The 258368-nt window shown below is 42.9% G+C and overlaps 18 protein-coding genes across 25 annotated transcripts in view; 8 read left to right on the forward strand and 10 right to left on the reverse strand.

Moving 5' to 3' along the window:
- The window catches only part of LOC308145787 (melanopsin-A-like), a gene marked incomplete at both ends in the record, with an annotated part of 23846 nt that extends 15954 nt beyond the window's left edge, over window positions 1-7892 (forward strand). Inside the window, 6 exons of the mRNA XM_080517348.1 lie at window positions 189-350; window positions 1063-1170; window positions 2074-2242; window positions 2334-2525; window positions 4765-4836; window positions 7689-7892. Coding sequence (XP_080373474.1) covers window positions 189-350; window positions 1063-1170; window positions 2074-2242; window positions 2334-2525; window positions 4765-4836; window positions 7689-7892 — 907 coding nt within the window. The remainder of the gene's footprint in view (window positions 1-188; window positions 351-1062; window positions 1171-2073; window positions 2243-2333; window positions 2526-4764; window positions 4837-7688) is intronic.
- Window positions 7893-13629: 5737 nt separating this feature from the next.
- Window positions 13630-25934, forward strand: ldb3b (LIM domain binding 3b). 2 transcript variants are annotated; one of them, XM_080517351.1, is made up of 10 exons: window positions 13631-13781; window positions 14066-14409; window positions 17399-17550; window positions 18016-18091; window positions 21459-21481; window positions 22593-22790; window positions 23451-23474; window positions 24360-24529; window positions 24664-24700; window positions 25159-25934. In XM_080517351.1, the coding sequence occupies exons 2-10, from the start codon at window positions 14314-14316 to the stop codon at window positions 25253-25255; spliced, it is 873 nt and encodes a 290-aa protein (XP_080373477.1). In that variant the 5' UTR covers window positions 13631-13781; window positions 14066-14313; the 3' UTR covers window positions 25256-25934. The 2 variants fall into 2 exon arrangements, with proteins under 2 accessions (XP_080373478.1, XP_080373477.1); XM_080517352.1 differs by lacking the exon at window positions 23451-23474 and having other exon boundaries at window positions 13630-13781.
- Window positions 25935-28948: 3014 nt separating this feature from the next.
- Window positions 28949-36530, forward strand: sncgb (synuclein, gamma b (breast cancer-specific protein 1); the record flags this gene model as incomplete). Its single annotated transcript, XM_080517055.1, has 5 exons — window positions 28949-29073; window positions 33674-33711; window positions 34482-34609; window positions 35596-35613; window positions 36450-36530. 5 exons carry the CDS (start codon window positions 28949-28951, stop codon window positions 36528-36530), a joined length of 390 nt encoding a protein of 129 aa, XP_080373181.1.
- A 3809-nt stretch (window positions 36531-40339) lies between these two features.
- On the reverse strand, window positions 40340-55303 carry glud1b (glutamate dehydrogenase 1b). The gene is made up of 13 exons (XM_080517345.1): window positions 54791-55303; window positions 51377-51457; window positions 51140-51195; window positions 50318-50381; window positions 48858-48952; window positions 47291-47470; window positions 45739-45876; window positions 45379-45516; window positions 45219-45299; window positions 44430-44553; window positions 42540-42631; window positions 42134-42196; window positions 40340-41374 (listed from the first exon to the last, which is right to left on the reverse strand). The coding sequence occupies exons 1-13, from the start codon at window positions 55188-55190 to the stop codon at window positions 41255-41257; spliced, it is 1632 nt and encodes a 543-aa protein (XP_080373471.1). The 5' UTR covers window positions 55191-55303; the 3' UTR covers window positions 40340-41254.
- On the forward strand, window positions 42652-44354 carry LOC308145792 (uncharacterized protein). The gene is made up of 2 exons (XM_080517354.1): window positions 42652-43065; window positions 43392-44354. The coding sequence occupies exons 1-2, from the start codon at window positions 43051-43053 to the stop codon at window positions 44112-44114; spliced, it is 738 nt and encodes a 245-aa protein (XP_080373480.1). The 5' UTR covers window positions 42652-43050; the 3' UTR covers window positions 44115-44354.
- Window positions 55304-67417: 12114 nt separating the features above from the next.
- Window positions 67418-101171, reverse strand: prkcea (protein kinase C, epsilon a). Its single transcript, XM_080517344.1, has 15 exons — window positions 100562-101171; window positions 83912-83975; window positions 79026-79191; window positions 78875-78909; window positions 76933-77021; window positions 76588-76717; window positions 75621-75763; window positions 75355-75457; window positions 74226-74434; window positions 72731-72904; window positions 72486-72640; window positions 72252-72390; window positions 71345-71533; window positions 70510-70656; window positions 67418-69479 (listed from the first exon to the last, which is right to left on the reverse strand). Exons 1-15 carry the CDS (start codon window positions 100904-100906, stop codon window positions 69330-69332), a joined length of 2238 nt encoding a protein of 745 aa, XP_080373470.1. The 5' UTR covers window positions 100907-101171; the 3' UTR covers window positions 67418-69329.
- A 5782-nt stretch (window positions 101172-106953) lies between these two features.
- On the reverse strand, window positions 106954-108422 carry six3b (SIX homeobox 3b; the record flags this gene model as incomplete). Its single annotated transcript, XM_080517353.1, has 3 exons — window positions 106954-107092; window positions 107600-108283; window positions 108385-108422. The coding sequence occupies 3 exons, from the start codon at window positions 108420-108422 to the stop codon at window positions 106954-106956; spliced, it is 861 nt and encodes a 286-aa protein (XP_080373479.1).
- Window positions 108423-120769: 12347 nt separating this feature from the next.
- On the reverse strand, window positions 120770-137012 carry ppm1bb (protein phosphatase, Mg2+/Mn2+ dependent, 1Bb). The gene is given in 7 exon segments (XM_080517349.1): window positions 120770-121055; window positions 121057-121157; window positions 122798-122855; window positions 123322-123433; window positions 124559-124676; window positions 126507-127349; window positions 136639-137012. Coding segments are annotated over 6 exon segments (1434 nt in total). The 5' UTR covers window positions 127338-127349; window positions 136639-137012; the 3' UTR covers window positions 120770-120841.
- A 13660-nt stretch (window positions 137013-150672) lies between these two features.
- LOC308145591 (metastasis-associated protein MTA1-like) lies at window positions 150673-153566 on the reverse strand (the record flags this gene model as incomplete). Its single annotated transcript, XM_080517056.1, has 5 exons — window positions 150673-150802; window positions 152666-152784; window positions 152874-152905; window positions 153210-153371; window positions 153476-153566. 5 exons carry the CDS (start codon window positions 153564-153566, stop codon window positions 150673-150675), a joined length of 534 nt encoding a protein of 177 aa, XP_080373182.1.
- Window positions 153567-154725: 1159 nt separating this feature from the next.
- Window positions 154726-173048, reverse strand: mta3 (metastasis associated 1 family, member 3). The gene is made up of 14 exons (XM_080517346.1): window positions 172862-173048; window positions 170229-170296; window positions 168930-169023; window positions 165597-165723; window positions 165378-165441; window positions 163835-163952; window positions 162426-162528; window positions 161082-161181; window positions 160757-160945; window positions 160074-160148; window positions 158656-158714; window positions 158384-158502; window positions 157039-157196; window positions 154726-155631 (listed from the first exon to the last, which is right to left on the reverse strand). Exons 1-14 carry the CDS (start codon window positions 172887-172889, stop codon window positions 155383-155385), a joined length of 1551 nt encoding a protein of 516 aa, XP_080373472.1. The 5' UTR covers window positions 172890-173048; the 3' UTR covers window positions 154726-155382.
- A 1652-nt stretch (window positions 173049-174700) lies between these two features.
- Window positions 174701-178453, forward strand: kcng3 (potassium voltage-gated channel, subfamily G, member 3; the record flags this gene model as incomplete). Its single annotated transcript, XM_080517350.1, has 2 exons — window positions 174701-175329; window positions 177511-178453. 2 exons carry the CDS (start codon window positions 174701-174703, stop codon window positions 178154-178156), a joined length of 1275 nt encoding a protein of 424 aa, XP_080373476.1. The 3' UTR covers window positions 178157-178453.
- A 5577-nt stretch (window positions 178454-184030) lies between these two features.
- cox7a2l (cytochrome c oxidase subunit 7A2 like) lies at window positions 184031-190275 on the forward strand. Its single transcript, XM_080517355.1, has 3 exons — window positions 184031-184175; window positions 189234-189368; window positions 189905-190275. Exons 1-3 carry the CDS (start codon window positions 184104-184106, stop codon window positions 190043-190045), a joined length of 348 nt encoding a protein of 115 aa, XP_080373481.1. The 5' UTR covers window positions 184031-184103; the 3' UTR covers window positions 190046-190275.
- Window positions 190276-199131: 8856 nt separating this feature from the next.
- On the reverse strand, window positions 199132-201575 carry pigf (phosphatidylinositol glycan anchor biosynthesis, class F). Its single transcript, XM_080516786.1, has 5 exons — window positions 201241-201575; window positions 200434-200525; window positions 200047-200163; window positions 199854-199962; window positions 199132-199566 (listed from the first exon to the last, which is right to left on the reverse strand). The coding sequence occupies exons 1-5, from the start codon at window positions 201466-201468 to the stop codon at window positions 199453-199455; spliced, it is 660 nt and encodes a 219-aa protein (XP_080372912.1). The 5' UTR covers window positions 201469-201575; the 3' UTR covers window positions 199132-199452.
- Window positions 201576-202709: 1134 nt separating this feature from the next.
- Window positions 202710-205717, forward strand: cript (cysteine-rich PDZ-binding protein). Of its 2 annotated transcripts, none has more exons than XM_080517622.1 (5): window positions 202710-202817; window positions 202958-203023; window positions 203390-203444; window positions 203872-203975; window positions 205193-205717. In XM_080517622.1, the coding sequence occupies exons 1-5, from the start codon at window positions 202802-202804 to the stop codon at window positions 205255-205257; spliced, it is 306 nt and encodes a 101-aa protein (XP_080373748.1). In that variant the 5' UTR covers window positions 202710-202801; the 3' UTR covers window positions 205258-205717. The 2 variants fall into 2 exon arrangements, with proteins under 2 accessions (XP_080373748.1, XP_080373749.1); XM_080517623.1 differs by having other exon boundaries at window positions 203911-203975.
- A 1597-nt stretch (window positions 205718-207314) lies between these two features.
- On the reverse strand, window positions 207315-210718 carry gch2 (GTP cyclohydrolase 2). Its single transcript, XM_080517845.1, has 6 exons — window positions 210409-210718; window positions 209795-209904; window positions 209542-209597; window positions 208905-208936; window positions 208693-208777; window positions 207315-207885 (listed from the first exon to the last, which is right to left on the reverse strand). The coding sequence occupies exons 1-6, from the start codon at window positions 210692-210694 to the stop codon at window positions 207756-207758; spliced, it is 699 nt and encodes a 232-aa protein (XP_080373971.1). The 5' UTR covers window positions 210695-210718; the 3' UTR covers window positions 207315-207755.
- Window positions 210719-214805: 4087 nt separating this feature from the next.
- Window positions 214806-222953, forward strand: msh2 (mutS homolog 2 (E. coli); the record flags this gene model as incomplete). Its single annotated transcript, XM_080517826.1, is given in 17 exon segments — window positions 214806-215013; window positions 215977-216125; window positions 216215-216502; window positions 216710-216856; window positions 217967-218116; window positions 218278-218411; window positions 218564-218702; window positions 218704-218764; window positions 219452-219561; window positions 219645-219768; window positions 219882-220032; window positions 220128-220225; window positions 220479-220724; window positions 221415-221619; window positions 221710-221957; window positions 222395-222570; window positions 222777-222953. Coding segments are annotated over 17 exon segments (2811 nt in total).
- Window positions 222954-223814: 861 nt separating this feature from the next.
- On the reverse strand, window positions 223815-236459 carry fbxo11b (F-box protein 11b). Of its 6 annotated transcripts, none has more exons than XM_080517186.1 (22): window positions 236156-236459; window positions 234780-234943; window positions 234447-234528; window positions 234098-234239; window positions 233869-233998; window positions 233059-233142; window positions 232785-232917; window positions 232526-232632; window positions 230801-230912; window positions 229940-230046; window positions 229303-229440; window positions 228995-229212; window positions 228725-228905; window positions 228312-228434; window positions 227792-227877; window positions 227336-227412; window positions 227109-227252; window positions 226840-226950; window positions 226661-226768; window positions 226468-226576; window positions 225402-225500; window positions 223815-225282 (listed from the first exon to the last, which is right to left on the reverse strand). In XM_080517186.1, exons 1-22 carry the CDS (start codon window positions 236241-236243, stop codon window positions 225153-225155), a joined length of 2673 nt encoding a protein of 890 aa, XP_080373312.1. In that variant the 5' UTR covers window positions 236244-236459; the 3' UTR covers window positions 223815-225152. The 6 variants fall into 6 exon arrangements, with proteins under 6 accessions (XP_080373312.1, XP_080373311.1, XP_080373310.1 ...); XM_080517185.1 differs by having other exon boundaries at window positions 234098-234242; XM_080517184.1 differs by having other exon boundaries at window positions 226468-226768; window positions 234468-234528.
- Window positions 236460-239802: 3343 nt separating this feature from the next.
- fshr (follicle stimulating hormone receptor) lies at window positions 239803-253365 on the reverse strand (the record flags this gene model as incomplete). Its single annotated transcript, XM_080517057.1, has 12 exons — window positions 239803-240339; window positions 242684-242875; window positions 242964-243145; window positions 243712-243932; window positions 244648-244833; window positions 245295-245369; window positions 245498-245566; window positions 246913-246993; window positions 247421-247492; window positions 248098-248172; window positions 248275-248349; window positions 253226-253365. 12 exons carry the CDS (start codon window positions 253363-253365, stop codon window positions 239803-239805), a joined length of 1905 nt encoding a protein of 634 aa, XP_080373183.1.
- Window positions 253366-258368: the final 5003 nt, after the last annotated feature.

The raw sequence follows: 258368 nt of genomic DNA on the forward strand, positions 1-258368 counted from the left end.
ATATTTTAAGAGACTTTCTGTGTCCCTGCTCCTCTTCCTGACCCAAAGATGGGAAACATATATACGTTGCTCTGATGTACAAGATGCATATTTTTAAGTATCATAAAGAAGCACCCAAACAGAAATTTGCTCTCGTCAAAACACATTGTAACTTGCATGCCCACTGTGTGTGTACGTTTGTGTGACAGAGCGATAACAAAGATCAACTGTCACGGAAACAGAGACTCTGCAAAGAAGTTCCATAAAATGAAGAGTGAATGGAAAATGGCCAAAATTGCACTCATCGTCATCCTGCTGTTTGTCATCTCCTGGGCGCCTTACTCATGTGCAGCCCTCACTGCATTCGCGGGGTGAGTAGAGAGTCACCGCCTGAATCAGCACCTTTTGAGTTTGACTGAAGTCGTTTTGAGTTTGGTTTTATGACTGGAGGCATCATAAAAGTCGCCTTATCACTCTTCTTTGAGGTCACAGGGGCCGTCTAAAGCAAGTCTTTGGACGTTCCTATAAAAGTAAGCTCCCATAATTGATTACTTAGAGTGAGACATTAATCTCTCGGTTTTACTACATTTTCAGGGAAACCCTCGGCAGGAATTCAAAGAGATTTATACCCGAGGAGTTGATTCATTTTAACCCAAGAAAAATCCACATCACACATTATGTCCAGTTGAGTCTAACCAAATATATACACTGTTTGCAGATACAACTTGGTTTGTTATTGTCAGGAGCTGTGATTGTTTCACAAATCAAAATGGGAAATATAGCAGTGACACCAAAAGGCTTTTTTTTTTTTTTTTTTTTTTTACAAATCAAGATGGTCATGAGGGAATATGTTTTCCATAAATTGCAAACTTTTACAAATTACATCTTTAAACAAGAACATGATTAAAACACTGAAAGTGACTGCGACATTCATCTTGGCCAAAGTTTTCAGAGTCGGGGCCAGATGAAGAATAATCGTGAACGCTAAAACAGACCCACTAATGTCCCAGTCACATAAATGTGTCTCATTTCCTCCTGCCATTCATCTTCCTGTCACTGCCTCTGTCTTGTGTCCCCCTTCAGGTACGCTGATATGTTGACGCCCTACATGAACTCGGTCCCTGCAGTCATCGCCAAAGCGTCCGCCATCCACAACCCCATCATATACGCCATAACGCATCCTAAATACAGGTAGGACGAATCAACAAAGAGGGATGGCTGCCTCAAAGTGAAGCCAGTCAGCATCAGATTTGTATTTAAAAAAGCTGAGAAGTGTGTGAAAAGTTTGTGTTTCGTCATCTTGAGGTTATATATCAAGGAAAAAAGCTTCCTAGTATTACAACATGATTAAACATATTAATTTCTGTTTATCAGATACATTTCTTTGATTCATATTTGTATTGATTATCGCTGAAAAACTGCAGACAATTGTAATTATGACATAGATAATTGCATTGTTTTGCACAAAATTCAAAAGAGGAACATTGTACATGTTTATTTTAATTTTATTTAACATTTACAAAGAAGCAGTTGAACACATTAAAATAAGACAAACCCTCAAATAATGTTTTCCGATGACTTTATCTTTTGTTGATTGGTCCTTGGGAGACTGATTAATCAGCATTTAATTCACACTAATTACATAGTCAAATTTAACAGCACACACAAAGAACAACTTAAGCCTGGAAAAATGTCCTTTATTGTTTCAGACTTAGCATAAAGCCGATCCAAAGTCACTTTGTCTCAACATTGCGCCCTTCCTGTGCGAGGGATTTCAAAATAAAACGCCGCTAACTTGCAGTAAAGTGGTTGCTTGGGGGCATTCAATTCATGTGTAAACCCGATAATGACACCTACATACTCACGTTTATTTATCCGCAAAGGGTAAATACAGTCACTGAAGTCCAAGCCTCCAGTAAATCTCACCCTGGCAGCAGAAATAAACCCTGACAGTGATTGAAGCTACGTCACCGGCAGACGGGACCAGGCCAACTCTCTTTGAGATCACGGACAGCGTGTACTTAATTTCACGCTAAGGAGCAAATGAAACGGCAACGGTTTCAATGAAAGTCTGTGTTTCTGCCGGTGTCTCAGGTCGGCCCTCAGCAGGTACATTCCCTACCTGGGCGTGTTGCTGTGCATCACTGGCCGGGACCGCTACAGCAGCAGCAGCTTCCAGTCCACTCGCCGGTCGACCCTCACCAGCCAGTCGGAGTGCAAAGGCTCCAAGCCACGACACTCCTCCCAGTCCGACAGTGAATCAGTGAGTGTACCTCATATCTAATATGGTATGTTTCGGCAAAACGGGTTTGCATCACGAGTCGCTGAATCCGTCCGCGACCTGCTGCCCGTAGGCTCGCTTCTCAGACACGGAGGAGGACTGCTCGTCTCGGACGCCCGTCTGTCGCCAGCTGTCCGCCGATGTCAGACAGGTGCGTCACGCCAGCCAGAGGTCAAAGGTGAGAGGCTTCACCTCAGGGGAGTTTGAGAAAACCGCGGCGCACAATCCCAACGACCCGGCCTTGTGTCATCTTACACAGATCACGGTGAGTTCCCCGCTCCCGCCAACATCCTGTACCGACACGCAAGATGAATAATGCCTGAAAATCATATATTTGCAACATCATTACTTTGAGCATCTCTCAGGTGTTATCAGCCAGAGATTAAAAAACAGCGGAGGCGTAAGTCCAACATCTCTCAAAGTCATTATTTCTGATGGGAGGTTTCATATCGTGTCAAAGCTGTTCTAATTCTTCTTCCAGCTACATTTGAGAAGTGAGGTCACGTTGTTTTGCCGTCCTGTCAAAGTCAGAGACTTTGGGATTCTGTTTGGCATTTCATGGCTTACAGCCCACAGAGTTCACGTTGGCTTTAAACCTCTGAAAAAAACAGCAGGATTTCTTGGTGTGTCATTTAATGAGTTCAAGTTGCTCTGGTCCTCTGTAAATACACTGGTTATTCTGAATACTATGACGTATGACTTGCCTGATGACAGTCTTACCTTCCTATTTGCATCTTTGCTTGCCTTTTTAAAAAGACTACCTTACATTACATTGAAAGAAATAGAACCACAGAAACCGCAATATTACTTTCAAGTACTGAAATCTGAGCCATAAACATTTTAAAATCATCTCAATAGTGAAAGACTATAAAACTTGCCATTAGAAACTTGGTCGTCTCAGTTATTGGTGCACGGTTTGAATTTACTTCTGTCCCAGTGATTAATCTTTTTGGCAAATGAAAGATTACCTTTGTTTTTACTTCTTTTGTTGTATTTCATTTCTTTGATAAGAAGCAAATTAATAATTAGTTTGGGTATCTTTCAGCGCAGCCATACCCAAACTCAAGAATGCCAAAGAAAGGCAGAAAGTCAATACATATTTACAATAGGTCATACATTTATTGAACACGTTCCCTGTTCCAACTTGATTGGAAATCACTTATAACAGGCCTGTCATTACTTAGTCAGGATCATATATATATACATCTCCATTCCTTTAGAAATAATGTTCTTTCACTAGCAAATCTAACAAAAGATTCAAATATATGCCCTTTAAAATTCTTAGAAGTTTATCAGCGGCTGGCTGCCAGTGCTTGAATATGAAATAAAAATCTCATCCTATTATCTCCAAACATAAACTGTACTCAATTTGTTTCATGTTTAGTTGAACACTGTACCTCCTGTGTTTTCACAGTAAAAGATCATTGTAAGGATCAATGGTATCCATTTAAATCCATATAAACTAAAGGTTTTTATTGTTAAAAGTCAGATTTTACTTCATGTGAAACCCCTCAACCATTAGACCTTTTGAATTATGCTGGTTTTGCACTCGAGTTTCTGACAAAGATAATCCTTTAATTACACTTTTTTTGCAAGATTTCTTTTTCTTATTTTCCCAACATGGTTTAATTTCTGATTGGAAATCATAAAGATTATCTTATAACTAATAAACTACTAGACTATAAGTCTATAAAAACTTACAAGATATTTCATACTGAAAGCTCCTATGTGTTTATAATTTGACATGAAAAATATTCTGAAGTATTTTTAAATCCTGTGTTGTTGAAGATTTTAGGCTGTTCAGTCCTGAATCAAGATTTGGAATTTCTCCGTTGGCCTGTAAAAAATACACAGGAGGAGTTTTTTTTTTGTTTTGTTTGTTTTGTTTCGGTCTTACAGAAAGAATTGTGTTGGTGGGCGAGAGGAAAGAGGCGTGTCATTCTAGGACATCCAGTTTGCTGGTATAAACCTCTCTGTAATCATCTTAGTTCACAGACAAACTGCGAGAAACCTACATGCGCGCGCACACACACACACACACACACACACACACACACACACACACACACACACACACACACACACAGGGCAGGTTCATTCAGGACTCCATTACACCGGGTCCAAACTCTAATCCACTAATCTGGGACTTTCAGATTAAATCCACAGCTTGGACGATGCGGCCGCGTGTTTCGACATGTTGCATTTGTTGGCAGAGGAAAACGGCTCCTGACCTCCTTCCATCTCCTTATGGATACTGAACATTTTTTGTGTGAACGTAACTCTGAGGGTAGTTTGGTTCTACGTGGCCAAGTTCCCGTAGATGTTTTCCCATCTGGTCGGGTCGTCCTGTCAAGTCAAAGTTCGAGGTCTTTCCTGTGTTGAAAAACAGCGACGCCTCGAGCAACCGAGTTTGAAGTGTTTCCGCACTGCGACTTAAAGGCCCAGCAGTAAAGACGATCCTCTGGGTCAAACTAAATGGTTGTTTTTATGTGCGCTCTGTTCAGACTCTGACGCAGCCGGAGGACATATCCATGTCGGACATCAATCTGAAGCCAACCAGCCGTCTGCCTGCAGCTGTAAGGAACCGCCCGTCAATCATCTGTGCAGTAGACGTGTCACTGTTTTTTTTTTTTTTTTATCTCATTTTCTCTATTCTCTGACCAGTTCAACGGTCTGTGCAGGAAAGAGATCAGTCAGCTTAAGTACTGGTGCCACAGAATTCCTGAATTCACAATGCTGCTGTTAATATACCGTCTTTGTTAGTACCTGTTGATATTCATCTTGTACCGCCAAACAAGTTCAGAAATCATTTCATCTTGAATCACCATTAAAATATGTTGTTATTTCAGGAAGTTTGTCCTATGAACCAATTTCTCCTGTGATTAGCTGGTATGTTGTTCTGCACCAGAATAAGACGTGTTTTGGCTTTGGGCTGTTTTCATACTCTTTTGCACCGTTTGTGTTTGTGTATTTAATGTCCGATTGGATCAGTGACTGTCAACAAATGGAAGATCTTGTCAACATGGGTGGTTTTGAGCGATAAGCCCGCATGTTGCTTTAACTGTCTCTAGCTTTATATTTAATGGCTGAAGTTTTCTCGTGAAAGAGAAGGAGACCAAATCCATCTTAATTTGATATGAAACCTCTTACTTGAGTCTGCTTAGTTTTGTTATTCCGCAACTGGTCAACATATATAAGTAATGTAAATAAGTGTTATTATACGTGTTTCCAAAGAACTTGTGTTTAAGTGTTATTCTTGATTCAGAATTGGCTGAAGGTATGGATATGAGGATGTGAGACTCTCTTATCCTCGGTTTCCACAGACAATGTAAATGCAGGACGGCTCTCCTGGTTGCCAGATCTTACTGACAGTTTCCAGCCCAAACATAAGAGAAAACACACCCAATGAAAATGTCTGTAAAAAAAAACAAAAACAAAACGTTAAAACTGCTAGGTGTAATAACAAACATAAAAACAAGCCATCATGCAACTAAACGGCTAAACACAGACCGTTTTACAATAACAATCAGCAAAAATGTAATCAAATAGCATCATGAAATGTTTATTAATCGATGGTCTCCAACTGGCTTCATCTTTCTCAGAAATTATTTTTGAGGAAGCTGATGTTGAATTTTTAATAAACTTCATGATTATACTTGCTAAATTACTCTTACACAATCACAAGCTTTCAAAACTAATAACGTAAAAATTACACACACAAAAAAACAGCTTGTATCTCCTCACCCCATAATAAGTTTAAATAAAAAATAGCATAGCTTTAATTGTAATTAGCATAAGCTATATCAGTTATTACTTAGTTTATTTATACTGCTATTCCTTTTATTATATATGTCTTTATTTCTTTGAGTTTTTATATATGTTTTAACCTCGCTAAAACATTTCTTTAGGTAGATTCTTTTTTAGTTGTTTAAGTTTTTAAAAAGATTGATTCTGACTCATAGAATTTCAGAGTAACACCTGACTGGAGCAGATTCTCTCTCATGTTAAGATAAATGGATTTATGATCGTGTTTCTAAACTGTGGAGATCTTTACTTTTCTGCCATCTCGAGGAAACTATGTTCTCTATGTGATACCGGTAATTTAAAGAAAATCATGAAAAGAGCCCAACGTTTTATCAACACGACATGAGTCAAGCAAATCCTTTGCAATGGAAGCTATTGACGTATGAAACTTTGTGAGTTCCTTTGGGGACTGTTGAAATAGAGCCAACACCCTGTATCGGCCCATCTCATATGACATTTGTGAGGTGAATTAGTTTCTCCAAATTGGCTGTTGGTCTGAGTTTAGTTGTGTGTGTATTTACTGCCCGTTCATTGCGCGCTGTGCTTTTCTCCCGGTGTCAGCTGGGATCAGCCCGGAGCTCCGTGACTCTACTCCAGATGAATCTGGAAAATAAAAGAATTGACATAGACGCAAACTAAAAGCTCCGTCGTGCTGGACTGCACAGACAATACGCGATGTTTTTGAAGAGTCACATCTGGAAAAGAAAAAAGTGTAATTATATCCTGTGGTGCTGGAGTGTGACGATCAGGCTTGAATATCTTTGGCCACATGAAAGACTTGATATCTGTCCTGCTGCGATAAAGAAAAACATTAGTTTTGAAACACGTCACCTGTCAGAAAGACAACAAATACTTTGCGTTACTTTCGCTTTAACACGGATTTCCCACCTGTGGGAATGTGATTTAAACTTGTTTCATGCATGAGAGGATCCAAAAATGCAGAGTTGAGCAAAATGGAAATGAGACACTTCCTGTATGAAAAGTAGGAAACTTAGAAAGGTTTCTGATTATCAACACACAAACATGTAACTCTGCATTAGAGCATGCGTGTTGATGCGGAATGGTGCATTGTGGCAAATTCAGTGTTGCATGATGTGTTATAATATAATTGCAACTCATGCAAGTAACTGATTACTATTGTCATGCGGTGATTTCAGTAGTTTTGTTCGTCTTGTCTCCTGTCCTGCTCACCAAGCAGACTGTCGATTACTTTTTATGTATACAACCAAGGAGCAAACTCAGACTGCGGGAGCGCGCCATCAGCCGCAGTCTATTTCCTGTGCGCTGTGAAGGTTTTGATCTCAAGAGGTCAATCACGCTACGGAGCAGCGCTCCATCAGTGCTGTGAGAGAAAAGCCATTCATCAGTCTTGACAGATCGATGCCTCTGATCAGCTTTGACTGTTTCCCGTCCTGCACTTGGAGGTGAAGTGAAGCACAGCTGCGATCGATCCAAATCAGAGCAGACACTTGTTAAAACTTGTAATTTCGTCTCTAAAATTCTTCTGAATGCATTTTTTTTTCTTTCACCGCGCGACCGAACACCAGAAAGGTTGAGTATTTTGTCACAAATCCGTCAAACCTTCCCCTCCCTCCTCTCTGTCTGTCTCTCTCTGCCCACACAGCTGGATAACGTGACGATGGAGTCGGGGCCAAGGACAGTGTGTACCGCTGCCACAACATCCGTCATCGTCACCTCCATATCCAGCCCGTCCATTCTCCACAGCCCCCCAGGTTTACATGGCAACCTGAAATTGACCAAAGCGTACAGCCCGGTAACCAAGGAGCCCCTCGACATCGCCAGGCTGGAGACGACGGCATTACCATGAACCGCTGGATGTGTGTGTGTGTCTACAAGTATGTGTGCTTCAGCAGGACTTTTTAGTTGTGAATACAATTTTATTTTTTTTTATTTTTTTTTTTGCATGTATGCAGTGTGTGAGTTTGTGTAAATGAATTGTATGCGTCTTTTCTAACATATCACGATGGCTGGAGATGGTTTACTTACCTCAAAGCTGAAAAAAACAAAATAGCCTTAAAATACAAAATCAAAGGTTGTGTTGTCGGTTTGTTAATGTTTTTTTTTTTTTATTATTAGTTCTTGTCACAAGCTTTCAGGAAAAAAAATCCAAGAAAGACAGAAGAGAAAGACACATTTTCTGATCCTTGTTTTGAGAGTAAAAATGTCTTGCTGTACATGTTGCTGTGAATAGTTGCTGTTTAAAATGTGTTTTTTCATTGTGTGGTGCAATACCATCAACTGATTCTTCAGTACAGTGAACAGAGATGGAGATATTAAAAATACTTAGATTATTTTTGCACAGTGTCTATGAGCCATATTTTTAATACAGTCTTGTATATAGAAAATACTTGCCCGAGCATTAGTTAAAAACTTCTAAATGAAAGATTTTACTTTCCTATCACTGTTTTCCCTGCTTTACGTTATGAATTTAAGAAACACAGATCAGGTGTTTGTTTGTATTAACATGTAGAAGCTGCCGCTGATGTTTTTGTTACTGACAGAGACACTTCTTTCATGTTGCTGACAGGACGACTGAGTTTTTCTAATAAACAGGAGTTTAGTGAAACATAACCTTTACAATTACATGTGACCTTTAACTATAGGATCAATGAACAAGGTGTTGAGAGACAGCAGCTCTGCAGCTTTTTTCGAACTGTAACAACCTCGTGGAAAATTGGAAGAATCGTAACTGCGTTGCCAATGTCTCTTATAGAATCTGTTCAGAAGAATCATAATTGGCACCACAGTTAGAATATTTTTTGAGATTTTGAATGTTAGTCATGGAAGAAAATCACTGATCATTACAGTTTTCTTTTCCTTTAATTGCCTGAAAGATATCTATACATATATATATATATATATATTAAACTTTTATTAACATCAGAAATGTGACACAACACCGCAGTAAATCGCATACAAAAAAAATGAAAGCTGCACCGTTTTGTGTGAAATCTAGATGTAATTTTCTGATGACTTGTTGGTTTATTTACTATTATGTGATCATACGTCTGAAGATGGTATCCTGCACATCTGTACATTACAGATCATCATCAGACTTCCCATGTTGCTGCATCTTTGACTATGAATGTAACGACTGTTTCTTTTCTTTCTCTCCTCTAAATAAAATCTGACACATGGTGTCGGTTTTGTGAAATAATGAACACTTTATATCTAAATCTTTATACGTCTAAATTGTACGTCTTAGTTGTTGAGGCAACAAAAGTTGATACATTTTCATTGTTGCTCATTTGGTTTGCAGTATTAATGAATGTAAAACATGATATGTATTAAGAATGTCATCTCCAGATTTCTGGCATTATTGCAGAGCAGATATAAATTAATATAAATATGAAAACTATAGTTTATTCTTTTTTTTTCCCTTTAATTGAGTGATGGTTTTATTGAGTCATGATTTCCTGTTGATTTTGTTTTTCTTTGTATAAAATGTTTTGTGTCGCTTTTAATTTATTTTTTTAATAAAACGTTGGTAAGTCTTGCACTTCTTGTGAACCTGCATCCATATTTTTGCAAGTGGGGAGTTACATTCCCAATAAAACATGAATTTAAAGTATGTATGTATGTATGTATGTATGCGTATCGTGACCTTCCATCAATTACAAATCTTTGGAAACAAATTCATCTATCTATCTTCTATACCATTTTATCCAGTGCAGGGTTGAGAGTCAATGGATCCAATCCAAGCCCGTTTTACCCTGGACAGATTATATAATCAAGCACACACACCAACATTGACACGTAGAGGCACTTTAGACTTTTTAATTATCTTCACGTGCAAGTTTTTGGACTGTAGAAGGGACAGTGGAGAAAAGCCAGATGCAAACTCAGCACAGAAAAGCTCTGCGCGGATTCAAAACCTCTGCATTATCCACTAGGCCCCTGTGTGGCTCCCCATAAATTCAGTGTATTCGCTACACGTTTGCAGAAGGAATTCTCTCAACCCTGCAAGACGGATTTGGGGGATAAAAGAAATGCCGAGAGCCCGGCTGCTTCGCTTGTTTTCTTAAAAGACTCTAGTGTTATTATTAAGCACAATCTCTACAGGTTCTCTGACAATGTAGATAATGCTGTTACAAGATATAATTTCCAGTCACCATCCCTTTGGATGGTGGATGAAATACTAATTTCTTTAAAATAGTTTTGAGAAAATTGGGACCGATTCTTTGGGGGAACCTTCAGTGACAGATAATGAAAATAGCACCGGTGCCAGGAAACGCAGTAACGAGAAACGACTGATCTAATCTGTGACATTTATGTAACGCAGCAAATCACGTTTTCATTTTGGCTTCAGAAGAAAAAGTTCCGCGAGATATGGAGAAATGTGGAAAGGCTGTATTTGTCCGAAAAGACACTTCAACGTTCTCGAGTTTGTTTTTGTTGAATTGATGAAAAAAATTTTGGGATCACAAATGAGTTGGTAATTGGAGGAGCTGAAATGTGAACTCCGGTCACCATCATGTCCCTCGGCTCGACCCCTGGAAGCAGGATTCTTCAAACTCCATTCCCCCGTGGTCAGATTACAGTACAAGACCAACTTCAAGAAGTCCCAATTTCATTGACACTCCAGTAAAGGAGAGGGGTGGAAAAGAAGAAGCAGTCATTCAAGAGTGGAAACTAAGACATCAAGAAAAGCAAAAGGAAGTAAAACAGAGAAGGTAAAGATCCTCCTCGGATGAAGACGAATGCGTCTGCTTGGTGTGTGAAGCAGACGAGACGTGGCTGCGGTGTTTCCTGTGTGAGCGGCGATACCGAGGGATGTCAGAACTATGACACTTACTGTTATAGTTTCTGTTATTGCTTGATTAAAAATGAACTATTTCCACTCATGAGGCTTTTCTTTACCGCTTCTATTCTTATTACTTTTAGATTTCTCAATTTCTCTGTTGAAATAACCCACAAGGATGAACAATGGACCTTAAAAAAACATTAAAAACAGAATGAGCTTCAGAAGAATATGTTCACCAAAGCATGAATTCAATTACAAACAGAAGTAAATCTTTTTGTTTTACAGTTGTCGAGTAAAACATTTACATACATTTCCTCCTCAAAGTGCATTTCAGAGCAAGTAAAACCTTCTACGAGAGCGAACGGGTCATCAGGGTTTTCCACAACCATTTGTTCTTATATTTCAATACAGGGTACTTTTACACATCTGTTAATTATAGACGGGGGAACAAAATACAATGTTATTAAAGGCTTTGGGGTGATTTACAAACACTGATGATTTTGTCAATGATAGTTCTAATTGCAGCTTGTAATTCATACATTATCTCTGTTTATTCAACATGTGAGGGATTGGTGGTCAAACCTGCTTGAAGCCTTCCTTGCAGGACTCTGGCTCCCTGCAGAGGTAAGAGTCGGTACTAACATTGCAAGAGTTAAAAAAAAAAAAATCCCTTAATAGGGAGGGAAACTGTGACATGATCCCAGTTAATGAAGCACATTTGAATTCACACCCATACGGCCGGTTTTGGGTCATCAGTCGATCTGTCTCTTCACTGTGGGACCAAAACATTGAGAAAACACACACACATGAGGAAGAACAGATAAAGACCCAGGCTCTCTTTGAACCCATGAGCTCAGTGGTGGTCATTGATATAGGCATCAATGGTTTTTCCCATCCCTCGATATATAAAGTAGCGTATCGAGCTGTGATCAATATGTATAGAGACGTGACTGATGTCCCAGTGATCGTCCGACTCGTGTGTGTTGTCAGAATTGGTGGGAAAATGAAGTGGGGCTCCGGTTTAGACAGCAGAAAAAAGTATAGTGAAGTAATATATGATCATTCTGATTATATATTTGTCAAATTAGTCTTGATCATTGCTTCAGTTTGCAGTGGAGCAGCATCAAGTGATCTTGTAGTTAAATAGCCATGAGCAGAGTGAAATGTTGGATTTGTTCTTCTTTATTATCACGTAGTTTGTCAAAAAAGCTTCAAAATTGGTTGAATAAAGTAATAAAGTAGTTACTGTTACAATACAATGATAAAATGTTAAAATGATGTGGATTGAGGTTGTTTTTTGTTTCTTTCCTCTATATTAAATGTTAATTCTTCACCACTGTGTATAATATTGCACATGATTTACTGCTCGTGAATATTTTACCATTATGTTTTTATGTCATTGTGTTCTTTGCATTTTAGTTTCAGCTCCAGTTGCGTTTGTAAAGATGTTGCAGCTTTGCTCTTGAAGTATTGTTCTTCCTTTTATTGAGAGATTAAATTGACAGAAGCACAAACTCTGGATCTCGATTTCTTTAGCCAGAATCTAAATCCATCTAAAAATACTCAGTGAGAAGTAGAATATATCCCTTGCAAAGGCCACATGATCTGATGCAGGGATTTTCAATATTGCACTATTTGGATGTATCGACCAGGGTGATATTTTGTCACTGGTTGTTAGACCAACTGATGATATAATCAATATTCACATCTATAAAACAACATAACTGGAGAGCATATTGCATAAAGAAGGACTTCAGGAGGTATTTGACTATTTTCATGATGTAGGAATCCCACTTGTTGTTGAACTTGTGGTAAATCTGAGGAGGAAAAAATGCAGAAATGGCTTCACATTTTAAGACACTTTGCTGTTTGTGAAATAGATCGATTTTTTAAATTTGCTTTCATCGTTTTCCTCCCTACTCTCTCTTATTATTGCTGTCTTCCTGGCCATGTGAGCAAAATAAAATGCTGTCAAGGTGGCCGACAAGGTGACTGATTTCCTGGAAAATAAGCCTTGGGACATTTACAGCTAAAGGTTTATCAGTGATCAGATTCTTAGCCCTGATTTGACCCTCGTCTCTTCCTTCAGGATCATCAACACAACAGGCTTTACAATAAAGTCCCACATGAGTTGCCCTCAGATTTTGTGTAGTCACCATTAAGATTTGGAGAAAATGATCACTTTTGCACAACAATTGAAAATCGACTTTGGGATAAAGAATTCACACATCTTCCCTATTTCTCTTGTTATTATCAAATGAACCCGTACTGGCGTGACAGTAAAGTTAAACACAGCTGACAAATCTATGCTGTACTGAACGTGTGCAGGTGACAAAGAATTTTCTTCCTGACAGTGATTTCCACTTTTCTACCATGAAACCGGGAAAATATTCACTGAAATATCACAGTGTGATTTTATGCAGTACTCTCTGTCGCTGTTATTAAACAAATCTACATCTTGTCTTGTTTTACCAGCTGTGGTTGGTCTGCTTATTAATTTGCTCCATGACACACACACACACACACACACACACACACACACACACACACACACACACACACACACACACACACACACACACACACACACACACACACACACACTGGAACAGAGGCCTTGTGGGTGTGTTGCTGGAGAGTTGTCTCGGGGTAATTTGTTGTTTCCTTCCTCGAGGAGATTGAAAGGCTCGGAGACCGAAACGCAAATGACATCAGAGCACATGGAGTGATTGGAGATAACGGAGTGTTAGCAGCATACAGTGACAGCACTCAGAGAGAGGGAGAAGCGGGAGAATGTGTTGCAGTAAGAGGGGTCTATATTGGCGATATGAATCGGCAGTGAAGCATTCTGGGGCTTCGTGTTACAGGCCTTATACGGGCCAGGACCTGTGTGTCTCTGCTTGTCTCTGCTATTCTTAGGCTGTCTGTCCCTCACCCTCGGCAACCCTGCAGGCAAGAAACTCTCCTCCACTTTAATATTACCTTTAGGCTTGACTTTTAAAAAACTTTTGCACTTTCCCAGAGGTTTAAAGAAAGTTTTGGGGGAATTTGTGTGTAAGAGGCAGTTTGCTGTTTTTTTCTGCAGCGGCTCAGCTTTTCTCTGCACACTCTCTCCCTCTCTCCCTCTCTCCCCCTCTCTCTCTCTCTCTCTCTCTCTCTCTTTCTGTGTGTGTGTATCTGTGTGCACTAACACATGCTGGTGTGTGTGTGTGTGTGTGTCCATTGGTGTGTCTCAGAGGTTCCACAGCACCTGACCCACCCACAAGCACCACCGCCACCCCAGGCTGTTTGTCCTGAGAGCTGGAAGCGGGGCAAGGAGAGACTGCTGTGAAGCCGGGGCTGCCAGAGGAGGACACCACCAGGGCACCGACCGGGACAAAAGGATAGCAGGGGCGCACGGAGAACAAGGGCACGCCGGACGGGAGGAGGAACCACACATCCAGCAGGAGTTGTTAGCAAGTGGAGTGTCCAGCTTCAAGCGAAGATGAGTTCCTACACGGTGACTCTGAACGGCCCGGCTCCGTGGGGCTTCAGACTACAGGGGGGGAAGGACTTCAACATGCCGCTCACCATCTCCAGGGTAAGGACGGAGACGCCCTCGCAGGAGATGCTGTGACAGAGAAACTCGCAAACACCTAGAGATGAGCTGCCCATCAAACCGTTCGCCTCGGCTGTGACATCGAACCTCACAGTTCAGGTGTTCGGCTCAGATAATGGTTAACTGGAGAAAACGCAATGTCCACTTCAGTGTAAACACTGAACTCATTGAGCCTCTTCACACCACAATGCTTCACTTTTACCAAATGTCTTCTGTCTCTGTGGATTGGCTATCATTTCACAAGATTTTCTTGTCGAAAGTATCAAATTTTACATCAGAAAGTCACAAAACACTCTCCAAAAGATGACTATTGTTTAATATGAACTCACTACTAATAGTTAACGGGTCTGTTACACTCCTGTAGGTGCTGTGAATTTCTCTCTTTTAACAATGAATTAAAACTAATAAACAAGAGGAGAAAATATTGTGCAAACCAAATTTAGCCAAGATTTGACCTTTCTCACCTGAGAAGCACCTTCTGCCTTGGTATGACATTATTAGACATGGGGCTGCATAAGCATGTGAATACCGTGTATGCATGCTGTGTGTGTGTGTGCGCGCGTGTGTGTGCCTGTATGTGTGTGTATGTGTGTGTCAGAGGTTATGTAATGCCGCTGTACATGATGATGACAGGACGGCTCCAGTGTGATCTCCAGAGAGGTTTCTAGAATAGAGCTGCAGTGGAAAGACAGGAATAGTTTTGTTGGAGGAAGCTACAGTCTCGTCAGTCCACTTTCACAGCTGTTAAGGAGTTTAGTTGTTTTTTTTGTAAAAATTGGTTTTAAAGCACATAATCTCACATAATCACCTTTATTTTTATTTTTATTTTTTTTAGGCTTGGAATACATTTTATTTTGAATATTCAACAAAAGTGAATATATAATATGATACGAATCTTGAGTTTTTAAATGTCAACATGCTAAAATAATTGGAATTCATGATTTTTTTTAAAAAATGACTTGTTTCTACTGTACAAATATCACTTCAAATAAACTGGAAGAAGGTTTCTCAAATTGCACAAAGTATTTGAAATGAAACAAAGCCCTTTTCTCCATATTGGAACACCTCAGTTTTCAGAAGGGAGGGATGGTGTTGCTGTTTCCCTATCAGGCAGATATATTTACAGTTTTTCCTTTAAATAGCACGAGAGGAGACTCGCGTAGGTAGACCGGGTTCGAAGATGGACAAGAAAGATGGCAGCTTGTGTTTCCTGCCGTAAGCTTCAGTGCTCACATACTGTATTGGCTTCCCCACTTGGAAGTGCGGGATGAGCGGATGAGCCGAGGGTTGATTCTGGAGATCAGAGATGAAGAAGGGAGCGAGGCGGAGGACACGACTCTCACCTGAGTGAGAAACGGTGTGTCTGTAATCTCTGCTCCCCCCCCTCCGGCTCCTCATCCCTCCATCCTGACTGAGGCTCAGCGGGCGATCAGGCTGCGGTATATCGATTCACAAGCTCAGACACGTGTTGGTTTATTGTCTTCTGATCCCGGTCTCAGGGACCCAGGGGGAGCTTGGGTCTGTGTCTGGAATAACACTGTGTCATTGGATTTGTGTTCATCTCGTCGACACTGACAGGATAACATAAACCACCGCGGCTTGACAGGACAGTGCTGGGTGGCATTACAGTTTGACGTAACACGGCCACGGTTTCAGTTTCGGCCTACTTTTGCCAAGAACTAAGAAAGGAAAGAGGAATGAAGGCAGAGAAATTCCCCACGTCTTGTTAGTCAACTCACAGTTTCGTTGGATAATTTTGACCTTTAAGATGTATTAGATGTTTGTTTTATTGAATAAATGCGTTTCATCCACGACACTTCAGCTTGTTCACGTGCTTGAGGCTGAGATCTAAATGAATAAAAGCAGCTCCATGGACTCTGCTTGGCTCCTCACTGGTGCACGAGCATGTTTAAAGAGAAGACGCCTCACTGAGAAGCCATTAGTCACTGTCGACGTTTGGATCCAATTTTCTTCTGTTTGTAATCTGTAACATCAGCAGTGTCTGATGCGTGAGAAAACAGGCGCGACAGTGCTATTCGTCTGCGCGTGTGCTTGATTACACTGAGGAATCCGCGTGGAAATAATTTCTCTTTGCCCGCTGTCACATTGTTTTCCGGCTTACTGTCGCTTTGCTTTACACACACAAGAAGAAAAAAGAAAAAACGACTGAAACGCAAAACCCAGAGAAAGAAATGTGCAATAAATACACTAAAGATATAGAAGGCTGACATCAGGAAGAATAGATTATTTAAGAAATGGCAAAGAAGTGCAGAAACAGTTTGAGATGATAACATTAGATACAATTATTTTGGAAAATGGATGCAGGAGGAGAAGGAAATCAGACATGAATGTCAGTAGCAGGTGTAGATCTGGGTGTATGTATGGTTGGAGCCTGGACGGGGCCTCGGTAGGGTCAATCACAGTGAAGTCGGCAGCATCAACAGCAAGTACTTATTTTTAACTCTTTAACGAGTTGACTGTAAGCCTAGACCTGATACTGTATGCCCTGGACCTCCAAGCTCAGTTCAGACTTTCTCTCTGTGCCGTTTGCGTTTTGAAGGATTGGCAAAAGATTTGAAATTTCAGGAATAGTCTCTTACACTGAAAAATACCAATTTTCTACCCTTTAATGTTCAGACCATTGTAGCTGCTGCTGCTTATGCTTATTCTCTGTAGTCATGTTAAGTGTTTGACAGGACAGATTACTTTATTATTGCTTCATAAGCTTTTCTTCTCTCTTCCTTTAATGCTTGTCTAGTGAGCTGCAACACACACACAGTAATTTGCAAATTGTAATTCTGTCCTGACCTGCACCTTAAGACGATGCCAGTCAAGAATTCATCCAGCATGTATTAATAACTCTGCTTTCACAATATACGTCTGCACATGTTTTTCCACTTCCACAAAGAAATATGTGTGTGTGTGTGTGTGTGGCCCCGAGTGTGACGTGCACCTCTGGATCCCTCCACAGATAACTCCAGGCAGCAAGGCAGCAGGCGGCAGCCTGGCCCAGGGAGACGTCATCTCAGCCATCGAGGGGGTCAGAACTGATGGGATGACACACCTGGAGGCCCAGAACAAGATCAAGTCTGCCACCATCAAACTGTCGCTCTCAATGCTGAAGTAAACAACCAACACACTGTCACCCGGTCACCCCTTTTAAGCATGGAGTCGGACAATCTCTCTCTTTCATAATCAACCAGAGGTTTCATTCAGAGTGGTTGTTTATGGGCAAATAAATTAAATTATTAAAAACGAAATTATATTAGTGGAAAAGTAGTTTAATTGTCTCCAAATAGTTCAATACTAATGTTTCTGTTGGAGTTAAATTAAGTTTCTACATACTTGTGATAGTTTTCACTCTGAGCATGGAAGTGCATCTCAAAAAAGTTGTATTAATATACACAAATGTATTTATATGCATAATATATATTAAAAAAATATTTTCTCGTTATGAGGTAGAATTGTGTAAAACCAAATCTAGTAAGAATGACCTTTTCTTTATGTGTTGAGTTCAATAGTAAAAACAGTAATAAGAAATAAAATAAAGAAATGTTTTTTTGTTTGTTTGTTTTTGATAATGTCCAGATCAAGACGCCCTGCCCCAGTCCCCACAGCAACTCCCAGAATGGATTCACCCATGCCAGTCATCCCCCACCAGAAGGTATCTCACACCTGCTGCCATCCAGTAAACAAAAAGAGGCATCAACATAGCTTTGTGTTTGTTGAATTCCACATATTTGTTTGTATCTGTGTGTGTCGTTATTCTTAATCATATACAAACTGAACAGAGTAGTTTGTGAGAGACAGCGTGCTGCTGCCATCTAGTGTTAAAAATTCACAGTGCAAGGAAGTCAGAGGTCAAACGGACTCCAAAACACCAGTCAGTGAGCTGACAGGGAAATGGAGACAAAACCAGCTGCCACTTTAAATCACACTTGTTTTCTTACACTGTCCTATTTTTAAGGAGTTCCAAAAGAAACATTTTGCAGGAGAAGGTCAGATGGAGGAAAGGCCCCGGCAAGAAAGTGTCTTCTCTCCAGGCCAACCGGGGCAGTACAACTCCCCGATCGGGCTTTACTCGCCTGAAACTCTCGGGGAAATGATGCACATGCAGGGCAGGTTAGGAGAGGGATCCACGGCTTCCAGGAGAGTGTCGTCGTTCGGGTAGGTTAGAGCACGTTTACCCACAAGGATCAATCCCGAAACAGCACCTAATCCTTGTGGAGAATTGACGTCACGTCACCCTAATTAAACTGCACACTAACGGGCCCATTGACAAGGAAATGAACTCAGAACTTTCCGTTGCAATCCCAGTGTTCATACCTCACACACGTGGCACTATTTTGGGACAGATGTCCGTGGCCTGAGTCCAGGTAAGAGAATAGCAGCAGATCAGACTCTGGGGTGATTCGGGGATCTTCGTTTCAGCGCAGATGGGAGCCTCTTCGTTTAAAGGTCGACTGGCCTCAGCAACTCATTGAAATGTCTTGAATACCAGCGAGACCCACTTCAGAAGCTGTATTATAGTCAAGATGCACAAATTATGTAAAAAAAAAATTTAATGGCTACTATGGCTTCAGCACTAATACAGCAAAAGAGCCTCTGTTTTGGGTTACAGAAAATCTTTTTTTTTTTTTGAACATGCTCAACACCATTTGTTTTCCTTTATAAGTTTGTGAGAATACTAATTTTGGAGCCACATTGTCATCGATCATGTGGCTCACGGCTGCAAATATCACTTAAAAAAAAAGTTTTGTATAAACATTTCCATTTGTCACTATCAAAGATCTGTTAAAAAAAAAATCCTTATTTTAATTTCTATACTTTTGGGTGAGACTGAATCATGTGGAGTTGATGCAAAACTACAAAGCCCATAATTAGTAGTGCTGAAATCAGAAAATACAAACTAGAAACTTCTTTTATACTAAATACCAGGGAGCCTTTTGCACTGAAGATTTGTGAAATGATTTCACTGAGACAGGCGGCCTCACCTCCCTCCTGCCTTCGCTGTGAATATTGCGCTGGAGTTTATGGAGTTTGAGCGGTGGCCTCCACTCGAGGAGACTCTCCTCAGAGGGATGGCATGAACTTGGGCAAAGTCGCAGCCCTGGAATACTTGTTGAGGTTAATTAAGGGTGTAATCGGCCCGGCCTCTGACGTATCAATTGCACATATCAGTCCCACCTAATGTGTTTCCCCTCTGGAGACGAGCTGCTGTACAGTAACAGCCAACATTAAGTCAGGTGTCAGGAAACGTGCTGCGGACTGAGAGCAGCATGATGACGGCGCGAAGTGCACGCACACACACACACTCTTATGTTCACGTGCACACGGCAGCTGTTGTACACGGTTATGGAAAGTTGTGCCCTGCCCACGCACCCTCATCCTGAATCTCCTGAATGCCAAACCTGAGTGAAGACCCTGTGGTCTGCAGAGAGACGTCCCAAGTATGAGATGCTGCTGAGTACGTTCCGCTTCACACAGTCCTGAACTCACTGCAGAGTCCCGAGCCCCCCCCCCCCCCCCCCATCTGCTCATATATCTGTGTATTTACAGATACACATGTCAGAAACACTTGAGCTGAAGACAGTCTGAGAAGAAATGGTTGTTATTCAGTCCGTTAGCTCACAGTTTTAATTCAAACTACTTTCCCATTTGAAGCCCTGAAGGTCATTTCTTTAGTTGTAATGTCAACAAATGCATCACTTTATAAAAGTGTGACGTACTAAATTCAAAATCTGGGTGGATAACGTCGAAGTGAATTCAATAATAGTAATTGAAGTCAGTTTCAATTACTATTAGTTATTCTGCAAATTAAAAGAGACGACAGAATGTTTGGTTTAGTTGCACTGAAGAATGTAATGAAGGGAGTCATGCAATTGCGGCATAATCTAATTTTTTTTATTCTACATAAATAAACTCTGAAAACTGGAGGTAATGATGAAGTTACTTCTTGTTGTGGGTGACATCAACTCAACATGTACAGCTTTACCAGAACAATATATAAATATCAGCTTCTCTGTCTTTGTTTCCGCTCGATGTGCAAAACTCTTTTGATGGTTGAAACTACACCAGATTAAATTCATTATTGTGAAAAATATTTACACTTAAATACTTATTAAAATTGAAGTAACATTGATATTCTCATACTCTGATCATTAACATTAGATAGAATTTTTTTTAATTTCAATTAAAAGTCATAAAGGTGTTCATATTTTGCTATTGTTAATAATTCTTTTTGAAAACCTTTTTTTTTTCTAGATTATATTCTTTAACTACAGAATCTCATAGTTGACATTTCTTTTCCTCTTTGCCTTCATAAGGCGTCGTTCTCCTCACATGATGCCACATGTTTAACCATGAAGCACGTTTTACAGGCACATTGGTTGCTGTATCACATAGTGCATATCAACATTTAGTTTACTAATTTACTTATAATTTAACATAGGTATTTTTTTTTCTCAGTTTTACACTTTCCCCACATATTTTCCATTTTTGCGGCTTAAAATAAGTAATAAAAAATGACTTGGAAAAACACTTCAAAACATCCCTATGGGCTAAATTTCCACTTTTTATGAAGTTCCATGTAAAGTCTCTTTTAAGATTTTGCACATGTGAAAGTAAGAAGCCCCTGCAGTCATTCAGCGTATGTTATGGCTGCAGTCCTGACGTGTGTGGATCAGGTGTTTTGTGTTGTGTTTGTCTACTTGTGTGTATTTCGGTATGTCCTGTGCTAAATGTGTCTTTGCGACACCCCCCCCACCCCCGGTTCCGTGTCATGTGACAGAGATGCCTCTGCTCTTGTCAGTCACTCCTGAGGATGCAGAGGGATCTGGGAAATATCCCACTGATGACCTGCCCTGCTATTCCGACCCGCACTCGGGATTAGAGCAGAGCACTGTACTTGTATTCTTTCCGACACCACGCACGCGGCTATTGTGACCACTGAAATACCCGCAGCGATTAATTTTCTCTCCGTCTGTCTCTGTCTTTCCCTTCTGTGTGTCTGTGCCTCTGGTGCGTTTCAGGTTATCGCAAACACAGCTGCAAAGTCAGTACTGTTGCATTACCCTGCATTACAGTTGCATGAAGCAAACTTCAGTGCAGACAGTGTTGGTTGTTTATAGAGCTGTGTGTCCATCGTTTTGTGTGTGTGTGTGTGTGTCGTGAAGTTATGGGCTCATAGTCATGTCCGCGAGTAAGTAGCTCAGCTGAGGCTTTCTCCATCTGTATGGGCGAAAGTAACTCACAGGCTGGAAAGTCAAAGTTGTGCTATTAACAGCATTCGGTCCTCAGAAGTGGAAATTAAAGGTAAAAAACTACATGAGTATGTTTTCCTTTGTCTCAGTGCATTTATGTGACCGCTAACACAGTAATTACACTATATATGACCCTATATTGTGACTTAATTACCACAGTCAAACTAAACAAACTTTCTCAATATTAGATTTTTTTTTACGACTCATAATACTAAATAGTAATTTTTCAGAAGTGAATGTTATTTCACTCATAGTGTACAAGGATATGTATCACTGTTTTCCACCTCTGCAGGTCCCCTGGACATTTCACAGTATATCACTGTGTATACTGTAAATGCATGAGCAACTGTGTTCCCAAAGTGTGTACAAATGTGTATAGCAGTGTGTATCAGTGAGTGCCACTGTAAAAAATGCGATTTTCGTCGGACTGATGTGTGAGCATGTTAAATGTGTTCTGTTTCTCTATCGTTGCAGCCTTAAGGCATGGCTAAGGGTAAATGACAATGATTTTGTTTTTTGCCGACGTGCTGTGTAGCAATAGCATATGAAATACTAATGCTGTTGGATGATCTCAGTATATTGTAATATATACATGTAATATTTAACTATGACCACTTTTTGTAACATGAATGGATTTATTGAGACACAGTAGGATCAGGTTGAAGGTCCTTAAAATAAAGTTGAAGAGGGAGAACCCTCTACGGCTTTGACACTGCTATAAAACAGCCTGTCAGTCGTTTTACTAACCAGTGACCTTGTTTCTTTTCCACACATTGGTGCGATTTCTGTTTCTTTTTCCAATTCCCCTCTCTTGCCCCACATAATTGTGCTTGAACCCTCCACCTCTGCACCTGATAAAATTCCCTCTTCGGCACAACTCACGTTTAACCCCTTCCCGGACAGTGTGGAGTACACTCCCAGCTTCAACCCCATTGCCCTGAAAGACTCAGCCCTGTCCACCCACAAGCCCATCGAGGTGCGGGGTCCAGGAGGAAAGGCCACTATCGTTCACGCTCAGTACAACACGCCAATCAGCATGTACTCACAGGACGCCATCATGGACGCCATCGCAGGCCAGTCACAGGCCAAAGGCCACGAAGGGTGAGCTCACACATCCAAACTAATCCCCTCTTTGCTGTCCTTTATGACCCTTTTCCTCTAACGCACTCCAAATTACATGTAACTGATTCAGCTGGGGCCCAAAAAAAAACAAACCAAAAGAAAACATACTGTCGCACTTATTGTCAGGATCTAAACGTATTTATCTGGAGAGATTTCAGCCTCCATACTGATTTTTAAAACATCATAGCGTCATAAATAGGGCTTTAGAAACAGCCAATATATTTGCCGAAGCAGATTCTATCAGTGAGTGAGACAACATGTTTGTTTCGATGGATTTGGACATTTTGAACTCTGTGGAGACTCTCAGTCATCCAGGTCATGGTATCTCGGCGTTCTTGTCCTTAAAGGATAACTGGACGTGCTTAAGTATATCCAACTACCTTTGGGGACAAGAACCTGGCCTCTGACTTTAAAAGCCCAAAACAATGTGGAGCTTCAAAGCGAATGTGATTCCTGCGCCGCTCAACGCAGGATGTCTGTAGAGTCGAACGCCCTGGCTTTTCCTCGTCGTCTGCGTCAACGTGACGTACTCCTCTGTGCTTTTCACCCACTTTCCTCTGCTCATTCCATCCAATCAACCACACCCGTGCTGTCCTCCACCCATCCCTCCCCATCCTCCCTTCCTGGTTGTGACCTCAGTGAGGAGGCGGGTTCTCCCTTGGCGTGAGTACAGCAGCGCTTCCTCTCCATCCCGCCTCTCCGCAGTCTCCTCTGTCTCATGACTTCGTAACGGCTTGTGCGCCGCTCCATACGTCCCGTAAACTAACACCTCGTTCAAAGTGTTCCGAACTGTTCAACAGCACCCTCCGCTGGTTCACCTCCTCGTGGTTTCATCCGTGCTTCTGAGTTGTTACGTATCAAACCAAAGCGTTTGATGAACAAACTCACTAATGATGTCATCATGGTGTCGGAAAATTGTGTCCAAATACTTACAAGTTCTTTTTCTCGCAAATGTTGTCTTGTTTGTTTTTGTTTGTTTTTTTTCCCCCATCATTTATTTTGTTGAGAATCCTCTTTTCAACAATGAACGTTGCAGCTCGGGGAACCTGATGGGATTTCAAAAGGCATGGGAATGTTCTGAGTATCCAGTGGCAGGTTCACAAACCACTGCTCGATTAGTATTGACTCACTTTCTAACATCTATGAAGGGCTGTTGGAAGAGCACCATCACCAGAGTGTGCAAACTCACTCCAGTGTTTGGTATCCTCTCCAGTAAAACCATGACACCACAGAGACACGTGGAATAAGAAGGATACAATACAAACGGTCCTCCTATGAATGTAATAAACGACCATGATGCAACAGAACTGGCGGCATATTAATAGTATTTGCTTTGTGAAGTAACGTGGGGCGTCGCCATCAATCTGAACACCTTTGATTTTAACCTTTAATTTTACAACATTCAGTGTGTCTGCTTTTGTCAAAATGTAGGTTTTGTTGCATCATGGACTTTTAATACATATTACATAGACTCTTTTTTTTTTTTTTTTTACATTTTGAGGCTTTATATGAAGTAAACCCTAAGATTTAATTGTGCTCTCCGTGCAGAAGTGTTCTGCCTGTCAAGGACCCGGTGATAGACTGCGCATCCCCAGTGTACCAGGCAGTGATCAGGCCAGGAGAGACACCACTGGACATGTCTGAATGGGCTCGCCGCGCCGCCAACCTGCAGTCCAAGAGCTTCAGGATGTTAGCCCACATCACTGGAACTGAATACAGTCAGTACAATGGCTCTTTCTTTTGCCCTTTGTCTCTCTTGCTTGGCTTGTTAGTCCCCTCAGCTAATCTTCACCTCATGCTTATCTTCACCCTGATCAGGATTTAATCCCTTCATCCTTTTCTATCCACGCAGTGCAAGACCCAGATGAGGAAGCACTGCAGAGGTCGAGGTAAGATTGGTTTAGAAGACATTTTTTATTTACCTCTGGTGTAATTTTCCAATAAATATAAAGAGGAAACAGAACATAACTGTTGCAACTCATCGTATTTGTCACACCTCTCATAGTCATATGACTGGTTATAATTTTGGAAAAAAAAAACATCTATCTATCAATTATCATCTAAAAGCAGAAGATAAGAGGTTTGAAACCAAATACCAGTCAATACACCAGCCGAAACATTATAACCAACACAGTATAACAATAAATAGGATGTGAAAATAGTAGAAAAAAATTGAAGTTACCTTGGAAATAGGTGCAGAACCACATTTTCTGACAGCTTTACAACCCTGAGATTAAAGCAAATGTAGTCAGTCTAACCATAAGAGGCTGGAAGAGACTTTCTGCACTGGTAATGAAGTTTGTGAATACCTGCTCTGACGCTCTTGTTCTGATTCCCCCACCGCCAGAGAGAAGTTTGAGTCAGAGGTCAAAGGGCCACGCTTCGCCAAGCTGAAGAACTGGCACCACGGACTGTCTGCACAGATCCTCAACGTTCAGGAATAAAGAGGAGGCAATAAAATGTAAACAGAGAGAGTTACAGAAGGAGGACATGCAAAAAGGATGACATGGACAAAAGCCCAGGAGTTAACAGGGAAAGGGGGTAAATTATGAAGAGAAAAGAAGGGACAGGAGGAGGAAGAAACTCCTCAGGAATGTGAGATAGTGTTGTAGCCTAGATTAGTAGAATGTAAGATATCAAATGTTAGCGTGAGAATGCTATGTAAGCTCAAATGTCAATATTATCTGTCTGCTGCTGAGGCCTCATCTCGCATTTGGGTTTTTCTTTCTTTCTTTCTTTCTTTCTTTCTTTCTTTCTTTCTTTCTTTCGTTCTTTCTTTCTTTCTTTCTTTCTTTCTTTCTTTCGTTCTTTCTTTCTTTCTTTCTTTCTTTCTTTCTTTCGTGTTTGTTTGCGTTCTGTCTCTCTTAAGCGAAAGGGAAATTGTACACAAAATAAGTATTCAAGTGAAAATGCAACCATGATGATGTTTGTTTTATGCCCCAGTACATAAACCGCTCACACAAATGTATCAACGACATGAGCATGTTTGTGAGGCGTGACAGAAAGAGAAATACACACACAGAGATTTATCTACATGCACAAATACAGTATGTAAAAAAAAATTATATATGCACTCAAAATTGTACTGATTTCAATGTGAATAAATGTTTTCCTAAAACTAAATGGCTGAGTGAACTGCTGTCGACTCACAGACAAACGCATTTTGAGTAGTTTGTATTGATGTTGGTAAAACACTGAGACACAAGCGTAGCGGTATCCAATTCAATGTGCATGTTGTAAATGTAGTGGTGAAGATCCAAGATTGAAACACTTCAAAATCTTGGATAAAGCGAACAATGGTAAATGGTAAATGGATTTCACTTATATAGCGCTTTATAGCTGTGTGAGCATCCCCAAATTTCCCATTCACACACATCCACACACCATTGATTACAACAATGATTACTGCATGTTCATTACTCCAGCTCCTGGACTATGGAGGGCTGACTGCGCCAAAACTAAGTAAAGAAATATGCCATTAAATAATTATCTTAATAGATGATTCATAAATAAATAAATAAATAAATAAATAAATAAATAAATAAATAAATAAATAAATAAATAAATAAATGAATAAATAAATAAATAAAATAAAAAAAACCTGCAGGCAAATAATCTTGATGTTTTGCACCTTCAACCAACTAAGCGCCCTAATCTTCAGCCCCAGGAGTTGGTTTCAATGAGAACTCTGGTAAGTTTCATGTTTGTTTGGGACATGCGAATTGTTTTTGTCTAAAATTGAATACCAAAAAAATTTTATAAAATAAAAAATCCACATTTTAAACTGTATTCGCTTCAGTCCTGCAGAGGTCGAGAGAAATGTTGAAATTCCAAAGTCATCACATGTTTCAAACGCTGGAAAATAGTGAAAACAGTCGGTGGAATTTAGTTCACAACTTTAATTTAATATTTATTTTAAGAGTTATATTTATATAGCGAATTAATGAGTTGCTGTGGTTCCGTTGGTTGAAGGATTCACAATAATTAAAAGGTTTGATAAGTCTATTACTCATTTAGCTCATTAAAAAAAGCGTGGTAGTTTATTACCTTGCTCATTTTGTTTTGATTTGAATGTGCATTTCATCTCAAAAGGAAATTAATCAGCCGTTTGTTTTAATTTATATACATAACATGTCCATTTAAAACAAGGATTTCCTTTCTTTTTACCATTTGTTACTGGTTAGAATTGACTAGAGCTTTTTTTTTTTGTTTTAGGGATTCCTTTCAGAATGGTAAAAAAGGTTTAGAAATTATGATTTCTAGATACACATCGTAATGTTCTTTTTGAGCCATGCTTTATAATTTAGATCCAGAGCCATCCAGTGATCACTTATATTTATTACCTTTTTTTTTTTTAAATTCAACATTAGGATTCAGACACAAAGTTATAGGGACAATAAAAGGAAAGTACTTGTTTGTTAACTTTAAGTGTTTCAGTGCGTGTACTCAATTACATACACCATGAGGTTTGTTGCTTTCTCAACAATCTATTTATGATCAAAAATAATTGGGTAAATGAAGGAAAATTCCCAACTGGAATTCTCAACTACTCTTTAATACATTTTCCAGTACAAATCTTGAAGACTCTCCACAAGCGACGTCAACACACAGGTTGATGGTGCCTCGAATCCTGTGGGAGGGTTCTGGACTATAGTGTGTCTCCCTGTGTTATGGAGCCTCTGTGATCCCCAGTGCCAGTGAAATCGAGGTGGTTGGATGGATGAAACCTGCATAAAAGCCACTGTTAAGAAAAGTTTCAGCGCTGCGTCATGATGTCATTTGTGCTATAAACACCAGAGGGCAGTGTGGTCACATTTCGGTCAAACAGAAGATAAGCCATCTGCATGGGTGCAAAAGCAAAAAGAAAGAAACGAAGAGACCTATATTAGCAGAGCATGGATCCATCCGTGCATCAAATATAGTCTTCCTCTTTGTTTCATGGGTCTGGTCAGACCCGGCACGATGTTTTCTTTGATTTCCATTTAATTCTCTTTGCAACAGTTCAGAAGGGGAAAAAATGCACAGTGCCAAAATAAAAAAAAATAAAAAAAATCTGATATCTGCTAATCTGTGTCATAATCTGTGTCATATATATATATACACACACACACACACACACACACACACACACACACACACACACACACACACACACACACACACACACACACACATATAGTCTCTGCTGCTGAGTTGGCACATCTGCAAAGAGAAAGAAGGGGGGGGGGGCGCAAGGAGGAAGAGGGGGTGGTTGTGACTCATCCAGGTGCAGATGACAAAGCATTTTCTATCCTCGCTCAACAATTAAAATGGCTGCAGGTGCTCTCTTTATGTCCCTCCATTTAATTATAGTCACCTCACACAGGCTCTGCACAAATGGGAATGATGGTCTGCCTTCACATCAGTGAAGCCATAGCTGCATGTGAGTAATGTACATAAATATACTCTAATCAAACGAATATCCAGGAAGTACACTTCGGGGGGGAGAATTGTTCTGAATGAGAAAATTGTGGAGGGAGAGGCTTGTTTGGCTGAAGTCGTCAGACGAGATTACAGATTTCATTACAAAAATCACACAAGGCATATGATGAGAGAAGAAATCCTCTCTCAATCTTTGCCTCCAGCGCCGAAGCGCTGTCAATTATGTAACCAATCTCACAATCTCAGCAGCTGAAAAGGAGTGTCCACAGTAACACGCCAATCAAAATATGCAAAGCCTGGGAATCAGTGAGCGCCATCGGAAGGAAGATGGATGAGAGTGGAGGGATGCTGGAGGGGCGGGGCTGCTGCATGACTTGAAAATGCTGCAGCATCCAGCCATCTCTCCTCCTCCTCCTCCTCCTTCCTCTTCCCTGCATCTCGTGCGTACCGGCTGTTTCCTCCCCCCTCTCACTCTCTCAGTCTGCGTGCTGTAGCCCTGCTGTGCGTTCCTCTCAGCCCGCTGTTGTAGCACCGAAGGGAGGAGGAGCCACCGGCCAGGACACTCACACACACACACACACACACACACACATACACACACACACACACACTTACGCACACATCCTGACGTCCCACATCGTCTCTTCTGCACACTCTCTGCAAGCACCAGCAAGGCCCGTTTGGAGCAGGGGAGCCCAGCCGTCTCATCGCCCAAGATGGATGTACTGATGAAGGGGTTCTCCATGGCCAAGGAGGGAGTGGTGGCCGCTGCAGAGAAGACCAAAGCCGGCATGGAGGAGGCAGCCGCCAAGACCAAGGAGGGGGTGATGTATGTAGGTATGTGATCACCACCTGTCTGCGGGAAGGCGAGGAGACGACTCTCTGGGGGTTTTTTTCAGGGGAGAGGCTCTCATTCTGTGGACGGGCACGTTCTAATTTCAGGTGCGTGTTTGTGCACAGTTTCAAGTGGTGTCCCATGGGTGTCTGTGGTCTTGTTGAAAAGTGAGGGGGAGAGGGAGAGGAGGAAGAGGAGGGTGGCAAGAAGATGGGATGGAAGGGGAAGATGGAGTGAGTGGTGGCAGAATACCACTGCAGGACTGGTGCAGGGCTGAGGGTGGGATAGAGAGAATCCCCCCCCCCCCTCTCACGATGGGGACGAAGATGGAGAAAACTCTCATTGGGATGCGGTGCAGTAACTGGAGCAGAAAAAAATGGCGGAAGAGGAGAGCGTAAAGGAGAGGAGGGAAGGACATACTGTAGGATTTCGCCTTGCGTTTCGGTTGCCTTCTTCATATCACGTACTGTGTTTCGTGAAGCAGTTTGCAGGCGGATGTCCGAGTATTGGTTCGACACAGCACAGTCACTGTACCTTAGGCCCCATTTCTACATATATTTGTGGACACAATGAAAGAGCAAATATATATATATACATGTATTACATACAACAAAATAAGAATTTGAAATAACCGTTTTACTTCAGCAGCTCAGCAATGTCACGATGCTGTGGCTGGGACCTGGGCGTTTATTTGAGCTCAAACAGGAACTGCGTCACATTTCAAGGTTACCCCGAATGCCAGGCTGTTCAACCACCTGAGAAGGAGTGTAGATGGGGGTGGGGGTGGGGGTGGGGGTGGGGTGCCAAAGGGCCAGGAGGGCGGGTGAGGAGTCAGTGGAGCAGAGGAATCGTCTGCAGTCCATCCCTTCAAATGCTCACCAGCAATATAATTAAAAATGAAATGATATATACATATATATTTAAAAGTGAGAAAAAGATGCAAAATTAATGTGCGTGCAGGAGAGTGGAGGATGGGGGGGCGGGGGGCAGACAGGGCAAAGATTACTTGAGCACTGCAGCAATTTGCTCTCCACCACCTCCACTCACCAACATCCACCACCCTTCAACCCCACCAGCCTTTTTACCCTCCTTCTCATTTTGATGCACGCACACACTGTACGTGTGTGTGTGTGTGTGTGTGTGTGTGTGTGTGTGTGTGTGTGTGTGTGTGTGTGTGTGTGTGTGTGTGTGTGTGTGTGTGTGTGTGTGTGTGTTTGCGTGTGTGCGGGAACATGCATGTGTGTGTGCAAGATTTTGTGGCGTTGCAGCAGCAGCAGGATTTGCCGGCCAGTGAGAGCTGCTTTGATGACTAACACCCCCTCCACCCACCACCCCACCCACCCACCCACCCTCGCCACCCCCACCCAGTGCATAAAAAAAGATGGGAGAATAGAGGGATGGCAGAGGAATAAATACACAGAGAGAGAAATGAGGTTTCACTGAGCGAAGGGAGGGGAGTTATGTCATAAAAAGGCTTTGAGCTCTGGGTCTCGTGGCTCCTGTGTGAGTGCACTGGGGAGGAGGGGGTGGGGTGGGGGGTGTACGACAGGTGACATGTCGTGATGGAGGGATGAGGAGTCAGTGGGAAAATGAAACCCAGATGGCGGTGAGAGCAAAAGCTGGTCACAGGCTCACTGCATGAGTCACAAGTGAAGCGAGAGGAGGAAGCGGGAAGTGGAGACGTAGATCACAGGAGAGAGGAGGAAAAGAGGGGGCGCGGGCGTGATCACTGGAGCGAAGAGGGTCGATCCCCCTGATGAACTGCTGTAGCCGCCTGCAGCAGGCTGCATACGTCAGCATGTGAAGGTGGCTACACAGTGTCAATGTCTGCACACCGGCTTTCCCGCACGGTCTAGACCTGGACAGACGTGTCCTGTGATTAAACCGGAAATTCCCCACGGTTCACTTTACACAAGCTTCCACAGAACAACTCCTGACTCTTGTTTAGCGCATTGGTTGAGCCAGTTCATTTTATTTATCATAGTAATATACTAACATTTTATCAGGCCTGTGCTTGTGAATGAATATTTGGAACATTAAGGTCAACAACATCTTTAAAATGTTCATTGAAATGAAGAAAAAAAAAGACTAATATGAGAATAAGTGTTGATTTTATTTGTGTCTGGCGTTTCTTGGGTGATGGGCGAATAATGGGTATTTACTTAGTGCACATATTGGCTGATCACCCAACCAGCTAGGGTTAGGGTTAGGGTTACTGTAATGTTATGGTTACGGTTATAGTTAAGGTTAGGATTAGACATGTATGCAGCTACGGATACGGATACAGTTACATTTAGAGTTAGGCAGCGAATCGCCAGATCTTTGCACCATTAAGGCAGGTCGCCCAAAAGCGCTTTACATTGGTACTGTAATGGTAGTGATTTTAAAAGAGAAGATCCATCATCACTTCTTTATTCATTCTGTTACCTTTACAACCTCTATTAAAATAAGTCCTCATTCATTCATCAGAAAGCTCATTTTACATTCTCTCAACTGGATGATATCCTCTACGCTGGAATGTAAATGCAGCACGTGTGTCTCTGCATATACTCTGCATGTATATCGCGAATGTTTCACAAAGCACATAAAGAACTGCATTAATTTTCTCCCCCCTAAACGTGGGGCATATAAAAGCTTTCATCTCATCAAGGGCTGCAAGAGTACAAATCCCCCTCTTGACAGAAATGACTAAAGCCATATTGCTGCGCTTTTAATACATGATGTCATAATAGGAAAAGCATTCAAACGCCGTAATCCATGCAATCTTCATTAATTCAGGTAAGCTTTTGATCAGGATGTGTATTTATTATTGGGATTTCATTGTATTTTTTAGCATTTGATTTCTTCCCATTCTTGTGACGTCACCCTGTGTCCTATGTCACCTTTTGTTGAGCTTCTTTTACATCCGTTCATCTCCTGTTAATGATTTACACCTTAATCGGGGTTGACTTACAAGTTTAACAGTCTCTCACAGCTACTGGCTGTGGCAGGCGGATTCTAACCAGGTGCAAATGCAAATATCCAGGGAGAGCAGTGATGTTGATGGCGGGGGAGGAGGCGGCGTCTCCTTCGATTTAATACAATATTTGTTGCAAACTTGTTCTCCTTGTGAAAGCTGTGGAACCTCCACATGTCTCTGATTTGCCCAAAAACATTACAGTGGAGCCAAATGCTTACAATCAGACCAGCGGAGGTCTGAACTACTTTGTGGAGGCAAACTGTAGGAGTTAAGGTTAAAATATAGGGTGAGGAAATTGCATTACTTCAGCAGGAAGTGTATGTTTGTGGTCTGTCTTTAATCACACTTGTAGGATCAAACTTACCTTCAGGACCCCCACCATCAGTTTGCATTTATTTAAAGTGGACGATATGGCTTTATGGCTGATTGGGTTCTGTTTAGTGTCCTTTACGTGTTTCTCATGCAGGTTAACGACCCATAGGAATAAATGTCACCATGTGGACACATCCTTGATATTGTATGAGGGAGTGTTCATAAAAATGTTTCCGCCATGATGCATAGTATTTCACAGTTACGCTTTGGTCTGGATTAATCTAACGTAATGCGTGTGCATGTGTGTGTGTGTGTGTGTGTGTGTGTGTTAGGCTGTGCTGCAGTACTGCTGGGTACTCAGGCACGTGGCTCGTGTACCACGGAGAGCGTGCAGAGTGATGAAGGGAAGCAGGAGGCTGCGAGGATGGGGGGTGGGGGTGGGGGGGGTGCAGGCTGCTGTAAATGGCAGCATCTGCATCAGTGTGACAGTGCAAACAGAGCACAGTCCCAGCCCGCGCAGACGGGCGTCTTTCTGCAGCTTTTTAACATTCTCTCCTCATTTTCTACCATTTTCAGACTGCAGGGTTTTTTTTTTTCTTTTGAAATTATTTGTTGGAGCTGATATCCCTCCCTCCCCCTTCTTTCCTCACTCCGGCAGATTATTATATAACCACCATTTAATCTGCTTGGGATCGTACTGTAATGAGTGCAGGGAGCAGGAAGGGACACGCAGAGATGCGCTGCTGCTGCTCACGGGATGTTTTCCACAGCAGAAATGCTTGAAGTCAGCAGAGCTTTTCAAAGCTCCTAAATGTCAAACGTGGAGTTTTTAAGGCGGAAAGGGAAAGATGACGCTAAATTAAACAATCCAAGCAGATTTGGAGAAAAAAAAAAAAAAAAAATACTGCGAGCACATCTGTCACAATGAAATGGCTGAGAGTAAAAGTAGGTCTTTAAAATGTAATTTTAGAAACAGCGAAGGAGGCTGCTGACTTTACTCTGAAATATGAGCAAATGGATACGAGCAACTTAGAAATGTCACGTTATTACGCAATGCAATAATTTGTATGTGGCGAAACACTTTCATTTCGTGGTTTGCAGCAATAATACAGCAAGTCTATTCACTTTGTTTTTCAGCATCAATAATTAATTCATATTTACAAGCACCATTACACTGCAGGGAACACCATTTTATTCACTGATGAATGAAAACCACTGACTGTAACCTTGCTCCTGGATTAACCACTTAATGTCCTTCTCAATTGTTTGGTGAAGCAATTTGTGAATCCCTTGAATAACATGTGGTTCTAATCAATGTCTTTGTTCTGCAGGCAGTAAGACAAAGGAGGGAGTTGTGTCTTCAGTAAATACAGGTAAGAAAAGCTGCATGTTTCTGCCATGTTTGTAACATCAGTGCTTATATTGCATGAAGCCCGGATTAGAAAAACTGATGTGTGCACATCTTCAGGCTGTTTGCTCTCTCTTCTGTGTGTAAACGTCTGCAAAACCAACATCTGATTTCATAATTCAACAGGATCAAAGCATTCATATACTTTGCTGATAGTATTTCAGTAGTTTGCGTTGAACGCTGGAGGTAAATCAATTCATAAAACTATCAAAATGACCAACCCCTGTAATGCTGGCAGTGTGTATCCTTTCTGCTGGATTATAGCCTGTAGCTATTTTTTTTTTCTCCAGCTTTCAGCGAGTCTCACGCGTCTCCTGAGGAATCCCAGCCCAGTGCATTTTGGCCAATCTCCAGAGCTGATGCTCTTCTGGAATGGATTTTTTTTTTTCCCCAATGGTTTTCTGTTGGATTCAGATCAGCGACTTTCATCACAAATTCCCCCAAGAGTTTCCGATTGTATTCCTGGTGTGCATGATTTTTCATTAGGTTGCCAAAGCAGTTTGGTTTTGAAGGTGTTCTCTGCAGAATTGGCTTCTTTCTTTCTGTGGCTCATTCAATTGGTGAATTTATGATACTGACCATGGATACGTTTGATTTACTTATTTTTTTCTGAAATAAATATGCTTTTAAAGAACATTACGGGTTTTTTTTTCAGGAATTCATTACTAATGATTGGAATATTGTATGTTGCCCTGGTATCTGTGTGTTTAATCACCAACCCTCCTCCGGTCTCAGTGGCCAACAGGACTGTGGATCAGGCCAACATCGTCGGGGACACGGCAGTCGCCGGGGCCAACGAAGTGTCGCAGGCGACCGGGGAGGGAGTCGAGAACGTCGCCGCATCCGCCGGCATCATCAACCAGGTGGGTGAAAGCCAAGACCCCGAGTCACCAGCTGTAACTGTGAGACATCAAGTCATCCTGATGATGAACAACGAATCAATAGACGGAGCTATTTCTCCTCAACCAATTTTCCAGTGAGCATTACATAATTCAGTGATTACAAAAGGTGACTTTGTGGTTCTGGACTGAATTTGGCGTGTTGTCCTCCACCCATATACATGTGAAGACCGACGAGATCATGATTATGTCATAAACTCTGACAGGAAATTGCCTAAAATTGCTGCTTACCTTTGTATAAGACAACTATACTCATTAAAACTCTGGAAACACTGGTAACCACATCTCTTTACACAAACAGACACATGCAGATGATTTTAAGTGATCGTTTACTCATCAGTAATACATTATTTGACTTGCATCCACCAAACACACCTCTGTCCTCACCACCTCTCTATTACAACACATGTCTTTAAATTCAATATATAATGGAGTCATTTCTCAATAATGCAAGATCGAGAATGAGAAAAGGATTTATAATAAAATTATGTTGGTGTCGGATCATTAATGATTAGCTTTCCTAGTGTTTACTCCTAAATTCATAGCGTTATTTAATGATCATCGATCGAGGCAATGATATTCAGGGGCCATTTTTGCTGACTTTCACTCCCAATTCCACCAAGTCAATGACTACAAGTTTAAAATTCCCAATATTCTTATGTGATTATGTGATTCATTATTAAGTCGAGACTGATTTCAATCAACCTTAAAAAAGAGTGAATACAGAATTAGTTCCAAACGATCAGCCTTCCTCCTGCTCTCATGTGCTCAAACTCTTGGTCGGATGTTCGATGATTTTCATCTGACATTTGTGTGTTTGTGCCTTACAGTGTTTGTGACTTGTGTTGTGTTACCGCGGCAACGCTGTTGCCATGTGTTTTGTCATTGTGTTGCGTTGCTCCTCTCACTTTTTGTCATGTCTTGTTGTCTTGTTTGTGCTTCCCTGATAGGAGGAGCCTGTATACGAGGTGCCTGTGGGGGGGGGCAGAGCAGTGCGGGGGTCATAGGTCATCCTTGGGGGGGGGGGGGGGGGGGGGGCAGAAAGGGGATATAGTCTGCATGATAAAACCTAGTTTGTCATGTAGACATACACAATTGAATCCAATAATTCTGTGATAAACCACATGTGTGTTATTTAGCTAGTAGAAGATGAAAAACTAAGTGAGAGTCAGTTTGGGAAAATGTGAATTTAAGTTGTCATATTCCTGCTCTTTGCATCAAAGCTTGGATCACGAATCAAAAAGACTAAATGTGTAAAAACACTTCACAACATGTCCCAGGACTGTCCACCCTTGACATTGCAAACATTTTCCTCGCTGACAACCACTTGGTGTGCGATTTAGAACAACCTCATGCTAAAACTCTCCATTTCTAACCGTGAACCTCCCTTATGTGAAATGAAGGCACTGACAAGCCCTCAGCCCTCTCCTGCATATGAGACAAAGGCTGTGAATATATTCAAGGCATGCACCAAAACAGCTTCTTGCACGGTGTAGCTGTGTGTGTACATGCAGCAGAAGTCTGGCAGGTTAAGGTTTCATAATTACACCCTATAATAATCTACTATCTGACACCCCACCCTTGGAACTTTTAAGCATGATAAGCTCTGGTGTGCATGGTTGATGGATTATTTATCTGCTTTACGTCACCACAGCTGACTCAAAATGAAAGTAAGGCAGTCAGTGCTGCTTGTGGCCCTCCTCCCTACATTCCCCTCATACTCTCATCAAAACAAAGCTAGATGTCTGCACCTGTCTTTGCCCTGTCGTTTTTTTCCCCTCATTCTGGTCTTTTCTTCTTGCAGGGAGAGTATGGAGGGATGGAGCAGGGCGGGGAGGGAGGAGAGGTGAGGAAGCAGGCCTCCGTCCAGCGAAAGACGAGTTGATGATTCATGAGCAGCAGCTCAGTTGGATCAGATGATGAATGATGCTTCAGGCTGAGCGACACCATTAATATGCATCAGTGACGTGCGATCAGGGGGGAAAAAAAAAAAAAAATTATATTATATTAATATTTCCCACTGATTTGTGTTAAAGATGCATTTTCAGTATAACTCTACACATTTTTGACATTTTATTAAGTAAAAATGGCAGAGTTTGAGTATTTGGCGATCAAATCCAGGGCAGATAACCCGGGTGAGGCAGTGGGAAGCTGTGCCTCATGTCTGACTGTGATCCAATACAAACTGGGTCACATGACGCTGCCCATCTCTGTTCCTCGGCATATCAACAATGTGAACTTTGCAGGAATATTTGTTATACAGCATGACTCTCTACAGTCTGTGTCATGTATTTAATGTATGTGCGGGATAATTTTTCTCGCTGATCGTAACAATAAAGCACAATAAAGTCAGGCCAGTGAGGCACACAGGTACCCAGCCTCACCTCAAGGTGAACTGAATTTATTTTTTTTATACTATAGGAGTTCGTAGCAAAAAATGTAGTATGTGATAACTAAACTTTTGGCCGAAAATATATTTTTTTCTTATTTTGATAGTCAACTTTTATTAAAAGTTTGATTAAAGCACCAGAATTTCAAGTTACATTTTTTTTTTTTTTACTGAAGGTCAAAATTACATAATATAATTTTAATTGTTTACAGTAAATATGAATTGCCTAGACACAAAAAGGGTGCTCTATCATTCTCTATAAAAGACCCTTTCTTTGTAGGACAACTACGTTCCTGTGTTCATGTTTGCCTTGGTGTGATTGAAAGAGGAATGCTGATGGGATATGAAGCATTACCAGTTGCATGCTGTTGGATAAATAGTGAAATCAGACGCTCTTTTCAGTTCTTACATTGTAACTCTGTGTCCAGAGGAGTCAGTTCCTCACCAGCCACGAACCTCACCGCACGTCACTGATATGCATGTTTCTCTTAGATGGAAAGTAAAATGTAAAATCACTGCTGGAGTCGGACATTCACTTAAGTGTTGAGTTGTGTTTACATTTTGCACGACTTTTGCCATTGCAATGACTTTGTCCTTCCTATTACCTAAGGATCAGTGGAAGTGTTTCTCAACACTCTCAGGTTTTCAGCTTGCAAACGATAACAATCTGAAGATATTTTTTAAAATAATTACAGTCGAGTGACAGTTTTGCTGTAATGTTGTAGAAATGTTGTCGTATTTCTATATTTACAGTAGTATATCATACTCCAGTGTTGTTTAATCATAGCTAAGAATCTTCCTCTGAACCTGATTCAGTTTTGTTTTTTTTCCTGTCTTTCAGGGGTATTAGTCCTCTTCAGGACCCTTCTGTCCTCCCCCGCCCCCACCCAAGCCTCGCTGTACCAGACTCCAGATGTTCAACATATTTTTTGTGACTTTACAGAACCAAAATCAACAACAACAGACTCTTCCGGATGCCGCACCTCAGCCCCCACCGACCCCGACCTCTGCCCCTCCACCCCAGTTACACCCCCCCCTCCCCTTCCACCCCACCCCCCCTCTCCCCTCGTCCTCTCTCTTCTAATTTTCTGCAGCCTGTAGCTTCTCCTCCACTGCCCGTCGTAGCCCCGCTGCATCTGTGTGTCAGTGTTGTCCTGATATGAACCCCAGTGTTGTTACCCGAACCGTAGGGAAAGCTCACGCACAAACACACACATTCACACAAACATAAAAAAAAAAAAAAAAGACACACACCTTCATTTGACACACGCATGAAACACTCACATACAAATGCCTGCCAGACGCACACCCTGGGCAATCGGGTGAGAAGAACGAGGAAAGTCAAATCCAGTTTCCCCACCCCCCCTCTTTGTATGACTAAGGCAGGGCGTGAGAGTGTGTGTGGGCTGCAGTCAGCGTGCCTGTGTTGTCCTTCTTAGCTTGTATATGCGTGTGCATGCGTAGCTGCTGATGTATAAAGTAAATCTCCAGAGGCTTGCGCAGCGAACTGCGTGTCGAGGACAGATATTGTTGTTACGTGTGCACTAGTTAGCTGCAGTAGACTGCATGAACAGATGTGTGGAATGACTCGTCACGTGTTGTGGACCGTAGAGTAGCAGCCGTTCTGTGTAGCTTTGTATGGCTTTGCCGTGTGTGTGTGTGTGTGTGTGTCACTTCAGCGATTAGAAACCGGGTTAGATCGGCGGGGGAGGAGGAGACGGCGCTCATTTAGCTCAGCCTCGAATGTGTACGTGTGACGCATGAGAAAGCAGGAGACGATTCAAATCACTCTTTGACGTGAAATATTTCTAACAGAACTGGATGAGAGATCACACAGCAGCGAGTGGAGAGATTAAAAAAAAATGAACTCCACGAAATCCAATTTATCCGACGTGACTCGTCCTTTGAACTTTCATCAAGAGTGGAAAAAAAAAAATCTTAAACTTAAACCAAAAGTCATGTGCTGACAAACAGGTCACATTCACCAGGAAAGAGCCCAAGTGACCAAATTTATTTTTTCAAATATGAAACATGATCCTGAGCAACAGTAGAAGAGTTACAGGAGTTTAAAGCAAAACAAAACTAACTTATGAGATGACTAAATATAAAAGGTACTCAAAGGAAACATGAACTAAAAGACTTTTCGGCGGAATCACAATCTCCTCTTGTATTAGTGTAGCTTCTTATTTGTCTTTGTGAAACTGGTCTGCATGCCATCGAGAGAGACTGTGATTCAGGACAGTGGTCAGCTCGCTGTAGTTGTCCAGGTTTCTGCAATTAAAATACCAAAACTCCAAACGCCACCTCCCTATTGCACATCTCAACCCACCAGCAAACTTCCAGTCGATTTAGGAACGTCAGCGACGAAAGTTTTAATCCTACATGTGAACATCTGTGCCAAATTTAAAGCCACTCTCTCAAGACCTCCCCTCAGACCCTGCGAGCAAAAGGTCACGGAGATGCTGAACTTTCAAACCTTTGGCCACCAAAATCTGACCAGTTCATCTTCGAGTGAGAGCGAGTGCAGCGTGTGCCAAATTTTAAGAAACTTTCTACGCCGATGATACGAATCAGATAGATGGAGGTATAGATGAGAAAACATTTTAAAAAATAATTTCTGGAATCTGTCAACCTAGTGTGTAGATTGAGGTTTGGGTGCTTTGCGTAGCTTGAAATCAGATCTGTGGTCGTTTTACCAGAACAACTTTTATTCCACACCAACTAGTCTGAAGCTCTCGCCCATCAATCAGTTGCTCCCCTCGTCCAGCCACTCGGCATCACGCCGCCTTTTTGCTGCGTCTGCGCCCATCAGAGTGTGTGTCTGTACGCACTGTATGTGGGTGTGTATACAACACAGTATCTGCGTGTGTTAACACAGAACAGGTTGAGCCAGCAACGTGTTTGTGTGTGTGTGTTTGTGTCTTGAGCAGGTTTGTGTGTTTTTACTTTGAAGCCAATGGAAACCGATGACTGCATGTTGCCTTATTAAGCAATCTCACATCCACACTCACACAAACGATACACACCACACTGCAATTGTACCTACACCTATATACACACACGCACACACACACACACACAGTGCACTCTAAACAAGTCCCATTACAAACACACACACAAATGTCACACCATGATTTAAGTTGGCATCAAAGCAGACTCGCTGATTTTATAAACAGTACCAGTGAAATTAAAAAGTTTTGTTGAAATCCAAAAATTGAGTTGAGTTTTATTTGAGAAAAAAATAAATAAAGAAATTTTATATTGCTTTCCTAAACCGGACCAACTCAAGACAAGAAACGGATTGGTAGTGTTTCTTAATGTTTTATTGGTTCCAAAAAAAATGAACTGAATAAAAATAAAGTAATTTGCTCCAAAGCAACTCTGATGCTGTGGAACTGGACGGTTACATCTGATGGGGGATTCAGCCAGGGAACGGGCGATCACAGTGACACCTCGGCCCGTCCTCACTCCTTTCGTTGGCCAGCGGAGGAGCGGTGAAGCCGCGTTCAACGTACAAGGAAGAAAGAAAAAAAACAAAACAAAGGGAAGACGAGGAAGAGGAGCGTCATCTGAATCCCGAGCAGTAAAAATAAAAACAGTCATTCGAAGGGGAGGAAAAAAAACTAAACAAAAAAACATCCATGGTGGGAATCAATAATCTTGGCAACTTCACCATTAACCTTCACAACTGAAGTGGGAGGACAAACATCTGATCATAAAACTACTATTCTCTTTTATTCACATGGAGTTTAATCTAAACCTCCTTCAGTAAATGTTAGAATCTTTCTTTAAGGGCACACCTCTTTTAGAAATAAGGCATCGGTAGTGGCGTCAACTGAAGCAACCACCACAGGAGGGTCACGCGTGTGTTCAGGGGTCACGGATGGGGGCGGCGTCAACACGGCTGCCATACAACAACCTCATAAACACCTATACTATACATATCGAGTCTTTCATAGTCTCCGAGGGGGTATCCGGGTTCTATCTAAGGCGATAATCGGAGTAGCGGGACAGTAGGTAGCGGAGCAGTGCGGATGGAAAATGGCGGCACAAAGATCACAGGATAAGTACCAGGCTAGCCATCGTGTTGCTGCGTGAGAGAAAAAGAGCCGGCGAGCAGCAGTAAACAGTGATATGTTCTGAAGGCTGTTCGAGGAAGTGGGGGGGGGGGGGGGGGGGGGGGGGGGGGGCAGGAGGGAGGCGGCTGCACAATTTGCCGTTTATGTGAAGGTGAGCCCAGCCTCATTGTAGACTTTGAAGACCTTCTCGATGGCGTTGACATAGGCGGCTGTCCGCAGGTCCAGGCCCAGGTTGTACTTGCTTGCCGTGCGCATGATTTGCTGCACAGACAAACACAAAATGGAAAAACTCATATAAAAGACACTTTTACACAGATAAAATGTGTTGGTGCGTTTCATCCCATCACGCTTTGCAGTGCAACATTTGCCCTTTGTGACATGTGCAAATCCACATCCAGGTTTACCCAGGAGCCAGAGTCCTTACACTTGGGGAAACTTTCTTGGTTGAAAATATGGTGAGGAAGAAACGAGCATGAGTCGCTTTTTTTTTTTTTTTTTTTTAAAGCAAAACTCAGACTGCAGGAAGCTACTGGAACTGTTTTTACATGGACTACAGTGGATCAAAAACCAGACCACACCATATGATCCCATAGTAACCAATGTAAATATAATCCCATTGAAATGTTAATATGGAGCAGATTTAATCAGGTTGGCATTTAATCAGATTACCTTTGGTCCACTTCACCAGCTCATGGCCGATTTTAAGTCATGACTATTTTAGGAACTTCATTACAATAATATTCTTTTTAAATCACTCATATTTTCTTTATGTCCTCCGTTGCTAATGTGGCACTGTCCATTCCTAATCCTGTCACTTTATGACTACGTTATTCCTGCGTTCCGACTAATTTCACTTCTCTATGAAAAAAATTGAAGGAAACATTCAGCGTCGTCATTCACAGGTGCTTTGTCATGGTGTGTTTTTATAGTGTTTAATTAAAATGAGGTGATCACTTCTCGTATGAATCCACCTGTTCTATAAACAGGTTGGACCGGGATAATACCAGAACGATCACTTACCCGGGCAGATCTCTCCATTGTGTAGGCCAAACCAGAGTGAACAATGTCCTTTTCAGAGGCACCCTGTGGACAAATGTCAGCAGTTGAACCGATTCTGTGACTGACGTATAAATGCTTTATAGCTCCAGAATGACGAATCAAAAATGGAAATACAAAAGAAGAAAAAGAAAGACTGAATATAAACTTTTTTTTCTATCAAGGAATGTGATGCATTTGCTGTTCAAGTTTTTAAAAAGAATAAAAATCTAAAACAAAGTGTCTCCAGCAGTCAAAAGGCTCATAAGGTGATTAGATGTTAGAGAGCAGAACTTTAATACTGTGTCCTGGAGGCTGGTTTGTTTTTTTCCCCAGGAATAAAAAAGTTTTGTTGACTTCTGATATGTGGAAGATGAACGACGTCACTCACAGCAACTCTGGCCTGGAAGTCAGCAGTCGGCACGACGGGGATGGGTCCGCCCTGCTTCCCAAACTTCCTCTCTAAACTCTCCTGGACGGACACTAGAAAGGACCAAGATGAAATGAAAATAGAAGGGGAAAAAAAAAAAGGGAAAAAAATTGAGATCTGTGTTTAATTTGAGTTTGTGGAGGAAAGTGGTTCACACTTATTTCTCCTTCACCGACACTCATGAGGGAACAGAAGTTTAAGAAAGCAAACAATTTATTCCTCATTATTTATTCTTACTCATCACCAAATAATCTAAAACTGCAGTCAAGTTTTCTATGGGAGTGTCTGAAAGCTAAGAAACTGGAAAATCCCCATTGCATTATAAACGGCATGATATGATCAAGGCACCCTGTGATTGGCGGTTTGTGAACAACGACAACAAGAATAAAACTATAAAAGGAAAGAAGATCCATGAAGACGGAGAATTCCTATCGGTTGCAGATTGGACTGGACCTGGACTCCTTGAACCACAATGGCTGAAGGAAACGTGAGAATTTCTCTGCACTTCAAAATGTTTTTGTCTGCATTTTAACTGTGCTTAATGTACATTATTAAGGAAAGTAGATTAAAAAAAAAAAAACTTATTTATGAAAAAGGATTTTGGATATATATGCTTGTTGACTGCACAGTCACACAGACTTCTATAAACACACGAAGGGAGAATGAAAAACAATATATAGTACTTAGTTAATATGTATAGTTTGTTAAACAAAACCAGATTATTGCAAGAGGAGGTGAAATATTTTAGCATATTTCAAAATGGTATAAAGGTAGCATGATGATTTATGAAAAGTATTGTTTGTTTCATTTCAGGGAATTGCTCGTGATTTCAAGTACAGCAAGGACAAAACACATGGAAGGAAAGCTGTCAAACGCGAAGAGTTGAAGGAAAATCCAGACACACTCTTTAAGGACCGAAGACAAGATGGCTCAGTATGCAACCTCGTCTTCTCGACGACTGCTATAAAGCACTGGGAAGGTGCAATACAGCGCCACTTTCTGGAAAGCAAAAGCTCTATAGCTACAGTAGTGACAGTCAAGATTCCTGACAATAAAGTCACTGTGTGCATTCATTCAAGTGGGAAGTGTGTGGTTCTAGGTAATGAGGCAGCGCTCACACATTTTGATAACAACTTTAATGCAATTCACAAGATCATGGAAAATCTGAGTGTTCCAGCCTCACAGCCCGACAGTCCTGAAGTGAAAACCAAGACTCCTGAAGTGAAAACCAAGACTCCTGGAGCGAAACCCAAGACTCCTGGAGCGAAACCCAAGACTCCTGAAGTGAAAACCAAGACTCCTGGAGCGAAAACCAAGACTCCTGAAGTGAAAACCAAGACTCCTGGAGCGAAAACCAAGACTCCTGGAGCGAAAACCAAGACTCCTGGAGCGAAAACCAAGACTCCTGGAGCGAAACCCAAGACTTCTGGAATTAACGAGAGCATGAAAAATATGAGTCTGGAACACGAGCCCGACAGTCCTGAAGTGAAAACCAAGACTCCTGAAGTGAAAACCAAGACTCCCAAAGAGGAATGAAAAATGTAATCAAGTATTCTGCTCAACTAGTCGATGTGGGAGATGGTATTTTCATCGTTTTTGGTTTTGTTCAAAGTTTTTTTGAAAGAGCTAAAAACTAACATTTTTACAAGTCGCTGCAAATTTACAAATTCTGGTTGTGTATGATCCATCATGAACATTTTCTGTCACTTTGCTTTTAATCGCGCAGTAGCATTTTAAACTGGGTTATTACCATATAAAATGTAAAGGAAATGAAATGTCAGGGTGTGCCTTGTTTTATATATAATCTGTTTGCGGGGTTGCAGAGAAACGGCAGAGCAGGCTTGTACTCACTGAGCAGGTGGTAGTTTGAGTCCCTCTCATATTTGAAGGTCAGTCTTCCGTAGCTGACATGGTTGAGGTTCTTCAGCCACTCAAAGTAAGAAACCGTCACACCGCCAGCGTTCAGGTACATGTCCTGCAAGATAGAACGGCCACAGACTGCATGTAAACGTGTTCCTCTGGGAGGAAAATTATGTTTGTGGAATATATTCTGGAGTGCAAAAATGTTTTGTTGTCAAGATTTGATATAGAAGTGATGTGTAAAACACAGACACCAGTAACTATAATGTGTGTGAAATGAGAGAAATGATTGGTTTGATTCATCCAAATGTGTGATTAAAGTTGCTAGAAACAAGGTGTGAGTTTTTTTTGGAGGATAAATTATTTTAACTTATGTCTGGCATTCCTGGTTAAAACATTTGGTCATTTTGTTCACATTATGCTCTCAGTAACAGAATCAGGGCTGAAACTTCACACACCACAGTCACAGGTGGAAATCATTTAAAGGTAGTTATTTAGGTTATTCCTAATTTTTGAAGAAACCTTATGGCACTTAAGCCATTTGCTTCATTTGTCCCACAATAAAAAAATTTTTTAAAGTGAGATTAGTCAAAATATGCGTCACTGGTGTCTGCCAGAAGATGGACTGACAACAGATATGATGGAATATTTCTTACTCATCCTTAATCAAAGATAAAAGTTTAACAAAAACATCTATAGTTTTTCTCCATTTTCTTTAAACAGCAGCAGTGACAAAGTTTAAACATAGTCACTGTGGACTACGCGTCTGTGTGAGCTTACAGGAATAACCATGACGTTGTTCTCCAGGAAGATCTTGTCAGCGTCTGGTGTGGTCGGACCGTTGGCACCCTCAGCAATGATCTGACAGAAAAAAAAAAATAATTATAATAAAATTCCAAAACAGAATGAATTAGAGTACAATTTGAGGATGAGCGTTTACCTTGGCCTTGATTCTGGGGGCATTGTGACGCGTGAGCTGCTTTTCTCCTGCAGCAGGGATGAGGATGTGGCAGTCCGCCTCCAAAATGCTTCCTTCATAAGGCCTGGCTCCAGGGAAGCCCACGATGGTGCCATGTTGCTGCAGAAATGTAAGGAAATTAAGGGAACAGTGGGCCTTTACTCATGTGGCGGTCTCATTCAGCCCTTCACTCACACCATCGGGTTCAACCTTGGCATTGGACCCACTCAAATCTCAAATGTATCGTTTTGGTCAGTTTTGCACATTCCAACGATGTGAACACAACACAAGATACTAAGAGGAAAGAAGACGGCAGCAAGAGGAAAAGAACTCTGTCGTTACCAGTTTGTAGTCCTCCAGCTGTTTGGGGTCGATGCCATCTGGGTTGTAAATGGATCCATCAATCTCACCGACTCCCACACACTTGGCTCCGAACCGGTGCAGGTACCTCATGGAATGAAGACCCACATTGCCGAAGCCCTGTTGAAGGTCACAGCAAGGTCACCACAGGCCGATAACCTGCCGTCGACCTCCAGGCCTTTCGAAGCGTCCATGGTGGGCACATGGTTGGAACTGCACTAAAGGCGGCCTGAAGTGCCTGTTCAGTATGTCACAATAGATCCTCTGGTGCCACCATGTGGGTCATTTAAGTAACAACAGCACATGTTGTTGTTACTTATTCTTATAGAAACATTTCAAAAGTCTGGTCCTTTCAATAGCTGCAGTTCAAAGCAACTAGGACAAAATGCAAAAAATCACCATCTATTCCAAAAATGCTACATTAGACCACAACATATTATAGTCAAATCAAGATACTTCTCCACAAAGATGCTAAGCTTCTCAACACAAAGCAGATCTCCGATTTGTAATCTTGCAAACAGCAATCTAAACCATCAGAGGAATAGAAAAAACTAAAGTCAACCTCCAAGAAGAATCTCTCCATTGACAGCAGTGCACTGGGATTAACTTCTATCCAGCACACGTCTCCGTCACCACACTGACTTGATATTGGACTGGAGAGCTGCGTCCTCTTCTCTAATGATTAAATCTCGAAGAAAATCTAATCCCAACACGACGTAATCTCCGACCACGCACACAGGGATTAGCTTTTTGAACATCTACGTCACGATTCTGCCGTCACCGTTTCTTCACCTCTTCAATGACGTCTTTCGACCATCGTTTCACTCGAATGGGAACACGGCAAGCCCTCCTCAAAATCCAGTTGTTATAAAGAAATCTGTCTTTCCAAATATCAGATAAGATTTTGACAGCTGTGCAAAAGAATTGACATTACTATATTATCTAAAAAAAAAAAACAAATATACTATTGCCTACAAAAACAAAAAGGTATGAGACTATGTCGCACACCTTTTTTTGTTTAGTAAAGGCAAATCTTCCAAAAAAAAACAAACAAACAGCAGTAATGTGCCAAATGGAAGTGAAACTCTTCAGAAAAATGTTTGCTTGTGCAAAAGCACTTCTTTAAGGATTTGACCTGTAAATATGCTGAGAATATAAAAGAAATCCTGACTGATGCTTGAGGTCAATCGTTACATTTTCCACAGATATTCATGTGATCCTTGACATCAACACTCACAATCACCACCTGGGCTCATAAAACTCTGCATTCAGGCCCTAAAACGGGCTCAATTGCTCAGTTTTCTTCCACCGTCGTTATTCACAAAGACGTTATAGTGTCCTGCTGTTGTCAATGCAGTGTGGAGATCAGTGTCATGGTAAACAGATGGCCTGCTCTTGATTGAGGCTCTAAAATCCCGACTTCAATCAAATGGAAACTTAAATCCTGTGGATGTCAGTGAGGAAATAATCGCAGGACCTTCCCTTGTATAAAATTAATGTGCAAGAGAATGCACGTGTGTGTGTGTGTGTGTACCTGGACGATGAAGGTCTTGTCCTGGAATCCGGGCGTGAGGCCCAGCATGCTCATGTAAGATGCCTCGTTAATGAAGTTCTCAATGCCGTGGAAGACCCCACGACCGGTGGCAGAGATGCGTCCGTGGATCCCTCCCTGGCTGATGGGCTTTCCCGTCACGCATGCGTGAGCGTTGATGTCCTGCGCACACATGCAAGCAGGATCAGACCACTTGAACCATGGACTGGGCAAAAATAAACATCAAGCCCACATCAGCCCATCAGAACACTTTGTTCTCAGAGGGCCTGCAGAGTCCTACAGTCGAATTGGAGGCAGAGCTTCCTGTTATCCGGCAGCAGCCAGTTTCAGCTCGAGAGGGCAACACAGTCTCTACTGCACATTGAGTTACTTTTTTATGTTATAAAGTTCAAAGTTGGATCTCTTGAGATATCCCTGCACCAGATTCAAGTCTGAACTGAAACAGAGGTGTTACTCAAGAGATGGATCTTTCACGTTGGTTGGGTGTGACAGGCAATGGTACGTTTTGATAAGCGTTTGTTCCAGTGTTTCACACAAAAGCCTATAAACCTACAGTGCAACAAGTCACATTTCATTTGCATCTTTGGCGTCCACTACACCCTGTGTGCCTGGATTGTTTAGCAGCAGGGCACTGAACATCAGTATGCACTACCCATAATCCTCTGCCCGTCGATAACCTGGGCAGGAATGTGTCACCTACTCCGAATTGGCAGAATCTGAAACGGCCTACACAGGAGTAGATAAGACGAGGAATTGGAAGGGAATCACATACAGTCCTATAAGGCATCATGAAGACTAAGCTTGCATGTAGTGAAACGTGACAAGCAGCTAAAAGCTCACAACATTAGCAGCAGTCAGATGTGAAATCATCAAACTAGTGAATTAAAAAAAAAAAAAAGCATGGTGTGTCTACATAAGATGTTGTAAAAGACAATAGAGTCGACAGGCCCCCTTTTTCTGTAAGCAAAGAGCCGCTGAAGCAAAAAAAGAAAGGGATGGCTGCATTAAAAATAATAGATTAGCAAAAGTAAAATGGTGGATTTACTGTCAAACCTAATATATCCAAAAAGTTACAAAATCGTGCATTACAAGATATTTGGTTGATTTAATGAATATCATACTCCGATTCAGAATTCAACCTCGTTTTCCAAGCGGAAACATTCAATAAGTCACAATAGTCTCCTTATTATGAGCATAAAAACCAAGTGAAAGTTTGTAAGTTTCAACACAGACTTGAACAAATGTGCAGTTCCCATGTAGATAAATGCACTCCACATTTGATCAAATTAGCACAGTATGAAAAAGTGTGAAGGATGATTGTTCGATAAAAAACACGCTTGCTGCTTTTCAGAGAGGAGCAATGCCTCTGTGGTCGAGTGGGAAGGGAGAGGCAGGAAACTACTGCTGGTGGTTTCCATGTGACTCACTCGTTTCTGATTTGGCCCCTTTTATTAAACAAAAAAAAAAAAAAAAAAAAAGTGCTCTGAAAACCCAAGCAAGTCAATGACTATTATTTTCGTGCGCGTATCGCCAGCGTCTGAGAACTCACAGTGTGTGCAATGGTGTTGGCGTATGTGTCGGCAATCCAGGACATTTCCCTCTCGCCTGTGCTCATGTCCGGGGCAGGGACATCGATGCCAGGTCCTGGTGAACATCAACAGGTGGGAGAGGAAAGAGAGAGAGAGAGGAAAGAGAGAGCGAGAGGGGGAGGGAAGGAAGGAAAAGTTTTAGCCAAAACTACATACTGCACTCATGAGTCAGGGAGAATATTACTAACAACACATGGCTTCAGTGTTGAGAACTTAACTCTTGACTGATCCTGAAAGTCTTAAAATGTTTTTAAAAAAACATTTTACCATCAGAAGAAATATGGACATGTTGCCTTATGTCCTTGTGTCACGTGTACCGAGGCCTTCAAGGGCCTTGAGGTCCAAAAACAGAAGCAGGCATGTGTGGAGGTGGGGGTCAGGCCCAAGAGAGACGACGACACATTTCTCAACGTACAAAATAAGCCTGTAGCGAGCGGAGCGCTTACCGGGTCACCATAACCCTGACAGTCCACTGGGACATTAATCTCTACCGTGTTTGGACTCAATACATTAGAAACACTTTCACACATCAATGTAAGCATGAACACACTGGTTATATAGGGGCGGCCAACCTGCTGAACCAGCCGCCGTATTTGTTTATGTGGGGCGAGTTCAAAGCTCCAACGAATAAAAAAAAACACATTTAAATCTCTTCACATCATATTTACAATTTAACAAAGCCACTACAACAACATGTACAGATTATTCCATTTCTCTGGAGGATAATTAGTGCACGTTCGCTTTTTCCACGCGTGACCCTGATTTTACACCATTTGATTATATCACACATGGAGAGAAGAAACCAAGTAGGTCTACTGAAATTACACGGGAAAAACATTTGGAGTCGTTTTATTTCAAGAGAATTTGAATGCTTCAGCGAGCTCCTTTTATATGCAAAACAGTTAAAAAAAAAAAGGCATTGCAATTTTACCTAAAAGATCACATCAATAAATGTTTATTTATGAAGCATCTTCATGCAGGTTGGGAGAATTCAAAGTGCTTTACAGAACTTGACAATTATTATAATTGAGAGGAAGATGGATAAAGAGATATTACAATAAAATAGCCATTAAAAAACACAAGATGAAGACTAAAAAGTCAATGTAAGAAAAGCCCTTTTCATTTGAACAGCTGCCGTAATTGTGATAAATATGTGTGGTTATTTTCCTCCCAGCCCTGCTCAACATCATTCTCTCCCCCCTTGAGCAAAAGTAGACATGCCCTGAATAAACAGCACACGGGGACAAGAAATGTTTACTTTCTTGGGTGGAAATATTCAGCTCTCGACACGACAGACACTTTAGCTCCGTTAACAACCACGAGGAAAACCAGCCGTGGCAGTTTTTGTGGGACAAACATTAATATTAAAATCGGGAAAGAAAATGCATTTCCTTTAAGAATACGTCCACAGGACACTCACCAATGAAACCCTTCTTGGCCAGCTCAATGGTGAATCTCCTGGTGATCTTCTCCAGCTCATTATCCTGCAACAAAGCATTGATTTTAGGAAGAAAGAAAAAAGAAACATCACGTTGCTTTCACTGTTTCTAGCAGAAAAAAACCCATCCACGACTCCTTTGTGGGAAGCAGATACTCGGAAAACTGCTTCAAACATTTGAAAGTACCGACATTTTGTTTTCCAGTCACCTCAGAATCACCGGCCAGTGACATTTACCAGGAAATCATTTATTTTTGCCATTTCAGCCAACAGTAGGGGATTGAAGTCTATTACTCATTAAAAAAAAACAAAAAAAAACAGACGGAACATTTTAACAAATAAGGATCTGTTTCTCACTGGTAACTTATTAGCAAGCCAGTTATTTTTTTATTACTTTTGAATACTTGTGTGTTTGTTCTGTGACGTACAGGGTGAACCCACCTTAGATACATCTTCACACACTGAATTAGACAAAGTGGCACATGCATATGAAGGACGAACGGATTAATAGCCGAACTGCACAACCAGGATAAAGCCGCACATCTCCCGTTTTCTTTTCACATATTTCCCTCTCTTTAACTGCACCCAATTCACAAATACTGGAGGAATGCAGTCATGCGCTGCCTTTTGTATCGTCATGTGACTGAGTAGTCCCATTTGCTAGAATGTGATGAGAAAAAAAACAACATAAAAACAAACGCATGATGTTGCCAACTTCATGATCTTTGTCATCTATTGCAGCACACTTTAAACAAGCGTGTATAACTTTATATTTGCAAGCGATGATGGGATAAGGAGGCTTACAGTGTAATTCTTGGTGTTGATCTTGACTCCAGCCTTGGCACCCCCAAATGGCACATCTGGAGGAGGAAATAAGATTATGGCTGATCAGTCCACACACATTATTGCACAGAAACAAGACACATTTCTAAATACCAACCATCATTGCATGACCTACAGTCTTAATCTGGCAAAAACTATATGAAATCTGCGGACGACCAGTTGGGAAGCTTTAGATAGGAATAAAACACGAATGCTTACCAACGACGGCACACTTGTAGGTCATCAGAGAGGCCAGGGCTTTCACCTCATCCACAGACACGTCCATACTGTAGCGGATACCTGAAGGGAAGCCACAAAGTGTGTTCAGGGAACAAACAAAAGGCCTGCTGTGTGATCACATGAGACACTCTTGCAAGAGGGACTCATCATGGTGGCGCCTTTCACTGCCAACTACTGTTTGTCAACCTAATCGTTTTCCAGGCTCATTTGAATCTCCAGTGGACGAGTGAAGCCATAACATGGCAAGGTTTTAAAAGCAACCTCGAGTAAACCCTCAAAGAGTTTACATTTACTGAATATTTATTCATTCAAGAGAAAATAGCCATCTTAATGCCATTATTAATGCTTCAAGTTTATTTAATTTTTTCTTCATTTTTACAGCTTATGTTGCAGGCCAGACTGAACCATCTTGCATTTGTATGATACCTCTACAAGTTTGAATTTATATTTTAAAATGCATCCAATGATATGTCTCACATGACAATGTTTCATTAGCTGGTGTGCTTGTGTAGCCTGGTAAGATATAACCGCTTACACGGCCTTTATTTTATGCACAAAGAAACGGAGCAGAAAATTGAGTTCCTGTGGAAAAACTGGAAAGATCAAAAAAACTCTATGTTATATGAACACCCAAAGCCACAAGAACAGGGCAGCGAAGGAATGGAAAAGTACAGGTGGAGACCAAACGATCGTATAGCAGCCCTCTACAGCAACTCCAGCCCTCGAGCGCCAGTCATATGTGCCTGGGATGTTTACTACTGTTCCCACAGTAACGTGTAACGTGTTACATGAGATCATACAGTGAGGCTGGAGCTGCCACCGAACTCCGCCTCAGCGGCAGAGTATGCGTGAGCGAGACCGAACAGTAATACCAAAAATAGCACGCCCGGGGGTTAGCTTGCACAGAGAAACCCAAGGGCACAAAGGAGTCTGCAGAGTGCGTTTACGGAAAGCGAAGCGCTGCATGGGCCTGTTCATGTGTGTTGGGACTGCAAGCAAACGCACAGGAAGCACAAGTAAAAGCCCTCCCACTATGAAGTCATCGCCAAGTGTCAGCTGATGATCGTCGTGCGCCCACCAACCAGCGCCCCAGCCTCCGTCTGCAGTTACAAATTACAGAATTTCCTGAGCGTCACGGGGAAGGGAAGGGAGAAAAGGGAAAATCAAACATCCCAAAACAAGGCATCAGGTTTCAGAGTGTTGCCGTGGCGTTCCCTTTTTATTCCTTGTATTCGTCCAGGGAGCCGCCGGGTTACTTCAGGCCAGCAGAGGACAATCTTGAGCGCACTGATCAAATTAATGGGGGAGGGGGAAAAAAATGGCAAAACCACTTCACCATCCCCCATCCGATCTGTCATTTATCCACCCAACCAGCAGCCCACCACAGCAACAGGAACCAAAACAGAACAGTAAACACATTCCTCTGAAATGGAGGGCAGATTTTCCAGAAGTCGGGGCAGTTTCATTTCCACATTCAGGCCTGGAGACTGAAGACGGTCAAGCTCAGCAGCCCCACAGTTGTAAAACAGCCCGTTTAATGACACTTGGCCTTACTTGAATAATACTGTGATCGGTTTATATCCAAGCTTCCACCATTCTATGATTTTTTTTTTTACTTTTTGTAAATTAATAGTTTTTAATTTTCCATCAGTACACACAGTCTGGCGTGTTATGATAATTGTGATTCATGCATAGGAGGTCAATTTATTTAAATGTAAACACAGTGACCTCAGACAAAGATTTATCCCAAATAAGAAAAGCAGATTAAACTGAAATTGTTCAGCGCTCTCTGGGCGTGTCAACACATCCGGCACTTAATAGATGCTCAGTAAGTCGGTGTGGCCCAGGCTGGCAGTCGTCACTTAAGAGGAAGAGAAATGACCACATGCGTTCAAACAAAACCGACTTTGCACTTTGTAGTTTGATCTGAACGCTCAGCAGGGGTCCATGCACTGTAACAATGATTAAACCCGCTGAACGATAACGGCCTCATTCTGCCATTATGCTGGGTTTTTCATTGAAAAGGCTCCTTTATATTAGGTTATTGGAAAACTGGAAACAAACTTTTTGTGAACGTCAGTTTGAGATACAACACGTCCCATCAAGATTGTAGGAAGAAGGTTAGGGGCAGGGTGACATCCTGAAAGATCATTCTGTGTAGTGTGAAAGAAAGGAGATGCCCTCGTCTTTCCGGGTTTGTTCCGAGATCATTTTAATGGTCGATTGTTCCAAGTGAGCAGACTCAGAAGTAGATAACTGGCTGGGAAGTGAGAGATATACACTGTTGAGTGACGTCAGGAAAAGATCTGAAATAAGACATTTAGTCTGGGGGTGCAGCGACAAAGAAAGCAGTACGAGTCGGCTTCTCAAGCAGCACGCCAATTATTACTTTTAAAGCAACTTCCCTCAACTTAGCACAGAGCCAGCATGGAACGTCTGAGGCCTTGAACAGAAACATGCCACTCCAGAAAAGGTCTCCATCCAGCAGGTGCTGTGGAGGACTTTCAACCGTGTTAACGTGAGGCCTGCGACGGCTCCACGCCGCTCAAACACGCCCTTTGACTCGCCAAACAGCACTTGTCTTTCTGCCGAGAATACCCCTTCTCCAGAGAACCCTCCCCCACCTGTCACACTGCTGACAAATGGGAGAGCCTGCAAACACAACCGCCCCCCTACCCTGCTTTCACGCCTCCTGTCTTCCTATACATCATATCCATTCACTATTTACCCAGGGTGCATCGCAGCAGCCAGGGGCCTCTGGCTCTGAACCTTGAACTTTTTCAATGAAGGACCATATTGCCATAAACCTGCCTGTTCTGCACAACGCCGACATGGGCTTTAAGGCGTGTATTTGCAATGCTTTTCGACACTTGTCCGTGTTTGCATGAACGCAATAATAAGAGAGTTGACGACAAGCTGCGAAGCACATGTTGACACACCAAGGTCTGACATGCTCAATGACAGGACACCTGCTGGTCTTTAACGTCAGGTACAATATAGAATTATTTAAAAGAGTCACACTTGGTGGAGGTGGTACGATCGGAACACCACCGAGAATAAACCATTACAGATGATATCTTGAGGATTTAAAAAGTTTAAAGGAGCAGCTTGACGGCAGTGCTTTAGGAGCTACAGGTGAGCCTCCGGAAGGTCAATTAACTTCTACACAAGTGGAACGAGAGACAACAAGCAAGCATGTCGCCGTGTTGTTAAATGAGGAGTTAAATGTGGAGTTAAGTGGAAAACAGTGTGTTGCGAGGGGCAGGCAGCTGTTGACAGCAGCGGCTGTGTTTTGACTTTTCTCCGCCACGTTAGCGTCGCAGCTAACTGAAGCTAACAGCTCGCTGTCAGAAGGACTGGCGGGTCGGGGAGGCTTCTCCTCGGTAAACGTACCTCCTTTGCACGGTGTCCGGTGCTGGCTGTGCTGGGCGCGGTATCCCTCCACCACCTCCCACTCTCCGTTATCCCTCTTGATGGGGAAAGCCACGCTCAGGACGTGGTTGCACGGCTTGATAATGCGCAGGATGCCCCGCACACGATTCCGCTTCTGCTCGGGGCTCTCCCGGGTCTTCAGGTCCTCCACCAGCTTGTCCTCCACGATCTCGACGCCGCGGTCGAAGAAGCCCTCGACCATCTTGAAGAAGTTCGGGTCGTCGGGCTTGTCAGCCGCCGCGTCGGCATAGCGACGGACCCGCATCAGGGAGGAGGACGCCGGGAGAGCGGAGTCCACGCAGCCCGAGGCCAGGGCACTGCCCGCGGAGCGGCTCAGCAACTCCCCGAAATAACGGTACATGACAGCGGATATCTAACGGGGGAACTAAAGAACTAAACGACGAGGACAATGGGGGGGTGACGACAGGAGAGGGGTTAGAATGAGCGACACAGCAGCTCCTCACCGTGTCCCGTCCTCTGGCTGAGTGGGGGATGGCACGCCGCGGCCGTCCGCTTTAAATGGAAGCGCGACCCCGCCAGGGGCTGCGCGCTCGCGTGCCACTGACTAGGCGCGTCCCCACGCCACGACTGCTCATTTCTACGAACTAAAATCATTGCATTTATTTATCGCTTAATTTTTAGTGTTCAAGATTCTTGTGCTTTCAACATAATTATGTCTAAATAGAGATTTTATTTTTTTTAAAAGGGACTGTTTAATTAAAAAAAATGTTGATCGTTGTCAGAATGTGTGTCATCTGTGTCTGATTAGATGCAGGTGATATATGTTGAGTTTCCAAACACACCTCTCAAATACCTCATAAAACAAAAAAGAAACTTGGCTCAAAGGAAAATTGGAGGGGGAACTATTAAAACTGCTAAAATAATTCAGTTCTTCTTCTTCTTCTTCTTCTTCTTCTTCTTCTTCTTCTTCTTCTTCTTCTTCTTCTTCTTCTTCTTCTTCTTCTTCTTCTGGTAACTGAAGTTTGTGTCCATAAAGTTGCATTACCGCCATCTGCTGGTTCTATCTATCAACATCGTTTCCCACTCTCTCTTGCCAGCTGCTTTTTCATCCCTGATGACTGTTTCCCCTTCAACAAGAATCTGTGAAAATAGCGTGGGTGTAGTTGCATTACTGCCGTCTGCATTCAGCGAGTCCATACCCTTCCCACCGCAAAACAAATAGAGAAAGAAAGAGAATGAATGAATTCAATTTTGATTTTTTTATTATAAATTCGACTTGGTGGAAGGTGGGCAAAAATTGCATTTTTACAAGGCTGTTCTCAATGGCTGTTCTGTGCTCTTTTATTACATTTGAATGGTCACTTGTTGAAATCAACTGAATATTAAACATATGCAAATCTGTATGGCTACTGGAAAATATAGGAAAGTGAATTGGAAAAAAAAGCTGTACTCTATATTTGTTTTTATTCACAGTGGCAGATAGCTGAAAACATTTGACTTCTTCTGCTGCCCAACAAGATAAACAGGACAAATGCAGGGATGTGGCAAGCAGGTGCAGTTGTTAACACTGCAGCCTGGCAGCAGGAAAACTACACCCTACATGAATCCAGGGTGTCGTTTTCATTTTAATCCCACTTTTGACCTCCCCAGGTTGTAAGCTGATTAGGCTGATTGAGGATCAGTTGGCCATAATGTCTTGGCATGATTGTTGTGTATGAGTCCATGCTGGGGTTTGGTGAAGTGTTTAGGATGTACTCTGTCTCCCTCTCAGTGTAATAATAATAATAATAACAATAATCATAACAATAATAATAACAACAATAATAATAATAATAATAATAATAATAATGCTTTTTTTTCATTTCTCTTTACATTTGTGAATGTCAAAGTGCTAAAAACAACAATATAAGCTAAAATCAGCAAATCAAAACATTTAAAAAACAGCAGTTTTGGCCATAACCCTGAAATAGATGGATGGAAAGAGGGATAGAGGAATGGGGAGATACTCCAATGGAAGGAGCCTCTTATCATGGTATTAATTGCAGAAAAGGTAAACAACAGATAAACTTTTATACACTTACAGTTCAACCACCTCTGACTGAATCTTTACTGTCCCCGAATAGTTTTCTTTTTCTTGTTTTGTTCAGCATCTCCTCGCCTGCACAGGTGTCCATTGTAAAGGCTGATTGGTCATATGTTGACGTCAATAATTATAGTTGTGAGGTATTTTGATTGGCCGTGGATCTTTTCTCACCTGACTAAGGAATGTTTGCGGGATGTAAAATCAACCACTCTGGGCTGTTTTATTCAGAATGTTTTAAAGCAACATATTTGCACCAAATTTATCAATAACACGAGGCCCTCAGTGTGAAGTAAGGCTTGTTCGGTGTGATCATGCTGAAGGGAGCTGGGGTCTGGAATAAATGGATGACATATTACATGCTGAAATCAGTGCAATTTTATTTACAGCCTGAATGATTCCCATATTAGTTGAGGCTTTCACAAGCACGTATTCATAGGGCGCATGCAAGTGTACCTGTACACGTAATTAGGTGTGTTTTCACATGGAAAAGGAAATTTAGGGCAGAATGACACTATTAATGTGCAGGAGATAGGTCACATTAAAAAAAAAATGCTCTTTATGTTGGGTAACAACAGGATTTTCCAGAGAGCTTCTTTTACAACAGTGCATCTGTTTCCCCTGTAAGAGCTGAAATGGTATGGTAATGATTCTTATATAACTTGCTACCTTTATTTTAAACAAACACCGCATCATGCGTGAGCAAACACTGCCGTTGCATGGCTCAGTCACAGGCTGGATCTTAGTGCTGAGCTTGTCTGAATAAGGCCCTGACCCGGGGCCTGAAAGTGTGGACTCTGCACACGAGATAAGATTAGATCCTCCTCCCTGAGATGCAGGTACAAATATCCATCCAGGCACAAATAAGCGGTTGCACAATACACAACGGAAAGGTGACAAGGTGATCAATAGTTCGATAAAGTGTTATTAGGTACAAAGAGTGTGTAAAATACAGAAGTACACACTTTGAAAGTGAGTGTTTTCCACATCCTGTAACGTCACTCTGATGTCAGTTGGACAGAATAATCAATAGTAACCACGTTACTCGTTGCGACCGGCGCACAATCAGGCCAATGTTTCCTAATGCAATAGTCGCAGAGCTTATCTCCTCATTGTCCTGTCTTTGTCCTTCGGAACCATATTGGTTTATTGACTCTTCAAACTGATATCTGAACAACAAGCAAATATAGCTTCTTGGAATTTACAGAATCAAAGAGATGGTCTATATACCGTCTATACTGTGATGGTCCTCTCGGTGCTTTTAGGAAGATAAGCAGACATAAGCAGTAAAGATAACGTGAAGCGACACATATGCATACATGGACATGGAAGGAAAAAAGCATGCCGATTAAATGGAGAGAATTTATGTTTGTATTGTTTAAACTGGAATGTAAATCAGTTAAAACAATCAGGCATGTATATATATATATATATATATATATATATGCGTGAGGTTTGTCATGTGCATTTTTAATTGTTGTACCGATATAATAGATCCTCGACCTTTTGAAGGGTGAACTCTGTACCAACAGCCTGTTACAGGCGGCTCTGCTTCCAGGCTTCCTTTTATCTTATCATGGCCCTAATAAGGCAATACTGTATATATAGATATAAAAAAAGAAACTAACAATTAATGACTACTTAAGAATAACTAATGTTTATGAGTGTCCAACGCTCCTCCCTGCTTGTGTTTATCCGGTTCACTTCAGTCATATCGCTGCCCTGCTCTTCGCCTCTGCCTCGTCTTCCTCTCTGCACTGATTTATCAGGGGCTTGTTCCAAAGGCTAAACACTGCGATGTGATTGGATGACGGCCTGACAACACCCACCCTATCCATGTGGGTGTGACAGTGGGGGAGGAGGGGGTCTGTAAGGGGAGACGCAGCCTGAGCGTTGAAGTAAACACCGGTTCATACATCAGTCGTGGTATGTTCGCGGGGAATTAATGAAAGTCTGACAAGAAGCGAAGATTATCTTCCCTGGTCGCGAGAGGAAACCTTCCGTGTCTGAGTCGACGGAGGTTTGCGCCTCCTTTAAAAAAAGAGAGCTGGCCATGGCATGTAATCCCCAGTCTACTAACTTTACCCCCCTTCCACCTATTGACCCCGCCCTCGGAGGTCAAACCTCAGACTCGCTCATACTGGAGCGATCAGGCCGGTAAAAAAGAAGCAAGGCCACACGTTTCATGAGCAACTGCCAGGGTCACCTTGAAGAACCAGTGAGGCCACAGCCAGTCGGAATACACCAGTTTACCACATTATCAAACAACAGTTTTAAGATTTAGCTGAGCTGCATTAAAAAAAAACACCACCACCACCAACAACAACAACAACAACAACAACAACAACAAAGACAAAAACACAGTTCCGTTTCATTCCTTATTCAAATTTTATTATAAATTATGAATATCTTCAGACTGGCTGTGAGTTCGCGGATGAATTGAGGGTTACTGAATGTGTAAAATGCAATGTTCTTTCAACGAAAGAGAAACAGAGTTAAAATTTAAACTCGTTCTGTTTTTGCGGTGAATGAACAGTCGAGACCAAAGGTCAGATAATGAACTCAGAGGCAGACGTTGATAACAAGTCAGAGCCCTTACAGTTTGCCTGAAAACAACCAGGCTGCTTTTATTGGGTCTTGGCTTAAAAAGGGGAATCTGTTCAATATTCAGCTCTCATTCATTAAATATGTTTAATTCCTCTGTCCTATAGAAGGAATATGAAGATCCAGAGAACATGCACGTTCCAAAATTCTAATCATAAAATACATGGAAGTAAGTGTTCAGTTAACATATGCTTAATGTATGCAACACACGTCTAACAAACTGGTGTTTCATTGCATTGGTTTTCAAGTTATTTCAGTTATGCGTCAGGATCACTTCAGACTGATGGTACAGACAAGTAATCATTTCAATCTGAGTGAATTACATATTCCATGAGTAAAAGAGAAACGTTTTAACTCTGCGCTCCAGAAAAACAAACACAGGTTTGTTTATGACCAGTTCAACTTGTCTCCCTCTCGATCTCTGCCTTCGACGCTCATGCGGCCGGAAGAATGTGTCAATAAGGACCTTGCGAGTCTTGTTTAGACCTCCTCTGAACTGCTCCTCTCGCAGCGCAACGCTTTCCCCTGCCCTGATCTCCAGTTTCAGTTGGTCTTCCAGAACTTGATATTTATCTTCCGTTTGGCCTCGGCCGTCGGCAGCTGTGTTACTAACTTTGCTGGCTTTGACATGCATGCTGGATGTTGTGTCCTCTCTATCCTTCATGAGGAAACTCGGTTTTCTCCTACAAAATTGCCACCTTCCCCTCTTAAAAAAACAAACAAACCAGCAAGCTTTTCTTTTCTGGAGTATTGATGTTCCCATGCATTTGCAGAGAGTCTCCATCTCTGCACTCCTTAGGTGGAACAATTGCAATTGAGGAATCGGTAAACTCGCTGCTGATAAGCTGCCTTATCGGCTTTTTCAGCTCTTTGGCTGGTCCTGCAGCGACGCGTCTATTAAGAAGTAGCGGCAAAATATTCCTGTACCACAAGATGTTTCAGTATGAAAACCAAATGCTGCCGCAGTCAAAGTGAAAAACCTGGTTAACTTAGCAGACCAAGCAAAACATCAGCTGAAAGAAAAAGTCACACAGCAGAATCTTAGAAAAAAAAAGTACAATGTGCAGCAGAAAATTGATATAAAGCAGAATGAGAGTGTCTGAGAAACTTGTGATTGAGAAAAAGCAGAGGAAGTGTGTTCTTGAATGGCGAGGATGAAGCTTATCGACTGTGTATGTTAAAATAAACGTCTTTTACGTAACATTATATTTGCTTTGTGTCTTCTGTCTGGGTTTTTTTTAGTCTCGATCGATGTAATTTACACTCAGGTTTGACTTATAATCCTGAAAATACAGTAACTTACAGTATATCTTTGGTTTTGTTCATTAAAAATGTTGAAATTGAATCAAAAATCCTTTTATGAAAGAAATTATGAAATATCTGTTTATTTATTGTAATTTTAGCAGCCTTTACAGCCTAAATGAGCATAATGAGCTGATACCCCACTAGTGCTTCTATGTTATCTAATGTTTATATGGATTCACCACCACCGTCCTCTTGCCATCCCTGTTTTGGCCCCAGAGCCACATATTTGATACCCTTGACTTGAAAGAATGTCTGATGTGGAACAAAACTGAATAAAACTGTCTGACACTCTGGAGTTAGGCCATGTGAAAATATCTTTTTGTGAAAAGAACATATAGAAACAGCCTGAAAACAAAAATCTGAATTGCACTTACACAAGCATTGTTGTGCAAGAGCAACTGAAAATCCTTGCTCCTTTTTTTTTTGTCTCTGTTAAAGTAAAGTGCAGTCTGGAGGGTTATTTCACTCTACTCTGCCCCGTGCGGACGCTGCAGACTGCGGGCTTTATTTCAATGATTGCAGTTAAACACTAGATGGCGTGAGTATCTTTCTAACAAGTCGCTTGACTGCAGCAGCGTCGGGATTAGAATACAAATACAACGCCCTCAAAAATTTAATAACCAACTACATAAATAAGATTCTGATATTTAACTGATGTTGGATTCTACCAAGCTATATAAATCCTTGAAATACATTCCAGACCAATTAATAGTGTAGCCAGTGTCTTATTTTAGTAACAGATAAAAGATGTTTAGGAAGGCAAATGGCATGTGAAGAATAGGAACAATTGCATGCACTTCACAGCATTGTTTGTTCGGAACACAAACCGAAGTCGGGGAGAAACTAAAAAGCCCAGATCAGAACGCCGCTCCTGCAATGATGAAGCAAATAAACCTGAATCCACCTCATAACAAGCCCCAGGAACAGAGACGGGTCTATTAGGTTGACAAAGACAATTTAGGTCCTCAGTTGTGACGTGTCTTCTTAAATCCTCCACAAATAGACCAGTTGTATATCTAAATATGTATATCTACAGCTGTATCTACATCAGTAATCTACAGAGCTTCTTATCGTCAGACACACATATTCCCACCCTAACCACCAGTGACTCCAATCAGGGATTCAATTTGAATGCAATTGTCGTTTGATTCACGCGTCACACCAGTCAAACATGCTGAAGTGAAACTCGAAATAGTGGTTTGTGCATGCGTGCGTGCATTCAGTGGCCAAGAGGTAAAAAGTTCACGAAGTTCACACGAGAAACTTCCCTGTCGATGTTACTATTCAGGAAGCTGTGGCCTCGACCTGCGTCGACTCGCATCTCCGGCAGAACGAGTGTCTATCACTCTGTCTCGTTCTTTATATACTGTATGTATATCTGTCTGTCTCTGTGTGTGTGTGTGCATTGTACAATATGTGCTCGTTTAACACTCAGATGTGGGCCCACGTGTCAGGTGGCTCGGAAGGAAACCTCACAGGAAGTCGGGTCAGACGCGGGAAGGTCATGCAGAAGTCAAACCATCTGCTGTCGTCAACAAGTGACACCTCTTCTGACAATTCCGTCAACCGTCTGTCAACCACAGAGCACAAATGAAACTCTGCTTTGTTTCACCCCGGCAGAGGCGATCGCGTCGATGGATGCTCAGCTTTACACCTGCTCGTGAAAAAACACACACCAAACTGCACTCAATGAGAACGTTTTATATTTAATTCACAGAGATACGCTGTTTTTTGTTGTTGTTGTTTTTGTTTTTGCAGGTTGCAGGTTTTTCTTCAGACTGTTTCATGTGGAGTATAGTCTGGTCTGGCCTGGTCCACAGAAAGCTGCAGGAAAGGTTCCTCCACACCACTGTGACACACACACACGCATTACACCTCTGTGAGTTACATTAGAAATAGATCAGACCTATTTGTCCCCTTTTGAAAAGCTCATTTCAAGTGTTTATTGCCTAAAAAAGTGACTTACAGTGGCTGTCATTGCCTGTCTTTACTTGAAAAGGACACGTGTGTGTACGACGTGTGGACTGCAGTGAAATGGCGCACACACACACACACACACACACACACACACACTCACACACCTGAGGATGTAGGTAATGCAGAGGATGAGGAGAGGCTGGTGGGCAGCCGGCCTGGACTTGGAGGAAATGACAGCACTGTGGCTCTCCACCCAGACGTATCCTCCACCTTTCACCAGCATCCTGTACTGCCCACTGACTGACTGAGTCTTCCAGCACACTGCGGACAGACGCAAATGGGGAATCCACTCATACATACACACACACCCAAGCTGTTTGCACAAAGTTACCCAAGCACATCTCTCATTTTTGTATCCTCTATGTGTGTGTGTGCGTGTGTGTGTGTGTGGGGGGGGATGCGTACAGTTGAAGTGACTTTTCTGCAAGCAGGTTATATCCACCGTGTGACAGAAATCGTAGACGGAACGACCCAGCAGCTCCTCTGGACTGTAGCCTAAAAGACAAGTCACTCTGCGCAAACACACAACAGCAACACCACTCTTCTTATTATCTATTGAACATTTTTTTCCAACAGAGGTTGTATTGAAGGAGCAAATGGCCACATGGGTGTCGAATGAAAAAGTGGAAGTCAAAAAGCAGCAATCATAGTTTCGAGTGCTTTTGTTCCCTCTTTGTCACATGAGATTACTCCATGTGAAATATTTGGTATCTATAGAAACTCAAGACTTAAAAACAGCGAGTTTGAATGGCGGTGGGCTGCGCAGCGAGAGCCTGATATGCACAGAGATGCACTGCATCCATCACTGGGCAAACAGACAAAAACACACTCATTTTCATAAGTATGAGACATTTATGGATTGCTGGAGGAAACTTGGAGTAAAACCCCATATTTAAGCAAAGAATATGCAAACTCTATACAAAAAGGGAGATTGAAGTTGATTTTGAATGGAAATCACTTAATAAATAACCCAAAAACTTATTATGATACTGATTTTCCACCAACTATGTTTAAAACCTTAATAAAGTCCTACAGTGCATAGAAAAGCAATTTAAAAAGTACCTGTTTGTATCGTATTGTGGGCTATCGTCATATCAATTGAAATTATATACACTGTTCATTGCGTGGTATTGTTGCCGTGGCTACAAAGACAATCAATAGCAGTCGGGAGGACACACCTCTGGTCACAGTAGGTGAACTTCATGTCCATGCTGTGCTGGCTGGTGAAGGTGTGTGTGTTGAGGAGTGTGTGTGACAGGGGCAGAGGTCGGCAGTTCAAGAGCAGACAGGAGGATGACGAGCGGAACACGGAGGACTTCACTCTGCCCTGACAGCGCAGGACCTGCAATCACAAAGCATGGATTTATTTAGACTTTGTATTGCTGTATCTGTGGACAATGTAGGAGCAACAAGCTCAATCTTTCTTCTTTCTTGTTGGTTTTTGGCTTTTTTTTTCCGATTCCAGTTTTGCTCATGAGACGTGTGCACGCCACATCCTGTCAATGGCGACTACTGTGTGCAGAAATGAAGGGCTCTTTGTGTTTCACACTAACCTTCCACGCAGCAGACTTGAGGGTGGCACTTCTCCCCCTGTGTGTCAGAGCACTTTTGATCCTCATTAAAAAGTCCCTCCTTTCGCCAGAGCAAGCTCCCTCTAAAATACAAGTGTGTTTGATGAAAGAAGGAATCACTTGCAAAGAGATCTCAATATTGTTTGTACTTGATCTGCTGATGTTACAAAAGACACATTGATCTCAATGGGACTTTTTGGTCAAATATTGACGGAAGCAAGCCAGAAAACTTCCCCATACCTTCAGTCGCTCGTAGGTTATGTTTGATTTCTTCGTGATCACAGGGATGAGCGTACTCAAAAATGTTGTGCCCCATCAACTCAGTCTGCAAACCAAAGCAATTGCTGTCGATCTTGTGCTTCTCCACGCCGACTCTCTAAAAGGATGGTATGGTGAGTGTTTCCCGTACCTGTGACAAGCCCATGTACTTGACGACGTTGTCAGAGAGGAAGATCATGTTCCCGTCAGAGGACAAGACCATCAGAAACCCCTCCAGGATGCTCAGGTACACGCTCCTCTCGTCCAACGCCCTCCAGTCCTCCGTCTCCTCAAACCATCCGGGTTGACAGTTCTCTCTCGCTCTCACCACGTGGTGGGATTTCACTCCGGGTCGGCCATTTGCACATAATCCTGAATTTTCTGAAAGAGGGAAAAAAGCACAAAAAAAAAAAAAAAAAAGTTAGTTTGAATATTTTCGAACAATGTGTCGAGTGCTTGTAACGACCTCTGACCTTTGAGGAGTGTGTGAATGCGCATGTAGCTGAGCGTGAGGCGAATGATGGAGGGCTTGTCCAGGTGGGCTCGGACGGAGGGCTGCAGCGGCAGGAGGCCCGACAACTCCTCAAACTTATCGGACTCCACTTTCCGTCTCCTCCTTGCCGCCTCTCGGCTGATCGCCCTACACGGGACGGGCGAGGAACTCATTTGTTGCAGATTTGGAGCATTCATTTAACGGGAAAATACACGTGACGTGCAACATCGTGTGTGGAGTTTGGGTGTTCTCCCTGTGCCTGTGTGGGTTTTCTCCAGATAGATTTTTTTTTTTTCCTGTAGAAAATGTTTCATTTCGGTGCATCATTTAAAGATTTACACTCCTCAAATATCCTTTAATCACACTTTGTATTTGACGAGTGCCCTGTAAAAGGCTAACCCTTGTCGTTTTAAAAAAAGAATACCTATAAGACAGTTTTTCAGATTGGAAACAATTCTCATATTTATAAATTCTGTAATTTCATTTAATCTGATAAAAGTCTAAGATATTACAATGAGATCCATGTAAGGTGCTAAAAGTAACTGCATGAAGTATTACTGCTCGAAAACGTGTCGGCATGTTATGTAGAAATGTTTCATATTGTAATAGAATATATCCTTAATCACACAGACTACTATTTTAGTCTCAGTGTGTGTTTGATTGTGCACTTTGTCTTGCTTTGCTGTTTACAGTATTCCCTGATCCTTGTATTCCACATCAATTTTTTTTTTGCAGCCTTGTCATTTGCTTCATGCTCCCTGTATCGTTCACATTCCCCCATATTGTTTTTGAAGTGTGTGTCCTGTGTATTCCTCTGTGAAGCTACCAGTCCATCCACTAATATTCCCTTTCGTCATCTCCAAGTTAAAATCAGCGACTTTGCCTCACTCCTAACTAACTAATCATACTTTATTAATAGGTTTCCAGGTGCTGCCACGCTACGGCACCCCGGGAGGAGCTGGGGGTCCACGGCCTCGCTCAGGGGCCCACAGTGATGAATGCTCAGCTGCGGGATTCAAACCTGCAAACCTCAGGTCTGACTCGTCTCAACCTGGTGGCCTGCGTTCATCACTCACACAGAAAGAAACAGCCTCACACATTCCCACCGCGAGAGTGACAGCTACAGTAAAAACAGAGTAATTTTCCATTGTTGTGAAACAAGACACTTTTTAAAATGTTACCTCCTGCATGTAAAACATTATGTTAAGATTTTCATACCATGTCATCTAATTCGCGGGAACACGATGCTCGAATAGACGAACTCAGGGTGCAATGGACAGGTCGCAGGTAAGATGTAAAACATTACAAGTGAAAATAACTCTCAAACTGAAAATAATTTCATTGAGCTTTACAGGCTCACTCCATTACAATAAAAAACATTTTTTTAATTATATTATCTGTAATATAGTTATTACATGATATCTTAAATTTATTATCTTAACTCCGCATAAAAAGAATCTGAAATTGGTCTTAAACACAATTTTAGTTTTTAATTTTTCCTTCACCTTTGATAAATATTCTCATGATTTATATTCTTCTCATAAGTTTACACTGATATAAGTCACAGTAACATTTAGTGAGAGAAGAATAAATAAATTGGAGGAACCTTGAAATCAGTCATGACTCCACCAGACTTTGGTTGTTCAGAGATTGTAGTACTTTCAAGGCTCTTTTTTTTTTTTTTTTTTTACAGCATTTCCTGTACACATTTTTACACCGAGGTGTTTTTGAGAACTTTTACCATCCCAATTGAAATGAAGGAAAACTGGTGCAGATAATCCTTCACTACATCAACAACCGAACTTCCATTCACACTTCAGTCATGCCGTTTGACACACAGAAACGGCTGAATTTATTTAACCTGATCACATTGCTCATCTCTGCATCCAGCTTTACCTTCTCTTCTCCTTGTCAGCCGTCATCGTGTCCCACGGGCGTCTCTATCTGGCGGCATGACCAATGCCGGCTGAGAAAAGACGAGACGAGGGCGGCAGGCAGGAGTTCACGGCACGGCGGGGGAACCTCCTCGCTACAATTTGCACCATCACAGGTAGTCCAATTAGCAGCACCAGACGCCAGGAGGAAATTGTCCTCGCCCCCCCCTCCCCTGCAGCTCAGATGACTTCAAGTGCCTTCGGTGTAGCGTCGTCCCTCCCACAGAGTATGCAAATCCCCTCCAGGCCTCCACAGCTGAGAGCAACGATAGGTCAGCAGGCCAGAAGCGCCACCCGCTTTCTCCCCCCTCCCTCTTTTCCTCTTCAAACTTTAGAGCATCCCACCGATTCTCTTTATGAAGAAAAAGAAAGAAAAGCAGCCCGCCACTTATGTAGACAGCTCAGTGTTTTATTGGAATCAGACCAGACGGGACTAGCCCGGCTGTTGCACTACATTTTGGCACAGAGTAAGATAGTGTGACCGGGAACAGCCCTACCCCTGGGTGCACGAAGCTTCACTACACACCGACTCTACTGCACAGAGAGCAACCCGCTCGCCTTCAGATCACTGTACAGCACACGCCATACAACAGTCCTTCTCTGTGTGTGTGTGTGTGTGTGTGTGTGTGTGTGTGTGTGTGTGTGTGTGTGTGTGTGTGTGTGTGTGTGTGTGTGTGTGTGTGTGTGTGTGTGTGTGTGTGTGTGTGTGTGTGTGTGTGCGTGCTTGTGTGTGTGTAGGAAATACAGTGAGAAGAAGGGGGAAGGAGTCAGAGGACAGAGTATGCAATGCAATCTGTATGCAATGGTTTGGTTGCATGTGCAAGTGTGTGTGTGTGTGTGTGTGTGTGTGTGTGTGTGTTTGAAATGAGAGGTAATTCAGCTGCTGGTTATCCACATTCCACCACCACCCGGCTGTAACAGACCTAATATAGTATAGTTATATTATTATACACAAATGTTTCCTCCAGATACACTTTACAATAATAATAATTATTATTATTATAATTTTTTTTTTTTTTTTTTATTTAAAGAAAAGAAAACAAGAGCAATAAGAAAGAAAAGCCATTCTTGAAAAAAAGCAAAAGTCAGAAAGTGGTTTTGGCTGTGAGACGGCTGTTGAGAGAGGGGAAAGGGGAAATGGAGCTTTGGAGGAGTGGGCAAAGGAAAGAGAAACTGATGGTCGCTATAGAAACAGACATGCTGAGAAGTCACACATGACAGGGAAGAAAAAAAAATTCACACGTTCATACACATAAAAAATGTACATTCACAACAGGAAGAAAAAGAAAAAAAACACACCCACGGGCCAAACGCATTCACACCGGTAGGACAGACGTGGACTGTGGAAAACTAACAGATGGATGAAATGGCTGGAAACCGGGCTTTTCACTGCTACACAGGCTGTCTGTAACACTCTGCTCCACATAATTAGTTCAATAGCCTGTAACTCGTAAGCTCGACATTCACTTTATACAAACAGGGCACAAGGACACAGAGTGAGAGTGTCGGACAGCGAGAGCAGTATTGCAATCATACCACCAAAAAAAAACAATTTAAAATAAGACCTGCACAAAAAAAAAAAAAAAAAAATACATAAAAACAATAAAATATATCGATAGTCAGGGTATTGCACAAAGGGAATTTGGCCCTAACTGGTCCACAATAAGGACAGTAATAATAACACAGGTAGGGTGCTTGTCCATGCGCCACGACGCTCCTTTTACTAGCAGACGATATCAACACGATACAGCCACTCAACACAGGCTATTTACAGGCCTCTGGGCCCGGCACCCAAAGTCCACGGGTGTACAGGTGCCAGGGAGAGAAGCGGGGGGGGTCAGTGTGATTGTGTGCGAGTGTGTCTGGTTGTCTGAGCATGTGCGGCGAGCGTGTTTTTCGAGAGCATGTTGGGATTGTCGTGTCCGTGTGTTTCATCTGTGCTAAAGGGTTTGTCTGTGGAAGAGTGCGTGTGTGCATATGTGTGTGGGTGTGTGTGTGTGTGTGTGGGTGTGAGAGCATGTGCAGGTGTGCATATTCATATTTATATTCATATTCAAATATTCATATTCATAATAAACCCAGGCAACAAGAACAACACAATGCAAGTAAATAATATTCCAAAAGTAACGACAATCAATAGATTCAAAGTAAAGGAGAGAGTGTGTGTGTGTGTGTGTGTGTGTGTGTGTGTGTGTGTGTCTTCTTTTCTTTTATATGGAGTTGTGTTATTTCAGCATATGTGTGATGTGTGTTGGTGCATGCGAGGTTCAGTGCTGATGGAGCCGTGTGTGTGTGTGTGTGTGTGTGTGTGTGTGTGTTAGGTTTGTGTCTCCTCGGGGGCGCAGTAGGAGAAGTCCTTGAACTCCTCCTGGTTGATCTGTCGGATGATGGCCTCGTCTGTGGGCGTCAGCACGGGGTCCTCCTTGGTGAAGTCCTGGTCAAAGTTATTCACATCTCGCTTGGTTTTCTGCATGAACGAACGAACACACACACACACACACACACACACACACACACACACACACACACACACACACACACACACACACACACACACACACACACACACACACACACACACACACACACACACACACACACACACACACACACACACACACACACACACACACACACACACACACACACACACAGACAGACACACGCACACACAGGATGTCAAGGTCGTTCTTAATCAAATTCGAAAGTGATATTACAGTGACACCTTCTGACCAACGACAACAACTGCGTGCCCCAGCTGGGATTGGCTGCAGGCCCCGCGGACCTTAAGGTGGATAAGACGAGTGCGGAAGATGGACGGGTGACAAAATAATCTGCGAAGGCAGGAGGATTTGTTGATTTTACAAATGAGTGAGAAACTCCCTGACACTTTGGGAAGGAGCAGGAACAAAACAAGCTGCTCATTTCAAGGAATCGTTCAGAAATACAACGAATTAGAAACGACTTCAAAAAGATAAAACGTGTATCCGCCATTTGCTTCGCCACCATCTCTCTCTCGAGTCGTTTATTCTCACCCGTTTCCAATGAATCTTTCCGCGTCGGTTTTCAGAGCATCATTTCAAACAGCTTTAGCCTCTAACCTAGTGATTTTTATCCTGGTATTTTGATCACGCCGTCACGCGACACCTCGGGGTGAGTTCACACTTGTCAGCTTCGGTGCGATTAAAACAAACCCGACTGCTGCGCGAAGTGTGGCGCACGTGTGGAAGTATGAACGCCGCCACTTCGACCCCGGAAGACTCCCATCGGCTTCCAAACCAACGCCGGTGGGTTTTGATATAAAAAAAAAAAAAATCCATTTTGAAAGCGGCGCACATCAAAAAAAGTCCTTTCCTTTAGATATTTTTTTGTCGGATCCACTTGAAAACCATGTGCGACACTTTGAAGTACAAGTAAAACCTCGGTGAGCTCGTTCACGCAAGATCATCACGCTGTGTGTCCCCCCCCCCCCGAGATGTGAACCGTGTGTTTCTTACGATTCGGGGTTTGAAGGGCGGCTTGACTTTTCTCTGCTCCAGCAGGACCCAGTCGATCTCCCTGAAGAAGGCGTGGGTCTTGATGGCCTCCTCGCAGCCCTGGCTCACCACGCAGCCCAGACGCTTGGCCGGATTCTTGGTCATGAACTAAACACAAAAAGCAACACGATTGATTGGAAACGACATGGCCTGGAGACGATCGCCCTTCAGGACGCTCGGACGTGGTTTTCAGCCGTTGGAAAAAGGCGAGAGGACAGAAAGAGAGCAAGGGCAGATCAGGGGAAAAAAACAACAACAACAACACACATTTCAGTGCTGATAATAGAGCTGAAATGTTAATGGCTGTGTGGATGCTACAAGCACAAAGCCGGAGTGATCGAGTGATGAAACAGGGGTCAGCTGGTGTTATTGTGCCGAGACTGAAAGCCGCCTCGCTTTTTTATTCTGCCCCGCGCTGTGAGAGCACTCCGTCATCTACGCTGGCTTTATGATAGCATTGTGATGACTCTAACCTTTTGGTCTTTTATGCATTGGAACGCCTCGGCAGTTAGTGCACTTTCAGAAAACATGAATGATACCGTTTGCAACAATGGGCGCAAGAGCACAGGACCGCGATTCCAGTTTAAAACTCGAAAGCGGCTAAATTTGCAGACAGTGCAGGTTTATCCACATGAGGGTTTTAGGTGTCACAGATGTAAACGTCATAATGAAGCATCCACAGTGCGACACTGTGACTTGGATCAAGTCCATTTGACCAATGAGAAAAGTTCAAACGGTCATAAAGAAGCTCATAAAGAGCAAAGAGCAAAAAATAGAGCAAAGCGATGCGACGTACCGCTCGGAGGATGGAGACGGCCTCTTTGCTGAGCCACACGGGGTAAAGAACGTCATCGTGGAGGATCGACTCGAACAGGTCGTCTTCGTTGTCGGCCTCGAACGGCGGCTGTCCGGCCATCATCTCGTACATCAGCACCCCCAGGGCCCACCAGTCCACCGAGGCGCCGTACTCCAGCTCCTGCAAGATCTGGACGCAACAACGGCACGCACACGTCATGAGGGCGACCAGCAGCTTAATAAAGTTTATCATTATAATAGGATATATTTAGTATTTTTTTGTATATCTTTTAAGTTGACTGAAACTACATTTGCAGCTTTCACACTGTCTGTAAAGAAAATAACTTTTTGCCATTTTGTTAACATTTTGTATGGAACATTTACAATAAATCCTTATGTTTGTTTTCATCTTGCATTTGTGCTTTTACTTTGTCTGTGAAGCACTTTATTACTGAAGTAAATGGCTGCATTAATATTGATACCTATTACATTATTATTATTATTATTATCATCAATCAGTCCCACTGTTTTATCAAAGCTTTTGAAATACTGAAGTTGTCCAAAGCGCCCCCATATATTCACTATAACATTTTAAACGTTACAATTCAATAGATTTGCTATTATTACTACCAGTATCCTTCTTTTACTTTGTGTGAAAAGTACTCAGCACTTGGTTTATGTGTTTTATGCAAGGCTGTTTAAACACAGGGTTACCATCACAACATCTATATTATTTATTCAACATTATGTAGTATCATTATATTGGTTGGAATCATTTATTGTCACTGTTCATGTCATGAAGACCTCATAGTTTAATGGGACGGTGGAACCACTGCTTCGGTATTTTAGAAGAAGTGACAGCGCCTCCGTCAGACCTGGTATGTATGAGACGGCGGAGTTGGGCTCACCTCGGGAGCGATGTAGTCGGGCGTGCCACAGAAAGTCGTGGTGGTGACTCCGTTCATGATGCCCTCTTTACACATACCGAAGTCTGCCAGCTTACAGTGTCCCTCCGCATCCAGGAGGATGTTATCCAGCTTCAGATCTCTGTGGGTGAGAGAGCAAGCAGTGGAGCAACCCCGCTTGACGATCGCGCAGTTCAAACCCCCGGGTCTTTCGGGAGCGAGAATCTGAAGAACTACCTGTAGATGACTCCGTTACGGTGCAGGAACATCAGGGCCGAAGTGACTTCAGCGGCGTAGAAACGCGAGCGAGGCTCGTCAAACTTTCTGGATCGCTGGATCTGGAACATCAGATCTCCTCCATTCACATATTCCATCACAAAGAACAAGCGGTCCTGCGGCGAGAGGAAGGAGGATTAGCCATGCGTGAGACGTGGGAAAAAAGCATTAAATGTGTTTGTTTGTTTGCTTGTGTGACTTCGTACCCGTGTCTGGAAGCAACAGTAAAGCTGGGTGAGGTAGGGGTGGCGGCGGGCGAGGGCCAGAATGCGCTTCTCGGTCATAGTGCAGTCCACATCGTCGTCCTGGAGGATCACGTCCTTCTTCAGGACTTTGACAGCGTACACCTCCTCTGTCCCTTTCAGCTCCGCCAACATTACCTGGACAAGAAACCAGAGAAGTTTACATTCATAAGTGACGACAGTTCAGATTGTCTGTTAATAGTCCCCAGAGTGTAAACAAATAATAATAAAGACACTTTAACTTTCACTTTTCAATTATAGTTGCTGCTGTTCCTAATTTGTCCATTGGGGGTCGCTTTGCTCCAATAACTAATCCAAAATGCAGGACTGGCCGGAAAAACTTTTTGGGGAGTTTTGGACAAAAAGTGTACTATACTTGAACACTTCCTGGGTGTGTTTTTATTAAGCTACAGCTTTATTTAATTCACGGCCATGTGTGGCCCGCGGGCTAAAAAAAGAGCGTTGTGTTGTGGTTGAAGGGAACACTTCACGCCGTTTACATCCTGTTTTTATGACTTAACGGTTCATTGGCATGTGTGTATTTGTGCTTTTTGTTTTCCGTGTGTACGTCAGTGGCTGATTGGCCACCCTTGAAAGAACAAAAGGAGCCGACATCGCAGCCGGTGCCCAGCTGGCCTCTTCTGAAAGGAGACTTTCTTGCTTTCGCATAGTTCTTGTGCTGGTGGTAATATCATTTGTTGTTTTGATTTTGTCGCAGACAAAAAGTCCTTGTACTTTGACCGCGCGACTACATTGGGATCATTTTGAAAAGTGATTTATTCACAAGCGATTGCAGCGTTTTAATTAAACGTCAACGATGTACGGTGAGGACGGATTTGTAAACGCATTGACGTTAAAAGCTGCAAAATGCAGCAAAGAGTGGACATTTAACTGGCTCACCTGACACCACATCAAATTGGGCTGGCATGCAGCCTCTTTATTACAATAGGCTTGACAACCCCGCCCTAAATTAATCTGTTGGTGCATGAGTGTTTCAGCCACGAATAGTTGACCTATAACACCATCCAAGCTCATCTCACTTGACTATTGCTGTTGTGAAATTGTTGTTATTGTGATAGTGTTGTGTATCTATGGACTCTGTCCTTACACCAGGTACATCAGATCATGTCGATTCTGTTTGGCAAAAAAAACTTGTACTAAAATATTGGCTGATATAAACAGAAATAATCATCATCATCATCTGATGACTGCCATAAAAACGCATTAAATGTAAATTAAAATGAAACCAATGAGTTGTGGGAAACCAATACTAACTAATACTCACAGTATATTTGATGAAGAAAATTAGCATTTAAAATAGCAGCTGACAAAATATTTTTGTATTCTACTGATAACGCAGCTGTTATGCATAATGATAGGAACCCCAGTGAGCCGTGTTTAATTATAAACATAACGAGCGGCACAGAGATAGACATCCTCCTCCTCAGCACGGCCGCACCTTGCCAAAGCTGCCTTTTCCGAGAACCTTGATGAAATTGAAGTCCTTGAGGGTCCTCCGCTGGCTCTGTCCGTTCTCCCTGCCCGCTGAGGAGGAGGACAAGGAGGAGGAGGTAGTGGAGGAGGAGGACGTAGAGGAGGAGGAGGAGTGCTGGGGACCCTGCTGGTCGAGTGACAGTGCGTCCTGCAGGCGATCCAACTCTGCCAAGTCTGTGGGTGTCGTCGGAAAAGCAGATCAGACATCAGCGAAAACAGGCTGGCTGCCTTTTCTTTTTCTTCCCCCCCCCCCCCCCCCCTCGTCGACGTGTGGCTCTTCAACCCTTCATAAGGCACTCGGTAAAACAAAATGTCAACCCCAGAGTGATTAAAGCGTATTTAAATTCCCACCAGAGCCACTTTGACATGTACATATGAAATAAAAAAAAACGATGTAAAATTATAATAACCATAATCACTTACCTTTTCCTATTTCTATTTATGAAAAGCTCTAAACATTTCTCACAGAACTCACATAAAGCAAAAAAGCCACGACAGTACAAAGTTCCATGTTTTATTTTTGGTAGATATGACTCATTAATAGCATGAGGGGTTTGCTCAACTTTACACTATAAGCTCGGGTGAGGCAGGAAGAAATGCCAAAGTCACAAAGCTTTTAATAAACACTGTCCGGGGCGTTTCAATAAACTGTTAAAAAGCGATGATCAATTCCACTGTTGAGAGCTGATATGACTCAGCTCCACTATCTCAGACCGCGGTGGCTCAATAACAGCAGTGACCGGTGCCGCGGTCACCGTCATGTGGCTCCGCAAAGCACAAAAGTGGGAAGACTTCCACCGAGAGAAAGTTAACTTTTCCTCTCTCGGCTTGCAAAGTGTGATAATAGCGTGACTAACTGTGACAAGCAAATGGTGGTGGGCGGTGGCGGACAACTCAAGTTTGGTCTCGGTTGTACAACCAACAATAACGCAGCTCACTCTTTTAAAAATGAAGAACAATATTGTTGCTGAAATCGGATTACTACCTCTTACTGCTTGAATTAACACATTAGAACCGCACGCTGCTCCGAAGCCATCTGAAAGGGCTTTGAAATGTTTGATCGCGTGTTTGTGTGCGTGTGTGTGTTGTGTTACCCTGCTGTGAGGGGGAGGTGGGGACAGCTGGCTGGCTGAAGCTGTTCTCCTCGGTCTGGGAGAGCTCAGGAGGAGACTGGGGAGGGTCCTGCCCTGGAGTCAGCTGCCGAGGGGGGGAGAGAGAGAGAGAGAGAGAGAGAGAAAGAGAGAGGGAGACACAACGTGACCGTACGTTTGAGCCGTGCTCGAAAAATCGTACTCCAGCTCGCTCGCTATACGAATGGATAGATATCCACTTCCGGGCATCATTTATAAACTTTCCTTACCTTCCTCCTGCGCTGTGCTGTGTTGGAGATCTTATCCGGCGTGACCCCCATGTCTGACAGGACCTTAGCGATACCCCGGGCGTCCACGCCACAGTTAGGAGCTACATTGGTTTCACAGCGCCTGTGCACATTCATCTTACACACTATAAAAAAAAAAAGAAAGAAAGAAAAACAAGTTGAGGTTGAGCCTTAAGACTTTAAAACTATACTGAAACACTAAATACATAACAGCAAATATCCTTCAAGAGACACGCCTCTTGAAACTCTCCAACAGTGACAATGTGAATTTTGAATGCCGGGTGTAGTGATAACTGGCAAAACAATGAACTTTTCATTCATGTTTTTATAGAGCTGTGTATAAACAGGGGCGACAAAAGCTCCGCGGAGCGCCATGAATGTAGGAAAGGTTAAATGTCCGAAGAGGGAACACCAGCCAGGAACTATATAAACAGGGTGCTCCCGCCGTGCACGGTTGCCATGGAAACACAACAATGCCCATTTTGTCACACTTGGTAGTCATAGAAACACGTCCGGTGACATCGGAGGTGGTCTGTTTCCATGGCAACTGAGCGTAGTGACACTGGGAGTGTCATGTTTCCATGACTACTCAGCACAATGCCCAGTAGTCATGGCAACATGACTCCTCCCACGACAGTATGATCAGTTGAAACATGACGCACCCAATGTTGTCGGCAAAAAGTCTGCATGAACGTAAAACAAATAAATTGCAACGACCCTAAAATAGTATTTGCTCCAGCGGGACAATATGAACAGGTGTGAAAAAAACATTACAACTCCTCTTCCATGAATGCATCGCCGCTGTTTACAACTATTCGAGCATCACGGTCAGATACTAGACCGTGATGGGACAATTATCCAACACTGACTTGTTCATTTTAATTCATGTACACATCACCTCTGTTCTATTCTTACATTGTGTGTGTTTTGATGGTACACATGAACTCACCTTTGCACTGCAGGCCCTGCCTCATGAGACCCCACAGCAGCGAACCACAATGGTCGCAGAAGGTGGGAACTTTGTAGTTGTGAATACTGAACTTGTGTGGCATATTAACACTGAACCGCTGCGAGCCCACCTACAGGGGGAGACACACACAAAACAAACAAAAGGTGTTACAAAGAGGTCACTGTCACCTCAACAAATAGTGGCTCTCAAGTGTTCGTGCACACGTGGAAGCTTATGTACAAACTGTCGGAGCGTCTCTCGTGTGTCTCTACGCTTTGAGAAAAAAAATCCTCAGATTTGTGCCAACAGGATCTCCCGGTAGGCATGTGAAGAAAATGTGTTTACCTCCTCTGGCGTGTCCTCCTGTTTCTTCATCCCGGCGCACTTTGTGATGATGAGCTCATGGCAACGCTTGTGGACGACGCACGTGCACACTGAAAGAGCACATCAGTGTCACACGTTCACACATCTGGTTAAATTTAGTTCGAAACAAAACACAATTCCTTCAGTCTGCTGCACACCGAGGGTGGAGAGACACCAGGTCTGGAATATTTTAATCAGCCAGAGACGGCCTTCATTCAAAATGAAAATCAGCTGAAGGAGAAATCAGTTTTGATTACGTCTTGTGATTAAAAACAAAAGCTGAACTGTTGAACCATGCTATTCATCAATACAGTGGTTTAGCCTCTATGTGCCAACACTGACCTTGCATCTGCCAAATGCATCTGACCCACATTAAATGTCAATATAAAACTCTAACAACAATACAACAAACAAGTTTGGACGTATGAAAGTGTTTCAATCTCAGAACTTCATACAATGGCTGACACTTTGGGTTTTAATGAAAGGAAATGAAGGTAAAACCCATTTGGGAGAGGTGATATTGAGTGACAGTTGAGCTGATTGCCGAATATTTTTTTATCTATTATGCAACAATATTGTTTTGATATCTCAAATATGTTATTCTTGTTTTATATTTGAAATAAATTTCATTGGTTTCAAAAACCAACTGTCGGTTATCGTTATTGAACAGTATTCTGCAAAACTCCAATGGCAATCAACTCCACGTGTTTAAAAAAATTTTTATTGTAGAAAATGATAATAATGTCTTCATCGAATACGTTTTTACAGTGATCAAGGAGTAGGTCTTTAAAAAAAAAAATGAAGTGCAGCCAATATTATGACTTTGTTTCTTGGAAATACTTGTATTGTATAGTGTGTTGGTTGACTTCCTCGCAAACAAACAACAACAAAAAACATGAAAAAAATCCCAAAAAACCAAGGGTGTCTTCAGTTGTGACCTCATCCAAAAAGAAAAAATGAGATAAAACAGCTAAGGAGCTTGTTGAAGGGACTTCTTCGTCAAGGTCAAGTCTTTAAAGCCAGCAGTATTATTTCTTAGGCCTTCCTGCTCAGACAGAAGGAAGCTCCTGCGTTAAAACGCCGGGAGCTGCTGGGAACATTGTGTTTGAGTAACTGGTGAGACAGTGAAACGTGATCCATTAAGTCCAGTCGCAGTAGCAGATGAATGCACGATCAGAGGCCAAATTACTTCGGCACGGGAGTTCATAACCCTCATGGACGCAGAGGATTTTTTAAAGCAACGTTTGTCTGTATTCATGTGACAGTGGCTGTACAAAGTAAAGGGAATACGCAGGGTTTACTCGCTGTGTGAGGTGGGTTCAGTCAGCTTTTGCTGGCCGACCAGTTACAGTTTCCACCTCCACACCATCACCTTTTCCACTGCTAAAGCGCAGCATGACTTCCTGGGCCGCCACTAAATGCTTTGACTAAGTGTACGTCTTGTTCTGCACGAGTGTCAGAGACTGGAAAGCAAACGGACTGTTAAATACAGAAAACGCTCCTTCGTGCCATTTCCTTTTTTTTTTTTTTTTTTATTCTTTTTTTTTTTTATTTTGTAGAGTAAATTGTGATGAAGGAATAAGGAAGAGAGCTCCTCCAAGGAACGTTACGCAACAGGTATGGCAGTTGCAATTTGCATAGCATTTTATATAGAACGTGGCCGAGGCTGCAGACATGCAGAGCCTGGTTAAGTAACACTGGAGGAGAATAGAGACAAACTTCTTTCCTGCACAGTCACATATTGTTATATCCCCCACAGATGCTGCTGTGATGCGGTAAATGTTTGACTCTGGGTGATGGCGTGCCACCAAATCACAGCTGTCACTCAGTAACAAGTAATCCCTCCTGTGTTCCCCACGTCTAAATAATAAATGCAGTGCAATGTTACTTGAGGAATTGGAATCGGTTGGAGCAAAGTACTCACCCTGACACTGGTATCCCTGCTTGCCCAGCACGCCCCTGTCGGATCGCAAACGGGAGACGGGTCAGCGTTTCATTCGGCTCGTTTCTTTTAATGGTGCGCCGCGGAGGGAGCGCCGGATCAAAACCCGCGTGTTTGTGTACGGCTTTCCTACCAGATAAAATCTCGGCAGTGCGAGCAGTAGGTCGGCTGGCGCAGGTAAGTGGCCATGAACTTGTGGCCGTTGACTTGATGGACGCGCCTCCGGACGGCGCCCTGTCGCCGGCGGGGGCCGATCCTCTCGCGGAACACACGCTCCTCATTCTCGTTGGTACCCGAGGCTGTCGAGAGAGACGGAAAAAATGACACGAACTCATGAAAGGAAACAAGAATGACTGCAATTCTTAGCTGGGGATCCACTCAGACGTCGCAGAGCTGCTGAGGTCTCCTCAAACACCCATCGATTTCACTTCCTTCGTACAAAAAAGGGGCGATTTGCATCATGTTTCTTAGGATGTTTAATCATTCAGCGGCCTCTCATCTTCCTTTACCCCCCCCCCCCCCCCCCCCCCCCCCTCCCCTCCTCCCCGCAGCTCTCTTTCTCACAAGCACCCCACACCAACCAGAGGCCTGTGCATACGTACGTGCAGCTGCTATTTATACTTCCATGTGTGGGCACTAAAAACGAAGGACAGCATATTAAAATACTCCTCCTCAGCAAGCATCATCCAAGCAGTCGTTCACTTCCTCTCAGCATCTCCCCGGAAAGATAAATGCTTTCCGAGGGCAACCTTAAGACAAGAGAACCACCTCCACGCTGCCTCCCACACACACACACACACACACACACACACACTGCTTCTCGCAGCACTCCTGTCCTAGTTTGCCTTTCTTTCACTCTCCCAGCGTCGCTCTCCAGGGTGCGTTGTAGATGTGGTTACTGCTGAGCCGCTCCAGAGTTTGATTACAGACATGCTGTCCACAGATTCTTTGTGTGTGTGTGTGTGTGTGTGTCAGAGTGTGTGCTGTTGTGTTTCCGTGTGTGTTGGTTCGAGGGGGGCCAGCTCAACACGCCATCACTGGTATCACTTTATTTTACATAATGCATCATCCATCTGTCTGGCGTGCACACACACACACACACACACACACACACACACACACACACACACACACTGCACCAACTTCTATTAATTTCATGCAGACTTTATCAGACTCTGTCATAACGCCCAACCTTTAACCCCTGACTGCACTCAAAAGGTTTTCCTCACACACCTTTGACAGAAATGACATCAACTTGCGTGTATTTCTAAACTCGGCTATAACCACCACATATCTAACGCAACCCTAAAACATTCCCTCTCTTCAGACTGGATTGACTTTACTATCGAGTGCGTTAATGTTTTACACCAATAGTGGCAGGAGTCGCCACCCAGAAGAATAAACCACATGTTGGGACACTGCATTGACTCACATTTATTTCCTGCAGACTTTCTCAAAACACAACCAGACATTCACATTAACCTAAACCCAACCCTGGAATAACCGCAAAAACCCCTTCACAACAGAGTTCTCGTGCTTTCAGGGGGACATCGCATTGGCTTTCATACATTTTCTGCATATTTTAGTACCCCTACGTTAACTTTAACTACCGACTTGAAGTATCGGGAAAAAAAAGTACTGGTTTAATTTGACTTACTCCCCTTAACAGTAATAAATAAACATCCTTGCACACACAAAGAGTTATCATGGTGGAGACAGACACACTATGAACTAAGTTTTCAATAACGCAAACAATTAGGATTAAAAAAAAATGTTTTAAATACATGTGAACCTCCACCAATGGTAAATAAAGGTTGCACACATCTAAACTCTGATTCAGTTAAAGTGAAGTCAAGTGTGATATTATGTGCGGGAGTGCAGTTTGAAATACAAACACAGCACAATCTAAAGAACCGTTCTTGGAGGTTTTCAGGCTTGTTGGTGAGATCTCAGCTGGTAAAGAAAAGAAAAATGACACATTGCGATAATCCCGCATGCCTTGCTGTCCCTGTGTAGGCACACAACATAATAATACATATTTACAAATTTTATATATATAGTAAACATGTATAACGTCAGCAGTAGCCATTAAAATGTAACACCTGCTTTCATAAAATTCCTAACAGATGTTAAAAATCTTATGGAACACATTATACAGGAAACACAACATTACAATACGCATTATAAATATAAACTACGGTAAAATCTGTAACGTCACAACTTCTCCATCAGGTGTTTGAACTGCCTTGAATAATTTCGGGCTTTTGGACTGTATATAAATGGAGCTTCAGAGTCATGTCTGACATATTTCCAGATTATTATTATTATTATTGGTTTTTTTTTTACTTATTTGGGAATCTCTCTTTGTTTTAGTTCAAAACTAAATTTTCGAGTGGGTTTCGGCTGGCATCTGACCGTTTTGTGAAATGTTGATGTGGGTTCGGGCTGGTGAGCTTCCCAACAGTTTATTGACTGATTTGGACAGTGTGAACACCATTTACACTCTTTCATTGTAAGACTCGGTTCCCACCATTGTTTATCACGTCAACACTTTTTCAAACTGAATCCATTCACACTCCTCTTCAATGGGGTTTCAAGGGGATTCACTGTGGTTTAGAACTAACTATTGTGTGGCATCGTATTTTTACGGTTATTGACTTGTGATGCGTTTATCTTTCAACAATTAGGTGCTTAAGTCTTCTTTTTTCCCATTTTAACTAAGAAGCCTTTACAATTCATCTTTGCAATACTAAAAATATACAATACTTGTATCAAATTCAGACATTTGTGTTAAAATTCTATTCTACAATCATCACAAACCTATTTAAGACACTGTCTAAATAATTGTGAGTGACTTCAATGTTCAGTCGTTATAAAGTGAATTTCTCTGCTCTAATTTAGATTCTTTTGAGAAATCAACACCTATTTTATACACATACACACTTTTCATCAGCAACAAGGCAATTTAAAATATAGTTTCTTCATGATATACGATATATAATATCTCCTGATATATCAAGTCTATTTTCATTATATACACGTGCACAAATAGTATTAACACTGAAAATATTGTGTCGGTATGGTCATGTCACAGTAAAACATTAAAGGTTCACTGAACAATGACCTCAGAAATTAAACCTGTTTAAGTTAGATTGAGGGATTAAAAAGGTTTTATTTTTAATGGTTTTATTTCATTTATTTTGTATCACTGCATGTTTTCTGTTTCAAGATTAAATTGAAATAATACTCGTGTTTTTTTTATTAAAATAACAAACAAACAAGCAAGACGTATCATTTCTCAAGTCTTGCTTCAAGTGAAGTGAAAACACTTTAATAACAGAGCGACTGACGAGGGCGGTGAATCGAGAAACACCGGCGGGAGAACGGTGCAGATGGTCAGATTAGGTCAGATTACTCTTATTCTTTCCTTCAGACAAACAGATTCGGGAGGATGGAGACGAGCGACGGGAAGCAAAAGTAAAAGAGAAACGCATTCTTCCAGCCTCAGAAGCTGCAGTGAACAGATTGCAGCAGGGGAGGGGGGGGAGAAAAAAAAAATCTGCTAAAAATACCACCTCTTCCTCTCGTTCTCACCCTCCATCTCTCCATCCCTTACTCCTCTCCAGTCCTCTCAACACACACACACACACACACACACACACACACACACACACACACACACACACACACACACACACACACACACACACGCCCCACTTGTTTTTATCAGCATACATTAACGTGACGAGTGTTCGAGCCAGCTGAACTCAGGGCGGAAGTTCAGGAGTGGGCGGAGAGTGGGTCGTTAGGTCGCCGCAGAGTGTCCAATCATTGGCGGGGAGGGCAAGGCATGGACGCCTGCGTCTCGGTGTGCATGTGCATGTGCGCGCGCGTGTTGGGTGTGCGTATGTGTGTGTGTGTGTGTGTAATCTGCGGCTCAATCTCACCTACTATTTTAAGAAACGACTCCTTCTCCCTTCACTCTCCGCCACTCTCTTTATGGGTCTTGACACTGAGAAATGCACTCTATGGTGTATTGTTGGGCTTCTCTGCTGCAACCGTACACAGGCTATCCCACCACCCTCACACACACACACACACACACGGATATATAGCCCATACATAAGCAGGCACACTCACTGGAAGGCAGTCTATTTTTAACCAGGTGTGAAGACACACAGGTGCAGATGAAAATCACTTATTCCAGGCCGTCCGCGAGTGAGTCAGTGTGTGTGTGTGCGCGTGTGCAAAGGCCAATCTACCAAGATAATTTGCATGCGTGCACGTTTCAACGACACAAGATAGGAGAATCGGGGATGGAAAAAGAGAAAGCAAGGGAGAAAAGCCATCTAATGCATGAGGACTTTCTAGGAAAACAGGAAAGCCTCTGGGTTTAGGTTTCGTCTCTCCGTCGCACTCTGCGTGCGCGAGAGGATGTTCCTCGCAAGTAATTCCCCTGTTGACGAAACAAATCTTTTATTAACACTTGTAAAACAAAAATTCTGCAAAATGTAGGCACAAAGTGTTCCATTGTGTGTGTGTGCATTCGTGTGCGTGTGGCTTCATTACAAGCAAGGCAATGGAGAAAATCTGGAAAACAGGGGATTTTTTTTCTTTTCCATTACATTATGGAGGGGAAAAAAAAAAACACATTATAAAGAAATAAAGTGGATCGTCCAAATGACAAAAAACACTAATATTCAATTTAAACCCATATTTTTAATTAGGATAGTTGCATATTTGCAGAACGCATCAAATAAGACTAAACAGCAAATGAATAACAACAACTCGGGACGTGGAAAGACTTAATTAAGTTCAGCATGATCCAACCAGATATTTCTTCTTGGGGTGAGACAAACTGTGATGGCGCCTTACTTTTCAAACACCTCGTGTGTCAAATCAATCTAAATTGAAATAGATACAATAAACTATACCCAGTTATTAGAATCATTTGTTGAACACTGTTGTCCTTTCAACACACGATAAGGCGGCGAAACACCGTGTTGGGGGTGATCTTACCCTCGGTGGAGGATCCCGACAGATCGATGACGACGTACACCTTCCCCTCCGGCTCCAAGTCAATCTGTCAGGACGGAGAGAGAGAGAGAGAGAGAGAGAGAGAGAGAGAGAGAGAGAGAGAGAGAGAGAGAGAGAGAGAGAGAGAGAGAGAGAGAGAGTAAGAGGGTAAATCGGGGAGAAATAACACAGCTGAACAGTGTATGCAGGGGTGGTGTGTGTGTGTGTGTGTGGGGGGGATCTTTTTTCCTCCAGCACAAACAAACACACCGGCACATGCAAGAGGCCATTATCGTCACAAGAATTACACTCCTCCCCAACATCTGTATCATTAACACAATTAGCACAATTACCATCTCATTACCGTGCAAACACCACTGCAGGCCCTCACGACTCGCGGCAGTACTTACTACCAAGAGTACCACTTACTACTCGTGGCGTTTCGACCAAATGTGAATCGGGCGACGAGTCCGTCTGAGCCCCCCCCCATCCCGTCGGGGGTTCCACGCGTGGCTTTTGAGAGAAACTGATATCTGCTCTAAAGAGTACGGAGTGCAACGTGCAATGACTTCTTTAAAAGTGAGCAGCCGATTAAACTCTTAATGTCTCCGTCTCCTCAGTAAAGGAGCCAGTGTGGCAGCTCCTTTATCTCTGTGCACTCTGAGAAAGAGGACTACTAAATAATGAAGCCATGTTGTAATCATCTTGTTTTTTGAAAGGTGAATTTTTTTTCTTCCTCCGTTAGATAACAGGAGCTGCGCGGTGTTCGCAGGAGCGCATCATTTTCACACGGAGACTAAGATAGGAGAATATTAACTTTCTGCATATTTCCAGACAGGAAACTCATTTCGCCTTTCGCTTTTAATGCACCTTTAATGCAAAACTCCACAACGAGCACCTTTACAAATAACCGTTTTGGCAGTTTGCCTGAAAATTCCACATTCAAGCAACTTGGTGTAAGAAAAGCTGCGTGTGTTGTGAGTTTATCTGACTTTATTTAAACTAAATAAATAAGGACAAGAACAGAGCAACACCAAAAATGTGTCAAAAAAAGGGAAAAAACTGTTCAAATTTGGTTTTTAAACGACATAGTTACGAATTAATTCAGGGTTGTTGGGAGTTTTTTTTCCAAATGCATTACGGTCAAAGAAGCCAAAAACAAGAGTTACATAAAGCTTAAGCCAGTCATTGGATAAGTGCAATGTGGTGCCGGAGATCAAACTGGAATGAAATCACAGCGAGGTTCAAGTTAATATTTGAGCTTCACCGGCGATGTGGGAGAGGTGACAGCTCTGCTTTACTATATACATTATTGATGTGTTTGTGTTCCATGCCGGCGACGTATCCTCCATCACAATCTCTACCCGGACAAATAAAATATACGAAGAACAGCCCAGAGCAGGATTCCATCGACCGGAGGGAGGGTACATTCAAGCCAGCCCTTCCAGCAAGACTGCACCTTTATCAGTTTTAAGATTTTAAGTGACAAATAAATACTCTCAAATCCCGCGTCAGAAGTGAGTCAAATCACAAAATGTTCCTGCGCTGTGAAGATTTTGCAGCCAATAAATTTGTAGCGCTGCATGTTGGAGCAGGCAACATCTCATCCAAACCTTTTTTTTTTTTTAAAGATCATCAGTAAACTCGATCTGTTGCGTGAAATGGGATTAAAAATGTATCTTTATACTAATATACTGGTTGTACTCTGAGGGATGAACAGTTGCTAGAACTTAATGTTAGCGGGAAGCAGAGACGGGGGCACTTTGACGTACAAATGGATCCATCAATAACGTGGGCATAATCTATAATTACATTACAGCTGAATATATAAACAATATGTTCACAAAATTGGAAACTACAGTGAGTTCTGCTTTGCGGTTTCGACAGAATGGAGCTAATAGGTAAAACAACAGACAAGCCGCATCAACGGAGACTTATTCAACAAATAATGACATCATCCGCCTACAATATACATGCAATTACAGAGATTAGAGGGAGTGCAACAGAGAGCGCTAGAGAGGCAGACGACACAGGAGAGAGTGCAGGAGAGAGTGAGAAAGGGAGCTTTAAATCCTTAGTTAAGCTCTGGGACAGCAGCAGATCCTCTTATGCAACAGTCAGACTCGCACACAGGCCACAACACACACACATACATACATAGACACACACACACACACACACACAGGCTTCTTTGCATCGCTGAGCATGAGACACAAAGAGCACAAGCACATACGAAGTCCATACAACACATCCACACCCACCAGCCCACCTCCCCCTTCCTCACCACATCCCCTGACAACCAGCCCCCGCGCCTGCATCCCAAGCAGAACACACGCACAGGAAATTAAAGAAACGGTATCCGACGCCGTAATGTCACATCTTATACCTGAGAATTTTTTTTTTTTTTACTTTCCTTAAAGGCACAAGGGATTAAACGACATATAAATTCCTTTAAACCCACATCGTTTCTATCTGTATAAAGTCTTTTGTATTGTTGACTTTCCAGAAATTCATTGTTATGAATGGCCGCTGAGTCTCCAACACCTCTTATGAATGAATACCCTTTTTTTGTTTTGTTTTGTTTTGTTTTCCCGAATGAAAAAGACTGGGAAAAATGCCAACTTCGCATTGTATTTAGTGCGCTCTTTCAACTGAGAGAACCTGACGCTTCCTTCTCATTTCACCACGAACGGGAGCGTTCATACAGCGACGTCCCCTCGTTGTCCCTATTATGCACAACCACCACATGGGATTTGTGACCTATAAACGCCATTGGATTCTTGATGTCTACCCTTGAAAAAAAAAAATGACGTGCTAATCCCTAAATGTAACCCCTTGCATAACAGCGCATCTCAGCAGGGATTTCAGTTAAAAAGATGGACTCGGAGTAATTTAGAATAGAGTGGAGCGAATAGCCGGCGCCATCATTGATTGAGTGCTCGGGTCCCGAGGTGGCATGCCAGTCTAAAAAAAAAAAAAAAAAAAAAAAAACAGGCAACTGTTTCCACATCAACAGTGAAAGGCCTCGAATACACACACACAATGAAAATTGTTCTTAGTAAAAGTAAAACAATGTTCAGAAATGCTCATGTAGGGGCAACAGAAACCGGCCGGTCAAATATCATGACGGTACCAGAGAAACACAAAATAATCGTTTGAGACTTCACTTTGGGCGTGAATAGAAAGAAAGTCCGGCGTAAGCAGGTCAAGTGAGGAGTGTGATGAAGGCTTGCATTAGGTAGGCGCTCGGCCCCCGGTGCTTAACCGTAACTGCTTCAGCTGTCAGGCGGCGGTAAGGGGATAAAGGAGAGGCCTGATCCACCTCGACAAGTCCGAAGACATGCTAGTTTTAGTCCCAGCTCTCCTCGCCTCACCGAGAAGGGAGGAACACGGAGCGCTCGTCACATCTCGTAGAAAAGCCGCCGTCACCTAATCACCCTGCCCTCTTTGCTATTCACTGCAGGTAAAAGCTGCTCCGTGTAACATTCTGATATCTTCAACCCACCATTAATTAGTAACGCAACAAAGTAATGAGGCACAAGTCATCTGGAAGTTCAGCTGCTACGAGCCTGAAGATGTATTATTTAAGCTTTGTATTTCAGAAGGAGAGGGATATGGTATTTTTGTTGTTTTTTTTATTAAAAAAACCCACTTGAGAATAATAGGTTATTAAAATGTGAACTTAGCCTGATTTTCCCACTTTTAAAATGAACACACATACATGACTGTATTGGTTTGAATATAAGACGGCCCTGATAAATGAAGACGAGAAAAACGCGTTGCATTTAAACAGCACTCGTTTGCATTTTCACATCGTGGTAACGGCACACAGACGCGGAAGACATTTCCCTGTTACAGTCTTACAGAGTTTCCAGGGTCTTCAGTCTGTTCCTCACACACACACACACACACACATTCTGCCTCACTGGTTCACTCCAGCTACCATCGCTCCGGTGCCACCTGCTCCATTTACAGCGTTCTGAAGCCTTTTGTACAGCTTGTTGAAAATAATGCTGTTGATATGCAGCGCTCGGTAGAACACCGGAAGCTCAATATTAGACCACAAATAGAACATAAACCCATAATATGCCGCATTTCCAGGATCTAAAATAGTGTCTATATCTACTATAATGCTTCATATTTGACAGAAATGATGTATATCTATATTTTTTCCTCCACAGAAAAGTATAAAGAACCTAATAACATGATTAATTGTTGCATAACTCGCTCTGCTTTCGCTGTAGTTATTTCTTTGGAGTTATTTCTCCAACGATCTGAAATGCCATTAATCTTTTGTTGTTCCCCGCACCGCCGACAAGTCACCGGGTCTGTCGGGACAAATCCTCCCCAGAGTCGACTGCACCTCCTCTTCCCGGGACTCCAGGCTCACCTGGCTCTACGGGAACTGGCAGGAAGCTGCGATAGCCCACCTCATAGCACCAGGTTGATCAGGGTTGAAACAAATATCAACACAGAGTGAGTCATGGTTTTTTTTCAAACCAGCTTGAGTGGCTTGAAAACAGAAACAATAATTTAAATGAATGACACAATAATTTAAGACTTGGTTTGTATCCGTTTTGAATTGTAGCTTACACACCCTGAGCATTTTTTTTTATTTTTTTATATCAATTACTTGTTTTGATGGTCGTTTCCTTAAGGTTGAGAATATTCCTGATATATACATACATTTAAAAGACTTATTTCCTGTTAAGCCACAGTCAGACAGGGCTCACCAACATGGTGTTGAATTCAGAGATTAAAGATTCTGGGCTTTCTAGTAATGAGGCCAAACTTAATCTAAATCAAGACGGAATACTGGCGGTAAATCCATCAGGTGGACAAAGGTCTGAATCGAAGTCAAACATTTACAATGAACTTACAACAATATACTTACAATAACATTGTTCTTTTGCCCAATGAATAATCAGTCAAATCGGGTTGAATTTTACTGACGTTTGGTAATTACGTGGTGATCGCTATCATTTTACTTGGTTAATTTGGGATTACAGATTCAAATAAAATGAAATATCATAATAAAGGGTTTTATGTACATCGGTGTACATGTTACATGAAGCAGAACGTGACTCTGATTTGACCCGCTGCAAGAAAAAGGTGGGGGGGAGGGGGCCGGAGGATCCAGTTCGTCTTATTAAGCTTGTTAGTCCAATTAGAACACCGACACAGCCAGGGAGAGGGTGACACACACACACACACACACACACACACACACACACACACACACACACACACACACACACACACACACACACACACACACACACACACACACACACACACACACACACACACACACACACACACACACACAGTGCATTTGCTCCTACAGTATCTCGGGATTTCAAAATGAACTTCAGAGGGAGGTTAACATTAAACACACGTACAAGTAGAACTCTCCTGGGTTTGTTCCATCTCCTCACACTTCAAGCTCAAAAATAACTTTCTAGAATAAAGCGCACGCACACCCACACCCACACACACAGACACACACACACACACACACACACACACACACACACGCGCACACACACCATATGCAGCAGTGGAGAGAAGCACTCAACCAGCAGACAGGGCACTCAAAGCTTGCATTATATCAATACTGTGGAGCTAACCCCCTCCCACTCTGCATCCATGGAGCTCACTCTCTCTCCGTCCAACCAGACGGCTCGCTCCGTCTCTCTCAGGAGCGTTTAGTCTCAGTGACAGCCTCCCACATCCATCTGTCAAATAACAAATTTCGGCTTCGAGAGAGCTCAGCCACATTCACACGATAACGTACGTGTGTGTGTGTGTGTGTGTGTGTCCCTCTCTTCTATCACACAGCAATTCGACCACACTCTCACACACAGAGAGAGAGGGGGGGGGGGGGGGGGGGCATGCTGAGTGAGACAGCGTGAGAGTCATGCATCTTTAATGTAACATCACAGACGGCTAATAACGTAAGAAGAGCTGAGCTGTGTGGTGGTGACAGAGTGAGGTGGGGGGGTGGTGGTGGTGGTGGTGGGGGTGGGGGTTCTCAGTCGGTGCTCCACTGCAACAAAGCGGTCTTTGGGCGAGCGGGCCGACAACCCTGTGGCGTAGCGAGAGGTGGAGAATGGACGCCATCCCCCCCCCCACCCCCGATCGAACCATCCAACCTGTTCGGAGATCTTAAGAGATCACACACACACACACACACACACACACACACACACACACACACGCCCACACGCACACACGCACACGACTAGTGTGTGACATCCAGATGGACTGGCAGACGGTGTGATTAGCAGCCTCTGCAGATCAGACAGTCACCGCTGTTGGATGAAAACACTTAAAGACTCTGTCCCGAGGCAACACCATTGGAGGAAAATATAAAATTCAATAATAGATTGCCTTTTTGTGTTGCCATTGCCCTTCATTAATTATTAAATGTTTTTGATCAAAAGCATCAAATGAGAGATGTTATACCTATCCTGTTATTAAATACCTGACAAAATTGCAATTACGTGTTGTTAAAACTCTTTGACCTTCTTGCCTCTACATTTATATAATGACAAACAAATCCCCCCCCCCCCCCCCCCCCCCCCCTCCCCCACTGGCGGCTCAATGAGTCTTGAATTTAAAGGTTTAAAGGCCCCGGTTCAAATCCTGGTTATGACAGGAAGAAAACTATGGCCCAAGTTACATCGACTTACTGTGGTGGTCGCAGGAAACAGACAACTTTTATCTTTTACTTTTTTAAGTTACTGAATCGAAATGACAGCAAAAATGACAATATCTAACATGGAGCCGTCCGGCTTTTCAGTCAGCCACCCTCTACATCTTTAGACAAGGTTTATGGACGGGGAGGAAACCAGAGTACAGAGACCCTAAGAAAATCCACTGATGCCCAGGGAGAACATGCAGTGTCCACACCAAGTCTGGACATGAACTGGTGAATGTCTCACTGTACCACAACCCCACTGTGCAGCCCTCCGTCATCTTTAGAGCAGCAAAATAGAAACTTTACAGGGGCCATCACAATAAGTCACTGCAATCTGCACTGCAGACTTGGCTAGTTGTCACACTGGACACACTTCCTAAAACTGGGACTCGAACCTGGATCCCCTTCACTGAAGGCCAAGACTAAACCGGTTGCACTGGATTCATCAGAACATTTAAAATCAGTTGCGGCCCCAAAGTCAGACACTCTCGTATGTATGCAAGTATGAAACGTGACCTAAGGTGAAAACTAACATCTAAATCTGTCTGGAACATGTCCTGAGAGGAAGCGCAGTGAGAGGACAAACAGAGGACGCGTCCACTGATGTCCCCAAATGCCCAAATATCCCCCCCCACCCCACCCAAACACGCACACACACACACACCAAAAGGTTGACCTGATTTGGCATCAGCTGGCCGGGCGCTACGCTTGTCTTTGTGTGCACGAGTGTGTCCATTGTCACAGTGACAACAGTTACATCTTAAATCCAGTCCGTCCCACTTAGCCAGGGGGGAGGGGGGTCGCCCGTGACGTCACCGCCGGGCAGCGAGCCGGTGAGCGAATGGAGGTCAGCAGTAAAGCACGGGACGATGCCAACGTGGCTGTGACCTCGAGGTTAATCAGAGTCTTGAACGATGAAGGTGGGAGGGCGGGGCAGAGGCTGGAGTCGATGCACTCAAAGAATAAACAAACCTAAGAGGTTGCTGAACTGTCATCGGCTCACAATAAAAACACGTATGTGCTCTACGTACGTATAAGTGGTAAAACCAACTGGTCATCCTGCAGGATGGTTGTCGGAGTTATAGCAGCACAGAAAACGTCACTAAGCAATTCTTTATGATGTAAAGTCGATCTGGGAAAGAACGTTGGTGACAGTGGGTCGATGAGCATTTTGGCATTGAGCGTTTTGCAGAATCACACATCAGAGACGAGGCCTGCAGGGTCTTTCAGAGGCGGTCTTGAGGGATCCAAGGAAAATAAGCTGGGAACTGCTGATCTGAACAAATGTTGACCAACCTATTCTCCCAGAACAGATTTCCATTATAGGACGTCTCAGTACAGATTTCATAAACATGTGTAAATCACAGTCAGACGCCATCAGGAGGCGCTTCGAACAGCAGCCACATAAACCCATTCTTTGGTTTTGTATCTCTTCAGAGAGCGCACTCCACACGGTTACATTCATTGTCAAAACCAAAAAGGTCACGGGTTCAAATCATGGCCTTCCTGTGTGGAGTTGCATGTTTCTCCAATTTTCATCCCACAGTCCAAACACATGCATGGACATTGGGCAGGATGAAGGAGTGTAGACGATGGGTGGGTCAATCAGAAGTCATTGTGCGATCAAATATGGAGCCCCTCACTGGTTTGCGCCAGAAATATTGAGTCGACTCAATTGTTCAGGGCTTTATTCATCCACAAGGCTACTGAACTGCAGCAGTAGACAGCAGTTTTAAAACAGCGCTGTGGAGAATTGAAGATCTGTTACCTTGCAAAGCTAGTTATGTTCATACTTTCATCTAAAAATGATAATAAGGTACCGTATAGATTGCTTGACAAAAGAAAAAATCGAATTGTTCCACTGAAGAAAAATGCAACCACAGAAAATTGACCATCAGAAACATAAAAGTCAAAGTGAAGAAAAAAATTTATTGAAGTTCTTTTAGTCTCGCTGTGCCGATGCCGAGTGTCACACAGTCTAATGTGGCGCCTCGGAAGCTTCTGGTAACCTCACGGCTCTCGGCCTCGTATATTTACATGGACACAGAGGTCATGTCCACGGCTCGTCTGCTGCTCTTTCATCACTCCTGCTTTTCTTCCATTTCTTTTCCACCGTCCTCAACCTGCCTTGAACCTCAAAAACAAAGTGCATACATAATGAATATACACCATAATGATAACTTTTTGAAAAGCGAATTACCTACTGCTTTATTAACCCTGCGAAGCGCATTTAGTAAAACACCTAAAAAAAAAGTATTAATTCAACCCTGAATTAATGGGAAATGTAAACGAGGATGTAAGGTTATACAAAAAAAGGATATGATTTACCCATTATGCTATATTTCTTTCTAAAGAAATGTTTTTGAAAATCCAAAATGGACTAAAATGTTACATTTGCCACCATTTAAAACATGTTTATTAGGATTTCTGTGAACAGTTATAGCATCCTGTCGACACGTCTTATACTAGAGTGTTACTTTCCTACAATATTACAGGTTATTAATCAAGAAAGTACAATGAAGAGTCTCCACCAGACACACTGGATGCATGTTTAGCAACATTTGCAATTATTAACACGTTTTCCCGTGAGTGTCAATAACTTACCACAATCAGGTTAGAGGAAATGTGATGGTTTACGGAAAATCTTCTTAAATGGATAATTTGCTTTATTTGAAATGAAACATTCACTTCAGACGGCACCATAATTATTTCCTCATAAAAAAATCCATTACTCCAATACAATCTAATCCCAAACATAAACGCAGGCCGTGAGAGATATTTGCGTACCACAACAAACTGTCCGTGTCGGTTACGCAAGCCGCGGATGAGAAATGCAAATAGAGATTTACTTTGGAGAACGGGGAAGCGATTTTTCTCGTGGATTGGGGAGCGTCTCCACCCTCCGATCGCGATATCACGGCCAACACGGGAAGTGTTTGTGGCACCAGTGGGAGCCATGCGGAACGCTCGGGATGCACAATAAATCGCTAATTTATTGTTATTACCAATATCAGCGTGCGCAAAACAACATGCCGCAGAGGACGACCCACACTGTGGCGTATTGCGTTTCCGTACACTCTGCATTCATTTTCTGCCAATTCACTCAGCAGTTAATATTTTATTAGGTTCTAATTGATTTGCAGCCTTAATTACACCACGCGTGCTGGCCAAGGGGAGGAAGTCAGAGGCACAGAAATCAAGGAAAATGTACCAAAAATATCGGTAAACGGCAATATTTAAAAAAAAAAAAAATCATATTTCACAAGATTATTGAGTCTCTATAGAACATTATCTATTGTTAATATGGTTCAGCCCTACAAAATATAAAAATAATTTCATGTAAGCCTGGTTCCTCTGTCCTGGATTAAATAACATGTTATGATCAAACTCAAATTCTCTTGTTAGGTGATTAGATAATCGTTATTCTTTGATTTCTAATTCTGAGAAATACATGTTTTTGGATAACAACCCTTGGATGTCATACTAATTACAAAGGTTAAATACCTCACTGGCTCTCATACACATATCGACGCTTGTCTGATATTGACATATCCGATTGACAGCCCATGAGTTTGTTTTCTTCAACTTGGCAATTATCAAAATATCACAAATGAACAAGGCGCATAATAAACAAAATAACTTGTCGTGTGACCGCCTCATCATAAAGCCTCCTTTACTGTTTTCACAGATCAATAATGTGGCCTGTACCTTTTCACACGAGGAGCTTATTGAAAAGCAAAAGAATCCCAAAAGTTGGAATGACTTTTTGCATTACGCAGTCACAAAATGCTCAAATAACAGAAATACCCCGACGGTGAAAGAGGAAGTGAGCCAGGCAGGTCATTAAACTTCCAACGCCTGAAATGATCATACCATTTCAACAGAATATGGATTTGTTTTCAACATAATGCGATCAGTTTTGAAAATGCAGATTTCAATTAACGTTATTGTTCCATATTTATCCGAGCGAGATCCAATAATGTAATAACCTTGTGTAACTAAATATTTGAATTTGAATCTTTCGAAATTGACCAAAATGGGTGAGGTTAAGACAAGAGAAATTAATTTGTCAAACACATCAGTTCAGGGCCCAACAAGCAGCCCAATTTAATCTTTGGTGGGCGGGACTGGTAAAAGAGTGACATAATAACCTTTAAATTTAAACTTGTTCTAGTTGTGGCGCAGAGTATACGTGATGAAAATGTCTATTTTTGCAAAATCTAAATAATTACCATCAAAAATAACTACAATCTCAACATAAAATCAATTTTACTAAGAACCTCCGGCTGAAAAAACAGTGAAACATCCCCCAAAAAAGCTTCTCCTAGAGCTGTTGCATTGTGGATGTTTATACAAACTCACCCTGACGGCACGGCTTTCAGACTAGTTGGATATGAGGTAGTTACTCATTTTTTATTTTATTTTATTTTCACACAACATATTTGGAGTCAATATCCAGCAGCGAGTGACTTGTTTTATGGGTCAAAGTGTGTGCAATGATTGACATTATGTTGTTTCAGGAGGTATGTAAGAAGTGGACACTGTTACATTGTGACTTTGACCTTCTTACCTTTAAAAAAAAAGAAAAGAAAAAAAGGCATAAATAACTTGTCTAATCCTATCCGAGGCTCGAGTTACTGAGCCCAGCAGACGGGGTTGTTCTGTTCTGTCCATCTACAAAAAATTAAAAAAAATTAAAAATCATGCTGGTGAGTAAAAGGAGATTTCCTGTTTCAGAGAAACTTGTCTGCACGTAAACACTGTTTGAAGGCCTCACATTTAAATGATAATGACTTCTTAAAGAGCCGTTCCAATTGTTTGGGGTTTTGTTTCTTTCTTACCCTCTCCACTCTTACACCCACCCCTCTGTGGGTGAGAGGCTGTCATGGTCGCCATGGGGATGGGCTCCGCAGAGCATCTCAATTACTGAGTGGGACAATTAATAAGCATCAAAGCCTGGTTAATATTTCACCGGCGGGTGCAGAGCGGGAACCTGCGCTCAGGTCCACAGGAGAGGTGGCGGAAGACAAAAGAGAACAGGAGGCAGCGGCGGTGGCCAGACAAGAGAGAGACGAGATGAAAGAGAGAGAGAGGAGGGGAGAGGGGAGGAGAGGAGAGGAGAGGCTGGGCTCCCGTTTGAACAGCAGGAAGATGACTTTAGGCTCAAGTCTCACTGTGACTCCTCTCTTTAGTGTCTTACACCACGCTGAGCCACATTAACATCATCGTGTCATTAATTGAGACGCACAGTGTGACTGGCAGGTCAGCGGAGATCAGACTTGGGAGGACGGCGGCACCGTTTTAAAACGACGCGTCCTTCTCATTGTCAGAAATTGCAGCCGAGACGAACGGACGGCGGCGGCGGCGGCGGAGCAGGAGAGGAAATCCTCAGAGACGTTTACGTGGATGGACTGAAGGACGGCTGGTGTGACAGTTAGAGGCAGGCCGAAAGACGAAGACGACGTCGCGACAGAAACATTTCGCAATCACCAAATTACATTCCCGCTCTGGAGGCCGCCACTGTCGCTGTGGGCGATCGAGGTGCAAAATGGCATTTTTGAAAAGTGTGTGTGTGTGTGTGGGCAATAAAACAGCTGTATGGAAGATGAATGGATGAATGGAATTAGTCATCAGCAGTCAGAAGGTTTAGGGACTTGACTCCTGGTCCGGGGGCTTTCTCTGAGGAGTTCAGACCATTACATCGTTTTTGTGGGACTTTTCGTTTAACTTGATCGGAAACAATATTGATCGACCTGCTGGAACTTGTTTTTCAGAAAGGAGTGGGTCGATCCAAACATTTCTGCATTCAGCAATCGCCTTAAAATGTGTCACTTCCTTCTCAACCATTGTAAATCAGTACAATCAAAGACTCCCAGCGGACAAAAACCTGTTTTTAAGATGACTGTGCTCTGTCACATACAACCAGCCACTCTCACCGTGAGTTCAAGTAACATTGTCTTAATTAATCTTGGGCTGAGCGACGCGTTCAGCTGTTGTGCTCCGCGTCTCCGTCCGAGGTTAGATGAACACCGTCGACTCCGTAAAGCTGTGACTGTTAGTAACAGACGTCACTACTGAGCTTTCTAACGTGATCTATGCCCTCAAAAGTATTTGTTGAGTGTTTGGGTTGTTTTTTTTTAAAAACAACTTTAAAAAAAATGTCTTTTCCCTCTCAAACTTCCTCGTGCTTCGCTTAAAGTGGCATAATGGGCCTGAACATACTTGAGCAAAAACACAGAATAAACAGAACGCTTATGAGGCTCGTGGGAATGTATTTGCTCAATCGACTGAAGTAATGGACAGACCGGTCTCTGGACGAAGATGACGACGGCGGTAAATGAAAAGTCTGGCCGTGGTTAGAATGGTAAACAACACGAAGGAGTCACGTAGGTTCATTCATACGATGATCCAATCTCGCCGTTGCTAAAATGTCTCGCAGAAATTCAAACCAGACTCTCGTGAGTCAGGAGATGAGTTACGGTGATTCATGTTCTTAGGGCTGTTGATGGATTTCGCTGATGTCCATGTTTATTATCAGAGCTCTAAATAGCAGCTCATTTAGCAATTAGTCGACCAACTGTGGCAGAAATCTGCTAAATATTTTGTCGTCATCCAACCCCAACCCAAATTTTGGAAACATTTGCTTGTTTTAGCCGCAATAGCAAGAGATTACCGGATCATTATTGTACTTGGACCATACTGCAACCTGTTGATAGAATCTACAACACAATGTTATTTAAAAAAAAAAAGAAGAAGCTGTTTTTGCATCCACACCCAAGATCCAGAAATCATGGTGGGGTCTGAAGATTAGTTTTCTTTGCACATGTTTAAAAAAAAAACAACAAACAAGTTCTGGGATAGAAAACAGACCTAAAAACTGCCTTTTCTAATTAATCTCCTGCTTTGTGAGAATCAAGGACAATATAAAGCACTAGGGGGGAAAAAACCCAAAGCAACACATAAACATCCACGACAACAGAAACAAAAGCCACATAAATAACCTATGAAGTGCACTGTTCCCATAAAAGTCAAATCATTGAGGAGAGAGCGAGAAACTGTCGGGTTTTAGCACGTCAGAGTTTGGATTGTTGGTCGAAAACTGGTCAAAAGTGTGCGAGACGCCATTGGATGGACTTCAGATGAAAGTGGGACCCGGGTTCAAATCACAAGGGATGCGCTGCATTTCCCTCCCTCTGTGATGTCATCACAAATACAAAAAAACTGTTTCGATTTGTTTGTTAGATAGAGGAAAAACCTTGTGGTGAATCAAGACTGGTTCAAGTCGACAGGCACTGCTCAGTTTCTGCCCATTTGTCAAACGTGAAATTCGAATCACAACACTGAACAATGACGGTGCACATTGCGGATGTTCAGCACTTCGACTCCGAATAGCGAAGTCAAAATTAGAAGGGGGGGGCGAGAAAGAAAATGTCCCCGTTTCAAATCAGACTTCTTTTGAAAGTAGAATAAAGTGATCCTTTCCACCATTGGATGGGAGAAGCGTCGGCAGGAAGCAGATGAAAGAGGCGCTGGTGGTTCACAAGTTGGGCAGGAAGAAGGAAATAAAAAGAGGAGGAGGAGGAGGAGGAGGAGGAAGAATTCTCAGCTGGAGAGGCGAGGATGAGGGAGACGCGGGAGGCAGAGGCGGTGAGTAATGGGAGTCGCGGCGGGAGAAGGATGGAGGGGAAGTGGAGGGGACCGCGTCGCTCTGAGGCAGATGTATCGGCGGGCCGGCTGGAAGGTCGATGGGATGTGGTCAATCAACAGAGTGATCCATACGCTCTGACCTTACTTTGCACGGCGGCGGGATGAGGTGCATGTGCGCACCTATTTATAAATCCCTACATATGGCGAAATAATGCAGGTTATGCAACTGCATATGAATTAAAACGACCTCTCGACCAATCACAGAGCCTCACTTTGTAAAATTCGGCCTTTAATTTTAAGCAATAACGACTTTAAATTAATGTTTTAAAAAAAAAAAACCCTCTGGAGACATTATATGAGATTAATTCCCCACACTGAACATTTTGTTGTCTTCTCTCTTTTTTTTTTTTTCTTTTTTTTTAAACATTACATCACGGTCAGATGTTAATCCAGCTGAGAGCTCGGCCTGTATTAAATACTGTGACATTTAAGAAAGAACAAAAATGCCATTTACCAAAATAAAAAATAAAAAAAAAACAGAAACGGGGACAATGGCTGCAGTCATTTATCACAATGTTTTGAATGTCTGACAGTGAATGTTTATTATGTGCTGTAAGATACAATATGGAGCCGTGAGAGTGGAACGCAAGCGTCACAGTCATTTTGGACTCATACCTGCTGGTACTCGTCAAGATTATTGAAAAAATACAGTAACAGTAGGGTATTATTGGAGGTATTCCACAGTAATGTGAATATAACAGCCGTAAGACCGAATGTAACCGTTAGTGAAGTCTGGTCAGTTCATTAATCTACATTATTTTACTGATCTGCTGGTTTCATTTAAATTCTACAGACTGAAGTTGGAATAATTTAACTGTTGATTGTTTTCCTTATATGTCCATTCGCTGCTTCGGTTCAAAATACCTTAAAAAAGTTGTGTTTCTCCAAAGACTAGCAAAAATATGTAATATTCAATGTTATTCGAGTTCAAAATTGACTCCAAACAATGTGATATTGTCAAGTTGCGGAAAAGTGAAATCTTCTGAGTCATAGATTTGTCCTGAAACTGCGCCACTGAGTCTTTCCTTGAACCTAAAGACAAAAATGAGCACAAACCGTGACCAAGATCACATGTTGAGAGTGGAGGGAGAAACAAACAGCTCTTTATGTGCGCACATACTGTACATAGATTAACATGCAGACAAACGAAGCCCCAATGCAAAGACAGGACAACATGGCAAAAAACGTCTAAATTTGCACACAAAAAAAAAATTTAACTGTCGTTTAAAGTAAGTCTATTTGGGCCTCATTTATTCCAGTCCAGAAAAGACACAGAACTAAAAAAAAAGGTTGAACTTGAGAAGCCCACATCAGATAAAACGCAAGTTCAAGCAGCTCCTGTCACAAATAGAGCAGAAAGAGTTTTGGAATGGAAAGTCAACTTTCTCCTTATAGCTGAAGAAGACACTCTTCAAATAAAAAATATCAAATGAGCTGAGGTGGCAGTAAAAGCCACCCGTTATCTCTTTCCATGTTCAGTCACAAACGCCGCTACAACCCCCGCCGAGTCTTCAAAACAAATGACCTGAAATCGAGGCAAGATTAAGTAACTGTGATGAGGATCAAACTTGTGCTTGAGACCAGATTGTCAGCGCCGCGGAAAATGTCATACTTACTATCAAAGGGCCAAGTTGTTTCCGAGTATGTGCACCACATGGATAATTAGGAATTGTGGCTCAAATGAATGGTAATAGTGTCACGCGGGCTGAAGAGATGGGTGATGTGGGCCACATGTGGATCATGTCAGTTCATTCCGTCTGCGTTACACTGATGCGAGCGTTGCACTCTGACAGGCTGCAGCGAATTAAAACCCACTGAAACCGGCATGGCAGCTGAAGAGACGATGAGGCTGGTGTCAAATTACTGATGTTGTATTCCAGCTCGGTCCAACTTTATGAACTGTAAAAACACTGGTACAATGCTTTTTTTTTTTTTTTTTGATTCAGATTCAGGGGATGGAATCGACGAGTGGTAAAAAGATATCTGCAGTGGACGAAAGCAAATCAAAACAGCACATTTCCGCTCTTGAGCAAGGCACCGGGATCCCTTAAGCGAAACGGATGAACTTGAACCAGGGATCGAGGGTAGGAAAACACACTGCTCACAGACTCCTCACCAAACCATGTTTGTCTCCAAGAATATTGCCTGGTATTGAATTTCCTGTGACATGCTCATGACCCCACTGCTTCCATGACCCCCCCCCCCCCCCCCCCCAAATACAGAATCAGACAACACACACATACCCAGTCCTCGTAGTGCCGGGTCCCATTCTGCAGCAGGTCCTCCAGCTGGATGGTGCAGTTGGCCACAAAGTCATCGTACCCGATGGGGGCGTCGTGGAAAACGGACAGTTCCAGGCTCCTTCCCTCGCGGACCTCGGTGCAGAACTCCTGGTGCCAGGCCGGACTGTTGGTCTTGGTCCTGGTGGCGGTCTGGCCCAGCCGGGTGTGGTCCAGGTTCAGGGCCAGGTAGGGGTCCAGCAGGAAGGAGCCGCTCTTCCCCACGGCGTGACGCAGGGCCCACGGGGTGGGCTTCAAGTCCACCGCCTCACACACTCGCACCTTCAACAGGCCACTGAACACGGGCATGTCTGCAGGGGTGTGTAGGGGTGTGTGTGTGTGTGCTTGTGTGTGTGTGTGTGTGTGTGTGTGTGTGTGTCTAGGCTGTCCCTGTACACTAGAGTGTTTCCTTCCAACGAAGGGGTCACTGCTCAGTCCTGCTACATCCCATAATGCCGCTGGCTCCTTGGACTCTTCAGGCTAGTGCAGCCATATCGGAACACGGTGTTATCCGCGCGCAGCTCGCGCTCACTTCAGCCGAGCCGCTGGAGGACCTCTGGCGGGGCTGAAAAGCGCAGTAATAAGGCAGACCCGCAGCCTTCGAGGGGTCGCTGGATGACCACCCTCCCTGTCGAGCGGGGCGGCTGCCTCCCTTGTTTGTTTACGGTCGGTCCCGTGCGCCACGCAAAAAAAAAAAAACCTTGTTTGTTTACGGTCGGTCCCGTGCGCCACGCAAAAAAAAAAAAAAAAGAAAGACAGAAAGAAAGAAAGAAAAAAAAAACCCGATTCGGCGGAAACAGGCCAATAGACACGGGTAGCGAGGGAGGGGTGGGGTGGGGGGGGCTGCAGGTAGACACGCTCACGTTCACGTGAAGCCCCCGGAGCTTCTCCCGCAGTCTCTCGTGCGTGTCTCTCCCGGGTCAGGGTGGGAGAGAGCGCGAGCAGCCGCGCCTAGCCATCCGGGATTGGTGCTCTGTTTCCAGCCAGTCGCGGCTCCGCTCGCTCCTCTCCGGGATTATCTCCTCGCTTACAAACCTCACGACGCCGCGATATCTGCGGCCGCTGGGGGGGGAAATCAATGCCCCCTTCTGCCCCCCCTAACGCAGTCTTTTTTCCTGGGGGTGGGGGCTCACGAGCACCCCGAATACATCACAGAGCTGCGCTCCCGTTTTTTTTTTTCTTTCCTCCTGTCGGTCCTTGCGCGCGCCCCTCGTTTCCCGTCCCCCTCGCTCCTGAATCCGCGAGTGAGCGCGAGCTGCAGGAAATGCGCAAAACGCGTCACACGCGCCGACGGGCTCATGCGCCGGATGAGAGAGAGAGAGAGAGAGAGAGAGAGAGAGAGAGAGAGAGAGAGAGAGAGCGAGAGAGAGTATGGTTATTATTGTGAAAATGGTTCCATGAGATGTGATACAAACTGTGAAAAGTGTCTTTCTTCAAAGTGAAAAAATACTTGTTTTTAAACAGTAAATTCATGTGTTTGTCTGTTTGGTTTTTTTAAACGATGGCAACTTTCAAATACATTAACTGGCATTTGATGGATTTAAACCCTGAAAATAATTGCAGATCTGGTCGCTTTGATAGAGGTCAGGTAAGAGTGCTTATGCAAAAAAATATGAAAATGTTGCTTTGCAATGATTTACCTTTACCTTCGCCAACAAACGTTGGGGACCAACGAAGAAGGTGATTGATTTGTATATATTTTACCAACTTTGCGCAAAAACTACTCACCCAAATAGCATGAAATTTTCAGGGATGATTTGGCATCATCCAAGGACCAATCGATAAGATTAGATTAGACTTTATCAGCTAATCCTTTCCGAAAAGTGGCGGACTTGGCTGATTTATCTCCCAGGGCACTCGTGAAGAATGGTCTTCTTTGCGCACGTGGTGACTGTACCAGTCATATTTTAATCATGTTTAGCATGTAGTGTTGCTACTGTATGATCCCCGGAGCTCGTTAGCCTGTTGGAGGGCGGGATAACGTGATGCACCTGAATGCATCGCTCAAAGCAGTCAGCTATGAAGCACTGATTTGTTTTCAGAAATACATTTATCTGAACTGTTTCAGTAAAAATAAAAGAAAGATCGTGTCCGAGTCACGATGTTGGTCTGGTTTTAACTGCAGGAGCTGACAGCTGTTTGCGTGGACAGGGGACGGAGTCACAAGACCCTATCTGAGCCGTGGTGTTGGCGAAGGTATGCGCTCTACCGAGTGACCATTCTAGTTTTATGTGTGTATACACTTATATATACATATATATGAGTAGTCAAAGTTAGAAAAGAGAGGATCCGTTCATTAGAGGTCTCCCAGCAGCCCAAACTTAGAGCAGTTTAACTCGAAAGCGGTCCAGTGACCTGAATCAGACCAAACAGGAAGCTTATTAGATAGGAAGGTTATCGGCCTCATCTTGAAAGTCGAGACAAGGAAAGAAGCTTCTCTTTCAAAACAGAGACCTTGAGTGTGACACTATTACTCATCGAATTATTTCTTTAACCTTTCAATTTGTGTCTGCCAGCAAAAATAGTGCTTCAACGTCACCACAAATTGATCATTGCTAAGCAACACAAAGCTTTTTCTGCACACATTCTGGCTCATTGTGACTCCTTCAAATATCATTCAAGCGTTTTAATGTTTCGGTGCTCCTGAAAAATTCTAATGTGGTGTGTGAGTGATGGGATGTAACTGAAAATACTGGAGATAATAGTAAAGGGAGCCAGACACTCATGTAACTTCACTCGGCACAGTCGCTTTCATGTTGTCGTGAGATCTGGTGCATTCGTGTGACAAAAGGTTTACAGTCCAATATCAGTGTGTGTGTGTGTGTGTGTGTGTGTGTGTGTGTGTGTGTGTGTGTGTGTGTGTGTGTGTGTGTGTGTGTGTGTGTGTGTGTGTGTGTGTGTCCGTGCAAAAAGCCTCACTGATTGACTGCCTCTGGTGGAAGTTTGGCCATGGCTCACACACACACACACACTTCAGGCCTGCGGGTGATTTCCATCCTCCCTTAAAAACATCTCTCTCTCTCTCTCTGTCTCTCTCTCTCTCTCTCTCTCTCTCTCTCTCGCACACGCACGTTTGCATATGTTTTTGGTAAAATGTGTTCAAATTCATCTCAAAATAACAGCAGAAATATCTATAGTTAAAACATGATAGAGAAGATGTAGCTCATCAATTAATGGAAAATATCATAAAATATTATTAAAGACTTACCTCTGACAATGAAATTATGGGTAAATTTCATTGCCAGTAAATGTAAGTAAAATGTAAGTAAGTATTTGACAGTTACAAGTTTGGAAAGTCTTGTTAGTCAGACTGGAGCCTTCAAGACAAAACGCAACCAACAATTTTTTTTCATAAGTTGGTCACAAACATAATTCACTCAAACTGTGTAATTCAAATTGTATTAATTAAAATTATAAATCAATACACATTCGAGGCCGCAACTTTCAAAACTATTTATTTATTTATTTTAACTTTGTAGGTATATTTTGTCTTAAAATTGACAAATTATGTTGTCATCACTTGCATAGGCCAACACATAGGCAAAATTCTCAATATTTTGTATAGTTAATTTCTCTGAGCCCTGTGATGGATTTGAATACGAATCTCAGGAGGAACCATATATTTATACCAGGGGGTGGAAGTATTGTTTTTTTGGGGGGTGCGTATTTTTTCATACTTAATTACACTTTATAAGTACCGCACTTTGTTAGTTTTGAAATACGTCACTTCATTAATCATAATATTGAAAACAGAAAATAATCTATTTTTGCTTGAGTGAATGTTTCTTACCTGAACTGTCACCATGTCCTTCTTTCCCAGTCAAAAAGAAATCAAAGAAAAAGACAGTAAACGCTGATGCTTTATCGCTGCACCATCAGCTCAGGTCTGCAGCGTCATCTGCTGGTAAGTGGACGTAACGCCTGAGCGATGACGCAACCACGTCGTGACGTCACGGTGCGCTGCATTCAGGTACTCCTCGGAGATTGTACATATTTAATTTCAGCACGGTTTACAGCAGATTAACTTGTTTATTTAATTAGAATATATTAAATGTTGCCTACTAAGTTTCACACCCAGAACAGTCTATTGCTTTAATATCAATGCAATAGAACAAAGGGGGAAAAAAATCCAATCATTATTGAATTGTCTCTGATCTTTAAAATGATTCAGTTGTTATATATCAGACCTGTCTATTACCACTGGGTGGCGCTGTTGTGTGTCCTTACTTGGACGCGCGTTGTCCGGAGCATGAAAAACGTCAATCAGTGTCAATTAAAGAAAAATCAAGGGATGTATCAGTCCGGTTAAATACATCTTGGTAATCAATGAAAGAAGCCAGACGCTGCATAGAAGTAAGTCATGAACTCATTGTAGTTTGTGTGTGTCAGTCATCTAAATACACCCGAGTCACTATTGAATCGTTTTAAATGGGAGTGCTGCTTTTATTTATTGCATTATGTGTAAATGTGATTGTTTTTATTTATAAATATGGAGAGATTATTCACCCAACAATAACGCTCAGAACTCTTTTAATGGGTTCTCAATAAAATATTCAAAGTTAAAAGCGTATTTCAAGAACTTAATTTCACCCCAAATAAGCTCTAAAATCACAATAATTGAAGAATAAATACCATTTGAAGGATTTCCACGTCATACGTTCTGTTTGTAAGTGTGAAACTCACTATATATTGAAAGTGTGCGAGAGAGAATGTGAGCGGTTTCAAAGTATTTCCTACTCTTAATTGCTTAAAATTACGATTCAGATTTGCCTGCTTTAATGTATTTCTTTTGTTTCTTTGCAAATAATTGTGATTTCCCTTGTGTCTGAATGATGCTCTATAGTTTTGACTTGCCTATAAGTGCTTGGAATTGTCTCTAAAATAGAATAAATGTCTTATCAGATTTCTGCAAGCAGTTATAACATCCTCAAACACATCTCATATAGCCTAATATTTGATCAGCATATCTAAGAAAAGTGGCTAAACATTTGTTTTGTGCTGGAATTGGATGTGGCGTCACAGACTTTTATATTTTCTAGATAAATGTATCAAGTATTTAAGTATTTAAGTCTCCTTTTGATTGGTTGCCCTGAGATGGACTGGTGTCTGGGTGTATCACGCCATCACCCATAGGCAGCATGGCGTCAGCAGCCTGTGATCCTGATTCATATAGGAGGAGCCTTTGTAAAGATTTCACACCCCAATCTGGTCTGTGGTTGTCCGTCCGTAGACTCACCATTGTTAGTTGGGAAGAAACAGAAAGAAAACAGTGTTGCTATGGTCACTCGCTCAATGAAGGACAAATCTGTTCACATTTACAATTGTCACATTTGATGATAGTTCTTTTAAGCTCGAGAGTATCATATAAAGTTTGAAGTGTCAGGATACATTTTCCTGTTGACTTCTTTGCATTAGTATACGGAATTTGTCAGTCACAACAGGGGAAAAAAAGTTTTTACTAGATTTTCTGATAACTTTTACTAAAAAGTAACTGGCCATCACAAAATCCCTGTAGGAATGACTTGACCCGAACAAGAATGAATTGTAAGAGGACAAAATCGCTATCAACTCAGTATTGATTACACAAACCCACATGGACACACTTTCCTCGGAGGGATGTTGAAGAGAAGTAGGGGGGTCTTTAAAAAGTAACTAACAGCCATATATTAAATACTTTTATTTATATAAAATACTAAAACATTTATTCAGCATCTTGTAGAACATAACAAACAACATAAAAGGGTAAAGACTGCACAGTGAACTTAAAAAAAAAAATGGGGAAAGATTGTAAATGTACAAAAAGCCAGAAAGGAAGTATTCAGTGGTATTGATTGTCTACAGCAGTGGACGTACAGAAGTTCCCGGAGGACTTTGGAGAACAACTATTTCATTCAAAAGATGAGACATAATGGATGAAGATAGGAGTGATTTCCTCACTGGCAAGATTGGGGTGGATAAAGGTTGTTCTTTGAGGAGGAGGATGGGGGGGGGGGGGGGGGGGGGGGGGGTCCCAGGGTTAGAGTCCAACAGAGATCCGCGCTTTGATGCCTATTTAATTGGACCGATCGTCACCATTCAATGGGAAATGTACAAATAAAAAGGTGGATTTGATTCAAAAGCTGCACCCAGAAACCACCAGCAGGAAAAAATACCCCAAAATAAATATCAGGAAACAAAAGAGGGGGAGCTGCTTGTATATTTCCCGCCTGGTGGATGACTGTGTTTGATTCCCTGAACTTTTCTCTCTCTCCTTCTTTTTTTGTAATCAAAACCCTGATCGTCGATTGTCTACAAATATCAATTCCCTGATGAAGGATCAAGGGTCCAACAAGGTCCATTTCATAGATTAAAAGGTCTCAGACATCCAAGTCAGAGTCACTGTCCGTAATTGAGAGGAGAGTTTCACCATCGGCGCGCTCTGCGCTCCCGGCTGGACTGCAGTCCCCTCCGCTCAGTGCGCGCACCCCGTCCGAACACATCCGATGGTGCTGCAACCTGAAAAAAGGACCAACAGGAGATGTTGTAAGAAAATCATACGAGTTGACTTAAAGAGAAATAAACTTATTTTGAACTTCCCCGAAAACACTATACGACGCATAATAAATGGTCTCTGTTACGGTCAACTGGAGCTTGGCGAGCTACTTTCAGCCATTCATAATCGTTTTGCCTTTCGCAGCAGGATGACTGACCTACACACTGACCCCGAAGCAAATTGTGGAAAGTGAAAAGGGAGAAATTATCGACCAGGTGAAAATCCTGGAAGGAAAACAAAAACCTCTAAGCTGAAAGGCTGTGCGCTTTTACGCATGAATGGTCCTTTAACGCTCAGCTTCTGTTGTCTGTGACCAAAACCTGCCTCAATTTAAAATGTATATAGTTTACATTAGTTGAAGTAAAGGCTTGGACGTACACCAGGGGATGGAGTTTGTTATGGACAATATCCTCTTGGATCCTATAAACTTTCTATCAAACTTTTTGGCGCTTCAAGTCTGCGGCACTGACCTGTTCTTGGCTGCTGCCGCCCGGTCTCTCTGCCTCCGGTTTTTAAACCAGTTCCCAACTTGTGTGGGTGTCAGTCCGGTGGCGTGTGCCAGCTCTCTCTTCTTCCCCGGGTTGGGGTAGGGGTCCTGCAGGTACCACTCTCTCAGCAGCCCCCGGGTGCGCTCTTTGAAGCAATGCGTCTTCTGCTCGCCGTCCCAGATGGTCCTCGGTAACGGGAACTTCTTCCTGACTCGGTACTTGTCCACGGGTCCGAGCGGCCTCCCTCGGAGTTTCTCTGCTTCCCGGTAGTGCGCCTCCAGCCACATCGCCTGCAGTTTCCCGTGCGAGGCGCGCGTAAAGCGGTGCGTCTCCAGGATGTGATAAAGCTCACGGAAACTTCCCGTATGATAGGCCACGACGGCGCGAGCCCGCTGCACGGACTCGTGCTCAGAGATGGAGTCGCGGCCGTCCGCGGTCACCGGGAGCGACCAGAGGAAGCGGGCCAGCCGCTCGATGTCCCCGGTCTCCTCCAGAGTCTCGCACACGCTGGCGATCTGCGCGGCGGAGAAACACAGTCCCGGGAGGGCGAGAGGGGGGCCGGCGGTGGGAGAGCTCTCCGGGGACCGCGAGCGAGACACGGCCGGGGGTCCATCCGCAAAGTGAGGCAGGAGGAGACGGGATGCGGAGAAAAAGTCGAGCGGTGACCTGAAAACCATCTGGAATACAGGGTGAAGCCGGAGTGGAGACGAGATGCGCTTCGGGAGCAGTGTGACAGGAATGTGCAGGGGTCTGGCTCTTTAGCCCACCTGGGAGTCAGGGAGGGACACTCACACTGAGTCCTCATTGGACACCCGGACTGATGCTGGGTTGTCATGACAGCGCTGTCAATCAAGAGGATTTATATGCTTCTTTTTATGTAAAGGCTTTAACCACATCTCCCCTTAACAATGTGCAGTTTTTTTCCTCCCCCCAATATTATCCAATATTGTCTTTGGACATCATTACAATGAGTGGGACGGATAAGGAGAGTCGGACAGCAATAATAGCATATAACCAAATACTAACGTTTGAAATCCATATAACCACTTGAAAAGATATATATTATATGTTTGATCAGTGCTGCTTTCAGCATTAAAATGCTTTGTGTCACCTTGAAGATGAAGACACCCTCCAGGTCATTTCCCTCAGGTGTAACAGACACAGTATATGAGTGCAAACTGTTTCAAAATGACAAAAGAAGGCCAGAATAGAATAGAATAGAATAGAATACAATAGAATAGAACAGTTCTTTATTGTCACTCTGAAAACCATGTTAAAAGACAGCATTGACAGCAATGAAATGTGGTTACGTCATCTTCTGTGGCAGCAATAAATAGCTACACAAGAATACACAAGAATACCGATTTTTCAAAATGGGTCGTTACTCAGTTTAACTTTGATCAAAGCAGCTGATGGTAACGGTTTCTTCACTGAAGCTGCAAGAGTTGACAAATGTCGGAGTTTCATCAATAATGACTTAATACCCAAGACCTCTTATTTCCTTTTCAAAAGATATAAATTTGTCCGATGTTAAAGTTTGAATTTATAGTGTTTGATATAAAGTCCACAGAGATTGTCAACTACATGTTTTGTCTGACATGAGTTGGATCCTGATCTGTGAGTTTTTAGTTAAATGGGTGAATCAAAACAGCTGTATTACATGTCCATCATCATCTCTCAAAAAAAAAATTGTATCAATAAATTAACCAATCCATTCTTACTTTTGTACTTGACCACATGTCAGAAACTGTATTAACTGTATATAAGATGTGATTACTTTAGCCACTGCAGCCTTTAAGCAGGGAAAGTTGTAGTTTGGATTAGGAGGAATGGGAATTAAACCGTGGGCTTGACATCACAGTCTGTTATCAGCTAAATCTCATAACCTCTCCGGTCCTGCTGGTAAGCTCCTTGCATCATTAATAGCAGTAATGCTCACCGTACCGGTGTGATTGGAAATCTCATCCAAACCTGAAAGCGTATGTTTCCCTAAGTGGTCTCCGGCCACTCTAATCACTTTCTAATCACTTTTCTATTTTCTAATATCCATAAATTTGGAGATAAGCTGCACTCCATCTCCATCCCGGTTGCCCTGGATTAGTATCGGGCCTATACAGTCTGCTAACATTAGTGTAATGGAGCAGCATATTCAATCAGCATTAACACATTTTTGGGCACCCTGGACCATATGCTTTGGAGTGTGCCGCTCTGTGCAGCCTTCCCTGTATGGCTGCATGTATTTTGCTCATTTTTGGGGTTGTAGATTTGTTTTACTCAGTAATTTTGTAGAAAATTACTTAAGTGGTGGAGAATGAGGACGAACTAACAAAAGCTTTGTGTAAAAAAAAAAAAGCAATAGTTATGTTAGAAATACTTTAAATTAATAGAATAGAAAATAATTGTTCAAGTAGGAATTGTGGGTTCTTTGCACGCTATTAGTATAAAAATTTATATAATTACAACTAAGAATACACTAAAAGTATACCCAAAAATAACATAATTACTAATAACTAAAATTTAAAGAAACGTAAAAATCAGAAAAACCTATTAAGAGAACAAAAAAGTGGATGATAAACTGTTAACATATATACATTTACCTCATTAACAGGCAAATATGTACACTAGACATACAAACAGTAAATTCTATTTACAATCAGACACTCTAATTCTCTATTGCCACCCATGTGCACCCTTTTCTTTCCACATGCCCCGGTGCAGATGTTTTTGGGCGTGAAAAAAGGGGGTCACCCATCTTAAAAGGGTTAATGCCAATTACCCCCGACGGGCAGATGTCCCTTCATGGTGCCGTGGGGCATTTGGGTGCCAGTTTTGACCTGTAGTGAAGAATACTGCTCGTGCTCATCAAGGTAATCCCTGATTCAAATATCAAGAGCCATGGCTCCACATGTTCAAAGAAAAAGTGTTTTTTTTGGCTTGTTTTTTTCCTAAAAATCACTTAATTCTCCTCTTCATACCGCTAGAAAAGCTGTGCTCGCTTAGACCTTTTGGTATTCCCACTGAAAATGACAGCCAAAGGTAGTACGGACAAACTAGTGTTGTGGTATTGTTAGAATCAGAATCAGGATTTCTTTATTGTCAGAGCTCTTCAACAGTACAATGAGAAACAAGTAAAGACGATAAAGAAATTCCTAGTTCCTATCACTGCATTGTGATTTGCTCCCCACAATGGACGAGGATGAAGGATGATAGTTTCTTCGGTGGTATTTTCAAACACCGACTACAGACCGCTGAATGGCGCTCTCAACACAAAGCGTTTACAGGCATTATTTCATTGTGCGCTATCGTTGGGCTTCGTCTCCAAACGTCTCCTGCCCGAGCCACTCCAGAAGCTCCCCCCGTCTGCGGACGGATACGGAGCGTTTCTGTGTGTGTGTTGTCATAGCGCGACAATGGACGGACGCCTATGAGCGACAGTCACGGCCAGAGTTCCTTCCAAGTTGAAAAGACGGTCTTCTCCTCGAAGCGGGACGAACATGCCCCAGCATGCTCCTGGAGAGGCTCGCCATTGTGACGACGAGGGGCCGAGTGTGTCGCGGAGGTGACAATTAAGTTAATTCAGAAACGTCTCCATTCAGCGGCGGGACAATTCCGAGGGAAAGCAGAGCCGGCGGAAAAACGGGTGGATGACACTTCCAGGGTGGAGGAACACAGCGAGGAGACAAGCCTGTACATCTACTTATTCCTCGTAAACAAAGGCATTGCTCCTAATTAACCTCTCCAGCGACCCCCACAACTTAACACTGACCTCTTAAGCCCTGAAACTTTAACCCCCTCCTGGAGGAGGCTGTACGGCCCCCCAGCTCCCCCCACAGCCTCCTCCTCGTTAAGCCACTAATCACTTCCTGAGTCTTTGTTGTGCTTTTGTGCTCTTGCAGGGCTGCAGGAGGGTCTGCTGCACAATGGTACCCAGAAACAAGGATGGGATGGATAGGAGGGGGTGGGGGGAGGGGGGGGGGGGGGGGGGGGGGTGTTGCAGATTGTGGATGAAAATTAGGGTGGAGAAAGTGGGAGGACATTGTGTCTAATGCATAGTGAGCCAATTCTAAGCTCTCCAAACAACTGCATTGTTGAAAACAGTGCTTGTCAGAAAGAAAGAAAAAAAAAAAAAGTAATCCGCAACAACCACGAGTGTAACTTCATCAATGAAAAGTTTGTTTAACATTTTGACAAAATTTGCTTTTGACTCTCCGGTTCAGGGTTATAGCTTCCCGACTCTGAAAGTAACAAAACATATCTTACCTCCTGGCCCGTGAAAGTCCAACTCTAAAAACTATCAAGGAGCTGCAGAGACCGACTGTTTACTATAATGTTCGCTCGCTAAACACTGCAGCATGAACGTGATTCATTGTTTACTATCAAGTTATCTAGCAGACGATCATTTGTGTGAATGTACCGTTTTCTCCTTTTGTCAACACTGCAAACGTATCGATCCAAAACATGACTCTTATGCTGTACGATGTCATTAAAATGACTTTTGTACAATCACAGATGTGTAGCGATGACTTCGGTCTGTGTCCGCATCCGTCGAGACGCATCGCCTGTAGCCACGTTGGCACGTCTACGAAGGTGTTTTTTGGACAATGGGAGTCAAATCCTCTGCGCATGTGCACTGGAGGATGTGGCCTTCTGACCGCCGGTTGACCTCTGGCTGAAAGCTAGAGATGTCAGGTACTCAAGTAACTGTACCCGAGCGAATAATCCCTCCGCCCGATCGCTCCGAAACCTAAAACCCGAGCCAAAGCTATTAAAGAGCCCTAAAAAACCAAAACAAACCTGGAGAACTTTGTGCTATGGCAGACAAACATACAGATAAACACAAACATGACAGATGGACACACGAACGTCTCACTGATGGACGAGCGAACCCCCAAAAATAATCAGATAATTTGACTAATAATTCCTGCAGCGCTCTCGAGGAGGCCGATTAGGACATCTGGGGCAGATGTAAGAGCGATAATTACATCGTTATCCTGTGTTTTGTTAGTGTCATCCCTCCACTCAGGGCGCGCTTAATTAATAGCGCGAGTTGAGATAAACGCAGCAGCAACCCGACAAAACAAACACCGGCGGCCAAAAAAAAATACAAACAGCTGGAGCTTGGACCGACAGCTGGATCGCAGGTTTTACTAAATAGAGGCACGTGCTCATACAAACACACACACACACACACACACACACACACACACACACACACACACACACACACACACACACACACACACACACACACACACACACACACACACAGACAATGTAGTTGAGTTCTGATGGAGGAGCAAAGTTAACTCATACAAATCTGAAGTCAGTTTCTGGGGACGAATTAAACTTGAGGAGGAAAAAAAACCCCTCCAGATTGACATATAATTTGATTTTTTTTTTTTATATATGCCGATTTAATAGTCAAATTAGATTTATTTTTCCTCAGGACTGAACCTCAGCGTGTCAATAGCAACCACAAGAGCAGTGGTCTGCAACCTTTCCCATCAAACAAGCCATTTTTGTCTCTTTCCACCAAATAGAATTCTTCTTGAGCCACAAAACACGTTAATAGATTTATTTAAAAAAGAAGAAGCTATATATATATGTCAATTTCAACCTGGGATGAAAATTGCTTTATGTATAATTTTCAGAAAGCTCCAGAGGCTGCAGACCCCGACTCTAGAGTCATTCAATATCTATAAGTGTTCATGTTAATATACTCTCCACTTAAGTTACAGTGACTCAATACCTATTAGTTGAGCTGATTCTCTTACAGTACAGTACATTGAAGAAACAGTTGTGCCACATAATGAAAATCAGCCCAGGATTTCCAACATTAGTGAAAATGTTAACGGTGCACAACACTTGAGTGGGTTTTTGTTTGTGCTTCGCCTCCTAAATGATGGGTGCTTTTAACTTGAATGTGAAAAATGCAGAAAATATGTTACACTTTGTTTGAGCACAATGAACGTAAAGAACCAAGTGACGGTATTAAGCCTCCGGAGGAGGAAATTAAATGAAGTCTGTGTCACAATGCGACTTAACAAGGAGGAAAGTAAAGGAGGGCAAGGAAAGGGGAGGTGGGGAAAGTGGAGGCCTATGGGGGGGGGGGGGCAGCCCCTGTCCTGTCTGGTGTGGTTGGGGGGTAATCTGCACTAATCTGCTGGATGTTAACCTATCTGAGCAGCAAGATCCAGATTATCCCTCTAACAATGGCCACACGCTCATCTGCTAAATTACTCCACTCAAAATCATATGCTGGAGCACACACACACACACACGCACGCACGCACGCACGCACGCACGCACGCACGCACACACACACACTGATTTTGGGTGGAGAGCAAACACTAAACTGTGACTTGTACTCCTCGATGCACAAAGATCCCGTCCCGTGAGCAGGGCAGAGGTCTGTTTATCACAACCTGCTGGATATTTACTTGACTAGAAACAAACATGAATCTCTTGGTGGAATGAGAGACGCAGATAAATACTGGAGTCACTCATTTTGTGTAAAATGTGGAGTACATTTCCTCAAGAACTTCAAATTCTTGTCACAGCTGCAGAAATGTCTTGATGCAAAACGTGTTGTTGTTTTGTTTTTTTTAGCTATCAATCAAACAATCAACATCTGCATGGGACTGTTTATATGTTCCATAAATAAGGATTATTTATTGTTAAAGTTGGCAGTATTCTGGAGGGACTGACTGCTGGTGGTTTTGGGGCCAAACTACTGGCAGGAAGGAAGAAAACACCTGGAAAAACACAGTGAGAATAAACACAAATTACAATTAAAATATCATTTTTAGAGGAGAAAACAGTTAAATATCACAGAGTTCTGCATTGTTGAGCTGGTTTGTAAAGCAAACCAGTGTAAGAAGAGGGGGAAAACAGCCTCTAGAAATTCAAAAAACAACAACAACAAAAAATCAATTGAGGTTTGAAGTTAATAATCAGGTTTACGGTGACGACTGAGTGATAATATATATCCTGACCTCATCAGATCTGGAACTAAACAGAAACAAAAGGAGCAGTTTGATTGTTCATCTGAAGAGGCATCTGTTGCATGTTTTGTCAAAAAAACAAAAAAAACAAATTAAAGTGAGAGAGATTAAAGAGGAACCCAACAGGGATGCGCCCACACAATTTTAGCAGGTCAGTGTGCGTCCTATTGTTTGACTCCCATCAGGCTTAGAGCGGACGCTCCGGGTGAATCAGATCGCGCTCTGCACCCCACCATCATCAAATTAAATTTAACACCCCCCCCCCAAACACATCACGGGCATCATAATATATTTAGATTGCTCATCACACTCTAACACACACACACACATGCTGTGCAATCCCATAATCCCACTCCAGATTGAGAACACCTTCAAGATACGACGTGATTATGATTAGGGGATTATGATCAAATTATGACAGAGTGACAGATTAGACGGGTGTGTGTGTGTGTGTGTGTGTCTAAATGTATCCAGAACATGAATGAGGTGAAAAAAATGTACATTGTTGTGACGATTACAGTGCCAAAAAATACATCTAGAAGTGGTTTAAGGGGAAAAAAGTATATATTACAAATAATTTAATAAATGACATGTACAGAAATGAAACATGGGGGCCGGTGCAGTAGTGGTTGGCACGCTCACCTCACACCAAGATAATCCCATGTTGAGGGCCTTTAAGAGTTTGCATGTTCTTATTCTCATGGATGAGATAAAACATCCAATTTAATTTGCTATTTTGTGCCACCACCAGCTCAACAATGCTATATTGATTTTTTTTTCTTTTGTATGCGAATACAAGCGTGTGTGATATTCTCCGTTTGTCCTGTGAAGCACCGACGACCTGTCCAGGTGTCTCCCGCCCTCACTCATAGTGAGCAGGGATTGGCTCCGGCGACGCCACACAGGATTAGGTGGTATCGAAGATGGATGGATACGCGGACATCTCGTCGATGAATTTAACGCTGTGATGGATGATCACCTAATTCCACCACGACGACATACCAATATAAACCCTGTTCACATTAATGGCAACTGGTTTCAATCACAACAATCATTACATGAGCATTTTCCAACTTTCATGACGAGGCACAAGTTTTTATCATCTCTGCCAGTATCTCAGACATCTTTTAAAGCAATGTCTTCTCAATGTTAAATCTTTTATGTGCACAACATGAAATGGTATCACTCTAATACAAACATTATAGAAATGGCTGGTTCCATCCCAAACACTGGGAGTGAAACGTCAGTGTCGATCAGCCATAATAGAAGAGTTTAAGATTCTAGTGTTTGGATCTGAAAATGTCTCACGAGACGTTCGAAACAGTGAGAGAGCAGGTTTTCTTTGTGAAACACGCAGCCACACCGGGAGTCCTTGGCAGGTATTTTATTTCATATATAGACGCTTTCTGTAATCAAATGTGAGTGCAATCAAACAACAGCAATACAAACATTACCAATGCAGTCTGAGAACCAGGAACAGGGTTAAAACAGGGAATTCACTCACTCTACACAGCGAGCAGCTAGTAACCTCATGGACATTTAAAAAACAAAAACAAAAACCAAAAAAAAAAAAGAAAAGAAAATCTTTCCTCTGTCAGGACAGTCTGCTGTCATGTGCACCTCCAAGCACGGCGGTGAGGAGGCAGGAGGGGGAGCCCACAGGAGCGCCCACTCCTGTCCCTCCTCATACCGGAAGTCCAACCAGTGATTAAACAACCGCCCTCCCCACCCACCACCCCAAAAGCCATGAGTCCAGCTTGCACTCGGCTCTTCAGTAATACCCCCCCCCCCCACCCCCACTCCCCAATCCTACCCACAAACAGCCGTGATTATCGTCATCGTCCTAAATAGCATCAATAAAAATAAAAATCATCTCCACTTCTCACACGGCGAGAGCCTGTCAGTGTTCAAAGGGGGTCCTCCGGGCTCAGTCAGTCCCAACCAACGGCTGTCCATCCGGGTCCATTAGAGAGAGAGAGAGAAAAAAAAAAAACCACGTCGCTGTACATGTCGAACCGGAGTCCTCATGCAGTGCCCTGTGGCGGCACATCACATACGTGCACGGGTGGACAGTGGGCGTTCATGATTTTGTGCGTCTGTGTGTGTTAGACAAGAGTGTGTCGTGGGTGTGTCTTCAAAAGAGGGAAGAAGCAAGGGTGTTAGGCAATTATCAGACCCAGGAGCACAGACAAAAAAAAAAAATAATAATAAAAAATAATAATAATGTCCAGAAGAAGAATTACATAGAAAGTCTTTATCCACCACCCGTCTCCTCTTGGCCCTCTTTCACAACACACTCACACACAAACTCTATCTCGCGCACACACACACCCCCACACACACACACACACATACACAAAATAGGTCCTTATGTCATTATGAAGTCAGATGTTCAATGTCAACATTCAAGAAAAGGAAAACAAAAAAACAAAAAACAAAAACAACACTTCAATGGTAAAAATCATGTCTACCATCACAATGTTTCAGTTCATAAAATCTTGACATTTCTGAAAAGTGATTCTTGTATTTCCTCCAGGTTTAAAGCAGTATGCGCACACGTGTGTGTGTGTGCGTGTGTGTAAGTTGTTGTCTTTGTCCCACTGCTGCAAACACTCACACACATGCACAACCGACATACGCACACTCACACACTCCAGCACACACCGCATGTCCTCTTGTAGTGGAGAAAGACATGGCGCAATGGAGAGAGAGAGAGAGAGAGAGAGAGAGAGATAGAGAGAGCGAGAGAGATAGAGAGAGCGAGAGAGAGATAGAGAGAGCGAGAGAGAGAGTCAGTCCTCCTCTGGGGGTGGCTGCACACATCACCAGGAGGAGACGGGCTGGGAGGGGTGGGGGAGTGGGGGGGGTGGGTGGTGGTTGTTGTTGCCACGGCTACCAGGGGTCGTCCAGCTCACCGGCACTCTGGGTGAGTAGAGAGGAAAGAGATGGAGAGAGTTCTGCGTTAGGTTTGGCGTCTTTCCCCACAAGCAGAAGTTGCTTAAGATGCTGCTCCTGACGCCTTCGACGAGGGCAGAGTTTGAACCTCACCCCTCTTTTTGTTCTTTTGGATCTACTCAATCTGAGTGGGTAAAGGTGGGTGACGGTGAGACTGACCCCTGCCCGGCCTTGTCTGATGACTCACCTTGCGGAGAATCACCAGGCCAACTGTCAAGACTGAAAAACAGGGGAGGGCCGGAGAGAGTGGACTCCCTATAGCCCCCGGGCCCGCCGGCATCGCAGCGGGCCGGCTTTTATTCTGACGCCTCTCCTACCCCGAGACGCTGCTATTGTTTTGAAGGAGACGACAGATTAGCAGAGGGAATAACGAGTCTAGGCGCTGGGGCTAAAAGCTGACAGAGGGGAGCGAGGAAGGTTAGGATTTATTGGCTTTAGCGGTTTCCCCAAAAACAAAAAAGGAAAAATTAAAAATGGCAGGGGGGAAAAAAAACAAAAAAAACGTCCACAGCCTACACAGACATAGACACAACAGGTTTAAGGAGGAAGCACATTGAAAGCCTCTCCTACAGGTGTCAATGGCCCTGTATCAAACGCCACCAGATTCCATTTTTCTTTTTAATCGGGCATTGCAAGTGCAATCAATTTGGAATAGGAGAAGGCTCGTCATTGTACGTTTGGCGTCGCTTATCACGCCGCTGCTCCTACACTTTTGCGCAAGTGACAAGTTTTGCTACAGGGCCAACAACAAGCTATACAGTCAGTTCGCACTGGTGTGGGGGGTGGGGGGTGGGAAGGGGGGGGATACTCAAAACACTTGACACAAATCGTAGCATTACACCTCAGATCCTTTTTATTTGTTCGTTTGTCACCTGCAGGACTGACGTGTCCCACATAACGGGATACGGATACAACTCATACACACGCAGACACACCAGTGTTCAGCTGAACCTCCCCTCCCGATGGCTAAGTGCTTTTAGATATTGAAAAGAAGTGCGGCGCATGCGTTGCCAGAGTCCTCTGGGTTCAGCGTGTATACAGACTCACGGTGCCTCTGCCTGCGTTCGAAGAAGAATAAACGCGAGGTTAAGCGGCCCGTTGCCATCAGTCTTTCACAATGAGGTAAGTGTTGGCGATCGTGTTGTTCTGAACAGGCGGTGGTGTCAGAACCTGCGAGGAGTGTGGTAAGAGCTGCATGGGGGGGGGGGGGATTTTATCAAGTTGCGAAACTCGACGGCGTTGAGCAAAGCGGACGTCAACGGACGGTGGGTCCGCTCATGTTTCGGCGGTAGTGTAAAGTAGCTACGGCTACAAGTTTACTGCACAGGCGCTACACCTGGTATTTAAGGCCTCGACTGGACATCACCGCGCCGACGCCAGCGACTTCGATATGTATCTGAGGGATTGGAGTCGTGGGTGGACACTCCTGGAAGGGCTGGTAAGTCGATGGAACATCTGGAATCAAATGCTAACAAATTAGCCAATCCAGCGTGATCCAACGTGCGTTTAAGGTTGACGTGTGGACGAGCGAACCGGTTCGTACGTTGTGTTGAATTTGTGTTTGTTGGAAATGTAGATCACTGGGAATATAAGACATTAAAATATATTATAGTTGAGTATGAATGCAGCTGATCAAAGACATTTGAATAAGCGAAACACAGTCCGGGTTCATTTGGGGGAACAGAGAAATGTTTTCAATTGTTAAGAGTTCTGTGTTTTAAGTCCGAGGAACGTCCAATATGACATCTGTTTTATGTCTTTCAACTTGATATATATATATAAAAAAAAAAAAAAAGTCAACGGGGATGGAAAAACACACTTTGCTCGTATGCAATCTCTTTTCCTTTCCAGATCTGGAAATCAGTGTGAGTACTTCCCAATGTTCAGATTTCCCTGTAGAAAACCCTCGCTGCTCTTTGATATGTGGAGAAACGACTATATACATTGGCCAAAACTATTTCAGAAGTATTAACATGAGAGATATAAGTGAACAATGCATGGTCTGTGTGCTTCGCTATAAAAGCTGCAGCGTAGTTGAGCTTTGCTTTGATACGGATGCTTACGACAGCTCATAATCCTATATTTGCAATAACGCGCCTTCGTTAAAACTTCAAATCGAAGGTTTGAAAACAACTGGCGGCCAGATGACGCGTTGTAGCCCTGAGTTCGAAGTAAAGTCTGACCACTGTAATGAGTAAACATTTCTGAAAGTGGGATTTATTTTTCTTAACCGGCGTCGATGTTTTTGCCCCGCGCTTTTCTTACGTTCGGTAAGTTGAAGGATTACGGGATGGAGAGCGGCGAAAGTACAACTACACACGACGTCTTGATGAAAACCTGGGACGTGTGTAGAGTTCGAGGGCTGCTTGTGAGGCGGCTCTCTAATACGCGGTGGCGAGACATACGAGTGGTTTTAATGCCGCCGAATGGGGGTTTTGATTGGTTTCCCGCTCGGGGTCACTCAGATTCATGCAGACGCACACACACAGACAGACATACATACATACAAACAAACAAACATATATTCACAAAAGAGTGTGCTCTAGAGTCTGCAGATGGGGAGTAGGCCTGGAGACGGTGCGGTGCGTCGCACAGCTGGAGTTCGGGGTCTCCTCCGCCTTTTTTCTGAGTCAGTTGTTCGGCGGTACGCAGCTGTGGGCGGCGAGGCTGGGAGCTGAGAAGGGAGGGTCAGCCAGAAGCAAGAAACCGGTAAATGGAGGCCAGAGGATGCAAGGCGCACTTTGGCTTCCCCGGCCGCCACTTTTGCGTGGGAATAAGAAATTCGCTACCACGTCGTTCCTACTGTAAACAGTCCGCATGGCCGGGATGATAAAAGTGACTGGCAAGTTTGGGAATCCAAGCCAAGGTGGTCGGGAAAAGGAATAAAGTAAAACAAAAAAAAGAAAGAAAGAGTTTGTGTCTGGAAGACAGAACTTGAATAGACCTTGAAAGCCATTTTTTTTAATGAACTCTCCAGAGTGACGTATCGCGGCTGAAGAACCACAATTGAGCTGGAAATGGCCAACAAAGTTTATTCAAGTTCTGCGATAAGGGAAAGAGGAGGAGAGGTCAGAGCACGCCTCGCCAGAGCTTTAGGAGGGGGGGGTGGGATGGGATGGAAGAGTGGGTGGGGTGGATGGATGGGTAATGCAGGCGGGGGTGGGACGGGATGGAAGAGTGGGTGGGGTGGATGGATGGGTAATCCAGGCGGGTGCTCAGTCAGAGGGGGAGGGGGGAGGGGGGGGGAGGAGGGAAGGGGGGTGGATCAATCAGCCTTGGGGGCAGGCGCATCTCGGCTGGCCTCCGGCTCTGCAGGCTGGGGTGAAGGGGGAGAGGGAGGGGAGGCGGAGGGCTCCTGGCCGTCGTCATCCTCAATGGCGTCACCGGGGCTCCTCCCGCCGTCCCCGGCTGCTTGCTCGGCAGTGCCCTCCCCTCGCAGGCTGTAGGCGGCCAGGGACTCCTCCAGCACCGAGCGGTACGTGGTGCAGGCGGAACTGCCGCAGCGCCTCCAGCAGATGAGCCGCCGTGCTGCCACCTCCCTCCTCACTCTCCTCCTCCTCCTCCTCGCCCCCCGCACAGGCCTGAGGTGACACGCCAGGGTCAGACTCTGCAGGCACGCTCCATGATTAAAAACAAACACACCCGACACTCGCGGACGCACATCCAACAGGCGGCGGCGGCGGTGGCGGCGGCACAACGCACTCGTCGTCGCCACAGAAATATCTCCCCACACTGCCGCGCGACAAAGTCAGGAGACATTCTCGCACCAGTTAGACAGGCTCATGCAAACACTACCTCTGACCCTGTGACCAACAACCCTTTGTGAGATTCACTGTGTGGTGTAAAAAAAAAAAAAAAAAGGGGGGGGGGGGGGGGGGGGGGGGGTCGGTACCCACAGCCCAGAGAAAAGAGGCTGCACGTTAACACTCCATGGACATTAAACGGAAAAAAGCGAATACACACGTGCATACAACCTTCACATTCACGCCTGCAGGCTTTCAGACCTGACGTGGCCTTGGAAATGTGCTCACCTGGAGAAATCACAGAATTATGACAACTGGATGTTGATGTGTTTATGTGCACTTGAGAAATGTGATGATGGAGGGAGGGGGGGGTAAAAAATAAATAAATAAATAAATAAAAATCCAACATGAGATTTCTTTCGGAGTGAGGTCGGAGTCGAAACTCCCGGTGATGTCGGCGTCAGCTCGACCGAGGGGTTTTCATTTCCTTCACCGTGACGTGTGTCTCTTCACTTTCCTCTGCTGCACTGCGTGTTTGTCCCCCCCTCCCCTCCCCTCCATCAAGGTTTTCTACAATCTTGTTCTTCACACGCACACGTAAAAGAACAGAGATTACCGGGTATACGTGCATAAGAACATTGGAGTAACGGAGAAAAATCCACGCGTGGTTCATTTTTTGAGCTCTCAATCGTTCTGAAGAATAGAGGCGTCGTAGCTTTCACTACCGTTGCTGTAAGACGAAAGGAAATACTCAACTTATTTCTGGAGGTATTAATTTAATCTTTAAAGGGAAAATTGCGAATAACTAAATGGATATTTGCGATGGAAAATGAACATATAAACATATAAAAGGAATACAGGCTGTGCAGATTTGCTGATATCGATACCTGAAGACACTGTCACTAATGAAAAATTGTTGTAATTTTACCTAAAAGGCTAATGATGATGAAGGCCAATCTCTCAGGCTTATACAACCATTTGTTTTTGTTTTTTTATTTTTAAAAAAACAAACAAAAAAATCATCGCATTATTTGCTTGACTGCCGGTATATCTCTGATCGCCAAATTTAGAAGCGTTTTTCCCATCAAACTGACGGCTTGGGCTGGTTCCCTCGTGTCCGCACTGCTTTTCAACGTAAACGACTGTCGATTTGAGTTTCACCCAGCTCGCCGAGGAAATCCTGTTTACATCGCTCATCTCCTCACTCTTTCTCTCTCACACACTCACACTCTCACACACACACACACACACACACACACACACACACACACACACACACACACACACACACACACACACACACACACACACACACACACACACACACACACACACACACACACACACACACACACACACACACACACACACACACACACACACACACACACACACACACACACAACAGAGCGTCCTTGTCTGGGGCTGGCGTGTGTTCATGAGGGTGTGAGGGTGAAGGGTTGAAGAGGTGAACTCACCCCTTCTTCTTCTCTGTGAGGGTTCAGCCTGTTGTACACGGCCTCGATCACACTCCGCCTGCAGACACACAAACAGCGCACAGCTTCCCGCTTAGAGAGAGGGAAGGACACCCCCCCCCCCCCCCCCCTCCACACACACATAATAACCATCTCTTCCTTCTGCGCAAATGTTTATTGATTGAGATTTAATGGAGCTAAAAAAGCAACCGAGTCGATATTTGAGAGCATAAAGAGACTATAGATGCTCGTCATTCATGCGTGCAGGTGAGCGGTTCTGATAAGTACATGATGCCGGTGACGGAGAAGAGCAACTGTTTGGAACTAGGGTTGTTGGAATTCCAAAACAACCCTTCAGGATGTGGCACAGAGTGAAAAGGAAAATCTTCACAGGTGAATTAAACGAGCACGTATTCAATCTAAAGCCTCGAGGATTGAGGCAATGAGACATTTCAACCCGTTTCCGAGCGTGACGCGTTTCGTGTGCGTGTGGAACGGCGTTGGTGTGTGTGTGTGTATATATTTACTTGCTCGCCAGGCCTCCGCCGGGTGGAAGGTTGGGGATGTTCTCTGTGGCGATGCTCCTGAGGACAGACACCAGGTCGGGGACTCCGGCGTCTCCAGAGTTTGACAGAAGCTCTGCGACACGGGAGCGCACGGCGTTATGTTGTGCCGGAAAAAACGAGATTACGGAACGTTGCACATGAGAGTTTTGAGGGATTTTAATGATTGGCTTCTCTACTGAGGCTGAGAACTGCAGTGGGAGAAACAATCATCAACCGTGGAGAGAAAACAAAAAACAAAAAAAATCAGACAGGCTACTGCTGGCCCTTTTCTTTTTCTTTCTTTTTTTTTTTTTGCAGAACTGCTCTTTAGCAGACAGATTTCAAATATTTGTACTGCCTAAAGAATGTTTATTTTGCTCTGGCTATGCACACAGAATCTGAGCACAGTTTGCAGCCACTCCTCCACTTCACCTTTTGGGAAAAGCCACTGAACTATTGACAAAGTACATTAGAGACAATATTAGTATCGCACGGTAATTACGGGCAGATAATGATCAGCCCGATATTAGAAAACAATGACGTCACACACGCGAGTTAATCGGGGTCATTTTTTTGTTTGCAGGCGAGGCGAGACAATGGTGAGCCAGCGATGCTTAGAACGAGTTACGTTTTCAGTGTGTTTGGCCTGTTCTGCTGCACGCTGGTATCGTACACAGGCCATTGTGATGCGCTGAAGACAGTTGCAACTCCTGTGTTTTCTTTTTGTTTATTTATTTAATTGTACAGTTTCCAGAGAGGACAACACCGTTGTCCTGATGAGGACTGATGTGCTGTAAATATTCGGTTTTGGTTCTGTAAAATCTTTGGTTGAACTAAACTTCAGTCAGTAAGAAGTCTTTCTCCCATTCAAAATGTGCAACTTTGCAGTTTTGCAAGCTTGCCTGAATTCGTAATGAATTTTGACTCGATTTGTTATTAAAAAAAAACAGATCATGTCAATTATGTTTTTCATGAATTCGGAGAACAGGCCAGCATTGAATTCGTTTTGCCTGAACTCATCTAACCTTTCTCACCCTCAGCTGTGTACTGTATAAAACAATAAAAAAAAAAAAAAGAAGAAGAAGCAGGAAGCAGCCGTCACCTAAACATTTGCATCAAACTAGCAGAAGTTTAAAAGGCAAATCAGAGCTTTCAATTTGGAGCAACTCAATCATAATATCCTGTGCCAGTGTGTGTGTATGTGTTGATGAGCGCTGACCCTCGACACGGGTTTCCAGGTATTTATCCAATTCCTCTTCTTTCTTCACCGCCTCCTCAGAGATCTTGGGCGCTCCGGGTAAACACACCAACACCACACTCATGTTGTCCCTGCTCCCCTGCACAACGAGGGACAAAAGGGTTAACTGCAATCTGCACACTGACTCCACTGGGGATTCAGTCCATCAGACTCAAATCAAATTCATTTTGTTGCTGCAGGATCTTCCAGGGAATCGGTTTCTGGGGATCTGAAGCTAATTAACTGTATTGGATGACAGTTGTTATCAAGCCGCTGAGAAATTCAGCATAAAAGCGGATTATCACTTCCTCGGGTTTTCCGAGGTCAAGTTGCTGCGTAGAAATGTGTCTATGGCAGATTCTGATGGGTTCATCCGTGAGGAGGAGTTTCATGAAATTCGCTGAATGTGTCGTTTATTTCACTGACATTACCGGTTTGAGTTTAAACTTGGGAGACTGTACATATCGCTTTGTTCTGTTATAGTTGACGGCCTAAGAATTTGCCTGATTTCTGCCTCTGTAGTTGAAATTGTATTTTTTTGGTTCATTATTTTTTATTCAAGTCCACTTTTAATCATCTTAACTTCCTTCTGGGAGGTGGCATGAGCCGTCTCTGAGGCTTTGATTTTACAGTCTTTTGCCTGTCATGACAACATTACATGTTTTTAAAGAATGTGATAGAATCTTTACCAAGCAATGGCCAATTGGTTCTTTTTATTTTTAACAGCACTTTTTAATGTGAATTATTGTTGCACGTGTGCCACAATTCAATCTCACTTTCTCACCATTCCACTGAGCTACAGGTGGCAGTGATGTGCAGCGCTGTGCAGCAACTGAGAAGTAAACAATACACGACTTTTTCCTGTCAACACTCACAGGAACGTCACTCAAGATGCCCTAAATTTGTTTTCTGCTGGAATGAAGGGAACAGAGGCCTTGATTCAGTAAAAACATACATAAGAATACATATAAAAACACTGCAGAACGTACTAATTGGCATTACTTTATAGGACTAAGACAAGAAAAAAGCTTCAGGCCCTCAACCTAATGAACAGTCACCTTGTCATTACCTTGTAAAAGTCAATGTGTTCACAGTAACTTTCTGCCAGCGTACAGTGTCACATACATCACAACAGTCAGCGAGGCAGCGGAGGAGATTTATGACATCGTGTGGCTGTTACTTGAGATCGCCCATCCAGCAAAATAAAAATAACTGGGCCGCTGTGCTCGCCCTGATTCGAGGAGTACCTCAGACACACAGAATAAGGGATGTGTGGAAATCAACAACTGAGTTGGAGGAGGTTGTGCGCCAGCAGAGAGCGCTTCCGTCTTTAGCCCGAGCCGATTGGCTGAGAAAGTCGATGGGCAGGAAGAAAATCCAAAGCACTTATTATTCATCATGACAGTTCACATTAGATGATTAAGATTATAACAGTCTTCCTGTTTCACTTTGGCCCATTAGGGGATTTTTTTATTTTTTTATTTAATGCAGCTATGTTGTTTTCTTCAGTCATGAGCAATTCCTAAAGCGTCGTTTCCACTGCACAGAATGTGACCGGATGGAACGGGACGGGGTTTTTTTGTGCGCCCGCTGCTAAAAGTTGTGAAAGAACGGTGACGCAAGGGGTTACCATTTCTCGCCACCCTTCCATTGGGGTACCCGGACCTACAGAACGGTTGCAGGTTGCGGCACTCTCTGTGACAATAGCGTCGGATCTGGGGTACGTCCTACTTTACCGCCCCGTCACGTTCAGTGCAGTGGAAACGAAGCTTGACTGAACAAATCTGACCCAACTATGACTTCACCGTGGCGTCTCTAAGCCAAGTGCGATCCCTCTGGCAATGATAGCAATCCTGAAACCGTCATATAATTTGCAACGAAGATTAAAGTCATTGAAATGAAGACGGGCTCAAAGCTTTCTGCTGCTTACCTTATGCAGACAGGTGTCCACCACCGCGTTGCAGACCTTCTCCAGGTCGTCGCACACTTGCAGCCGAGAGCGGACGAACTCGCACAGCTCCTCGTTGGACATGACGTCCCAGATCCCGTCGCACGCCAGGACGACGAACTCGTCGCCGTCGGCCGCCCGCTCCAACACGCACACCTCGGGCTCGGGGCTCACCAGCTGCTCCGTGGGGCCCTTGCCGTCTACGCATTTGTAGTCGTAGTCCCCGAGGGCCCGGGACACGGCCAGGGAGCCGTTGACCCTCTGGATCATGACGGAGCCGCCGGCGTTTTGGATGCGCTCCTTTTCGCGGGGGTTGCAGGGCTTGTGGTCCTGGGTGGAAAAGCCCACCTTGGTGTCTCGACTCAGCACGGCCCGCGAGTCGCCGCAGTTAATGAAGTAGAGGTGGGTGGGGCTGAGCAACACGCACACCGCCGTGGACCCGCTGCGGTCCAGGCCCTGCCGCAGGTCGGAGAAGTTGCGCATGTACTCGTCAATGTTCAGGAAGCCGGAGCGGATACCGTCCTTCACGCCGTCCACGGAGCTCGGGCCCGAGCCGAACACGGCCCCGCCCGACAAGATGTGCTCCAGCAGGTGGCCGGAACAGTAGTTGGCCACCCGGGAGCCCGCGTGGCCGTCGTAGACGGCGAAGAAGGACCAGTCGGTGAGTCCGTGGGGGAGGCCCACCACCGCCGTGTGGGCGTCCTCCATCTCCACCCGCCAGCCCTGCATGGAGCTCAGGCCGTAGCACAGCCCGTTGCCCTCGCCGTGGGCACTGTGTTTCTCCGTCTTCGGCTTGTCCAGGAACGCACCCATTGCTGCCTATAGCTGGAGATTTATGGAGGGAAGAGGACAAGGGAACACGGTAAATAACTTTACAGTGCGTCAGGAACGAGAAATTAAGTCAGTCATTTGGAGAAGCGTGGTCGGGCTGCATGATGTCACATGACCATGTGATCATGTTTTAATTGCTGTGATTTCCTTTATGATAAATAAACACTCAAGTAGCTGACATTGATGTATGTGTGCTTCAAAATAAAAGTTCTCTCACTCCTTATTCACACCATTTTACAGATGCGGAGCACTTTTTTCTTGGTCTCAACTTAATCATATATTCCAACAATATTTATGTACTAATTGCACTCTTTCTTATTTTAACTTCTTTCATTTTGAATTTTCACAGTACAGAAAAAAAAAGCATTGCACTTCAATATTTTGCATATTCACACCAGAACATCAATACATTTGAAATATATCAAGCCTTAGTAAAGCTTTTCATTCACCACAAAACGCGGTCAGGTCAACTTGCATATATATATATTAAGGCAATAAATATAGCAATAGTGTATTTTCCGTGTTTTCGATTTTGTAAACTCAGCAGATATTTCCACATATTTCACACGTTCTTGTACGATCACCAAGTGCACAAAGAAATGATCCATTTACAAATATGAGAGTGAAACAAATCTGTGTTCACTATATATATATATATATATATATATATATATATATAAATAACTTTGTAAATGAGGGTTTAGCTCGTCGCTACTTACTGTGAGCACTGAGTGCTTTTAATTACTCAATGGATAGTGTGAGACAGCGATCCTGACAGGACAAAGATAGCCGAGCAAGAACCAGAGTTGAGGATTACGGTGTAGCTGCAAAGCTTCTTTAAGGATATAGAGCCTCTTTCTCTTTGGACACACGGCGGGTAATACCATTAGTTCAGTTGCTGGCAAGCACCAGTGCAGCAGTACCGACACGGCAGTGTGAGAAACTCCACTGATAACAGCTGATTGGAATAATATCAGACTTTGAACTACGTACATGGATAAATTGATTGGACTGTTTCTACATTTGTGTTGCCACAACAGAGGGGAGACTGTAGAAACACACCATTCACATTCCAAAGAAATATAGTACTTAAATAATAAGTACTCATCTAATTCTCGCAGGATTGGTATTGTTTTATTGTCGGGGCAAAAGTCGAGTCAACAAAGTGTTTCAATAGGCTGGCCTTTCTTCGAGACTTCACCGTGGCTTTGGAAAGATGATTTGGTGATTGATCAATCGTCCCTATATTGCAATTTGGCTTCCGGATTACACAAGCAAAAGCATTTTGGGTCATTGAGAATGGCCCGTTTTGAAATCGGCTTCCTGATTTCGCTGTCAGGGACGTTTGAAACACGTCACACACACGCGCACCATTAGCTTTCAGCCTTTTAACGGCGGGTTCCAGAGTGCAGTTTGGACACCTCAGTCTTTTTGTTGAAGCCTGCCTTTCTTCAACATTCACTACACCAACACAGCGTCTGCACACGTTACTGACGGCATGGAAACTACAGGATTCTGAAGTTTCTTGTGGCCCCACTTCTATGGACGTCATTATGCCATTGCAGATCAATAAATGCAACACTTCCTGGTGCCTTCGGTGTTTTAGGACATGTTGCTTCCCACTTGGCGCCGTTTTGGGACGTTTACCCAACTCCCAATGAAGAAAACAAATAAATAAATAAATTGTGAAAGCAACTGTTGGTTGCATCCTGAACTACTATACAAATAAGTGCAAAATGTAAATCAAACGTACTCTGAAATGAGAACAGTTGTGATTTACTATGAGCCTTGAAAAGAACAGACTTATGAGCAAATTAGAATAGAATATGTGGCTGTGCAACATGTAACACGATTAATTAAATCATTCATCATATACGGTTATGGTCAGTGGTGTAGCAGAGCCTCAGAACCATCACAGTTTTCAAATGCTCAACCGCCTCTTGCCATATCACTGGCATTTTTGACCCGCGCTGTATTCTCCCATCACGCTGATCAATTCTGACCTAAATGTCAGCGGCTGCTACAGTATGGAACAACTTACAGAGCGCCTTGCTTGGCTGGTATTGAAGTGCTCGAGAGGTCTTGAAATCAATGGAAAGCGATAAAAATCGAAGGCGCCCTGGCAGCATATTGACTCTTCGCCCCGCATTACTTCCCACATGGACGCACACATGGCACAGGCAGGCGTGTGCCCAAAAAAGGCCGCTACACGCAAGCGGTCACTACGGCTGGTTTCGGGAGAACATGCGCGAGCGTCTGGGCCTGCGCGTGTGTGCAGTGTCACCGTCTATGTGCGAAGTTCAAAAAAAAAAAAAAAAAAGGTGCTCTATAAATACGCCAGGCCGGTTTGGATTTCATGGCCAGGGTGAGGCAGCGGGCCACGCCATTCACATTCGCAACGGGCTCCCCTGCCGCACCGTTACGACAGTCTTCTTTGTTACCCCCCCCCCCCCCCCCCCCCCCCAGCAGCTCCAAAGGTGAGCTGCACGTTCGCGCAACAGTTGAGAAACCGTCCACATATGCGTATGAGGGAAAGGCAAATCTGTTATGTTCAGTAGCAGCGATTCTCTCTAAAAATAAAACAAACACACCGCCATTGCCTAGCAACCACCCACCCTGCAGTGCAAGCATCCAGGCTAAGCTTCATTCAGCGACATCCCCCTCTCCGTGTCTTTTTCTCACTCGCTTTAAGAGACACACACACACACACACACGCACGCACACATATATATATACACACAACCGCTTGGTCGCAAGAGGAAGGGGGGAGTTGCATCATCCGTCCATTAAAGCAGTTGCAGCAACCAGACACTGAAAGGAGACGTGCGGACTGCAAGATCACATGCTGATACTATGTGATTGTAATGGTACAATAGACTGCTGGTAAACAAGACCAGTCCCCGCGTCGAAAGTGGAGAGAACGTCTCCTCCGAGACGTCGGACTGAAACCAGGAAGCCTGAAAAACCACTTGACCCTTACAAAACTGCTGTCACCCATGCTGGAACCGCAGGTCGAAACCAACACCCCCTGATGCCGAGACTCACGTCTGCCAGAAAACCACTGGCTAGGAAGAGGGAAGTGGAGGGCTGGGGGATTACATAATGCTGCAGAGAGCTTAAACGCTCCTACCAGAGCGGTCTCTTGAACGCAAAACAACTAATGCTATCCTGGAAGCGAGGTTAACACGCTGCATTCAGCAACTATCGACATGTACAGATTAATATGCAACCACGTCCTGGAGCTTCCATCTCCTGGCTCACACTAAAGGCACAATGTCGGCCGATTTTAATGAAGACAACAGTGCGAAGATCAGGAGAGGTTGGAATAGATACTTTCGCATCTATTCAAGACCTTTTCTTCAATGAGATCCGAGACACTTGGAGACTTTCTCCGCGAACTTCCGAGACCTCTGTGTTGCTGCCTACACATCGAATTGGAAGCAGTGTGAATTCACCGGGTGTTGCTTTCATAAACAGTTTGCTTTCATGGATGTATAACCAGGAGTGTGTTGGTTGTGACCGGTGAGGTAAATTACATGACAAAATGACAGTGGGGTGGGGGGGGGGGGTTTCCCACAAAGCCAGAGAGAGAACTCCATCACACCTTAAATCTGTTGTTCCTCCATTTTTCAATTTGCCATCAGATGGGTTGAAAAGACAATGACAATGTTTTGGGGGGGGGGGGGGGTTCATGAGGCCCAGCGATCGTCGCAAGCGCTAAACAACGATGTGCTCCTTAAGACTTTTACTGAAGTGTGTCGATGTTGGATGCATAAAGTGCCTCACTAGAGTCTCATAAAAAAAAAAAAGCAGCAACATCCATCTCATTAATACTGAAGAAGAGGCAATGAGGAGTAAGAAAGAAGTCTATAAAGAATGTTTTACGAGTTGCATGATGTTGATGATGTATCATTTTTGTGAGGTTTTAGTGAGAAGCAGTTCACAAGATGATTGGTTAAAACATTTTTTTTTTTAAACGTCCTTGGTTCAACAAACACCGGTATGAACAAACTATCAGTACAGACTAAAACATGAATTCGCAGTACTTACCTGGAACAAAGTTAGATTTTTGTTTTGTTTTGTTTTTTTAACAGGAACAACACACACATATGTACGGTATGCTTTGAGTGGCAAATTGATTTCAAGAACTTAACTTCGATATTCCCCTCATGTCATAAAGTTCATCTGTGCTCCCTGCTGGCATGATTGCAGTGGTTTTATTAGTGCTGAACTCCCATCTTAGGAGCAATCTCTTTAAAAAAAAAAAAAAAAGTCTGGAATCCCCAGTTTACTTCAATTAAACAGCTCTGGCTCGCAATCAAAAATAATAAAGCATCTATCCATCCTGCATATTGCTTCATTCTATTCAAGGCCTTCAGACTTTTGGGGTGGAAACCAGGGTTCACTCTGGACGGGTCACCAGTTCATCACAGGGCAAACACGCGAGCGTTCACACGGAAAGCAACATGAAGTCACTAGTTAAACCTCGGGCTCGTGTTTTTGTACCGTGGGAGGAAATCCCAGAATCCCAGGAGAGAATCCAAGCACACCCAGGGAGAACATGCAGTCTGAAAACAGGGACTTTGGAGCGACCGGGCCCGAATTGAGACACGGCTCACATTGTGCAACTGCTTTCACTGTATAATAGCAACACCTTCTCAGGCCACACCTGCCCGCCCATGCACACGCCTTAAACTGACATTACACCTTCAGATCTGTCTGTTTAATCTTATCCGACACTCTTCCAGCAAAGGCCCATCCAGATAAGACAGTCAACCTTTGCTTATAATGCGAATCTGGCTTTGAGCTTCCCTCCATTTCTGTGTTGCTTTAATTACAAGCGGAACTAAAATGTACAATATTCTCTTATTGCTATTTGAAGGATGATTTTTTTTTTTTTTAAAGACATTGCACAAACTGGAAGAATGGCAACACAGGTAAGTCTGTGCAGCACGAGGGGTCAAATGCACAAAGTGCACAAACGGACAACAGACAACCACCACAGAACAAATAAAAATCACAACTTACAACTTAATGGGACCCATAAAGTCTGAGTAACAATCACATGAGACAACAGCCGATCAATGCTCTTCTCTCACCGAAGCTGTTTTTTGTTTTTTTTTTACTTTACGGTTAAAACTGCTGAATTATAAAGGCCATTATACGAAATGAGAAGTGAAAACACATGCCAACTGCAGCCTTGGTCTGACGTACAGAGAACTGACTTAAAATAATACAAAACACCCCCACAATTTGTGCTTGAGAAAACAACTGTAATAATTACACAATCATCCCAAGTGATAAAAAAAAAAAAACTGTTCCAACACATGTTTGCAACAAAGCTTCCTTAAATCTTGCTGAAACATACAAGTTAATTCTTTTCACGAGTGGTTTAAAACATATAATCAAGATACTGTAATGCAAAGTGCAGCACACAACCTTTTGAATCTGTAAATAATACAACCAGAAGAAGTTGGGTGATTCAGTTAGGAGGGGATATTCTAAATAAATCTGACAAATATCCATTTAACCATCCTCTTTATCCAATTTGGGGGTTGTGAGCTCAGGGAGTTGATCCAATCTGATTATGGCGGAAGGTGAGGTCCCCCCAGGACGGCTCACCAGTCCATCACAGAGCAAACAGTCACACATACTCGCACCTACAGCCCACGAAGAGCCACTGATCAACCAAAAACATGACTGTGAGTGGTCACCGGAGTGGAACGCCCATGGATGGGAATGAAGAACATGCAAACTCTGCACCAGAAAGGCCCCCCAAGCCCAAACCAGATCTTTCTCATTGTGAAGTGAGAGTGCTAACCACTGCACCGCTGTGCAACCTTTACACGCGCCGTCATTACCAAAACACCAGTTACTTGCTCAGTCATTCATCAGGAAAGTGCACATTTAGATTACTGCCTTAAAGAAAATACATTAAGAATTAATCAGTCATCAAGATTGAGTAATCCATAACCGCTGCAGCTCTGCAATGTCAACACATACTTGTTCACCTTCTATATATAACATGAATGCAATATGAAGCATAGCGCACTCCAAATCAATGCGTCATTTATACCAATTAGGCCTGTTGCCCGTGTGCCTCAGCTCAGACTCAGTATTTCATCAGTGCAAGCAGTTAAAATATATACGAGCCATATTTGCACAGATGATTGGCTTCATGTTAACAAAGTACTTCTTGTCCAAAGTGAAAAATTTGCGTAAACAAATGAAAAATCGGCTCTTAATTTTATGCCATTAAATCGCTTTGATTTGTCACAAGGGGGCTTTTTTATTTCTTTTTTTTTTTGAACCAGTGCAAATTCTTCCCTTTAAAAAAAGACCAGTGTAGGTTCCTGTAGCAATTTAGAGTTTTCACAAGAATTTTCTGACGCCTACAGTTCCATCAGCGCCGCAGACCTAAGGCCAATACGATCTGTTAAACTCTAAAATAAGCTTGTTGACTGTCTCAGTCTCCTACTGACACTGTGCTTCATCTGCTCCACAGTCTTTACACAGTGACTGCTGACTCAGATAAGATTAGCAGCTATTGAACTCCTCGCCTATCTGACTGGCAGGGCGCAGGTCCAACACTAAGTGATGTCATATACTAGTCACCTGTGCACCTTATCGCAATCTGATATACCGGAGAAGGCGAGTGGGCCGGCTACATTTCAACACTGAAAAATTCATGATAAATTTCGACATAAGCTCCGGCTTGGATGGCACTTTTATTGAGATATCGCCAGAAAATAAGCAGCAGCATGATCGTACGAGTTTGAATAGAATGTTCAAAATGGTCTGTGCATGCTCATCCTCATGAAAGGAAGCAAAGAGCTTCACGTTCAATCTATAATATTATCGAATAATTATCCCTTCATAGACGAGCAGCTGTATGGTATTTGACCATTCAGTCACAATACCATGACATTCCCATCCCAGTACTAACTAGGCCCGAAACTTCTTGCATTCCCAGACCGGACGTTTTTAATACCATGACATTCCCATCGCAAAACTCTGGGAAAACACAGGAAGTGATGAATGGATACAAGAAGGTGGTATAGCATACTGGACAGGAGACAGCATATAGACTGCGCACAACTTCCTGATTATGTTTGTAATACAGAAGAAAGCGATTAGAAGAGGTTCAAGGAGACGGCGTTAATCTGCATGTTCTTCTGCTACCATTAGAGATTCTATCCTACCAACTTTGATTGAACCGACCATTGTTGTCATCATGTTTACGAGCAACAGGAAGCACGTTACTGGCATTGATTTTAGTGCTTTTATCTCATCATTTTGGTTTTCTGTTGGGCAGCGCATAATCCCGAAGAACCATTAACACATATGACAAAAATAATTAACCGAGACAATTCACCGGATATCGAAAATATTCTACTTGGCATGAGATTATATATGTGTCCTGCAGGGGACTTATAACATTGATAAGCGAGAGTAGAAAACCCAGAATTAATTGGATTAAAAACATTTTTTTAAGTTTGATATGTTTTGCTGAAGAATTTCCTACAAAAACGACGAGTTGCACTCGAGAAGCAAGTCAATTTTACCGTCAGAACACGCATACGCACACTTTACATTAGTGACCATACGGTTCCTTTAATCCAAAGGCATAGACCAAATCTGTGAAACGTAAATGTGTGCAGCATGTTACTCTGCAGAACCGCCAGACATTCTGCAATAATGACGACACTTCATGCGACAATGATTGGTCAATGTTTAATCCAATTTGAAAGGTTACGAACTTATAGCGAATGTTCGTCGTTTCGGAAGACCCTTATTCTACAGCAACTCATCCGATGATAGACAGAATAGAATCTGTACAGTGATGAGCAGCAGTGGTGCCACAGTGAAACTAATGATAAAATTGCCAGTCGTTTAAATATTTCATGCCTTCTGATTGATTGAATTTGCTTTGACAAGGATAGAGCAAATAAAACGCGAGGCCTCGTGGTCATGATTCCCCGGTAAAATATCCGTATACATATCAGAACATGCAGTACCTTTCTGCTTTGGCATGCATTTTTGTTTGACACATATTGATGATTAACTCTGGATATTATGACCAACACATAACTGGAAACGCACTGAAATCAATGGGACCCTTTGGCAGTTTGCTTAAACACTTAACACGGTTACAAAAAGCCATCGGTCTGCCAAGCTACCGTCACACAGCCAACCACTGACACCCATATGACAAAGTCCACAAAGCTGTCATTAGCTTGTTATAGACGGAGCCTCAGTTTCACAGCACTTTAACCAGATCACTCTCAACTTTCTGCATCTTCCTAATGCTGAGATAAAGTCTCTGTGTTCCCTGAAACCTGACTGGTCATCAGTCGAATCTTTACTGGCGTTTAGAACTGCAGAAATGAATCAGATCTCATTCAAAACAACCACATTTCAGAATGTTCGAATTGAAGGATCGCTGAGGGTCTGAAGCTCATTCAAAAAAAAAAAGTATTCATTTTGTTTCCTTAAAGTTGAATTCTACTTCATGTTTGCCACGTTCTATGGAGCCCAGATTTAGAAAAAACAACAACAACAACAACAAACATTTCAGAAATCACAAACTTATTGACAAACTTGTCAAGTAAGTGCATTTCACGATAGTTTTGGTTTGGCTGGGCGTACATGTGGAAGAAACAGCAGGACGTCTCATTTAGAATAAATTAATTTCACCGCATGTTTAGTCTTAGTTTGTCTTTTTAATCGCATCGTGTTTGCAGCATTAAAACTGTGCAGCGACTCGTCGAATCAGATGCTAATTACATAGCTCGTGTGTGCTACTGAAGCTAGTCCGGGACCAGACTAACCACAGGGCACCGACGTGTGGTCCAAAAAAATAAAAAAATAAAATGTTCCCATTAAAACACACTTCAGATTAGCTTCAACATGGGATTGTTTTCACTGGCTTGCTCTGGAACTCAAAATTAGATGCCTCAAGTTTTTGTTTGTGGTATCCGTGTATTTGAACGCCAACGCTGTTGCACAACATTTTCTTTTTTTTCTTTCGCTATGCAGGAACCAAGTGACTGATTTTGGAAATGCGTTTGTGTGTTAAATACCAATCCACTGACCACACGCTGAACTGCCCCCCCCTCTCCACGGGAAAGGCCTCCGCTCCGCTGCTGCTGGTGTGTGCTAGCGTTTAGCCGGCGTGCTAACGGCAAGTTACCAGCTTAGCCGCCGCTGGAAGCCAGCGCACTTCCCCGGGTTGTCAAACTCCGGCTAATGACGTTAGCGCACATACTAGCATGCTACTTACGTTTTCCTGCGGCTGTGCGAATGTCGGTCCAATCTTGATGGTGTTGGGAGACGCCGCTTTCTCTGTGAAGATATGTCGTTAACCTAGGCTACCTGGGGAGCTAACGTTAGCTGGCTAGCCGTGTTATGTTTCCTAATTTCCCCCAACAAAAAAACAAAACAAAAAAAAAAATGATAATAATAATCGAGATTGGCCTCAGACGAGCGGCGATAATTCCTTTCTCGGCGGTCCCCTGCTTGGACAGCGTTGATTTTTACGCATGTTTGACGCCAGTTCTGTCCCTCACAATAACTGAAGACAATTCCGATCGCTCCAAAACAAATATGGACACTGAGAATTCGTTATATTATACAACAGTGACAAATCTAGCACTTTCTTCCATTGAAAGGCCAGAGCTATCCTTCGACTTTGGGTGCTGAACAAGAGGAGGTGTTATTTTTGGCATCTGCGCGCTGATTGGCTGCCACGTCAAGGCACCGCGGACGATCATTGGCTGACTCTCCTGTCAAGCAGCTCAGCCCCTGTCCCGTAGTGCGTTCCCATTGGTCAGTTCCGAAGTTCTGCGAGCTCCGTAGGATACACTCGTAACTTTTACTGGCGTACGCCGAAGCTTGTCTGAATGGGCGGAGGCAGACTCGAAATAGAAGCCTTCAACTCCGCGGCGGAGGGAGATTGACCCTAACGTCCCCCGACCAGACCTCAGGATCTATACGGGAGTAACGCGGGGCACGCCTGGCCTGAAACGGGATCGATATCTGGCGCATTTGAAAGTTAGTGTACACATGCCGCAGCGCCCATGACTAAAAATCAAGCGCAACTTAAACTAAGGACAGCACCGACGACTGAAGAGGTTAAAGGGGGACTCCCCTTTTAACTTCTTTTGTATTAAATTCATTAGTAATTAGTCTCATTGTGCAATATTTGATGCCCAAAACGTCAAAATTAAATACAATTCCCGAGCAAAGCTAATTTAAATTATAACTATGACAAAATTCCCACTTCTTTCAGTCTCCACCCTGTATGACATCACTGTTTATTTTATGTTGTATATAACTTATTGAGAACTTTAGGGTTCCTAATAATGTATCAATCAGAAAAGAAAATAAGGACACAAAACATTTGATTGAATCAAATGATTGAATCATTGCCACCCCCCTATCATAGTTTATTTTCCTTGTATCTCACCCTACTGTATATTTTGCTTTAGAACTTGTTATACTTTATTATAGTTTGTGATTTTTATCTTATTTTTAGTCCTATTTGATAGTCATCGTATATAAGATACCTCTATTCTTACTAACTGTTTGCACATTCCTTGTCTTTCCTTTCCTCATGAGTGTCCTTAAGAGATGAATATTATGAGTAAATTTCTCCACTGTGAGATCAATAAAGGCTTATCTTATCTTATTTTATCTTGTGAATCCCTGCATTAATTATACACACATGCACAAATATGCAAGAGCACTGAAGGGCTTACAGATATGTTTGTTTTACATTTTACTTTGAACTCTGACTATCACCTGGCATTCTAACAGCATCACAAACCTGACTCTCTGGTTCTCTTTTCCCAATTTTCACTCTCCTCCTCAAATCCACTGTCGTCACTGTCTGTTGGGACCCTAACTTGCATTGCTCGGGAGACTGTAGCCTTGAAATGGAGATGCGTCCATTTCCTCTAAAGTGATAGTAGGTGGTACATCGAATACCTTGAGTATGTTACAAATTGTCTGGTCTGGCACAAAAATGTACACCTAAACATTTATACTGTTGCCTCAGGGCAACGTCTGCATGATATTTCCCTGAGGAAACAAATGAGAAAACTCAATTTTAGAGTACAAATGCAACTAATAATATATATTTAGACCATCTTGCATGCTAAATGTTTCTACGCATATTTGTTCATCAAGTTATTTCAGAAACTTATCCCACAACATATAAAGGTGAAAAAAATTTGAAGTCAGGGTATGTGTCCGGGCCAGAAATGTGTTTTGTTTCTACGTAATACTGTAGAGGGTTAATACAGAGTCTAACACTGCCCACACTGTTTTTGCACTGCAGCTTATTTTACAGTTTTTGTTCATCTTCATTACACCTATGATAAATATTTTCTCGAAATGAACAGCATTAATGATTTATGTGATTTCCTATGTCATTTCAGGAAATGTGAAGCATATAAACAAGCCAGCAGAACATACATAAATGAATAGAGAATTACACTATGCCCAAAGTTGGATTACCAACATTGAAAACAACTTCCATCAAAAAGCAAAAACTAGAGGAAGTGAAGAAAAGGAGGGATAAACACCAGACATCATGAAGATTATATTCTATCTCCGCCTGATGTATTAGTATTTATCCCAATTCTGAGCAACAGTTTGTGAAATTTCAGTGCGATCCTTTACTCCTTTCTTTGTAGTGTTCATGAAAAACAGTCTGCGGAGCTGCTCTCTCTGTCCGGCCCACCAACAGTTGTTACAACCTGCTCGGTTTCTCTTTCACAAAACCCTCGTTTCACGGAAGGAGGAGCCCCTCATTCATCCTCAACTGACCCACATGAAAAATAACCTGTTTCCACAGTAGGCGTGTTGTAATAGCAGCCTCAAATGAACTTTACCTTATCTTCAATAGAGCTGTCTGCATCTTGATAATCTGTCTCAGCCATTATGTTCAAATCACCCCTGCATAGTGAGGCTGGCCTACCTTGTTGGAACCAAAATGCTTTAAGGTCATGCTTTCCAATCTTCTGTTTCACAAGAGATCTCCCAGAGTTTGCGAAAGACTTTTCACCAGCTCTGTAGATGATAGAAAATGTTTTCATTGATTAAAGACATGTGTAAATGTAGTTTTCACTATAACATTTGTGTGCATACTCTGGTGATTGTCCAAAGTGGACTTGAACTCCAAGAATCGGAACGTCTGGGCGGCTTCAGGGCAACTGGGCTCAGGCTTGAGTCATGAATAGGGGAGGAAACTGAGGAATCCATTATGTCAATGAGTGTCCGCCACAAGTAGTGTGTGTGTGTGTGTGTGTGTGTGTGTGTGTCAGAGAGGAGAGAGAGAGGAGAGAGAGAGAGAGAGAGGAGAGAGAGAGAGAGAGAGAGGGAGATGCCAGGAAAGCAGGGCTTATCCGTTGTCATTTTGCGTTTCTCCCTCAGGATTAGACTTGTGTCTTATTAATGAAAAACTCATCAGATATCAGAACAGCTCCCTGAGGAACCAACCAGGGTTATGAGACACATGTAAGATTAAGACCCGGTTTAAATACCGTGCGTGTGTTGTTTGTGTGTGTGTGAAGGAGAGTGAGTGAGTGGCAGAAGAGAGACGGCAGAGTGGTATTTAATTTTCCAAGATGAGGGATTATCACTGGCAGAATTTGATCATTCAGCTCTGATCTCAGGATGTTCAATCACAGCTTATCCCAAATATTAAACTCGCTGTCTTTTGTCCCCTTTTGCCTCAATCCCCAGCGCGCGCACACACACACACACACACAGACACACACACACACACACACAAATATATTTGCACACACACAGATGCTTGCGCCGCTTCTCATCGATTAAAGTGGCCTGCTGAGCCTCCTGTCAGGGCGGTGTGTGTTATGTGATTGTTCAGCCACCTGGTGACCTCCGGGGGTGGGCGAGTAGATGGCAGAGGCCTGCGATGTGGGCTTGTGCCGGGGCCGAAGCCAGGCTTTAGTGTCTTTTGGAAGCGGCTGAGGAGAGTAAATTAAAAAAAAAAAAAAAAAAAAACTGTTACATTTAATCCGGAGCACCAAGAACAAGTGGCACACACTCCAAAATCTGATCCCACATGTTTACACGGACCTGGATGAGCTTAAACACACACACACACACACACACACACACACACACACACACACACACACACACACACACACACACACACACACACACACACACACACACACACACACACACACGCACACACACACGCACACAAACTGCAGCATTCAGTTGTGTACTCAGACAGAAGTATACCCTACCATTACACGCCGTGCGTCTGGGCCGGATGGAGACGAGGGGGGGGGGGGGGCGACGACAGGAGGTGGTACGAGGTCCTGATCTGCACTCTCATTTTCAGCCTGGAGATCTGCACCCGGGACATCTGGGTCACGTCATTACTGCAATCTTCTGCTTGTTCATTCCCAGCTTTACTGGGCTTAAGAGTGACCAAAACACACAAAGCACATCAACGCTCAGACACACAGGGATAAAGACGTGTACACTGCATGTAACAGTTGTGCACAGTGAATTAAAATAACATCTTAAAAAGGATTAAAAGCTTGGACAGTGTCTTCAGGATGACATATTAAAATTCTGCAGCATTTTGGAAAGTGCGCGCAAGTTCACCAGATTGTTAGAAAAATCTGGCATCGCTTTAATAATGTAACCATAATTAACATACAAATACATTTCGACTTCAAGAAGTACTGTCTGTTGCACTGTATCACATTAGAACGTTAAAGGACATTTTTGATTGCTGTAAGGCCCCAAATCATACACACTATCTACAAGCAATGAAAATTGTCACCAGTCATGAATGCTGCGGAGATGTATAAAATAATTATGGCCAATAAATACACAGAAATGGTTTAAATGACTTTCCACCTTTCGCAACCTGTGAAACTTATAAAGTATTCATTTCTGGAAATTGGCTCACAAAGAAATGGGGATTTGTGGTACAGAGGCTTCCTGTTCCCCAGGTGTGCATTAACTATTCCAGTCCATCTGATGAATGAATGTACAGATTTGTAAATTATTATAGATACAAGTCATTTTTCACTGATTAGAAAAGATATGATAATTATATATATATGCATATATATATATATATATATAGACCATAAATTGAGTCACGAGATCTGCTGCAAACGTGTGCATTTGTTGGTGAAGTTTACCACTGACTTGTTTGCTGCAGGCATACTGCCCTCTGGCGGCGGACATCTGCTCTTACAATGGAAGGAGCATGTCACCTGTTGATCAATAGGGGGCGGTGTCACACAATTCACGTGAGAGGATGGTCACCAGAGGACTGCTCGACTTAAAAAAAAAAACACACACACACACACACACACACACACACACACACACACACACACACACACACACACACACACACACACACAAAGAGCAGTAAAAGAGGAGGATAATAAATTATAGTTGATTGAATTGTTTAAATGAATTTGCTGGTGCTTGTGATCCAACAGAAAGACATTGTTTTCGTCGAGTTGTTATATAAGACGGGTACAGAGACAGTATGAGGGCAGGTGAGGGTCCTCGCGCTATTTCGTGATCGGCCGACATTGGGGTCAAGCAGGTGTTTCCCTCCGGAGGATTCTCCTGCTGCACCGAGTGACTGTCCCACTAAAAACTCTGCTCCAGGTGAGGCTCGAACTCACAACCTCGGCATTGCTCTGCTGAATACTGTCATATAAGTACCGCGCGCTAACCGATTGCGCCACTGGAGCTTCAGCGGTGAGCGGCCGCGAAATGGGTTTAAGAAAGTCACAGGTGTGCTTGGGCCTCCGCGCGCTCGTTTCCGCCCCCAGGTGATTAATTCATGTGTAATGACGGAAACAACCGTGGAGAGCAGGTGAGATATTGGTGAGATACTGACTGGACGCCGGTGGTCGCGTGAGGTTCAGAGGACGGGAGCCCCGTGGAGCCAACCATCGTCGAGCTGCGTTCATGGACCCCTCATCAAGCTCGGAAAAATTAGATTCAGCTGTTCAGGGATTTTAGCGTAAACACATTTATTAATTTTACTTTTTTTTCAGCCGTTATTACCCCTTTACACTTTTAGAATTTTAGATGTATTTAATTGCATATGTATATATTTATATAAATCATGAATGTATTTAAAATCACTATTATGGTTATTATTATTGTTATTAAAATGTTAATGATGGTTTCTGTTTGTTGGAATTTTGTGACTCATGCTCTCCAATGGTTTCATCATATTGGCTAAAAAATTATTTTCTTTCAGCTGTTTGGCTATTTCTCTCTGGAGAAATAAACCCAATAAAAAACTGGAAGAAAAAAAATAGTGAAGAAACACAAACACAAACAAAACAACAACAATAATGATTTTACAATGTTCTCCCTGGGTTATTGTCCATCCCATAATTATTGATAAATTGTTCAAGATCTAATCTGCATCAGCAAAAATCTAATTGAACACGGAGGGAACGCCTGTCATGGTTTATTTGTGAAATGTAGGATTATAAAAAGTGATAATGAAGGTATTGATTTATCAATATTACTGCCATAAACTTGTGTTTTCCCTTGGTAAACATAATATTTTACACAATTAATAGGCTTTCCTACATTAAAAAATGATGACCTCATTGTAGTAGTTTTAGGAACTGGGATGATGCAAACTCCACACAGAAAGGCCCCTTGAGCTTTGAATTCATTCTGTGATATTATTATTGTGAGGTGAGAGTACGAAACGCCGCCCCACCTCAACAGGCCTAATTTACATTCAGTCTCATGTAAAATGTAAAACAGCATCTGTTCTCCAGAACACTTACTGTTGTTTAGCCACACTCATATCATAATTGTGATGCGTATGACTGCGATGATGGCAGCAGCGTTTCCGCAGCGTCACTGGATAAGAAATAAGAAAGTGAACTGTGCGTACCACAGTTTGCCTGCTTTGAAGTAACTGTGCATTCATCCATAAAGCCTGACTGATACAGAAAATGTTGTCTTACTTTGTTTCTTGTCTTGCACAGCGCCCTGACCTCGACTCCCAGCTGTAACTCTTTGGAATTAACCGTAAGTCTGACTGCAAATCAGATGTTCCCTCCCAAGACGACTGCTAAAACTCACTCATGCTCAGCAGCCAGATTTTCACACACACACGCACACACACACAAAAACATTTTGAATAGCCTTTTCAGAAGGGCAGACAAGCCTGGGTCACTTTGGGCCCATCATGGTTTATTAGAAAGTCTCTTCACAAAGATTATCATGGAATTTGATCACAGTGTTTTGAAAAACCTATAACATGGTGTACGGACAGCATCAATGGTTGTGGAGATATTTTCAAAATGATCAAAAGCTCTTTTAACAGTCTGGCTCTGGGTAATAATATTACTCCATTTGCTGGATAATGAAACAACATTAGTGTTGCAGTTTTGATAAATAGAATAGAAATCTGTTATTGAGGCTGTAAGCAGAATACATTTTCAGATAGTTAAAGTATATTTGTTCTATAAAGGACAAAGGGAGTTACACCCTAAACCGTCTCACACACACACATCACTGTATCATCTCAAATGCATATTTTTGGATCGTGAGAAGAAACTGGAATTCCCTTGACAAAAACCACAGAGACACATGGTAAACATGTAAACAGAAAGGGAACCCAAGATATTGAAGATTTTGTACAAGAAGATGAGAGTACAAGAAGTGACTGTTTCCCTTCTGATTCAGGTGTTGGTTGCTCTATAAGATCAAAATATGCAGTCGTGACAGTATTAGGACGAGTTTCCTGATTGAAAACATCGAGACGTAAACACCAGGCTGAATACGATGTTCAGGTCTCAAGAGCTGTGACGACGGAGCGTGATCTGCGAACGAAGCCGCTCTCCGACGGCAGCGGCAGGGCGAGTGTCAACGCAAACACACTCGTATAAAAGGCAACAAAGGATCTCAAGGCCGACTCGGATCTCCCACCAGCCACATTTATATTCCCGAGAGCACTTCTTGTTCTTCATCCCAATGTCAAACTGCCATATTTTGAGGGGGATAATTTTTTATGACATCTTTGCAGAGGCCACCGTGTTCCATCGGGCCCATCGAACGCACTCCCTCCCTTTGAAGGCAACATGAAGCGAGATGCACATATGAAGAGATGGAGGTTGTTACAATACAATGGTTTATTAAAGTTATGTATTTAAAATTAAAAGGGGGGGGAAACACATTATTTTAGTAGTGATTTGAACTAAAAACAAATCAAACTCTGGATAAAAAATGTACGTTTGATAGATTATTTGTTTGTTTGAATGATGTTTAATAGTATTACTATTTAGACTATTAGAAATAATGTTTCTGTGCATAATCGTCTTGCGCTACATGTGAATCTCACACTTGCTGCACTTTTATTCTCTCTTCAGTCTTAATATTGTGCATGTTGTTGTTTCATTGAAGTGTTGCTGTAACAAATCAGCTAAGGTGGGACTGTGTTGGGGGGAGTCCAGAGGGATTCACTCAGTATGTTTAAATCATTAAGTGAAGAAAAGATTCATTCTGATTTTGAATGTCATCGTTTACCCAAAAAGAAAAAGTGATTTTACGGAGAAATGACAGGCAAGATAATTAGTAACATGACGTTGGAGATAAATAAAAACGTGCAGACATTTAAGAGCATGTCTTATAAATGTGAGGTAAATATTGTGGTTCTCTATGAAGGTCAAAGTTAATTCTGTTGTACATCTGTGGGGATTTATTCTGCATTTCGCGTTCGGGGGTTTACTGAAGCGCCACTTGTGTTAATTGGTGTCTTAAGTCTCTTACTGGAGGAGGATTCAAACCAGCAACCCTCCTATCACCAGGTTGCTTCTCTAACCACAAGGTTACTTTGTCCCGTGTGAGTTAAAGTGTATTACGATAAAGCTGATCTTCAGAGTGGATTGGGCGAAAGGATGAGACACCAACTGCAAAATGACCCCCTGACAACGCTCGTGGTGTTGTTTTTTTCTTTTTATTGTCGTCAGCATATTCATAATTCAACACATGACATACAGGAAACATCAACATAAACATTCTGAATGAAAGAGAAGAAAATCATGTGACCCGCAGGTCAGCGGAGGCTCTCCTCCTCAAAGACATGCGGCGGCGATGCCAGTTCAAAACTTAAGAATAAACACGCCTGGAGGCCTGACGGGGGTTAACCGGCAACTTTGTGGGGCAATGCCCTCTCGCAACATTGTCATGCAGCGGGGAAGGAGGGGAGGTAAGAAAGAGAGAGCGAGAGAGGAAAGACAGGAAGAAACAAGATTACTGGCTTTATGGAACAAATGCAATGGGAGAAACTGATGTAAGCAGACAGCTTGCAGCTGCTGGCAATGTTACTTGTATTTTTTGTTGTTGTTGTTTTGCCACAAAAGGTTGCCGGTGCATCGCAGCCTGGAGGGAAATACGACAGTACTTTAGTACCCATGTCAATATAGGTAGGTATCGGCCATAGAAATCAGGTGAGTAGAATTTACAGTGTTGCCATGAGATATACAATACATTATATTTACAGAGGTTCAGCTGGGAGATTTATGCTGTTTATGTAAGCTGGCGCTTCGTGTTTTTGCTTAATTGGAAGTGTTAAATTGTAGATTTGAATCCTTTTTTTGGGGGGGGAGGGGGTCGGGGGTTTATGTCAAATAATACAGTCTCAGTGTCAGACTTCAAGATGAGCTAAAAAAATTTAAAAAAAACTGCGTTTCCCCAACAGGCCACTGGTTCAGCTGGTTTTTTCTTTTTTACTTCAATCTCAGCGGTGGACATGTGTCTCTTCTCCCATGATAAAACGAGCCTCAATACCCCAGAAATCCAGACAAGGGCACCCCACCCTCATCCCATCCCAACCCCAACCCCAAGCCCCCCCCTCCCCCTCGCCCTCCCCTCGCCGCCCTGCCCAACTCCCCCAAAATTAGCTTTGTACAAACTGATAAAAGTTCACGATAATTCACCATCAACACAAAGGTCACACTGAGATCCGTCATTATGTCCATCGGTAAAAAGTAAGAACAGCATCCCCTCGCTCTCGCACAAGACGCACACACACACTCACACTCTCTCTCTCTCTCTCTCTCTCTCTCTCTCTCTCTCTCGGCCAACGCAGGCTCCCAGATACAGTATGTACACACACAACCACATTCACAGAGGGTTCAGTACAGGCAGCACCTGCGGTCAGAACGGTTTGACGTTGCTATTGCATCGTGGCTCGTCACGTCCATCGGCTGCTGCACAGCGAGACGAGCCTGCTGACGTGTTGTCGGGGGTTATTACGGTGTCGTGAGGTCTGAAACTAAAGGACAGGATGAGACAACAGGTGGTGAGAGTTCATTAGAGTGTGTGTGTGTGTGTGTGTGTGTGTTTGTGTTGTTGTCGGGTATAACACAGTCCGTATCTGATCAGTCGTGGATGACGATGGGGCCTCGCATCCTGAGGCTCGGGTGGGGGTGTGGAGGGGCGAGGACCAGCCCCTGCGGTGGGCCCTGGGAGACCCTGCGCAGGGTGATTTGCTCGCAGGGCTGCCGGCAGGCGTGTCTGAGCTGCGAGCGCGACAGCAGCCGCCGGGCCCTCCTAGGGGGGTGAAGACGAGATGGGACGTGAGCCAGGAGAAACACACCGGCATGCAAAAGCACAATGAAGTCACGTTAATCAACACTGACCCACAATCAAGGAGCTCCGTTCCTCTGCGCTAATTTACTCACGAGCTTGTTGTGATTATTCTCTGGAGAAATGCAGCGAAGCACAGAGCTTCTGGTGTCGGGAAGAATTTTGTTAGTGGCTTTGTTTCATGGTTTTCACCGTAAAACCTGTTTTTGTTTGCACATTTGCATTAACAGTAAGTCAAGGCCCTTTTATTTTATTACATCTAACAAGGACGTAATAACGTATGTTCGCAAGATTACGTCAGAACTACTGCACAGATTTTGCCAAAGGTTTCACCGCAGATAGATATCAGCCCATGGGAGAGTCCATGACATTTTGGAGGTGATCTGGAAAAGTCCAGGTCAACCTTTGGCGGACGCTTGAAATCTCTGATTGGTCTTTTTGCTTATATTTTACAGATTGTATTAAAATTAAACTGAATGAAATGAAACAATACAAAAGTTGCCGATAGTATTAAAAAAAAAAAAAAAAAGCATGAACATTTTGAAACAAAAACACAAATGAAATAATGGGTTTCAATAAAATTTGCATTTGTAGTCAAAAATAATTACAAACAGTACAAGAAGCACTTGCAGGGCGTCTCCATCTACCTCCTTAAAGTATTAGCGTACTTCTGCAAATTGGTTGGGAAAAAAAAAACATCAAGCAAACCAGAGCAAGCACAAGAAAAAAAAGATTGTACTTCATCAGGTGGGTCTTCTTGCCACAGTCATGATTTGAAACAGGTTTTTTTTCTTTTTCTTCTCTACTCTTTCCTGAGCTGGGGCACAGATAACAAGCTTTACAAGAGGCGGAAGGTGTTAAGCCTCTCCCGCAGCAGCTCGATAAATCGGACACATGAGGTGATCAGAAAACTCATAAAAAGAGAATGCCATAAAGTTTGAGTTTAGCGGAAATGATTTTTTACGAGCTCAAAAGTTCAGTTTAAGGGCAACAAATTGAGCCTGCAGCCCGGCCAGAAAGTAATAACAAACAGCCGAGTCTTCTCATTTGAAGAGGACTCACTGGAGGAGAGTGTAACAATTACTGAGCATCAGGAACCGACGTATAAATCTCAGGTTAGGAGGCAAGAGAGAGAGACGGGTTCCATCTCTGCAGGATCTCTGTTCATTTCTGGGCGGCAGTGGGCTTTTGTGCTGCGACAGGAAGCCACTCTCAGCAGCCCGCAACCACTGACCGCACTAAAATCCAAACCAGGGGGACACACTCAGGACTGCCTGACGCGGCACTAATGGAATTCAATTTGAGACAAATGCGAGGTACATAGCCACAATGTATAGGTGATTATTCATGGTTTCCCTTCAGGCGGTCTGCGATTTTAATGAACAAGCGAAGCTCCTGCACTCTTTCTTCCTCCTTCCGCTGCTCTCTCTGCAACACCGCGGCTGGCTTTGTGAACAAGGGGGGACACAATCCTGGCCGTGCATAAAGAGAACACGTTGTATTATTTGGGGCCCATGCATTCACCGGCGTCAAATCATGTTCGCATTTGCACGCAATTAGCCACGCGTCCACACGGTTAAACTCCCAAGGCCAATTGTGACACGAGAAGTTGTGCTCATGCAAGCGTCTCCGAGACGGAGCTGGACGTTTTGTGGAGGAGGACAGAATCGATTAAGCTCATGTGGCACCGGATCCAAATCGCTGCCGTGTGTCTGCTCAGCTGTCCGTCGGGGAGGAGGAGAGCAAACATGTAAATCAATCCTCAAACATAACAAGCTGTCGCATTTCCATTTTGTTGTTTGGTTTCTGTTAATTCCGAATTGTAACGCTGCGCGACATGATGTGACTGTCGCTCCTTCTGGGGGGGGGGGGGGACTGCACGCTGCCTGTATTTCACTGCTTCAGCCCGGTTTAAAGAAGCTCTTTCTATCCTTTATAAACACTTTGGTTGTTCTCTTCGCTTTCTCAAACATTCCCAGGGTTCAGTTTTGCTGGACTGGGACATGTGCTAAAATGCTTTTACCATTTAAGGGTGGAGAGAGTTTATTATGAAGTGTGGCAGCTTGTTTCATAATCACCCCCCAAAAAATGATGTGTTTATGCAATGGTGGTCGCAAATCAGTGAGCAGCTTGCAAATTGCAGTGCCAGTTTAGTGACTGAGCAGGCTACCAATAAAACACTTTCAACAGATGTTTGAATTACTGCTACTGAGAGGAAAGAAGAAGCATGGAAGAAGTTGAATAAAGTTTAAGAAGGGAGAAGTTGGGGGGTTTTCTTAGATTATTTGTAATATAAGTTGAAAGGAGGCAAAATTATTGTCCTGCTTCACAATAGTATAACTTGATATATGTACAAAATGATAAAGACACTAGTGATTGTTCACCACTGGCTGGATTCCAGCGGGAACCTTTAAGTGTTTAAAAGCAGATGGAATTATCCTGTAAATGAAATTCATGTCTGGCTAACCAGTGAAGGTGAGACCAGGAATGGCTGTAACACCTAATATATATTTATATATATATATCCAGTTTCTCGAAGCACAAGTTAGAAATGCTGATGTGCGGCTGGCGCTCAGACGTCAGACCCATTGTAAAGGCACTGATTCCAAATATCCATAGGGCTGCCTGTCTGTGTGTAAATAGCGACGTGTTTTACACCCGATTAGGGAAACAAATGGATTTAAGTGTGTGGCAAGTCAATTGTGAGGCGAGAAGATTTTTTTTGCAGTGGAACTGCTCAAACTTACGTTGCGTGTTTCCCCTCTGCAGGTTATTGTCACACGAGCTGCACATGCAAACGTTTGATCTGCTTTAAAGTTATGAATCGGGGGTTCATTGTGTCGTCTGTGACAATGTTCCAACTTTCCACAAGCGGTCCTTTGTTTTTCTTTGAATATTTTTCACGGCTCGACACACATGCACACACACACACACGCTCACACTCACGCGCATACAAAAAAAGGAAGAGAAATTAGTTTAATGATTGCAGATATGTATTCAGAGTTTATGTTGTATTACTGCATTACAATAGGAATAGGCATGCATACATACACAAACACACGCACACACAATGGGACAAGCACGGCCAGAGACACACACACTCACACATGCGCCACACACTTTTCCATGTTGGCGCACGCGGCCCCCCTTTTTGCAAAGTTTTATTGCGTGAAAGTCTCTGATTCTCGGTAAAATAACATGCGTGACTCGATTACAGACAGAGTTATGTTCAGCGACATGTCAAATGTTTCAAAATGCCCAATTCAAGTTTGACATGAGAGGATCTAACATGAGACTAAAGCATGCACTTTCACTTCGTTGTTTCAGCAACATCACCATTGAACAGCAGACACACGAAACAAGTTAGCATCAATTATTAAAGGAATTAGGTTTAAAAAAAAGAAAAGAAAGAGAGAGAAAAAAAAGATTACAGCCATTTCTGATCTCCTTCGTAGACATTGATGTAATTTGCAAGCATTGGCGGCGCCCTGATGATCACTCTTACTCACTTCAGTGATCCTCTGACCTTTTCTCAGCGCCACTCAATGAAAGCATCTCTATCCTTTCTATGTTTGAGCGTGAAAGCTGATTGTGTTTTGGACCGACAGACTGATTTTTTTAACAGGTTGAATTGCCGTAACGTCACCCCCGCGAAGCGCCGTGTTACCTATGATAAGAAAAGTGTTAATTTGTCATCGTTATTCCATTTTGATTTGTCTCTCTCCCCTCCCTGAATAAGCGGGAGTGATGTCCCACTCCCTCTTTCTGCTCTGCAACGTGCTGCGTTCTCCATCGCGCTGAGAAAGACAGAGAGAGAGGAGGAATAAAGAGGCTGGAAATGGGAGAAAATAAAACTTCCAATCATCCTTCATTTGCACCAGCATTTCAGAGCAGATCTAATAATGCCTTTTATTCACAGAAGCATTTGTATGTGCCTGCCTGCCAGGAGAGTGAATCTCACAATAAATACGACAAAGGGAATAAAAAAAGATTCTGATTGATGTTATCTCTCGCAACGCCGTCGTGCATCCATGCCGGGTCTGGTGGTAAGTGAGTGATCCATGCAAGTGCCGCCGCGGCTAATGTGGTAATGATATTTCCACTCAGGGCCCAGCGGTGCCTGGCTCCATCTGCACCAGTTAGCTGCTCTAATTTTAGACCCGGCGGTCCGAGGGCGGCTGTGAGCGCCGGGTGCTATGGCTCATTTAGACACAGGCTTAATGGAGGAACATATTTCTCTCTCACATGGGTACATGCAAAACTGATTTATTAGATGCACAGAGAGAGAGAAGGAGCGCGTGCTCCTTTGTCCGCGCCTGCGCACCGGGCCCAAAATCCAAGCGTGTTTATTTGGTCGCGGCGGCGAACGAACCGCGACAGGGAAACGAACGCGATCGTGTGTGAACTTGGAAGTCGTTCTAACGGGTCTACCGTTCAATCAGCGACACCTGCGTTAACGTACTTTACAAGCTAGAAAAAGAAATCACTTCCGGCTTATTTCAATCCATTGATGAACAGCGATGGGACAGAAAAAGATCATTTCTGAGGAGCTGTCTTTACACACGCGTATCTTGTTTCTCCGGTTTTCATTCATGCGGCAGAATGCATCAGCCATTTTTGTATTTCAGCCTCAAATTTGATTTGCGTTTGAAAGCATTTGGAGTAAAACATCTGTGCAGCCGTGCAGTCGCCCTGTGAGCCGACGCCACAGACCACTGAAATCTAATACCACATTTCGAAAGAGGTCTAAACACATTAGAGGTTAGTAGTTGAACTGTTTGACATAAACAACCGCATTAAGATTTAAAATTGTGACCGGATGACGGCTAAAATATTCACATATTTAAAAAGTACATTTTGATTGCTATTAAATTGTTGTTTTATTTTAATATTTAGTATCTCAATAAAGTAAAGCAGAAGCTAGTTTGTATGTGAAGCTGGCAGTGCGAGAAAAGTGACTTCAAAATCAAACAAAAAGTTCATATCTCGAGATAATTAACACGCACGTACTTCAACACTCTCACGTAGGAAGAATGAAGTATTTCTGTTTCATTTTGTGCATGAGCAGGCTGATTCAAACTAATGTTAAATCATCTTTTTCTGATCTGGAAGTGGCCAGGTACAGTTCAAAAAGTGTCAAAACTGGGAGGTTTTGTGAGAAATTACCTGTAAATTAAAATCACGATTAACAGAAACACAGCCAAATATAACCAAGCTGTGTTTTACAGTGATATCAATCTTTTTTACGGTAAAAAATCTTCAGTATAATTGTTCAGACTTTGGTGTTTTCGAATCTGCAGGAGCAGTATTTTGATTAACTTTGTTCTCAGGCCGTTTCATCTCTTGTGAAACACTTGTGTGTTTGCGTACGTGTATGGTATTCAGCTTTTTTTTTTAATCTCTAAGAGACTAAAAAAATGGCTTATTTTCCATCTCTGCTCTTTTCATGTTATGTGCCTTTTGCTCGACTCTCAGGACCCCCGGCTTTCCCCACACACACGCACACGCACACGCACACACACACACACACACACACACACACGCACACACACACACACACACACACACACACACACACACACACACACACACACACACACACGCACACACACATGCATTGTCAATCAATCAGAGATCAGTAAAAGGTCACCTTTGCTTACCTGGTCTCCCGGGTGACGAGGAAAAAGCTGTCGTCTGGGGCATCGATCCAGTTCGGGCGTCTCTTGCGGATCATCATCCCCCCACGGCTGCCTCCGCCGCTGCTGTTGCGCCCATTATGCTGCGGAAACAAATTCAGTTAATTACATTAAACGTAAAGCTGCACAGATTAAGGAAATGATGGACAAAGAAAAAGAAAAAGATAAATACCATGAGAGGTCCACTTGTTGTACCTGGGTTTTCTGCACACAATAAAAAAAAAAAAAAACAGCCACAGCAGTGAGAGAAATATACAAACTACACATGAGGACATCTGTCAACAGTATTGATTAGTGTGTTAAAAGTCCTTTTTTAAAAAGTGGTGCAACAAATAATTATAGTGGAGTTACCAATAAAAAAAAAACAAAGTGTCAGACTGATGTTGAACCATCCAAATGATCCAAATGACCCCATCTGCTGACTCGTTTTCATTAGAATTAGTTGTCATTCTCTCCAACGAGCTTGTTTAGATAAGAAATGTGTGTGTGTGCGTGTGTGTGTGTGTACCTGAGCGTCTGTCCGGCTCAGCCCTGCTGTGGTGATGGTAACTGCGTTTTCCCAGCATGCCGTGAGGGCCATGAGGGAGGGAGGAAAGGAGGCGGCGAGGGGGAGGCGTCTGCAGGCCCGGGGTGCGGTGGGAGCGAGGGGCATGGGTCACCGGACGGGACTCTGGAAGAGACACCACACCGGATCTGCATGAACTGACACCCTTCAGGGCCACCTGATTAAAAGTCTTGGGGGGGGTGATTGTGGCCACATGATCGTGGATTTACCTAGAAACTGCAGGACACTGGTCAGAGTGCTCCTTTGGGCCGCCCTGGTTTTGGGTAGGCGGGTCCCCTGCCCTTCCGCCACCCTCAACATATCTGAACCAAACACACAGAAATTTGTGTCAGTCAGCGTAGGATCACTCCCGACTGCACAAACTCCCCTCTATTTATCCAAACAGCACCTGACCGAGATCCGCTCATCCATTTATAATGAGAACAAGGATGTCTTGTGTGGATGGAAATGGCCGCTTCTTTTTTTTTTTTTTTTTTTGCAGTGGATGGATGTGGAGGAGCGTCACATGATGCAGGAGTCGTCGCGCGCGACTTAAAAACGGAGGCAATGAAACAAAAACAACAACAAAAAAACGGCCCGCCGCCTCGTCGCATGCATACAGGAGCCGGGACATGCTCGCATGCTCATACAAAAAAAAAAAAAAAAAGCTTATTGTGAGGACGCATACGTTACAACATGAGGGCACCGAAGGTCGAGTCCATGCTTGGAGGGGTGAGGGGTGAGGGGTGGGGGAGGAGGGGGTGCTGTGGTTCCTCTCAAAGTGTGGTGGAGTGTGATGGGACAGATAACACAAGACACATGAAGCACAAAGACTCGGAAGAGATGCTTTCAGGTGAGACTTTATTGGAGGTCGACTCTCACATTCACACAGTAATGAAAGAAAAAAAAAATAATTCCAAAATAAAGAGCAAATTAGAGGTAGAGGATGGGATGGGAACATTTGCAACCGTCATTAGGAGAATGAAGAATGAGGTTAGAAACCGGAGGGGGAAGAAATGAGGCTGGATGGCAAAAATCCTGTCTGCAGGATTGAAAAGACGGGAGGAGGCGACGGGATGGATTCGGGATGAATATTGCATGGGGTTTTTAAACACAGGAAATTAACAGGATGAGTGGAACTGTGCAGGTCCATCCGACGGGACCTGGACTCCTCACGAGGGGGAATATAATCTACGTTAGGCAACGAGAAGAAGAGCCGCGACGTTTTCATATTATGTGACAGTAAAGTCATTTTATCTCCTTCATGTGCTTTTTTTTTTTGTTTTTCCTTCCAAGTTTCACCCGCCCAAATTTAAAGCTTTCAATCCAGAAACATTCATTTTTGTCTGAATACACTCACGGACACACGCATTATGGACAGAACGAGGGGCGGCAAAAGCAACGTGGAACAAAAGAGGCGATGGCAAAAAAAAAAAAAAAACACTCTAAAGCCGAGCGTCGGCATTTACAGCGATCGTCAAAAGGCCGGGACGACTCGCGCGCCTTTACCGGGGGGCGCCGTGCAAAATAGAGCTTCTCTTAGTAAAATACATCTTCTCTACGGCTAACTGAAGCGACTGCACGGCTCGGGCTACAATACGCCCGCTGCAAAAGTGTACGCGTTTAACGACGACAGCGATTTTGAATATTATCGTGTGTGTCGTCCCTGTGTGCGCAGGGGGGGGCGTTTCTGCGAAATGGTCCTCAACTAAACCACTTGTTGGATTCCAACAGCTGTGAACAAGAAACCAGAACGAACACGAAGAAAATGAGGTGGGGTAAAAAAAATAAAATTGTAAAATAAAAAATGCAACTAAAAACACAAATGAAAAGATGATCAAAACTCATAGTTATGAGGACAGGCAGTCTTTATTGGAAACGGGGTGGGAGAATACAAAAAACAAAATAATAATAACAATAATAAAAACAGGAAGGGACAGACGGGGAGCAGAGATGTGGGGGGGGGGGTTGATGGCGGGAGCGGTCAGGGTGAGGAGCGTTGAGGAGGGATGGTGACTGAGTGAGTGTGTGTGTTTCTGGATGTTTCGTGTGTGTGTGTTTCGTGACTGTAGGTGTGTGTGTGTGTGTGTGCGTATATATATGTGAACGTGTGTGTGTGCTTCCATGTTGGCAGAAGTTAGGAGGAATTGAAAGAGCTCTTACACTCTGCCTTTATGGCCCCACAGTTAATGGGGACAAAGGGCCGGCGCGCGGCGCGGCGCAGCCTGATGATATCGCGGCACATGTGCCGGGCCAGCTTGGTGAGGCGGGTGGCCTGCAGCAGGAAGGCCTGCTTGGTCTTCATGGAGGACTTGGGGCTGCCGCTGTTTCGCATCGGCACCATGTGGTTGGACTGGCGGGGAGCGTGGCCTCTTGAGCGGGACTCCTGAGATCGGAGAGGGAAATGGAAAGATTAAAAAAAACATCAATGAAACTGCTGAAAAATACAAGCCGAGGCCCACGCTAACATCAGGCTACCTGATATTATCTGTGTCCAAGTATTTCATTAAAAAAAAAAGGGCTTAAAGATACACCACCTTCTTAGGAAAAGAAGACATTTAAACTTCATGAATTTGAATTCGACTCCAAGAAAAAGGAAGAAGGGGTTGATGAAGCTGCTGTTTGTGGTGCTGTCGAGCTGGTTTGTGTGAATGAGGCCAGCTGAAGAGTTTGTGCACCCAGCTTTACGCCAGCAAGGATGATTACAGCCTCCACAACGGCTGTAAAGTTGAATCAGTGCCCTCCTGAAAACACTTCAGATCAAATCGGAATATTACAGCCTTCGTGTTGGGACGATTTATGGCAGAGCTGCCAGATTAGACTGCAACAGACAACGACGCTAAGGGTTTTATGGCGAGCTCTATTGACCAGCCATAATTCACATAGGTACGACGAGCGAGACGTGCGTGGCCGTCAACATCCGACCATTTAGGCTTTAGGTGATCAAAAATCAAACTGAATCCGCAAACTTAATTAACGCAAAGCAAAGTGGAGGAACAGAAGAACAATCATCATTTAGCACCAAGAACAGCATCAATTCCCCGAAGTCAAGCCTCGACCGAAGACGGAGCCAAATTGCGACCAAGCGTTTACCAAAACGATTTAGGAAAAAGAAGTGATGGTTTGCAAATGTATCTATTTATATTTGAACTTTTAAAATACTTTCAATTAGATTTTCACACTAAAATAAACTGTCATGCAATAATTTAAAGACATATCAACAGATTTGTGGTTCAATGTGCTTAAAATACCCATAAAACACCAATAATTGTAATGATTTCTTGAATTGGCTGCAAGCTACAAAGTATATGGACACAATCAAATTCTTTTGCTGCAATGTTTAATCTCAAACGGCGTCGAGATCAGGACTCTCATTGCTTCATTGATCCCTAATTAGACTTTACACCCTGAGGTGGTACGACCCCAGACATGGGCTTTATCACTGGGATCAATGTATCCTGCTGCAGAGTCAATGTGGAACCAACCAAATGTTTTCTTCCTGCATGATGCAGTTCCTTCATTCAAAAAAAACCCCAACAATATCTACTGTAATGTAAAAGTAGATACTGTAGTAAAACGGCTACAAATTGAAATTTCAAGTAACCTGGCGAGAAGAGAAAAGCAGAACATCAACGTCGAATTATCATCTTGAAAGAACCGGACAGACAAAGCAGAACGGCGAAGGATTAAACGTGCTTAGCGATTCCACGAGTTGTACGACCAGCCCTTGTCGAGGTCACAGTCACGCCCCTCTGGGCATTATTTTCGCCCTTCGCCCTCTAATGGATCTTACGTTGCTGGCCGGACTGGGGGAGGTCCGCTCCTCCGGGGCCTCGGCCCTGCTGGGCATCTTCAGGCCGCCGTACTTCTTCCAGTACATCCAGCAGGAGACGCACAGTCGGCACTGCATGTTTGGAGGGCCCCACGAGTACCATTGAGCCGACTGCATGGCTGTTGATGCACAAAATTAATTCATGTTGGTTAGAGGGGACGAGGAGGAGAGCGTGCTCAGAGCGCTGGACTCTTTTCCACAGTGTCAGTCCTCCATAGTGAATGGTTTCTTCAAAAGGGGCCAGAATTTGATTTTTCACGACAGCCTGGACAAAATAAATCAGTTATTTTTTTAAATCAAATGGAAGCCGCTTTCATACATGGAGCCGAATCAGATTTACACACACACACACACGACATACACAGGAATCAGCCACCGCTCCACAAAAAGGCCATTGTTAGAATTTCTGCTCCATTTTGTCCTGATTTACTCTTTATTTCAGTCCTAGCTTTGTCGCGGAGCGCTTGTTTTCGTCTTTAAGCGTCGTAAATCCACACTGTACCGAAACACCCAGCTGTCGCTCTGTGTTCATGTGTTGACAGTGCAGGGCTTCTGGTTTTAATCTTGTTTGTGAGCTGGAAAATACTATGTTACCGACTTTCAACAGCTTTCATGAAAAAGAACATTTTGTCGTGTTGGATATTAAGATTTCTTGAAACGGAGTCAATGAGGTGGACGGACAAGTCTGCACCTTCACTGCAAAACTAAAGAGCTTATTGCATTAACATGGATTAAATGATCTTCTGTAAAGTTACTGAATGACAGGGACTAAAGTTGTACATTTAGGATTTTTCTAATAGTTATTCTTGCTTGCAGCTTTACTGACTTTGATATTTCACCTTGGTGCATTACTGCTGTAAATCTAAATGTGAGGACATTTGTGCAACTTTGATCATCTTGTGATCTTCACTACGATTGTGACTGCGTACGTCTACGATGATAAAAAAACAAACAAACTGAAAAGCATCTATATATATATCAATTGACCCTTTTCAGTTTTGCTTAAAATAATCTTTACCGATAAAAACAACAACCTTCTTTTAAATTATCCGAGGAGAATTGAAATATAAATAACTAAATAGCATCACAGAACCCTCCATCATAGTCAAATGAAGCAGGTATTGATCAGGGGGTTAGCGACAGAAGCTGTTTAATAAGAAGAAGTGGTTAAGAGTCAGAAATCCTCCCGCCGCCTTAAGGCCTCATTTCGTGCCCTTCCATTTCTAAATGACTTGTGGTCACCGCAGTGACTATTCAATTTCACACTTGCCATTTTCCGCTGCACACTCGCTCGCACAAAACTCACTGTAGCAGCTCTCGCAGGCTCTGCCGCCGCCCGCCGCGTGGTAGACCCCGGGGCCCGCGCCGTTCACCGTCGCCATTTTGCCATTGGTCATTGAGATCTGGTTGGGGTTGGGTTTGTTACTGCCGGAGCGGGGGGGGAAGGAGGGAGAGTTACAAAATGGGAAGACGGCAGCCGCCTCGTGAGGCGACTGCAAACTGAAACGATCGTTTTGCACAACAGATACATTGACAACAGCAACGTTAACATGGAGGGAAATAGAAGAGGAGACTCACTATGTGGGGATATAAACCTGCTTCAGTTTGCTTTCTGCCTCTGCTGCCTTCAGCCGCTTCTGCTCAGGGAGAGAAACGGGGGGGGGGGGGGGGGGGGGATTTGTTCATTAATGGCACGAAAAACAAACATCCTCCCAGAAAACATCGCTGTGGGATTATAAAGGAAATCAGTTCACGTGTCACAGTATTTCAAGAGGTGTCGCTTCCTTTCTTCACCGAGACGCTGAACGCCACTAAAAACCTGTGAAGAGCTGAATATTTGCACCTTCTCTGCAGGTTATTATCACCGGCCGTTAAAATACAGGGCTTCACATGGGATTCAACTTTGTGCCTCTCGTGTGGAATTCACACTTTTCCGTCTTGTTTCTTCAGACTTTACTAATTTAATCTGCAGAACAACATTCAACGGTGAAGGAAAAGCGGTTTAGCGTTAGCGGAGAAGAGACGGTACATTTTTTTTTTCATGGCTGCTCATCAGACAAATGCATGTTCCGTACACACACTTGGCATAATTTACAATGGAAATAAGCAGCCTCTTTCAAAAAAAAAAATTGCTGCTACGATGAAGAAATGTACCGAATGCAAGCATCCCAACTTTTTCTGCAAAGTTTATTTTACTGTCTCGGAAGATGTGAGGATAAAATTGCCTTTGGCCAAAATATAACTCGGTAAGTATTTTATGAGTCCAACTATAAAACAAAGTCAGTGCAGGGAACAAAATGTTATGTCCAAAGGCTCCCAAACACTGTGCGATTTTAACAATCCTTTAAGTTCACAGTTCACCACACTGTACGACATGAAGCTAATAAACTTTGGGCCACGAAGTGAAGTTTGCCGTGTGCAGAATGAAAATGCCGGATGAATCACAGCCGGCGACGGCGCGAGTCGATTGCGCAAGAATAACATGTCCTCAAGACAAACGCAGCCTTCGCCATTTTGTCGTTTGTGTGTTTAGAGAGAAATCACGGCTTGGAATGAAAAGAGAGGCCAACTTGGGATGCCAGTTTTACAAAGGAGCATTCACTGGCATTTCATATAAGCATTAACCTCGTGTCTCGTCACCTTATTTACATTTTAAATGTCAGTTTATATTCATTGTTTCGTCATCACCTCTTTCGTTTAAATCTCAATCACCGTTGATGGTAAGAAAATCATTGACAGAGGAAATACGAATGATAAAAACATGATCAAATGAAGGGTTGAAAGGTACAAATGGGCACGTTATACTGCCCAGAATTAAAGTGCAAATTTTGTTAGAATTATAAATATTCACGAGTACACTATGATAATAATATCATTATACTCTTCACTCAATGATACTGCAACTGCAAATACAAAGTCCTCAAAGCCATCAATCACATGGAAACAGTCCACGCCACGATACTTCACGCGTTTCGAATACAATGCGATGATCTCACCTGTTGCACATATCTGTCTGTGGTCTTCCACATGTAGTAGTACTCTATGATACTGGTCAGGGACTTCCATGGCAGCTTCAAGAGCAGATGTGAGAGTGGGGAGGGAAGCGAGGAAGCGAGGGAGAACGAGAGAGGAGAGAGCAAATGAACGGTATTAATATCTCATGTTCTTGCCATCTGGGTGCGAAAGCCTTCATGTATATTCATGACATGGAGGCATCGTGACCACGGCGGCTGAGAGCTGCTGGCTTTGCTCAGTTCTGGCCCTAGACAAAAAAAACCCACAAACGTTCTCTCTATCTCTCTCTCTCTCTCTCTCTCTCTCACACACACACACACACATACATACACGTTTCATACGTATTCATGAGCACCTGGTGCCTCTGCTCAGGCTTTAGAGAACCGTAAAGGTAGATGGTGGGAAGCAAAGTTCAAAAGCAGCAAACAGTCGGTCCTGTCTGACATAAAGCTGAAAGAGTGTGTAAATGGGTTAATCTGTCTTCACAGGAAAGCAGCTGTGGTCAGATTTACGACGATTACAAAGGATTTCAGTTGTGAGCCTCAGAAATTCCACTGTCTGTCAGTTTTATAGGCAAGATAAAAAAAAAAAAAAGAAAAATGGCTATGGGATGTGAGTAACATCGCAAACCTATGAACGCAGCGGAATCACAAAAATCACTCACAAAGTCTTGTCGGATGTCGTTGAAATCTTTCCCATATTTCTCTAGTGCCTCTTCAAACATGGCGGCTTCGGAGGCGCTCCACTCCTCCATCTCGTCCCTGCAGAGCACGGGGCCGCCCGCCGGGACCAGCACACTCAGCGCACTGGACAGGTCGTAATTGTGGCGATGCAGCGTATCCATCGCGTGGAACTGCAACCGGTGCACACGGGAAGGGTTAACGGCACCATCACATAAACCCAGGTGTGTGTGTGTGTGTGTGTGTGTGTGTGTGTGTGTGTGTGTGTGTGTGTGTGTGTGTGTGTGTGTGTGTGTGTGTGTAGCTCACCAGTGTAATGTCTCGTGAGGCTGCAGCTGCACTCATGTGTAAGCTTGGTTGTCTGACGGAGCTGCTACAGTCCAACGCTCGGGCGAAGGTCCCGACCGCTCTGGAGAAGGTGGCGAGAAAGAAAAAACAAAACCCAAAACAAAACACAAGTTCAAGGAAACTGCACACGTGTGTTATTTGCACACGCACTCATTTCAAGTGGCGGTTGTTGCTGTCTTTGCAGTAATTAATCAAACGAAGCTTCGGAGTTGACAACCAGCTTCCAGTAATGAGATGTTGGGGCCACAAACACAATTAAAAGCGGTTTACAGGTTATTACTGCCAAATTGTTTACAATGACTTAAAAACAGATCTTTCCCTGATTGCTTTTTAATTCAATTTCATCCATTTCAGCAAAACAAAGAGAGAGATAATTTCGTATCATAAATAAAAGACAAGTTAATAACTGGAACGCCATTCCTCTGATCTGTCTGTGAGGAGAATCAGTCCCGCGGGTCAAGTTATATCAAACTGCTGCATCAAGACCTGCCTGAAATTTTTAAGGCATTTCCGGTCTGCAGTCCTGTTGCTGCAGCCTCCGGCTCTGCAGACCTCCCATCATGTTTTTTCTTTTTTTTTTCCCTCCCGGAGCTGCCCGGAGCTCACTTGCATAAAGTTGAATCCTGCCAGCTTTATGCAAACGAGGTGGCGGGGAGCGGAGGTCCGACGCGTCGCTAAACTCTCGTCAAAGATCTGGAGCAGCTGTGACGGAACCAGAACGAGGACAGACTCGGCGACTGCGCAGCTTATTTCTCGCCTCGAATGTTTTCAGAAATACTTTTCCCTGAACCGTTTTTGGTAATGAAAGAGAAAGTTTGTGACGGCGCCGCCATGTTGGTCCAGTTTGGACTCGAGGAGCCGGCGGTCGCCAGAGTGACGCGTCTCTCGTCGGACAATGTTGACAAAGTCTGGGCCAAATTAATATGGACAAATGCTTGTTTTGAAAAAGAGACATTTTTTTTGTAGCCGTGAATTAACGGTGTTTAATAAACATTATTTCATGAGTCTGTGAACCATGATTAATCACATTAATCCACAGCAGGCCTGTGATTAATCCGACTAATAATTCTAATCATTTGAGAACGTTATTTTCTATACAACTGTGTTCTGATGTCGTATTCTCGGTTGAAATTTAGGGTTGGAGGCCTTTGCATGTTCTCTGTGCTTACAGTCACTAAAATTGCCCTTGACCTGCGATTAATTCGAGACGTGTTCCCGAGGCCCGCAGTGACGCGGGGGTTAAATAAAGAAGATGGATGGAGGGATGGTCGTTTCTGTAGGCTTGTGGGGTGAAAGACGACCTACCGGGCCACCACTAGGAATTGGTCGATCTGTTTGTTGGTGAGGGGACACTCTGGATCCCACAGCTTCTCTTCAAGTTTGGCCTGGTCCCTGTCGTCTGGCTCACCTGCAAAACACAGCCACGAAAACTTACACGCACAATGTCTTGAGGCGATTTGAGGCAAATGCCGTCTGGAATTGGTAAAGAATTCAGTGGTGGCATACACCGCAATACTGGCCCCGTATAAAACACCAGCCTTCCCAACAAAATAAGAGTTACTGCCAACAAGGCAATAACGACACTGGTTTCAGTGTGTACCTCGAACCCCAAATCAATGAGGAAAAATCATTGAAAACACATATTGTGTCTGGAACAAAGTACGAAAAAAGAAATGGAGTTAAGCACAATATGTGTTTGTGACACAATAGCAAAAACTGGACTTTATGTTGCTTTTGTGACAAGGTTCATGTAAGCCACCCAATTTACTGTTCAATCATGATAACCGCACAAGTCAGATTGCCATGAGACTGCACAAGTATACAACACATGTTAGCTTGACTGAAATCCACGTGTTGGAGGATCGGACTAACAAAATTCACAAACCCCGTCCCAGACGTTGAACAGCATGTACAAATAAATAAATAAGTAAATAAAAATGAGTTCAAATAAAAGAAGCCGACTGACAGAAAGTACGCCATGTACAAATCTGCAACGTTGTCCATTGTTTAGCGTCTGGTTTTCAATTTGCTGCCTCATTGTTGTCAAACGGAAATCCTCCAATAGCGACAACCGTAAAGATCGCAGAGAGCCAACTAATGTTGCCGAGGTGATTTGCCTGCAACAATAAAACCATCGTCCGATTAGCCAGAATGGAGCCACAGACACAGTACACAGTATAGTAAATGTACTAATTGTTATAAATGAGAGAATTTATAACTGTTGAGCGGCATCGTGGCGACAAAGAAGAAAAACTTTGTTTTTCCTTTTAATCTAAAATGCAGACATATTTTTAGTACACTTAGTAAAATAAAACACAGAAAAGCCCCCTGGAAGCTTGAGAAACTAAATCAACCTTCCTCCAGGCAAATTACAAGCGGTCAACAAGGTTAATTCAAACTGGATGAAAGAGGTTTAAAGTAATCAGATTTAAGACAGTAAAACGATGAAAATATGAGATGGTTTCACTGAGGCTTTAAACAAGGAAAGACACAGCCTTGTTTTCTAACTGCTAAAACAAAGCCTGCATATTCACACCCCTCTTAAAAAAAAACAAAAAAAAACAAAAACACAAGCTCTCCCTGCTGTAAACCCGTGAGACTAATCATCACCCGCTCGCACGCAGGGAGGTGTTAATACTGCAGCTAACAAAATGTGGCGGCGCCGTGGTCGAACACTGTACACTTTGGAGTGGATGGGTTCGGGTCTGACTGACCTTCTTGTAACATTTCAGGTACGTCTGCCTGAAAGCGCGGTCCTACTCGGATCTCCCCTTTGTCGGCCAGAAGGGTCTTCTGTGTCGGGTCATAAACCAGCGAGTAGAAGAAGGTATCCTGCAGGAAAACGGGACATAAATCAACAACGCCGAGGCTCATGCTTCATCGTTTAAAACGCGGCGTGCTAATCCTCCCTCAAATTCCATTTCTCTATTACACGTGAGCAATAAATCAGAATCTATATTGAAGTTGCTGGATTAACGACGCTGCAGAGGATCTCAACGTCCTTATATCTGCTGAACACGAAGAGGGCGAACAAAAATATACATCTCATTTGAACAAATCCAATAAGACAATCAAACGAAATAAATTCATCGGCTGATGAATTGACACTGAAGCCATTAACTCTCAAACGCTTCAGTCAGATTCTCGTGTCCATTATGAAGCCGTAGATTAACATTTTAGAATTTGATGCATTTAAAAAAATTAAACAATCTACAAATATAATGCCGTGAGAAAAAAAAAAGTTTGATAACCTCCTGCAGTGGTTCAGATTAACGTAAAGTAAAAGTAAAGTAAAAATGGCCATTGCTTCCCGGAAGGAAGGATTTCTACCGTCACTGAGACGTCAGACCCCCGGTGGGTGTTTATTATTTACACTCTGCAAGGCCAAAGTATCATGTTCGACCCTCTTACGGGCCATTTTGAAACCTTCGCTCAAAAAACATCTAATATCCGACGACCCGTTCTGCACTCAAGGGCTGTTTAACACTTTTGCCTCCATTAGTGATGTTTTCTACTCGTGCAGCCTTGTTAATTGTCTCCTCTGCACCAGCTGCAGCGTTGACTTCTTGCACCGACTCAAACTGCTGTGACGCACGTTCAGAAAGTCTCTTACTGAACTGGGAAAGTGCCTGAAATTTTCAAGTGTAAACACATAAATATGTGGAAATCAAATACGCCTCTCATGGCATTTGAAACACACTTGCTTGGTCACCGAGTTATTCCAAAACCCCCAACTGTCAGCGTCCCTAAAATGTTTTATTTTTGCAATTACTGACACGTTCAGTGCTCTCTTAAAGCTTTTGCGAGAGTTTAATACATTCGCCCTGAGCCACGTCTCAACACAGTTTTATTTCCGAGTTCGACACAAACTTTACTTGCAACTTCATTGTGGTGAAATGTAGACGTGCGTCATAAATGAAGTGCCGAAGTTTGAGCCAAGTGTGATTGATGCTATTTAGCCCCAGGGCAATTCCATCAAGGAAATGTCTTGTTGGCCTTAATTCTGCAGGTCACCAGTCCCAACGGTAAGGTTAATGTGATTAGGAGGAGAAATAAAGCTGGCGGGCGATACTGTGGACCCGAACAGAGCCTCAATGTGAACCTCAAAAAATTACTTTTTATCCATTTAAACTTAATCTTCAACATCGACGACACTCAGAAATGCCTGTTTTTCCAAACAGAAAGTACAGGATGACATAACTATCAATGACTTTAGCCGGAGCAACTGTGGGAGACGTAAAACGCTCTCAGGCTTACCTCTTTGTCAAGGTATGAAAGAACTGCTTCAGTCTCATTCAATAATGCGACACTGCACTTCCCCCTAATGGAGGGAAGGAGGGAGGGAGGGAGAAGGGGAGAGAGAGAGATGCACCATGTAAAACACACACAAAGGAAGCGAGCCGTGCTTGATGGAAGTGTTAACGGCTGACTGAGCAACGATTCACGAGCTCGGCCTGCGCGCGGCGAGCGCCGTACCTGATATGCGTCGCAGGTAGACTTTCATACTGCCGGGAGAGGAAGAGCTCTCTGTGGCGAAGCTGGTGTTTCTGTTTTTCTGTGAGGTCCGTTTCTGTCGGGCTCTCCTTCTCCTCTTCCAGCTCCTCTGCGAAACGCACACACACACCAAAGTCCCCAAAGTAATTTAGAAGACCAACTCACAAAAATTTGTCCCGCACAAAAAAAACAAACCAATATCAATTCTGTGCATCGGTGGCAACGCGTACCGGCTCGAAATCCACAGCTCATGTTGAAAATAAATGGATTTTACTGATATAGGGGCTGAATTCTCCAAGAACACACGAGGGGGGGGAGGGGCACAAACGTACAGATTATAATGTATTTTTGGAACAGAGGTGTGAACAGAATCACAAATTCGCCCATTAATTCCCCAGACCTCGTGGTTTCACGTAGCTGTGCTCCCGCCCGCCCCGCCGTCACAAACTGAGGAGGTTCAGGCCGCCGAGCTCAATACTACTGAGGAGGACTGCAATTTTACAAACGGCGTTCATCTATAAATACTGGATTAGCTGCGCTGCCACGGCTGAGTCAGCACATAATGCAACGCTGCATGGAAAACACACTTCAAATCAAAAAAAAAAAAAAAAGAAATATATATAAAGATGACGTTCCAGTGGGAAGTATAACACCAGTAGTTTATTTTTGTACATCTGACGAGATTTTATTTTATTTTTTTAAAGTAAGAAATCAATAAACAAATCCAACGTTTCACATGACGGCAGGTTAAAGAACTAGAAGGGAAAGCAGCCGTGGGTATGGCTTAATTTTTCAAATCAAATGTTTGGACGCGGCGAGTGCCGCTGGCATAGTTCAATTAACCTCTATTGTCCTGGGAAATCATGAGAGATCCGTCAAATAAAACCCCAAACTGTTACTGTGCAGTAGGGTCACAACAAGAAGTAGTAATTGCAAGAACATTTACCGAAAAGTATTTGATATTTCCTCTTTTTGGTGACACATTTAAAGGCTGTGAAATTAAAGGAACGTTTATTTAAGACAAGTTGACAAGTCAAAAAAAAAAGAAAAAAAAGAAAAAGAGTGCTCAGAAAACATTTAAAAAAAAATAATTAGAAGCTCTTTGATGCTTTTATTCACAATCTTCAGCAACTCCAGAGGTTTTTAAATGCACTTTGCAATCTGGCTCGGTGTTTACACGCTGAGCTTGGCATTTCACTGAAGCGTTTACCTTCAAATGAGTTATATGGAAGCATGTCTTGCATTAAGCACCATTATCCTCGCAAACCGAGCTGGATAAACATGTCAAACTAGCCTAAAACGGCTCACAACCAGTGCAGGGTAATACTCAAATGCTTTCGCCGAGTGTGGCTGTGCTTTGCTCCAGAGGAGTGATAAAAACACCAGTTATTTGCTTTCGTTAAACTGAACGTCGCACCAAACCACACCGATTTAAAAGGGACGACATCTCGTCTGTGGAGAGGTGGACTGCTGTCTCACATCCACACATGGGACACTAACCGATTAACATTTCTGCAGCAAAACTATTTTCGTGCATCAATGCATATTCTCAGAGAACGTCTTGTGTTCTAACTAATATGGTTTATAGAAGTCTTAAAGAGTGATGCAACAATACAGCTAATAAAACGCTCTAAAAAATAATTTTTTTTAAAAAAGAACTGAATGCAAGAACTGCATGTTCTCTGGTTGAAAAATCAAACTTGAAATGTTTCAACACTCCTCGCTGTCCTCAGGTACTTTGACAAACGATTCCACAAGGTTTTGTTTCTACATTTTAAAACATTTTACGGTGATACCTACGTTACGATTGTGGAATAAATTCAGAGCACAAACGCTCGCTGCTGAAACGTTTGGCCAACCTGTAGATCTGCAGTTTTACATTTCAGACTGGATTAATACCGTCTTATAACTCACATGTGATGGCTGTACTTTTGTTCTCTGCCTGAAATCTTTCCTTACAGCTCGGTAGGCAGTACGAAACTTTTATTATTGCGTTTCTCAGCCATTGCTCACGTTTTCAAGTACTGCACGGGATTTATATTTCCGTTCTGCAGGTTTCTTTAGATTTACACATCAGACTAAATCAGCAAAAACTGGTTTCGACATCACACGCAGACGCACAGAGAGCGTCGTTCAGCTTTAATATGTCCCTGCCTGTCTTGTCCGGGCTGGGTGTCATTCATAAAAAAAATAAAAAAAAACTTGAGAAACACTTCACCGGGTCCCCTGCTGCACATCAGCCAAACTGTGAGATTGCTCTGGCAGAGGGGAGCGTTCCACTTCCAGACGGTGACTAATAATTTGTTTTATTGTGACAGAAAGCCACAGGAAGCAGGTAGAAGCCTTCCCACGCAGAAGAAGTGTTATTGTGATAAAGACGCCTTCTTTTCCTTCCCTTTTTCTTTCAAGTCGGCCTCACTACCGATCTAATGCTCCGTTTCCGAGCACATTTAAATATGAACATTAGCAAAATGACAAAGCTGCACTTGAGCATTTCTTTTCCAATCATCTCCCGAAAGAGCATTTTACAATCATTTCATTCACTGTAAATGTTCCAATGTCCAAAAGCACTAAATGGAAGGATGGGAGAAAAAAAACTGCTGGAAATGACCCGTTAATGACAGGAGAAAGCAGATGAGGGCAAGTTTCCTGTTGTTTTCAACTTCAGATGAAAATCCATTTAGTGTCATGTTATTAAAAGCCTTTATTCACCAAATTATTTATTTATTCATCATTTGTTTTTCCCTCATGCAGAATGACCTACTTTTAAACCCTGTGCTTGATTGAATTTTGCCGTCAAATCTAAACTACGCCAAAACACAATCACATGTTCAGCCATTAATTGCTTAGTCAAATCCCCGAAGGTCACACATTCAGTTTGCTATATGAAATCTAAGAGGTGGACTAGAAACACAGACTTAAAGTCTATTTGAAGTTGAAGTTGCAGTTGAATCTCGGGATTTTACTTTATTCTCACCGAGGGAGGGGGCGCATTGTGGTTGAGGGGCCACTTACACAATAGTTAGATTTCAATAGTGACAGAGCAGCAAAAAGATAAGACCATGCTTTGTCTCTGGCAGCGAGGGAGCTACGGAAACATGCTACAACCTCGGTTTGGTGTCGTTTTCCCAAGTAGACAAGCTGGAAACACTTAAATTTTTATATGACGCACGGTCATTCAACAAGCTGGACTTTGGTGGAAAGGAACAAAAATATCTTACTTACACTATTGCGTATTTCACAGGTTTGACACGAAGAGAAATAATAAAAAAAAAAAAAAAGAAGTTCAGACATTTCACAATAGTTACGACTCACTTGCATGTTTATCTGCGAGCTGGATGAGACTGTGAGAAATGTCTCTCCTTCTGTAGAAACAGACCACCTTGGCCTCCACGTTCCCACTGGCGGTCTGGAAAGAAGAGCAGAGACGGCCAGGTTGAACTGAAACAAGTGGCGACTCCTCCCCGCACGGACCCTCTAATTTCCCCGGAGACCCGACTCCTTTGTGTAATCATCCCGAAGCTTTTGCTGCCATGACGGGGTGACCGGGGGCCGCGGCGGTGTTTTTGATCGGATGATTGATTTATTGTCTCGCAGTGTAATTAGGCCGACAGGCTGGAGGACTGAGCCAGTATTAAACGCCATGACTGATGTATGGTGATTGCATGTGGTTTGTGAAAAGGGTGAGGAAGCACTGGAATCTCCGACTTCTGCCGTTTCTCGGGGCGAATTCACTTTGCGGTGGTGCTTCTACGACGGAAGGAAACGGTGGAACAGAACAATTTTGCGCATTGAAATGAGAAACTACTGCAGGCTACGAACGACGTCATTATTTTATCATAGTCAACTAAAGAAATATGTCACATTTTAGCAAAGTTTCGAGAGAAAAGCTATTTTTCTTAATTTCTCTCTTGATTATATTATGTCACAGATGTGAATTTACTTGATAAACAAACACCTTTTTTAATAACTTTCTTTTGAGATGGACCTGCACGGGCTGTACTAGTTGAAGGACAACTTCTCATGCTTTTATGCTTCTTTTAAAGCTCTTTTATTTCGGCTGTAAAAGTCACAATGTCTCCCATCTGTGAATTATGAAATACAGATGCAGTACGTCCATCTCAGGCTGATATACTGGTTTGATCGGACATTATTCCGCCCACACAGTCTGAGAATGACCTGGATTTCGGAATATCTCTGCACAAGTGCAACACGGCAGAAGCCTCCTCTTACTTTTAAAGATGCTCGAAAAGCATTTCGGGGGTTCACTCTGATAAGTCGTCTGCCTATCACACCTTCGGGGGAAATATCAAACTACAATCTTCCGGAATTATATCCGCTTATTACAACAATTGAAGTGTTGGCGTGCAGTCACTCCTACAGGTGTGTCCGGCGTAATGACGGTTAGGAGAGCAGAGCAACTGCCTCGAGTCACACTGCAAACACCCAAATTTACAAAATGCACACATACACAAACACACACACACACACACACAATCGCAAATACAGCGAGAGGGGCAGTGGGGGCAGGGAACAGGAGGAATCCAAGCTATTTACCCACAGGCATAAACAGGCACAAACACACATAATTATGACAGACAAACACCTCAGTACCTTGTTGAGTTCTTCTATCCGGCGGATCAGGTATGGGTTACTGGACGAGTTCTCAAAGAATACATAATCTGTGAAACACATGGAAGAAGATACGAAATTCAGACCCGTACACTGGTGATTAGTGAGCTCACTAATCGAACCCGGACCACAAATTCATTCGAGGGAGCCAAACTGACTGATCAACGTGATGCGAGTTTACAAAAGCAAAAGTGTAGTAATGGGGCAGACATACAAGTCTGTCTGGAATCGGTTCCAAGAAAAAGCTCAAGACAAACCTGCCATTAATGAAAATGCATGGCAGAAAACAAGCAACTGGAACTGAGAATATCAAATTCCAAGCTCATTGGACCGCCCAATTTAAAAAAACAAAAAAACAAAAAACAAATGCAGTGGATGATTCTGGTAAGCTGTGGGACGACTGGGCTTTCAAAGTCTATAGGACAGTCAAATTCATCAGTTTGATAGCAGATTGCTTTTAATGAATCCAGCCAACCTAAGCACGATTTTATCTGTGCAGCCGCAGTCCACTGCAAACGCTATGTTTAAGCTGCATCCAAAAGACAGTAATTACTGTCCTCCAGACTCATAAACAGTCCACTTGGAGAGGTAAACATGTCCAAGAGTGGTCAAAGTTTCTCTGACATTTAAATTATAGAATGGTTCAATAGTTTGTCACATGCTACCGCTCACGTTGAATGTTGGGGTTTCACATGCACCTCTTGGTAAACTAATCATGTGTGAATCCAAATAAAGGAAAGTCTTACAGGAAAACAAAGGACAGAATAGAGGATGCTGGTTTAACTGTATGTTAGAGATGCAGAAAGGTCCAAAGCTGTGGGAGAAGTTCTTAAAATGTGATCAAATCTAAATAGTTCATATAGATTCAAATTTCAAAAATCCAACATAAGACATCAAAACTAGTTGGCTATATTTTGGAGGTTGTCGTGTCTTGCAGCTCCAGGCTAATTTTATTTGGCGGAAAGCAGGCAAAACAGGTTGTTTTAGTCATAAAGGTTGCAGACGCCTGATTTAGAGCCACGTGGGCATCTTCAGGTTTGCGCTGAACAAAATCAGGAGCAACTTCATGAAACAGAGCCCGCACAAACACTGACATTGAATATGAAATAGACCGGAGATAAGTTATGTGGCAGACAAGGTTAGATTCACAGAGTTTCCAAAAGTCAGAAACCAATGGTTGTATTTGCTTTGACCTATTTGACGTTGAAAATATGTGGGCGAATGTGTGATAAAATAGCACAGATCTATTGGCATCCAAGAATAGAGCGAGATGATGCACAGACTTCAAGGAGCGAAGTGCGGCCATTGAGTCAAGTCCAGTGAGACCACAGAAAATAACTCGCCGATTAGATTTACATTTTGAAGGAAACCCATTGCTCGCCCTTGTTGCAGAGCAACACCTCTGGGCAACTATTTATTTGACTGTTTACAGTAGATTTGGGCCACATGTTGTACAGCAGATGTAATGATGCGAGTTACGTGACAGGTTTGTGGGAATCTGGAAAAGTTGGAGGAGCTGAGGTTTACGTGGAGCACGTGAAGGCAGCATGGGGAACTTGAGTAAAGGTGACCATAAAGTGAAACACTGTCACACAGCAGAGAGATAAAGAGTAAAATCATGATTATATTAACCCCTTATCGACAGGAATCTTAATGATCATGTGGTAGATAACGACACATTCAGGCAAACTCTCGTTAAAATGTGTGTGTGGAGGAGGGGGGGTGTTGTGAGCGGAGGTGTTGGGAGGTTTAATCCAGACGTAACGACGCCACGAATCGAGACAATAATTTGATGTTGAATTCCGGCGGACTGCTAACGAGCTAAGCTAGCCGACCAGCCAGCAGCCACCTCCTCCCTCCCTCCCTCCCCCCCGCTTGCTTAATTAATTACACTCCTGGTGAATATAAGAGGAATTGTGCACCCCAAAACCCGGCGTGCAATGGGGTTTTATTTAAGAAAACAAAAACCGTTAAAAAGCATCTATTAGTGTAGTGAACGAGCTGCGAGGCGGCGCGAGCTTTAATCAGCGGGGCCATCGCTCGTGCTAACGTTAGCTCAATAAGGAGTCGTACTAATGGCTGCATGCCAGAAGAGGCAAATACAAAGGCAGCCTCAGACAGCCCGTGGCAGCAACCTAGCGAGCTTCTAAACGTATGTCTGGCGGCGGAGCACCGCGACGTATCCCCCCCCACCACCACCGCCACCACCACCGCCACCGCCACCTCCTCTCCCGGTATCCCCGGTGGAAGTATCCCAAAACGGCGGCGAGCTACCGACGGAGCCGACAGCTGGGGGGGGGAAAAAATGTTTACATTGTGAAGCGGCTAGCCGCTTTAGCAGGCTGGCGGCTAGCTGCGGTGGCCACGACAGACGCGAGGCCTGACCCATTTTGGATCCCAAATATTTAACAATTCTCACCTTCCTGCTTCAACTTTCACGCCGCCGCGGCTCGCGTGCCGCAGCCGTGCAGTGCCGTTAAATGCATAAAATGAAACGAGCCGCAAAGAAGTAGCGCCACAAAGCAGCCCGGAGCACGCAAATAAAAAACAAAAACCCCGGACAGGTTTCTGTTTGATACAAGGGGGGGAAAAAAGATCCACATTGACATACATACCTCCGACCCGGTACATGTTGGCCGCCATTTCTGCCCTCCCGGAGTGTTAACGTAAACCATAAACTACGAGAATTAGAATAAATTAATAATAAAAAAAAAAAAACAATAAAAAGTCGGCTGCTCCAAAGGCAGAAGGTGCGATAAATTATGCTCGTGGAGACTCCGGATGTGAACCCTATCGGGAGAATTTTTGGCAATTCAAGCCCCCCCTCCTCCTCCTCCTCCTCCTCCTCCTCCGATACAATACAGTGAACTCACGGCGGCAGCCCAAAGAAGTCAGATCAACCCGAAAAACCACCGACTGACGCACGCTGCGAGGGGGCGCGCACGCGGAAACACGGACACGGAAATGCGCACAAACAAACACCGACACATTAGCGAAAACGCCGAGATCGGAGGAGCTGACCCAAAAGCGTAATTCGATCCGAACCCATCCACGAGCGGAACCTTTGGAGATACCTGCAACAAGCCATAAAAGTTCTATTATGTGTCATTATTATAAAGTACAAGGTCGCGTTTCATTCAACGATGAAAACTGAAGAATTGTGCAAGCTGGAGTTGGTTTTTTTTTTTTGTTATGTTTGATGATGAGGATCATTCTCCTGTGTGGTAATGACCAGTTCATAAATAGTGTTTTTGTAATACTTTCGTGATCTCCAAAATCTTGAACTTTCTCCCCCATCACTTCACATTCAGTTTCTATAAAGCACTTCATTCTGATTTTACTACTTTCCCTGACACTTTGTTTTCATTCACTCAATTTTAAAGTTTTTCCAATTAATTTTAAGGTATTAAATGACCTTCCTCTTGTGTTACGCTTGAGATTTCCAGATTAACTGGCTGTTTTGCGTCTTTTTATTGCATAAAAAGTTCACAACAGTTTTTTTGAACGGATTTTTCAACATTTTTTGTATTTAGCAAAAAGCTGTCACCAGGGCTAAATATGTATGTTTTTAGATATATTTATGCACAGTTAGTCTTGTTGTGATATTATGATTAAAAGACATCACAGTACCTTTTGGTACACCCTCCTATTATCGTACACTTCTTGATTTTTCTTTTGATTTAGTAGATCACGTGATTTATTTATTTATTTATTTATTTTTGGGGGGGGGGGGTGTGAACGGGGACTACAGAATTGACAGATGTTTTTAATTGTTTCTGACTTGATTAATGCTATGTAACGCATTGTTTGTTCACCCATCCGAGTAACACGCGTTTTATGTGCATGTTTGCCTGCATATTTTACATCGAGCCAAATCAATATGTTTCTATGACTGATGACATGTACCCGTGTGTTCATGCAATCCCAGGCCCACGTTCTCATGTGTTAAAAACAGTATGGAGCCTACATGTTTTCCTTTTGGTATAAATAGCCCACACATACAATTGTTGAGAAATGTATGAAAACTGTGTTACAAGGTGTTTGGTATAAGACTAGTTGCACGTGTGGGGAAAAATAAAAAGCAACATTTATACAACATCTTGTCTGGAAACAGATTGAACAAAAACGTGCTTAAAATTACTGTTCCTAAGTGGGGGTTTTCTTTTCCACCCCGTGCGTCCGTTGCGCATGTGACATCATTCATGGGATTGGCTCGCTCTGAGCGGGGTGGAGAGTCTCTTCTAAAGGCTCCCTCTCCAGAAGAGAGGGAGAGAAGAGTGAGGGACAGAGGGAAGTTTTCAGCAGCCATGCACGGACCTCAGCGCGCGGCCACTCAGAGCGAACCACGCCCCGGGGCAGGAGGACTGAAAGACCTCCAACTGCCCAAACTCCTGTGATCATGGAAGCCGGGATGGACCGTGGCGAGGAGTTCTAGTGGGCCACAGGTTGACAAGATGAAGTTCGGGAAGAGTATCTGTGTGCTCAATGTAGGGGGAACCCGGTACGCCTTCACCCGTGAGGTGATCAGGGATTTCCCTCTCCGGCGCGTCAGCCGCCTGCATGCCTGCGCGACCGAGAAAGAGGTCCTTGAACTGTGCGACGACTACGATCGGGACCTTAATGAGTTTTTCTTCGATCGACATGCTCAGGCTTTTATGTTCATTATGCTCTACGTGCGCTCCGGTAAACTCCGATTTGTTCCAGGAGTGTGCGAGCTGTCATTCTACACAGAGATGCTCTACTGGGGCTTGGAGAGCGCACACTTGGACTCCTGTTGCCAGAAGCGCCTGGACGACAGGATGTCCGACGTCGGACTTGACAGTCTATCAGAGGACGAATTTGGACTGTCAGCGGACGGGTCCCAAAGCCTGGGAGGAGAACCGGTGACACGGACTGAGCTTACGGGTCGCGCTAAATGGCTCGAGAGGATGCGCAAGACGTTTGAGGAGCCCAACTCTTCAGTTGTTGCGCAGCTTTTGGCTTCTGTGTCCGTGATCTTTGTGTTGGTCTCAATGATAATGCTGTGTGCGAGCACCTTGCCGGACTGGGATACAGCGAAAAGAAATACCGTGGAGGAGCACAGGTAGGCGACAGTCCTGAAAAAAAATAAAAATAAATTAGCCGCGCTCCCATCATGCAAAAGCTGAGAAATATCACGGCGCAGCGCGTGCGGGTGTCCCACATATGAGAGGATGATGCTGAGACCTGCGCGTAAAAGTGAATCCAGAGGCGCTCAAGACAATTGTTATGCGTCAAGGATGCTTTCTGTATTACGCCACAGCGTTCATGAATACACAAGCAATCAATTGAGAATCTCTCTCAAGTGCCTACATTACAATTCATTCATTCATTAGGGAGATTCATTGAACCATTTCATTACAGCTTTTTGCGTGTGCTACCACGTTACGTTTCATTAAACGAAGTTAGAATAAAAAGAAATCCTGAAAGATGTGGACAATATTTACGATCGATGGGGCAGCGTAAGAAATGTGTCTTTCGTGAATGGTTGTTCTTTAAGATGTGACAGTCAGAGAAGCTCCCAAGAGAAGAACATCATTAATCAAGCAATAGGCCATTAAAAACAATAAAGTATAGTAAGGAGCCAACTACTACCCAGGAAATACTTCTTTGGACTGTCTAGGTTTTATCCCTTTTCATTTCACCCCATGCGTCCTCTTCACCCTGAATCTGGATGTATTTGTGTGCAATGTAGCAGATGATGCAGATTCATAATATTTAAGGAGGTAATGAAGTGAAAGTATAATGTTTACACAGGATTACATAATAATGTAAGCAAACAAGACAAATTAAACTACTTGCCAGAATCACTACCAATATAAATCAGCCTTTGGTCAGTTATTTTACTGGATTTCTTTCAGATTTAAAGTGATATACTATGCATCTTTCTTTCTGCATTATGTTACTCACAGCCTGCATGTCCTCTGTAAGAAGCCCAGAGCAGACATTCTCTATATATGGTTATGTTCCCAGATGCTGGACATAATTTTGAGTTTTGGCACAGTATTGGTTACAGTATTGGATAATAATATATGTTTTATAGTCTAGCTTATACTTAGAGGGTCAAATGGATTGCAATTCAGTTTCATGCTCATGCACCAGCTTTGTCAGCTGCTCCATAATTTGGTTTGGGTTTATTGTGCTCATAGTTCCCCTTGAGGCCCAGTGGTGGTGTTTGGTTGGCTCCACTATTCTTACTAGCACCTCCTCTCTCTTAATTGGTTTTGATTGCCTTTGCTGTGCTAATCAATGGGGTAATTATGTGGCTGTTTTCGTCACAGTCGCCCTATGAGGAGTTTTAATGCCTCCCCCTGTTCAGATTCTGGAAAATTTCCAAGATTTTCGTCCTTACTGTGCAACCTTCCCCCGGGCCCGGTTTGTTTGTGTGAATCCCAAATATCCTGAGATGTGTTCCTCCTCGTCCATAATTTGTTTTCTCACCCCTGCTTCAGATTTTCCCACCTTTGTGAATATAAAATCAAGCAGTGATGCTATAATGACTGATCACTGGTATGAAATGAACTATAGTTACGATTAACAAAGCTTGAGTTTGGGCGAAGCACATTTGTCGTAGCAAGTGCAGAGCTGCTGTTCTTATCAGTTTTACTTTAGATGTGGACTTCTACCGTTGTCTTAGCCTTACTGGAGCAAAAGCACCTTCATTAATCCAGAACCAACTCGGCCCTTCAAAAAGTGTATTATCTCCTGCCTGCACGCCCAGAACCTGTGATGATAAAACAAAATGCTATCTTACCTTTACAAAAGCTTTCTGCTCATTCAAATTCATGGTTGTAGTTAATTTCAGCTCTTTTGTTGCAGCTTGTTCTTTTCCATTAGTTTGTAAATCAGTTTTTTGTCAAGACTTGATAACATATCTTCTTCCAACCAGCTGATGTAATTTCAGCTGAATTTATTTGAGTGAATCAGACCCACACAGTGCTGACAGCTCAGCTAGTGTGTCACAGAAGCACTGCAGTAGTACAACTTTGTGCACATTACATCCCTAGGAAGACCTGAACGAGAGAGATGAAAGTAATGCACAAGTGACTTGGCCAAATATATTCATTTTCAGCAATGATTGAAATATATCCACTACTTGTCAAAGAAATAATTTACTGTATGTAATAGAAATTGTGCATCAGATGTCCAGCAGTGTCATGTATCATCCATATGTCTCTGTAGCTCCTCATCCATTTCCTGTTTACACTGTTAAACTCATTTTTCTCCTCTCTGCCTTTCCCTTTAGGATAGTGGAGGCCGTGTGTATTGGCTGGTTCACAGCAGAGTTCATAGCACGCTTTCTCGTGGCCAGAGACAAGTGGGATTTCCTCCGCCGGCCGCTGAACATCATCGATGTGATTGCAATCACCCCCTACTATGTCACCATGGCGATGGCCCGGGCGGGGATGCCGGGTGCTGGGCTCGGGGTTGCAGGAGTGATACTGCGGGTGCTGAGGATGATGCGAGTGTTCTGGCTCATGAAGCTGGCCAGACACTTTCTGGGCCTGCAGACACTGGGGATGACACTCAGGCGCTGCTATCGTGAGATGGTCATGCTGATGGTGTTTGTCTTCGTCGCCATGGCAATATACAGCGCTCTGGCCCAGCTACTGGAGCACGGCTTGGACTTGGGGACACAGAATCCGGATTACGCCAGCATCCCAGCCGCTGCCTGGTGGGTCATCATCTCCATGACCACGGTGGGTTACGGGGACGTGTACCCAGTGACGATCGGGGGACGGGTGCTTGGAGGAATGTGTGTCGTGAGTGGCATTGTCCTCCTGGCACTGCCCATCACGTTCATCTACCACAGCTTTGTTCAGTGCTACCATGAACTCAAACTCCGCTCCGCCAGAATAGCACGCAACCTGTCGGCAGAGATGCTGCGATGACCGCGTACGTACAGAAATAACCGGGGCAAACCAACAGACCGGCTGATGCCAATGTGGAATAATGACCTTCTTTGCAAGCGATCCTGTTTCCGCTCTGATTTTATTTGGACTGACTGGTGTATTGATGGTTTCCAATCACTGTCTTCAACCAGCATGCTCTGCAGCGGTCTCCCTAACAACACCGTTTGAACATAACAACAGGAAAACACAGATAATTATTTATTAAACACACACAGGTGCAGTCAATCCAGTTTTGACAGAGGCTGCTGTTTACACTGTGTTCCCATGGCTACAACACGTCCAGAAATGGCTGCATCAAGTGCAACGCGCGGGTGTGCGCACGCTTGTGTTTTGTTTGTCTGACCATCAGATTTTCACTTTGTCTAGGTTTTGCACCCAGATGGTGCAAGATACGCGAGATGGATGTGTGATCGAGATGCAATCTGTTAAACATGTGAAATAAAGATGAGTGAACAAGAGAGTGCAAAGTGGGGATTCAGCGGCGGTTGCACAGAGGGCTTAGTGTGCGGCCGGGCTTAAGCCAAGAGTAATGAAATATGGAGACAGGTCAGCAAGGACTTCAAGGTGGCAGACAATAAGATGGCGACGGATACGACGAGGCAGGTGGAGTGTGAAATGAAGGATAAGAGATATTTGGACAGAAATGGCAACATGTGGAGCAAGGCTGAACGCCAGTCGTGAATAGTGTGGATTGCTTCTCCATTTGTGGGTGAATGTAAGGCATTTTGTATGTCTCCGTCTCCAAGGCAACCGCATCCTCCAACATGTCAATCATAATCCTGCTTGATTCGTGTGCACACAAATAGGCTACATCCACGCACACCTCATAGCTGGCACATGGCTCTTCTCTCCTTCAGTTTATTGGGAATATCACTTCACGGAATGAGTTAAAATGTCCTTCAACCATTTTTAAGCTTTTGAACATTAGGGCGTTATTTAAGTTCTATCTAATATAATTGTCCTTTCTTTTTTTTGGCATTTTGCATTTTGTAATATAATAAACGTCATTAGAATGAATGTGTATAAATTAAAATCTGCTGGCAAATTGAAAATTGACCAAAAAGAACCTCTCCAAAAGGGATGAATATCTAATTTTTGCAAATGGTCATTTAATTGCACGGTCCAATAATCTAATGCTATTTGCATTTAAAGAAACATACACCAGATAAGAAGCTGCATTTGATTTATGTTTAAAGAATAGATGGCTACACCTCAATACTGTGTGCATCTTCTTGTCTTTTTTAACGTTACATATGTCAGATGCACAGACCAAAAGGGCAAAACTCAACATTTATGTTCATGTTACTTAGAAACATGTATTGAAGGAGATGTGTCATTTCTGATTGTATAGCATGACTATTACATGATATATTCAGTCATTGGCATCCTACTACCATAGTTCATTTGGAAGGTACAAAAATAAATGGTAAGAGAATTAGATACACTCACTTACATGAGCAAGCGAGGAGAGAATAAAAAGAACATCTCAGGTTGTCGCCGATGATTTTTCTGTCATTTGTGATTCAGACATGTTTGCACTGTTCGTGGTTTGCCAAGATGATCTGATTTGTTGAAGAGACACATGATCCAAACAAACAAGTCGACACCTCTCCCACACAACAGTCTTGCGTCTCTCTGCCACTCCTCTCCTCTCCCTCCCGTTGCCATCATCCATCCCCTTTATACACACAGGGTCTATCTTGTTGGTTGTGATGTGGAATTAATAATTAGTCTGTATTTTATCTGTCTGTCGTCACCTTAAAAGTCTACGTAGGTCCTTCTTTCACAATCTCTGTAGCCTTTGTATGAGTTTAGTCTGTACTGTAGCCACCTCTGTATCCTTGTTGTTGTTAATGGTGTACATTTTTCAGTATTGTCATGGAACTAATCGCGTCGATATTTTATTATTTACCTTACAATGCATACATCATGTAGCATAGCCCAGTGGATCCCAGTCAAGGCCGACCTGATTGAAACCATCAATTGAGACCTTTTTCAGTTGCTCCGCTATGAGGTTGTATTAAATGTGATTGATGTGTTTTAATAATAAAACTAGAAATTGCTAAATGTCTGTGGATGTCTAATAGCGTATTACAGGTCAAACACAGCCAATCTGATTCCTGACTTATAATTCTCTCCTGATTGCAAGAAATTACAAAAAAGCTGATTAATAACACTCAATGATTTCTTGGGATGAGTTGTGTGTGTGGTTGTCTCCCTCAGGCACTGTGATGTGATGTTTTTAATCTGAAAACCACCTGAGCACCTCAACGAGGGCGTAACTTTACATTCATCACATTCACACGTGGACAATCACTGGACCACAATCTGGTTCACAAAGTACAGCAAAAAGGTTTATTGAATCACAAACAGCAGCTGCACAGCTCTGTGGGCTCAAACTGTTGCACATCTGAGTGAACTTCGGCAGCTGTGTTTGCTTTATGTCAGCTCCCTTTGTTTTAAAAGCACCCTAGAATTATAAACAGACATCGTAGGTATGTTGGGCTTGTTGATGTAGATTCTTTGGGTTACTTGAGTTTTTATTTTTTCCTCCTGAAATTTAATAGTTTTGCTGAATGTTCGTAATGATTAGAAGTCCCGTCTTCTTTGTCCAAAAAAGGAAGACACAAGCCGATTGTTTTATGAACTGATTAGGACCCTCAATGCAGCCATTTGGACTCAGAGACATGAGATATATATGTAATTAACAATAAATGATGAAGACACTGGGCACAGGGGCAAACACCAGAAACCAGAGGAAAGATGGACTGCCAATACCTATTCAACACAATGGGCAGAGCATATCTTGAACAGTTCATCAGCCCATCAAAGGTCAAACACAGAAAGTCAATTACATAGATTTATACCAACGGGCAATTTCAGAGGAACTAATCAACCTCAAATGTATTCTTTGAAGTCAGATAAGAAAACCGACGCATGACTGACAGAATAGTAAAAACTTGTCGAAACCTCAAAAGATTATTGGAAAATGTTTGTTCTTAAGCTGCTTCTACAAGCTCCTGCTACTGTTTAGCCAGTTAATGATCAGACAATTCTCCTTAAAACTATGCTTTGTTCTGCTGCTGGCACCAGAAACAGATTCAAGGGATCACTACAGTCATTACAGTTCTTTCTCAGGAGACCATAAATGTCAGTGAAAAAAAAAATCATTGAGATTCCTCTGATATTTGTTGGGCTATTTCAGAATGAATCAGAGCAATAGACTGAACTCAATGTTGCCCACATAAAGCAGCATGGGAGCACAGTGGACTTAATTATTGTTTACCAAGCGGCCGTGCTCGCTGAATACGTTTAACCAAATAAAAAGAGGAGCGGTTGTCTTTTCAGAGTTGATGTCTTTTCTCCAACAAACCTTTTGTTCACATTTTTTCAAATGAATATATCCTTCAGTGCTGCGATCAACAAAAGATGGTCTGAAATAGAGTAGTGTGTGTACAGCTCTATTTTGGAAAAAAAATAAAAGAACTGCTTTCATTTGTGAGACGAAAATGCGTCACAAAGTCATTGTTCTTGTGACAATTGAATAATTTATTTCCTGACACTTAGTTTGCTCTATTCCCTCTCATACTACAGCTCGCCTGAAATGTCTCCAGCCATGTTTAAAAGGCAGTTTAAAGAATGTGGAAATCAAAGGGGGTTTTTTTGTATTGTAAAAACACTTTGTGAAATTTCCTAACAACATCATGAAGGGATCAGTGTCATTTCAATATCATATTTATAAGAGGGCATGATGAGAAGGGATTGATTGACATTTCAATGCAATACCACGAAAATGTACTCCAAGTGCCGAAAGTGAAAGAAAAATCCAAAATGTATTGTTTCTGTAACATTCATGATTAGATAAATGTAGTGTTGTGCACATCCTAACTTTTCACTCAGAAATGTAAAGAAAAAAGTGTGTTGGCCGCAAAAAAGCATTGCCATTGAATTGTGAGTGCGAGATCTCATGTAAAGGTCTTATTTTGATTTATATAATACTTACGATGTTTCAAGATTTTACAACAGTGAGATCACTCATCATTCTATGACATTGTAGCCACGTTTATTTTGTAAGTCAAGGCAACCATTTTTATGTGTTGCACATTTCAGCAACAAGGCAATTCAAATATTTTTTACATTGACAAATATGAACAGCAACAAATGCATAATAATAAGACAAAGGGATTTTGTCTTTTATTAAAAAAGGCCACATGTGCATCCAGAGCTTTCTGACATGTTACAGTGTGTTCCAGTGTAATATGGGAGCAGAACTGAGGCATATAGGAGGAGTCTGTAGAGGATGATCACAGAAGGCTGACCTCTCCCCTCCTTGACGGACATTTACACCCGGTGATGCTCAGCAGAGCACAAAACATCGTCAAGGACAGCTCCCACCGTGGTTTCCACCTGTTTGACCTGTGGCCCCTGGGCAGGCGTTACAGGTGTATCAAAGCAAAGACAAACAGACTCTTTGCCAAAGCCAACACCCTATATTCACAAATGGTTCACACACTTTCTACTCATCCCAAGCCACACATACACAAACAACTGAAACATCAACTGTGAAACATATGTGAGCCTATTCTCATATCGCAGTATTCTTTGTTATATTGCACTATTTTTGCTGTTATATTTTGTTCATTTGCACTGTGAGAGGAGCTGCTCTCCAATTCCATTGTATATTGTACAGTAAAGGTTTATACATTTCTGAAAAAGGAAAATAAAATACAACAAATATACTGAGAATACAAAAAACTTAAAAATAAGTAGTTGCAGTTCAAGACATTAATGAGGTATTAAAGGTGACTGTGGGAAGTACATTCACCAATATGGAACAGACACGGGCTTTACTATAGGTATCTTTATGTGGTCAATTTAACCAACTTCTAGAAATACAATGAAATCCATAGTAGCTGGTGAATATTTTTTAATTTTATGGAAGTGTTTGAATGAAAAATTTTACAAAAGCATTGTTCTTGTTTGTTTGCTGTGGGATAATTATGCAACAACTTGAAGTGCATTTTTCTTTTCCCTCATTATAATTGAATAAAATTGCAATTTACACAATATATATGGCACCATAAAATGTTTTTACATGCTCTGCTAGGCAATAGACAAGTGTCACAAAATACAACGTATTATACATATTTATATATGTATAGAATAACTAAAACATATAAAAGGAAAAGGCCAGAATAAACAAATCGATATGAGATTAAATGAGAAAAAAAAATGCTATAAAGTCCTAATGCAAGGTTTTACAGCACTGTTTTTCGCCATACAATTCAAAGATTTTAATATGGTGACATAATATTTGTGAAAAGGTGAATGTTTTTCCAGGAATTAAAATTGTGTTAATGGTCAAATCATGATTTGAATAGTTGACAGATATACCAAGTGAAACATGTTCTTTTGGAAGGTCAGAATTATTGTCAAATCTATGTTTTAAAAAGTGGACTTTCTTCGGTTTGGGGGCCACCGAAAACATGAACAATTTGGATCTTAAATGTTCATCTTCTTCATAACTAAATTATTGCAAAAGAGAGACTCTGTTTTATGAAAATGGATACAGTTCTTTGATTAAAATTAGTTATTGTGCAGTTTTATATTAGAATTGATACTTTAATTGTTGGTGAGTGAATTATATTGGGTTTATATTGGGTTTATATTATATTGAAGTAAATAATAAAACAACATGATTATAGACAGACGGATCACTTTTGTAACATTGTGTTTTGTTAACTTTGCTATATTTAGAACCGAAATCCTCGAAGCACTTCAGTGTCTCCTGAAGCCAATTTTAAACAGGCGATATTTTAGCCAGCTCGATTGCGTCACTCTCCATCGCCCGTCGCCACCAACCGGAAGGTCCTTACCGGTGAAGATTTGTTGTGGTCGAGTCTATCTCCTGCCCTTCAGGGTGAAAATGTACTACAAATTCAGCGGTTTAACTCAGAAGCTGACCGGCTCTACGCCTGGAGCCTCCTTCAGACCTCAGGTAAGCCCGGAAGGCAGCGGTTCGGCGTACGGAGTCGGCATCCGGCGGGGATGACCTTGATCCGGTTAATGTAACATGTAACAGGACCCGAGCAGCTAAACGAATCTAAGCGATCAAATCCGAAGCGTCAACCCGACTATAAGTTAACAAAATGTGCCGCGACTTGCTAAACGAAACGTTGTCCAATCTTGAATATGTTTATATTGGTGAAATGGAGGCTATGAACGTATTCGTCTCCCCACTTTGTGAGTACTGTTTACTTAACCGAGAGCTGCACTTAACCTTTAATCACATAAGCGACTTTGTTTCTCAACTTTATTCTTTTTTTTTTTTTTTATTTTCTTCCTATCCAACAAAGATAAGCTTTAATAACTCTATATTTAAGTAATTTAATTTAAATTCAATTACATGTTATTCCCTTAGTGCCATATACAACACAGTCAATTCTAGACACTTTTCCAGAGGGGAAAAAAATCCTCATGAGCGACAGTGAAAAGGAAAATCTTCCATTTAACAGGGAAAAAAATCCTGCAGATCCAGGCTCAGAGGTGGAGACTTTATGCGTTTCCCAGTTTGGGTCGGAGATTAGAAGAAGAGAAAAGGATGGGACAGAGAGCAAGCAGCAGTCATTAAACAGGCAGGAGGTTCAGACCACAAACTTTGTGTTCCACTGGAGGTCCTGCGGGATAGCAGGCAGTGGCCGTTCATCCATGTCCTGTACTGCTTAATCCTCTTCAAGGTTGTGGGTCACTGGAGCCATTCGCAACTGGGTTACAACTGGGCAGGTTACCAGTCCATCATGGGTCAAATTGAGAGACAGAAAACCACACATTCATATTCACACTGAGGGGCATTTTAAGGTCGGCTATCATGCACGCGTTGGACTGTGGGAGGAAGCTGGAGTACTGAAGGAAACCCATGCACACACCTGGAGAACATGCAAACTCCACACAGCCAGTATTTGAACCCAAAACCTTCTTGCTGTGACGTGAGAGCACTGCCCCACTGTGTGGCCCAATGATATCTTTGTTGATCATATTGATTGAAAAGTTCTGATTGCTGACAATTTCTTTTTTCAGCAGTGAGTCATAACATTTATATTTCATGTGCGGTACGGTGTGTTTTATTTTGATTGTTTAGAAGGAGGTATAATCCTCTCAACTATTTGTCATATAATAATATTTATTTTTAGTCATTGTCAAAAATCACCAAAGAATTAATAAATAAAATCATTTGAAATTAAAATGAAAAACAATGCTTTAACAATTATTATTATTATTATTATTAAAGGCCAAATAGAAACTACACATTATTTCAGTTATAAAATAGATTTGCCCATTTCTTTCAATAATTAATACACCTGTGTTTCCAGTGTTCTTTTCTCCCAGTTTTTTTTTTTTTTTTTTAAAGAGAATTGACGATTAATCTTAATTTAAGCTCCCCGAATATTATGTTGTGGCTTTTTTTCCCCCCATTTCTGTTCACACTGTTATGTCTTTTTTTTCCCCCTTCTTCAGTTCACTGGCCTGTCACAAAGGCTTTACTTAACCTTTATCCGGAAAGGTTGTTTCCAATCTGTCGATCTGGCCTTTCTCTGTGAATTTACAGCTATTTTCTGGATTCATCAACTGCCAGATGTGACCTTTATTATAGTTCCTGTGTCCTTTAAGCCAGTGTTTCTCAAATGTGGCTAATAGTACAGGAGATGTGTTTTTTTTTTTTTCCTGCAAGATCATTTTCAGGTCAAGACAACCTTTCTTTAATACCTTGTGGGCGACATTGTTCACAATGAAGCCTCATAGACTTCGGTGTGACTTCCTGACCAGGGCTTTTCTGAATCGAGTCCAGCTCAGTTCTTCAAGTTCGTTCTCGGTTAAAGGCTCTTTTTTTGTTTGTTTGTTTGTTTGTTTTTTGTTTTTATATGCTCATTGAGCAACATTGGAACTCTTGTTTCTGTTTGGATATCACTTTTTCAACATTACAAAAGCCTGTTGTCAGTTATGCTTCAGTAAAAAAGTAATACACATCTTTATTCATTTATCTCCTCTGGAAAATAAATTGTTACATCGCTTTGTTGGTGTCTCGTACTCGACAGGCCCTGATGAGCATTGTTGCATGCTTCGGGTAAAGAAAATAACTAAACAGTTTATGTATTGATCGAAAGTCATATTATGATGAAATAATGTAATGTGAACCCTGTGCAACCAATAGAGGTCTTCTCATTTAGCCACAACTACCATATAAACCAAAGAAATGAACTGAACCTGTCTGTAGGGATCAGGATATTAAATCAGCCTTTCATGTTAATCTTTCCTTACAGATCATGTGCTGCTTTGTTTACCGGTATGTCAAAATCTGCTCCTCTTCTTCCTGTATCCCCTCAGCTCAGCTGATTCTGTAACTCAGCCCACTCATTGTCTGCTGTTTTTGCTGCCCCACGGCTGTTTAATGTACAAAATCAAGCTGAATTAGTCATTTTTCAGTATCGTATATGAATGTTGTGATAGGATTCAGACAGACTAATGAGACAATACATAAATAGCAGATGTAGCGTTTCGTCCGAGTACTGGGACATAGAATTACTGAAATAGAACATCATTCAGTAGAATTCTTTAAAAAGCAACCACAGAAGTTGGCCGTGCTGCAGTGTTACTATGTGAGGGATAGAAGCTGTCTTTTACTCTTATTTATTGAGGTTTCTAAGAGACTGTATCCTCCAGAGTGCAGCCGGGAGAATGAGTCCTGTATACTATAGCTGCAAATACGTAGGTGTTATGATAGTGCAAATTTGTTCTCTTCATGCGCTGCCGGCAATGATCTCTGGGAACGCTCTCGACTCCTTGGACAACTTCAACGACGTGAGAGATGTGTGATAACGTTTCCCTTCATACTATGTTGGCTCAGATAGACTTCTGGATGAAGCAGATATAGATGCTGGATTAAAACTCTCGTCAGTACTTCCATCTTCTATGTTAGATACTGTTATTTAAGTTGTGTTGAAACAGCCATGCAGCTTCTATATCTGCTTTAATGCGAGAAAGGGTCACAGCGGGCTGGAGCTTATCTCGGCTGACTTTGGGAGATTGGCAGTGTACACCATCAAGAGGTTGCTGGTTTATTATAAACTAACATCCAGGCATGTAGGAACGAGCACACACACACTCCTACAGGCGATTTAGCCTCACCAATTACCCTGGCAAACAAGTCAATACAAAACTACACAGAAATGCCCCCATGTGATCTTCCTGCGAGGTGAACGTGCCTCTTCTGCTAAAACGCAAACAGGAGATGATTTTCCATCCCCAAGGTTTGGAAAGCTTGAACTTTGGATCCAGTTGGAAATCGATCTGCTTAAAATGTGCCATCAGTCAATATTTCATACATCTTGGGGTCGTGGGGTTGCTCTGGCCAGGATGCACAGATCAATCGCAGATGATCTCACTCACCGCTAAGAGCAATTCTAAAGTGACCAATCAAGCTCCAACTCGCGTTTCCAGATTGGGGGGGGGGTGAGGGGTGAGGAAGTCACAAGCGTCTGGGGGAAAATCCACACTGATAGAGAGAAAACATGCAAGCAGCACAAAGAGCCTGCCGACGTGCCCTTTCACCCCCCCCTGTGCTTTAAAACGAACGCATCAGGTGGTGAAAAGTGAAACCCGGAGTTCTCCAGAAACATCCAACTCCAGTTTGGTTATAAAAGTGCCAGATGTAATGTCATAGCAACCAGCTCTTTTTCCACCAGTGGCAATTATCACGTTGAAAGCTGGTCATTTGACCTCACCTCCATCTGTTCTTTCGCCCGTCTTGCCTCCGCCAGCAGACACATGGTCATGGAAAAAGCCAGCAAATAGACACTTTAGAGTCGCATCTTCACCTCGTGTCGCTCTGAATTTCCATCTCGCCGGAAACAACACACACCTGCGGGGGAGCTAGTTTAGCGCCGTTTCTGCTTATTGTTTCACAAAACTTTCTGAGATCACTAACTGCACGAAATACAACCGACTCATCCCCGCATTCCCGGTTTAATCCTCGTGGGTTTCCTGCTGTGGGCACATCATAGTGAAGGCCTTTCTAAAATGGCAAACGCTCGGCCTTCAGTGCCTCTGTATTTTTATATGTCACATTTAATTTTCCCCGCTTCCACTCCGTCTGCCTCCACACGCTCTAACTAAAGTGTGAGAGGACCAGTAGCTTTCAAAACCAGGCTTGATACGAAGCTTTTTTTTTTCTTTTCTTTTTTTCGTGAGAGATGTATGAATGGCAAGATTTGTGGATGAGACACAATCATGCGGAAAGGAAAACAAGGAAATTCTGGGTGGGGGGGGTATTCTGCTTTTGATAAAGAACAGTCATGAAATGTTATTCTCTCTCTTAAAACTTTGAATTGCTTCATTAACAAGTTCTCTTTAATTTCTTGAAGAGACACTCAAACGATCTAACAAGTGGAGCCATAACTTGCAAAATAAAATGAATGAAACACTTGTGTAATAAGCTTGTTAAGCTGAGTAATGTGCCTATAAATGCTTTGGATCTGTATATAAATTGTAAGAAAATACAATAATATATATATATAGATAAGCTTTCCCCACATTTATTCAATATTAATTTCTGTTCAAAACATTGATTTAGTGATGCAATTGTCCACCTCTTAATCTCCTACTTTGGATTCATTCCTAATGACTAAATATTCTTAAAATGCTGACGTGTCTTGATGGTGGCGGCTCTAGAAACATGTCGAGTCATCATTAGCGCTTCAGATTACAGAAGTACGAATCAAATCTGAAGGGTTTGGGTGAAACTGGAGGGAATAATAAATGTTTTAGGGGTTTTTTGGTTTGTTTTTTTATTGTAACCGATGTTTTCGCCAAAATCCAAGCTGATTTTCACACGTGAAATACATTTCTCCCATTTTTATCTCATATATATGAGGTAAGAATAATGTTTCCTCTTGATATGTGCTAAAATTGGACTCTCTCATGGTGTGTTTGTAGTTTTCTTGCATGTTGTGACTCTTTCATGTTTGTTCATGGAGGTGAAACGCTTCTCATTTCTCAACAGGGGCTGAAGCCAGGCCCGCCAGCAGAGGCCCCCACCATGATCTTCACCACCCCCACAAAGGTGGTGTCAGAGGGTGTGGGCACAGTGGAGTACTTGGGAGCAAACAAGGTTCCAGATCTCCAGAGGATATTCCAGGTAATCCCAAACTCGGATTAATTTAAAAAAAAAAAAAAAAAAAAAAAAGTAGGTTAGTTTGTAGTTAAAAACAGTAATGCCAATGAAGATTTATGACATGCTGGATTTGTGTGTTAACACAGTGGAGATTTATGAGCATTAGAGGATGAATAATATTAATTTATGTTGTTATAAACTTCCTGTTGTGCCCCCCCCCCTCTTTCACAACCCAACATTGTGTGACTGAAGAGGAATATTAAGAGTGGGAGAAGGTGGGGAGAGCAATTACTGAAACAAACGAAAGCAACAGAATCACCCGCTACAGTTTTCAAATTGAGCTCCAGTGAAACCTGAATGATTAAAAAAAACTAGTTTGTAGAACACATTGCAGATTTAGATTAAATATTAAAAACACTCACACCGTGTGACAAAGGAGAGAAAGGATGAATGAGCAGTCGCAATAAAAGGGCGTCCTGCAACAATCTCTGCTCGCCGCCACATTCTCATTCATTTCTGTTTTTTCCATTTTGTTTCCACCTCCCCTCCTCTTCCCCCAGTCGTCGGATGGCCTCCCCGTTCATCTGAAGCGCGGCGTTTCCGACAAGCTTCTGTATCGCACCACGATGGCTCTCACCGTCGGGGGAGTCGTCTACTGCCTGGTGGCTCTTTACATCGCAGCCCAGCCCAACAAAAAGTGACCAACCCCGGATCTTCCTCCAACGCTTCCGACACACCGCCACTGAAATCAGATCAGCAGTCGCACGCTCCATGTGTGTGCCCTCGCCACGCCAGCTCTTGGGACTCTTTTCTCGATGAGAATTTATCGGGTTTTTTTTTTTTCAGGGCATCAGAACAATAATAACAACAAAAAATGTCTGTCTTCTTTAAAAAGATGATCTATGTTAATAAATTTGAAGGGGAAAAAGGTTGAAAACTGTTTGAATTTTTTTTCTTTCTGGTTTCCTATATTGTGTCGCCTCGATGCAGAGAGCAGTCTTCAAATCATGAAAGCTCCTGACATTTCGCTTGTGGATGAAGGGAGATGTAAAGGTTTTTTTTTTTAACTCTGCTTTCAACAGGCTTGTCATGGTGTAGCCAGTGATGCATGTGTGACAGAGTGCAAGCATGTTGGAGACACCCCGTCTGAAACATAGCTGCTGCTCACTTGGCTTAAGTAATGTCTCATACAGTATTTATACGTGTGGGCCCGGGTGTGATGTCAGATGCTCCTCTCCACCTCATCCGACGATCGGTCTCACTCGCTGACATTTTCTCCCTTTAGTCTCGACGCCTATTGAGCGACTCTCTTTATTTCACAGCTTTATTGTGTTCATTTATACTCCAAAACAAGAGTGGGTGTTGGTGTGGCATCGACGTCCATAGATGTTACATGAGACAGATTATCCAGGTTTTTTTATTTTTTATTTTTTTAATTCTTAAATCGGAGTAATTAATTTTCAGACGACACGTCAACTGTCGCAAAGTTGTCTAATTTAAGCCAATATTTATTATAAAAATATAATTTACCTATTTACCCACAGAAAAACAAGAATTCTATCATCTGAGTGCCCAATGACTAGTATGAATAGTCTCCCGTTCTCGCAGCAATATTGTCTGTTATTCAAGGCACAAAAAGTACATTTGCCAGTAGAATCATTGGACCAGCCTGGGAAAATCAACTTTTAGCTTTTAGCCACATGTGGCTCTTTAGTTTCCCACGAAAATATGTGTATATATGATGCATGTTTTACAGCTGCATCATTTTACCTTTTAATTAATAACCTTTTAAAACTTTATCTTTTTTCCCCCATAATGTATAAAAGTTGTATTTTCCTTATAGTTCAAAGAAAAGATTACACAATTTTGAGGTTTTTTTTTTTTACATAGGCGTTGGTATCTTTATTCAATAAACCTGAAAGTAAATTACTGTGCTGTGAAATTCAGCACTGATGCAGATAATAACCAGAAGAAATCAAAGTCATATTATTCGCCTGTTGATCAATGACGGTTTTCATCTGAGCCTCATGGAGATCACTGCCATTGCAAATCAACACAGGTCAGCGTGAGATATAGTGGAATGAAATACGGATTTCTCAAGGCTTTTGAATAGATTAATTTAGGTATAAATCTCATTAACTAAGCATGAGGTTGATTATATAGCTACACAAATTCCCACATTGGCCATTTTCTAGTCATAGTAGTAACTGATTGTTCATCTCGGGCCATGTGGGGAGTGTCTCTGTAAGCGCCGATCTCCTGAGATCACAGCGGCGTCTAAAACGATACTGATGAGCAGAAAATCACCTCAGAAAGCCCAACATGTTGAGCAGCAGAAGACCACACCGAGCTGCTGGTCTCCTGTCAGCCAAGAATAGAAATGTGAGGCGTTAGTGGGCCGCAGACTCACCAAACCTGGACAGCTGAAGCCTGGAGGGAAAAAAAAAAAGAAAAAAGAAAAATGGAGGCTGGTAAGATGAATGTCCATTTCTGCAGAGGCACGCAGATGGTGGGATGAGTTTGGCGTCATGAATCCATGCTCCCAGTCTGCCTTGTGTCAACAGTCGAGGCTGGCGGGGATGCAGGACGGGTGTGGGGAATGATTACTTGGCACGCGTTGGAGTTCTTCGTCTTCGTCTTTGTCTTCTTCTTCCTTTTCTTCTTCTATATAAAGAGGAATGCAAACCATTGGTCAAGTTAATTTAGTTTCTTTATTGAAATGTCGGTCGAGTGCAACTTTAGAGGTTTTGTCAGCAGCTGTTGTCATGCGATAGTTCATTATTTCAGATATATTTATCAATTTCAAAATATGATCCTGCAGAACAATGGTTTCCAACATTGAGATCCAGGACCAACTTGAGTGGGAGACACAAGTCGCAGAAGGGATTCAAAGCTTTAACGGCATTGAGATTTCTTTTTCTTTTTTTTTTTTTTTTATTAAATTAGCACGTTAGACCGCTTCGCAGTCAAACCACAGCTCCACTATGTTTGAGCCAAGCAGACACGACTCAGGGGGTCTGCAGCCTTTATGAGACGCAACCTGGGAATTTCCACCTTAAGATGATTGTGAACAACTGGTCTTCGGTTTTGAAAAAGAATCTCTCCAGCAAGCTCTTTTCAGAATGAATAGAGTTGTCTCTTTCACCACATTGCTTCAAGCATCATCTGAAGAAAAACAAACCTCTTATGTTACACCTTCAACCAATTTTCTATCCATTTTCCGCCCTATTTCTTAGAAGTATCTTCTTTTCTTCTCTTTCTCTCTTTTATTTTGGACAATGTTCTTTTAAAATATTGTTTATTAGAAAGGTGTTTAAATGTCTTGAAACCTTTATCTGCTGCTGCAGAGCAGTTCACTGACCTTGATCTGCTCAGAGCCATTATGTATTGATTGCACAGTGAAGTAGGGTCACGTGAAGCTTGGCGGCTGAATCGTCCCAACCAGTGGCCTCGTCTGATTTTCTGCCGTGTTTTTCATAGAAAAAAACCCGGCTATTTAAGGGTGGAGCAGATGGACAGCAGTCCCAAGAGCGGGTGGGGAAGTCGGTCAGCCGAACAGTCGAGTGTTTTGATGCCTGACCTCAATCGACGAGTCTTGATCATTCTTGAAACTTACTCACCTTTATTTGTTTCCCTGGACTACTTTGATAGATGCTGCATATTGATCATCACAGACTGAGTCCAAGAGCCCACAGGAGCTGCAGTTTTGAAGATCAACTGACCCAGACATCACGATTTGGAGAAAGTCGAACTCTCTCAAAATAGATAAATAGAGAGAGAGCGAAAGAGAGAAAGAGAGGTTGTTGTGTTCTCCTAGCATCACAACGAATATATGAAAGAAAAAATGCAGAGAAAGAAACATTCACCTGCTACTATTTCACTGTGTTTCACGGTGGTTTGTTCTCACCGTCGGTTCGACATTCTGGATGATTTCACATGAAGGCTCGCGTCCTTTTTCCCCTGATGGCAACAAGACTAAAAGTGTGAAGGGAAGGGTGGTGGCAGTAACAGCCCTGTGTGTACAGCGGTGGTTTGAGTGCTTGTCCGAGATGAGAAGCGACGAAACTGACAAGATAATCTCAGTTGCTAAACTGGGACACGAGGCCTGAATCCATAGCGTCTCATAGTGGTAAGATGTAGCGAGGGGGAGGCGTGTCTCTTCCTCAGGTGTGTTCGCAAGAACTTTGAGCTGACCCTCTCATCAATGGTGCCACTTTTGGTCATTGGCATATGGTGGTCCAACTTAACTTACCAACAAAACAATAAAAAAAAAAAACAGCAAACGTCATGATTGATGAATTCCACAAAAACTGAACCCAAAGTTACAGGAAATAAAGTCAGACGGGGACAGATTGAGATGACAGTCAAACTAACAGAAAAGCAGAACAGCACATAATGTTGATACACACAGGGAGTGAGGAGATAATAAGACACAGAACAATGTGGAACATAAATACAGGCGGGGGACATGAAACCAGAAATTTTAAAAACAACTATAGGAAATACAAAGACACATTAAAAAAAATAAATAATAGAAAACACAAAAAACAGAACCCTGTTGCAACTGCATGTACTGCAGCCAAATACTATTAATGATCGCTTTACATGCTTTTACTTCTAATTGGGGGGGAAAAAAACTTTAAGAAAGCATGATTTTCTGTTGAATGTGTTGAACTGATTTCAAATGTCATCTACTAACCTTTATTTCTGGAATCATTTTGGGACAGACAGACACAGACCGTAGACTCTTTTCATGAGAAGCTTGAATGAATGATTATAATGTCGATTCCATACAAAAATGAAGCAAGAGAATAGCAAGACTTGCAAGATTTACCCGAGGAATGTCATTAAACGGCTCAATCTGGTGAAAGCGCTGCGAGTCTGGCAGTCATCAGTCGGGTCCAACCTTTGGGAACCACGTCTTCTTTGAAAAGCAGATTCAATATGTGCACTCATTAATTTTTGAGAACTCGTCTAATTTCTTTTTGATATTAAACCTTGTACCTGATTTCTATGAAGGATTCCCTCTGCGCCTCCCTTTTATACCCTCTTTGTCTCCCCTGTCCCTCTTGCGTCATGACAGCCCTTTTGCTCACCCCATCTTCTTTTGTTGTCACCCTTTGAGCCGACAGGAGAGAGACAGGGGAGCTCTGCTATAGCATGTTTACGACGCAGGAAGCCGCTTTCGACTGTTAATGAAGCACACCGGAGTGTGAACACAGGAAACTGGGGCCAAAAAAAGACACAAAACAAAAAAAGCAGACGTGAGGAGGTGGAGGAGGAGGAGGTGGGGGGTGAGAAGAGGGCTGCGAGATGGAGGATGGGTGTGACTTATCAGGAGAAAAATGAAACGTAATCCCGCCTTCAAAGATGTAAACAGGAATCTGTTTGTATTCATTTACCCGATACTTTGACGTCATGTAATCTACATTAAAACTTTTGAGTATATGGTTCTGTATGAGCCAAGGTAACGCTGTGAGGACGACGACGGGCCCCTCTGTTGTCACTACAAGATCTCCTCTTAGCACCTCATCATCACATGAACCATTCTTTCTCACACATCCACCAGTCATCACTGCTCATAACACATGCCCCATTTATTTGGCTCCCGTTTTGATCGATCTGCATACGAGTCAAAATAAATATGTTTTAGGCTAAGAGTCTGTTGTTCCTGTCGTGGTCCCGAGCCAGGTTGCGAGAAAACCAACCGACCAGGGGATGGTGCATTGATACACACAACGAAAGGAAAGTCAATGGCGCACGATAGAAAACAACTGGGGGTTAACAAAGGAGTGCAGAGGACACAAGAGTGGATCGAGGAAATAGAACCACACATGGAGTATAACTTTAAATCAGAACACAAGAACCAGGAGGGGTACGGGAGGAAAAGAGATTAAAAACTGAGAATAAGGCAAAGCCAAAAAATAACAAGCCCGTTCGGGTATCTGGCTCCCGTGAGTGGAAGTGCCGAAATCATACCAGGACTAATGAAGACATGAGCCACTGAGTGGATCAATAGATGGAAAACTAATTTGCTGTGAATGGGTTCTTTTCCTCACCCTCATCCTTTTTAAGATTGACTGTTAAGTGCTTTCTCAACTGTCTCGCTCTTGATGGGACTCGAGACCCGCTCCGAAGACGTTTGCAGGAATTGACTCAGGGGCCAGGATTTGTTTCTTGCAATTCCTTCTATTTTGTTGTAGCAGACAGTCTTTAATTTCTCTAGCTTCTTTAGTGGCAGGTAAAAAAAAAAAAAAAACCTTGAACACAAACAATTAATCAGTTAAGTAACAAGTGTATTTCAAACACTTTTAAATTAAATCATATCCAGACACTTTAACAAGCCATCACAAAAGATAGATACACAGTATCTAATACCTGAGCAGCACACAGGCAGCAGAGGTGGGAGGGAGCTGAACAACAGCATGCACTTATTTTGACACAACATTGATGATAGAAAGGAAGAGAAATGAGTCAAATAACGGAACTACATTGGATAAATACAACAAAAAACTGAAATGAAACCAGCTCATTGCATAATCACTACACTACTATTCCAAAATAAACACCTGCTAAGTAAAAAAAAACACGTTTTATTCCAACAGTTAATTCAATGTCATTACAATAGGTTTTATTGCCACTGTTATATGTTTAGTTATTACATATATTATTATATTATATGTATAAATATTATGTATATTGTGTTATATATATTAGTTATTTGAAGCCTTATTGAAGTAAAAAAAAAAAAATCTTTATTTGGCTTTGTGTTACCCCGTCCATAAGCCTATATGCTTTAATTTTATTAATACAAACATTCATTTAAGTCTGTATGTCTGAAAAATACTGTTCTTTCAACGTTTTCATTTCAGTATTTGTACACAACATTATAACTGTATGACCTTTTACTAGTTTATTTTATCCAACTGTTTCTCTGGATATTTACATCTGTTTTTTTTGTGTGTATGCGTACTCACACATATTTGTGTGTATTGTTGTTTTGAAACCATATTAACTGGACAATTGCTTTTAATTTTCTGTAGTATACAACAACATCTGATATTTATAATAAATTCAGTTTGAAGCCAATGAGCTTTTCGTTGCATTAAAATAGCAAAATGGAGAAAAATCATTTGTTTTTCTTTGTGGAGGATAAATCAGGAACTTCCAAGCTGAAAGCAGCCGCCTGTGGATGTGGAAACAGTAAAAGAAAAAATGAGCTGCGCCTCACATTAAATATGTAAGATGCATAAGCAAAATGATCTGAAGCTGAGAGGCTGCACAGAAATGGATGTGAGGCCGTTTGTTAATCCTCTGTGTTGTCAGCCTTCTCACATTGCAGTCCTCTGTGACTGATTCAGTGTTGTTGTCAAATCAGAGTGATTGCATCATTACATTAATACGTAATGTATAGTCACAGATTCCCCTAGTGTTTTCTTTTCTTTTTTTACACTTTCTTTTTTGACACTATTCACTGTGGGGAGAAAAAACAGTTCAGACTCTACTATCCTGTCTTTTGCTCCCGAGAGCCTACAAACACATGTATATGAGAACTGCCTTGCAGAGAGAGAGAGCGATAGAGAGAGCAAGAGAGAGAGAGAGAGAGAGAGTGACAAATTATCCTTCTACACAATGCCCTGCCACAATGGCACTGCCTGGGAACAAATAATGAATAAATAAAGTTCTCTGAGATTGAATGAGGAGAGCAATTTGTGTGAAGCAGCAGCAGCTTTGTTTTGTGTGTGTGTGTGTGTGTGTGTGTGTGTGTGTGTGTGTGTGTGTGTGTGTGTGTGTGTGTGTGTGTGTGTGTGTGTGTGTGTGTGTGTGTGTGTGTGTGTGTGTGTGTGTGTGTGTGTGTGTGTGTGTGTGTACAAGAGAGAGAAAGCTGCTTGTCCTCCATATGAAACAGCAGCAGCAAGTGGATCTGTGCAAGATGAACACAGCAACTCCATCAAGATTGCTCTCCGCGAAAACTCCCACCCCCCCCCCCAAAAAAAAACCCATCAAGGCACTGAAAAAGACACCCTCAAATATATTGCAATCTGTGAAGTGTATGACGCATCTCCTAAAAATATGCGCTCACACCGAAATGATCTCGGAGGTGAAACCGGTGTGAGATTTCTGCTCAGGTCAGGGAGAAATCAGTTTGTTCACACCCTCTGCTCTCCAAGGGCCCTTCTTGCCACTTCCTCTGCTCTCTGCTGATAATAACTTATCAGAAGTGAGGTGGAAAACAGAAGAAAGAAAAAAAAAGTGTGGTGAACAAGGAGAATGGAGTTAACAGCTTAGAGTTGGGTTGAATTTCATCAGGATGGTGGGGTAGAGATTGGAGCATGAAAGAAAGAGGTGTGTTGATTGCTGTTGTAAGCATGTGTAGCCTTCTGAAAAGGCCTTTCTCCCTCTGTTCCCTCTTTTCTTTTTCACCTTCAGGCTATTTCCCATCCCTTTCCCTGGCAACAACCTTACATAAGAGTTCACGCACGGGTAAATGGACAGCTTTGCCCTTGGCTGTGCACTGAAAATGTCCACCAATCTCCATCATACATAAAATTACATTTCCAACTGCACAGACGAGTCACTTTTTGCTAATTACGTTGGTATAAATACTTAGTTGTGTTGTGTTCATAGTGTCCGGACTGCTTTTAAATAGCATCCCTCATTTACTTGGCAATTTGACTCCGCAATGCAGAAAATGTAAGTTTGACTGTGGTTACTGCCTGCCAGGGGGGGGGAACAAAAGATGTAGGCAGCATGGAAAGAGGAAAATTAATGTCCCTAAAATGAAAGTGAATCAATATATGGTTGCCTGAGGATGTGAAAAGGTGGAATGAGAATGAGGGCTGTGGTGAGAGGAGGGTGCTGAAATAGAGTTGAGGCAAGATTAATGATTGTTTAAAAGGGAGCAGCAGTCATCTGCTATTGTCAGCTTGAGGTGCTGTGGTGTGTGTGTGTGTGTGTGTGTGTGTGCAGACTTTTTAACTTTCCCTTATCGCGCTTTCAACACTGCTCAGAAAAAACACTGATAACTTTGCATTTCTGTGAAAACGAGGCTTGAGGTCTCGTCTTCATTTCAGCTTCTTTGTATTCTCGTGACACACACACACACACACACACACACACACACACACACACACACACACACACACACACACACACACACACACACACACACACACACACACACACACACACACACACACACACACACACACACACACACACACACACACACCGGATGAGTCAACAGCACCACCTAGGGTTGGAGGGCTTCAGTAGACTGACATATACTTTTAACATTCTTAGAATTAGCAAATGGTAAACCTTGTAAATTTTTTTCTTGTGCTTTTTCTTAAATGAGAAGTAATTTTATTAATTTATTGATAGAAAATGCCTTTTTAAGATAACTTGAACCTTTTTTTGGTGAAGCTGGTGGCTGGACGGCTTAATATGCACACACACACATTATAAGTCTAAATACCACTTAAAAACATCCTAAATAGTTTATTATTTTGGTATTAAATCATTACTTATGTAGATTGCTCATTAATGTCATCAGCCTCAGCAAATTCAGTATGTATAGCTGTTATAATCAGAGGATCTGATATAACTATAACTGAACCATGGTCAGAAGTTAACACAGTGAGACAGTGTAAAGAATGTAAGGAGGATACATTTTATATTATTTCTTCACATGTTAGGAGTAAAAATAAAAACGTGTCAAAAACACCCACTAATAATAAAGTATGCATATTGGGAGTATTGGATTGAGTACAAAGGCTTCGGAGGGACATGTTAAATCTACCCAAAAATACCTGAGTCAGTGAATCACTTATATTCAGGATATAATCTAAAAAGAAAATGATTCATCCTGCTGCAAATCATTATTGACACATGTTTAATCAAGTGGGGAAAAAAGAAAACCCATTCATGTTCAGCCTTCAGAGGTAGAAAATAACCTCTTCATTGTTACAAAATCATCTCATCATCCTCCAGGCTGCAAACACACTATGAACACTTTTCATAAATATTCAGTAAAAAGAACTTCAGCAGGAACGCAACAAATCACCCCCATGGACATATTCGCGCATCACAGACCTCCGCCTGCCTCTCACTTGCACTTGTATGTGAGCTGTTTGCGGTGGTAGTGGATCCACGCGGGCGCAGCAACGAGTCCGGTCAGGTAGCCGATCGTCGCGCCCAGACTGCAGGAAACAGGCCACACCTACCAGAAAGAGACCGGGACTCATGACGCCACTCTGACGAAATAAATAAACACTGCGGAGGTTTCCTATTAGCATTTCTCATTCAAATCTTTACAAAAAATTAAAATCCCCTTGGAGTTTGGCGTCTTTAGTTTCTGCATTAAATAGAATTAATTAGATACTGTCCGTGTACAATGATATTTAAAAAATAATAATTTGATTGAATTAAAAAGCTTATAGTAAATATGAAATAAAGAACACCCGTAATATATTTTTATTGGCTTGTTGAATGGGACGCTTTACTTGCCTGCCAAGGCCTGTCCCAGTCCAGAGGTATAGGAAACGCTCCCAACCAGGCTCCAACCAGCGTGCAGGCCACTGTGATCTGCAGACAGGTGTCCCACACCGACATCGCTCTGGAGACGAAGACAGGACACGATGTCAAACGTCTGACGGCGGAACGGAAGAATTTGTATAATTGAGGAAAGCGTAGGCTTCACCCGTGTCGACTGAACACTCGGATCCAAGCCTGGACGTTTGGGCCGAGGACACAGAGGCACCTCAGCGTGGTCAGAGAGGTCAGCAGCACGGAGAGGGAGAACGTCTCCAAGGCCGATCTGAAACACAAACGCGACACATCAGTCTGAGGAAAGGAAATATGTGACTATGAGTGAAATCACAGGACTCCACAGACGGATCCATTGGAACATCACATGTACCTTTGTGTCACTGGCCCTTCCATTCAAACCTCAATATTTTCATTTAGGTCATTACTGTGAGCGTCTTGAGCAGTTAGTAGTATGTCCCTGTCAAACGTAGCGGCATCACAATGCTTTGTTCCCAACATAGCCTCTCTGTTACATCTGTATTATATGGCGGCAACTCACTCTATCAGCGGCGCTCCGTACAGAACGACCACGGAGTGGAAGAACAGGCACGACAGGAAGAAGTACAGGCAGGAACGAAACAACCTGGACAGCTGCAGAGAGACGAAGTTTCAAACAAAAATAATAATGACACAAGAAAACCTTCACAGCAAACAAATGAGCCCCTTTCATATGTACATATTCCACATATTGTGAGAACCTTGGAGCGACCGGTACACACTGTATGCAGGAAGCTTGTATTTACAAGCAGGTTTTGCTCCCATCTGTCTAATGTAACAGCACATAAACTGTGGTTTCATGTGCATGATTAAATCTCTGTGTTTTATTTATCTTGCCCAAAGATGAAGGTCAGCAACTGTGTGAAATGTCCAGGAGAGACAACTGAGGGAGCTTTATTTATACCATTCTCGCCTCGTAGTTGGTTTGAGATTGGGTTGGATGTAGAGTTTGCATGTTCTCCCTGTGTTTCCTTCCATAGTCCAAAAACATAAACATCCAAATTGTAGGTGTGAATATTAATGTGTGTGCCCTCTGTGTAATCCCAATTAAAGTGTCCACGTTTTTAATTTTCGCTATAAATAAACTTATTTTACTCCACTTCTGAACGTCATAACTTTATCTGCCTCCTCATGACATCTACTGTATTCTAATAATATTGAATAAAAATAGTGGAGCTCGCCGGTGTTTCGGATTGAGTGGTTTCCCTGTTAACCGGTGACCGACTTCCTCCAGTGCCCCTTGTTGCTGGTTTAACAGCAGGTGTTGAAAACCGGACATCCACGTGTTATACGGTGATAAACCGAGCACCTTGTATCCCAGCGTGTGCTTCTTGGTGGGCGGTGTAATGCCGAGCAGCCAGAACACGGCCACGCTGACCGCCGTCACGGCGGCGGACACCGAGTAGAGCCACAACAGGTGAGCGCCGTACACCGAGAAGCCCGGCACGAGCGCCGCAGGTAGGACGGTGGCCATGAACACCGAGGAGGCGATGATCGCGTGAGTGGACGCCATGGCTTTGATCTCGTGGTCCCACATGGTGAAGGCAAGCCCTCTGTGGAACCACGCAGCAGCACGGCGAAGACGATTCAGATGAAATACTTTAAACGTTAAAGTGACAAACGGACCAGGGGGAATCCATGTAAGGAGGCGCTCCACCTCACTTCCGTCAACATTTCAGAATAAGAGTGCAGACGATTAATAGTCTGGATGGCAGGGAGGGGTGTCACACAACTGCCAATTGGCATCATAAACCTGCCACCAATTAATCATCTTCTTAGGCTTTCCAAATCTGCATTAAAATCTGAAATCATTTCTGTGACATGTCTCTTCATGTTGGCAAAAGTCTGTCGTCATCATCATCTTCATCTTTATTGCAGACACAGGAGTCCATAAAATAAAATAAAAAAATCACAAATACATACAAATACATAGAACTGAGGATACAACATTATATAAATATCATAAATAGAACAATCACAGACAAGTAAAATGTCACTCTTTTTATCACCCTGTCACTTGTTATGATACATGATTTCATAATATGTAAATGATTCATCACCAGCAATGTAAGAATGAGCTTTTACGTCTTAGTCAAATACTGCCGTCCCCAGTAAATGAACCAGAAACAACAGTTACTACTCTTAAAAAAATGAAGTAAATGTTTTTACACTTCATGAGGTACTACGGCAGGCTGAAATGAATCTTCTGGCATATATTTACCACCTCACAAAATGCCGTGTTGTGGCCACGAAATACTAATTTGATTCCACTTAATACTAATTTCTCAGCACAATTTAAAGTTTTATTTCAGATGTTTTGTCTCGGGCTCTGAGCAATTCAATGTGCAAAATAGAAAATTATATATATGCCAGTGAATAAAAAAACAACAACCAAACATTGACTTTTCAAAATATTTATTTACTTCAGACATCAGAAGCATGGGCACTGTTGACAAGTCGTTTTAATTACTTTCAAGCCTGTCACTATCACACTGTAGCGAAATCATATGTTCACGCGGATGATGCCAGCCAGGAAAAAGAACTAGGCTATTATTTTGTATTGAACCGGAAGCGATTATTTACTTGACCTGATGACACGAACGGACCAATCAGTGTGCGTTATTACTGAGGCAGTTAGAATTAACGGATAGATTTAGAATTTGATATTTATTTTGTGACTGTCTTCAGTCTGTAGAGAAAAGTAAATTAATTTAAAAAAAGAAAAGAAAAAAAAAACAACCGCAAAATCCCGCGCATGCGCAAAGCGTACCCATTAACCGGAAGTTTACAATATTGAGCGAGCGACAACTCGCGAACAATCGTTCCTGTTATTTTAGATTTAAGACGATTTGAAAGAAACAGAAGGGAAGATGGTTTGTGAAAAGTGTGCGTATCTCATCGTTTGGACATATGATTGTGTAGTATTTACATTTAAAATGCTGTTATCGACTATCGTCTTTCGGTGACGCGAACTCTCACTTCCGATGCTTGATTATCTGCGTATGTTGTGTTTTTTTTTACTTCAGGTGAGAAGAAGCTCGGTAAAGTCATCACTCCTGACACCTGGAAGGATGGAGCACGAAATACGACAGGTGAACTCAGGTTTATGTCCACAATCAAAGCTCTGATCAGTCTTGTATTTGTATGGAAAGCTGCATTTATACTGTCGTTTCTCCTTCTTTGGGAAACGAGACCCAATGGCAGCCATTTCCCTGCTTTAATCTGGAAAAAAACAAATAACCACAATCGTTAAATGATTATTTAATGTTTGAGCGATTCTAACCACCAGAGAACTTCTTGAATCGTACAACAATAATATACCAATATCGTATTCACACTGTCTATAATGAATCCTCTCTATTGCTGTTATATTTTCATCTCGCTCAGTTCCCAATTGGATTCTTGTCAGTTTGTACTACTCTATAATTTGTTTTTGTTCATATGACTTCTTTGTTTAGAGAGCGGTGGACGAAAACTGAACGAGAACAAGATTTTAACATCTAAGAAAGCCAGGTGAGCAGCCTGCTGTGGAATCATTGTCATGATTGTTTCTACCTTTTCTACAATTCCTCACTTAAGAAAATGTTGTTTATTTATAATTAGCGTTTTGCCATGACCAATGATTGGTATTTAAATGTTAAAATCCTCTTCTATCACAAAAAAAATAACTGTTTATCTACATTACTATTGATCTGATCTAAAACTATTAATGCAATATACAGAAACACATTTATCTGTACGGTCCAAAGACACTGTATTTACACTAGCCTGCAGACATTGCCCAATGTCTTTATTGCATTTTGATAAATTGTTTGATGCACTTTGGACTCAGACATCCTAGATTAGGGTTGCCATGGTACCTTCTATCATGTGAAATCAATAATATTTCCTTTTTAAAAAAAATTATTATTATTATTATTTTGCACTACAATTCTTTCAGGTTCGACCCTTACAGTAAGACAGGATTTGCAATCTGCAGGATCTGCAAGAGCTCCGTTCATCAGTCTGGATCGCACTACTGCCAGGGTTGTGCCTACAAGAAAGGTACAAAGTTGCTATGACTAAGCTTGATGGTGTCAAGTTGGGGATAATGAACTGCACTCTGTCAGGAGCTTTGTCATCAATAAGTTGTTGATCTGGCCAGAGACACAATATTTATTGATTTCAAAACATCTATATCAATGTGAGTCCTTTTCACAAACCTGCAGCGTTTGTTTCGGAGAGTTTGACCCTATTTTCTTCAGTCAAGTTTTTTTTATGATGAAGATTCCTCGACAAACATATTTGCAACTGCTGCCAATGGCTCATTTTCAGTCTTTGGCCATGACCCCAGTTTTGTTTTGATGGAAGTAATAGTAGTATTGTAAAAAAGATTAGCCTGGCCGCAGGTCAGCAGATAAACCCGTTCACCCGGCCAAGGCCTTGAACTGAAACTGGACTCTGACCTCTGATCAATGGGCCTTCGCTTTTCTGTGTTGCTGAAGTGAGAAACCATGAATTTCAGGTTATTTCCAGGCTTTGTGGCAGATTGCACTGAAAGGTAACCTCAAGTACTTCAGAAAACGTTTATATGTGGCACTTTTACCTTCGGTCCGCAGCTCATCGACCTCAGTGACCAGTGTTGAGCTCAGTCTTCCCACATTTTCCTAAATGCAGTTTCTATAAACCAGGGTGATATATCCATGCGATACCATAAAGGTGTGCAAAGTTCATGTTTGTCAAGCCAGGTCTTGTCCAATTCCTGTGATGCTTTGTTTGTTTGTTACAGGGTTACTTAGTGTTATGAAGGAGACCCCAAAGGGCACACAGGCCGACAAGTGTGAGCCTGCCAGTCCTTATCGAGGGCAAACAAACCCTTGTTGCAGATAAACATGTGCATGGGGAAAATAATAATGAAATCTATTTGTGAAACGACGCGCCTGTCATGGCGGTAAAGACATGTACATGTCCCTGAATGCACAGGAAATCTCAGTACACACACACACACAACAAACATTGTTCACATATGAACATTTTTATACACAAAACTGTACTTGCGTTCACACAAATTAAATGTGCTCAAAGTTCATATCAGTGGTCGGAAATCTGTGGAATTGACTTTTAAAATGAAACAAATAGGAATTGGTGAAAGCAGAATGGTCCGGAAATGTTTCGCACTTTTGAGGCGCTCACACCGATTCCCAGATGAAAGTGCAGCTTCTGCCTCCCGACTTCACGCTTCTCTCCAGTAATTCCTTCCCCTGCCTTTGTTGTCTCCACAGGAATTTGTGCGATGTGCGGAAAGAAAGTTTTGGACACCAAGAACTACAAGCAGACGTCCGTGTGACAACGCGCCGATTGGACGAACGAGCGCAAAGCACAAACTGTGAACGATAGAGATGTGGAAACGGTTTTTGTCGTCTTATAATGAACCATCAGGCGACGCTGCTGGGAATGATTCCGATGGCCATACGCAGGCGAAATAACCACGTTTCCTGAAAACACCACCAGCTAGCACCTGCTACTCAAACCAAGGCTTTCACTTGTAATGAATGAATTCAACGCTTGCATTGTTTTTGCTTCGTAAACCTTTGATTTCTGCATGTTTCTTTTCTTTTTTTCTTTTTTTTTTGGTGTGAATTAAAAGCTTCCAATATGAGGACATTTGGCAGGGTTAACTTTGTGGGATCATTTGATGGGGTCATGTATTGAAACATTTCTGTTGGTTTGTACTCTAAAGTGAAGGATCATGACTATTCTGAAGTAGCAAGAAGAAGATTTCTCTCTTTGAAGAGAGGCTTCAGTTATTTATTTGTGTTTGTCTTCATTAAATGGCAGCAAATTGACAATGTTTGGTTGGCCCCTTAACAGTTATTGTATGGCAGTTTTCTAATGAGGTATATACAATTATGACAAACCTGATGGAGAAAAGCTGTAACTATAAGTAAACTATAAGTGAGACATCAGATTAGTGTCAAATGGGTTTTTTTGTTTTTGGCCAAATTGCACACCACATGCACACACGTGTTGAGTGATTCATAAAACTTGCAATCTTAAGATTTATATTTTTGCAAATGTAACGGATTAAAATAACTGTGGTGGGTTAATGAACCTGCGTAATCATACAAATGGCCAAAGCAGAGAACCCAGAGAGGTGAATGACTGCATGCAGACTGAAAAAGTAGGTAAGTGACAGTGAAGAAATGCTGCATAATATTTCATACATTGTGCCTCAGAAAGGTGAAATTGTGTCAAACTGACGGTAAGTGTAAAAGTAGTAAGTATAAAACAATTTGGGTCAGCAGAGAATATGGCCAAGAGTGATATAATATTCATATTAACCCTTTAATACATGGAGGTTACTCGGGTTCAACTCTTCAAAAGCTATTTTCTTGCATATACGTGAGCTCTGATGGAATAGTTTATCAGCCACGAGAGTGGATGCTGATGCATCACCTCATACGCTGGCGACGTGCAGTAGTAAGAATTTTTAATTAAAAAAAAACAAAACCTTTATTGATTCACAACCTTACGTTATTGTTGTTGCACGAGATTTAGTGCATAAGAAAAAGTGCATTTATGTGACTCTGGCTCAATGCGTGAGTCAACAGACTCCTCCTGTATGGTGGTAATAATTGCTTTATTCTGACATAATTATATTTGGAGAGTGCATGCTGCACTTTCAGGTGTAACCCCCCCCCACATACACACATACACAGAGGTGGAGGTCAAAGTTCACAGACTGTGTTACGACCGACTCTTTATTTGATATTTAAAGGCCTTGCTCTCCCTCGGGCCATCAGCCACGTGTGCACGTTGCTTTTATGTGTTTATGTAGGGCATCAACCTCTAAGTGAGACATATTTGTTTTTTTTTGTTTTTTTTCCCTTTTCAATAGAGGCTGTAGCAATGTGTGGATGGAGTAAATCAATCAGCTTAGTTGAGCAAATATTGAAGAAACTAAACAAAGGTTTAGGTTCATTGTCACATTTGACAAGTTTATATCCATAGGAGTTTATTCATCTTCTATCATGTTTTATTGTTTTATTGTTGCCGGTGTGAATTCCAGCTGACTCTTGTCTGTGTGGAATTTCAACGTTCTCCCTGTTTTACCTCCAAATCTCCGGCTTCAACATCACAGTCCTGAAACGTGCTTGTTTATTTTCTTTCATTTGTTGTATAGAAGATGCATGAATAGAAAACAAGGCAGAGAACTGTGACTGATTGTATTTAAACAAAGTTTATTTTTTTGTTTTGTTTTTTTCAGAATACATGCACTCATTGATCTCAGCCAACACCTCCGTACATACCTCAGCTCTCCCCTCTGGACAACAGTTACAATACTTAAAGTTAAATTTTAAAAGCATCATTTAATATAAAACATTGAAAAGCTTTCCTTTAACCGACGACACATACATTGTTTTTTTAAATGATTAAAAATCAATGAGCCCTAAATACAGTAATAAAAGAAGGGAAGATGTACACGTTTGCCCTTGTGAAAGCACCAGTGAAACTGCCCGCCACAGAACACAGGAAGATTGAAGTATTATCATTTCACAATATTGCACTCAGTTTTCACACTTTACTACAATAATATTGCCATAAAGAGACTGTAAAATATGTAAGAAAGGCACCACGATTGTGAGATTGTTGTGTTCACAGTGATTTCAATTTACAGACCTCAGTGGCAGGTTTGCTCCAGGGTGTGTGTGTGTGTGTGTGTGTGTGTGTGTGTGTGTGTGTGGGTGTGTGTGTGTGTATTGGCACTCGAGCTGTTAGCGTGCTGCTAGAAACTGAGACTCTGGGGTGGACGGTGTGTGTGTGTGTGTGTGTGTGTGACGTCTCTCAGATGCGCCGTGAGAGCGTCAGGAACTCCTCCCGGGTTTTGGGGTCCTCGAGGTAAATTCCCAGCATGGTGCTCGTCACTGTGCGGCTGTTCATCTTCTGGACGCCACGCATCACCATACACATGTGCCTGCAAACACACACACACACACACACACACACACACATAAACACATACAGATCTCAGGCTTGCAGCAGCAGCATTTGCTCCACTGGTCAGTGTGGAGTTGATAACACCGAGGTCATGGGTTCAATCCCCAGGTTGGTCTTAGAACTGACTGCTAACTGGCCTCGAGGTTAACACCACTGCCAGCCCCCGGAGCAAGACCCCTGACCCCCTGGGGCAAGTGTCTTGCATCATGTGGCTGCACCTCCTGGGAATAGGTTTGACCAATGAGGATACAAGTGTGATTATTTGCTTTGAAGGAAAAGTTCACTATTTTTACATGTTTGTGTTCACTTATGATCGTCTTGCTCTCTCCTTCCATTCGTTTCATTCCCTCAGCACTGTGAGCCATGAAAACTCTCTTTATATCTTTTATCGCTTCAGAGTTTTGACTTAATAAATTAATAGAAATCACAGTCCAAACTTCCTTTCATTAAAAAAAAAGAGGCATCACTGTTTTATAAACTCACTAATATCCTGCTACACTAATTGTTTCATGAAGCTTTCATTTTTTTAAGTAAACACAAATTTCACAGCCAGCATATTAATTACTTTGTGTATTTGAGTGAGACAAAGAGTTCTCACAAATCTCTACAAGTCGCTCTTCAGCTTCTTCTCCATTTAGCATTTCCTTCCATGAAAATAAGACTCTTTATTCCTGGTAAACTCACTCTTGAGGGAGATCGCCCTTTTAATTAAAACATTTTTTTTCTCCCTTGGACATCATTACAGCAGCTTCAATCCAAATGACAATGTGTTTTGAGTACGTACGAAGCTTCAATAACCACGGCGACGCCTTTCGGCTTCAGAGCATCGGCGATTCCCATGGCGATCTGCTTGGTCAGGCGCTCCTGAACTGGAAGAGACAACACAATTCTACATAAATATACTTACGACACTAGAAGTTGCTATCTTTTGGCTTAATTCATCATCAGAGCTGAGTAGATAGCAGGTCCTATTACATAAATAGTTTAGCTGCTTACCTTGAAGTCTCCGGCTAAAGATTTCCACAATCCTGAAAGAAAACAAAGTGTAAATGACTGATTGCACATCATTTGTTCTAATGATTAATCTTTTACAAAACATGAACTGGCACTAGTCCCATCATCTGTGAATTATTCACCCCGATTCTCCAAATCTGGAATGCAAGTTTCAACAGCAGCACGTTTTTGCCTCAAAGCAAAAAAAAAAGAAAAAAGAACCCAGTGGCTCTGCTACTGTTATTTTGGGTGTGTATATTCAGATTTGGTGCGATATTTTAGGAAAAGAGGGGCTTGTGATAATAACGGGCCATTCCCACCGGACCGAAGGGATTTTCTCATGGCTCGAGAGCGGACAGAGTTCAGACTTGTGATCTGTGAGTGTGCTTGATGAGGGGATGAGATGATGGTCTGTGGGCTTAAGCGCTAAGCCTCCAGGTCAATACACTGAGATAACAGAAGAACTCAGTCGCCTGATACTAACAGACAGACAGACACACACACAGACACACAGACACACACACACACACACACACACACACACACACACACACACACACACACACACACACACACACACACACACACACACACACACACACACAGTAGTGACGGATGTAGCGCATGTGTGCACTGTTACCTCGCCAGTTTGCTCAGCCCCACCACTTTTCGGTTGGGAATGTACCCGATGTGAACCTGGGATGAGAACACAGCCGGTGTGAGCAGGAGACACCCAGTCGGGGTGAAGACAGACAAAAGTTTACTGTTTAAGTTTGACAGTACTTAAAATGTCAAGCTTTAGAATGTCAGTGACATTTACATGCATATTAAACCCATCAACAATTCAGTATCACACCCGAAGTGTACACACACACACACACACACACACATACCCTGCCAAAAAATGGCACCATGTGATGTTCACACAGTGAGAACATGTCGATGTCCTTAACAATCACCATCTCGTTGTGGTCTTCATCAAATATGGCATCGTTGAGGATATCTGGTGGCAGAAACAAACACATACTTTAATACACTTAGATCTTTGATTTGAACGCTCAAGTGGGCTTTCATGTTTGACTAAAGCGAACAGGGGAGCATCAAATGGAGATGTACAGTGATCATGAGATATGACCTCAATGCACTCGTCTGTGTTGCAGTTGTTTGGAATAAAACTTGCAGCTATTCTGCCGAGATGCATTTGTGTTATTTCTTCTCTTTCACAAAGTAAATTATGTTAAGAGTTAGATAAACATATCTGAAGCTGCTCCAGTGTTTAGCACTCTCTCCGCATATAGCTCAGATTGGACTTCCAGGCTGTGTCTGGTTTTCTGATTGTCTGCCTCTCTGCCTGGATTGGATAAAGGGGAATAGGAGTTGGATGGACGCAACATTTCTACTTTCCCCATGGGGACTTCATCTCACTTTCAATGTTAAAATAGATTGATACCTTGTCTGAAGCACAGCCTGAACTCTTTCAGTGTCAGATACCAAACTCCTCACTCACCGTCCACAGTCTCGTGGTAGCCCTTGGTGAGGAACTGGATGGCCTTGGCGGCGCGCAGCGGGGTGCGCAGCAGCCCCTCTCGGTCCGTGTCCTCCCCGAGGTGCCGCAGGATGCTCGTGTAGGCGCTCTCCAGCGCAGGCAGGTGGCTCTTGTCCTCGGACTGTTTGCGGGAGATCTCGTGTTTGCGGTGCACGGCGGACTTTTTGGCGTCGATGATGAGCTCGGCGAAGCCGTTGCAGAACTCCTCGGGGGCGCCGTTGACGGTTCCGTTGCAGTGGCCGTTCATGCTGGAGCGCTTTTTTTTTTCTCTTTTTTTTTGGACTCTGGATGAGAATGTAAAGAGAAGAGGAAAAGCCGAGAGGGGTCTTGCAAGACGATTCACCCGGGTGAAGATAGAAGGCAGTCCTTTCGTCGGGTCTCACCGGGGTTTTTATAAAGCCGGTTGCGCATCAGTTCCACATTCGTCAGGGCGCAGCGTGCGTCAAAACACTGGTGTCGTCAGAGAAGCCATCGACGTGTCACAGGGGAGGACACATCCTCTCCCATTCAGAATGGACCAAGTTTTCACATGTTCCGCTCCTCCCATCACTTGACACTTTATTATCACTTAACGATTCCTCCCGACTTGCTTTCTCACAAAGCGCATGAGGCTCATGACTTCACGTGAAGCTCAGGCACATTTTTTTTTGAGAAAGCCGTGCCTAATTTGCTCTTCAGAGTTGAATAATACACGGACATCAAATTGTGGAAGGAGTCACGCATCCACGTGAAAGGGCTTGATGACCGATGGACAATAAGTGAAACTGGAACAATGCAAAAAGTGAAAAGTAAAGAATAATCCAAACCGGGAATTTAAACAAAGGCACCGATGAGTTTATTCAACATGCATAAAATGTGTTTTTGAAAAAAAAGAAAAGAAAAAAGAACGATAGTTAAACATCTGTGGACGAATGAACACATTGTGATAGCCTGCTGATTTACAAGTACAAGTAACGTATTTTCAATTTGCAGATTAGGGAGAAAGTCCTTACAAAACAAAGTGAAATGGATGTAAATTGTTGTAATTGAAGATTGATTTATAATTATTTAGCTTTTATCTTATTGAGTCCAATGATTTTTTTTTGCTTATTAACCACTTCTATATTACTTGTAACCTTTGGTCTATTGAAATTACTATAGGTATAAATACACAATTCGGTTTCACTCAATATATTTGTTGCATGTTTGAAAGTTTGTCACACATTAATAAAAAAATTTGGAGAACCTCAACGATAACAGCCATTTATTTTAATTGGTAACTCTAAATTAACCCAAGGTGTGTATGTGAGGGACTTGAAAACTGTCCAGGTTGTACCCTGCCAATGTTTCTCAAATGTTACATCAATGCAGGAAGGAGGTGTGATCCTCTTGTCCTCAGAAAACCTTTGATTTCAAACCATGTTATTAACTTCTGGGAAAAGTAATGGCTTCATGCATTCTCTCAAATCCAGGGGGAAAAAATTGATTAGAAAAATAGAGTCACACTTACTCATACAACAAACCATTGTTTCTAGGACCTTGTTTTTGTTCATGTTCATCATGATTTACATTTGCTGGAGAGTCATAATTTGGGAAAAAATTGTAGGAAATAATGTTTTCAATGAAAAAGAATGTGTAAATTGTTTATCAGAAATGTTATATATAAGACAATCATATAAAGATGAGTAAAGATGTATTTTTAACCCCTTGGCTGAGGACAGAGCTGCTGCAAAGCCCAAACGGCAGTCAGTGGTGGTTTGGCATTGCCTAACTTCAAATGTTGTGGTTAAGTCCACAATGAGAATTTGCAGCTCGTTCCGTCGCTGTTTTGGTCTTCAATCTCCCTTGTTTCTTGCTCCAAAATCATGCAATTTGTTGCTTTGTTCAGAATCTCCCCCCCCCCCCATTTCCCTAACTTTTCAGCGGCCTCAACAAGTCACTCATTTCTTAATATAATCCCTTATAAAGGAGCACTCAACTTCTTCACACTGGACAAAAAGTCATTGGGAAGAGGAGCGAGAGGAGGACAGCTCATAGGAGATATGGGAATCAATTTTCCAGACATGGTCTCAGGCCATCTAAAATTCCACACAGCGCTCAACTCATCAAAGTTCAACTTGCAAACAAATCTTGCAAATCTCACCTGTGACGGGTGACGTCCAGCCCCAACCACCCATGCCATTCCGTTGTTCAGAAATATTTGCCTTGATCTTGATCCACAAAGGCTGCACTCAACCAGACATCACTAGAACTGGTAGATCTCCTTCTCACTTCTATCACTCCTCAGAAAAACAGGCAGGTTTTATTTCAACGTCAATTCAATTCAACTTTATCTGTGTAGCACAAAATATAACGCAGTCATTTCTAGGTGCTTTTAACAGACCACCAAACAAAATTAGCACACAATGTTGATTAATTCTGCTGATATGGAGATTGACCTAGCCCTCCCTCCCGCTCCTCCTGGATACAACACATGCTTAACTTTATCAAGCTGGAGAAAATCAGGTGCACAGCAAATGGTTCACTCACAAAATTCAATCTAACATGGAGGCCTTCCTTTGCACATGCTTAGAGCCTGATGTTTACTGATACTAGAGTGACATTGACACATGAGCATATGTGATTTACTTTTAGTGGATCTGTGTTCCTCTTACAGTCAATTTACTTTTTTTTTTTTTTTTTTAGATTTTATAGCTTTTCCAACTTATAACGATTTACTAAAGGTGTCTTGCAGATGCAACCTTTTGCTCCCCTTTGTTCTATACAGTTTATTTGTATTTTATTTGGATTGTCTTTGATAGATAGAACTTAGGTTTTAAAGGTGTCGAGAAATGCAAGAACAATAAAAGTATTAAACTACAGTTAAAACAGTGATGTACAAGCAATGCATCACAAAAACTGAATTGTTGCATCATCATCTGCACGAGACAGCACACTTATTTGTAGTTCACGAGTCTTATGGCCATTGTATTGTAATTCAATTCTTTGCTTCATAAAAAACAACCCCGCATTTTTATTTTAAAGAAAATGCGAGAAAATAAAAAGGCAGTCCGTGTTTCTATGATGGGACTGTGTCACCGAACTACGTCACTTCCTGTTTGGACCCTGCGGTGGCGGGAAATTCCAGCATGGCGGTCCAGCCAAAGTATTTCGCTAACTTTTCAGCGGCCTCAACAAGTCACCCATTTTTTTAATATAATCCCTTATAAAGGAGCACTCAACTTCTTCACACTGGACAAAAAGTCATTGGGAAGAGGAGCGAGAGGAGGAGAGCTCAGAGGAGATATGAGAATGAATTTTCCAGACATGGTCTCAGGCCATCTAAAATTCCACACAGCGCTCAACTCATCAAAGTTCAACTTGCCAACATATCTTGCAAATCTCACCTGTGACGGGTGACGTCCAGCCCCAACCACCCATGCCATTCCGTTGTTCAGAAATATTTGCCTTGATGTTGATCCGCAAAGGCTACACTCAACCAGACGTCACTAGAACTGGTAGATCTCCTTCTCGCTTCTATCACTCCTCAGAAAAACAGGCAGGTTTTATTTCAACGTCAATTCAATTCAACTTTATCTACGTAGCACAAAATATAACGCAGTCATTTCTAGGTGCTTTTAACAGACCACCAAACAAAATTAGCACACAATGTTGATTAATTCTGCTGATATGGAGATTGACCAAGCCCTCCCTGCCGCTCCTCCTGGATACAACACATGCTTAACTTTATCAAGCTGGAGAAAACCAGGTGCACAGCAAATGGTTCACTCACAAAATTCAATCTAACATGGAGGCCTTCCTTTGCACATGCTTAGAGCCTGATGTTTACTGATACTAGAGTGACATTGACACATGAGCATATGTGATTTATTTTTAGTGGATCTGTGTTCCTCTTACAGTAAATTTACTTTTTTTTTAAATGTATTTATTTTTTAGGTTTTATAGCTTTTCCAACTTATTACGATTTACTAAAGGTGTCTTGCAGATGCAACCTTTTGCTCCCCTTTGTTCTATACAGTTTATTTGTATTTTATTTGGATTGTCTTTGATAGATAGAACTTAGGTTTTAAAGGTGTCGAGAAATACAAGAACAATAAAAGTATTAAACTACAGTTAAAACAGTGATGTACCAGCAATGCATCACAAAAACGGAATTGTTGCATCATCCTCTGCACGAGACAGCACACTTAATTGTAGTTCACGAGTCTTATGGCCATTGTATTGTAAATCAATTCTTTGCTTCATAAAAAACAACCCCGCATTTTTATTTTAAAGAAAATACGAGAAAATAAAAAGGCAGTCCGTGTTTCTATGATGGGACTGCGTCACCGAACTACGTCACTTCCTGTTTGGACCCTGCAGTGGCGGGAGATTCCAGCATGGCGGTCCAGCCGAAGCAGAGTCTGTCTATGGACAGCGCCACGGAGCATGGCTTCCTGAGCTTTATCTTCTCCATGCCGGAGAAACCGGACACCACGTTCAGGATATTCGACCGTTCCGAGTACTACACTGTTCATGGGAAAGACGCCATATTCGCAGCGAAGGAGGTTTTCAAGACCAACGGGGTCATCAAGTATCTGGGCTCAGGTAACCTGGCCTGCAGCTTAGCTAGCTAGGCTCCAGCTCGCAGACTACTGACATGCTGATTTCACGTTCGTGTTTCTCTTCTTGAGTGTAATATTAAATACAGCCATTGCAGAGACTGAATGTCGCACGTTATCATATTAGTTCCAGTCATGCGTGTTGTTACTGCAGAAGTAAATAGATGAACATGTTTTGTGTTTACTGAGTTTAACTCAAATAAATGCAATAGGACCCAAATCCCTCCAAAACCCCGATCAGCTCATTAAAATCAATACTATTGAGCTGTTTGCAGGGGACTATATGTTAAATTGTTCATACATGCAGTCATTGTCCTTAATTTAATTTCATCTAGTAGTCCCCATTGGGGCTATAAGACTATTTCTCAGAAGGCCTCACTAATAGTCACGCCAATCCTTTGACAACAACAAACTTTGTTTCAACCAATTGCACATAACTGATGTGTGAAATTTCAGAATAAAAAAAAACCCTCATTTAACAATGATTTTCTGAGGATTTCCCTTTTAAGTTATACGATGAGCCTTTTACTGTTAACTTGGAAGCCTTGTTTTCCAGCCCAGCACTGTGTGGCTTTTGCATACTTTCTTCACAGTGAGAGGAATCGAGCTTGCGGTTTGGGTTTTCTTTCTCTGTGAAGTTTACGTTGTCCTTATTTGCCCACAGATGTAAATGTATGCTAAATTTTTTTTGTCTATTTCTGTGACTGCTCTGCTTCAGAGAATCTGTGAACTACTTTATAATCAAATTTAATCAGGGCAGTGAGGTAACAGAGTGAGCGTACAAAACCGCTCTCCGCGAAAAATATCAGCTGATTTAGTCATACCAACGATGTGTCGATATTGTTTAATTAAGAAAACAACAGTCTCTCTATCCTTTGAATATGCGCTTCAAAAATTAATGTGAGCACGGTGGTCTGAGGTTGTTCTTTGTATTAATGGTGATTCTCAGGAAATCGCAAGCTGGAGAGTGTGATCCTGAGCAAGCTGAACTTTGAGGCGTTTGTGAAAGACCTGCTGCTGGTGAGACAGTACAGGGTGGAGGTTTACAAGAATCACAGCAAGAGCAGCAAGGAGCACGACTGGAAGATTGAATACAAGGTAGCGTTGAAACAAGACGAACCGAAATAAATAGCGGTCATTTCTATAACGCGTGACATAATTCAAACGCCATTGTTTCTTGAATGCAGGCCTCTCCGGGGAACTTGACTCAGTTCGAGGAGATCTTGTTTGGCGGCGGCGGAGCCGGAGCGGGGGGCTGTGCCGGAGTGGTTGCCGTGCGCTTCTCTTCGGGGGCTGATGGCCAGCGTGTGGTCGGTGTCGGCTACGTGGACGCGGCCCAGAGGAAGATGGGAGTTTGCGAGTTTCCAGACAACGAGATCTTCTCCAACCTGGAGTCTCTGCTTGTTCAAATCAGCCCCAAAGAGTGTCTGTTGGTGCAGGGCGAGGGCAACGCGGATGGGAGCAAACTGCGAGAAGTATGTGGTGTTGGGCGGGGGGGATTTCAACCAGTCATCTGAATTGTGACGTATCGGCAAATTTTCAACAATTTGCCAAGGCAATCCCAGCAAACAATACGTTGCTCTTGTTGTGAAGTGTGACACATCCTGCTTTCTTGATAAACGGAGGTGTTTTATTTCAGCGTGAACACAGACCGGAGACATTTGTTCTCGTTCTTTCTGTAGGTTGTACAGCGCGGTGGGGTGCTGGTGTCTGACAGAAAGAGAGCAGAGTTCAACAGCAAGGACATGGTCCAGGACCTCAATCGGCTGCTGCGGGCCAAGAGAGGCGAGACGGTGGCGAGCAACACGCTTCCCGAGCTGGACAAACAGGTGACCGACAACCAAAGCGCAGCTTCCCCCGACACTTGAGAGTCATCTTCTATCAGGTGATCGAGTTAAGATCTCCACAGTAACAACTGTGAGCTCTATTCTCCCGGGAGGGCGTATCGTTTTCCAAGTAGATCATTTCTGTAACAAAGGAGGACATTCATTTTGAGTTTGTAACAGTCGGTCGTGTCCAAGAACTCTGAATCGCACGCCCTGACTCGTCACGTCGTGATTTTGGTAACACTCAGAGGATTATCTTACTTGGCTTATATACTGCAGCTGATAGTGCTCTGACTTGTTGAAGGACTGAACACGCATTACGCACTTATAACTGCTAAAAAGACAGATTAATCCAAGCCAAGGTTGATTAGATACCACATTTGCAGACGACAGCAGCGGACCAATGCAAATAGTTATCCTAATAATTGACTTGAATGTGGCTGTAGATTATTTCAGTGGAATGATTATGCACCACTTTGTTTTAGTTTTTCTAGATAAAATGTTGTTGAAAAGTTTTGGGGCTGCAGCAGAAGCTATCCTGTTGGTCTCCAAGCACAGCCACGCATCTAATAACAGTTAAAACGCCATGATTCAGCGAGGAGAATTAGATCGGTGGGTATCGTCAGCCGGCCCAGGTATTTCTACAGTAATACAACCAGGCTTCAAATGTATTCTGCAACCAAGGACACTAACTTTAAACACACTGCAAATCTCTTTGAGATCCGTCACCACAAGATAAGTGGTATTTTCTCCGAGATGTGACATCGCCGCAGATTACCTGCAACTCGTGTGCAAGGCAAAGAGGTCACCAAGTACTGATCTTCCTTCTGAATAAATCCTGCCTGTTGGAGGAAAAACAGCCTCCAGCAGAACAAAGAAAACTAAACAAGTCTACAGTGCGAGTCGCAGTGATTTGCTGTCGCACCCTCCCTAAAAAAAGAGCAGGAACAGAAAAATAAAAAACGATTTTTCTGCCTTTTTTTTTGTGAACTTATAATGTTCTAAGTTGTGCAGCAAGGTGAAAAAGTGATGACCTGTAGACTAGATTGCATTTGATTTTAAATTCTCTCGAACTCTAAAACCTTTTAAAACCCTTGATTTGTGGCTTTTCAGGTTGCCATGTCCTGTTTGGCTGCGGTGGTCCGCTTCCTTGAGCTGCTTTCAGACGAGTCCAACTTCAACTGCTTCAGCCTGACCGCTCTGGACCTGGGTCAGTACATGAGGCTGGACAATGCTGCGGTCAGGGCTCTGAACCTTTTCCAGGTGGGTGACCGTGACTGGCGTGAGAGGATCTTTTGACCCCCCCCCCCCCATACATAAAGCAAATTTCCTCCCAAACCATTAGACGGACACACACACACAACCCTCTGTTATACTCAGGAGTGTGTGTCGACATCGGATGACGTGGATTGTTTCATCATCAGGGTTCGCCTGAAGACACCAGCGGGGCGCACTCATTGGCCGCGCTGCTGAACAAGTGCCGCACTCCTCAGGGTCAGCGGCTCGTCAACCAGTGGATCAAACAGCCACTCATGGACAAAACCAAAATAGAGGAGAGGTAATACAGAGATGATATGTGACAGTTCTGTGGTCAAATTCAATATTCTGCACTTTTAGACCCCCCCCCCCCTCCCCTCCCCTCCCTAGTAAAACACTTTTCTCTCAGCGCGGCGAACCTCAAGAAGTGTCGGCATCATCTGCTGTCTGCAGGTTGGACCTGGTGGAGAGTTTTGTGTGCGACTCCGAGCTGAGGCAGACCTGTCAGGAGGACCTGCTGCGGCGCTTCCCCGACCTTCACCGCCTGGCGAAGAAGTTTCACCGTCACACGGCGACACTGCAGGACTGCTACCCGCGTCTACCAGGCTGTGAGCCAGATCCCGGGGCTCACCGCCGCCTTAGAGAGACACTCCGGTACAAACCTCCTCTTCTTTCTCCCACATCAGCTATGTCGTCATCAGACACATTAAATAATGAATATATAAGCCCATAAATTCTATTTTCATTTCTTAAAATCAACATGATCAGCAATTGCTGTTGACTGTTACTCCCTCTGTTTTAGCACAAATATCTAGAACCTCTACTGACATTCTTCAAACTGTCTTGCTTTGTTTTGATCTCTTGCAATAATTCAGTCACAATGAAAGGATCAAATAGTTTTCCAAACTGCATATGTCAAACATGAAAGTGGCCTTATTAAAAGCTGCTGCCATGACTTCCATTTTCCCCCTTTCAAAAATGACACTTTCCAATTTAAATTCATTGTGTTTTAATAAGAAGTCCAGCCACCTTCATAGTTTTATACAGACATAATTCAGTGCTTCCACACTGACAAAAATGGGCCGTAAATAATAATTATTCACCCTCAATACACTCGAACCGATCGAACGGAGTCTGTTAATCATGGAACTTGGTCTTATGATGCTCAAAATAGTTCACTGTTGGTTCTTGAAAGTAACAAAACCGAGAATGAAAGAAACCCGATGGTGCAGACAGTTTCCGGGATGCTCTTCACGGCTAACGGCTTGAGCTGCAGTTACCAAATGGAAAAACTTTTTTTTTACCCCCCTTGAGCTGAAACCATCTTATTGCCTGTTGTAGGAAGCTTCCAGGTGCTGCTGCATGCGGTCTTCCTGTCTCCCCTCACTGACCTGCAGTCCGACTTCAGCAAGTACCAGGAGATGATCGAGACGACTCTGGACATGAACCAGGTCACTAAAACCGCCCGGTGTTGGCTTTGTGTTCGCGCTCTGGCAACTTTCCCTGCTGATCGCTCGCCTCGCTCCCATTGCAGATCGACCACCACGAGTTCCTGGTGAAGGCTTCGTTCGACCCGGCGCTGAGCGAGCTGAGGGAGAAGATGGACGCGCTGGAGAAGAGCATGCAGGCGGCGCTGGGCGGCGCGGCCCGAGACCTCGGTGATCACATCCGTCTTTAATAACACTTCATCCGCGCGGCGGAGTTGCAGCGAGCTTCGGGCCGAACCTCACGTCCCAGTTGGAACTCACGGTGGTGTGACTTCACGCTGCAGGGCTGGATGCCGGCAAAACCATCAAGCTGGAGTCCAACGCCGTGCTGGGCTTCTACCTCCGAGTCACGTGCAAGGAGGAGAAGAGCCTGCGGAACAACAAGAAATTCACCACGCTGGACGTGCAGAAGAACGGCGTGCGCTTCACCAACAGGTCTTTGCTACCATTTGCACCCAGTGAACCCCCCCCCCCCCCCCCCCCCCTCCCAAAACCCCCCCACCCTGATGATCTCCCCCCCGTGGCTGCAGTAAGCTGAGCTCCCTGAATGAGGAGTACACGAAGAGCAGGGAGGAGTACGAGGAGGCGCAGAACGCCATCGTGAAAGAGATCATCAACATCGCCTCAGGTGAGGATTCCAGTCACATGCGTCGCAGTGCGTCCCGCCAGCATGACATTGGACAGACAGTAGGAACAACGATAGTGATCTTCGCCTCACGGCTCACTTTGTCTGCTTTTGGTAGCAATTGATTATGTTCACATTTTCTTCTAAAAATGTCAGTAAACCGCTGAGGTTTCAACTTTTAAGTGGAGTCACATGGATAATCCGATGGTGTGGTTTTTGAGGGCCGCACATTTAACAGACCTTCGGGGCCCGCCAGGTTACGTCGACCCCCTGCAGACGCTGAGCGACGTGATCGCGCAGCTGGACGCGGTGGCGAGCTTCGCCGTGGCGTCGGTCTCGGCGCCGGTGCCGTTCGTCCGGCCGCGCCTCGCCTCCGGCGGCTGCAGGCGGGTGGAGCTGCTGCAGGCCCGACATCCCTGCATGGAGACGGACGCAGACACGGCCTTCATACCCAACGACGTGTCCTTCGTCCAGGGCGAGAAGAGCTTCTATATTATCACAGGTGAACAGAGGAAAAACACTCAAATGTTTCTTTCGACTTTATAAGCCTTCTGTCTCATCGTATGTTTTGTTCGGACGTTTGATTAAAGTCCCATCAAGTATTTTGACTTTTCTCAACATATTTTCTTGACGATTTTCCTCAAAATCAGTGTTTTTGTTCATATTGTTGACCTTTCAATGATTGTTGATCAATTATTTGATTTTGTACTGCATTGTACATCAGCTTTATATTCCAGTTTATATTTCACGAATTGGCTATTTATTCAACATTATATACCAGCTTCACACTCGATATTCGGATGGTGGATATGTAAATATGTGGTCTCCTTGTCACTGTTAATTGTCACAGTGTCTGCAGTGTGCAGCTAATCAAGAACTGTACATTGGATTCCAAAGGCTTGTTTTCTTTTCTCGGAAGCCATTGTCGGGAAGACACATGCTGTTTGTCATTTGACCGGCTAATATCCATCCATGTTGGAGGGGACAATGGGTAGAACCCTGTGCGTGGTTGCAGCGAGTAATTGGTTCCAATGCCTCAAACACCCCTCTGTCTGCAGGAACTAATTGGTTGCAAAGGGCTCCAGTGGTCATGAATTAATACAACGATATCCTGTGTCGTACTAATAAACTGCATCTGTAGGCATTGTTTGCGCCTGTTTTGTTCTCACACAGTTTCTTCTCTTTCCCGCAGGACCAAATATGGGTGGAAAGTCCACCTTCATCCGGCAGGTGGGCGTGATCGCCCTGATGGCTCAGATCGGCTGTTTTGTGCCGTGCGAGAAGGCGGAGCTTAGTGTGATGGACAGCATCCTGGCCAGGGTGGGAGCGGGAGACAGCCAGGTGAAGGGGGTGTCCACCTTCATGGCGGAGATGCTGGAGACGGCGGCCATTCTGCGGTAGGAGCAATACGCCTCGCGCGTTCGTCGTTCACGCTCGGCCGTTCGTTGGCTAACCCCCCCCCCCCCCGCTCCCCGCTGTGTCCTCAGCTCAGCCACGGAGAACTCGCTCATCATAATCGACGAGCTCGGCCGGGGGACGTCCACGTACGACGGCTTCGGCCTGGCCTGGGCCATCAGCGAGCACATCGCCTCCAAGATCAGCTGCTTCTGCCTGTTCGCCACTCACTTCCACGAGCTGACGGCGCTGGCGGCGCAGCAGCCCGGCGTGCACAACCTGCACGTCACGGCGCTCACGTCACATGACACGCTCACCATGCTGTACAGAGTCAAACCAGGTAGGAGGCCCACGTCCAACTCAAAAGGTCCCGATTTCCCATGTGTTATTAATCAGTTAATGTGTATCCATTCTCTTACTGGACACGCATTCGATTTATGGGTGTTTAATTAGAACACTGATTTAGTTATTGTGCCGCAGGGGGCAACTCTTTTCACAGCCAGTAGCAAAAAATATCTGACAAACAAGAGAATTGTTGTTTAAAAGGCTAAAAGCAGAAGATATGAAAAGAAGTTCTTAAGCTTCTGCATGTCGTGAAAAATAGATCCGCTTATTTGTGAAATGTTGAAATATATCAATAAATCTTTAAAAAATTTGGAACGTGAAAGAAGCTGGTAGAAGTATCCAAGTCATAAAATCATTTGTCCGGGAAGTGTGATTGAAAACATGAACACCGACGCTCCGATGCGACTGACCACGCTGGAATTCTGTCCCCAGGCGTGTGTGACCAGAGTTTTGGGATCCACGTGGCCGAGCTGGCCTGCTTCCCGCCGTCCGTGCTCGCCGCGGCGAAGGAGAAGGCCGAAGAGCTGGAGGAGTTTCAGGAACCGGCCGGGGACGCATCCGAGCAGGGGGACGGTCCCGAGGCCAAGAGGCGGCGGACGGACAAACAAGTCAGATATCTTTCTAGCTTCCAAGCTTTCTGATGCAAAGAATGATCTTGTTTTGTTTTTTTCCCCCCTCGTTTGTCGATTGAGTTTATACATCTGAAATGAGCAAACACACTAATGGGAGTTGTAACCGCAAGATTTAAGTCACATTTTCTCAAATATAATTTCTGCAGGAATGGTTTTGAGAGCGTTGTGTGACTCTCCTACAGGTGGGAGAAGAGCTGATGCGCGACTTTCTGCAGAAGGTGAAATCACTTCCTGTTGCCACCATGTCTGAGGCGGAGGTGAAGGCGGAGCTCCGGAGGATGAAGCAGGAGCTGGCCGCCAAAAACAACACGTACGTCAGCGACCTCCTCGGACGGTGCGTTCCCGTGAAAATGGCGTGACGCCCAAAAGCTACTGTCTCGTTAAAATGTAGAACATTAAAAGGTGTGACTTTGCATAGTTAAATTTTCAATAAAGATTTGTTTTCCTTAAAGTGCTGAGTGTGGTTTATTTTCCACCTGGAAATTGCGGGGGTTTGAAATGCACCTGGTTTCAAAACCAGTCCGAGCCAAACTGGGTGTCGGGAGATTTGACCTCATCGTTTGGAGCCGGCGCCTGCTTCACTTGAGCAGGAGACCCGCCGTGCGCTGGAGCTCTGGCCGCTCCGTGATGGATGCCTCCAGCGTCTTAATTGTATTTGATGTTTTTTGTCCCCGTTGTTCTGGTCACTGACGTCACCGCTAGCCACATCAGGTCTACAGTTTCCTCCGCCCGTCGCGTTAAACTCACCGATCACACCACGAGTGAAGCCGTTGGTACAATCGAGATGTTTATCTACGGAAGAGCTGAGATAACTCGATGCGGCATCGATAATGACGTTTGCTCCGTGAGTAGATCACATTGAGGCAAAACACACCCAAGTTTTCTACAATTTTGACCTCTTGGGCAGAATGTGTACTACGACGAACTGCTGTTCGTATAGAAGCACGACTGCAAACTGAAAGCCCATCTCCAAACGGTGCATAAGCATCAGAAACAACCAGCGGAAATGTTGTTAGACGCGCGTCACTTCTACAGTTGTATAAATCTGTTATGAATGAACATTTTCCACGAACTTCAGCAGCCGTCACAGATGACTGAGGCAGATAGTGGAAGCTGTTTCGAGGAAATCACCCCTACTGAAGCCTATTCTAGAAGATCGGTTAAATACACTGCCTGCTTTCTTCAGATCAGAATTCCCCGCTGATCTAATAAAGTTTTATTTCTTAGAAATGGCCAGTTACCTGTTTTCGTTTTTTTTTTTTAAATCTTTCTAAGAAAGTATACCCCTTTTTGAATTCCAACTAGCATCTACATAATGGTTATTGAATACTTCACAATATATTAAGTCTAGATGTTATGGTACATGCATACGATTCAGGCTGCATGAGGAGCCACAGTCACCACGATACACAGGAGGGGAGACGAGGGGTGGTGGGCGGGGGTTCGGGAAGACTGCAGAGTGGCTCCATGGTTCCAGTTCAAAAGGGGCTCCGACGCCTGCAATTTAAACCCTCTCCACAAAACACTGACTGCATCGACAAATACACACACACTCGCGCACCCACTACTTGCACTGTACAAGACACATTGATACACACACATACACACCTTTATACAACTGTGGAGCGCTCCACCTGCCAGTTAAGCTAATATACTCGGAGAGGGGTTTTAGTGTTTAAATGAGATTCTCTTTCACAGAAAGAACTGCAACACTGGAACGTTGGAGGTTCTGCAGTTTGCCAGAGTGTCGGGGAAAGGGGGGCGGGAGGGAGGGGGGGGGACGCTACCAAAGAAAAATAATAATTATAATATATAATAAAATAAAGACATTCAAATACAGTCAGCTTTTTGCTTGAAAATACAAAACTACATGAGAAAAGCATTGAAATAAAATCCATTGATCAGAACATATTTTTTTTTCTTTTTTAAAAAAGCCCAAGTGCTCCATCACACACACACAACCTTGCTTATAATCTCCACACACGCGCACACACATACACATACACACACAGAGCAATGTCCGCCCATCTGTTCCCAAGTTACAACTGCCTGCACAGTCATTCGGGATGGCAGCAGTGAGGAAGCAGGAAGTCTCTTTACCTGCAGTTCTTGAGAAGAAGAAGAAGAAGAAAAGAGGAAGAACAGGAGGGAGCGCCCTCTCTTTCTGGCATCGTGAGAAAAAGCCCTCTGTGGCCCTTCTCTTCCCGTCTTCTTTGCTTACAGACTGCGACGAGAAAGCCTCCCGTGAGGAATCTCTTGTGGCCGGTGGATCGGTCCGTCCGCGCTCAGCTCCGCTGCTCCCTCTAGTGACGTCCGCGTGCGCTGCAGCGGGCAGGAAGCCGCTTCCCTCCTCCACCTTGATCCCATCTGAGAGCGCCGCAATCACAGAGTCTCTCTCGGGGTCCTTATGGCTGCAGGTGGATGAGTGTGTGTAACTGTGTGCGTTTCTGTGTGTGTGAGTGCGTGCGTGTGTGCGTGCGTGTATGACTGTGTGTCACGTGATGTGTTTTGTATGCTTATGTGTGAGAGAGAGAGAGTGGAACTCAGCCAAGTCGCCCTCAGTTATGTTGCAGCGTGTTGGACTCGATGGGCGGCGCCGAGTCATACAGAGTGTCTGTGTCGTGCGTCGGCTCTCCGGCCAGCGTGCACGGGTTGGACAACGTTCCCGCGCCGCAGTCACAGAAAAACCTGCGGCGGCACAGACAGACGGCCGTTAGAGGAACGTTCAAAACGTTGAGCTTACGTGGAGGACACAGAAACATGCGATCTGCTTCGGAAAAAGCCGACAAATGGGGAGGAAACCGTACCTATCGTGCCGTATAAACTCTACATCATGTCCTTGGTGGCATTTCTTGATGCAGTTAACGCAGATGGCGTTCCTATCTGTTGTGTTACAGGTGTGACATCTGGAGAGGGGAAAAACAGAGACTTTAGACAGGTAAAAATATTCCACAAAAAAAAACGCAAAACTTCCCTAAATTACTAGCTTCCTGTTGCTGATTCAACACGTGTGCCATTATGTTTAGCTATAAACAAATCCCCACAAATGACGGGGAAAATCGAGGTAATGTTTTCTAGCTTAACTCAATTCTCAGTTCAGTTTAATGATCAAACTACTTGAAGAGAGTTTCAGGTTTTCCCTCAGTGAGACTTGATGAATCGGCCACATCAAGTTCTTTATTCCAAACGCAAAACTCTAATTTATGTTGTTTGAATGCAAAGGATCAATCAAGAGTTTGATTAGTTTGCATTAGGAAACCGAACTGGCTGATTTAACATCTGTAGCGGCGTTTACAAGGTCACTTCTGCCAGATTCTTTCCAATAGATTAAATTCCAACCTACATTTAGCTTTAAACTGCACTATTACATGTTCACTATGTGAAACTGCAAACCAAAGAGTCATTCTTCCTGTTCAGATCTGATAAGTTAAAGAGCAGCATTGTCTCCCACATGGACTCGGTATATTTTGCTGCCACCGCTTTTCTGGAAACCCTAAAGCGTCACATGATCACTTTACGTCACGAAGCTCGGACAGCAGAACGTAAACCAATGTGTCGTTTATACAGGCTCTGATCGGATCATAAAGACGGCTCCAGCTCTTCCTCTGACTGGATTGTAATTTCAGTGGAAAGACACTAATCTAATCCAATAGAAGTCAAGACTACTTATGGTGTAAACACAGCTACTAATTCACTCGAGTTTCCACAAGCCTCTTCATTTGCAGATTATATATACACTGAACTTCAAACTGGTTTTAAAATGTTTACAAGTCATCTGTGCTGCATAAGACTGTTTCATTAGTATCTAAAAGTTTGTTTTGTTTCCTTTTTAAACCACCATGTATTCACACACTGTGTGGAACCATTCCGAACCTGTAGAAGTCGTGCATGGGGTAACTGGTGTAGCTGGAGATCTTGTAGAGACACTGTCCTCGGCTCACCGCCTTCTCAATGGCATCCTGGTTATTCAGAATTTTATTGTCTGATTTGAGCAGAAAGAGAAACACGAGTGAGGAACCGGTTAAATAGACAGACGGCTTGAAAAACACACACGGCAGCCATTTACCTTTCATGGTGACGTTGACCCCCGAGGCCAGGAAGAGGCCCCCGAAGCGATTGTTGAAGATTTGGTTACCCTCCAGTGTTGCAGTGGCGTGGTTCGTTATTTCTATACCTGAAGAGGCAAAGGAAGGTTGATCAAGGTCGTATGGACACGGAGATGCTGCCGAATGTGAAGACGCCAACCTGCTGCAAAGCCATCGAAAATGCGATTCTTGCGTAGGATGGGATGGCTGTTGGTGCTGATCAACACGCCGGCCTGAGCGTTCCGGAAGATGTCGTTTTCCTCAAGTAAACCTGTGGAGACGTCACAGTTCGCCGCGGTCACACGAGCACAAAACCAGCACTGGATTAAAGAAAACAGATCGACAACTGGTGCAAGCCGATTGTTCTACCAGGTTGCAGTCAGATCCTGATGTAGCCGCCGCGCTTTTAAAAAAAGAGCATTTAATCACCTCTTCCTCCGTTGAAGATGCAGATGCCTCCATCTCTTCCATCGTGGATCTTGTTTCTCCTCAGCGTCGGGTTGCTGTCGGTTTTGATCCACACCCCGGCCATGGCATTGTCGAAGATTTCATTGTCCTCGATGAATCCCAAACCTGTTCAGGTCGGAGCGCAGTCTGAGTCAAAGTCCTCGCCGCGCGCCGGTGTCGGACCGAGAGTGTCGGCGTGACATACAAACCTGAGTTGTAGACTAAAATCCCTCCGTTCTGGCCCCCCCATATCTTGTTGCGCCTGATCTTTGGGTTGCTCCCCGTCCTGAAGAGAGTCAACATTTATCACAGACTGTTCTTAACAGACTTTAAATGATCAAGAAAGAAAAAAAAGTACAGTATAAATCAGGGGTGTCCGCATGCAGCTCAATTTAATCTCTTTTATTAGCGTTAAGGTAGCTTAGCTTTCAGTGCGGCATGACTGACGTGACCTCTACACTTACTGAAACTCCCAGTGGAAGGATTGGAATGAGCGGTTATTTCCAATGACGGATTGCAGGTAATGTCATCTTTATCATTTCCGAAGCACTTTTTAAGTCCATTAGAATTCCTTGCCGCCTCCTTTTTGACACCCCTTTGATAAATGCTTCCAAATAACCGGAAAGATTAAAGCTCTTATGATGTGGAAAGGAAACGGTTCTTACCGTATTTGTACGCCGGAGTACATGTGATTGTAGATGTCATTGTCTTCCAACACACCGTGCCCATTGTCGTAGAAATATACACCAACCTGAAAATAACAAACACAAAACAAAAAGACTGAACAGGTGGGAGGAAAAAAAAACGTACGAAATGTAGTTTTTCTTGCCCTAAATTACAAAGAACCCCAGCCAGTCAGTGGTGACATAGGAGCAGTGAAAAGCTCTGAAATGTATTTAAATTTCTACTTTAAACTGCTGCTGGACCAAGCGGAAACTTCATAACTTTGATTCTGATCAGAAGAGAGTATAAAAACAAAGTCACAAAACTACATTTCTTGACAATCATTTCCCCCCCATTACATAATCTATTCTTAGTTTCATGCATATTTTTTACAGGTGCCTTGAGCCTAGAAGAGGCACGACTTTCTTGACACGACCTCTGTTAAAAGCACATTTGACGAGTATTATTTTCAGGACGTCATATAAGAAATGTAACCATTAAGTGAATTGATGTCCATTGTACCTGCTTGCCACTGTGAATGCGGTTCTTGCGGAGGACGGGAGTGCTCCCTGTGGTCACCCACACTCCCGCCAGTGTGTTGCTGTAAACTTCGTTCTCCTCGATCACTCCCTGGCCTTTCTCGTGCTGAAACGCAAACGGGATTAGATATAAAAAAAACCAACAGGTGTTCTTTCTGCATGCAGGGTTACGCGGCATTTTTTCAAATTGCTTGGATGAGAGTCAACTTTCTTTACGACATGTTGCTGCACATGTTCAACGACAAGTTCCATTCACTCGTGCAGGTGGTCAGATACAATTAACAGGGAGATCGTTTGTGAAGCACTGGCGGTGCATGTTTCATAGGTGATCTATAAAAGGAAATAACTTTATTATCACATTTGAGCTGTGGTTTGTTAAATGCAGTGTGTATTTACCACATAGATTCCTCCATGCTGTCCGTCATGGATCTTGTTGTGCCGTACGATTGGGCAGCTGTTGGTTCTGATCTGGATTCCCGCCAATGCGTTACCGTAGATGTCGTTACTCTCTATCAAACCCCGGCCATCTCCAAATATGTACACCCCTCCTTGGTTCCCATTGAATATCGCATTTCCCCTGAATTCAAAGAAGGAGACACAGAAGCGTTGAGATAAATCATTTAGATTTGCCGCGCGCGTCGTCCTCTACCAGGTTCCTGCCCTCACCGTATCGTTGGGTCGCTGTTGGACGTGATCCACACACCGGCAAAGTTATTGGCATAGATTTTGTTCTCTATAAACTGGCCCCGCCCCTTCTCGTGGACGTAGATGCCTCCTGTCTGACCGTGGTGGATCTCGCAGCGCACCACTGTGGGGTTGGCGTACGCCTTCACCTCAAAACCTGCTATGCGATTTCTATGGATGTTACAGTTTTCGAAGTAACCCTGGAGAGACAGAGAAGACGACCAATCAGCTGTCCGGAGACTTTCCGGAAGAGAGAAGATCGCAGAAGGGAAACATTGAGCGGCCGTTACCATGCCGTGATCGAACGTGAACACGCCCACGTCCCTTCCATGGTGGATGTGGTTACGTCTAATGATGGGATTACCGTGGTTTTTGACCCAAATTCCCGCTAACGCATTGTTGCTGATTTCGTTGTCTTCATAGATGCCCTGAAACACAAATATCAACTTTGGGGTCAGAAGCAGCAGGTGTTTGCATCTGGCTGGGTAAAACTTGCACACAAAGTCACTTATTCATCCAATGTTACGTCGTTATTATTGCATGACGTTCAAATTTCAGAGCCAACAAAAAAAATGATGTTCACCACAACTTAAACAACTATTTTTGATCCATAAGCCATCAAAGCAAAACAAGAAAATTCCCTTCCTCTCGACTCGTTCTTTTATATTTGAGAAATTACAAACAAAAATACAAATTTGACCAAGCACAGAGAAATTAAGCAATGTGTTTTATAAAAAAAAAAAAAAAAAAAAAAAAATCAAAAAAAAAACAAAACGTTTGTTATTATTAAAAATAAGTAAAATAGCAATTATTAATTTGTATTTTCGTTAATGGCCCATATTGATTAAAAAGAACCGAAGGTGAGGAAAAGTGTTTTTGTGGGTATGAAGGGTGTGACCGTGGGCCTTTACTGATCACTGGATTTACCTGTGCGTGGTCTGTGATGTACAGCCCCACATTCTCGCAGTCACTTATGTTGCAGTGCTTGATGGTTGGACACGCTCCCTGCCCACTCACGCACACAGCCGAACCAACTGCGCGCAGAAACAAGAGGACAGAACAGGTCAAACTTCCGAAACGATGCACAAGATGGAGACATTTATAAGAATCATCTGTTCGGCTGCTTCCCATTTGCAGAGGTGCACCATCGCCTCGGACAGTTTTCACGTCGGATAAAACTTTCAAGTGGAATTTAATAAATAAGCTAGAAAGTCCTCACACCGGTGAAGCTGGAACCAACAAGCCTGCCACAGATGAAAGTCACACGAACCGAATGTACACAAGCTTTCCTCAGATAGACGAATGTGGGTGTTCAGACCGGACATTAAAAAAAAAAAAAGAATTGCTAATAACAAACCATCCCCAGGACTAATGGTCTGAAACAATACCACACCTAACTATTTAATTTTGTTTTTTTAGAATTCCCTCAGTTTGAACTATTATTAGCATGAGGAGAAATATTTAGATTATCATGAGCCGTCACAGTAAACTGCCCCAAAAAACCGCTTCAGGTTTTTTTTTTTTAGTTTTCAGTCCAAGACCCAAATATTATATTTAGTCACTCACTCGGGGACACACTGAACACACTGGTCACTTACTGATATTGGGAAAAAAATAGGAGCAGTCATGTCTTTCAGATGAAAGAAAAAGAACAAATAAACCAAAAAAAAAAAAAAAACCCCACTACAATTCTCTATAAAGCACAGCAACAACCATATAATAAATTCTTTTTTTTTGAAGCAAATGTGACAGGAGATCAATGTGTGTGTGTGTGTGTGTGTGTGTTACCTGTGCACGTGGAGCGGATGATGCAGTGGTCGATGTTGGGGCTGCAGTTGACTGTGATCTCCAGACAGTGGTGGGCGTTGTGGTGCTGCGCCGACTTATCATCAGGATTAAACTGCAGAGGAGAGTGGCACAAGCCGTACAAAAAGGCTACGATTACTGACAGGACGTCAGACTTTCCGTCCGTCCTCCACGTCCACGCGGGACTCGTACGACTGGCAACATTAACGCTGATTGACGCAGAGCGATAACTTGCACTGCAAGACAATGAGTTACCGCGAGAGGCCCGATCGCTTTCTGGCAGTCGAGATTTTTTTTTTACACAACGAAAACAAGCATCAATGAGGATGAATGAAAATTTTGTACGTGTAGAGGGAACGTAATATTTGTGCATCTTCTCAGGTATATGGTGGCAAAAGCAGATCGGGGAACAAGGTTCTTGTAGCCTTCATGTTTTCAAACATTCTCCATCGCAGCACGGCTGTGCAGCTGAAGCTACTTCGACTCTCAGTGTTCTACTTTGTGAGCGAGTCTGACTGGTGTTGCTTTCACATCGATTAGTGCGGACCAGAGAGGGAATATGGTGCTTTCACATGAACTTTTCTCTCTAGATCCATGTTCTTATAACAACTGAGAACCGTCGCACAGTTACAGACTTGAGAGGTTTTATCATCTTCATGCAGCTTTACTATTTAACTTGGCTGTCACACCAGCACAGCCGCATCGTATTCCGTAAACAGACCAATCTCAAGCCAAGGTCAGTTCAGCTGAAATAGCGGTTAATTTCTTTCATTAAAAATAATAATTATATATATATATATATATATTTTTTTTTATCTCTCCACCAAAATCATTTTGCAGATTACACTTGAGTGGGCCACTTTTGATCCGCGGGCCACATGTTTGACTCTCCTTCCATGAACTATGAAGTTTTCAGTTTAAAATATATCATTATGGACTCCATTTGAAAAATCAAATTGGAGGGACATACTGCATTCTTAATTCCCATGAATAATACACAAAACAATGACGCAATTGAAAAAAAGAAATCAGTTTGTGTGACGAATTCAAGATAGATTTTGTTGTTCTTTCCAATTGTAATCTAATTTATTCAGATGCATTTGTAAGAATTTACAAAAAAGCCAAACAAACAGTGCAAAAATGGCCATCTAACTCGCATGAATAAATGTATAAGTCTGCTTTCTCTGCCGGTATTCCGTACAAACATTTAACATTGAATTGCAACCTATTTATCAAATGAACCACATCAGTTGCAATTATTTCGGATTGGGGGGAAAAAAAAGCTCCTTTAGAGATGATTTCACCGGATTGCATTTTAAAATTTCAAGACAACAAAACACCTTTCACAGGTCGTCTTTTCAAATTAAAAGCTACAGAGACCAGCTTCCTACTTGACAACACCATCTGTTGTTGTTAAAGGGCCTCATACAAGCATCATTAATGAGCCTGTGTCTGTTGTTGCTTACTTATATTTTCTCTTTCTTCCCCACAGAAACCCAGGAGTCTATTAAAGAAATATTTGTGCCCTTAAATATAAATAAGTTATGAACCACAGACAACAGAGGCTTTCCCTCTGTAACTCCACAGTTTTAGCATGGAGCACTATGATGAGGCAATAAAGGTGAGTTTTTGATATCAAGACATTCTTTAAGCTTGTTAAAAAAGAGAAATCCCACCACCCTCTCCTTATTTTATTTTTAAATTTACCTTGATGGTCATGTATCCCACATACGCATCCTCTGAGCCCTCCATGAAGACAAACGTTGAGTCTCTGGTATTTTCAATCACCACCTTATCTGCTACTTTACCGGGAGCTGTGGGAACAAGCAGAAAACACCCGTTATCATACAAACAGACACGGCAGAGTGTGAATTCTCTTCTTGGGAGAGAGATATACATAGATGACACGTGGCACATGCATCAAGGTAATGTCTTAAGTACATTGCAGTAAAAGCAACATGCTTACCTGCACCAATCATGGTGATGGGGGACTCTATATAGATCCACTCATCTGTATAGATGCCGGAGTGAACGAAGATGAGACCATCAAAATGGGCCTCTTGTACCCCACCTAGCGCATCCTCAATGGTGTCATAATACTGCAGGAGAAAAAGCACATACACTTTGAGTCTGCATATACCTTCAATACATCAGCGGGCTTCCTGGAAAATTCTAATCACCTGTGCAATACAAAAAAAAAAAAAAACAACAACCTTCAGATGGGATTTTCTATAACTTACCAACATATTCTCCCTGCCTTTGTATCTGCCCGGGTTACTGTAGAAGTGCTCGGCAAAGCCTGGCTTTACATGTGCACCTTTGTACTGGAAAAAACAACAACAAACAAACGTATATATTCATCACGGTCAGTGTATGTGGATGCTTCCACTCATGTTCCAGTATAACATGATGGGGATCAAACCATATTTTAGCAAAGCAGAAAAAGCTCAACATAATTTAGCTGCTGTGTTTGAGTTCATGAATAGAAAAGTTAAGCAGAATGCGCTGTCCAATAAGACGCTAAAACTGAGACAAATCCACCATACACCAGTGACTCCTGCAAGATGCAATATTATCCGACTGTGTGACATAAAAACACTATTGAAAGAAAAAACCCCCCAAAAAACTAGACCTGCTTTTGTGAAGCTGGAATGTATTTAGTTTTTATGGTAACTATCTAGCAATTTAACTTGCATATATTTTTATACAACTTTTTCTTTGGTGGTTATTTAAATCCACACTTAAAGATCCAAGTTTTATTCACTGAGATAGGCTTTATGCAAACTGGATTCTTGCCAAAATAAAATTATAGAAGGATAGACAGAACAAACAAATGCATGTCTGTTCATTTTCCCCCCACGTATAATGATTGCTGAAAATAAATTGAATGTGTACAAAACACCATGACAAAATGATTACATAACATTTTAAGGCTTAAAGCCACTGACATGGGTACTAATAAAACAGCTTAGGAAGTTACAGGGAGTCGAGGAAAAATTAATGCGAGGATGGCTTAAAAGAATAACAATACGCTCGCACGATCATCTTACCAGCTGCTGGAAGCTCTCCTTCCAGGGGTTTGGGTGTTCATGCTCCTCTGGGCTAACCTGGTAGAATCTGCCCGGCTCTGGATGCATCATGGGGCGTGTGTACTCAAACACTTCCATGTATAGGCGCTTCCTACAACATTGCACATCACATACAAGAAAATCTCTTTTAAATTGCTGGGACATGCAAAACAGGAACAGAGAAGCTTTCATCGCTTCGTCTAGCACCGACCATAGGATGGGATCATTTGCTAGCTGGCTGAATCTCTTGCAGACACAAGCTGCCTGACAAAGGTCCTGTTCCAGTAAGTAGGAGAAAATCTTCAAAACAACCTCATCTGGAAGCTTCTGCTGCAGATATTGCTCTGCTGGGGCTGCTGAAAATACACAGAACACACACAATCACGCACACAAAATGTAAGTTTTAGGGGACCTTTTCACCTCAGGCACATTAAACTAAGGAATGCTATATAATATATAATGAAAAACAAGATTTACCAGGAGACAGAAAAAAAAATAAATACAAGCTCATCTAAGCAGCAAAAACTCTCCTTGCCCAGCTGCAGAGATTTAACACACACCTGGCAGGTCGTGGCTCTTACCGGACACTCGTGCCCGCTTGGCTCGGTGGCCAAAGGCCTCTGTTGAAGAAGTGGAAGCTCCCTGCAGAGAGAGAAAAAAAAAAAAAGTAGTACATGAATCAAGATCCAGGCACTGAGTCATCAACTGGAATAGTAATCACAACAAAATTATAGGTCCTTTACAGGACGGTAACCAATCAGCAGATCTCTTTCAATCACATATGTACACTCCCTAGTTTGGAGGAATGCATACTGCAGCACAGCAGTCACACGTGGGGAAAAAAAAAACAAAAACAAGAAAACCACAATTGTATGAAAGTCTTTCAGTCTAACCTCCATTGGACCCTTGCTGGGGCAGGCAGAGGCGGTGGCAGAGGCAGCAGCGGTTCTCTTGGGAAGCAGGGTCTTGCGCCGAAGCTGATAGGGACTGTTCTGGGCACCTGGACCAGACTCCTCAATAGCCATTTCTGCTGCGGCTGCTGCAGGAGCCTCTTCATCTATAGATAGATAAGCAACATACTTGCTGTAAAGCCATCACTTACCCAAGAGGCTCTGGAAAGAACAATCATGCAGTCTAGAGCAGGGTCATGCAACTAAAAACACAGTGGGTGCGTTTTTAAATTGCGTCCTCCATTTACACGCCTGAAGTGATTCATGGGAATTGCAGCAGAATGCTTGAACCACTCTTAATTCTCCGAACCATTTCATTTAGCTTGCAAGCTGTATGCCAACTGCGCAGGCTAAGAGCCCGGGTAATAGTTGGTAGACAAGGCAGACAAAGGTTAGTGATTGATCATGACAGATGCATCCCCTGTAACCACATAGCCAGTCTTGCATGTTTACATATTCCCTGCAGATATGAGTCCCGTGTGCTTTTGATTCTTGCCGGTCATATGTGTGCAGAATCGGACCCATCTTTGACGGTGCTGTCAGTTTCAGGGCCGCGGATGATGTCGATTTAGACGTGAGGCTAATGGCTAAAAACTCAACTGCGTAGCTGGCAAATCCGCGGTGTAAACAAATCAGCCCACTGCTAGCAGGCTCTGCGAATAAGGAAGGGGATAATGGCTCAGACTGCGGGCTGCATCAGCTTCCAACGACAGCCCGAAGCCCGCAAAATGGACCCGCTGAAATCAACCAGAATCACACGGGACCATTCATCACAGCTGATCCGTGTGGCCTCTCGATGCTGGGGCAGCGAGCTAACGTTGCCCCCGTTCGCCGCTAATGTTTTTGTCAACGTTACACCCCAAAAATGGCAGTCCAAAGGCACCGCAGATTTACACCCTCAGAAACGGTTGTGACAGCTGAGAATGCAGCGGCCGACCCGACGTGAAAGACTTGTGGCCACGGCCAGGGGGGGAATGGGGGGGAGGGGGTCGATCCTTCGCCCCACAATTCGGGTTTACCTGGATGCGAGTCGTTAACGTTAACCGTGTAGCAACATACGCATTAAGCGAAGACAACCCCCAACCTCCACCTACCCCGACAGGCTAAGCTAGCGGGGCTAGCTAGCCCCAATCACTCAAGCCAAACAAAGCGCGGCCTGGCCTGAGCCACTGAACAAGAAGCCTCGGTGTTTCCTGACGAAAGTGCCGTCTCCGGGAGTGTGTAGCGTCCGGGCAGTGACGGGTAGACTGTTATGTAAAGACCGGCAACGGTTGACACGGTTCCGAGAGAAAGCTTTCGCTGACTCGGGCCTAACTCACCTCTATCCCCGTTGTTCCGCTCAGGCTGCACCGGGCGCGGCCTCGACACTCGCCTGGGTCTCCTGTTGGTGGCTCTGACGGAGTTCATCTGGGGAGTTGGTTGTTGAAAAATAGCCTGCTATCCTCGAGCGCCCGCTACTATAATCAGCCCACAACCCAAACTGTCACCCGGACAGCCTTTTCCCCCCGATACACCCAAACAAATGCGATCAAAAACCCGCTGGTATTTGGGGTGTAATCGCGTTTTTTTTTTTTTTTTCCTCCTCCGTTGGTGTCACAGCTCCCCCCCCGTTTCACTGCTCAGTGCCAGCTCCGTCTCACTCTGAAGCAGGAGGAGCCATTAACCCACACGGGAAACAATCGCGAGAAAAAAAGAACCAGAATGGCAGGTCGACCAATCACGATCGGCCTTTCATAATCGCTCGCTCCGGTGGCCAATCAGGGGCCTCGTATCAATTGGCTCGACAAGCCTTTCTGTTGGGGTTCGGAATCGGTCAAGTGGTGAATCGATCAATGTGCGCTCACACTGAGGGGCGACACGGTCCAAAATCAAGTGCAGAATGATGTCCCACTTTTCACTGCTGGAGGTATTTATATGAGTCAAAACTGAAGCTGCATGTTGCAATCTGTAGCAGTATTTACATGATTGACAAGAAATTGGATCTGAATATAAACTCAATTTCATTGTCTCCGAATTAAAAAAACCCAAAACAACAAAAATTGAACGTGTCACAAAACTGATATCCATTGTTTATACTTTTTTTTTTTAAACATATATACATAGGATATGAAGGCTATCATAATCATTAACTAATACACATCTGAATTTCCCACAAGGTGTTCTCAAAATACAAACTCAACCGTAAGAAATAGCAACTATCTCATGATCAAAGTTTCACTTAATATTACTAAAAACAAACTGCAATAGATACTATTAACATATTTTGTTATTTGGACATTTATAAAACTGATTTCCAGCAGAAAATCAGAACAGTGAATTTTATTGAGCATGTATGAAAAAGGTAATCTATTAATATTAACGATACATATTAAAGAAATACATTTTCGGAATATTTTTGAACACTCGTCAACCAGACAAGCAATTTCCTTTTTTCATGCATCAGTATGTTCCAAATTGCACATCAAGCTGTTTAAACTTGCCGTTTTGAAGTGTTTCATGAGTTAGCCATGATTTGAATCCTATATGAAGCTATACAGAGGGGCACATGGTGGAGCAGTGGTTAGGGCTCTCACCTCACTGTGAAAAGGGTTGGGTTCTAATCCTGGATGGGCCTTTCTGTGTGGAGTTTGTATGTTGTCCTTCTCTGTGCATAGGCCTCCTCTGGCTAACTTAAGCAACTAAATTAAAATCCTTCTGTGGCTCAGCCAAATTCTAAGTTTCAAGAAGAGACGTCGATGAGACTCAAAGCACAGGTTTAAATGTGAAATGTCCCTTTAAAGGAGGATTTTGCTCCACTACTAATTACATTTTGTAAACCGACCACGAGAGGGTGTTGTTTAGTCGCAAAACCACAGACGCAATATGAAAATGCCTGCGGACACAACTTCATTCTGAGACTGTTGCAAGGTTTTATCTTTTCTTCTGTCTGGATAAGATTGATATGTCTGTTTAATAAAAAAACCAACACATGCATAATGATGAAGTGGTAAGCAGTCCTGCCTCACAATGACAGGGTCCATTGTTTGAATCTGCTTTGTGTTTGGAGCATCTCTGATTGGAGTTTGCATGTTATCCCTGTGTGTGTGTGTGTGTGTGTGTGTGTGTGTGTGTGTGTGTGTGTGTGTGTGTGTGTGTGTGTGTGTGTGTGTGTGTGTGTGCGCGCGCGCGGGGGGGTAATTGGTTTAAGATTGGCTTAAGGTGTGACTGAGAGTGTGTGGTTGTTCATCATGTCACGGATTGGTGACCTGGAGACTCATAGACAGCTGGCGTCTGTAATAGTGACCCTGAATTGCTTAAAGATGAACGGATGAATGCACACACATTTGGAGGTCGTTACAATAAAATAAACTACACTTTTTGTGATCAGCAGATTGGACTTAGTCTTTTTTTTTAATCGAAGACTTATACACACAACGGCAGATGGTTGATTTTGATGTTATTGTCTCATGTAAAAGTCAATCTTGTACAGCCTCAACTATTCTCTGGCTTCAAGTATATTTTTGCTCGCAGTTCAGCAGACCACAATAGAACAGCAATAAAAAAAACCATCAACAGCGTCATCTCGTGGTCAAAGTGTATTAGTGCACCTGCAGGCTCGGCGCTGGCATGTGGGAGGCAGTGTATCCATATCAATGAGGTGGACGAGGATTCCTCTTTGCAGCTGCAGCCTTGAAACTGTTCAGTGTGTGCATGTGCATCTTATCGCGCAGCCATTTCCATCCTCCTGTAATGAGCAGAAAGAGCAGCTGTGTCGTCTCTGCTCCTACACCTGCCCACCCATCTTGGTACACAGAGCAGAGGTTGGTAGGGTCACTTTGTCCTTGAGAGCTTTGGCTGCATTGAAGGACAACATTACTAGGAAAAAAGACAACCCACTCATTGTGTATGTGTGTGTGTGTTTGCGTGTGTGTGCACGCGAGTGCGCTCGTATGTTTTGTCCCCACACTCAGTCACAATACAAAATGTACTCAAGAAGAGAGAGCAGGTGTTCATAAAACAGCTTTATGAAACGGCATGAAAAAAGAAACAAATCTCCTGAAGAAAAAACTCTTTATACAAAATGCAAAAATGGAAAAAAGTGACTCTTGATAAAACTTTCATTTACAAACATAAACACAATAAGATTTAAAAGATTGTCACGTTTACAAAAAAAAAAAAAAAAGTAGACACTGAACATTTGAAGGGGATTTGGAGGTGTGGAAAGGAACAGCAGGCAGGCTGAGGGTATGAGAGGATTATTAATCAGAAGGTCCCTACGGCGACCTTCTTAATGAATATCATTCAATCACCTCGTTGAAAGTGAAATCCACGTTCATTTCTTGATGCGTGCATGCGAAGATCCTATCTGTCAATCTGTTTCCAAAGTACATAATTTTGTTTGATTATTTTGAGACACCAGATGGATGTTGTTTGTTGCGTAAGGATGAAGTCATCAGTTTGCTACTCTTTCTACCTTTTTTCCCGAAGCAGTACGTTACAGCAAAAACCCACCCGCCCGCCACTCCAATCAACTTAAAACAAACAAAAAAAAAGGGTACCTGGGACAGCTGTTTGACCCAGATTTGATCAAACTATCTGCAGTTTTCTTGCATACAGCACAGAATTTGCCTGCGTAGTTTGATGAGGACACTGTGCTCCGATACAACTGACCAGGCATTCTCACTGGGACAGACAACACTGAGGCTGAACAGCTCTGATGACCATGTAGAGTCCACATACAATTGGATCATGAAAATTAATTGCAGAGGTATTACTTTAAGGAATTAGCAGCATGTTCAGAGGCCATTTGAATAAAACAAGTGCATATGTCAAAAGTTAAGATTTTAACTTTTGGGTTTTCTTCCATTGAAAACTAATATTTTTCTTTGTTTGCCTGTAGTAATATGGCTTGTGTAGGAGGGATAATCCAACACTCTTTCAGGCAATTGAGCAAAAGTCTGGACCAACAGATATTCTTTTGTGACAATCAGTACTCTTGTTTCCCATCTAGACTGAGTGTGTTGGCCAAAGAAGGCATTGTCAGGCGGCTGCTCTTTGGAGAAGTCCATGCTGGCTGCTGACAGGACGAACTCTCCGTCCGGTAAATCTGTGCCCAGGTCTTAAAAAGGCCAAAGCGAGCTGAGAGCATGAAGAAGTCCCGTCGGAAGGTACGGGTGAAGAAGGCGTACAAGAAGGGGTTGGCGCACGAGTTGATGGGGTAGAAAAGGACCAGCAGAAGTTTGGAATCTGAGACGGAGATGAGAGGCAGCTTGAGAGCGGCTGAGATAGCGAAGAAGAAGATGGGAGCCATGCAGATGAAGTCGGTGAAGATGAGCACGGCCATACGCTGGGCCACACGGGTGTCTGCGTGGGCTGGTGCGGACGAGGGCTTTCGGTACGTCAGGTAGATGCTCAGGTAGCAGCCGCACACGAGGAAGAAGGCCACGATGTTGAGGAGAAGAAGAGAAACCACATAGACCTGGGACGCCACCGACTCCACGTCCATGGGGAGGCAAATACTCACCTGCATGAACACATTTTGAAGAAACCATGAGGTATCAGCAGCCACAGTGAAGTTGCCGTATTTGGTAACTTGTGCATTTGTTCTTATAATATCAAAGCTAACGATAAATAGTTCATCAAGGTGCTGACGGACATTGCGATAAGTGGAATGGGTATTGGTTGTGCAGGATTTGCAGAATTAGCAAAGTATTTAAAAACAACTCTGCAACATAATTTATTCTATAATAATGCCATGACATGCATTTGCATATAGGTGTATTGTTAAATCTCAACATGCTGACCTGTATTACCATTTGCCTTCTGTAAATGTAAAATATATTTTTGTGTGTTCGCCAAATAAATTGTGATACACATTCAAAGCCAACAAATGATGACATATTTAAGTTATTGTGGCTCCATAGCACAGCTGCTCAGTGAAGAAAAGACATGTCCTGGATGTGGAAAGATGCAGCTGCAAACTCTACAAGTGCTGTTTTTGGGATTCCAGCTGAGAGCATTTTTTTTCTTTGTTCTTTTTGTCTGTGTCTCTTGTCCTACAAATGAAAAAAAAAAAAAAAAAGCCTAAAAAAGTACAATCCAACATCTAAAAGGCTACTGGGACAATGTGTAAAATATATATATAAACCCAGTAAAAAATATTTGTATTCAAAGCACATCAAACTATATAAGATGCTGTAATTAAAGCATTTCATTGTTTCCTGAAAAGTGTTTGCATATTTGAATCATATTGTAGCTGCACCAAAGGCTAAAAGGCTTTAAAACAATTTACAACCGTCTTACTATCTGATGTGTTCTATGTGATCGAAAAAGTAACCAAGAACTTGGTTTTACAATTAATTGCATAACCTTCAACTGCAGACAACAGCTATAATGTATACCCAAACACTGCTAATGCAGAAGTTAGTTTACAGTATATACCATGTTATAAATCCTCAGCCACACAAACTCAGATACTTCACACATGTTTATGGGTGAATGCAGTATTTCACAATATTGTACAAGAAAGATAAAATATAGAGATACAATAAGGTATAGAACGGTCGCTTCATTAATAAAAAAAAGGGTATTTTAACAAACTAATTATTAGTTTTATCCTCTGCTTATTTACATTTAGTTTAGTTCATTTCGGACATATGGGTACATAACAAAACAAAGATAAACTAACACAAACAAACAACAAACATAACAGAGCAAATCAAACAAGGCAAAAAAAAAAAATTAAGTAACAGCTAACTCATAAATAATGGCCCAACATACCCAAAAAGGCGTTAAATACATTTTACATAATTATTGTAGTTTTATTTACTTCCGTTTATTTTATTTTTTTTACTCCCTTAACCAGAGCAGCAGCACGTGCAGCGTCTCTGGGCGCAGCACAGTGAATACAAAGCAGCATAATACCGAGTGGAATAATATTAAGGCAGAAAGTTCCACTTTAAAAAGTTCCCTGACGGCTGATTGAGAAAGTGAAAGTCATTAGCTCTACTTTGTAAAGCCGAATTTAACGACCACAGAAGTAATTCTGCAGCGAAACAGCAGGTTGCCATGTTGGCTGACAAGCAGGCAACAAACTACTAAAACTGGAGGAAACTCTTGCGGGTAAAATATTGATTTCTCCTCTTTCTCTCTTTCCATGGCAATCCTGCATGAGTGTCTGCTTGCGTGGGCGTGCTCTCTCTCTCTCTCTCTCTCTCTCTCTCTCTCTCTCTCTCTCTCTCTCAATGGGTGTTTATTTCTAGTGTGTGTGTATATTACAGTATATTATTGCCACTTAGTCCATGCAATAAGTTCACAACTAACTTATGTTAGATATTTATTAATTTATGTTTTTAGTATTTTGCTAATCATCAAAAGAAACAGTTTCACGCAAAGCTAAAAAGACGTTATAAAAATAGTCTTTGAATTTGTGAAAGACGGTGTCAGTGTGTTGAGTCAACTTTAATTCAGTTGTTTCCCATGAATAAATGCCCATTACAAGCTTCAGTCTTCACTAGAAAAACAATGCCATTAATCGCAATTAATTACAGAAAATGGTGAAATTAGTAAAAACATTTTAATTGATTGATAGCACTATATATATATATATATATATATATATATATATATATATATATATATATATATATATATATATATATATATATATATATATATATATATATATATATATATATATTGCAGACACAGGTCCATATAAAACTAGGGCATACAAGTTGGGTAAGTCATATAAGTCAGAATTAATAAAAATAACAAAAGATACTAACACACTAAACTGTGAATATAATATATATTTTTTAAAGTAATGGAACTACTATATTATAATGCAAAAAAACGAGGGAACTCACTTTGCCGTAGCTGCTGACCCCAACTGTGGGAAGCAGTGCAGCCAGCATAGAGAAGATCCAGCCTGCGGTCATGATCATGCACGCGTGTCTCAGGCGAAGTCTGCGATCGAGCCGCAGAGCATGTGTGATGGTGTGCCAGCGTTCCACGGTGATCGCTGTCAACGTGAACACCGACAGCTCGCTGGCGAACACCTGCAGAGACGATACTTCACAATCGGAATGTGCACGTCGCAGAGCGTCGTCACCGTTCTCTTTTGCGCACCGCGCACACATTGCATACCGTGAAAAAGCCTGCGGCTTTGCAGCCAAACCCCATCTGCCAGTCTATGGCGTGGTTGTAGTACCGGCCACGAGTGAGCATGTCCATCGCTGCTATGACCACCAGGTAGATGCCCATACAGAGGTCAGCGAAAGCCAAGTGGCACATGAGGAAGCGAGGTACAGTCAGCTTGGAGCGGCTGCCTAATGACACAAAGTCATGAAGTAGAAGCATATTAATAGAAAAACCCCCATATTTGGATAGACTTTTTTTTTTAGGTATTAGAAATACAAACTGTCACATCTGACTTCAACATAAACTTAGAAAAACTATGTTAACTTCAAAAATGCAGTTAGGTAGACATTAAAGGTCCCAAATTATACAGTTTTACCCAATTTCACATAGGTGTCAGAGGTCTTACATTATATTCAAAGAACCTCTCGCACGGCCCTTTTGGGTAGAAAAAATGGTGCCCATGTAATTTTATAGGGTTGAGCTCATCTATGTAGGAGGGTCAAAGGGAGTATTCCCTATCACAAAGAGTGGTTATTTCCCCAGGTGATGTCATGAAGGGAAAATCCGTGATTCACACACATTCTCCTCAAGGTGGACCAAACAAGTGAAGGAATTGATCGACTTTCTTCACTTCTCGGGCCTCATTCACAGAATATGGCGACACACACCACTGTGAGAAAACCAAAGTGGATTTTGCACGATACGGGACCTTTAATGCAGCAAAAAAACACGACATAACATGAACCTTTCTTACCTAATAATACGAAGATAACCACTGCGTTGCCCAGCAGTGCCAGGATAGAGATGATCCAGATGAGCACCCGTAGAGGGCTGGGGGACATGATGTCCTCGCAAGGGTTGAAATTGTCTGGCGCTGGGCTGCAGGTGAAGGAGTTGGAGTTGGAGCACCTGGACCAGTAGAACAGTTCATCATCCCTAGCTTCAGGGTGGGCGCACAAGCTGTTCCACTCTGATCTGGCACAACGCAACACACAGGAAGTGCAAAAAAGAGCTATAAACAAAATAATTTTCTTTATCTTGTTTGAGATGCAAGCTTTTACTTATAACACTCAAACGCCATGTTTAGGGAATTGCTGCTCTCTATATTAGTATATACAGTAGTATAAAATACATACACATCAAGTCATACTGCCACATTAGAAATACGCCCCCCCCCCCCCCAACAAAAAAACCTTGCATAATAAATAGCTTAATTGCCTGGGGAAGAATGAGCCTTTTGCGTATTAATTAATATAACATACTGGCACATCCAATTGCAACTAGCTCCCCCAGTCAATTCATCTGTGTAAATATTTGCAAATGTTTGCATAAGATTTACTGCATAAGATTTATTCTGCTTTGCTTGTGTGCACAACTCGAATGATGAATGCAATGTAAATTATCTAAACACTGAAATGAGCCAAACAAAAGATTATCTGATGTGAAGCAGGAGCTTTAGAGATGCTGATGAAAGTCCGTTTTAATATTACTGAACAGCGGCAGGCTGTGTGTGCTGCTTTCAGCCCTGATGCTGAGCTGACTTATTTCAGCCTGCGGCATCACCTTTAATTGTGAGGTATGAGAGCAGGGTCAACTCTTTCACAAATCCTGACTGTGAGGAGGAAGGCATATTTTTCTTGCCAAATGTTTGTACAATTTTCTTAAATTGTGTGCAGCGGCACAGACATACCTGTTTCTGGGCATGTTCTTGAAGGCGCAGCAGTGTGCCGGGTACGTGAGATTGGCACGGTTCAGTTTGGTAAAGAACTGCAGAGGAGGAAGTTCTTTCAGATGGAAGGCGGATTCTGCGATCAGCATTTCGAGGTCTCCGAGGATGGAGTGCGGCAGAGTGCTGAGGGCGGTATGTGAGATGTCCCTGCAGGAGCAAGTGGGATTCGACACTGAGGGAATTTCGTTTGCTATCGACAGTATGAAGGGGATCAGTAAATGAAAAAACAATTAGTTTTTATTGGACAAACTGGGATTCAAGATTGAAGTCATGCATGGAAATCAGCCAGCAGTGTTGCTTGATGAAAGACACTTTCTGATTGCCAGGTGATAATTGCAGGCGATGAAAACCGCTGATGAAAGCTCAGAAGAAACAATCACATTTATCTGATTTCACCTCCAAATGGACCCCCACCAAAAAAAAAAAAAACGAAACCCAAAAAACACATGCCTCTTTGGAGGTTAAACATTCATATTTTACTCAGGATCTTTAAGTTTTCCCACGCATGTCACGTTATTTTTAAATTTTCTCTACGTTTGGAGTTTAATAAAAGATGATTAAGAGAGTGAATCATGTTGGCATGTGTTACTGTTGGACGTAATGCTTACAGTACCACCAACTCACTGGAACCCACGAAGGCGTTGGGATTGATGTGAGTAAGCTGTTGGTTGCCTTTTAGGAACCTACGAAAAAAAAAAAAAAAAAAAAAAATTAGATGGCGAGAGAGAGAAAGAGAGAAATTAAATATGCAAGCTGATATTTTTCCCCTGTATTTGGTCTGTTTGCGATTGTGTTTGTGCCTGTGACTCACAATCTGTACATCTTTGTTCCATTGAAGGCGTCATTTGCCACCTCCTTGATGCCATTTCTGGAAAGCCGTCTGTCATTAGAAAGAGAAGCCAAACTAGAGTCACGCGGCTCCAGCACAGAACATTCCCAACTGCAGACTTATTGGAATTGTGCTAATTTTAATGTTTGCACCTCTTTGTTCTCAGTCAGAAAAGCTGAACAAATACATGGGACTTCAGTACAAAATCATGAGTAAATTGTAAATTAGCTCTTTCTTATTCTGCCGTTTATCCAATGATTGGATGACTGTTAAAGCTGCAGTGAATTTGTTGGCTATTAGGGAAAAATGAAATTTCACATGTGCACTCCCTGCTTTTCAAAGTGGACCACGGAATAATGGACTGAAGTCTTGCTGACACATTAACGCCACAGTTTAAACGAAACTATTGCTCGTCAGCAGCTCGAAGCACAAAAACTGGAAGAGAGAAAAACAAAACATGAAAGCAGCAAGCATGGGTTTGGAAAAAAAAAAAAAAAAATCCACCTACTGGTTATTAGATTGTTTTTTTTTTTTTTTTTTTCTGATGAAGTGTAAAAACAAAACGGAATTTAAAGAAATAGTTTGACAGGCTGTTAGGTGCCAGACAGCTACTTGGCTACGATGAGCAACTTCCTGAAGTTGACTGGTTGCCCAGCAAAAGTTGGGCCAAGCAGTCATCCCCCACACACATCTCCTGGTGTTTCCACATTTTTTTAATGCACTGAAACACCCAGAAAGATGCTTAGTTTTGTTGAGTTTAGAAGTGCGGAGAGATGGATTGTGTTGCCTTTATGTAACGGACGATCGGTCATTTCTGACCATTTCTATATACTCTATATACCATATACTCTTTAAAAATGCAGTATGTATTCTCTTTTAGACAGGAGTAATTATTTTCACCTAAAAAGCTTAATTCTTATTTTAATCCTTGAAGTGAATTGCAGATATCATTTTAATACAAACATGGCGTGCCTCTGAAATTGATTGAAATTGTAGTATGTATTGGCTTAAAATAAAACTACTTAAATAAAAGACACCTTAATTAAATGTGCATTATAGTACTTGAACAGATGTGCCCAATGAGCCCTCTGCCATTGATCTTACGTTCACCGAGACAAGCAATTGACGACAAACACTTAAAACTAAATTAGAGTACATTTCAGTCAGAGCATGATTCAGAGCACGGATCTCAGGAAAGCTGAAGGGAGAAAACATGAAAGGCAATACACAGAGGCAAAAGTGTTAGAAACTGAGAATCCCCCCCCCTCCACCGACAAGTAGGAGAAGATGCACTCGGTAAAGAGGGCAGAAAACATTTCGGGGAACTTTCACCAATGCAAATGCAGTGGATCTGTGTGAGCATGGCAGACTTCTAAATAATGTGATGAATCCCTTACATCTCCATGATGGTTTGAGTGCTGAGGCCTCTGAAGACATTGGCGGGGACTTTCTCGATGTGGCCGTTATCCTCCAGATTACTGAAATAGCACAAAGATCAAAAACATCCAATAAACCGCAAACATCGGGGAGTTCAATGGCCAAAGAACATTTTGAGCAAGACAACAGAAGATATATGCTGCTGAAATATATTTTGATCCAGTCCCTGATAAACCCACTTTCTCTGTGAAGCTGATGTCGGATAGTTTGAACATGGATTTTTTTTCAAAGGCGAGGGAAGAGAGACTGTAGGGAGGCATGATTTGTGTTGCTCATATTCTGTTGTGTAAGGACTACTTCAGCGCGCAGGGTTTGACTGCGGCATTGGATGTCTGATGGTGTGATTTCTTCAGGGCACATTTAAGTCTGTGTGCACACGGTGGCCTATAAATTCGTGCGTGCGGGAATAGTGGGTGTGTGGGTGAGTATCTCATTTGTAGCTCATTTGGATATTGCACTGAGACCTACAGCTGAAAGAGGGCCATAGAGCGGATCTTGGAGAAGGTTGGGAAGCTTTTCAGCCCGGTGTTGGAGATGATCCTGTCATTAAAAAGATTGAATCACCAAATGTCATTACATTCAGGCTATAATGCCTGAAAACACACACATGCATGCATACACACACACACACAGTAATTTGGAGAGAGCGACAATTGCGCTTATAAAAGTAGGCTTTTAGTTTCAACACATTTCATGTGTGGTCTCTCTTAATGGCACAGTTAAGTCACATAATAGAATCAGATGATAATGCTGAATTAGGCGGGTATTTAATCACTCAGTTTATCATAAAATATAAGCGACAGAGAATAGATAATAACAAGAAAAGGATTTTTCACCAAAGCGAATCTATTCATACTAATAATCCAACTACTATTAATGCCAGCAAAACAACTAGTGTACATTTTTCTTAGCAGTCTTGAATTAGTACTTTTATTATATCATGAGCTTGAGTTTGTTTCAAACTGAAATTTATGTGTGAGAAATGAATGAAATGCATCTTACTAAGTGAACTTTTTTTTTTTTGATTTATATAAATGATGTATTCATTTGCTCTCAGAAGTGGGCTTGTCATCCACAGCTCATCTTAGACTCAATCATTTCAGTAAAAGAGAAAAGAGAATGTTGAACTTTCACTCAGTACTCACAAGATCCGCAGTTTCACAAGGTTGGTGAATGCGTTTGGGTGGATGTAGGTCAGGCGTATTGACTTGGTTATGTGTCTGAAAGGAGCACATTCAGTAATCATGTAATCATTCGTAAAAGTCACTGATCGCGGAATGACAGGGTTGCACCACTGTTATTATCCTGCCACTTATACTTACATTTCAAGGAGTTCAGGAAGGTTGTAAAAGGCAAAAGGTCCAATACTTTTCAAAGCAACGTGTTGAGATATTATGCTAGGGAGACATAAAGCATAACATTTAAGTAACCAGACCTTCGGTTACAGTTGCTCACTGATATATTTTGTCTCTGCCACCCCGATGAACATATTACTCAACTATGTCTGTCAGAGTTTCCAGCTCTTGGTGTTCCTTTACAGAGACTAAACACACAGGGGAATAAAATGTGGCATATACTGTAGCTTTTAAAAAGTGACTAGGGTGACAACTGGGGTGACACTCTATCCACATATTTCCTGTATTTCTACCCTGAACCCATTAAAGTAGTCCTGCAAACAAATAACAACAGTATACTCACATTAAAGTGAGCTGGGATAGGTTGGCAAAGGCATATGCACCAACTGTCTTCAGCATGTTATTGTCCCATATGTCTCTAGGAGGGAAATCAGCAATAGGTAACTGATATGAATAGAGATATGGATATAATTATTTAAAAAAAAGACAGTGATAGGTAACACAAAACATATGTAGCAGTGAAAAGGCAACAAAAAACCCAACAACCCCAAAACAATATTTGAACTGATGAAAAGACAAGAGGACCCCTTTTTAAGTATGATGTGCTCCAAGACAAATGTATGTAAAAAAATATTCATATTCCAGGGCAAGTTTTGACTTCAAGTTATTTTTATTCAACCAACAAGTTTTTTGTTGTTGTTGTTTTTTTTTTTTTTTACCTGAAAGGACACAGGCTTTTCCAAAAGATTATAAGACAAAGTACAAGAGTCATTGTAAAAAAACCAAAACAAAACATTGTCAGCTTATATTTACATTTGAACACAAAGTGGCTTGTCCGAATGTACTCATACACTGTGAAAACTATCACAGTATATGGGAAGAGAAGATCCAAAATTGTCTACTATTCCAAACACTCTAGGCTGTCCTAAAGCATCCTAGTTATGCTGATTCAATGGGGAAAATAGTTTTCAACTCTACAGGTGAAAAACATCTGCTCTCTGCAGTTGGTTTGTGGTTGTTGGCTTCAGTGCAAAGTATTATTAAAAAATGTAAGATGTTTGGCATGCTGGAAAATCTCAGAGGACGTCGTAGAATACTTTGGACATGCTCGTTTTTCTTCAAATGTAAAATAAAAACAAGCTGACAAACAGTTTTTTTTCACAATAATACCTCAGGTACATCCTCTCAATATCTTCTGGGAGATGCCTTTGTCATTTACAATCGTAGTAACTGGGGCCTCCAAAAACACAAATCATCAATATTATTCATTTCAGATTTGATCCTAAACCTTAACTTACATGGTGAATTAGGCACCAAGTGGGACTGGTCCCTGACCCAAATGGTTGTTTCTGCCTTCATAGGACTGCTGGCTCCTTTATACATGTGGCATGGGAATGCTCTGAAATTCGAGTTTTTTTTGCCTTTGTTGGTCTAATTGGAATGGCACTAATGATTGATCCTGTGGTCCGTCTCCTAAATCATGATTCTTGTCTGTCTCTCAAAAAGAAATTGGCTGTCAGGCCGAACTGCAGCCAAGAAGATTGTAGTCCAGTGCTGGAAACCACCCCCGCATGATATCTCAGACTCATTACCTCAGGAGCTTTTTGGACATCTCTTACGTTGAATTATCAGCAAGGATTGATAAAGTAGGGCGAGCAACTATATCAATGAGGACAAATCTGATATCTGTCTTTTGCCAAAGGAAAACTGTGAGTTATTGTTGGCACTTGGGGGACATAAAAAAAAAAAAAAATGAATTAATGAAGATCATACTTGATTGCTCATTTACCACAAGTACAGTAAAAGTTTGCATCTCAAATATAATCTAGTGAACACTCAAGTCCAGAAACATGTTTTCAATATTTTATATTTATTCCAACTCTGCATCAAAGTTTAAGATTCTGCACAATTGCTCCATCCCCCCCACCCCCCCTCCATATCCTGAGTCTAACTCCTCTTTTCACTCATCCCCACATCCGAGAATAAACATGAGCGACAGACATACACACACACTTACATATTCCTCAGGTTCTTGAAGCTGGTGAAGGCTCCCAAGGGTATCTCTCTGATCTGTGTCTGGATAACTTGCCTGTTGGTGCAGAAACAGCCGTTTACTTGCGCTCTTGGCTACACACTGACCACCGGGACTGAATTAGCTCAAACAAGATGCAACATTTTTTTTCTCTGCTGTTTTGGGTTTTTTTTAATCTAGATTTTTCCATCTGGAAATTTTGGATCACATGTTTAAAAGTTCAGTTACTGCTGCATACTTGTAAATCTCCTCACTGTTCCGGAGCCTTGACCTTCAAGCGGAACAGAACGGATGAGCGCGCGCATTGCCACCAAGGAATTCAGTGCACGTCTGTGGCGAAGAGTCACTAGTACGTGCCACAAGGTACATGCTTATGTCAATATGTGTGAATGATTTATTTATTTAAGTTCTGATATGGTTGCATATCGTCAAACTCCCCTTTCGCACACTTCGGTGTGGGTTTGAAAATGCTCCAGGTGGGCCAGAATCTTTCACCAGTCCTCTCGTTTCTTTTGGAGACCTTGAGATCTCCTGAAAACATTCTGACGGCTCAAAGGAAAAACAGGTCAGTGTTTTCGTCGAGTGGCCGTCACCCTCGGCACTGTGGAGATGTGTCAAGGACACAGAAACTACTTGCACCACCTTTAATCAATGTTTGGAGATAAGAGCAACACCTTGAAACTTTTGAGAGATTCAATACCACAGAGCTCTCGCTCAGAGTTCGATGCTAAATATTGCTACAGGACATTCCTTAGAATAAAACAGCTCATCCCAAGGATACATAATTTATTTATTTATTATTTATTGTTTATATTATTAACCTTTATTTAACCAGGAAAGTAAAAAAATAAAAAATAAAAAAAAGCCATTGAGATCAAGATCTCTTCGACAAGGCTGACCTGGCCAAGAGGTCCGCAGCACACATCACGTCTATAACCGGCCACAAACCTCAAGGCACAATGGTACAACGTATTCAAAAGACTGCAGACTTTTCAATGAAGCACTCATATAAAGGACGTCGCCATAATGGATAAGAGGTTGCAGACAAAAGGCGTTTTCAAGCACGTAGTGGGAAACATGATCTATTATGAAAATATAATCCAATCTTGATTTGAAGTTTGCGAAGTAAAATTGCAATGCGCCCTTAAAAAGAAAGCTCTGGGTCAAGAACAAAACTGAGATATTTATAACTACTGACACATTCTATTTGTTTACCCTGAGTGGTGGTTATAACTGGAAGACTGTCTGGTTATTTACAATGTCTAAAGACCATAACTTTTCTTTTCTCTGCGTTCAATTGCGCAGCCGGGATTGGACAACAGTAAAAGCAGATTGTAAAAAACCCAAACGCCTGAATCAGAGATAAAGAACGACAGTAAATTATAGTGTCATCAGTCAATTGGTTTGACGCCATTGGTAAATTATTGCACAGATCATTCACATAAATAGAAAATAAAATGGGTCCGAGGACCGTGCCCTGTGGCACGCCTTTGGTGACCTCTAAAAAGGGAGAAATGGAGCCGCTCATTAGAATGGACTGGTATCTGTTTGACAGGAAGTCGATGATCCAGTCGGCTGCTTGTCCTGAGATACCAATCTGAGTTTTAACAAAAAGAGTGATCCATATTTTCACATGAATATGTGTTCTCTATATTTCATGTAGAGAACACACTGGGGCTCTTCTTGGCACCAACAATAAAAAATGGTAAATCCTAGGAGTGTGTTGTTGCGTATTACTTTCATGGTTGCGTAACAGCTTTACTAACTTTTTGCTTTAAGGTTATTTTTGCACAGTGGCATGACTGCTCGGACGACACGATGCATAGCACTCCCACCAGTTTCACACTGTTCCCTGATAGCAGTACCGTACAATGTAGCAACGTGTTGCACTGAAGGATAGACATTGACATGGATATTGTGGGCTCAGAAGTACAACAAAACATAAAACCTATTTGTTTGTCCGCATGAATCAACCCCAGATGACATTTTTTAACCTGTGGCTACTCAGTAGCTCAGTGTAGGAGGATCTGTTGTGCGACTGCAGCATGCTGAGGGTGAGCAGCCAAGCATACTTTGCATACATTTCCTGAGTTAATGAAGGTTTGACAAAACCGGCGTTGGCAAACTCGATGCAAATTTCATCCAAGAGAACATGAATGAGGATTAGATGGGAAAGTCTCCATGATTATGCATGCTCACGGATTTTGTAAACATTGCACATCGTCTGGCTCTTTAGGGGTGAATGGGAGGCACTATTTTTAGATTTACTCTCTGTAATACTGACCGATGAAGCGTGCAGTTGAGTCGAGGGACCCGATCAGTTTTACACATCAAAGTCAGTATATTTGTGGCTCATGAGGAGTGTGAAAGACCTTATAAGGTCTGTTACAACATGAGGTGAAGAATTATGATCATGATGAGTTATGATGCTTTAACGTTATTGTGAAAATTTGCTTCTACCGGGTCCACTGCTTCAATGCAGACTACTTTTTCAATGTCTGTATCTTGCAAGACTAAAATAGTAAAAGTAAAATACTAAATTATTCGATGAATAAAAGTGGAGCAGTCCAACAACAAGAGAAATAAAAATAGAAATGCTGCGGCGGGGTAAAAATAGATTTATTTTTTTTGGGGGGGGGGCGCTGTTCAGAGGAGAGGAGAGGAATAAAGATCCCAATAATCATGGCAATGCAGCTGAGAGCGATTGGATGTTAGGCTGGACCAAAATAGTATAGATAGAGATTAATTGATTGATAGGCAGCCATCACACTGTGAATATACTCTGCATTGGTGTTCCAGGAATGTGTTTGAGAAAGTAGAGCCGGACGATCGAAATGTTTAGAACAATATTTGCACGTTTGTGTGTGTGTGTGTGTGGGTACTCACAAGGTCTGGATGTCACTGCAGATGTTGGAGGGCATCTCTGTGACCCCACATCCCACCTTGTAAGTGCATAGTGATGGTTTGGTGGTCTCAAGTCCAGGTTTGATGTCCATTTCAGAGCTGGGCACCGAGGCCGCTGCCATCTTTATCATCACAACCATCAGCATGATCAGGAGCATTACCAACATCATTTCAGGCCGTCTGGGTCCACAGTGTTGAATGTTAACTTTTCAAACCTCCTTGTCTTTGTCTTCTTTTGTATTTTCTCACTGAGATTTTGCCTTACGCAGGTGTCCCACCAGCGCCCGCACTCTCATAAACCTCGTCTGCCCGTCTTTCCACTCAAGGTTCAGAGGCAGGTCTGAGAGAGAAGCAAAGTGAGGTGTTGTGGAGTTTTTTTCAGCTATGCAGTAGTGAGTTTTGGGGGCGTGTGAAACACTGCATGGGTGTTCGAGGATGTAGGAGGTCTCTGCTGGATGGCGACTGTCTGTGTATCTGTGTGTGTGGTTTCTCCCATACTGGTGGGGACCAACCTACGAGGATTTATATTTGAATTGAAGACAAGTTTGGACTTAAGGTTGGGGGTAAAGGTTTGACTAAAAGTGGCCTCAGCTGAGGTTTGGAGTTGTTAGAGTGATGAGGCATATTTGACAATTTCAATGAATCTCCATTACACAGACAAGGAATTCTGTAATTACCGGTGTGTTTTTAATATGAAATTAGTCATACTTTTACCGTTTTCATTTTTGCAAAGATTCTCTCAGAATTTAATCACAAAACATCCTGCTGTGAAAAGTAATCAACAGAACCCCCAGATGTTTTGTACTGCAGTGCCCCCCTCTGAAGCTGTGTGAGGGAGCTTTTGTCACAAACATTTTAGATGTTCTGTGAGATATTATCTCCAATATAATTTAATTAATTACTCCCTTCTCCTGGCACATTGTAACATTTATATGATATAGGAATCAAAATTCATAAAGAATAGATTTAAACATCAGTGATCAATTCATTGTGATCCTGAGCTCAAGTAGTGAACGCAATCCTTTTTTCTCAAAACAAGGATTAAGAATAACTATGAGGCCCAGGTGTGTTTCTGTTTTGTCTCTGCATTCACATTTGTGTTGAATGATGAGCACACTTTGATAACAATGGACACAATATTCCTTTCTACCCCGCTCTCCACACGTCAACAGCACACGCAGCCAAGTCACAAGGACACTTTCTGTTAACGTGCAAGCTAAACACACACACATGCTTATGTGGGAAACAGCTTTTTAATTTTTGTCCGTGAAATTTTCTCCTGCTATTTAGCTTCACCTCTCCATTCATCCATTCGAGTTATTGTTTCATTTTTCATATTGAGACAAAGTGAAGGCTGCATGTACGTGTCGTGCTGTGGGAACTTCATGTTAAAGAGAAGAGCTCTTTGAGATTTAATTCCAAAGCAGGAAGAAAAATTTAGCCTTGAGCTCCTGACACGACCGTGCACGCACACACGCACACTGAAACATTCTCCCACAGCTGCTCGGCTATCCACAGTGCAAAAAAGAGAAATGGAAGGAGAGGGATAGAGAAATATGATAAACAAATAAACCCACGTCGTTGCACCAAAAAGGGGACAGGAAAAGGAAGTGTGTGTGTGTGTGTGTGTGTGTGTGTGTGTGTGTGTGTGTGTGTGTGTGTGTGTGTGTGTGTGTGTGTGTATGTGTGTGTGTGTATGTGTGTGCTGACAATTCATACAAATATATAGATGGATCTGTTGCTGGTTGTGCAGGGAAGGATAACATATGCTGCTCGGCGCTTGTCCTTCCTCCATGAGTATCAGTGTGAGCTGGGCTCGACTCCAGCCCCGAACTCAAACTTGAAAAAAGCTGCCACAGATTTTTTTTTTCATGCAAAGTGGCTCAGTTTCAATTTTATGAGGCGCTATTTGCGCCTCATAAAATACAATCCTGATTTGAATACTTTTATTTTAACATTGTCTAATTGTCCCTACATTTTCAGTTGCCACACTATTCTCTAATTTAGAATGCAACTCATTCTGAATAATATAGGCTGTTCTCCTACTGAGGAGTCGGCTGAAATATCGGGTGCTTAATCTAGTCGGATCCTGTGATAAAGTGTTGTAATTTGTTTTGTTAGGACATATAGTTGACAGCACAGGATTGTTGGTATTGATTTGTTCTTTCAGTCAACTCTGAAGGTTTATGCTGCCGCTGACTGATTGACCTGGTGAGCGATGAAGTTGTTTTGTATTGACCCTATAAATATAGCATGCCTATTTCTTTATCTCTGTGCCAGCTGGATGTGTTCAAGGTCAGGAAAGCAGCAGATGGCCAAAGCCCAACACAAGCCTTTTGTTGAGCACAGACTTTTCAGTGGAGACAGAAAGTAAGTTAAAGGAAGAGATACAGTGGGAGAACAAGATAGTGGCTCTTCGGAGGTGTTGAAATAGCAGGTCCCTGTTGCCGCTCTCACCTGAGGAGGCAAGCTCAGCTCTGCAATCGCAGGGATCTTTCATCTGGCAAACAGCAATTCTGCAGAGACTTACACCGTTTACTGCACTGAGTCATACTTCAAAGCTCTGCTTGGTGTGTGCAAGGTGGTATTTATGCGCGTCTGCTGTCTCAGTTAGGGGGAGTGGGACTTACAAGAAAAGGTACCGGTGCCCTTGTTTTGATGAAAGAAAAGGTGAAATGAAAACAACAACACATGAGATCTGCAACTTCTAGGAGCAGTAATATTGAAAAATAGCTTCCTTATGAAAGCAAAAATGAGAACACTGTTACCACGTCGACAACTTCTAATTTAAATCTGCCCGAGTGTAACTGTCTGTCACTCAGAATGTTGAACTATTCCTTTACCATCTTGTTTCCTTCACTAACTACAAGTTGTGACTGCTTAGTCCTAATTAGACACTGATCTGCTCTCATAGCTGAAGGGGATGTGATAACAGTCACCGCGCTGCAGACGGGAGCAAAAACCAACACACAAACGCACTCCAGGCGGCTCACTTGGGTAATATTTTATTTACTCATTAATCTTCAAAACTATTTTTCATAATAAATTTCCACTTTATGTTCATCAAAGAACCGTAACAATAAAAATAAAAGTAAATACTGTAGAAAAATTGTACATATAGAAAATAAACATGGTTAATGAACACCTAGATGTTGAATCCCATTGGTTTGTTTCAGATGGCAACACAACAAAGACAGAGGGAAAGGAAAGCGATGGATGTGGAACTTTGAGGGCCGACAGAGAGAGGGAGGGAGAGAGAGAGATACAGAGATACAGAGAGAGAGAGAGAGCGAGAGAGAGAGAGAGATGTACCAAACGAAGGGAAACGAGAGCTGGGAGAGAACGGAGGTCATAAAGGCCAGTTAAAGATGGAGAGAAAAAGGGAAAATGTTAATCGTTGACATTATACTTTGAACTCTCACACACAGTCAGTTTCATGTCCTTCCTCACCCTGGTCCATTCTGCATGCATCCGACTGCTTAGTTACATCGCTTGGAAGAACTGGAGGGGCTTTGTTCATGTCATGGCACTGTTTGTATTGATATCTCGTGGGGCTACAATTCTTCAGCTGCAGCGGGCTCAGACACTGCAAAAGTCCATAAACAGATAAATATACCGTAGCCCATAGGGAAACCATCTGTCTCTGCTGTATTGGTAATGAGTTTCGAGAAATCAGTTAACAAATAGAATGAATACATGAGGATGCAAAGATAGAGAGAAATGGGAAAGCCAATGAAATAAAGCAACTTATGTTGTCATATAGCCAATGGCATCAAGAGCTGGATTTTTCTATCTATAAGCAACACATGGTAACATTTATTTTGTTCTGTTTTTGATTCTTTTCTTCGGCTGGTTTATGCTAAAAAAAGGTGGCTGGCTAGAGCAGGTATAGTGGGGGTTGGCCTTTGAGACATCAGACTACAAAACAGGACGTGGCCTGTGTTGTACGCACGCATCCAAGTGTTACACTGCCGTTACAATGAAACCGGCAACGCCGTACTCGTCTTCCTCCTCAGCCCACGGAAACCTGACACTTCTGGATTTAGTGGGATACGCCACCACTCCACAGCGCAGCTCAGAGACTCAGGCATGCATCACACGCGAGATGGTCACACTTTGTCCACGAAGATTGGAACTGAGAGTTGATTAGGAGTTTTGGGTCGTCGTCGAATCCCGCGGACTAAAAACCCACTTGAAGTGTGTATTTAGGAATACTTCAAGCCAAGGTGGTGAGTTTATGATGGTGGTGCTTCACGATGTAACCTCTGGAGTTTCAACGCGGTATAAATCACACGGAGTAAGATAATTCACGTGCAATAAGATCCCCCCCTCCCTTCCCCAGTGTCTATTACTGCCCAAATGTTCTTCATAGTCATCGTTATCATTGCCATAACAATTATCATAATGATCTTCATCGTTTTCACCATTGTCTTCTTGTATAGTCTTCAGTGTCAGTTATGAAGATACAGTGGGTCTTTAGCATTGCAGTTAGATGTAATTCTGCATGAGTAGATTGTTTATATTTTAATTTGTGTGCATGTGTATGTGTGTGTGTGTGTCTGTGTGTGTGCATGTGTGACACCACAGTCATGCATGACTGGTGTCTGTAGGTAGCATCTGAAGTCTCAAGTATCCTGTCCAGGAAAATATCTGTCAGTTTTCCACTGATTCCCACATTTGTGATTTACAGGGCGCCGTAAAACATCAGCTCTGCAGCATAACGACCGCAGCTCATCCATTATGATAATGGTCACCAGCCCTGCCTCAGCCTATTCACTCATAATTCACCGTCTCTAATGGCCACAACCTGAATCCCTGTCCTGTTGCTCGGGAATAGACTTGTACTGTCGGTGTGCTTGTGTCCTCAGCATCCTCGGTGCTTCATCAAGTTCCATCTGCTAACAGGGAGGAAGGCCAAGAAGCTTGGAAGAGACACTTAGTGCTTGTCTTGGTGCTATTACATCTTCTTTGTTCTGGTGCTCTGCCTCTTGCTCAACACTTGCAGTCTGCCATGTGCTTGGCGCTTAAAGGTCCTCCTTGACCTCTTGGAGTCCAACTGGAGAGGTCCCGTTGTGGCAGAGAAGCAACAGTTTTTTTTCTTCTTCTTCTTCTTCTTCTTCTTCTT

The sequence above is a fragment of the Blennius ocellaris genome (genome assembly GCF_963422515.1).
Source record: "Blennius ocellaris genome assembly, chromosome: 21".
Lineage (NCBI taxonomy): Eukaryota > Metazoa > Chordata > Actinopteri > Blenniiformes > Blenniidae > Blennius > Blennius ocellaris.

Coding starts and splice junctions, on each gene's coding strand:
- glud1b (XM_080517345.1), bottom strand. CDS start 55,190: ATGTACCGTTATTTCGGGGAGTTGCTGAGCCGCTCCGCGGGCAGTGCC. Junction 51,196..51,376: donor CTACAAGTGTGCCGTCGTTG/GTAAGCATTCGT, acceptor TTCCTCCTCCAG/ATGTGCCATTTGGGGGTGCC. Junction 45,517..45,738: donor AGCTGGAGGACTACAAACTG/GTAACGACAGAG, acceptor ACATTTCTGCAG/CAACATGGCACCATCGTGGG.
- mta3 (XM_080517346.1), bottom strand. CDS start 172,889: ATGGCGGCCAACATGTACCGGGTCGGAG. Junction 160,946..161,081: donor CCTCACGAGACATTACACTG/GTGAGCTACACA, acceptor CACCGGTTGCAG/TTCCACGCGATGGATACGCT. Junction 158,715..160,073: donor CAGACAGATATGTGCAACAG/GTGAGATCATCG, acceptor CTCCCTGAGCAG/AAGCGGCTGAAGGCAGCAGA.
- cox7a2l (XM_080517355.1), top strand. CDS start 184,104: ATGTACTACAAATTCAGCGGTTTAACTCAGAAGCTGACCGGCTCTACG. Junction 184,176..189,233: donor GAGCCTCCTTCAGACCTCAG/GTAAGCCCGGAA, acceptor ATTTCTCAACAG/GGGCTGAAGCCAGGCCCGCC. Junction 189,369..189,904: donor ATCTCCAGAGGATATTCCAG/GTAATCCCAAAC, acceptor CTCTTCCCCCAG/TCGTCGGATGGCCTCCCCGT.
- ldb3b (XM_080517351.1), top strand. CDS start 14,314: ATGAGTTCCTACACGGTGACTCTGAACGGCCCGGCTCCGTGGGGCTTC. Junction 17,551..18,015: donor CTGTCGCTCTCAATGCTGAA/GTAAACAACCAA, acceptor GATAATGTCCAG/ATCAAGACGCCCTGCCCCAG. Junction 24,701..25,158: donor GAAGCACTGCAGAGGTCGAG/GTAAGATTGGTT, acceptor CCCCACCGCCAG/AGAGAAGTTTGAGTCAGAGG.
- cript (XM_080517622.1), top strand. Junction 203,445..203,871: donor TTAACATCTAAGAAAGCCAG/GTGAGCAGCCTG, acceptor CAATTCTTTCAG/GTTCGACCCTTACAGTAAGA. Junction 203,976..205,192: donor GGGTTGTGCCTACAAGAAAG/GTACAAAGTTGC, acceptor TTGTCTCCACAG/GAATTTGTGCGATGTGCGGA.
- prkcea (XM_080517344.1), bottom strand. CDS start 100,906: ATGCCCGTGTTCAGTGGCCTGTTGAAGGTGCGAGTGTGTGAGGCGGTG. Junction 75,764..76,587: donor GCAGGGCCTGCAGTGCAAAG/GTGAGTTCATGT, acceptor TTTTTTTTATAG/TGTGTAAGATGAATGTGCAC. Junction 72,391..72,485: donor CGTAACGGAGTCATCTACAG/GTAGTTCTTCAG, acceptor TCTCACCCACAG/AGATCTGAAGCTGGATAACA.
- fbxo11b (XM_080517181.1), bottom strand. CDS start 236,243: ATGAACTCCGTCAGAGCCACCAACAGGAGACCCAGGCGAGTGTCGAGG. Junction 234,529..234,779: donor CCAGCAAGGGTCCAATGGAG/GTTAGACTGAAA, acceptor CTCTCTCTGCAG/GGAGCTTCCACTTCTTCAAC. Junction 234,243..234,446: donor TAAGAGCCACGACCTGCCAG/GTGTGTGTTAAA, acceptor GTGTATTTTCAG/CAGCCCCAGCAGAGCAATAT.
- gch2 (XM_080517845.1), bottom strand. CDS start 210,694: ATGAACGGCCACTGCAACGGAACCGTCAACGGCGCCCCCGAGGAGTTC. Junction 209,598..209,794: donor TGGTGCCATTTTTTGGCAGG/GTATGTGTGTGT, acceptor TTCTCATCCCAG/GTTCACATCGGGTACATTCC. Junction 208,778..208,904: donor CTTTAGCCGGAGACTTCAAG/GTAAGCAGCTAA, acceptor TGTCTCTTCCAG/TTCAGGAGCGCCTGACCAAG.
- pigf (XM_080516786.1), bottom strand. CDS start 201,468: ATGTGGGACCACGAGATCAAAGCCATGGCGTCCACTCACGCGATCATC. Junction 199,963..200,046: donor CGAGTGTTCAGTCGACACGG/GTGAAGCCTACG, acceptor CTTCGTCTCCAG/AGCGATGTCGGTGTGGGACA. Junction 199,567..199,853: donor ACTGGGACAGGCCTTGGCAG/GCAAGTAAAGCG, acceptor TCTTTCTGGTAG/GTGTGGCCTGTTTCCTGCAG.